The 288358-nt window shown below is 44.0% G+C and overlaps 3 protein-coding genes and 1 long non-coding RNA gene across 20 annotated transcripts; 2 read left to right on the top strand and 2 right to left on the bottom strand.

Annotated features, from left to right (window-relative positions):
* Nucleotides 1-7087: 7087 nt before the first annotated feature.
* Nucleotides 7088-22904, top strand: LOC138761585 (uncharacterized). Its single transcript, XR_011356380.1, has 3 exons — nt 7088-7185; nt 10375-10568; nt 21399-22904. It is a non-coding gene; the product is annotated as an uncharacterized lncRNA (long non-coding RNA).
* A 114577-nt stretch (nt 22905-137481) lies between these two features.
* On the bottom strand, nt 137482-167190 carry zdbf2 (zinc finger, DBF-type containing 2). Of its 13 annotated transcripts, none has more exons than XM_069933924.1 (6): nt 167000-167190; nt 166775-166887; nt 147355-147400; nt 146795-146905; nt 144903-145008; nt 137482-139450 (listed from the first exon to the last, which is right to left on the bottom strand). In XM_069933924.1, exons 2-6 carry the CDS (start codon nt 166814-166816, stop codon nt 137596-137598), a joined length of 2160 nt encoding a protein of 719 aa, XP_069790025.1. In that variant the 5' UTR covers nt 166817-166887; nt 167000-167190; the 3' UTR covers nt 137482-137595. The 13 variants fall into 13 exon arrangements, with proteins under 13 accessions (XP_069790025.1, XP_069790026.1, XP_069790027.1 ...); XM_069933925.1 differs by having other exon boundaries at nt 166775-166883; XM_069933926.1 differs by lacking the exon at nt 166775-166887 and having other exon boundaries at nt 167004-167190.
* Nucleotides 167191-174537: 7347 nt separating this feature from the next.
* eef1b2 (eukaryotic translation elongation factor 1 beta 2) lies at nt 174538-184823 on the bottom strand. 2 transcript variants are annotated; one of them, XM_069933923.1, is made up of 8 exons: nt 184695-184823; nt 184181-184303; nt 181032-181149; nt 180244-180310; nt 179013-179138; nt 177135-177202; nt 175746-175840; nt 174538-174781 (listed from the first exon to the last, which is right to left on the bottom strand). In XM_069933923.1, the coding sequence occupies exons 1-7, from the start codon at nt 184772-184774 to the stop codon at nt 175754-175756; spliced, it is 669 nt and encodes a 222-aa protein (XP_069790024.1). In that variant the 5' UTR covers nt 184775-184823; the 3' UTR covers nt 174538-174781; nt 175746-175753. The 2 variants fall into 2 exon arrangements, with proteins under 2 accessions (XP_069790024.1, XP_069790023.1); XM_069933922.1 differs by lacking the exon at nt 174538-174781 and having other exon boundaries at nt 175718-175840.
* Nucleotides 184824-185180: 357 nt separating this feature from the next.
* ndufs1 (NADH:ubiquinone oxidoreductase core subunit S1) lies at nt 185181-286442 on the top strand. Of its 4 annotated transcripts, none has more exons than XM_069933919.1 (20): nt 185263-185283; nt 202130-202229; nt 203422-203512; nt 205034-205125; nt 209625-209732; nt 210344-210420; nt 211411-211492; nt 215624-215754; nt 232858-233043; nt 236383-236517; nt 237252-237366; nt 237782-237927; nt 239935-240063; nt 273251-273380; nt 278507-278667; nt 280152-280306; nt 281937-282112; nt 283984-284118; nt 284695-284767; nt 285945-286442. In XM_069933919.1, the coding sequence occupies exons 3-20, from the start codon at nt 203431-203433 to the stop codon at nt 286034-286036; spliced, it is 2205 nt and encodes a 734-aa protein (XP_069790020.1). In that variant the 5' UTR covers nt 185263-185283; nt 202130-202229; nt 203422-203430; the 3' UTR covers nt 286037-286442. The 4 variants fall into 4 exon arrangements, with proteins under 4 accessions (XP_069790018.1, XP_069790021.1, XP_069790020.1 ...); XM_069933918.1 differs by having other exon boundaries at nt 203419-203512; XM_069933917.1 differs by lacking the exon at nt 202130-202229 and having other exon boundaries at nt 185181-185283; nt 203419-203512.
* Nucleotides 286443-288358: the final 1916 nt, after the last annotated feature.

Here is a 288358-nt window from a genome sequence, read left to right as displayed (position 1 = left end):
CCCACCTCCCTGCACAATGCCCATAACCCTCCATCTTCCTCTCATCCATATACCTGTCCAACCTTTTCTTAAATAATACAATTGACTCCGCCGCCACTATTTCTCCCGGAAGATCATTCCACACAGCTACCACTCTCTGAGTAAAGAAGTTCCCCCTCATGTTACCTCTAAACCTCTGCCCCTTAATTCTTAACTCATGTCCTCTTGTTTTAAACTTTCCTCCTCTTAACGGAAATAGTCTATCCACATCCATTCTGTCTATCCCTTTCATAATCTTAAATACTTCTATCAAATCCCCTCTCAACCTTCTACGCTCCAAAGAATAAAGACCCAATCTGTCCAATCTCTCCCCATACTCCAGATGCTTAAACCCAGGCAACATTCTGGTAAACCTTCTCTGCACTCTCTCCACTCTGTTTATATCCTTCCTATAATTAGGCGACCAGAACTGCACACAGAACTCCAAATTAGGCCGCACCAACGTCTTATACAATCTCAACATCACCTCCCAACTCCTATATTCCATGCAATGATTGATAAAGGCCAGCATACTAAAAGCCTTCTTCACCACCCTATTCACGTGAGTTTCTACCTTCAGGGAACGATGTACCGTCACTCCTAAATCTTTCTGCTCTTCTGTATTCCTCAATGCTCTCCCATTTACCACATATGTCCTATTCTGATTCTTCTTACCAAAATGAAGCACCTCACACTTATCAGCATTAAATTCCATCTGCCATTTTTCAGCCCACTTTTCTAAGCAGCCCAAATCCCTCTGCAATCCTTGAAAACCTTCTTCATTATCCACTATTCCACCTATCTTAGTATCGTCTGCATATTTACTAATCCAATTCACCACCCCATCATCTAGATCATTAATGTATATAACGAACAACAATGGGCCCAATACAGATCCTTGAGGCACACCACTGGTCACCGGCCTCCAACCTGACAGACAATTATCCACTACCACTCTCTGGCCTCTCCCTTTCAGCCAATGTTCAATCCATTTGACTATCTCAAAATTTATACCTAAAGACTGCACCTTCCTAACTAACCTTCCATGTGGTACCTTATCGAAGGCCTTACTGAAGTCCATATAGACAACATCCACTGCGCTACCCTCATCCACATTCCTAGTCACCTCTTCAAAAAATTCAATCAGATTGGTCAAACATGACCTTTCTCCCACAAATCCATGTTGAGTGCTCCTGATCAGACCCTGTCTATCCAGATGTTTATAAGTACTATCTCTAAGAATTTTCTCCATTAATTTACCTACCACAGACGTCAAACTTACAGGCCGATAGTTGCCAGGCTTCCTCCTTGAACCCTTTTTAAATAACGGAACCACATGCGCAATGCGCCAATCCTCCGGCACTATCCCCATATCTAATGACATTTGAAAAATTACCGCCAGAGCCTCTGCTATTTCCTCCTTCACTTCTCTCAATGTCCTGGGGAAGATCCCGTCTGGTCCCGGAGACTTATCCACCTTTATATTCTTCAAAAGCCTTAAAACTACACCTTTTGTAATCTCTATATTCCCCATATTTACCCAATTTGCTTTTTTTATCCCACATCTCCCAATATCCTTCTCCTTAGTGAATACCGAAGAAAAGAAACTGTTCAATATCTCCCCCATTTCTCTAGGTTCCACACACAGTTTTCCACTCTGATTTTCTAAGGGACCAATTTTGTCTCTAGCTTTCCTCTTACCATTAACATATTTGTAGAACTCTTTTGGATTAGTTTTCACCCTGCTTGCCATAGTTTTCTCGTACCTTCTTTTAGCTTTCCTAATTCCTCTCTTAAGATTCCTCTTACATTCAATGTATCTTTCAAACATCTCCTTAACTCCATGCTTCTTATATCTAATGTACGCCTCCCTTTTTCTTCGAACCAAGTTTCCAATATTCCTTGAAAACCACGGCTCTCTCAAACCTTTTGCCCCTCCTTTTAACCTAACAGGAACATAAAGCTTTTGCACTCTCAAAATCTGATCTTTAAAAGACTTCCATCTCTCTACTACATCCTGCCCATAAAACAAATTGTCCCAATGCACACCCTGCAAGTCCTTTCGCATCTCCTCAAATCTAGCTTTTCCCCAATCAAAAACCTCAATCCTTGGCCCTGATTTCTCTCTTTCCATAATGACATTGAAGCTGGAGAAGTTAATATTAATCTGGTAGATTATTTTTACTTCCTACCCTGGAGCAACCAGCTGACCATTGGGTTTCAAGATCAAGGCCAGCGACCTTTAGTGATTGTTCTCTTGCGTTGTTAATGTTCATAACGAAACTAAAATGGAACAGGGGTTAAAGTTTCTGCAATTGAAAAGGACAGTGGGCTGGGATAAGCAGAATCCAAGGATTGAAGATATTTTCCCTCCCAACATCACCAAGCAATATTTCAGCCTCAATCACATGAGGTAGAAATTTTTGCCCTAATAATCTTGTGCTGTTGCATGGTATTTTAGAATTAAATTTAAACATACAGCATTTCAACAGGTCAATTCAGCCCTACGAATCTATGCCGCCCAATTTACACTCCATTAACCTACACCCAGGTAGGTTTTTGAATGTCGGGAGGAAACCAGAGGCCCCGGGGGTGGGGAAACCCATGCAGACATGGGAAGAGCGTACAAACTTCATACAGGCACGTGGGATTCGAACCCAGGTCTGGTCCCCATCGCTGGTGCTGTAAGGGCATTGCACTAATCACTACGCCAACCGTGCTGGCCTATAGGTGGATCCAACCTTCTGATTAGCATGATGGGAGCTTTTAAATGGAACTGTTTAGCAGAGGAACAGGTTCTTCAGCCAAGGTGTCTGTGCTGAGCATGATGCCCAAATTAGAATAAAACTGTAGGCCTCCTCTACATTGAGGAGAGACTTCACTGAGTGCCTTCCATGACAGGGATCTCTCAGAGGCCAATCATTTCAATTCTGCGCCCCACTCCCACGCTGACACGTCTGCTCATGCCCCAATATTCTGTCTGTGCACCCTCCCACCAGAGTGCATTAATATTGACTTCTCCAGTTTCTGCTAGCCTGCTCTCTGATCTCCCCTCTTCCCCATCCCATTGTCTTCACTCCATCAAGGACATCTTTAACAGGCAGTGCCTCAACAAAGCAGTTTCTGTTCTCAAGGACTCTCACCACCCAGACTGTGGTAAACCACCATTACACCGTGATTGGCTGCTACCAGCTGAACGCAACTCCCGAGACCAATCCTACCCATAGACCCTTTTACCTCTGTTCTGATCAGTCAAGGAGGTGGATAGTTGTTCAATAGTGACCAGGCTTTAGCCATTGAAAGCCTGATTGCTTCACTACTCAGCCTTTTGTGAATAATTGATGGTACATCACTCAATGTTACAAAACAGCTATTTTCCCTCCACCATCAGGGTTTTGAACAGACAATGAACCACAGACATGACGTCACTTTTTTTTGTACTATTTATTTCTTTTTTTTAAATCTTACATTTACGGAATTGTATAGTCGCTTTGGACCTTGTTCAGCACCACCCAGCTGCTGCCAAACAACACATTTCACGATGATGAACCAGATTCTGATTCAGGAAGTGAACAAAGTCAGGAGGAAAATGGACCTCCTGACGATGGAGCTAGTCCAGGAAACCTTGGAAAGAAGGTCTGAACTCATTGCATCAATTTGGGTGCTAAAACGGTTCTTTCACGCAATCATTGTCATTGAGCGACATTTTGGAAAACAGCTCCCTTCATGAGGTGATGGGGGAAAAAGATTCGCCAAATCCTTTCCTGTTGAGTCTTTGTGTTAATGTCCTGATTTTCTAATTTGAAGCACACCCTTTCCGAGATGGATTGCCTGACAAATACGCCCATGTATTGGTTTTCAAAAGTCATCCGTTTAACATTTTTTTCCAGCTATATGATGCTTTAATATAGGCTTTTAAATCATCCATTTTGATACATCATGGAATTACAAGTTGCATTTGATTAAAATCTTCAGCTAGCACCAATTAATTTATTGTCTTGCAAATTTTGATTCGATGCTGTGTCACTTTTCAGCGCAATTATATATTCATGTCAGGTAATACATTTGGAGCCTTTACATTTTAAATTTAGACATACAGCATGGTAACAGGCCCTTCCGTCCCATGAGCCCATGCCGCTCAAATACCCCAATTAACCTACAAATCAGAGGGTGGGAGCACCCGGAGGAAACCCACGCAGAACGTACAAACTCCTTACGGACAGCTGGCACTGTAATAGCATTGGGCTAATGGTGCCGCCCCAGAATTTCTTTCCTTTGCTGCTCCCTGTCCAATGACATCAGGAATGAAGGTGGGGCCGCGAAAGGTTAAGGGAGGCAACGAGTGCCTGGAGGCAGAGGAAGTCCTAAGTGAATACTTTGCATCAGTGAGGTGTCTGAGGAGATTCGGTACGTCACTGAAGACTCTCAAACTTCTACAGGTGGAGAGCGTTCTGACGAGTTGTATCACTGCCTGGTACGGAGGTGCTAACTCTCAGGACAAGAATAAACTCCAGAGGGTTGATAACTTGGCCTGCGACATCACAGACTTCATTCCATCGAGGACATCTACATGAGATAGCGTTTTAGAAAAAAAAAATCCTCTATCCCCAAAGACCCCCACCGCCCAGGCCATGCCCTCTGCTACCATTGGGGGAAAAGGTCCAGGAGCCTAAAGGCGAGCACTCAGTGGCACAAGGACACCTTCTTCCCTGCTGCCATCAGAGTCCTTAAGATTTTAAATAAAGCACCATCAGCTCCTTTAACAGGCCATTGCCATTGGCAATAGGACTGAGCGGTAGGACCCAGCAGGGGAGCGCTGTCTCTCCGCTCCCTGCTCTCCCCAGGGTCCACACCAGCGACAGTGCTGCTCTAACATTTTTTATGCACCTGAGAAATTCTAAGCAGTTGTGAGAGGAGGTTATCAGGACAGCATAATGGGCCGACGTACTGTGCTGTAGATTTCAATGTGCTAGTGTTGAAACAAGACCTGATGATCCCACAACCAGGGCAGTCTTGTTTTATCTTTGATACTTTGCCAAAGGTAGATTAAGAAGAACAATCTTTCACATTCCAACAGAAGCATCCAAAAAAAAAAGGATTGCTTGGTCACTGCAAACAGCCTCTGTAATTGTACTTGGAACATAGAACAGGAACAGGTTCTTCAACCAAGGTGTCTGTGCTGAACATGATGCCCAAATTAGAATGCAACTGTGGGCCTCCTCTACATCGAAGAGAGACTGCGTGATCGCATCGCTGAGCACCTTCCTTGACAGGGATCACCCAGAGGCCAATCATTTCAATCCTGCGCCCTGCTCCAACACGTCTGCCCATGGCCGGATATTCAGGCTGGGAACCCTCCCACTAGATGACATCGACTTCTCCAGTTTCTGCTAGCCTACGTTCTCCCCCATCCCCTCTGTCTTCAGCTCTCCACCCCGTTCCCTCTCCATTGACAAAGAATCCCCTCCCCGTTTACTGGTGAGCCCACCCTCCCCTATCCACCTATTGCCTCCTGCTTTTGGACCCATGCTCCTCCCCCTATTCCTCCACTCCCTCCCACCCCCAACCATTGTGCCTTCCCATACTTTGATGAAGGGCTGAAACCTTGGTCATGCATCATTATCTTTGTGATATAAAGGACACTGTTTGACCGGCTGAGTTTCTCCAGCAACCTCGGTATCTGTTGATGTTTGTGTTTTATTCCTGCTGCATGCCCACGACTCCTCCATCCCTTTCATATCCATTTCTCTGCCAGAGATGATTCTATCTACTGGCAGTAATGATAGTGTAAGCCATTTAATTCCAACCTCCCTTTAAATGCATGTCCTCCACTGGGACAGTTTGACCCTGGATAAAAAGATTTTGTCCGTCTACCCTACCAGTGCCTCTCATAATTTTCTAAACTGTATCGTCTCCCCTCTGCAACACATGCTCCTCGATGCTGTATTCACCCAAATGTCTTTACCTCGCTGCAAGACCGGCTGAGTTCCTCCAGCATTTGTGTTTTCACTCATCTCCCCTCAGCCTCCAACACTCCAGACCAAAACAACCCAAGGTTGTTCAACCTTTCCGAGTTAATACCCTCACATGCAGACAATGCCTTCAGTCCCTGCACTCTTGGTTTGACTGATGCAGAATCCTCTTTTGAGAACTGCTGTTAACAGCGAAAAGTGCAGCCATACATGACCCAGTCCTCATCGAGGGTCAAGCAGTTCAAATTTCTGGGTGTCAACATCTCCAAAGATCTGTCCTGGAGCTTCCACGTTAATGCAATCACAAAGAAGGCTGGCCAGTGGCTATACTTAGTGAGGTGCTCTCATAAACTACTACAGATGTAGTGTGGAGAGCATTCTGGCTGGTTGCATCACTGCTTGGTAGAGAAGTGCTAACTCTCAGGACAAGAATAAACTCCAGAGGGTTGTTAACTCAGCCTGCGACATCACAGGCACCAGACTTCACTCCATCGAGGACATCTACATGAGGCGGAGTCTTTAAAAAGCAGCCCCTATCCTCAAAGACCCCCCCCCACCACCCAGCCCATGTCCTCTTCACTCTGCTACCATCAGGGAAGAGCCTAAAGACGAACACCCAGCGACACAAGGACAGGTTCTTCCCTGATGCCATCAGATTCATGAATGATCAATGAGCCAAAGACACTGCCTTACTTTTCGTGCACTAATATTTTAATTAAAAAAAAATAAAGTAATGCCGCAAAACATGAAATTTCATGATTTGTTTATGACAATAGCTTCTGATACTGGTAAACCCAAATTACGTGCAAAATTTCGAGGTTTTTTTGATTCCGAGCTATCTGGGGCATAGACATTCTATTTTATTATAGATCTTCAGACAAGTGGAATTCACCCTCACCCCAATTCCAGACTTCTTCTTGTTCCACCATTTGCACCGAGACATCCAGGTGCTTTTGTTTTCCTGTGAATTGAGTAGAATTGTTGAACAAGGAAGTAGAGTCAGTTAAACTGGTTGCTTTGATCCCCGACATCAAATATTGCTCAACATATAAGCCCTGGTTTATTGGGATCTATTTCCCTTTAAAGGTACACCATTGATCCATGAAGATCGTCTAATGCTGATGAGACATTGATGAAACACTCCATCGGCAGCCACAGAAACTTTCTATTGATTTGCAATCTTCATTTCCGACAGGTTGGTAAGGAGGGTGGTGATCTCTCACGGAGATCATTGTGCGAGTTAATCAAAGAACGGAGCCGTACAAATGCAAAGGGTGTGTGGCTAACTGGGTCTCCCAATGGGAAACCGTGCCAGCCATTCATCTTCTTGACCTTGCTCTGCCAATTAAATCATGCCTGATCTATACCCAATGTTAATTTACCAGCCTTAGCTCCTCTGATATCCCTGCTGGCAGGAGTAATATTTTATTTGTCTCGGAAAAATTCTTGCCCTGTGACAGATCTTTGCGAGGCTACTATAAAAGACCCCCTCCCCAATCACCCTGGTCACTGCTCCCTTTGGACAGAAGCTACAGAAGCCTGGTACCTCGAAGTTTAAAGCCAAAGGTTCCATTATTGTCACCTAATACTACATTTAGAATACAACATGCATGAAATGTTTTGACTTCTATTCACTGTAAGGCATCAGGGAGTTCCCACTTTGCCCAAAGCCCCTCACAGAAACCTACAGCACCTGGTGCCCCTGCGCGGTCTCCCCTCCCAGTACTGACCAGGCCTGAGCCTGCTTAGCTTCCGAGATCAGACAATCTCAGGCTTATTCAGGGTATCAGACCTTGTGGACAATCTCGGGCCTATTCAGGGTATCTGATCCTGTGGGCAATCTCGGGCCTATTCAGGGTATCCGACCCTATGGACAAACTCTGGCCTATTCAGGCTATTAGGCTACTTACTCAGGGACAGATCCAATTGCATGAAACAGCTGTCTGCACTATTGCATCACCTTCTTACACCTACATTATCATGAATATTTATAATCTCTCTAATTTACTTCAATTTCCTTTCTATTAAAGTTTTTGATGACAGGTACCAGTTTGGCTGCAGCAAGTAAGAATTTCTGTGCTTATGTACATTGTACAATGTATATAACAATAAACTCATCATCATCATCATTATTAAACTGTCATTCACTCCTCATTAAACTGCTCAACCATAATTCCTCTGGTGAGTACTCTGGCTCCTGAACCTGAAGGTTATGGATTTGAATCTTAGAACATACAGGCCATGCAGCCCTTGATGTTGTGCCGACCTATACAAACCTACTCATCAAACTGAACCTTCCCTACCTCACACCCATAACCCTCTGTTTCTTACATCCATGTGCCCATCTAAGAGACTTTTAAATGCCCCTATGGTATCAGCCTCAACCATTGCCCCAGCAATGCATTCCAGGCACCTGTGCAATAAACTTACCCCTGAAACTTTCCTCCCCTCACTTTGTACCGATGACCTCTGGTATTTGCTACTCTCATCCTGGGATAAAGGTGCTGGCTGTCCACTCATAACAATGTAGACCTCTATTGTCCCTCTCATCCTTCTCCACTCCAAAGAGAAAAGTCCCAGCTCTGCTAACCTTACCTCATTAGACGCATTCTAGGCAACATCCTAGTAAATCTCCTCTGCACCCTCTCCATAGCTTCCACGTCCTTCCAGTAATGAGATGACCAGAACTAAACACAATATTCTAAGTGTGGTCTAACCAGAGTTTTATAGACCTGTAACATGGCGCTTGAACTCAATCGCCCAAATAATGAAGGCCAGCATTGCATAAGGCTTCTAAACTACCCTATAATTAAGTACAATCAGAATTACTAGAGAGATAGATCTTAGAAAGCTGAATGAACTAAAGACGGATAAGTCTCCCGGACCAGATGAGATTCTGAAGGAGGTGACTTTGGAGATTGTGGAGGCATTGGAATTGATTTTCCAGACTCTGGCATAGTTCCAGAGGATTGGAAGGTTTCAAATGTAGTTTCACTGTTTAAGAAAGGAGGGAGGCAGAAAAAAGGAAATTATAGGCCTATTAGTCTGACGTCAGTACTTGGAAAGTTATTAGAGTCGATCCTCAAGGACGAGGTTATGAAATACCTCAAGGTGCATGACATGATAGGTCCAAGCCAGCATGGTTTCATGAAGGAAAGATCTCGCCTGACCAACCCAATGGAATTTTTTTAGGTAATCTCAAGTAGGGTGGACAAGGGAGAGGCTGTGGATGTTGGGTATTTGGATTTTCAAAAGACCTTCAAAAAGGTGCAGCATAAGAAGCTGCTTAATTAGATCAGAGTACAGGCAAGATGTTAGATTGGGTGGAGCATTGGCTGATAGGCAGGAAGTGAAGGGTAGGAATAAAGGTTGGTTGCTGGTTACTTGTGGCGTTCCACAAGGGTCGGTGTTGGGGCCATTTCTTTTTACAATGTACATTGATGATTTAGATTATGGATTGAATGGTTTTGTGGCCAAGTTGGTGGTTCAGTAGGAAGTGTTGAAGAAAACAAACAGTTTCAGAGAGACTTGGACAGTTTAGGAAAGATGGCAGATGAGATACAATGTTGAGAAATGTATGGTTGTACATTTTGGAAGAGGAAATAAACAGGCAGATTATTATTTGGATGGGTGTGGAGGAAAATCTGAACACAAAGGGTTAAGGGTTCACCCATAAGTTGCTTACAAGAACATACAAGAGTCAGTTGCATATTGCTTAGGTGGAAGCAGGGAACCTCAAGGTGTGATTTATCTGCAGACACACTTATCTGCAGACATGATAAGCTTTGGAATTCTGTGAAACAATGATTAAATTATTGCTGAATGTTGACAATGATAAACTATTGTCAGGTTGACCACAACAGGAAGCCCACATACAGGAATGCACTGCCATTTATTTTATATAAACTCTTAAAATTGGCTGTGGACAGAGCAAGTTCAGGCTGGGTACTGGGCCTGCTCTCCAAGATATCTTACTAATAAAACTCTTCCGAAGCGTTACCTTGGTGTCGGTAGTTGATCCTTTCTCCGCAACAAATCTGGCGCTGTAAGCAAGGTCCTATTTGACAGGATCACAAACCTGGGCCTGAAGATCCCGTAGTAGTGAGTGGGTGATGGCCCTAGCCAAGAACCTAGCTGAAAGTGGGTGAGGCAGGCTCACACACCGAGATCCCAGCTTGAGAGGATGAAGTGAGGCTCAGACACAGAGATCCCCGCTTGAGAGGGTGAGGTGATATACAGAGAGAAGGAGTCTCTCTATCTAAAATGGGGGGGAAGACGGAGAAGTAAAACCCAGGGTGACAACGCAGACAGAAGAGGCACTAGTGCACGCACTGTAAAGTAAGCGAACTGACAACTGTGTATATTTTGTATAACTGTTGTTAAGATTTAACAGGAGACCAAGATGGGAAATCGGCTCAGCAAGTCAATTATTCCCAGTCGAGCACACAAGTCTGTTCCCAGGCCACAACAATGACCCTGATGAAAAAGCCACAAAAGACCGAAGGAAAGAAACAATGGAGACTTCGCCAACTGGTAGGAGATCCGCTGCAGCCCCTGGGTTCGTCAGCTGACATCGTGGTGAGAGAAACAGGAAACTGGGATTATGCCGTCCCATTCAGTAATGATCTATATGGGTGGTTCACGAATGAATAGCCGTACGGGGGAAGTTTTAATTTAAAGCTGATAACAGATTTGAAAGAATCTACTAATAGTGAAGGAGGAGACCCCATTTGGGACCTCGGATATTTTAATGGGTGTTTTAATAAATGGACAGAGGTCCAGAAGCGGCATCAGCCTGCAACTGGAAAGGAAGGAAAAGGGACAGTCCCTAATTCGGAGCTTCCGGGGCCCCCTTCATACTCCCCCCAGAGCACCATCTGCGCCTCCGGGCACGGCCTCCACGCCTCCTGTCGGCCTGTATCCCCAGTTATCTGCTGGAAGGGGAAGCGATTGGGACAACCTGGTCCAGGCAGCAGTGGCTTATGCCAGCAGGCCACGGGACGGGGCCCCCGTCGGACCCGTACATCAGGCTGAACCTCCTGTTTCGCGAGAGGCAAATGTTGCCTCGGCGCCTGATGCTTCAGGGCACAGAGAACCCAGGTCTGAGAAAGGATTGGAGTAACAACATGTAGGGGGGCAAAGGAAAAGCCAGATTCAACTAGTCAAATGCCCCGAAAAATAATCGGAGACACCCCATACTAAAGCACTGGATGCCCACTGAGGCACGGGACATGATTAGAGCAGCACCAGACCCAGTAAGGAGACCCATGGCGTTCCACCATTGACTACAACAAACCTGTGCCATCTGTCATCCCTTGCCTGGTGACGTCCGTATGCTGTTACAAGCTGCCTATGGATCCTACTGGCAGGCAGTAAAAGGATCTTTTCTAGTCCCAAAAGGAGAAAATGGGAGAAGTAACATGCTGCCTCCAGAAGGCTAGGAAAGAAACAATTGATTTTGTGGTTCATTTTAAAAACACTTGGGAAGAAAATGCTGGGGTGCCTTCACAAGATAACCAATCCTTGGCTGTGCAGACCTTGTTAAATTGCCTGCTACCCCAAAATGTACAAGATGAAGCAATTGGATTGACAGGGAAAGAATTGGGCTGACACTGTTACTGTATTGACTAATATGGACAGAGAAGAGTTATTCACCCAGAAGGAGAAACAGACAGGGCAGTTTTATATGTATACAAAGAATGAACATAAGGGAGAGGGCAGGATAAGACCCAGGATCAGTGCCGAAATTGCGGAACGAAGGGTCATTGGGCATGGGAATGTAGAAGCCAGCCCTGGGGAAGAGGATGGCAAAGAGTGGATGCCCATTGCCCTAGAGATCCTGGCCCTTATCAAAATCCCTTTGCGGGCTAGGACTGTAACCAACGGCCCCAGTTCTCCTTTCAGCAGCCCAACCCGTAGGGGTGCCTGGAGGAGTCGGTGGTACAGGCCCCCATCCTCCAATTGTCCTTAGATGGAGAAAGCCAGGCTATGCTTAATGTGCGGGTGGGGGGAAAAGAGAGTTTGATGTTGGTGGATACCGGGGCCACCATGTCATTTATGCCACAATCCACAGGATTACCCCTGAGGGAAAAAACTGTAGGTAGCATTGGGGTGTCCAGGACCCTTATGACTGACCCTGTTTCACAGCCCACCATCCTGATGGTGGGAGATAGTTAAGTAGAGGAAAGATTGATTGTGTCACCCATGACCTCTGTTCCTATCTTAGGGAGACAAGCTCTCTGCAAACTTAATGCTACTTTATATTGTACCAAGGAGGGAGTTTATATGCATCTGCCCGCCACTAATACATAACAGCATCTGCATTTGCTGTGTGATTCTAAACAGAAACACGACAAGTCACAACAAGTCCCCATGTTGCCCATGACACTCACTCGAGATGTCACTTCCCCAGAGCAGGAGTTGGAACTGAAAACCGCGCAAGAAACAGCTTCTGCCCAAGAGCAGTGTACGTGGGAAATCCACGGCTGCCGAGTGGACAAAGGCTTGTGGAAGAGTAAAGACGGAAGGGTAGTGTGCCTGCGAAGTCTATATCGGCCCATAGTAAAACTGGCCCACAGGCAAGCCCACCTGGGAAAAGTGGAAATGCTGCATAATATAAAGGAGGTATGGTTTGCCACCGGAATTTCTACAAACATAGAAAGACAAGTGAGGAATTGTCTCATCTGTCAGCAGAACAATTGGGGATGTTCACACGCCAAATTTGATCGATTGCCCCCTGCTCAGGCCCCCTTTTAGAACTTGCAGATTGACTTTGCCCATATGACCCCTTGTAAAGGGTACAAGTACTTGCTGATTATAGTGGATACGTTTACCTGATGGATAGAAGCCTACCCGACTAGGAGAGATGATGTCCAGACAGTGGCCAAAGTCCTGATGAAGGAATTGACATAGACATAGAAGATAGGAGCAGGAGTAGGTCATTCGACCCTTCGAGCCTGCTCCGCCATTCAATGAGATCATGGCTGATCTTAAAGTTCAGTACCCCGTCCCCACCTTCTCTCCGTAACCTTTAATACCCTTATACTGAAGAAATAGATCTAATTCCCTCTTAAATATATTTAATGAACCTGCCTCAACTGCCCTCTGTGGCAATGAATTCCACAGATTCACCACCCTCTGGGTAAAGAAATTCCTCCTCATCTCGGTCCTAAATGGTTTGCCTATTATCCTCAAACCATGGCCCCGGGTTCTGGATTTTCCCATCATTGGAAACATCCCATCTGCATCCATTCTGTCCAGTCCTGCCAGAAATTTATATGTCTCTATGAGATCCCCTCTCAATCTTCTAAACTCCAGCGAGTACAATCCCAATTTGCGCAATCTTTCCTCATAAGTCATTCCTGCCATTCCAGGTGTCAGCCTGGTGAATCGCCTCTGCATTCCCTCCATTGCAAGAGCATCCTTCCTTAGATAAGGTGACCAAAACTGCACACAATACTCCAGGTGTGGTCTCACCAAGGCCCTGTACAGCTGCAGTAAGGTATCCTTGTTCCTATACTCAAACCCTCTTGATATGAAGGCCAACATACCAATTGCCTTTTTAACCGCCTGCTGTACCTGCATGCTCGCCTTCAGAGACTGGTGTACAAGTACCCCTAGGTCTCTCTGCACTTCCCCATCTCTTAATCTATTGCCATTCAAATAGTAATCTGCCCTCCGGTTTGTATTACCAAAGTGGATAACCTCACATTTATCCACATTGTAGTGCATTTGCCATGTATCTGCCCAGTCCCTCAATTTATTGCTTCCTGACCCCCTCTTCCGTGCACACAACCCCTCCTAGCTTAGTGTCATCTGCAAATTTGGAGATATTACATCCAATCCCCTCATCCAGATCATTAATGTAAATTGTGAACAGCTGGGGTCCCAGTACAGATCCCTGTGGTACCCCACTGGTCACCGCCTGCCACTCAGAAAACGAGCCATTTATCCCAACTCTCTGTCTTCTACCTGCCAGCCAGTTCTCAATCCACATCAATACTTTTCCCCCAATCCCATGAGCCTTGATTTTGGAAGCCAGTCGTTCATGCGGGACCTTATCGAAGGCCTTTTGGAAGTCCAGGTACACCACATCCACTGGCTCTCCCCCATCTATTTTACCTGTCACCATCTCAAAGAATTCCAATAGATTTGTCAAGCACGATTTATCTTTTGTAAATCCATGTTGACTCCATCTGATCCCTTCTCTGCTAGTCATATGCTCCGCTATTACATCCTTAATAATGGATTCCATCATTTTGCCCACTACTGATGTAAAGCTCACCGGCCTATAATTCCCCGCTTTTTCTCTACCCCCCTTTTTAAATAGTGGGGTAACATTAGCTACCCTCCAATCCATGGGTACTGATCCTGAGTCTATCGAGTTCTGGAAAATAATTTTTTTTTTTATATTTTTCACACCATAAATCACAATAGCCATGATATACACTTTTTCTTTTCCACACATTTACAGTGACTTTTTCTCCCTCCCCCCTCCCTCCTCCCAAGCCACCCCCCCACCCCCCCCCCCTCTCATCCATTTTAGGTATACAATCTAGGTTGCATTAATTCAGTTAGACAATGTTGTCATTCAACAAAAATACACCAGAAATTCTACTGAGTCCATTCTTTTCTTTTCTTCTCCTTCCATCAACTTAGGTAATGTTTGTTCCCGGTAGGTTTTCGCTATTGTATTTAATGTAAGGCTCCCATACTTGTTCGAATATTTCAATATTATTTCTTAAACTATATGTTATTTTTTCTAATGGAATACATTTATTCATTTCTATATACCATTGTTGTATTTTCAAATTATCTTCCAATTTCCAGGTTGACATAATACATTTTTTTGCAACGGCTAGGGCTATCTTGACAAATCTTTTTTGTGCATCTTCCAAGTCAATTCAAAAATTCTTTATTTTTTATGTTACTTAGGAGAAAGATCTCTGGATTCTTTGGTATATTGTTTTCTGTTATTTTATTTAATATCTGATTGAGATCATCCCAAAATTTTTCTACTCTCTCACATGTCCAGATTGCATGAATTGTTGTTCCCCTTTCTTTTTTACATCGAAAACATCTATCAGATACTGTTGGGTCCCATTTATTTAACTTTTGCCGTGTAATGTATAGTCTGTGTAACCAATTATATTGTATCATACGCAGCCTCGTATTTATTGTATTTCTCATCGTTCCAGAGCATAACTTCTCCCATGTTTCCTTTTTTATCTTTATATTTAAATCTTGTTCCCATTTTTGTTTAGTTTTACCATTTGTTTCCTCATTCTCCTTTTCTTGCAGTTTAATATACATATTTTTTATAAATCTTTTGATTAACATTGTATCTGTAATCACATATTCAAGGTTACTTCCCTCTGGTAAACTCAAGTTGCTTCCTAATTTATCTTTCAAGTAGGATCTCAGTTGGTAATATGCCAGCGCTGTATCTCCAGTTATATTGTACTTATCTCTCATTTGTTCAAAGGATAAGAATCTACTTCCTGAAAAACAATTTTCTATTCTTTTAATCCCTTTTTTTTCCCATTTTCTAAAGGCAAGGTTGTCTATTGTAAAAGGGAGTAGCTTATTTTGCGTCAATATTAGTTTTGGTATTTGGTAATTTATTTTATTTCTTTCTACATGAATCTTCTTCCATATATTGAGGAGATGGTGTAATACTGGAGAAGTTCTATGTTGTACCAATTTTTCGTCCCATTTATATAATATGTGTTCAGGTATCTTTTCCCATATTTTATCTAATTCTAGTCTCGTCCAGTCTGGTTTTTCCCTTGTTTGATAAAAATCTGATAGGTACCTTAATTGTGCGGCTCTATAATAATTTTTGAAGTTTGGCAATTGTAAGCCTCCTTGTTTATACCATTCTGTTAATTTATCTAGTGCTATCCTCGGTTTCCCCCCTCTCCATAAAAATCTCCTTATTATTTTCTTTAACTCTTTGAAGAATTTTTCTGTCAGTTGTATTGGCAATGCCTGAAATAAGTATAGTATCCTTGGAAAAATGTTCATTTTAATACAGTTTATCCTTCCTATCAGTGTTAGTGGTAGCTCTTTCCAATGCTCTAAATCGTCCTGTAATTTTTTCATTAGTGGATTGTAATTGAGTTTATATAATTGGCCTAGATTTTGTTTATTTGCACACCTAGGTATCTTATTGCCTGCGTTTGCCATCTGAATGGGGATTCCTCCTTAAATTTTGAGAAATCCGCGTTATTCATAGGCATTGCTTCACTTTTATTTACGTTTATCTTGTATCCCGACACTTCTCCATATTCCTTCAATTTCTTATATAGTTCTTTTATTGATAGTTCTGGTTCTGTTAAGTACACTATCACATCATCCGCAAACAGACTGATTTTATATTCCCTGTCTTTTATTTTTATTCCTTTTATATTATTATCTCTTCTTATCGATTCTGCTAGTGGTTCTATAGCTAGCGCAAACAATAATGGTGATAGTGGGCATCCCTGCCGCGTTGACCTGCTTAAGTTAAATTGCTTTGATAAATGTCCATTTACTGTCACTTTCGCTAACGGTCCCTCATATAATGCTTTAATCCAATTAATAAACTTCTCCGGTAAACTGAATTTTTGCAATACTTTGAACAAGTAATTCCATTCTACTCTGTCGAAGGCCTTCTCTGCGTCTAAAGCAACTGCTACTGCCGGTGCTTTATTTCCTTCTACTGCATGAATTAAGTTAATAAATTTACAAATATTGTCTGTTGTGCATCTTTTTTTGATAAATCCAGTTTGGTCTAAATTTACCATTTTCGGTACCTGTTCTGCTAATCTGTTCGCTAATAGTTTAGCTATTATCTTATAATCTGTGTTTAGCAGAGATATTGGTCTATATGACGCTGGTGAGAGTGGATCTTTCCCTTGTTTTAGTATCACTGTAATTATTGCTGTTTTACATGAATCTGGTAAGTTTTGTGTCTCATCAATCTGGTTGATTACATCCAGGAGGGGCGGTATTATTAGGTCTTTAAATGTTTTGTAGAATTCTATTGGGAGTCCATCCTCTCCTGGTGTCTTATTATTTGGTAAATTTTTTATTATCTCTTGTATTTCTACTGTTCCAAATGGTTCTGTTAATTTATTTTGTTCCTCTATTTGTAGTTTTGGTAGTTCAATTTTAGTCAAAAATTCATCTATTTTCCCTTCTTTCCCTTCGTTTTCGGTTCGGTATAATTGTTCATAGAATTCTCTGAAGTTTTCCTTAATTTCTTTTGGATTATATGTAATTTGTTTGTCTTTTTTCCTTGTTGCCAATACCATTTTCTTAGTTTGCTCTGTCTTAAGCTGCCATGCTAAGATTTTGTGTGTTTTTTCACCTCGTTCATAATATTTCTGTTTTGTCTTCATTATATTCTTCTCCACCTTATATGTATGTAATGTTTCATATTTTATTTTTTTATCCGCCAATTCTCTTCTTTTGGTTGTATCTTCCTTTATTGCTAATTTTTTTTCTATGTTTATTATTTCCCTTTCCAACTGCTCTGTTTCCTGATTATAGTCCTTCTTCATCTTGGTTGCATAACTTATTATTTGCCCTCTAATGAATGCTTTCATTGCGTCCCATAGTATAAACTTATCTTCCACTGATTCCGTATTTACTTCAAAGTACATTTTTAATTGTTTTTCAATAAATTCTCTAAAATCCTGTCTTTTAAGTAGCATGGGGTTTAATCTCCATCTATACATTCTTGGAGGGATGTCCTCTAGCTCTATTGCCAATAACAGGGGTGAGTGGTCCGATAATAGTCTAGCTTTATATTCTGTTTTCCTAACTCTCCCTTGAATGTGGGCTGATAACAGGAATAGGTCTATCCTTGAGTATGTTTTATGTCTAGTCGAGTAGTATGAGTATTCCTTTTCTTTTGGGTTTTGTTTCCTCCATATGTCCACAAGTTTCATTTCTTGCATTGATTTAATTATAAATTTGGTTACTTTGTTCTTCCTGTTAATTTTTTTCCCCGTTTTATCCATATTTGGATCCAAATTCAGATTGAAATCCCCTCCTATTAGTATGTTCCCTTGCGTATTAGCTACCTTCAAAAAGATATCTTGCATAAACTTTTGATCTTCTTCGTTAGGTGAATATATATTAAGTAGATTCCAAAGCTCTGAATATATCTGACATTTTATCATAACATATCTCCCTGCTGGATCTATTATTTCCTCTTCTATTTTAAATGGCACATTTTTGCTAATTAATATAGCCACTCCTCTTGCTTTTGAATTATACGATGCTGCTGTTACATGTCCTACCCAATCTCTCTTTAATTTCTTGTGCTCCAATTCAGTTAAGTGTGTTTCTTGGACAAATGCTATATCTATTTTTTCCTTTTTCAGTAAATTTAGTAGTTTCTTCCTTTTAATTTGGTTATGTATTCCATTAATATTTAGAGTCATATAGTTCAGCGTAGCCATTTTATATTTTGTTTATCTTCTCTTTCCGTTTTTCCATCATTACCTTTCCTCCTTTTCCATTTCTGTTTTCTTATTTTCAACTCTTTACCAGACAACATTCCTACAACATCCAACATTTTCCTTATTCTCCTATGTCTATCTTCTTTATCCCCAATCTCCCCTTCCCCTCCTGAGTTGCCCTTTATCCCTTGTCGGACAACCACATCTCCCCTCTCCATTTGGATTTGCGAATCCACTCGCAAGCGTCAACTGATTTTGCAGTGACCGCTCTTTTCCCCCACCCAGCCCCCCCCAGAAAAGATTTCGCTTTTTATATGTCACAAAGGTCACTCTTTTAATTCCCTCCTTATTCTCTCTATTCCATTACCTTCCCTTATTAATTCTTGTCTATACTCTCTATGTTTTCCTCTAATTACAGATACTTTCACATATGCCCATTGTCTCTATTCACTCTTATACCTCTTTACCCGCATACATATCAATCGTGGTCATTTTTACCCTCCTTACCTGTCTTCATCCCTCAGTCTATTTTTGTAATTGTTCTGCAAATTTTCGTGCTTCTTCTGGATCCGAGAATAGTCTGTTTTGTTGTCCTGGAATAAATATTTTCAATACCGCAGGATGCTTCAGTGTAAATTTATATCCTTTCTTCCATAAAATCGCTTTTGCTGTATTGAACTCTTTTCTCTTCTTTAGGAGTTCAAAGCTTATATCTGGATAAATGAAGATTTTTTGCCCTTTATACTCCAGTGGTTTGTTGCCCTCTCTTACTTTTTCCATTGTCTTCTCCAGTACCTTTTCTCTTGTAGTATATCTTAGGAATTTTACTACAATAGATCTTGGTTTTTGTTGTGGTTGTGGTTTAGGGGCCAATGCTCTATGTGCCCTTTCTATTTCCATTTCTTGCTGTAGTTCTGGACATCCTAGGGCCTTAGGGATCCATTCTTTTATAAACTCCCTCATATTCTTGCCTTCTTCATCTTCCTTAAGGCCCACTATCTTTATGTTATTTCTTCTGTTACAATTTTCCATTATATCTATTTTTTGGGCTAGTAATTCTTGTGTCTCTTTAGTTTTTTTATTAGATTCCTCCAATTTCTTTTTTAAGTCTTCTACCTCCATTTCTGCTGCTATTGCCCGTTCTTCCATCTTGTCCATTTTTTTCCCCATTTCTGTTAAGGTCATATCCATTTTATTTATTTTCTTTTCTGTGTTGTTTATTCTTCTTCTTAAATCATTGAATTCCTGTGTTTGCCATTCTTTAAATGACTCCATGTATCCTCTAACAAGAGCAAGTATATCCTTTACCTTGCCTTTCCCTTTATCTATTTCACTGTATTCTTCCTCTTCTTCTTCCTCTAGGTTGGCCATCTGTTGTTTCTTTGTTGCCCTTTCCTCCTCTTCTTTCTTGTTTCCATTGTCTTCTGTGGTCTCTTCTTGCTGCAGGTGTTCTGCAGCTGTCGTTGCCGGCTGTGGAGATCGACTCCCCAGCTGGTCCCCCCTCCCGTCGGTGTGTTTTTTTTCATGCGCGGTTGCGCACTTTTACTCGGCTCTGTGAGCCATTGTTGTAGTTCTTTTTCTACCGACCTGAGGTAGTGGGGTCTTCTCTCCACAGCGGGCCTCTTCGGACAGGTAAGGCCTTCACCTTTTTCCTCCGTTGTCTTCTCTTCCTCTCTTCTTTCCGTTGATTTTGATTTTTCTCCTTTTGTCTCCATCTTCTTTCCACCTTTATACTCACTTTTCTTTAACTTGTATTTCTGTGCCTTTGTATTTTCTCTTGTTTTTCCCGACTTTTCTGGAGAGGGCTGGAGTTCACCGTCCGGCCACTACTCCATCACGTGACTCCTCCCCGGAAAATAATTCTTAAAGCATCTGCTATCTGAATGGCCACTTCCTTAAGTACCCTAGGATGTAGATTATCAGACCCTTGGGATTTATCTGCCTTCAATCCCATCAATTTCCCTTACTACAGGATCCCCAGAGGGATAAATAGCGATAGAGGGACCCATTTTACGGGAAAGATATTGGTAGCCCTGACCAAGATAATGAGGGATCCAATGGTGCTCAGGCCAGAGATATTTCTGAGACAGCCAAAAGGAAAGTTTGAATTTTGCCATCCCCTCAAATAAAACAGACTTCCAGAGCCTTGTGGAAGTTATTGGCAGCAGAACCTACCCCACTTTACCATGCTCTTTGAGCCACCCTATAGGGTCACCCATAGGAAAGCCACATTCCTATGGGGACCAGAACAACAGGCTGCTTTTGACACAGCAAAGCAAGCTGTTGAACAAGCACTGCCCCTTGCCCCCTGTCAGGCAGGTGTTCCTTTTAAATTACAGATCTTGGCCAGTAAGGCAGGTGCTGAATGGAACCTCTGGCAGAAAATCCAAGGGTGCAGAGTCCTGCTAGTCTTCGGGACAGAATCTCCGCCTAGTGCCACCGCTCTCTACAACCCATTTGACACCGGGACATTGGCCAACACTTTTCTCAGGGTTGTTTATGAATTTGCAAGCACCTGTACAGTGACACCAAATTGACGACTGATCAACAAGACAGTTTGTCATGTATTACGAAAAAAATCGGCAAGAGAACAGCTGTTGCTCTGGAAACTATCACTGGACATTCTATCTTGTCAAGTCTTCAACTTTTTTTTTTAAATTGCAGATTTTGCTGTGGTTTTTACAATGCATAATGTCTCTAAGCACACTCAGAGAAACTGAAATTTATAGATACTTAATCTATAAAGTGGATGTAAAGTTAGTTTGTGAGCTGACCAGTCAATGATCAGACGGTGGTAGGAAACATTGTATATATTTTGTTTTGCAATGACAGCATCACCCAAGAAACTACCATTAACAGAAAAACACCTCATGGGGTGGGGGCTATGGGAGTCTTTATTTAAAAAACACTAAATTGGCTAATTTTCTGTCCTGACTTTTCTTGGCTATTGTTACAGGGATCCAACGCAGGCACTTGGGGCCCCCGTTGAAAGAGAACGTAAGCAGGAATGACATCCTGGTGTCAAACGTGAGCCCAGAAAAGCAGACGCCCCAGGTACATCCCGGATGTAGACCTGCTGGCCTGCCCCATCATGGGGTAGCACAGTGACGAGTACTGTGCTCTGTGCCTGAGGAGTGCCCAAGCATGAGGCCAAGGCATGGGATGCGCAAGCCAGGAGAGGACTCTGGGATTAGGGGATATGGGGAGAAGGCAGGTAGGTGGAGTTAGGTCATAAATTAGATCAGCCATGATCTTATTGAATAGCGGAGCAGGCTTGATGGGCCATTTTTGGCCTACTCCTGTTCCTACTTCCTATGGCACCTAATGGATGACCTTGCACTGCCTGCTCGCAGACGTTGGTAAGGGTGCTCATATTTGCCAGCTAAGCCGGAGAATCCAGCATAGGAGTTGGTGACCAAATAAATTCCTTTTTCTATCTTCCCCTCTGACACTGGAGAGCAGCTCCTACAGCACCCTGCCCCATTGGTAACACAATAACCCTGTTTGGTCAGGGGTGTGGGGACTGGTGAGGTGTTGTCATTGAATTTGACTTTGTGCCTTGTCCAGCATTCGGACAGCACTAGTGAATATATTGACCCACTTGATCAGTATTTTTTTTTACATGTTTTGACTTGTAACATACATAGTTATTGATTGTCTCCTGAATGGCGAGTGGTGTGACCTCCAAGGGGTGTATTGTATTGGAAACCTGGAGGCAGGTAGAAGATTGCACACCGCCAGCAAATCCTCACTCCCCTTATTAACTCTACCCATTTGGATAGACTGATTAATGTAAATGACCAAATTACCCAACTGACAAAAAAATTAGGACGGACCACAAGTCAAGCCCAAGTGGATTTAATTTACAAGGAGGGACAGTTGATCCAGTTTGCAGACCGGGTCACTCAGCTCTCTGCCCATCATTGGTGGAATATTTTTAAGGGATGGTCCCCTAAAGCTAACACTGCACCCAATCGTCGGTCTGATTATTGCCCTGTTAGTACTGTTACTCCTTATTATATGATTTGGCAGGTAGAGAAGACTGAAAGGAAGGTACAATACAAGTTGTTAAAGGTGACTGAAAATGCTAGAAGGAGAAAAGGACACATTTATTTAGTGGAGTTAGGTATGGGATCTTGATCTCTGGATCAAGAAGGAGGGAACTGTGGAGGAAAATCTGAACACAAAGTGTTAAGGGTTCACCCATGGTTGCTTACAAAAACATTCAAGAGTCAGTTGCATATTGCTTAGGTGGAGGCAGGGAACCTCAAGGTGTGATTTATCTGCAGACACACTTATCTGCAGACATGATAAGCTTTGGAATTCTGTGAAACAATGATTAAATTATTGCAGAATGTTGACAATTATAAACTATTGTCAGGTTGACCGCAACAGGAAGCCCACATGCAGGAATGCACTGCCATTTATTGTATATAAACTCTGTTAAAACTGGCTGGGTGCTGGGCATGCTCTCCAAGATATCTTGCTAATAAAACTCTTCTGAAGCGTTACCCTGATGTCGGTAGTTAATTCTTTCTCCACAACAATGGGGAGAAAATTGAAAGTTCTAAAGTCCAAAAGGACTTAAAGTTAACCACCAGGTTGGATTGGCAGTAAAGAAAGCAAATGCTATGTTGGCATTAATTTCAAGAGGAATAGTGTATAAAAGTAGAGGTGTTGAGGAGGTTCTATGGGGCACTGGAGAGACCTCATTTGGAGAATTGTGTGCAGTTTTGGGCCCCTTATCTTAGAAGGGATGTAATGATGTTGAAGAGAGTGCAGAGAAGATTTACCAGGATGATTCCAGGAATGCAAGGGCTAACATATGTTTAGAGATACTTGGACTGTATTCATTAGAGTATAGAAGAATGAGAGTGGATCTTTTAGAAACATTTCAAACACTGAAAGGATTAGACAGAGTAGATGTGAATTATTTCCTTGGTGGGTGAATCCAGGACAAGAGGACACAGCCTTTGAATTAGAAGGTACCCATTTAAAACAGAGATGAGGAGAAATTTCTTTAGCCAGAGGGTCGTGGATTGATGGAATTCATTACCACTAGTTGTGAAGGCCCAATCATTTTGAGAGTTTAAAGGGGGAGATTGATATATATCTTATTAGTCATGGTATCAAGGGATATGGGGAAAAGGCCAGAAGTTGGAACTTGATGTGAGGATACTTAGCTCAGGGTGGAGTTGTAGAGCAGACTCAATGGGCTGAGTGGCCTGCTTCTGTTCCTTTACCTTGTAAACCTGCGCAGTACCCTTGAGAGATCTATGGATCTGGACCCCAAGGTCCCTCTGTTCTTCCATGCTCCTGCCATTCACCATGCACTCAGCCTTCAAGATTGACCTTAAGCTGGAGTCGATGCTTTAGCCTTGTGTAACTTTGCTGTTGGTCTTGTGTCTTTGATGGAGCTTTACGCCATGGCCACATCTCATCTTACTACTCTTGGTAATCAGTCCCAGGAGGATTAGAGAGTTCTTCCCACCCCCCCCCCCCCCCATATTTATCTAATAATGAGATCGTCCATTGAGAACAGCTTTTTCATCTTCAATCATTGCAAAGGCAACTATATTTCCAAAGCAGTCCTTTGTTTGTGAAGCACACTGGAGGTAGTCCAGAAGGTGCTATGTAAATGCACATCTGGTCATTGCATGTCATACAAAATTCGGAATGTTAGACATGCTAAATGACAACTGTTTGTGAAAAAGGTTTGTGTAGCAGCAGCCAGTAAGAATTTCAGTGCATCTGTGCGTTTACTTACATACATGACGATAAAGGCACCCTGAATTATCATACCACCATTCACTATTGCTGCAGATGTTGAGGCAGTTCTGTCTCTGAGCGGGGAATGGGAGGGGGGGGGGGAAGCGCTTTGCCTTTCAGATGATTCTGATCTCCTAACAGTGACCCAATGTGTGGACGAGGGCAGTCAGTGAAGCCTAGAGAGCACAGTGGATGTTTTGGAGTGAGCAGAGGATAAGAATCTAATGGAGAAGCCAAGATGGTCTCTGTGGAAGTGCCTTGGAGCACAGAGCATCATTAATCAGTCCAGAAGGGGTTTAGTATTTCAGATGTGTACTTAGCTGCAATTGAATGCATGACCTTTGCCATAAGTAGATGTTAGTGTTGGGCGAGCTTGTGTGTACATGACCTTCCATAATTATGGGAAATATGATGGCAGCAGCAAAACACTCGAGCACTTGCTGGAACAAAAAGCACTCCTCGGGTGTGGTATGCCTATTCTCTCTTTCTCATCCTTTTTATTGAGTTTTATAGAACAACCACACATTGTGTAGAGAACACAAGGTTACCAAATATGAAGAATATGTACATTTCCAAAATGAACATTTCCCCATACAATGTTGTCAGAGTGACAAAAAAAAACACAAGGAAAAGAACTCTAACCCCCTACCGAAAAAATCTGGGATGTTTTGACATAAAATTAAAGGTCATACAGTTCTGCTGTCTCTATAGATCAGTGGTTCTCAACCTTTTACTTTCCACTCAAATACCACTAAGAATTCCCTATGCCATAGATGCTCTGTGATTAGTAAAGGATTTCTTAAGGTGGTATGCAAGTGGAAAGAAAAAAAGAAACCACTGTTTTAATCATCCCTCATTGACTCGTTCTGTGCACGGTTTCAGAACTTCAAAGGAAATGGGCCAATGACAATTTTTCTCAAGCCGAATATTTCAGTAGCAATTGGGTTTAGAGCAGTGATTCTCAACCTTCCCTTCCCAGTCACATACCACCTTAAGCAATCCCTTACTAATCACAGAGCACCAATGGCATAGGGATGTGAGTGGAAAGAAAAAGGGTGAGAACCACTGCTATAAAACATGACTAACTGAAGGAAAAACTATGTCCTTCCTGTCATTAGGTGCCCAGAATGGCACACAATATTCCAAATTTGGCCTCACCAATATCTTAAACAACTTCAACATAACATCCCAACTCCTGTACTCAATTCTTCAATTTATAAAGGCTAAGATACTTTCTTTATAACCCTGTCCATCTACTACCTTCAGAGAACAATGTATCTGTATCCCCAGATCTCTTTGTTCCTCCACATTCCTCAGTGCCCAACCATTTACTGTGTATGTTCTACCTTGGTTTGCCCTTCCAAAATGTAACACCTCACACTTGTCTACATTAAACTCCATCTGACATTTTTTGGCCCATTCTCCCAGTTGGTCCAGATCCCTCTGCAAGTACTGAAAATCTTCCTCACTGTCCACAATGCCTCCTACCTTTGTGTCATCAGCAAACTTGCTGATCCAATTTATCACCTTATCATCGATATAGACAACAAACAACGATGATCCCTAAGGCATACCACTAGAAACAAGCCTCCAGCCTGAGAAGTAACCATCCACTACCACCCTCTGTTTTCTCCCACACAGCCAATTACAAATCCAGTTTACAATCTCTCCATGGATACCTAGTTCCTGAACCCTCTGAACTAACCTCCCAGGTGGATCCTTGTCAAAAGATTTACAAAAGTCCATGTAGACCACATCCACATTCAAGCACACGCCAACTGAACTTGTCAATTAAATCCCAGCCAGAGCACATGTCCATCATTCCATATGCTGTCTTGCATCCTGACCATTTTCAGATGTAACCCAATGTCCAATATTGCCCATGGTTCAGCATGTCAAATGGCCATTTACATGCTATCCATTACATTACTTACTGTGCTACACAAATAACTCTAAGTTGAAAGGTGTTCAGTAAACTGTAGTGGGCAAGGAAGCCTAATGCATTGTGTGCAGTTCTGGTCTCCATATCATGCATTCAATTGCAGCTAAGTACACATCTGAAATACTAAACCCCTTCTGGTCTCTATTAAGGTAGAGAGGGTGCAGAGAAGATTTACTAAAATGTTGCCTGGATTGCAGTATTTAGAATATGGAGAAAGACTGAGTAGATTGAGTCTTTATTAATTGAAGCATAGAAGGTTAAGGGGGAGATTTGATAGAGTGGTATTTAAAATTATGAGGGGAATAGAGAGAGTAGATGTGAATAGGCTCTTCCCCTTGTGGGTAGGTGAGATTGGAATGAGCAGTCCTGTTAAAGGTTGGGGGCAAAAGTTTAGAAGTAACATAAGAGGGAGCTTCTTCACTCAGAGAGTGGTGGCTGAGTGGAATGACATTCCATAAGAGGTGGTCGCAGTAGGGTCAATTTTGTCATTTAAGAGGAGATTGGATGCAAGGTGGTTGAAGGGTTATGGGCAGGGAGCAGGTAGGTAGAACCAGTGAAGTTTCACTTAAATCGGTGCAGACTAGAAGGTCCAAGATGGCCTGTTTCTGTACTGTAATTGTTATATGGTAATATTTAAAAAGGGGGTTTATTTGTTTGTGTAGCTACCAGATCAGAGTGGCTGAGATGTATTACACTGCATCATCCTACAGTTATCTGACAGTTAACTATTGCACATAACCTGTGACTGAAGGGGTCATTTGAAAAGTAATTATGTGACAGACAGTCTTGGGCAAAAGCAGATGTTCCCATTCGTCGTAATAATGCAGCAGATAAAAATAAAACTCTTTAAATATTAACATGATTGATGAATTCAGATTGGATTTATTTTGTCTTCCATTTTACAGAGGGTCTAATCCAGTGGTTCTCAACCTTTTTCTTTCCACTCACATACCACTTTAAGTAATCCCGATGCCATAAATGCTCTGAGGGATTCTTTGTGGGTGGAAAGGGAAGGTTGAGAACCACTGCTTAAGACCCAATTGTCACTGAAATATTTTGCTTGAGAAAAATTGCCGTTGGCCCATTTCCTTTGGAGTTCTGAAACTGTGCACAGAATGAGTCAATGAGGGACGATTAAAACTGAGGGTTTCAAACTTTTTCTTCCCACCCACATCCCACCTTAACCAATTCCTTACTAATCACGAGTCGAAAGATAAAGGACGAAAACAACTGATCTAATCTGATTAGAGCTTTGCTTCAATTCTCCCTTGATTGCAATGTGGCGATGTTTTTTTTTGTTGCTCCCCTTTATATTTGGCTGGTTATTAATTCATTTTAAAGGACGAGCCTAACAGGAGGAGGTGAGGATCCTGACCTGTCAGTTATGCTTGCTGATCTTGCTCGATCTGCTCCCCCACAGTCCAATATGATCAAGGTTCTCCTTTGAAAATCTGCTTCTCAAGTTGGAAGAAATTCCCATGGAGCCTCTATAATCGATGGAACAGGTCTCAACCTTGATACGTTCTAAAGCACAATGAGGGATGCAGCTTTGAGTGGAGAAGTGGCAGATGGAGTTTGATCCAAGAAGTATGAAGTGATGCATTTCGGAAGGCAGAGCGCAGCTGCTCCTCAACTTGCGATGGGGCTACGTTCCGATAAACCCATCATAAGTCGGAAAAGAATGCACACCTACCAAACATCATAGCCTTGCCTATCTTAAAGTGCCTAGACCACCTACCATAGCCTACAGTTGGGTCAGATCATTAAGTTGTACAGGTACTCACCATTACCAGGCACAGCTGAAAGCATACTGTACATGAAGAATATTTGAAGCAATGAACTAAAATTAATTGGTGTATGGTGGGGATGCTAAAGCAACAGGGTCATCAATTTTACTCTCTTCTGATGATGCTCAAGAACAGCTCATAGGACAAAATTTTAAAAAACCGCTTTCAACACTATATCAGCCCAGCATCGCAAGAGAGTAGCAAAGCGCATATTGCAAGCACGGGAACAGATCGAAATTCAAAATACAAAGTACAGATTCTACCGAATCAAGCCATTGTGACTTTGAACCATCGTAAAGGCAAACCATCGGAGGTAGATGAGCAAGATTCTTAACAGTGTGGAGGAACAATGTGGGGGATCTCTCAAGGTTGCTGGACCAGTTAACAGGGTGGACAAGAAGGATTATAGTATGTTGGCCTTCATTATTCGGGGGATTGAGTTCAAGCACTGTGAGGTGATGTTGTAGCTCTATAAAACACTGGTGCAACCACACGGAGTATTGCGTTCTGTTCTGGTCACCTCATTGCAGGGAAGATGTAAAAATTTCAGAGGGGGTGTAGAGGAGATTTACCAGGACATTGATTGGATTGGAGAACATGTCCTATGAAGCAAGGTTGACAGAGCTGAAGATTTTCTCTTTAGAGCGATGAAGGGTGAGAAGTGATTTATTAGAGATGTAGAAGATTATGAGGGTTTCACCCAACATCTTTCTCCCCGGGCCATTGTAGCAAACACCAGAAGACATCTGTTTAAGGCAGTGGTTCTCAACCTTTTTCTTTCCACTCACATCCCATTAAGTATTCCCTGTGCCATCTGTGTTGTGTGATTTGTAAGGGATTGCTTAAGGTGGGATGTGAGTAGGAATGGAAGGTTGAAAATCAGTGCCAACCCTAACCCCAACTGTGACTGAAATATTTGGCTGGAGAAAAATCGTCCATTTCCTTTGGAGCCATGAAACCTTGCACATAATGTGTCAATGAGGGTCGATTAAAACAGTGATTTTTAAACTCCCCACATCCCACCTTAAGCAATCCCTTACTAATCACAGACCACTGATGGTGTAGGGATACCTTGAAGTGGGATGTGAGTGGGAAGAAAAAGGTTGAGAACCACTGGAGGAAAGATCAGGAGAGATAATAGAGGCAAGTTCCATGACTTGCATGTAGTAATCAAAATTGATATAATTATACAAGTTCCAGAAAAAAAAGTTACATACATGATGGTATTCACCCCCACCCCAAAATCTCCCTTCCTCAAAACAGTTAACATACAAGATATAATATAGCTGAATAATCGTATAGAAAATAAATATTATTTTTAGGATTGCATGGAGAAGATGTCATCTAGCACAGATCTATAAGTATCCATCATTACAATTCAGAGGAGAATCCCGCAGGTCTGGAGGCACAGAGAAGAGATTAATGCAAGCTAAATCCTAATATTTGGGCATACGGGCACCACATTTGCAAAACTGCTGCGTCTTTGTTTTTCAAGCTCCCAAGGGATGCAACTTTGAATCTCTGCTTGCCACCTAAAGAGGTATCAGATTTCCAAGTGACCGTGATACATTTTCTCGCCAACGCTCACTTAAATTCCAACTGGTGTATTGATAGTTTTAAATATTGTTCCTTCAATATTTCCTACTAAAAAATAAATCCGGAATTTGTGGGAAAACAGTTCCTGTAACTTGTTCCAAAAAAAGTCATAAATCTGCCCAACAAGGGCTTTGCATTAGGGCAAGTCCAAGTGGAATGCAAGAAAGATACTACATTTCACCACACCTAAAACATTGATCCGATAAATCGGATTTCAATCTATTCAATTGGTGTGCTGTGAGATATAACTGATGCAACAACAAAAAAAATTGGACTGATCTATATCTTATATTGATAGTATTAGTTATAGGATCCCTACATAAATCTGCCCATATTTGTTCATCAATTCCAATATTCAGATCTGCTTCCCCACCTCTGCCTGGACTCATGAACTCCTCATTTGGGAGTTCCTACCCGTAACAGAGAATAAATCAGAACTTTTTAAACAATTCCTCTCGTAATAAGAAGTACAACTAGGCAACAACATATTTGGTCTTAACTTCTCCCTCAAATATGCTCTTAGTTGAAAGTGAGTTAGACCATATTAATTTCTCATTTTCTCAAATATTAATTGACCCCACGGTTCTATTGAAAGGGCAACTAATGGTGTGAGCGTGGAGACGCAGTGCCAAAGTCATTCACCACCCCATTATCTCCCAGCCCGACTCCTCGTACTGCTGTGTTTCCACTGCAAAACATACTCGATTTAAGGCTCTCCACACCCATGCCCCCACTATCATCAGCTCCCACACCTCTCATGAGTCCAGTAACATCCAGCCCTACTCACCTCCCTTCTCTGGAAACCCTCCCACTCCTACACTCTGCCCATTCTCTATAAAATCCCTCTGGTCCCCTACATCCCTCCCTACCTGTAACCTTGCCCAATCTATAAAACCATTTACAGCACAGAAACAGGCCAGTTCAGCCCTACTAGTCGATGCCGAACATCTTCTCTCACCTAGTCCCACTGATCCACATTTGGCCCATAACCCTCCAGTCCTCTCACATCCATATACCTATCCATCCTTTCCTTAAATATTAACATAGACCTCGCTTCTACCACCATTGCCAGAAATTCATTCCGTACCCCCACCACCCTCTGGGTGAAGAAGTTCCCCCTTATGTTTCCCCTAAACTTTTCCCCTTTTACTTTCAATCTATGCCCTCGTTTGAATCTCCCCAACTCAGTGGAAAAAGCTTGTCCACATTGACTATCTGTCCCCATTATAATTTTGAATACCTCTATCAAATCACCCCTCAACCTTCTACACTCCAGGGAATAAAGTCCCAGCCTGCTCAACCTTTCCCTGTAACTCAAACCCTGAAACCCCGGCAACATTCTCATAAACCTCCTCTGCACTCTCTATTCTGTTTATATCCTTCCTGTAATTCGGCGACCACAACTGCACACAATATTCCAAATTTGGCCTCACCAATGCTTTATACAATTTCAACACAACATCCCAATTCCTGTGTTCTATATTCGGATTTATGAAAGCCAACATACTAAATGCCTTCTTGAGGAATCTTACACAGAATGGATTGAAAAGAAAATACTGAATTAGAGGAAAAATATTCATTTTGATACAATTAACTTGTCCTATTAATGTAATCGGTAAATATTTCCATCGATTGAAATCATATTAAATTTAGACAATAAAGGCAAATAATTTAATTCATAACTATATAGTTACAATCTATCTTAACACTTAAATACTTAATCTGATCTGGCCATTTAAATTTCACAATATGCATTTACAAAGAATAATCCATTTCAGCTAAGGGCATAATCTCACTCTTTTCCCAATTAATTTTATAGCCCGATATCTCACCTTACTGCTCCAATCTATCATGCAAGTTCCTCAAAAACTTCTGAGGTTCTGTTAAATATATCAAAACATCATCTGCAAACAAATTAATTTTAAATTCATCAGATTTCACCTTAATACCTTCAATATTACTATCTTGTCTAATCACCTGAGCCAAAGGTTCAATAACTAGTGCAAATAGAGCTGGTGACAAAGGGTAGTCTTGCCTCGTTGATCTGATCAGCATAAAAGGTAAAGATAACTGTCCATTTTTCATGACTCTAGCAGTAGGACTTCTATACAAGGCCTTATTCCAACCAATAAAAAAGGGCCCAAATTTAAATTTCTCCAAAACTTTAAATAAAAGCTCCACTCTACTCATTCAAAGGCCTTTTCTGCATACAACAAAATAACCATTGGTAGGTTAAATTCCTCCAGAGAAACATTAATTAAAGAAATCAACTTCACAATATTATCTGCCGAATAACTATTTTTAATAAAACCCGCCTGGTCTAAATGAATTAAGTCTGGTAAATATTTAGCCAGTCTACTAGCTAGAACCTTTGCCATAATTTTATAATGAATAATGGCCATAATAAAGAAATTGGTCTACAAGACCCTGCTTTCAATGAGTCCTTATCTTACTTAAGGATAATGGTAATAATTGTTTTAGGAAAAAAATGAACCTCTGTCACCTGTTTCAGTGCATGCTCCATTAAGCAATTAATAAATCCTGAAATTCTTTATAAAATTCAGAAGTAAAACCATCCTCCCTGGAGATTTCCCACTAGGCATAGATCGAAGTGCATCTATTATTTCTTTAGCAGTAAAGGGAGCATCCAAATCCTTAATATCCTTATCATTCAAAAAATGTTAATCCAAATCAGATAAAATATTATCAGTTTTAGCCTCATGCTCCACTACTTCAGAAGAACACAATTTTCCCATAAAATTTACAAAACATCATTGATTTCCTGAGATTTATATATAATCATTGAATCATATCAAATAGCATTTATTGTTCTAGAAGCTTTTTCTGTTTTTAACTGCCAAGCTAATACTATCTCTTTCTCCCAATTCATAACATCTACCTGCTTCTGTAATAACTTCTCAAATTAATGTTTGTAATGAATTATATCATAACTTCATATTAAATAAACACATTTTCTTAATCTCCGTAGCGATTTTAGAAAAAGATTTAGTGAAATTCTATCTCCTTCTCCAGTTTACTTACATCAGCTACATGTTTCTTAATTTTGACAGTATCTTCTTCTTTGGCTTGGCTTCGCGGACGAAGATTTATGGAGGGGGTAAAAAGTCCACGACAGCTGCAGGCTCGTTTGTGGCTGACCAGTCCGATGCGGGACAGGCAGACACGATTGCAGCGGTTGCAAGGGAAAATTGGTTGGTTGGGGTTGGGTGTTGGGTTTTTCCTCCTTTGCCTTTTGTCAGTGAGGTGGGCTCTGCGGTCTTCTTCAAAGGAGGCTGCTGCCCGCCAAACTGTGAGGCGCCAAGATGCACGGTTTGAGGCGTTATCAGCCCACTGGCGGTGGTCAATGTGGCAGGCACCAAGAGATTTCTTTAGGCAGTCCTTGTACCTTTACTTTGGTGCACCTCTGTCACGGTGGCCAGTGGAGAGCTCGCCATATAATACGATCTTGGGAAGGCGATGGTCCTCCATTCTGGAGACGTGACCCATCCAGCGCAGCTGGATCTTCAGCAGCGTGGACTCGATGCTGTCGACCTCTGCCATCTCGAGTACCTCGACGTTAGGGGTGTGAGCGCTCCAATGGATGTTGAGGATGGAGCGGAGACAACGCTGGTGGAAGCGTTCTAGGAGCCGTAGGTGGTGCCGGTAGAGGACCCATGATTCGGAGCCGAACAGGAGTGTGGGTATGACAACGGCTCTGTATACGCTTATCTTTGTGAGGTTTTTCAGTTGGTTGTTTTTCCAGACTCTTTTGTGTAGTCTTCCAAAGGCGCTATTTGCCTTGGCGAGTCTGTTGTCTATCTCATTGTCGATCCTTGCATCTGATGAAATGGTGCAGCCGAGATAGGTAAACTGGTTGACCGTTTTGAGTTTTGTGTGCCCGATGGAGATGTGGGGGGGCTGGTAGTCATGGTGGGGAGCTGGCTGATGGAGGACCTCAGTTTTCTTCAGGCTGACTTCCAGGCCAAACATTTTGGCAGTTTCCGCAAAGCAGGACGTCAAGCGCTGAAGAGCTGGCTCTGAATGGGCAACTAAAGCGGCATCATCTGCAAAGAGTAGTTCACGGACAAGTTTCTCTTGTGTCTTGGTGTGAGCTTGCAGGCGCCTCAGATTGAAGAGACTGCCATCCGTGCGGTACCGGATGTAAACAGCGTCTTCATTGTTGGGGTCTTTCATGGCTTGGTTCAGCATCATGCTGAAGAAGATTGAAAAGAGGGTTGGTGCGAGAACACAGCCTTGCTTCACGCCATTGTTAATGGAGAAGGGTTCAGAGAGCTCATTGCTGTATCTGACCCGACCTTGTTGGTTTTCGTGCAGTTGGATAATCATGTTGAGGAACTTTGGGGGACATCCGATGCGCTCTAGTATTTGCCAAAGCCCTTTCCTGCTCACGGTGTCGAAGGCTTTGGTGAGGTCAACAAAGGTGATGTAGAGTCCTTTGTTTTGTTCTCTGCACTTTTCTTGGAGCTGTCTGAGGGCAAAGACCATGTCAGTGGTTCCTCTGTTTGCGCGAAAGCCGCACTGTGATTCTGGGAGAGTATTCTCGGCGACACTAGGTATTATTCTATTTAGTAGAATCCTAGCGAAGATTTTGCCTGCAATGGAGAGCAACGTGATTCCCCTGTAGTTTGAGCAGTCTGATTTCTCGCCTTTGTTTTTGTACAGGGTGATGATGGTGGCATCACGAAGATCCTGAGGCAGTTTACCTTGGTCCCAACAAAGCTTGAAAAACTCATGCAGTTTGGCATGCAGAGTTTTGCCGCCAGTCTTCCAGACTTCTGGGGGGATTCCATCCATACCTGCTGCTTTGCCACTTTTCAGTATAACCAATAATTTGTCCCCTCAAATAAGCTTTCAAAGCATCCCATAAAACAAATTTACAATCAAATGAATCCATATTTATTTTCAAAAAAGCTGTATTTGATCCCTTATAAAATACAAAATTCAACATTTTTCAACAGTAAAGAATTAAATCTCCAACAATAAACATTCTCAATTCTCTCCGAACCAGTACATGTTTGTTAATGATCAGACAAAATCCTTTTCTTATATTCAGCCTCCAATAATTGTAATTGAGCTGATACTAAAAATAAATCTACTCTAGAATAAGAATCATGATGAAATGAATAAAATGAAAAATCTTTCTCTTTAGGATTTAATCTTCTCCATATAACTACTAAATTCATCTCTTTCATTAACACCATCAATTGTTTAGCCATTTTAGTCCTAACTACTGTTTATGGAGATTTATCCAATAATGAATCCAAACAACAATTAAAATCACCTCCTACCATGATTTTAACATATGCTTTACTTAAATTAAGAAAATAATCCAACATAAATTTATCATCATCTATATTAGGAGTATAAATATTCATTAAAATCCAACATTCAGAAAAAAATTTACAATTAACAATCAAAAGTCTACCAACTGACTCAATAACTGATTCCAATTTAAAAGATAATTTTTTTATTAACCAAAATTGCTACTCCTCTCACTCTTGAATTAAACAAAGACACTATTACTTGTCCAACCCAATCTCTTTTCAATTTCTGATGTTCCCTCTCACTCAAATGTGTCTCTTGCAAAAAAGCAAGATCAACCTGTGATGGTACAGCATACCATCAGCAATGTATATATTTGTATATATTTACATATAGTAGTAGTGATTGGCTGAGAGCTGTAGCCACGGCCACCGGTAGGTCAATAAAGGGCTGCTCCTAACCAGACCCAGGTCAGTCTGGACTGGTTGACCTCGATGTAATACGCTCCAGTCTTTTGTTAAGAAAAGCCTTGGTTTGAGTCAACAAGTCTGAGTCATTTGACACGCTACACAGTCTTCAATTTTTAAATATATGCCAACACTCTTTTTCTCTTAATCGGACTATTACTAAATGCCTTCTTCACCACCCTATCCAGATGTGATTAAACTTTCATAGAATTATGTACCATGACTCCCAAATCCCTTTGTTCCGCTGCACTCCTCAATGGTCTACCATTTAAAGTGTATGTCCTATTTTGATTAGTCCTACCAAAATGTAGCATCTCACATTTATCACTATTAAACTCCATCTGCCATCTTTCAGCCCACTCTTCTAACTGTCCTATATCACCCTGTTAGCTTTGATCATCTTCTTCGCTGTCCTCAACACCACCAACCTTTGTATCATCTGCAAATTTACTAATCCAATTTGCCTCCCCATCATCTGGATCGTTAATATTATAGGCAAACAGCAGTGGTCCCAGTACCGATCCCTGAGGCTCTCCACTTGTCACCGGCCTCCAATTTGATAAACAATTTTCCACCACAACTCTCTGGCATTTCCCATCCCACCATTGTTGAATCCATTTCACTACCTCATCATTAATACCTAATGTTTCCACCTTCCTTACTATGGGCAACCTTATCAAAAGCCTTACTAAAGTCCAAATAGACAGCATCCACAGCCTTCACCTCATCAACCTTTTGAGTAACCTCCTCAACAAACTAAGATTTATTGGACATGACCTACCATGTATAAAACCATGCTAACTACTCTGAATCAATCCCTGTCTTTCCAAATAGTTGTATATACCATCTCTAAGAACACTTTCCATTAGTTTACCCACCACTGGCATCAGACTTGCAGGCCTATAATCCCATTTTATCCCTTACTATTCTTTTACTTTTAATGTACCTAGAGAAACCCTTTGCAGCTTCCTATCTCCTTTTAGCGTTTCTAATTTCTTTCTTGTTTTTTTTTTTATATAAACTTTCCTTACATTCCTCAAGCAGTTCATCCATTCTCTGCTGTTTATACCTGTTATACACATTCCTCTTCCTCCGACCCAAGTTCCCATTAACTTTTGAAAACCAAGCTCCCTACACTTTCTTTCCTTTAATCCTCACAGGGACAGACCGACTCTGCACTCACAGAACTTCTTCTTTGAATATCCTCCATTTTTCTGCTACATTCTTCCCTGAAAATATCTTATCCCATTCCATACCCTTCAAATCTTTCCTCATCCCCTTGAAATTTCCTTTCTTCCAATCAAGAATCTCCACCTTTGGCCCATCACTTTTCTTTTCCATTACTAGCCTAATACTGATAGTATGGTGATCACTAGACCCAAAGTGTTCCCCAACACAAACTGTCACCTGACCTACCTCGTTCCCTAATAGGAGATCCAATACTGCACCCTATTAAGTCAGTTCTTCTATGTCTTGATTCAGAAAACATTCCTGAATGCACTTAAATTCTCCCCCATCCAGCCTTCTTACTGTATGGGCGTCCTAGTTAATGTTCAGAAAGTTGAAATCTCCCACAACTACTCCTTACAAATTTGGTCCTCTAATTCCCTCAGCCCTTTTGGTGGTCTATAATATACTCCCATTAATGGGAGTGACCATTTCCCCATTCCTCAATTCTATCCAAATAGCCTTGCTGGACGATCCCTCCAAACCATCCTGCCACAGCACTGCTGTAATGTTCTCTCTAATAAGCAATGTAACTCCTCCACCTTTTACTCCCCCCTCTCCCCCCCCCCCCCCATTCTATCAAGCCTAAAATAATGGAATCCTGGAATATTTAACTGCCAAACGTGCCCTTCCTGCAACCAGGTTTCACTGATGGCCATAATATCATATTTCCATGTGGCTATCCATGCCTTAAGCTCATCTTCCTTATTTACAATGCTTCTTACATTAAAATATATGCACTTGAGAGACTATCCTCCACATGTACTCCTTTTGTTACCAACTACCTTTATCTTCCTCCCTTCTTCATTTATATTTACATTCTGTTCCCTCCAATCTAAGTATTCTTCCTCCCTACTCTCTGTACTCTCATTCTGATTCCCACCCCCCCACCCCCACCCCCACCAAACTAGTTTAAACCCCACCCAACAGCTCTAGCAAACCTGCCCACCAGGATATTGGTCCCCCTCCAGTTCAAGTGCAGCCTGTCCCTTTTGTATAGGTCTGACTTGCCCCAGAAAAGATCCCAATGATCCAGAAATTTAAACCCCTGCCCCCTGCCCCAGCTCCTGAACTACACATTCATCCTCCACCACTTCCTATTTCTACCCTCACTAGTGTGTGGCACAGGCAGCAACCCCAAGATTGCCACCCTCGAGGTCCTGCTTTACAACTTCTTCCCTAACTCCATGTAATCCCTTTTCAGGGCCTCATCCCCACTTCTCACTATGTAATTGGTCCCCACGTGGACCACAACTTCTGGCTGCTTGTCCTCCCCCTCAGAATGCTGTGGACTCGATCAGAGATATCCCTGACCTGGCACCTGGGAGGCCACATTCCAACCAGGGTCCCAAATCTCATCCAGCAACCTACCTATCTGCTCCCCTAACCAGCGAGTCCCCAACTACGAGCCCTACACTTTTCCCCCCACTTCCCTTCTGAGCCAAGGGTCCAGCCCCTGTGCTAGAGACCCAACCTCCATGACTTGTCCCCTCTAGATCACCCCCCACCCCCCAAAAGTATCCAAAGCAGTATGCTTGCTGTTGAGGGGAACGGCCACAGGTGTTCTCTGCACTGCCTGTCTTCCCCTTTCCCCTTTCCTCACAGTCACCCATTTCCCTGATTCCTGACTCTTGGAGGTGACTGTTTCCCCATAACTCCCATCCATCCCTGCCTCTGCCTCCCAACCCAGGCTTTCAGGAGTTGCAACTGGATGCACCTTTTGCAGATGTCATCATTGGGAACATCTGTGCTGTCCCTGACCTCCCATGTCCTGCAATCGGAGCCCTCAACTACCCCAACTGCCTCCATCACCTGCTCTTCAAATTAAATTAGAGTAATTTAGATAAACTTAAAAAGAGACTTACCAAACCTTACCTCAGCCTCTGCTTGCCAAAGCCTTGAAGTGCCACTCCTTCACTGCACCACTCCTTTTTATTGGTCCCTGTTAATTTACTTAATTATGCAATGAATCCCTCCCACAATAATCAATCCCCTACACCCTTCCTTGTCTCTCTAACCATCTACAGCCCTCCCTGTCTCTGTAAACCCCTCCGGTCCTCTATACCCAATCTCTGACTCTCTAACCCCACCCCGATCCCCTACACCCCACGCCTGTCTCCATAACTCCTTCCGGTCATCTACACCCCTCCCTCTCTCTGTAACTCCCTCTGCTCCCCTACACCCCCTCTCTCTGTAACTCCCTCTGCTCCCCTACACCCCTATCTCTGTAACCCCACCCACTCCTAAATACCCCTAACATTGTAACCACACCCACCCCAAAAACCCCTCCCTATCTCTGGAACCTCTTCCAACACCTCGATCCCTCCATATCTCTGTAAAACCTTCCCAACTGCCACATCCCATTTAGTACCTGCAACCTCTTCCTCTCTACCCCATTCTCCTGCCACTTCCACATAACATTTGACATCCTTACTGATCAAGAACCTCTCAAGCTCTGCTTTAAATACACCGAATGACGTATCCTCCACAGCCATCTGTGGCAACGAATTCTATATATTCACCAACCTCTGGGTAAAGAAATGTCTCCTCATCTCTGTTCTTAAGGGACATCCTTTTATTCTGAGGTTGTGGCCTTTGGTCCCAGACTCTCCCACTACTGGACACATCTTCCTCAAATCCACTCTGTCAAGTCCTTTCAATGTTCGGTATGTAAAGGTTCCATTATTGTCACATAATATGACATTTCTAATGGAACATACATGAAATTCTTTACCTTTGTCTACCGTAAGGAAGACAGAGAGTCGCCACTTTGTCCAGTGCCCCTCACAGAAATGATGTCCCAGCAAGTGATGAACTCGCGACCCCTGGTTTACAAGACCACTGAGCTATCGGAGCCTCTTCGGTGAGGCTCCCCACTCCTCATCCCTCTAAACTCCAACGAGTTAGTGGTCCCGAGCCATTAATCGTTCCTCATACATTAACCCTCTCATTCTTGGGATCATTCTTGTAAACCTCCTCCTGACCCTCTTCAACGCCAGCTCATCCTTCATTAGAATTGGAGCTCAAAATTGCTTGCAATACTCTAACTGTGGTCTGGCCAATACCTTGTCAATCCTGCATTACATCTTTTCCTCGAGAAATTAATACTAACGTGCTGACTCGATCTGAAAGTTGACCTTTCGGGAATCTTGCCCTGGGTCTTCTAAGCCTCTTTGGACCACTGCTTTCTGAATTCTCCCCCGTACAGTTACTGGTAATTAGAATTTCCACCTGGCCCGCAGGAAAAAGAATCTCAGGGTTGTATGTAATGTCATGCATGTACTCTGACAATGATTTTAAACTTAGAACATAATATTTATTGGTCCCCTAGGTATCCAAAAATCAATAGATCTTCATCTCGATGTACTCACCAGCCTCCAGGGGCAAGAACTCCAGACATTCACCATCCTCTGGGTGAAAGTCTTCCTTCTTAGTGCTGCCCTGAGACCGTGACCCCTCCTTCAGTGACTGTGTCCCCCCCCTCCCTCTGGTTTTAGATACCACATCCAAGCAAATGGAGGAGGGCGTTGGATTCAGGTTCAAAGCAGTTGGACTGAGAAGCTGGGAGGAGGCGAAGGCAGGCAGTGGAATGGACTGCTGGATAGGACTGTGATGCAAGGTCAGTTCCCAAAACGGAATTGGAATAAACACAGAGAAATGGGGGCGTGGGTAGAGCTGATTGCATCAGGAAGGTGCAGCAGCGCCTACACTTCCTAAGGAGGTCGAGGAGGGTAACACTACCAGCCCCCACCTTGACAACACCAATGAGAATGTCCTGTCTGGCTGCATCCTATTGTGGGAGAGTAACTGCAAAGCGTCGGTATAGACAATGGTCAAAATGGCCAAGAAGATCCCTGGGGTCTCCCTTTCCTCTAACAACATTGACCATGAGGGTTGCTTAATTAGGGCTTCATAGAATTATTGAGGATCCCTGCCATCTATCACATAGGATCTCTGACCCACTACCATCAGGAAGGAGGTACAGGAGCATCAAAATCAGGACTGCCAAGGAAATAGCTTCTTCCTGCAGGCTGTGAGATTGATGAACATTGGCATTTTGGCTCATTTATAAATGAAATAAATAAATTAATCCAACATATTTTGGCTATATCGTTAGTATATATGTAACTATAGTCCTGTGTACCATGGTCCGGAGAAACCTTCTCTTATCTGGTTGTATATGTAAGGTCAGATGGTAATGAACTTATAATGCTTATATAGGGCTAGCAGAGTATGAAGGGCCAAAGGGGGGGTGGACAACCTTCAACCTTGCTATTTCTTGCCTCAGAGTGGTCCATGATGGAGAGGATGGTGGTGGGAGCACTTGAATCAGTAGGCATTTTCAAGCTGCCGTATAAAATGGGGTTAAACAGGCAATTTGCCCAGTTAGCTCCCCACTCACAAGGCAGCTTGAAAGGGTCCGACCCAGTTAGCATGATCCAAAGTCAACCGGGTCCCTGCCCTACCTCGGAGGGAGTCAGGGAACCCAATTAAACTTACCTAGGTCTCATCCAACGGCGGCTTTTAAATGAAAATGGCCAACCTGATCATTCTGGTGAGTCAGCGCTCGCGTGCATGTGTCACCGGGCAGCACGTTGGTGCCAAGTTCAGATGTACAGAAGGAACTCAGCAGTGCAGGTCAGAAAAGGGGATATTGTAGCGTGGTTTAAACGTGCTACCCAGGAAGGTTAAAATCTTTTACTTTGTTTCATCCGGTGAGTGTGCGACGTGTCATCGCGGGGGCGGGATCCCCCGTAAATCGCCAGGTTAGCAATTTAATGAGGTGATCCCCCCGCAGGTTAAAAGGTGCCGGGAGCACCTTTGACTCATTAAATGCCCCTGGGTCCCAGGAGGGCAGCCCAGGTGTGGCAGTTTAAAAGTGCCTAATAACAGGGGGGAAGGGGTACCATTCCATTGTGGTCGGAGCTGGTCTTTTGCTTGGCAAATTGCTCTCTCTAATTGAGCGCAATACAAACACACGTCTGAGACAGGAGACCCTGTCTGTGCAGCCATCTATCTGACAGTCCAATCAAGCGTGTGAGTGCTGTCCATTCAGTAATGGGGAAGGAAAAGCCCTGTTGTCTGCGCGCACATGAATCACTGAAGCTGTGTTCACTGGCACTAATCACATCGGTTTAAAAAGGCTGCCATTGTACCAACAAGGGGATGAATATAAAAGATGTGTTTGCACAGTGAAGACTGCTTCTAGACCACATGGAATGTAAAGGGGGGTGGGGGTTGGTATCATTGTAGGTATCAAAAGCAGCAAAGAAAGGCAGATTTAATGAGAGTCAACACGGCAGCACCACGGTGGGCAGAGATGAGTGTGAAGGGGAAAGACAGGAAAGGTCAGGGATAGAGGGATTGGGAAAGGGAGGGAAAGGTGTAGACTGTGAGGCCTGGGAAATACTCACACACACACACACACACACACACACACACACACACACACACACACACACACACACACACACACACACACACACACACACAGACTCACACTCACTCACTCTTCTTTTTTTCTTTGGCTTGGCTTCGCGGACGAAGATTTATGGAGGGGGTAAAAAGTCCACGTCAGCTGCAGGCTCGTTTGTGGCTGACAAGTCCGATGCGGGACAGGCAGACACGATTGCAGCGGTTGCAAGGGAAAATTGGTTGGTTGGGGTTGGGTGTTGGGTTTTTCCTCCTTTGCCTTTTGTCAGTGAGGTGGGCTCTGCGGTCTTCTTCAAAGGAGGTTGCTGCCCGCCAAACTGTGAGGCGCCAAGATGCACAGTTTGAGGCGTTATCAGCCCACTGGCGGTGGTCAATGTGGCAGGCACCAAGAGATTTCTTTAGGCAGTCCTTGTACCTTTTCTTTGGTGCACCTCTGTCACGGTGGCCAGTGGAGAGCTCGCCATATAACACGATCTTGGGAAGGCGATGGTCCTCCATTCTGGAGACGTGACCCATCCAGCACAGCTGGATCTTCAGCAGCGTGGACTCGATGCTGTCGACCTCTGCCATCTCGAGTACTTCGACGTTAGGGGTGTAAGCGCTCCAATGGATGTTGAGGATGGAGCAGAGACAACGCTGGTGGAAGCGTTCTAGGAGCCGTAGGTGGTGCCGGTAGAGGACCCATGATTCGGAGCCGAACAGGAGTGTGGGTATGACAACGGCTCTGTATACGCTTATCTTTGTGAGGTTTTTCAGTTGGTTGTTTTTCCAGACTCTTTTGTGTAGTCTTCCAAAGGCGCTATTTGCCTTGGCGAGTCTGTTGTCTATCTCATTGTCGATCCTTGCATCTGATGAAATGGTGCAGCCGAGATAGGTAAACTGGTTGACCGTTTTGAGTTTTGTGTGCCCGATGGAGATGTGGGGGGGCTGGTAGACATGGTGGGGAGCTGGCTGATGGAGGACCTCAGTTTTCTTCAGGCTGACTTCCAGGCCAAACATTTTGGCAGTTTCCGCAAAGCAGGACGTCAAGCGCTACTCTTTGCAGATGATGCCGCTTTAGTTGCCCATTCAGAGCCAGCACTCACTCACTCACACACACACATAAACACTCACTCACTTACACTCACACACACACACACACTGACACACACACTGACACACACAGACATGCACTGACACACACACACATAAAAACACATTTAGACACAGACACACACACAAACACAGATGCACACACAGAGACACATACTCATAAAGACATACATACACACACACACTCATAAGCACACAAACACATTCATACTCAAATACACTCTCACTCACACATGAACACACACAGACACACTCACATACACGCACCAACACACATTCACACATACACACATGCATTCATGCACACACACACTCACATACACGCACCAACACACATTCACACATACACACATGCATTCATGCACACACACACTCACACACAAAAACACTCATGGTCACACACACACGCACATGAACTCACACAAACTCACCCAAACACTCACAAACACAAGTACATTCACACATGCGTAAACACACACACACACACATACCCACACACACACAAACTCACACATGCATAAACACACACACACACTCTCTCACACACACACACACCCACCCACACCCACCCACACACCCACAGTCACACCCACAACCACACCTACCCACCCACACACACACCCACATACATACATCCACCCACCCACAAACACACACCCACACCCACCCACTCACACACCCACAGTCACACCCACAACCACATCTACCCACCCACACACACCCACCCACACACCCACCCACCCACCCACCCACCCACACACATACATATACACCCACCCACCCCCACCCCCACTGACACTCCCTCCGAGCACAATGTGCAGCTGAAATGAAATTCTTGCTTGCTCCAGATGCATAAAGAACACTAACAAAGTATAAATTAACACAATGTGTCACCAGAGACAAGAGAAGACAATAAATGGAAAAGGAAAAAGAGATAAATAATCAAGTTGCAATAGTACAGAAATTGTGCTGATCTTTGGTAGTGCTGGGATAGTTTACGGTGAAGGTTGGGGCAGGACAGGGAGGTTCAAGATCCTGATGACTGTTGGATAAAACCGGTTCTTGAACTGGGAGACTGAGACCACCTGCAAAGTGGAGGAACAACACTTCATCTTCCGACTGGGCACCCTCCAACCAGACAGAAGGTTCTTGTTTGTTTTCAGAGAGGGATTTATTGTTCCAGGACATCCACAACTGATGTACTTCCATCAGCCACCATTGACTTGCTGATTAAACTTGCCGCTTCAGGGTTCTCCAGATGAGAACCTATTTCTTTCAGGTCACCACAGAGTTCCTTTTTATTTCACTTATTCCAAGTAAAACATTAGACAGCCAGTCCTCTCCTCTTGCATGAACCACAAGGGCTTTGACCAGGCCATCTTCCAAATGGGGCTTTCCACAAGCTTGCCAGCTTTTCCTGTTCCAGTCCCAGCTGCTTCTGCTGGCTGTAACACTGTAGAATGATCTCAGTATCTCTCTCTCTCTTTCTCTGAGTGAAAGCCTATTTGACTCTCTCTGCTTGCAAAACCACATGACCCTCTTAGAACAGCAAGTTCTCTTCCACCCAGAAAGCAGCTCCAACAAAATCTTTAATCTGTTGCCTTTTGTAAACAACAATCCATTAATGAAGTCTCTTGAGCACTCTTCAAAGCTCTTGCAAAAGCTGTTGATAAGCAGAGCTCCAGTATTTCAAATAAGATCTGTTTTAAAGTATTTGTATGAGACCTACTCCAACAAACCTTTCCCAATTTATCTCCCAAAAACATCTATATACTCAATATACTCTGTCACAATATGTCTGTCTGTGCACTCCAGAGTCATGGAGCTAGACCGCCCAGTCTCTATGGTCCAACCTGTCCATTCTGACCTGGATATCTTTCCAAGCTAGTCCCATGTTTGGCTCACATCCCTCGCGACCTCAAAATGTTGTAATTTACCCACCTCTACAGCTTCCTCTGGCAGCTTGTTCCAATCAACCACCGCTCTTGTGTGAAAAGAAAAGTCCCTTCTCATTTTAAAACTATGCCCTTGAGGTAAGTGTGCCTGTGACATACTCTCCATAGATATTGAGCCCAGTAGCTTCTGATCTTTATGACTATAGTGGATCTGTATTAATAGCAATATTTAGGTTAAAGTTATATTTCTTATAAAAAATTTCTTCGTAAAGTAAATTATAGAGTTAAAATATTGCATATGTATTCTTAGTTAGTTAGTTGTGGGCTGGTACAGGGTCACACACAGGCCACAGCACATTTACAGATACACTATTGAAATCAGAAAGAGTGCTCATTTTCAGAGTTGACGTGTCTTGGAAAGACAGAGCTAATGAATCTGAAGTGGGTCTTAATTATTCAAGGACAATGGAGTGTTTGCTTTCTTAAAAAACTGAAGTATCTAAGTACTCAATAAGAACTGCTGAAGGAAGCCATCTGTTTTTAAATCAAACCACTTAAGGCCTCTTGAGAAATGGAACTCAGAGCCTTTGAAACAGAAGTGAGGCGATCTTTCAGAGTCATGTCATCTACAAGCCAGAGGTATGAAGATCACATGGTTTACAAGAAACTGGGGTTGGCAACTGTTTAAAATTCCAACAACTAATCACATGTTTTCCAGGAATTAAGAATGACTTCACTGGTGATGTAATTTCCCATGAGTCCAAGGGTATATATATCCGAAGCCAGAGCCATCTTTAACCCAGAAGACCAGAAACCAGAAGGAAAAGAAAAGTGATTGGGGAAAAGGACAAAAATTAGAACTAGTGTAGAGTAGCTTAGTGTACTTTTATGGAACAGACTCGATGGGCCCAGTGGCCTGGTTCTGTTCCTTTGTCTTGTGATCTTGTGAATTCCCTCTCCCTAACTTCCATATCCTTCCTGTTATGGCAGCAGACCAATAATCCAGAAGTCTGGAAATCTATTTCATTTGGTAATTTAAAAATATCTTTGTCAACGATAATCACACTCGCCCTTTTTACCACTGGCATCCCAGTTAATTGACTGTGCAGTGCACAGGTTAAAGGAGACATTTTTGCTGTTTCCACTGGGCCACCTTTAACTGGGACACAAACTGCTTTCCCTCTGACCGCACTCATCCCTGGGGATAGGAGAATTTTCCTTCAGCAATAGTCCTGGGATGCAACTTGTCCTTTTTCCACTGGTTTATTCGGCACGCCAGCTTCAGCTGGCACCTGGGATGTGAGAAGGGGTCGAGGCCGTCAATCCACAGCGTGATTTGATGTTATTTGATTCTGATTGTTTTTCTTTTCCACTGGATCCTTAACCAGTAAATAGATAATCAATTCCTGGGACAAGATGCCAGTGGAAAAGGGGCTCCTGATAAAACTACTGCCACACAGTGCAGAGACCCCCCCCCCCCCCCCGTTTAATCCTGTCCTCAGCCTCTGTCTGTGAGGAGCTTTCAAGTTCTCCCCATCAGTGTGGGTGCTCTGGTTTCCTCCCACATCCAGAAGACCAGTGAGTGGTCAGGTTAATTGTCCCTAACGTGTGTGTGTGTGTGTGTGTGTGTGTGTGTGTGTGTGTGTGTGTGTGTGTGTGTGTGTGTGTGTGTGTGTGCATTGTGTTGGTATGTGTGTCTCTATGTCTGTATGTTTATGGGTAGGTGTGTGGGGCTGTGTGGGTGTGTGTGTATGTGTGTGGGGGTTGTGTGTGCACATGAGTGCGTGCATGTGTATGTGTGTGTGTGTGTGTGTGTGTGTGTGTGTGTGTGTGTGTGTGTGTGTGGAAGTGAACATGTTTGTGGGGTGTGGTGGAATCCAGGTGGAGAATCAGATGGGATTAATATGAGAATGGTGCAAAATTTGTGATTGTGGTCAGTATGGAGACCGTGGGCTGAAGGGCCTCTTTCCATGCTGTACCTTGCTTTGACTCAAGAACTCCAGACACTGTGAAAGGTGGGGAGATTAAAGCAGGGTTAATGTTAGGAGTTAAACAGGAGAGTCTATAGATGCTGGGCTCGTCGTGCAATACTCAAAAAAACTGGAGAAACTCAGCAAGTCACGCAGCATCTATAAGAAGTAACATATAGCTAATGCTTTACACTGGCATGTCTGTCCATGGCCTCATTCACTGCCAAACCAAGGCTGCCTAATATTCCATCTGGACACTCTCCAACTAGATGGCATTAATGTCAGCTTCTCCAGTTTCTGTTAACCCCCCCCCAAATCACTCTCCCTATTCCTCCACCCCCTTTTCCTCCAGATCCCCACCCCCTTCCCTTCCCTTTCCGTTCAGAAGGCTGCATCTCACCCCCATTTCTTCTCAGCTTTTATCTCTTCTACCCTCCCACAGGTATCCACTTCTTACCTGTTGGCCTGTGCTCCTCCCCCTGCCTCTTCCTCCCTCCTCTCTTCTACTACCCCACCTTTTTTCATTCAGACGCCTGCCTGCTTTTCACTCACACATTGATAAAGGGCCAAACCCCAAAACGTTGGCTACCCTTTTCTCCCGGCGGAGTTTCTCCGGCATCTTTGCATAATAATGTCAGGAGAGTTGGCCAAAGGGCTAGTTTATGATAATAAAAGAAGCAAGACCCCATTGAAAACACACCTCAATGTCTCTTCAGATAAAGGAATGTAGTCTCCTTACCTACCTGATCAAGCCCACAGCATCCCAAAACCCAGCAACAATAGATATTCATCAAGACAAATGGTTAGTTAAACAACAGTTGATTTTAATTATCTTTAAACATGAAAATAGAATCAAACTTTAACTTATCTCTATTGACTTAACCTAAATTAACCCCCTTCTAATTCTAAGCGCATGTGTATCTAATGTGTGTGTAAGTTCAGAAAAGTTCTTTGGTTCACAGTCCAATCTCACCTCACTCCTCCAAGTTCACTGGTTGCAGGCAATTCTTATACTGTGCACAGAATTTAACATTTATAAAGTTCACCAGGCTTTGGTGCTGTAAAGGTAAATGGTTACCACTCAGGAAGGTTGTTGTTGGTATAGAGAGAGAGATTTGTTTTTCCAGGACATCCACAACTGATGTACTTCCATCAGCCACTTCATTGTCTTGCTGACGAAACTTGCCGCTTCAGGGTTCTCCAGATGGTAGCCTCTTTCTTTCAGGTCACCACAGAGTTAATTTTTGTTTTACTTATTCAAGCAAAACATTAGACTGCTAGTCCTCTCCTCTTGCATGAACCACAAGGGCTTGCTTCTGCTGGCTGCACTGTACAAATGATCTCTCGCGCTCTCGCTCTCGCGCTCTCTCGCTCGCGCGCTCTCTCTCTCTCTCTCTCTCTCTCTCTCTCTCTCTCTCAGAGAAAGCCTGTTTGAGACTCTCTGCTTGCAAAACCGTATGGCCCTCTTAGATCAACAAGCTCTCTTCCAGACAATTTGCGGCTCCAACAAGATGTTTCATCTGTTGCCTTCTGTAAACAACAATCCATTTGTGAAGTCACTTGGGGACTTTCCAAAGCTCTTGCAAAATCTGTGAGAAGCCAATATGTCTAGCATTAGCAAACCTCCAGTATTTCAAATAAGATCTGTTTTAAATTGTTTGTACATGACCTGCTCTAACAAACCTTTCCCAATTTATCTCCCAAAAACACATCTGTATACTCTGTCACACTCCAGACATGGCAAATTAGAAACCTATGTGGTCATAGCGAGAACGTGCAAACTCCGCACAGACTGCGCTGGAGGTCAGGATCGAACCGGGTTCTACCCGCTGAACCACTATGTCGCCCTCTACGAATGCAAGTACTTTGATCAAGGAAAATCAAAATCAAAAACTGCATTTGCTGGAAATCAGAGAGGCAAAATGCTGGAAATACTCAGCATGTCAGGCAGCACCTGTAGAGAAAGGGTGTTGATGAGTCAGGGATCTTTGCCCATTGTTGCTTGTGCAGCTTTCACAATGTGGCATTGACCCAAAAACATCGCTGGTGAAGCTGCAGTCATTTGCAGGAGTTAAAGGAGAAAGTCTGGAGACACAACAGGGCTGGAGAAAGTCAGCAGGTCCCACTGCCTTCCTTATGGCAAAGATACATAACCAATGGTTTGGGCCCTTGTCAGGGTATGAGAAAAGCACAGGTAAGGCACCTGAAGTAAATGGTGGGGGGGGGGAGGGAGGTGGAGGGGGAGGAGCTCGAGGGGGAGGAGCTCTGGCCCACAGGCAAAAGAGGTCATGGGTGGATATGGGTGGGAGGGTAGGAAAGGGGCCCAAACAGCCCCTCCGAGTGAAGCAACATCTCGTGTGTGGGTGATTGAGTGCACCCGGTACCCCCTGATGTGGCCTTCTCTACATCGGGGAGGCCACAGGCAGACTGGGAGATTGCTCCGTTGAGCAACTTTGCTCTGTCCGCAGCAATAACGGGGACCTCCCCAGTAGCCAAACAATTTTGATTCTGCCACCCACTCCCGCACCGACATGTGTGCCCATGGACTCATGCTCTGGCAAACAAAGGCTACCCGCAAATTGGAGGAACAACACCTAATATTCTGACTGGGCGCTCTCTAACTCAGTGGTTCTCAGCCTTTTTCTTCCCACTCACATCCCACTTTAAGTAATCCCTACACCATCGGTACTCTGTGATTAGTAAGGGATTGCTTAAGGTAGGGTGTGAGTTGGAAGGGAAGGTTGAGAATCGCTGCTCTAGACCCAATTGTTACTGAAATATTTGACTTGAGAAAATTTGTCATTGCTTATTTCCTTTGGAGTTCTGAAACCATGCACAGAACGGGTCATTGATGGAGGATTAAAACAGTGGTTTTCAACTTTTATCTTTCCACCCACATCGGGGGACGGGGTAGTTTCGCTTGAGTTCCAGGTGGGGTAAATTTGGATCTGTCTTCCATGCTGTAGGTTGTCCCCGCTCTCCTCTACAACTACTCAATGACAGCAGGGGGAATCACCCCTGAAACCTACACCCCTCCCCCCCCCCGTACATTTCGGACGGTGGGAGGAAACCCGCACAGACATGGGGAGAATGTACAAACTCCTTACAGACAGCGCAGGATTCAAACCCTGGTCGTGATCACTGGTGCTGTAAAGGTGTTGCACTAACCGCAACCCCAACCATGCCATCCTTTTCCCTCCTCCACTCCTCTATCTGCTCTGGCACTCTGGTACCCCACCCCCTGCAAATCTAGTTTAAACACACCGGAGCAGCACTAGCAAACCTTCCCGCAAGGATATTAGTTCCTTCCAGTTCAGATGCAAACCATCCCATCGGAACAGGTCCCACCTTCCCTGGAAGAGAGCCCAATTATACAGCAACTTTGTCTGTGATAATGCCCCAACATTTTCCCAGGGCTGTGAGCAAAAATACCTAGAGGGCAAATGATATTGGAATGGGTAACCAAAATAAATCCTTGCTCAGTGGATGAGAATGTGTGAAAAGGAGACAGAAGAGACTGTAGTGTTCAACACCCCAAGGTTGCATGTTTAGCCTTATACACCCATGACTTCATGGGCTCAGTGGTCAGAGCATTGGTCTTGTAAACTAGGGGTCACGAGTTTGTTCCTTGCTGGGGCCTCATGTCTGTGAGGGGAGCTGGACAAAGTGGCTACTCTCTGCCTGACGGTAGACCAGTGGTTCTCAACCTTTATCTTCCCACTCACATCCCACTTTAAATATTCCCTACACCATCAGTGCTCTCAGATTAGTAAAGGATAGCTTAAGATGGGATGTGGGTGGGAAGGGAAGGTTGAGAATCACTGCTCTTGTCCCAATTGTTACTGAAAGATTTTGCTTGAGAAAAATGGCCATTGGCCCATTTCCTTTGGAGTTCTGAAACCGTGCACATAACGAGTCAATGAGGAATGAGTAAAACAGTGGTTTTCAAACGTTTTCTTCCCACCCACATCCCACCTTAAGCAACCCCTTACTAATCACAGAGCACCAATGGCAGAGGGATTACTTAAAGTGGGATGTGAGTGGAAAGAAAAAGGTTGAGAACCACTGTTTTATATTGTTTTGAGCTGGGCATCTGGCCAACGATTACACTGAATCATTTCTCTTTCAAAATAATTTTCATCGTATAAATGTTACATAGGGTCATAAGAATAAAATAGAATATTAACAAATCATCGAATGACACAGATGGTTTTGTACCCTTCGTTACATTAAAAAGAAGTGGAAAAAAATTAAACTGCCATTCTACTTATCTAACCCCACTCCACAGAGGCAAATGGTATAACACAGACAGACCACTGCTGATAATAAAACAAATAAGGTAAACAATGGGGTCATAAACCAGAACATAGCTTATCTTACAAATCTTGAAAATAATTGAGGGAAGAATCCCATAAAGAAACAAAATTAAGATTCATTTCAGCGGTGGAACATCTGTTTTTTCCAAAGTCGGACATGCCATCTTATCGGAGAACCGTTGAGTATGAGTGGGAGGGATAGCAGCTTTTCCCCCTCATTAATATGGCCCATCTAGCAATAAGGGAGATGAGGGCAATGACAAGGGATTGTGAAGCAGTCAGTATCAGACCCATTGGCCCACTTATTCCAGGAAGGGTGAGAAAAGAATTTTGAGTCAAACTAATGTTAAGAACTGAAGTACAAAATACCCCCTTCCCAAAAATTGGAAATAGAGGGACATAACTCGAACATATGATACATTTGTCATATTTAGATTAGTATAGAATTTAGCCAAATGGACTTTGGAATAGTGGGCCTGGTGTATGACCTCATTTCGATAGAGAATTCCATGTAAAAAGAAAATAACTTGAAACATCTGTTCCCACAATCTTTTTAAATTCTGTCGCGGGAACTATCCCTAGAATTTAGAAGTAATTCATACAGGCCAGATACCACCCCACTATAATTAAGTTGGAAATTCTAAATCATCCCTATCTTAATAGTTTCCAGGTCTTCAGGGAGCTTCCAAATTAGAGAATTTAAAAGGCCCATAACCTATAAATAACGAAAGAAGTGGGGGTCGCGGTATTGTAAATTTGGTGGATTATTGTTCAAAAGAGGCGAGACATTGGTCAGTAAAAATATCTGAAAAAGATGGGATACCCACAGATTGGGCAAACACCACCTAAGTTTCCGTCTGGGCCATATTAATGTTGACTTTGCTTCTTTCAACTAAACCTGCTCGCCTTCTCTTTCCCCTCCCCTTTCCTGACTTTCCAGCTCCCCTCCCTTCCTCATCACCAACCCAACCATCCGTCCTCTCCCTCATCGCTGCTGCCCCCTCCGTCCTTTCTCCCCCTATCATCTCCTCCCTTTGCCAGCCTGTATTGTACAAGCTGGCCCTCCCCCTCTGAACCTGGGACTCCTCCCCCTCCTGGAAATCCCCATAAAGGCTGCTACTCCCAAGCTCCTCCATCAGAACCTGCCTTGGAACCAGGCCAGCAACTTGCGTGATATGTCTTAAGGTGATTAAAACCTCTTAATCACAACCCTATGTCTAATGTCTAACGATAGTGATACACACCCTCCGCTCCACCCCCCCACCCTTTTGTTCAGACATTCTCTCGTGCATTGATGAAGGTCGCAAGCCCGAAACATCGGTTCTGTGCCATTGCCGTTGCTACATAAGGGACCTGCTGAGTTTTGCCAGCATTTTCTGTCTTTACTTCAGCCCCCCAAACCATTGGGGAGAAGGCGTAAGAGTGTGAAAGCGCGCACCAACAGGGTGAAAGACAGTTTCTTCCCTGCAGCCATCAGGCTTCTGAATTAACCCCATAAACTGCTCATACCTTAACGAAGGGCACAGGCCCGAAACCTCCAATACATGCTGAGTTTCACTGGCACTTTTATGTCTTGCACTGCAACCCTACTGTGCTCAGTTCAAGTCTACGGCCAACCACCCATTGACCCTATAGGGATTTTGCACTCGTCCTGTGATGATGTGGATCCCCCCCCCCACTCATTCTCCAGTTTCCTCCTGCATCCCGTGAGTTGGTGGATTAATTAGTGAATGTGAAGGACCCTCTCCCCTCTACTGTTTGGGTGAGAATCTGTGGGGAGTGGAAGGGAATGTAAGGGATTGGTATGACTCATTGGGCCAAAGGGCGTGCTTCTGAGCCACATCCCTTTATGAGAGCAGTCAACCCCGGCTGCAGTTAAAGAGAGAATGAAGACCATGGCATTCAGGAGAGCACAGGCTTCTGCTGATAGATTACAGAACCATTAGCATTTAGTGAGGGTGAGAGCAGTATCTTTCCCTTGAACATGTGAGGAGAAAATAACAAGCCTCTTTAAAAGGATCAATATTCTATTTACAGCAAGGTCTGAGGAGAACAGTTCGCTCCCTTTCTGCACTGCTTGCAAGGGAGATTACCTGTGGTTGACACAAGCCTCCAGCGCAAAAGATTTTGAAGAACCTGCATTTCCATAGCACTCTCCAACCATTAACATCAGCTTCTCCAGTTTCCGTTAGGCCCTTGGCTCCCTGGTTCCGTTCCACCAGCTCCCCACCCCCTTCCCTTCCCATTCTGAGAGCTACACCCCTCCCCTATCACACCCCCTCCCGCTCTTATCTACCTGATGGCCTGAGCTCCTCCCCCTGCCCCCTTCCCTCCTCTCCTAATTTTTCTTTTAATTTGAGCACCTGCCTGCCTTTTGCTTGTACCTCGACAAAGGGCTCAGGCCGAAAACTTTGGTTATTTTTATCCCTTTCATTCCTGCTTTCTCCAGCAGATTTACGTATTTCTGTGGCCCCTCTGTGGCGTTTCAAGCCTATGACTGTCAGTAACGTGGGAACGTAGCTGCCAATTTCAACCGCCAAGGGGAAATTGTCAGGTCACAAGGTGCAGGTGTTGAAAAGCTGAAGCAAAAAACCAGAGTAAAAGCTGGAAAGGCTCATCAGGTCAGTCAGCATCTGCGAAGGGAGAGAGAGAATTAACATTTCCAGTGTCCCTTGCAGAACTAGAGAGCAACAAAGTAAATGCTCAACCCCCCACCTCCTTATCGTGTGCACCACCAGCCACCACCTTCCAAAGACCTGACATCTCTTTTGGGAAGGGGGCGGCACCGTTCACGTAGTGGCTCCAGCGCTGTCAGTGAGGAGTTTGTGCGTTTTCCCCTTGACCCACAAGGGGTTTCCCCCGGGTGCCCTAGTTTTCTCCCACCCTCCAAAGTTGTACACGGTTTGTCGGTTAATTTGGGCAACCCAGGTTTATGGGCCAGAGTAGCCTGTTACTATGCTGTATCTCGAAAACTAACGTTAAAAATAAATTGGCTCACCATAAAACTTTTCTTCCCTTCAGACTCCCTGCAGGTAGTTCTGAGCCAATGCCCGCTCCCTTTTACCACCCACTTATCCGGGTGACACGAGGGACTACAGTATCTACCTGACTGCTCTACATCTCGCTCTTGGTCTTCCCTCAATAAAATCTTTGGTTTGGTGTGCACAGGAACCTGTGGAGTGCTCGAAGAGCTGTCGAGGACCCCTAACATGCCATGGCTCAGGATCTTTGATCAGGGTCATCTTCCCACAGGCTGTGAGATTGATGAATGGTATCCTGCAACCTTAGATCACTTGTAAATTACACTGGGTAAGTGATATCTTTATTGAACGTGGACTATAACATTGTGGCAAAGGTATTAGCAAATAGATTGGCTAATATTTTACCAAAATTAGTACATGTGGATCAAGTAGGCGTCATTAAAGGCAGATATTCACCTGATAATATTATTAAATTGATTACAATAATTAACGCCTCAAGACGGCAGTTTAATCAACCAATGATATTAGTGTTAGATGCGGAAAAAGCTTTTGATCATGTTGAGTGGATTTTTAACATTTAAGATGTTAGAAAGATTTAAATTTGAACCACTTTTTTCTGGTTGGGTTAAGGCCTTATATACCAACCCTTCTGCTAGGGTGATGACAAATAGACAGATTTCGCCCACATTTAATTTGTCTAGATCAACCAGACAGGGTTGTCCACTGTCACCAGTTTTGTTTGCTTTAGTAATAGAACCTTTGGCTCAACCGATGACAAAATATTAATATTAAGGGAATTATAACAGTCGAACAAGAGTATAAAATTAATCTGTTTGCAGATTATGCATTGATAAATCTATCTCATCCTAAGGATTCTTTAGAACTGTTCCAAACTTTGTTGAATCGATATGGGATGATTTCAGGTTATAAAGTCAATTGCGATAAAAGTGAGATATTACCAATATCAGATGAAGATTATGCAGATTGTAAATAGGAAGGAGGTTAAGGAGGGCAAGGCTACTGGCCCCCATCCTAACAACATTCTACAGGAGCACCATAGAGAGTGTCCTTGCTGGCTGTATCATAGTGTGGTATGGGGCAGCTGTAAGCCATCAGATCGCAGGTCAGCACAGAGAGTGATTAAAACTGCTGAGAGGACCACAGGGGACTCCCTGTATCGGCGATGTGTGTATAAATTAAAGAAAAATTATTTGGTTTACAGTTCAACCTCACTTCTCCTTCTTCCAAGTTCTCTGGTTGTAGGCAAATCTTATACTGTGCACAGAATGTAATAAAGTTCACCAGGCTTTGGTGCTCGAAAGGTAAATGTTTACCGCTCAGGAAGGTTCTTGTAGGGTTTACAGAGAGAGATTTGTTGTTCCAGGATGTCCACACTGAGGTACCACCATTAGTCACTTCAATGATGAAACTTGCCCCATCGGGGTTCTCCAGGTGGCAACCTCATTCTTTCAGGCTACTACAGAGTTCCTTTCTGTTCCCCTTATTCCAAGAGAAACATCAGACAGATAGCACTTCCAGCCATCCACTGCTCTGGAACTTTCTGCTTCCAACCAGCTTTTCCTTGCTTGCACTGTTCAACTGCTTTCAGTATCTCACACACACACTGGCTGAGAGAGCTTGGTTCCTCTCCCTCTCTCTCTTGCTCTCCAACTGCCAACTGCTGGAAAGCCATGTGACTCTCTCACTTGCAAAAACCCCCACCTTCTTCAGCAAACCACAAGAGTTCTCCTCTCTTGGTCAAGCTGTTGTCTTAGATAAACAAAACCCAGTTGTGACCTTTCTGTGAGCATACTGTACGCACTTTTAAACAGCCATTTTATCTCCTCCAAATAATGGTCTATTCATTTCATGACGTAATTTCAATTAGCACCTACTTGTAAAATGTGCATAGCATTCTCCATAGTTTTTGCAATCCTTCTGAATATGAATTCTTCAGTATTTCAAATAAGATCTGTTTTTAAATGTGTGTATGTATGTAACCCACTAATCTTACCAGATTCCTCCCAATATTTATCCATTACAGGAAAGAGAGGGTGCAGAGGAGATTCACAAGGATGTTGTAGAGAGGGTGTAGAGGAGATTCACAAGGATATTATAGAGAGGGTGTAGAGGATTTCCACAAGGATGTTATAGAGCGGGTGCTGAAGAGATTCATAAGGATGCTATAGAGAGGGTGCAGAGATGATTCACAAGGATGTTAAGAGAGGGTGCAGAGGAGATTCACAAGAATGTTAGAGAGAGGGTGCAAAGGATTTCCACAAGGATGTTATAGAGCGGGTGCTGAAGAGATTCATAAGGATGCGATAGAGAGGGTGCAGAGATGATTCACAAGGATGTTAAGAGAGTGTGTGGAGGAGATTCACAAAGATCTTGAGAGGGTGCAGAGGAGATTCACAAGGATGTTCTAGAAAGGGTGCAGAGGAGATTCACAGGGATATTCTAGAGAGGGTGAGGAGGAGATTCACAAGGATGTTTAGATAGGGTGCAGAGGAGATTCGTAAGAAAGTTATAGAAAGGGTGCAGAGGAGATTCACAACGATGTTATAGAGAGGGTGCAGAGGAGATTCACAAGGATGTTATAGAGAGGGTGAGGAGGAGATTCACAAAAATATTATAGAGAGGTTGCAGAGGAGATTCACAAAAATGTTATAGAGAGGGTGCAAAGGAGATTCACAAGAATGTTATAGAGAGGGTGCAGAGGAGATTCACAAGGATGTTAGAGAGAGGGTGCAGAGGATTTTCACAAGGATGTTATAGAGCGGGTGCTGAAGAGATTCATAAGGATGCTATGGAGAGGGTGCAGAGGAGATTCACAAGGATGTTAGACAGAGGGTGCAGAGGAGATTCACAAGGATGTTAGACAGAGGGTGCAGAGGAGATTCACAAGGATGCTGCATGGATTGGAGAGCACGGCTCATGAGGATAGGTGAGTGAACTTGATCTTTTCTCCTTGAAGCGATAGAGGATACGGGATAACCTGATATGGGTGTACAAGACATTGATGGTGTGGAGCCTTTTTCCCCAGAGCTGAAATGGCTATAATGAGGGGATGCATTTTCAAGGGGCTGGGGCTAAGTACAGCAGGCTACAAGAGGAGAGTTCTTCATACAGAGAGTGGTGGATGCATGCAATGCGCTGCCTCCCACGGGTGGTGGAGCTGGGTGCAAGAGGAATTTTTTAAGAGACTACTCTCACTGTAGATTTCTTTGTTCTGTGTTCTATATGTCCGAATGTTGGAGATAACCTGTTTGGCTGCTAGCAGAAGAGGCCTTCCCACTGTATCAGGTATAACGCGACAAACTGACCGATTCCCGCACCTTTGGGATTGTGGGAGAGAACCAGAGCACCTGGAGGAAACCCACGCGGGCCCGGTGAGAAAGTGCAGATGGCATTGTTTCAGGTTGGGATTGAACAATGGGGGTGGCAGGTCCGCTGTGGCACCGCGAAGGTCAGCGGCGCCGTGGCTGGCCAGAGGGTTAAATGTTCTATTTCTCCTCTCCTGTCCCTAATGGCCTAGAAATTCATGGTGATTTATTTCCCCCCCACCCCCGCCCCCCCCCCCCCCGCCCTACCATGTACTGATTGCCTTCTGCATTTAAAGTTCAAAACAGACATGTTTGCATTAAAATTAATTCAATACACCAGCCCTTCCAGGAGTAATCAATTATTTAAAAAACTGTATTAAAAAACCCTACTTTCACGATACACTTGGATGTCTTTGCAAGGTTCTAAATATTATATTCATGATCAACCATCCAAGAGCTGTATATCATTTTTCTTGATGCTAAAAATCTGTGCCACCACTCGCTGAGTTTGAAACTGTACATAAAGGGAGTTCATGGTCAGATTAAAGAGTAAATTCTATAAAGATTCAGAATTGAATCAGAATTTATTGTCACAAAATTTGTTGTTTACGGCAGCGTCACAGTGAAAATATTGCTAAAAATTACATTTCAAAATAAATAAATAGTTCAAAAAATAGGAGAAAGTGAGGTAGTGTCTATGGTTCCTTGTTCATTCAGGAACCTGATGGTGGATGGGAAGAAGCTGGGTACTCGTCTTCTGGCTGCTGGACCTTTTTTCCCGATGGTAGCAGTGTAGCGGGCGTCCTTGAGGATAGAGGTTGCGTTCTTAAGACCACCACCTTTTACAGATGTCCTCAATGTCGCTGCCCGAATTCACAACTCTCTGGAATATTTTCCTGTCCTGAGCCTTGGCACCACCATGCTAGACAGTGCCACAACAGATAGAATGCTCTCCACGGAACACCTGAAGAGTATTTGGTGATGTACCAAATCTCCTCAAACTCCTCACAAAGCAAGCCTACTTCGTGATTGCATTGACATGGAGGGCACAGGGCAGATGTTTGGAGATGTTGACTCCCAGGAACTGACCCCTCGAGGAGGACTGGTTCGTGTTATCCTGACTTCCTCCTGAAGTCCACAATCAGCTCCTTGGTTTTGCTAATGTTGAGTACAAGGTTGTTGTTGTTGTTGTGACACCACTCAACCAGCTGATCTATCTCCCTCCTTTACACTTCCTCATTGCTGCTGTGATTCCCCGACAACCATGGTGTTGTCACCCAATTTGTAGATAGCATAATATAATTACAGAACCATAGAACAATACAGCACAAAAACAGGCCCCTTCACCCTTCAAGTGCATACCAAACTATTTTTCTGCCTAGTCCCACTGATCTGCACTCATTCCATAGCCCTCTATACCTCTCCCATTCATGTACCTGTCCAAATTCTTTTAAATATTAAAATTGAGCCCACATTCACCACTTCATCTGGCAGCTCGTTCTACACTCTCACCACTCTCTGGGTGAAGAAGTTCCCCCTCATGTTCTCCCTAAATTTTTCTCCTATCACCCTTAACCCATGTCCTCTGGTTTGTATCTCTACCCTCAGTGGAACAAGCCCGTCTACATTTACTCTGTCTACCCCTCTCGTAATTTTAAATACCTCTATCAAATCTCCCCTCATTCTTATACACTCCAGGGAATAAAGTCTTAACCTTAAATTTCAAATATTTTTTTAAAATTTTTAAATTTAGACACACAGCATGGTGACAGACCCCTGTGAGGTGCACTGGACAAAGTGGCGACTCTCTGTCTGACTTATGGTGGACCAGTGGTTCTCAACCATTTTCTTTTTAGTTGCCCATTCAGAGCCAGCTCTCCAGCGCATGATGTCCTGTTTTGCGGAAACTGCCAAAATGTTTGGCCTGGAAGTCAGCCTGAAGAAAACTGAGGTCCTCCATCAGCCAACTCCCCACCATTACCACCAGCCCCCCCACATCTCCATCGGGCACACTGAACACAAAACGGTCAACCAGTTTACCTACCTCGGCTGCACCATTTCATCTGATACAAGGATCGACAAAGAGATAGACAACAGACTCGCCAAGGTAAATAGCGCCTTTGGAAAACTACACAAAAGAGTCTGGAAAAACAACCACCTGAAGAAAAACACAAAGATCATACCCACGCTCCTGTTCGGCTCCGAATCATGGGTCCTCTACCGGCATCACCTACGGCTCCTAGAACGCTTCCATCAACGCTGTCTCCGCTCCATCCTCAACATTCATTGGAATGACTTCATCACCAACATCGAAGACCCAAGCTGGCAGAATCCGCAAGCATCAAATCCATGCTGCTGAAAACCCAACTGCGCTGGGTGGGTCACATCTCCTGAATGGAGGACCATCGTCTTCCCAAGATCGTGTTCTATGGCGAGCTCTCCACTGGCCACCGAGACAGAGGTGCACCAAAGAAGAGGTACAAGGACTGCTTAAAGAAATCTCTTGGTGCCTGCCACATTGACCACTGCCAGTGGCCTCCAACCGTGCATCTTGGCGCCTCACAGTTCGGCGGGCAGCAACCTCCTTTGAAGAAGACCGCAGAGCCCACCTCATTGACAAAAGACAAAGGAGGAAAAACCCAACACCCAACCAACCAATTTTACCTTGCAACCGCTGCAACCATGCCTGCCTGTCCCGCATCGGACTTGTCAGTCACCAACGAGCCTGCAGCAGACGTGAACATACCCCTCCATAAATCTTCGTCCACGAAGCCAAGCCAAAGAAAGAAGAATGCCATCAGTGCTCTGTGACTGGAAAGGGATTGCTTAAAGTGGTGTGGAAGTGGGAATAAAAAGGTTGATAACCACTGTTTTAATCATCCCTCATTGACTCATTCTGTGCACGGTTTCAGAACAAAGGAAATGGGACAATAACAAGTTTTCTCAAGCCAAATATTTCAGTAACAATTGGGTCTAGAACAGTGATTCTCAATCTTCCCATCCCACCCACATCCCACCTTAAGCAATCCCTTACTAATCCCAGAGCACCAATGGCATAGGGAATACTTAAAGTGGGAATATGAGTGGAAAGATAAAGGTTGGGAACCACTCCACTAGGATAACTACGAACATTTATTATCTATCTATCTATGTTTTGTGTTTTTATTGTCTTTTTAATTAAATGAACTATTTAGTGTGTAGTTTTTAGTTTCAGAAAACAGAAATCGACAACACAGGCCCTTTGGCCCACAGTGTCATGCTGACCTAAATACCTAGTCTCCTCCCTCTCTCATTCTTCCCCCTTTCTTTCCCCAATCTTTAATGCAGATGCCTGTCTGCTTTTTGCTGATTGCTTGAAGAAGGGCTCAGACCTGAAATGTCAGTAATACCTCCTGCGGACGCTGCGAGACCAGCAGAGTTCCTCCAGCATTTCTGCATGTTTTTGACCTACTCCAACAACTGCCTAGAATTTCCCTGCTGTATAACCCTTTTTTTTTTCTCAGTTCCACTACCGTCGCCACCGTCGCATTCCATGCACCTGCCACTCGCTGTGTGGAGGACCTACCTCTTATATCCCCCTGTATTTACCCCTAAGAACCTTAAATTTATTTCCCCCCCCCCTCCTGTTAGCCATTTCATCCCTGGGGAAAAAGCCTCTGGCCATCCACACCATCAATGTCCTGTACACCCCTATCAGGTTACCCTAGATCAAGTTCACTCAACCTATCCTCATGAGCCGTGCTCTCCAATCCAGGCAGCATCCTTGTGAATCTCTTCTGCACCATCCCTCTAACATCCTTGTGAATCTCCTCTGCACCCTCTCTATAACATCCTTGTGAATCTCCTCTGCACCCTCTCTATAACATCCTTGTGAATCTCCTCTGCACTCCCTCCATAACATCCTTGTGAATCTCCTCTGCACCCTATCTTAACATCCTTGTGAATCTCCTCTGCACCCTCTCTATAACATCCTTGTGAAAATCCTCTGCCATCTTTAACATCCTTGTGAACCTCCTCCGCACCCTCTCTCTCACATCCTTGTGAATCTCCTCAGCATCCTAACATCCTTGTGAACCTCCTCCGCACCCTCTCTCTCACATCCTTGTGAATCTCCTCTGCATCCTCTCTTAACATCCTTGTGACTCTCCTTTGTACCCTCTCTATAAACATCCTTGTGAATCTCCTCAGGACCCTCTCTATAACATCCTTGTGAATCTCCTCAGCACCCTCTCTGCACTGTCCACATCCTTCCTGTAGTGAGGTGACCTAAACTGAAAACCATATTCTAAGTGGGGTCTAAGTGAGGATGTACTGTATATCACTGGATCATTATCTCCTGACTCCCATGGTTAAGGAAGGCCAGCCTACCGTACACCTTCTTAACCACACTTTCAACCTGTGCAGCAGCTTTGAGTGCACTGTGGACACAGACCCCAAGATCTCTCAGTTCGTCCACACTGCTCACAGACCTTCCATTAACATTGCACTCGGCTCTCAGATTTGACCTCCCAAAATGAACCACCGCACTTTCCTGCATTAAACTCCATCTGCTGCTTCTCGGCCCAGCTCTGCATCCTCCATAACCCCTGGTATCCCTGCAGACTATTCACCGCACCACCCACTTTCACATTACCTACAAACTCACTAGCCCACCCTTCCACTTCCTCAACTAGGTCATTGATTACAAATCACAATGAGGAGGGGGAGAGGGTCCTCGAACAGATCCATGCAGATCGCCGCTGGTCAGTGGTTTTGTAGTTGCTGTCTTTGTTTTTGGCAAAATCCCTGTCCGGCTGCCATTCAGGAAGAATTTCAGCCCTGATGTGCATTGTACAACGTGTATGACAGTGAACTCAGTATTAATATTCTCATTATCTTGGGTGTCACACAAACGATAGTTTTCCTCTTCATCTCAGCTTACCTGGCACACAAACAATTCAATTCTATTAATCAGGACTGCCCACCCCCCTTTCCATGACTCTTGAGTGTTGAACCATCGACTGAACTCCCTCCCCCTCCCCCAGCACAGCCACCATGTCAGGCCTTGGATGAGGCAAAGGAGGGAGCTTTTTCCACATTGGGAGAGGGTGAACCATCCAGGGGCCAGGTGAGATTATGGAGCAGCCAGAATGTGCTGTAGAGCTCCATCGTTGCTTTGTATGGGTGTATCACGTCAGCTGAACGTTTAACTCCACTGAGGACACGAATGGCGGTGTGTGGAGGTTATCTCGCCTCAGGACAAGAATAGGTTCAGAGCTGCAGCCTTTATGGTGCCTCCAAAAGGTGATATGAATTCCACTTCGACACAAATATGATTATGATTGCTTTGACAAAGATACACATGAGCCAAAATCCCAAAGCACTGCAGACATAGAACAACAGGAAAACTGACATGCGGAGAGTAATTAGTGGCTCAAACAAAAATATAGTGGTGCGTGATGTCAGGATTAAACAGACCTCATGTAAATAAAGGCTGTGGTGATAAACCCACCAGCCGACTGCATGGGGATGGTCTCTGTACCTGCAGGAAAACCTCCTAAGTGCCTGACTCCATCTGACCGGCTGTCAATCAACCAACCTGAATAGACCCCCTAAGGGGCTGGCTCCGCCTGGCTGGCTGTCAATCGGCTGACCTGTATAGACCCTCTAAGGGGCTGACTCTGCATGGCCAGCTGTCAATCAGCTGACCTGAATATAGACCTGAGCCGGCCCCTCCTGAGCCAGTTACATGGGGAGCCACCAAGGCATGAACTGGTGTTTAAACTTTTACTGGAATAAAGCCTGTTGTGCGGTCTTTTGAGTTTTGTGCTTGCTCATTGCTCCCAGAAGCACAGCGACATCTGATTACAAGTGGGTTACTCCATGTACAACTGTGAATCATCCACAGAAGATCATGTTCAAAGTTCCGATTTATTGTCAGGGTTCAGACATAGCACCACATACAACTCTGAGATTCTTTTGCCTGCGGACCAGGAAGAATTTCTAATTATTGGTAACTGTAAACTATACTCAAGAGAAAAATTAAGGATATAAAATAGAGAAATGTAAGCCAAAGAAAATGTAAACAGACTGACTGTGCAATATGGAAAATAAATATTCAGTAATAAATAATGTGCAAAGTCGGAGTCCTTCAATGGGTCCCTGATTAAGTTTGACGTTGAGGAGTCTGATGATGGAGCGGTAACAGCTGTCCCTGAACCTGGTGGTATGAGTCTCATGGCACCTACACCCCTTTTCTGATGGCAGCAGCGAGAACAGAGCACATGCTGGGTGGCGGGGATCCTCGATGATTGCTGCTGTCCTTTGTCGGCAGTGTTCCCTGTAGATGTTCTCGATGGAGGGGAGAGTTTTGCCTGTGATCCACTCATAACCCCCACCCCCCAAATGCAAGCTATAAGCCAAAAAATAATCATGTTTATTTGTCGTTCATACCACAACCATTGCAGTGAAAATGAGATATCGTTTCTCCAGACCGTGGAGCTGGTTATTGACGCAGCTAAATTACATCAGAAACTCTTTCTTTATAACATATCACTTATCATGTTACATAAGCCAGCCCCGTGTCCCCGGAGTTCAGAAGCCTCACGGCTTGGGGTATAAAACAGTTTCGCGATCTGGCCGTAAGAGCCTAAACACTTCGGCCCCGATTCTCGGATGGAGAACAGATAGCAAGAGGGGTGTGTGGAGTTCTTCACGGTGTGTACGGCTTCCCGCCAACAGTGGCCATTATAAGTGTCCATCGTAGCAGGGAGAGAGAGAGACCCCCCCTCAGCGGTGTCAGAGTTTTCCACTTAGCGCTGGAGATAATTCTTTTTCTCCTCATAATAGCTTTATAGACTTGCCTTGGTGGGACCCAGTGGAAGAATGTTATCTTTCTCTTCCTTACTTTGTAAGAGCAAAACTGTGTCATAATTGGCGCAATTGCCTGGGGACTTGATGGAACACTTCAGGCCATTTTTTAATGATTGTTAACAGGGCTAATGCTTCCTGATTGGGGGAGGGAAGGAGGCCGCACAGATGCCTCTCATTTCATGTCTGCAGATTAGTCCCCCGATGTTCTCTCGGCAACTGTGCACCCTGGCCTCTGATTGGCAAGCCTACCTTCCGCAATCGATGGAGCCGGCCTGATCATCTTTCACGGGTTCCCATGGTTTCACAAACTTAATGGCAAGGCAGGGATTCTGCAAGCTGGCAGAACACAGATACCGGCAGAGGCATTTTAATTATAACGAAAGCAAGCAGGAAACACCTCGGCGCGGATAATCTTGTGTCGGAAGATTGTGAGTTCAATCAGCTAATCTTACCCTCTGATGATGAACATCTCAAAAAGGAAAGAGAGGACAAACAGCTATGTTTTCAGAAGGTCCCAAGCATTTTACTGCCGGGAGATCACTTCTGTAGAGTAGTCTCTTGTCATCATTTCTTTGATGTACTTGGGGGACAAAGGATGGAATGGCTACATATCCCTGACCTGCATACGAGTCGTCAGGCTGTCTGCCTGCGTAAAACGGGGTGGGGTGGGGGGGGGGGGGGGAGACCAGTGGGGCCTGAAGAGTTTGAACAGGCCATCTGTGGCCTGTTACACAACCCAAAGGTGGGGGTGGATGCCTGTAGGTTACTCCCCACTAGGTTATTTGAGGTCCTTCCCCCCCCACCGTCCCAACTCTGGTCTCAGCCCCTTAATGTCCAGTAGCAGAAAAGACCTTAAACTGTGGATGTTCAATTCTTTAACATCCTTTTATTCCCCTAAAATTAAACTTTAAAGGTTAAAGGTTCCATTATGGTCACATAAAACTACATTTAGAATGTAACATCCATGAAATTCTTTGACTTTTGTCCACCGTGAGGCAGACAGAGCATCGCCACTTTGTCCAGCACCCCTCACAGAAACCTACAGCACCTGGTGTCCCAGGCAGTCTCCCCTCCAAGTATTGAACAGGCCCGAGCCTGCTTAGCTTCTGAGATCAGATAATCCCAGGTGCACTCAGGCTATTAAGTGCTATAAAGTTCACAATAAAACTAACTACAAAGGAGAACCACAGAATACAGCAGCACATTATCAGGCCCTTAGGCCCATCTAGTCTGTGCTGAAGTATTATTCCGCCTTGTCCCAATGACCTTGGCCATGTTTATCTTACAAGTTGAAATCCAGCCCGCATCCATCACTACAGCTAGCAGTTTGTTCCACACGCCCACCACTCCTTCTCTTTCCCCCTTCAACCATATCCTCTAGTTGTTGCCCCACCTGACCTCAGTGATACAAACCTACTTGCGTTCCCCTCCATCAAATCTCCTCTCATTCTCCGCCACTCCAAATCTGTTTAACCTTTCCCTGTAACTTAGTTCCTCAAGGACTGGTAAATCTTCTCTGCCCTCTTTCTATCTTATTGATATCTATCCTGTAGTTAGGTGACCCAAACTGCACACAACACTCCAAATTTACCATAACACCCAGCTCCTATACTCAGTACTTTTTTTGGGATATATTTTGCTACGTTAGGAATGACAGGCTGGGGACTGGAACAGGCCAAAGGTTGGGAGATTATAAAAAGGGCATAGCCATCTCCCATCCATCAGGTGGACAGTGACAGCACAGTATCGTTCGATGCTGACGCAGGCACCTGATGCGACAGGCAAAGGCTCCTGGGAGTATCCCAGGGCAGCAGACGGCGCTGGAGCTGCAGCAGACAGCTGCGGTGTTGCTATGCAGCCCACGGCCTGAGGGCCACCAGTTTTGCGGAGAGTTTCTCCTCTCTGCTGACACCAGCAGTCTGGGGCACAGACAGCAAATGCTGCTGGTGACAGATGATTTATCAACACTTTATATTCACAGCGTAAGTTGGGGAACCGGCTCAGCCTCTTGTCAGTCTGAGACCATTGAAAGAGAATACCAAAAAATGTACATATAAGCATACATCACCCCCTCCCCACCCTGTGACTAATTGCTCTGCACTAACACTAGGTGAATCAATTACCTCTGCTTTTAATTAATTCACCAAGAATTTTTCGCTGTCAATTTATTAATAAAACAATCCTATCATAAGGGTGTCTCTCTCTCTCTCTCTCTCTCTCTCATGGACAAATTTAAAATCTAAACCCACATTAGCTCCCTCTCTCTCTCATGGACAAAATTAAAATCTAAACCCACATTAGCCAACCATTTTGGTGGTCTCCCAAAAGCCCAGCAGGTCAGTAGCCTTCAGGGAGCCACCAAATTCTAGAAACATTGATTTTCTTTTTTACTTCCTTGTGTTTTATCCCTGTGTTTACCAGTATTTTTTTAAATTTTAATAAGTAGAATTTCCAAAACTGATGGCAAAACATATCCCAATTAACCTCATCCACTGCATAGACATTAACCCGCAGGGTGAATCAGCAATTGTCATTTTAACGGTGCATTTAAGTTCTCTCTGTGATGCTGGTCTCATCGTTATGCCTCCTCCCAATGAGAACGCCTGTCACTGTTTTATTCAGGGAAACCTCTCACAAGGCACGATGCTGTTGGCCTGCATGGCCTCCCAGGCACATGGTCCGTGAAGAACAAAGAGTTGCTTAGTGGTTGGGGCCGTTGCAGGAACTCGACAACGAATCGGCGCCTCGGTCATCCTGTGTCCAAGGATCCGATAGAGACTGGACAGAGGCAGGCAGTGATTTGAGTCTGCATGCTTTCAGGTGAACCTTTGATAGATGGTTCTTAGAAAAAATTTTTTTAAACATCTCCAAATACCTCAAGTGCTCTAGAGCAGCCAATCACAGCCTTTCTTCTATGAGCCCCCACCCCCCCCCCCCAACCTCAGCCTCTGCTCAAGGTTTGTGGGTCCCCTTCCCTATGTGGCAGTCAAGTTTATGGGTTTCTTCTGTACTTCTCCCCTACCATATAACTATTGCAGTAAGGAAACAGGCCCCTCTAGTTTGCACCGATTTAAGTGAACTCCATTAGTTCCACCTACCCACTCCCTGTCCATAACCCTCCAACCCTCTCACATCCATGAACTCTTAAATGACAAAATTGACCCTGCTGCAACCACCTCTTCCGGAAGGTCATTCCACTCAGCCACCAATCTCTGAGTGAAGAGGCTTCCTCTTAAGTTACTTCTAAACTTTTTTCCCCTCACCTTTAACTTATGACCCCTCGTTCCAATCTCTCCTACCCTCAAAGGGGAAGAGCCTATTCACATCTACTCTGTCTATCCCCCTCATAATTTTAAATACCTCTATCAAATCCCCCCTCAACCTTCTACGCTCCAATGAATAAAGACCCAGTCTACTCAATCTTTCTCCATATTCTAGATACTGCAATCCAGGAAACCCTTTAGTAAATCTTCTCTGCACCCTTTCTACCTTATTGATATCCTTCCTATAATTTGGAGACCAGAACTTCCCCCAAATATTCCAAACTTGGCCTCACAGACTGCATAAAAAGCATTAAAAAATATTTATGGCACGTGAGGTGAGGCTTTTACTTAAATATACTGTGGCCCCCATTGAGAATGGCCAGTCCAGAGTCTTTTGGGGCTTTAGTTACTGTAATAGAACTCTATAGCAGAAGGGACAGACCCCCATGGCCCACAATGTCTGTGCCCAACACGATTCCAAATGAAACTAAATCTTCTCTCCTATCCCTCCATTCCCTGGATATCCATGCACCTCTTAAGCACTCTGCTCCCTCACTCCTCCACTACCCTCTCTGTGATGGGGCCAGGAATTGGCCGTCAAGCCATTCAACAGGATTGTGGCTGATCTGGCTGTGGGCTCAGCTCCACCTCCCACCAGTGCCCCAGACCCTCGATTCCCCTACCATGTAAAAATCTATCTCTGTCTTAAATACGTGAAATGAGATGCCTCTGCTGCATCCTTGGGCCAGGAATGCCACAGATTCATGGCATCTCCTTTGAACTCCTCCCCTCCCGTGCTTGAATACTTGAAATTTTACGAACGAGTTTATTGTCATACACATTATACCTTGTGGGCATGCTACCACTCATATCCACCACTACAATGCCGCAGCATATGATGAGTGAAGCAGGGGCAGTTCATGAGGAAATGCAGCAGCGGATTTGACTACATATTAGGGGGGCCCGGTTGGCATCGCGGTTAGCGCAACGCTGTTACAGCACCAGTGATTGGAACCGGGGTTCGATTCCTGCCCTGTCTATAAGGAGTTGGTATGTGCTCCCCGGGTCTGCATGGGTTTCCCCCGGGGTGGCTCCAGTTTCCTCCCACTGTTGGAAATGTGCCGGGGGGTTGCAGGTTCATTGGGCAGCACGGGCTCATGGGCCAAAATGTTACAGTGCTGTGTGTCTGTATTTACAGAATCTCCCTGTGCAGTGGTGGAGTGACGGCCAGATAGTCTGCAGTTGACCATTAATGGTTAACTATTAGTCAGAGCACTGGAATCTCTCATGTTGGGCTAAAAAGGAAAACAGGGCCTTACTTTGATGCCCCATTTGAATGCCACCACCAAAGCTGCATCATCCTCTCCTCCTGAGGCAGTGGACAGAGGTCATCCGTAGGTAGGAAGGACAGGGGTGGGCTTGGTGGGCAGATGGGAGGGCGGTTTGCTAGGTAACTCCCATTCACCCTGCCGTTAACGCAGGGCCTCTGCGTCCCTGAACAAGAGACTCTCGATCCCACTCCTCCGTGTGCTCCTGAGTGGTCGGGGGCCTGAATCTGAAGTCAAGTCAGTTTTCAGCGTGCCCTCTGTCTGCTTGGTTATTTCTTCCCATGATGACGCCTCTTTCAGGAGTCTGGTGTCAGGGATACAGATAACATGGCCAACCAAAAGGAGCCAAAAGGATCTCGGCACTAGAGACACCACTCATGGACGACACCAACATCATCTTGCCGGTGAGTTCATAGGATTTTGTTTTCATTGAACAAGTAAGTCTGCAGATGCTGGGCTTGGGTGCAATATGCAAATATGCTGGAGAGATTCAACAAATTGCACAGCAGAGTTTCCCCAGCATGTTTGTGTATCGCACTTTCTTTCCATGGCGTCTTTCTTGTGCCTTGAAGTGCCCCCTGTTGGTAGCCCAGGTGTCAGAAGAATATCCAAGGACACAGCTCCCTGATGCTTTGGGGCAGCATGGTTGGCGTAGGGCCTTTACAGCGCCAGCAATCAGGACCAGGGTTAGAATCCAGTGCTGTCTGTAAGGAGTTTGCAAATTCTCCCCGTGTCTGTGTGGGTTTTCCCCGGAGCCTCCGGTTTCCTCCCACCATTCGAAATGTGGGTTAATTGGACAGCCTGGACTCATGGGCCAAAATGGTGTGTTACTGTGCTCTATGTCTAAATTTAAAATTTTAATTTTTTTTCTTTAAATTTAAAGTTCAATGTCTCTTTTCCTCAGTAGATCAAAGGCCACACTGTTTCAATGAAGGGAGCAGTGGTTCTCATTCCCATTGCTGGCCTGCACCCGGAAATGGTCCCTGTGATCAGGGAAGTGTCGGCACTTTCCGGCTCCTGGCTGTGGACCTGCAATGCGGTATGATGAGAGGGACAGTTGGCAAATGTGCCCCACGCTGAGGTCAAGTGTGTCAGACCCATCTTCTCAATGGGTCTTGGAACCCAGTATCAGTACTGTACCCCCACACCCCGCCAATTTTCCTGCTAGTCTCCCGTACAAGGAGATAATCAACCTACAAGCCAGTGTTTGGGATTATGGAGGCAAAGTAGGGGGTACATGAAAACTTCACACAGACAGCACCCGAGGTCAGGATCCCAAGGTTTCTGGTGCTGTCGGGCCTCAGCTCTATCACTATGTTGTTTGGCCCTGAATGTTTTTTTTAATTCTGGGAGAACTGCATTTAATAACATGATGACCATCAGGACATGAAGAGCATCGGGACAAGATAAGCCAGGATCTCCAGTCCCATGGGTCTTTGCAAGGTCTCCTGGAAGGTGGACGTGTTGAGTGACTGGGATACTGGTGGGAGTACAGATATTCCATCGGGCCGCTCTCCAACCTGATGACATTAACTTCTCCCATTTCCGTTCAGCCCCTCCCCAACTCCCTCTCTCTTTCCCTATCCCTCTGACTCCTTTCCTTCAGCTTTCCACCCCTTTCCCTCTCCATTCCCACTCCCTCTACTCGGCTTATTTTTTCTCTCTCCTGCCCTCCCACCTGTATCCACCTACAACATCTTATCTGTGGGCCTGCGCTCCTCTCCCCGCCCTTTCCTCCCTCCCACCATTTTAATTCAGGTGTCTGTCTTCCTTCTGCTCATACATGGATGAAGGGCTCAGGCCCGAACCATTGGTTGTATCTCTTTGCTTCTCGTGTGGGAGCTGCTGAGTTTTTCCAGCACTTTCGTGTACTGCACTGCGACCACCGCGCCCGCGGGCGTCCCTGCAACCACCATGCCTGCAGACGTCCCTGCCATCACAGCACCTGCAGACAACCCTGCTCAATTCCTGAGTACTGATTTGACAGGTTACATCTGATGTGACTAACACATGGAATGCAGGTGATCAGATCTCAGACTTGACTCGAAAACACCACAAGAAGTAATTAATATCTCTCAGAGAAATGGGGTCATGTTTTAAATGATTGAGGAAAGCCCTCACCAGAGAGAACCCATCTAACCTGATTCTTTCAGTCATTGAGTCCAGACCAATGGTTCTCAACCCTTTTTTCCCCACTCACATCCCACTTTAAGTAATCCCTATGCCATTGGTGCTCTGTGATTAGTAAGGGTTTGCTTAAGGTGGGATGTGAGTGGAAAGGGAAAGTTGAAAATCATGGCTCTAGACCCAATTGTTACTGAAATATTTAGCTTGAGAAAAATGGTCATAGGAACATAGGAAGTAGGAACAGGCCAAAAATAGCCCATCGAGCCTGCTCTGCCATTCAATACGATCATGGCTGATCTAATTTATGACCTAACTCCACCCACCTGCCTTCTCCCCATATCCCCTAATTCCTCTATCATGTAAAAATTTATCTAACCGAATTTTAAATATGTTTAATGAGGCAGCCTCAACCACTTCCCTGGTTAGAGAATTCCAAACATTCACTACTCTCTGGGAAAAACTATTTTTCCTCATCTCTGTCCTAAATCTACTCCCCCGAATCTTGAGACTGTGTCCTCTCATTTTAGTTTCCCCGGCCAGCTCAAAAAACCTTCCTACATCTATTCTATCCATACCCTTCATAATCCTATATGTTTCTATAAGATCTCCTCTCATTCTTCTGAACTCGAGCGAATACAATCCTAGATGATTTAATCTTTCATCATAAGTCAACACCTTCATCCCAGGGATCAACCTAGTAAACCTCCTCTGGACTGTCTCCAAAGCCAGTATATCCTTCCTCAAATATGGAGACCAGAACTGGACACAGTACTCCAGGTGCGGTCTCACCAGTACCTTATACAGTTGCAACATTACCTCCCTACTCCTGAATTCAATTCCTCTAGCGATGAAGGCCAACATTCCATTTGCCTTCTTAATAACCTGCTGCACCTGCAACCTAACTTTTTGCGATTCATGCACAAGCACTCCCAAGTCCCTCTGCACAATAGCATGCTGTAGTTTTTCATCCTTTAAATAATATTCAGCTCTTTTATTTTTCTTGCCAAAGTGGATAACCTCACACTTACTAACATTGTACTCCATCTGCCAGACCTTTGTTTACTCATCCAGCTTAACTATATCCCTCTGCAGACTCTCCACATCCTCATTACAATTTGCTTTTCCACTCATTGGCCCATTTCCTTCAGAGCTCTGAAACCGTGCACATAACGAGTCAATGAGGGACAATTAAAACAGTGGTTTTCAACCTTTTTCTTCCCACCCACATGCCACCTGAAGCAATCCCTTACTAATCACAAAGCACTGATGGCTTAGGGAATACTTATAGTGGGATGTGAGTGGAAAGGAAAAGGTTGAGACCACTGGTCTGGAGACAGGCAGGTGATGGAATCTGGAGCAAAAAAACCTCAGCAGGTTAAGCTGCATCTGCATGGGGATAAGAGCAGACATCTCTTCACGGCCAGAATACAAAAGGAAGATGAAGGGTCCAAAATGTCAACCTTTCTTCATCTCCTGGCGTGCAGAGATGTCCGGGGCTTGGACCACGAGGCAGAGAGAAAGAAATCTTTTATACACTTCTGATCTGGACGGCTAGCCACTAATGTCCCCAGGTAATTTAAACGAGCCATTGGCAAGGTGTGCACTCATGGGTGGCCTTGATCGGCAGGTGATGTGACTTCCGAATAAGTTTCAGACAGGGAGGACATGTGTGCCACCCCCCCCAGAATCCACAATATTCCAGACAGACGGGGAGGCCACGTGCTTCTCCACAATCCACATATAATATGTACATACTACTTACAGGCAGCACCAGATTCAAACCCCAGGTCGCTGGAGTAGTGTTAACAACTACCATGACCGTGTCACTCCTTACACTAACTGCGCTGACTTTTGTGGGAAGTCGAATAAAGAGAGACAAGATATAGCAGAGAGATCGACAGGTGAAGTCAAACTTGAATTGATAACAAGCAATAATAATCCATGGAATAAATACAATTTTAGGAGGGATTCCAATGATATTTTGAGTTGCATCTTTCTGTAGGTCACATTTTCTGGTCCCTGCATTTCAGATATGTCGGAGCCTTCTGAATCTACTCATGTCATGTCACCCTCCTAGCTGTTTGCCACTTTAGGGCGTCATGGACCCAGGGTCAGGGATTCGTGAAATGAGACCTTTACATCAACACCATCTGATAAAAGGGACCAGATGCAGGTAGGCAGGGAGAGGATTTCAGAGCACAACGGTTAGACTCCAGGGGAAAGGTTGTTGTTGAGAGAATAACAACAGTGTCTCCACTAAGTCTGGCACAGTATCAGCTTCTTTCTCAGTGGTCCCTGGAGGGGGGGTGGTAGGGGAGGAAGGGTTGAAAAGGATGATGGAGACAAAATAACTACCCCCCCCCCCAAGTTAAACATTGAACATTACAGCACTGTACAGGCCTTTCGGCCCTCCATGTTGTGCCAAACCGTATAAAAGTGCTAAACCCTCTCCACCCTCTACCTTCCTTTCATCCATGTGCCTGTCTAATAGTTTTTTTAATGTCTCAGCCTCTCCTGTCACTACCACCACTCTTGGGAAGGCATTCCAGGCCTCAACATCTCCCTGTGTAAAAAATGTACCCCTGTTGTCTCCCCTACACTTCCCTTCCTTAATCTTATACACGAGTCCTCTAGTAGTTGTTGTTCCCACCCTGGGAAACAGGTGCTGGCTGTCCAACCTATCTACGCCTCTCATCATTTTATAGACCTCGATCAAGTCCCCTCTCATCCTTCTTCGCTCCAAAGAGAAAAGCCCCAGCTCTGTTAACCTTGCCTCGTAAGACTTGTTTCCCAATCCAGGCAACATCCTGGTAAATTCCCTCTGCACCCTCTCCAGAGCTTTCACATCCTTCCTGTAATGAGGTGACCAGAACTCAACAAAATACTCCACAAGATGTCTAACCAGAGTTACACATAGAGTTGCAACATTACCTCTGTAACAGAGTATACAGAGGTGTTTGGGAGATAAATTGGAAAAGGTTTGTTAGAGCAGGTCAAACACAAACACTTTAATGAGAACTCAGACTCAAGATGGACTATGGTTTGAAAAAGGCAACAAATGTAACAACAGGCAGTAGCAGCTTTGTCTGGAAAACAGAACTTGCTGTCTGTGATCTTTGCAGGGAGGGAGAGGGAGAGAGAGAGAGAGAGAGAGAGAGAGAGAGAGAGAGAGAGAGAGAGAGAGAGAGAGAGAGAGAGAGAGAGAGAGAGAGAGAGAGAGAGAGAGAGAGAGAGAGAGAGAGAGAGAGAGAGAGATCAGTTCAGTTCCAGAGGGACAAACTGGCAAGCTTTGGAAGAAGGTCTGGAGAGGGCTGGCTGTTCAGTGTTTCCCTTGGAATAGGAGAAACAGAAAGGAACTCTGTGATAACCTGAAAGAAAGAGGTTATCATCTGGAGAACCCTGAAGTGGGCAAGTTTCGTCAGCAAGACAGTGGAGTCTCCCCCCTCCCTCCCCCCCTCCCCCCCTCCCCCCCCCTCCCCCCCTCCCCCCTCTCCCCCCCCCACCTCCCCCCTCCCTCTCCCCCTCTCCCCCCCTCCCCCCCTCCCCCTTCCCTCCCCCCTCCCCTCCCCCCTCCCTTCCCCCCTCCTTCCCCCCCCTTCCCCCCTCCCCTCCCCCCTCCCTCCCCCCTCCCCTCCCCCCTCCCCTCCCCCCTCCCCCCCTCCCCCCTCCCCCTCCCCCCTCCCCCCTCCCCCCTCCCCCCTAATGCACTCATGGCCAATGCCTCAGCAATCTCACCCCTCGGTTCTTGTAGTAACCTGGGGTATATCTCATCTTGTCCCCGAGGCTTATCAATCCTCTTGCTTTTAAAAAAAGATCCAGCAATTCCTCTTTCTTAACCTCAACATCCTCTGGAACTTGTCATTCTAAACCAGTGGGTCTCAACCTTTTTTCCACTCACATCCCACTTTAAGAATTACCTATGCCATCGGGGCTCTGTGATTAGTAAGGGATTGCTTAAGCTGGTCTTTGGGTTGAAAGAAAAAGTTTGAAAAGCACTATTTTAATCGTCCCTCATTGACTCATTCTGTGCACTGTTTCAGAACTCCAAAGGAAATGGGCCAATGACAATTTTTCTCAAGCCAAGTATTTCAGTAACAATTGGGTCTAGAGCAGTGATTCTCAACCTTCCCTTCCCACTCACATCCCACCTTAAACAATCCCTTACTAATCACAGAGCACTGATGGCAGAGGGATTACTTAAAGTGGGATGTGAGTGGAAGGAAAAAGGGCGAGAACCACTACTTTATACAACCCACAACCATGGTATCGTTGGCAAATTTGTAGATGGTTATTGTTGTACTGAGCCACACAGTCGTAGGTGTAAAATGACTAGAGCAGGGGGCTAAGAACACAACCCTGTGGTGCTCCGGTACTGATGGAGATTATAGAGGAAATCTTCTTACCAATCTTCCCTGATTGTAGTCTGGAGGTGAGAAAATTCAGGATCCAATGTCGTAATTCCACGTGCCAATTCACCCTCTAAGATCATTTGCCTTTCCTACGATACTCCTTGCATTGAAATAGATCCACCTGAGAACATTTCTACTACATACAATCAGTTGAAGCAGCAATGTTTTCACACCGTGGACCTGTCAGGTTCATGAAGCTTTTGACCAAACGGCCAGTTGATAGACAAGTCTGGCGTATTAGCCGTTGTGTAGTTAATCCATTCATCGATGTTTCTGCTGCATTGGCCTCTGACAGTGTGGCCAGCTCGTCAAAAAGCCCATTCACAGACACACTTGGCCCACTTCCTTTAGTCGATGTGTCCAGTTCATCTCAGTCAGTCAGCTTAGCATACACACAATTCATTGATACTTCGATCGCCTTAACTTTAAAATAGACAGTCGGTTCACGAAAAAGTCTGACACATTAAACATTGAGTCATTTTCCCATCAAGTACACTGACATTGGTGTACACAGTGGTGCATTGACCTCAGAACGGAGGGTCACCTCATTGAAAAGCCCTGTGCAGTGAACGTAGCACATCCAAGGCATTCACTCGACATGCCCAGTGCATTGACCTCTAAGTAAATGGTTAGGTCACTGCTGCATCCGATGCATCGACCTTTGAGCATATGGTCGGTGCACTGATGAAGCCGGTCCATTCCCAATCCTTCATGGGACATTTCACCAAGCGGGCTGGTGGACCCAACCCTCATGTAAGAGCCTTTCATTGATCCCTGACAACGTATATGCTCAGTCACTGACAAGGTGGATTCAGCTTTCAATGAATGGTCTGTCCACCAACAGGTCTATCTCATTACAAAATTAGCTCACACTTAAATCTGAATCATTTCTACGCATGACGCATTGACTTTGCATGCTTGGGCAGGTCACTGAATTTTCTCCAGTGATGCTCTGTAAACTTGGGGTCAGATAATTGACAAGTTCAGTGTATTTACAGGCATCGATACATCCAGCACATTTATAATTCATTGATAGTTCTGTGGGGGCCACATGGCCCATTCATTGACACTTCTGGAGTGAGCTTTAAGAACATTGGTGAATTAAGTTGTTTTTCTTGTTACAAAAATGTAATTTTTCCCTCTAGCACATGGCACTACTTGATTGGTTTTTAAGATGCAACTCTCTTTCATTGACCTTGGACAAACCAACCTTGCTAACCTTGAATGACATGTTTGTCTACTGCGGGCAGACATTATGAGCCCGATACGCACAAAACATTTCCAATGAGAGGCCAGACAATGGGAAGCTACAATATGATCAGGTGGTTCAGGTAACAGCTCCGATAGAATCTAAAAGCATTCCAGAAATCACATCTCCAAACATAAACGTGGCAATATACAGTGTAGTATTCAGAAAAATGGGATCAGATCAACAAGTTGGAGAGTACTTGATTCGTATGGAAATCCCTCACCATGTAATTTTCACAGCATGTTTTAATACATGAATTCAGTCTTGGTTGGGATTGGTCTGTCACTGTATAACCTGTGTTATACAGTGGCAGACCCATCCCCACCAGTACTGTACCCCAGTGTTTAAACAGTGACAGACCTGTCCCCAGCAGTACTGTACCCCAGTGATATACAGTGACAGTCCCATCCACACCAGTACTGTACACCAGTGACATAGAGTAACAGAACCGTTCTCACCAGTACTGTACCCCAGTGTTATACAGTGACAGACCTGTCCCCATCAGCACTGTACCTCAGTGTTATACAATGATGGACCCACTCCAACCAGTACTGTACCCCCAGTGTTTTACAATGTCTGACCCATTCCCACCTGTACTGTATCCCAGTGACGGACCTGTTCTGTCCTCCAGCAATAGCACAGGAAGGATTGTATGCCAAGAAGACTCTGGGCTCTCTCACCACATTGGCTGTTAGTTCTTACTCAGCAGCTGAACCAGTTGAGCAATTGTCTGAAACACAGAGGCAGACACCCAGAGCTGCTGGAAGATCATCAACTCGGTGAAAGACGACAATTCTGCATGAAACTGTTTGGTCTTCCAGCACACAGAGATATGGGTGAGGGAATACTGGGGACAGGTGCATTCCAGGCTGCAGGAGTACGTGCTGGAGGGACACACTGTGGCGTGGTGCAGACATCACTTGGGCTTTCAGGGGAAGGACTGCAGAATAGAATCCTTCCATTAACAGGTATGGAGGGACGAAGACCAAGGGGAAGGCCCTCAAACAACAGAGGAGAGTGTAACGACAAGGTGTCACAGTGCTGGCAATGGTGTAATCAGAGAATGAATGTAACAGTGTACAGTGATGGAAATGTGTAGATGTGACATTAAGGATTTAATTCAATATTTGGTAATTTAGAGATACCTCGATGTTGTGCCAACTCATATATTCTTTTTTAAAAAAAAGTACTAAACCTTCCCTACCCCATAACCCTCCGCATTTCCTTCCATCCATGTGTCCGTCTACAAGTCTCTTAAATGCTCCCAGTGTTTCAGCCTCCACCATTATCCCCGGCAAGGCATTCCAAACATCCACAACTCTGTGTAAAAAAACACTTACTCCTGATGTCTCCCCGAAACGTCCCTCCCTTAACTTTGTACACGTGTCCTCTGGTGTTTTCTGATTCTGCCCTGGGAAACAGGTGCTGGCTGTCCACCCTATCTATGCCTCTCATAATCTTGGAGACCTCTATCAATTCTCCTCTCATTCTTCTACACTTAAAAGAGAAAAATCCCAGCTCTCCTAACATTGCCTCATAAGACTGGTTTCCCAATCCAGGCAACATCCTGGTCAATCTCCTCTGCACCCTCTCTATAGCTTCCACATCCTTCCTATAATAAGGTGACCAGAACTGAATACAATAAGTGTGGTCACACCAGAGATTTGTAGAGTGTAAAATGACCTCTTTACTCCTGAATTCAATCCCCCTATTAATGAAGCCCAGCATCCCAGAGGCTGCTTTAACGATCCAATCAACCTGTGCGGCAACCTTGAGGGATGTATGGATTTGAACCCCAAGGTACCTCTGTTCATCCACACTCTTAAGTAACTGACCATTAACCCTATACTCAGCGTTCTGGTTTGTCCTTCCAAAATGCATCACCTCACACTTATCTGGATTGAAATCCATCTACCACTTTTCTGCCCAACTCTGCATCCTGTCTGTATCCTTTTGTAAACTTCGACAAACCTACCTCCACTTCATCCTTCCTCCACTTCATCCAGGTCATTTATAAATATCACCAAGAGCAGGGGGTCCCAGAACAGATCCTTGTAACACTCCCCTAGTCACCGGCCTCCAGGCAGAATACTTTCCTTCCACTACTACTTCTTATTTTCTACCTGCAAGCTAACTGTAAAGTGCGTCGAAAGAACCAAAGACTTGTTGATCCAAACCAAAGCTTTTATTAACTAAACGACTGGAGCACAACACAAGTAGGTCGACAAGTCCAGAATGAGCTGGTCTGGCTTGGAGCAATCCTTTAAGACCTGCCAGTAGGCGTGGCTACACTCTCAGCCAATCACAGTCATCCTACACTACAATCTGTACATATACGCATTGGTGATAGAATCTGTACTATCACACCTAACGTTTTATCCACACAGCCAAGGTTCCACTGATCCTGTGCCTCAACACTTTTTGAATGAGTCTCTCATGGGGGACCTTATCAAATGCCTTGCTAAAATCCATGTAGACCACATCAATTTCTATTGTTATCTCCTCAATAAACTCAATTAGACTCATGAGGCATGACCTTCCCTTCACAAAGCCTATCCTTCAGTAGACTGTACTTCTCCAAATACTCATAGATCCTATCCTTAAGAATCCTAATAGTTTGCACACCACTGACGCAAGACTTACTGATCTATAATTCCCAGGATTTTCCTTATTTAAAAAAGGTAATAAGGGGACTACATTTATCATTCTCCAATCCTCCTCTGCAGCCAAAGAGGATTCAAAGATCATAGCTACTGCCCCAATTATCTCTTCCCTCACTTTCCACAGTAACCTGGAGTATATCACATCCGGCCCCGGGGACTTATCAATCTTGATGCTTTTAAGAAGATCCAACCCTTCCTCTTCCTTAATTTCCACATTGTCCAGCACACAGGCCTGTTCAATTTCAACCTCACCATGATCTAGGATCTTTTCTCTTGTGCATACTGAAGCAAAGTATTCATTTAGGACCTCTCCAACCTCCTCTGCCTCCAGGCACATGTTGCCCCCTTTATTGTTTAGCAGCCCCACCTTCATTCTCGTCATCCTTCACCTACACACAAAACACCTTGGGATTCTCCTTAATCCTACATGCCAAGGCCTTCTCATGCCCACTGAGCTCTCCCAAGTCCTTTCTTAAGCTCTTTTCTGGCTAACGTATACTTCTCATGAGCCCCTCCTGTTACCTGCTTCTTGTATCTAAACATGTGCTTCCTTCTTCCTCTCAACTCGTTGCCTCACCTGTTTCTTCAGTGACAGTTCCCTTTTCCTACCATCTTTTCCTTGTTCCAGTGGGACAAACCTACCTTAAACCCAGCACAAGTGGTCCCTAAACTTCCTCCACATTACTTCTGTGCCTCTACCCTTAAACATCTGTTTCCAATTGACTCCAATTTCCTGCCTCATTCCTTCATAATTATCCCTTCCCTTCCTATATTGTCTGTCTTTATCCTTTTCCATAGCTGTGTTGAAGCTCAGGGAGTTGTGGTCACTCTCACTAAAATGCTCCCCATCAAGAGGTCCACCACCTGACCAGGTTCAATCCTCAGAACCAGATCCAGTGTGGCCTCTCCTCTAGTCAGCTGCTCCACATACTGGGTCAGGAATCCTTCTTGGAGACATCTGACAAATTCAGCCCCATTTATCCCTCTTGCAGTCAGGAGGTGCCAGTCAATATTAGGGAAGTTGAACTCACCCATAACTACAACCCCATATTTCCCGCACCATTCCAAAATCTGCCTGCTTATCGGTTCCTCGGTCTCCCGAGGGCTATTTGGGTCTATAGATGACTCCCAGCACAGTGATAGCTGACTTCCACCCACACCGACTCAGTGGACACCCCCTCTACAGCATCCTCCCTTTCTATAACTGTGATACTATCCCTGACCAGTAATGTTACTCCCCCTCTCTTACCTCCCACCCCATTCCTTTTAAAACACCTAAACCCTGGTACCTGCATCAGCCAATCCTGCCCATCCTCCAGTCAAGTCCCAGTTATGGCCTCAATATTGTAGTTCCAAATACTAATCTATGCTCTAATTTCACCCTTTATTTCTAATACTCCTAGTGTTGAAATAAACACATTTCAACTCCTCTAACTGGCTACATTTGAGTTTTGTCCCCCACCTGTCCTTCCTCACAAACTCAGAGCACACAGCTTCATCCTTTTGACCTTCTGCCCTAATCTCTGCATTTACATTCTAGTTCCTACCCCCCGCCAAACTAGTTTAAACCCTCCCCAACAGCTCTAGCAAACTTGGCCGCAAGAATATTGGTCCATTTCCAGATCAGATTCAGCCTATCCTTTTTGTATAGGTCAGTCCTTCCCCAGAAGAGATCCCAATGATCCAGAAATTTGAACCCCAGCCCCCAGCACCAGCTCTTCAGACACATATTCATCTGCCACAATCTCCTGTTCTTACCCTCTCTGGCACATGGCACAGGCAGCAGTCCTGAGATTACCACCTTGAGGTACCATCCTAACTCCCCTAATTCCTTCTTCATCCCTATTCCTATCTATGTCTTTGGTCCCCACGTAGAACATGATATCTGGCTGCTCCCCCTCCCCCTCTACAATGCTGTGAACTCGATCAGAGACATCCCTGACCCTGGCACCTTGGAGGTAACATACCATCTAGGAGCCTCAATCTCATTCACAGAACCTCCTATCTGATCTCCTAACCAATGGCTTCCAATTACCATAGCTCTCCTCTTCTCCTACCTCCCTTCCCTTCTGAGCTAGGGTACAGCCTCTGTGATGGAGACGTAACCACCTCAACTTGTCCCTGGTAGATTATTTCGCCCTCCCCCCAACAGTCTTCTGGTTGAGGGGAAAGGCCACAGGGGTGCTCTGCCCTTTCTGCTTCTTCCCCTTCTCTCTCCTGACGGTCACCCAGTTCCCTGTCTCCTGACCTTTAGGGGTGACTGCCTCCCTGAAACTCCTGTCTATCACTACCTCTCCCTTAAGATCTGAAGTTCATCCAGCTCCAGCTCCTTAACTCAGCTTGTCAAGAGCTGGAGCTGGATGCACCTTTTGCAGGTGTAAATGTGCTGTCCCTGACATCCTACAAAAGGAGCACTGGTCTGCCCTAATTACTGGCTCCATGACCTACTTCAAAGTTAATTAAATTAATTAATGAAAATTCCAGCCTTACCTCACTGGGACCAAGCTCTTTCTCAGCTCACCGAAGCCTCTCAAGTCAAAGCCCAGCTACTCACTGGCCACCCCTCTTTAGCTACGCCTCCCTTTTATTTGTCCCTGCCAATGATCTCAATTACTCACTCCCACAAATCAACACTTTGTTTAACCCTTCAGTTGCCCTCCTAACTCTCTTTAAAACAGCCTCACTTCCACTCACCTCTCTCCCTCCTGAGTCTTTCACTCCTCTTGCTTCAATGCTCCCGCGATCCAAATGGCCCTAAGTTCTGCTCCTAACTCTATACAACACAGTAATGGGCCCTTCCAGCCCATGCTGCTCAATGACACCCCTGTGACCCATTAACATGACCCATGTGCGGCTTTGGAATGTGGGAGGAAACCGGAACACCCAGAGGAAACCCACGAGGAGACAGGAAAAATGCACAAACTCGGTATGGACAGCCCCAGATTTGAACCTGAGTGATAATGAGGATGCTCTTTGAAACAGTTTGTTGAAAACCTTTGAACAGTTTTCTTTTGTAAATAATATAGATGATTTTTCTTCCACCCTAATCTCTGCACTCGCATTCTGGTCCCCACCCCCACCAAACTAGTTTAAACCCTTCCCAACAGCTCTCACAAAACCAGGATATTGGTTCCCCCCCCCCCACCCCACCTTCGTGTACAGATCAGAACTTCCTCAAAAGAGACCCCAGTGATCCATGCTTCTGAACCCCTGCCCCTGGCACCAACTCATCAGCCACGCATTCATCTGTCACAACTTCCCTCTCTGGTGCACTATTTGGAAACGTCCGACATACCAAGGTTCCTAAGCCAGGCAGCCAAGTTTTACTCATGCCAAAAGATGTGCTATTAACCTGGAAGAGAATGCCCTTTGCTACTCTTGTTGTGGACTCTTCCTGCATCCACATCACTAACTGTTTACCCGTACATTTTGGGAATTGTTCAAGATTCTTTTATGGTTATGTAATGAAATGAAAAATGTAATATTACACAAAATTTATTTAAACCTGCAGTAAGACAGAGAAAGATTCGCCATCTGCAGAAATTGCCCGGTGCCCCATACAGTCTGCGAAGGTGAGAGTCTCCCCAGAGTCACTGAGTGTCTGTGGATTTGCCTCCAGCGCTCCCACAGCCTCTGCTGCCCCCACAGCCTTCAGTCCAAACCATCGGCAGCCCGAGCTCCAGATACAACCCTCCCTCGTCTCCACTTGCATCCCATTTCTGAGGCCTGGTATCCCTTCAGCCAGTCTCCAGCCTGGTGCGAGTCCCCCAAATGCAGCCCTGCATGTGTTCCTCACCTCAGATACCAACAGTCTGCCTCCTCTTTTAGCCACACAGTGGGTCATCTCCTCTGCTTCTCCTTCTCAAACAGGTGGGAGGAGGAGGGGGTCTCTCCATTTCACCCATCCTCTGCTTCCCACCGAAGCCTGCTGCCGATCCCGGGCACCGCCATCTTAGGCCCAGACCCCGAATTCACAGGATTTCCAAATAAAACCACCATCGGCTCCTTTAGCAGGCCGTTTGACATCTGTACAGAGCCGCTGGTAGTTGGGCTGGGCAGTGGAACCCTGCGGAGGAGCACTGTGTCTCCGCTCCCCTCAGGTCAGCACAAGCAGCTTGGCTCCAGCAGCGCCGCCACGTTCTTTTGCGGCCTTAGTGTCACAGAGTCACAGGACATTTGGCTCAACCAAGTCCATGCTGACCATGGTGGTAATCTGAGCAAGTCACATTTTCCTGCATTTGGTCCTCATCTTTCCATGACTTTCCCATCCGTGGATCTGTCCAAATCACCTGTGAATGGCGAAACTATGCCCACTTCTACATGTTCCTCTGGCAGCTCTTTCCAGACACCAATGAACCAAATGAACCAAAGACACTGCCTCACTTTTTGTACACTATTATTTTTATTTATTACAGCAATGTTGTATAATGGTTTGTAATATGAATGTTTGCCCTGAGATGCTGCCGCAAAACCCCCGAATTTCATGACTCGTTCATGACAATAAATCCGGATTCTGATACGGACCAACCTCTGAGTGAAAAGGTTGCCCCTCGGAACCTTCTTAAACCTTGCCCCCTTACAGTTGTGCCCTCTAGTTCGAGAACCATCAACCCTGGTGGTTCACTCTATCCATGCCCCTCGAGATTCAGACACCCTGTCAGCCACAGGGAATCAAGAGCCAGCCCGTCCAACCTCTCCATCTCTCCAGTCCTGGCAACATCCTGGTGTTAGCACAAAGGCCTTAAAACATTCCAACAGGCCCTTCAGCCCACCATCTGGTGCCAACCTGCATAGACCTACTCCGTGATGGTCTAATCCTCCCACGCCCAAAGCCCTTTGATTTTTCTTGCATCCGTGTGCCTGTCTGAGAGAGGTATGACACTCCCTAATGTACCAGCCTCCATTACCACCCCTGGCCATGCATCCCGGTAATGTTCCAGTTTTGTAAACATATCCTTCTCTCTTTGTTGAACACCAGGCCAAGCTGTGGCAGGGTGATGGCAAGAGAGAATGGTGCTGTAACTAATGCTGTGCCTTCTGTCATTAGTCCAGAGCGATCTTTCCCTGTCACCCTCTCCGCTTAAACCAGTATCCATCATCTGCTTCATTTTTCTAATCAATATTAGTCATTAGACTCCTCTTTGCTCAATAGAATCCTAATGGGTTGTAATGTGCCTAATTCATCTTTCTGATTTATACTGGCTATCTTCAGCTTAACTATTTAGAGGGCTCGATGCAATATTTACATAGTCAAACAATGCGTTGGATTAGTTATTTATGTATAGTTACATAATCCAATGCTTTCCCTAAGTAAATTAAACCAAGGACTGTTTCGTGGGTTTGTCCAATCAGATGACCATAAACTTGACGGTCTTACAGATGCATAGAATGTAAAACATTCCAGCACCGTGCAGCCCTGCATCTCCAAACTATGTAAACCTACTGCACATCAATCAAACCCTTCTCTACCTCACACCCATAACCATCTATTTTTCTTACATGCATGTGCCTGTTGAAGAGTCTTTTGATCATGTCTACTGTACCAGCCACCACCCTTGGCAATGCATTCAGATTTATTGTCAGAGTACATAGATAACATCACATACAACCCTGAGGTTCTTTTTCCTGTAGGCCAGGCAGAATTAAAAGGTAACGATAAAGTTATTGTCACGTGATACTACATTTAAACTATAACATGAAATTCTTTAACTACCATCGCCACTTTTGTCCAGTGCCCCTCACAAACACCCACAGCCTCTGCTGTTCCTGGGCAGTCTCCCCTTCAAGTACTAACCAGGCTTGAGCCTGCTTAGCTTCTGAGATCAGACAATCTCAGGCATATTCAGGGTATTAGGTGCCTATTGTTAGTAGTGCAAAAAGACTGTATACAGTGTAAACATGTAAGCAAATAAAGTACTGTAAACAGAAAATGAATGCAAACAAATTGCAATACAGAGAGAATAAAAAGAAAATCAATTAAGTGCAGGAGTCCTTAAATGAATCCCTGATTGAGTTTGTTGTTGAGGAGTCTGATGGTGAAGGGTGAGCAGCTGTTCCTGAACCTGGTAGTGTGAGTCTTGTGGCACCTGGAACTTCTTCCTGATGGCAGCAGCGAGAATAGAGCGTATGCTGGGTGGGGTGGATCCTTGATTGATGCTGCCCTCCAACACCAGCGTTCCCTGTAGATATTCTCAATAGTGAGGAGTCATGTTCCCTCTAATTTTTTGGAGTCAGTGTGTGCAAAAATCTGACATCATGCAAATTTTTTTCCTATGACAACAGTATGTGCGCACTGAATGCTTGTGCAAATGTAAACTTGAAAATGTTTAAAGATCATTTTGGCACACCCTATCTCTCATGGCTAATAAAACTGTATTGGAATGTTTTAACTATGATTAACTACTGGTTTAACCAACTAACGAGGTAACAGAAACAGTTATTTTCAATAAGTATAATTATTAATTACTACATTATTTCAGATAACTAACTTTTTGTCCTCACACAGCATTCACACAGCTTAGAAGGAACGAGGGTGAGGAGGGGTTTAACTGTGATGTCCTGGGCTGTGTCCATACCTTTTGGAGGGTTTTCCACTCAGAGGTATTGGTGTCCCCGTACCATACCGCATCGCAGCACCACCGACCCAAGGTTCGAATCTGGCGCTGTTTGTCCTCCCCATTTCTGTGTGGGTTACCTTCAGGTGCTCCAGTTTCCACCACCACCCTCCAAAAACTTACAGGGGTTGTAAGTTAATTGGCGTATTTGGTCAGTATGGGCTCATGGGCTGGTCGAGCCTGTATTTCTAAATTAAATCTCCCCAAACTTTCCTCCCCTCACTTTAAACCAATGTCTGGCTTTGGATATACTGGCTTTGGAGACGGTCCAGAGGAGGTTTACTAGGTTGATCCCTGGGATGAAGGGGTTGACTTATGATGAAAGATTAAATCATCTAGGATTGTATTCGCTCGAGTTCAGAAGAATGAGAGGAGATCTTATAGAAACATATAGGATTATGAAGGGTATGGATAGGATAGATGTAGGAAGGTTTTTTGAGCTGGACGGGAAAACTAAAACGAGAGGACACAGTCTCAAGATTCGGGGGAGTAGATGTAGGACAGAGATGAGGAAAAATAGTTTTTCCCAGAGAGTAGTGAATGTTTTCTAACCAGGGAAGTGGTTGAGGCTCCCTCATTAAACATATTTAAAATTCGGTTAGATAAATTTTTACATGATAGAGGAATTAGGGGATATGGGGAGAAGGCAGGTAGGTGGAGTTAGGTCATAAATTAGATCAGCCATGATCGTATTGAATGGCGGAGCAGGCTCGATGGGCCATTTTTGGCCTACTCCTGTTCCTACTTCCTATGTTCCTATGTCCTCTGGTATTTGCAATTGTTGCCCTGGAAAAAAAAGGTGCTGGCTGTCCACCCTCTCAATGCCCCTCATAATCTTATGCTGTTCCTTTTATAACCATTAAAGGTTCCAGAACACTGGCTGGTGGCATGATTGCTTAGTACGGAGGCACCAACTCTCAGGACAAAAATAAATTCCAGAGGGTTGTTGACTCAACCTGTGACATCACGGGCACCAGACTCCACTCCATCGAGGACATTGACATGAGGTGGTGTCTTAAAAAAGCAGCGATTAGTAGAGATAAAACAAGGTAAAGATGGGTTTAACAGTGGATCATTAATATTGATTATATCACAGAATAAGATGAAAATACCTGAGAAGTATAAAATACCTTTTTTTAATGTAAGGGAATCTTAATTCTATATTTACAGCACAGAAACAGGCCAGTTTGGCCCTACTATTCCATGCTGAACATCTTCTCCCACCTCGTCTCACTGGCTGACATTTGGCCCATAACCCTCACACCTCTCCCATTCATATACCTATGCAACCTTTCCTTGAATATTAACATCGATCTCGCTTCTACCACCACTGCCGGAAGTTCATTCCACACCCCCACTACCCTCTGCATGAAGAAATTCCCCTCCTGTTTCTCCTAAACCTTTCCCCTTTTACTCTCAATCCGTGCCCTCTTGTTTGAATCTCCCCCATTCTCAGTGGAAAAAGCCTGTCCACATTGACTATCTTTGAATCCCTCTATTGCTTCTATGCTCTAGGGAATAAAGTCCTGGCCTGCTCAACCTTTCCCTGTAATTCAAACCCTGAAACACCGGCATCATTCTCATAAACCTCATCTGCACTCTCTCTATACTGTTTATATTCTTCCTATAATGCAGTGACCAAAACTGCACATAATATTCCAAATTTGGCCTTATACAATTTCAACATAACATCCCAACTCATATGTTCTGTACTCTGATTTATGAAAGCCAACATACTAAGTGCCTTCTTCACCACCCTATCCACATGTGATTCAACTTTCAGGGAATTATGTACCATGAATCTTAAATCCCTTTGTTCCACTGCACTCCTCAATTGTCTACCATTTAACATGTATGACCTATTTTGATTAGTCCTACCAAAATGTAGCACCTTACATTTATCAGTATTAAACTCCATCTGCCATCTTCCAGCCCACTCTTCTAACTGTCCTGTGTCACCCTGTAACCTTTGATAATCTTCTCGCTGTCCGCAACACCTCTAACCTTTATATCATCTGCAAATTTACTAATCCAATTTGCCACCCTATCATCTAGATCATTACTATATATGACAAACAGTAGTGGACCCTGTACTGATCCCTGAGGCTCTCCACTCGACACTGCCCTCCAATTCGATAAACAATTTTCCACCACGACTCTCTGGCATCTCCCATCCCACCCTTGTTGAATCCATTTCACTACTTCTTAATACCTTCCTTCTTATCTATTTTCTATTCACCATTAAGTTAGGTTATATTATAAATGATCACGACTGATATGTATGTGGGTAAAGACAAAAATAGACTGAGGGATGAAGACGGGTAATGAGAGTAAAAATGATCACGATTGATATGTATGCAGGTAAAGAGGTATAAGAGTGAATAGAGACAATGAGCATACATGAATGTATCTGTACTTAGAGGAAAATATAGATAGTATAGACAAGAATTAATAAGGGAAGGTAATGGAATAGAGAGAATAAGGAGGGAATTAAAAGAGGGTCCTTTGTGACATATGAAAAGTGAAATCTTTTCTGGGGGAGGCGGGGTGGGGGGAAATAGCGGTCACTGCAAAATCAGTTGACGCTTGCGAGTGGATTCGCAAATCCAAATGGAGAGGGGAGATGTGGTTGTCCGACAAGGGATAAAGGACAACTCAGGAGGTGAAGGGGAGATTGGGGATAAATAAGATAGAAATAGGAGAATAAGGAAAATGTTAGATGTTGTAGGAATGTTGTCTTATAAAGAGTTGAAAATAAGAAAACAGAAATGGAAAAGGAGGAAAGGTAATGATGGAAAAACGGAAAGAGAAGATAAACAAAATATAAAAGGGCTACGCTGAACTATATGTCTTTAAATATTAATGGAACACATAACCAAATTAAAAGGAAGAAACTACCAAATTTAAATGAATAAATGTATTCCATTAGAAAAAATAACATATTGGTTAAGAAATAATATTGAAATATTCGAACAAGTATAGGAGCCTTACATTAAATACAATAGCGAAAACCTACCGGGGACAAACATTACCTAAGTTGATGGAAGGAGAAGGAAAGAAAAGAATGGACTCAGTAGAATTTCTGGTGTAATTTTGTTGAATGACAACATTGTCTGACTGGCTTAATGCAACCTAGATTGTATACCTAAAATGGATGAGAGGGGGGGGTGGGGGGATGGTTTGGGAGGAAAGGGGGGGGGGGGGAGAAAAAGTCACTGTATATGTGTGAAAAGAAATAGTGTATATCATGGCTAATGTGATTTATGGTGTGAAAAATAAAAAAAATTTAAAAAAAAAAAAAAAAAAAAAAAAAAAAAAAAAAAAAAAAAGTTAGGTTATATTATGAGGAATGGATTAACTGTTGATATAGTCATAGAATTTGATGTTTTGAATGCGATAAGTTCAATAAATAATTATGTTTACACTTTTTATTTACAATTTTTTTGGGATATATATATATGATATGATTGATTTATGTTATTAATTAGAAGGCCATGTATAAAGGTTTTTTTCTATTAAACTCAAAAAATATTTTAAAGAGTAAAGAAAGCAGCCTCTCTCCTCAAAGACCCCCACTACCCTTCACTCTGCTACTTTCAGGGAAAAGGTCCAGGAGCCTGAAGACGAGCACTCAGTGGCACAAGAACAGCTTCTTCTCCGCTGCCATCAGAGTCCTGAACGATCAACGAACCAAAGACACTTACTGACTGTGACTTTTCGTGCAGTATTTTCATTTATTGTTGTAAGGTGGTTTATATGAACTTTGGCCCTGTGACGCTGCCTCGAAAGGATGAATTTCAAGATTTGTTTCATGGCAATAAATTCTGATTCTGATTTTGGAACTAGGTCTGCCCCCCAATGAACAAGCTGCAACAAAAAAGCCTCGTGAAAACCACCAGGTGGACACGAAGGCGACACAGTGGCTCAATGGGCGAGGTTGTTATCTCACAGATCCAGAGGCCAAGGTTCGATCCTCACCTCGCCTGCTGCCCGCGTGGAGTTTGCACATTCCCCTCTGGGACCATCGGGGTTTCCGCCAGGCTCCTAGTTCCTCCCACAATCTGAAGGTGTGACAGCAAGATTAATGGCCCACTTGGTATCTGCGAGTCACAGGGGATAATGGGCCTGTGGGAAAGAGTAAGAGAGGAGGAGCTGGCACTGAATCAATGGGCAGAATGGCCTCCTTTCTGTTGAAAATAAATATCATCTGAATTGATAGCAGCCTAACGCTGGATAGAACCATCTCCTTGAGTTGGTTTCTGTGAACAGGGAGCAGTATAAGGGCCTTTTGGGTGAACGGCTCCTCAATCCTCAGTTAACACCTAATCTGTAGGCTTGACAAGGCTCTTAAATGATACGTCTCTCTACTGCCCTTCACCCTGGCTTCTCTGCTCCCCGCACATTGAAAGGCATCACCCTGAGACAGAAACAGGTTGAATTCCATCCCAGTCAAAGGCTGACCTTTCCATTCACTCAGCAGAGGCCAGTGAGGGTGAATGAGGCAAATGGCCTTTTGACACAAAAGACATAGCTGAATGGAGCAGGAACTGTATATCTTTATCGATCTAGGTCATGGAGAGGTCTGTATTGCTACATGTGATGGTGATAGTTATTTGGAAATGTATCCCTTGGTGTGTGCATTAGATAGTCCGAATAGTTATCCCAGTGGTTCTCAACTTTTTTCTTCCCACTCACATACCACTTTAAGTAATCCCTACACCATCAGTGCTCTGTGATCAGAAAAGGATTGCTTAGGGTGGGACATGGGTGGAAAGTTTGAAAACCACTGTTTTAATCATCCCTCATTAACTCGATATGTGCAAGGTTTCAGAACTCCAAAGGAAATGGGCCAATGACAATGTTTCTCAAGCAAAATATTTCAGTAACAATTGGGTCTAGAGCAGTTATTCTCAACCTTCCCTTCCCATCCACAGACCACCTGAAGAACACAATTTACAGAGTGCAGGGTTAAATGAAAGATAAATTAGTCACATGCAAGGGCAGCATGTGTGCACTGTTGTGGGGTTAAATAAGAACTAGGAGCAGACTTGACCATCTGGCCCATCAAGCCTGCTCTGCCATTCAATAAAATCATGGCTAATCTGGCTATGGACTCAGCTCCGCCAACCTGCCTGTCCCCCATAACCCTTAATCCCTCAACAATGGGAAAATGTATTTAACTATATCTTACATATATTTTATGAGACAACCTCGACTGCTTCCTTGGGTGGAGAATTCCAGAGTCACCACTCTCTGGGAAAAGAAGTTCCCCTTATCTCCGTCCTAAATCCACTTCCCCCAAATGTTGAGGCTATGTCCCCTAGTTCTGGTCTCACCTACCAGTGGAAACAACTTTCCTGCCTCTATCTTCATAATTTTATATGCTTCTATAAGATCCCCGCTAATTCTTTTGAATTCCACCATAGAGTCCCAGACGACTCAATCTCTCCTCAAAGACTAACCCCCACATCTCTGGAATCAACCTGAGGAACCTCCAACAAAGCCAGTACATCCTTCCTCAAGAAAGGAGACCGGCACTGTACCCAATACTCCAGATGCGGCCTCACCTGTACCCTGTACAGTTGCAGCAGAACTCCCTGCTCCTCAATTCCATCCTTCCCACAATTATTTTATTAATTATCTTTATACATATAGCACGGTAAAAAGGCAATTTCGGCCCACAAGTCCATGCCACCTAACTTGAAGAGTGGGAGGAAACTGGAGCCCCCGGGGAAAACCTACGCAGACACAAGGAGAATGTACTGCTATGGGTTATATTAAGATGGTTATGTATAAATATGTCTTTAAAAGAGATAGATTGTGGGTGTTTAGTGTAGGTCACTTCACAAACAGACAGTAACACTTCACAGAAGACATCTCATTTAAAATGCATGAGCTTTGCTGAAGCCAGACGTTGGCTTGACAATGGAACTACTTTGGAAAGAACTTCAAAAGGAGGTGCAAATTGGAACAGAGTCCGGGGCTCGAGTGCCGATAAGATCTTTCAAAGATTGGGTTTGGAGCCTTGGGAGAGATAATTGGTTTTTACAAGCAGTGAGAGGAAAAAATCTAACAGGATTCTTCTCTCATAGAGAGAGAGAGAGAGAGAGAGAGAGAGAGAGAGAGAGAAGTCAGTTCTACAGTAGCCGTTGAGGCTGCAACATGGTAAGATGGCAAGCTTGTTGGAAAGACCCCATTTTGAAGACAGGTTGTGAGTTCTGAGTTCAGCCTGTTCAAAACCTTTGTGGTCCTTACAAGAGGAAATAGCTCCCCTCAAAGAAAACCACATGACCCTCTTAGAACAGAACTCTGCACTCAAACAGATAGCGGCTCTAGACCTAATCTTCTGAGTCCATTCATCTGTTGCTATCCAAAATAATAATCTATTACTCCACATCCAATTAACACCTACTTCTGAAGTCCTTATAGGTATACTTCAAAGTTTTTGCAAAGGCACCTGAAACCTGGACTGTCTGGCTTGAGCAGAGCTCCGGCATTTTAAATGAGATCTGTTTTGAAGTGTTTGTATGTGACTTACACTAAAAACTCCACAATTTATCTCCTTTAAAACCCATCTATATACAATATAAAATATAATCTATCACACTACCAATAATCTTTCTTCAGAATCTCGGCATCTTCAACACAATTTGTATTCAGGAGGCTGAGAGCTGGAGGAAGGAACTAGTTTAAGTGTGATTTTTGCACTCTAGAATGTGGCACAATATGTGTTTCCACCACTGCTCCCGGCAACTCGTTCCAGGCACCCACTGTAAGGGTTGAAACCTTGAGATTTGTGGTTATTTTATGACTTCAACAGTAAAGATAAATTCTTTTTGAAGTGTTACCATAGTTACTATGATGTCATATGTCGGGTTAACGGGGAGCTAGCATTCAGTCTTTGGGGCGAGGGAGACGTAAGCTCTCAAAATACTTTTCTTTTGAATCCATATTTATCCCATCATCTTATTATTGTCTTATCTCATCGTCTTATCATTTTATTCGTTTTAATAATTTCTTATACCATTACGTCTTTAAATATAATCAAATTCATCACTATGAAAATCTCAATGTGAAGTTATGCGAATATTATATGTTTATATCAACTAATTAAAGGCTACACAGTTGAAGATAAGAAGTTTGGTTTATTGGAGTGATAAGATTGTAATTCGGAATCTCGAAGCTTACGTTTCTTTGAAGATGATGTTTTGAAATTGGGAAATAGGAATGATATGGAAAGCATCGCTTACACCCACCCCTCTCTGTGTGAACGCATCTACTCCTCACCTTAAAAGTAGAGGGCCAAGAGCAGGGGCATGGAGTGGCAAAGGAAAGCACTGTTGAGGAATTCATTCTGGACCGTGATGACTCAGTTGCCCCTGTAGATCAACCTTTTGCAATTCGTGCACAAACACTCCAAAGTCCCTCTGCACAACAGTATGCTGCAATCTTTCACCATTTAAATAATAATCTGCTCTACTATTTTTTTCCCTCCAAAATGAATGACCACATTTACCAGCATTGTACTCCATCTCCATTCTCCATTGTGGAGAAGCAGCTGCCCTTAAGCCTGTCGGTATGTGCTTCCACACTCTCAAGCCATCTCCCCAAAGGGAGGAGGGAGGTGTCCGGGGTGGAACAACTCTCTCAGCATGTTACCTAGGCAGCAGGAAATGTAGATGGAGTCCATGAAGGGGATGGAAGTACATGATTTCCCCAAACTGCATTCATCACCTTCTGTTGGCTTCTTCCGATCTTAAGCAGAGCCACTCCCGACCCACGCCATGATGCATCCAGTGAGTATCTACATCATCTTGCTGGCAAGCTCTCCCACAAGTAGAAACCGCTTGACATCGAACACGTCAAGCCCCCATTAGAATCTAACATGTCAGCTCATCTCTTTGCTCTTCTGAAATCCATTCCTAAGAAGGTTTTCTGGGCTGCATTCCATCTTCCCACCGGGATGGCACAGTGTGTAGAGCTGCTGCCTCATGGTCCTGGCCCACAGGGCATGGCCTGTGTGGAGTTTGCATGTCTGACCGTGCAGACTCCCCTCCGATGAGCCTGTTCGCTCCCCACATCCCAAAGAAGTGCGGTTGGAGGGTGAATGGGCTGTTGTATTTGTCCCCCTCCCTCCCCCCCACAGGTCATGGGGTGGGGTTGATGGGAATGTCGGGAGAACAGAAGAACAAGGGTGAATGTTGGCTGAGCGTGAGTGGGTGGTTGGTGGCCAGCCCGGACAGTTGGCTGAAGGGCTTGCTGTGACTTTCTAGGTCCTTCTTTACTGGATTTCTGGGGTATTAAGTGATATTGAATGGAGATTATCTCCACTTCTCAGTTCCCCTGTCTCTGTTAACTCATCTGGGCACAAGGTACAGGAGGAAAATCCTAGTTACTGAGCTTGTTAATGTCATCTTTTTTTTCAAATATTTTATTTATAGCTTTTTTTCCATACAATTATCAACGATATCCACTGTTCATTCCTTGAAGTCCTCTCATGGAGTTTGAGTGTTTCTTTTATATCCCCTACCTTCGACGTTAAACATTTAACACCAAACTAAATGTATATAACGATGTGACATCCCCAAAAATTAATTCATAAAAATGAGATCACACATGATACGTGAAATTATATTTTTGTATTTGTGGGAGGGGAAGGGAAGCGTGGGTTATTTTGTAAATATTTAATATAATTTATGTGTATAAAAGTTTAAAGATTGTGCGATAGATTATATGATATTTTATATTGTATATAGATAAGTTTTTAGGAGATAGATTGTGGGGGTAGTGTAGGTTACAAACAAACACAAAAACTTAACAAAACAGATCTCATTTAAAATGCCAGAGCTTTGCTCAAGACAGACAGTCCAGGTTCCGGGAGCCTTTGCAAAACCTTTGAAGAATGCCTATAGAGACTTCGCAAGTAGGTGTTAATTGGACATGCTGTGGAGTAATGGATTATTGTTTTGAAAGCAACAGATGAACAGACTCAGAAGATTGGGTCCAGTGCCGCAGTCTGTCTGAATGCAGTTTGCTGTTCTAAGAAGGTCATATGGTTTTGCAAGCAGAAGAGAGAGAGAGAGAGAGAGAGAGAGAGAGAGAGAGAGAGAGAGAGAGAGAGAGAGAGAGAGTGAGAGAGAGAGAAAACTGGTTTCTGCAGTCATGGAAAGCTGGCAGCTTGTTGAAACCCCATTTTGAAGATGGGTTGTGAGTTCTGAGTTCAGCCTGTTCAAAACCTTTGTGGTCCATACAAGAGGAAATAGCTGGCTAAAGTGTTTCACCTGTAATAAGGGAATCAAAAGGAAATCTGTGGTGACCTGGAAGAAGAGGTTATCATTTGGAAAACCGTGAGGGGGAAAGTTTCTTTGGCTGATCAGAGGGAATCAGTTTGTGTGTGTACAACGAGCAACAAATTTCTCTCTGAAATCAACAAGAATCTTATTGAGCAGTAACCAATTACCTTTAAGCACCAGAACCTGGTGAAAATTCATAAATGTTAAATTCTGTGCACAGTATAAGAATTGCCTGATACCGGTGAACTTGAAGGAGTAAGAAGTGAGATTGAACTGTGAATCAAAGATCTTTTCTGAACTTATACACACACATTACATACACATGCACTTAGAATTAGAAGGAGGTTAAGTTAATAGTAATAAATTAAAGTTTGATCCTGTTTTATATTTAAAGAAAATTAAAAATGACTTTTGTTTAAGTAACCATTTGTCTTGGTGAATTTCTATTGCTGCTGGGATTTGGGGTCCTCTGAGCCCATAACAATTGTGTGAAAGTATTTATGGAAAATGAAAAATAAATTATATTTTAAAGATGATTTATCTCTGTGTCTCTGTAAGTGTTCCCTGTTTAGTAACTAGTTTAGTAACTAACTTTACTAAGAAATATATATTTTATAACTAAAGATTAATAATAACAACACAATTCCATTACAGAGGGTTTTTTTAAAACAAAGTACCAGTTTGGCTGCAGCAGCAAATAGGAATTTTGATGCAGATGTACATTGTGCAATGTGTATGAAAATAAATGTGTTCATGTTATTACATCCTCCCTGAAGCCCTATCAGGATTTTGCCTGGGGTCAGTTAGATTGCCAGTGATTCTAAACTTCATCGAACATCGACTGAGTTGACCCAATTTCTCCTCTTGTGACCATCCATGGTGTGGACACTCTAGAGCCCAACTATGCAGAAGGCCACAAAAGGTGACAATCCTGGCCAGGTTCCATCCAACCTCCCAACCGATGAAGACATCAACACGAGATGCTGCCTCAGGAAGGCAGCCAACATCATAAAGGCCCCCCCATCACCCTGGTCACAAAGTCTTCTCACTGCTCGCTTCTGGCAGAAGGTACAGAATCTGAAGTCCAGCACCTCCTGGTTCAAGAAGAATATTTTTTGCCGAGATGCATAATGGTGTTCCCCTTGAGAAGATTATTTATAATTCAAGAAATAAATATGATATATCTTTGCAAATTTGGTGCCTGCATTTAAAATTTCAGGTATGAATTTGTAGATGTTTTCCTAATCCTGGGGACTTGCGTTGACCTTCTCAAATTAATTAAATGGAACATATATTGAGGATCCGTGTGGATCCGCCTTCTTGGCAATCCCTTCTGCTTTCATTGCTTTTCTTTCTCTCTTTTCTATTCTTGTCTTTTATATCTTCTTTTTCTTTTCTTCCTTTGGGGATTTGAGAGTGGGAGGGGGTTTGGGGAGAGTGGGGGATTTAACCATCATGCATAATGGATTTATAGGTTTTCTATTTGTATCTTTTTAATTTTGTAACTGACTTCATGTGTGGACAAAAACTTTAAATAAAATATTCAAAAAGAAGAAGAATATTTTCCAACAGCTATCAAGGCTACTGAACCTCCCATATTACCCTAACCCTAAACCACCAAAAGGTCTGTCTGCATTATTAAAACCTCACATTATTTTGCTCTAACTCGGTTGTTCTCAACCTTGTTCTTTCTGTAAAGGCTAAAATCTCATGTTTTTGATTTGTAGTTAATTTTATAACTATCCTTTTAAGGAAAATTGTGTTATTAAGACGTCATAAGTCGTAATATCTGAGCGGACAGAGAGTTTACATCTCATTCTTCGAAGAATCATGACAGAGATGTAAGGTCGAGATACTTTTCTTTGAATTCATCTTAATTTCATCTTATTTTGTTTATTTCTTTTATATTTGTTTAAAGTTGAATATCATTATCATTATGCGGTACGCTTTGTTATCATCGTAAATAAAATTTCAATGTGAGGTTATGGATTGAAAACCACTGTTTTAATCGTCCCTCATTGACTCGTTCTATGTACGGTTTCATAACTCCAAAGGAAATGGGCTAATGACAATTTTTCTCAAGCAAAATGGGGTCTAGGGCAGTCATTCTCAACCTTCCCTTCCCACTCACCTACCACCTTAAGCAATCCCTTACCAATCACAGAGCACCAATGGCATAGGGAATACTTAAAGTGGTGTGTGAGTGGAAAGAAAAAGGTTGAGAACCACTGCTCTAACTGCAACTGTGAATACGTATTTATCTACTGTTGTGGTCTCTTTTTCTGACTTGACATATTGTGACAATTTAATGTCCATTGACGAGGTTGGTGCATCTTACATATCTGTGCGGCTGCTCCAATTTGGTGCATCTGTACACATACAGATGATAATACTCTCATCTCATCCTGCAGTCCAGGAATCAGCCTGGTGAACCTTCACTGCGTTCCTTCCATGGGATGCACTGTATATCCGTTGTTAGTTCAGGAGGTCAAAAACGACTCACAATTTTCTAGGCTTGGTCTTACCAAAGTCCTGTATAAATGACGCACCTGTACTTAAATCCTCTTGCGTGCCATTTTCCCTCTGAACTCCACGGTTAATTCCAGTGACAATTGTTCGAGGCCACCCAGATCCCTTTGCAAGTCCATAGTCTCCACCGGGTTATCATTTAACTTCCTGGTTTTCCGAAGGAACGCTTGCGAAATCCTGAGAACGCGCAAGGTAGTCATTTGCACAGCATTAATTTTCTAATGAAGAGTAAAAACAGCATTAGAGGAAGGTGATAATGATGGAAGTCAGTTTATTGTCATACACATAAGTACAATGTACTGAGGCACTGAAGTCATTGCTGCAGCCACACAGATACACAAGATGCACTGGGAGCACGCTTCAGTTACACCAGCTTGATGAGAGATCCCCCATAACCTGGGAACTAGTTCACCAGAATGCCTGGTCTGCTCATAAAAGGCAGAGGTATGAGAAGGGCCAATGCATAGAACATTGAACAGTGCAGCACAGTACAGGCCCTTCAGCCCACAATGTTGTGCCAACCCAGATAAACTGACTCAACCATCTAACATTTCCCCACCTCACACCCATGACCCTCTCTTTATCTTACATCCACATGCCTATCTATTGAATGTCCCTATGTGGTGGAACATGGTCCTGTGGGCATGACCTCACTGGGCTGGCAGGCTGGCCCGCCTTCTGTACCTGTAGCTCCTCCCCATAAGATCTCCTAATACAGCCTGTGAGCCCTAGTCTCCTCCCTCCATACCTGCCTTGGGTGTGAGCCAGCAGCATGTAGAGGCATGCCAAGGTTTTCTGATTAATAAAGCCTTTGCTTCGTGTCTGCGAGTGGTCATTGATCGCGCTATGCCCTACAGTACCAGCCTCCACCCCCAACAATGCATTCCAGGCATCCAAGATGCTCGGTGTCAAAAAAACCTACCTCTTATGTCTCCCTATCTTACCTCCACTCACCTTAAACAGATGTCCTCTGGTATTTCCCTTTGTCCCAACATGCAGAAGATAGCTGTATATTGTGTGTGTGTGTGGTGGAAATGTGTGCTTTAAACCCCTCAACCAAACTGAATCAAAACTCCAGAGCAAGGCTATTCCCTAAGCTTGCGCAATTTACTTCCTGAACTTAGGGGAGGGCCTGAGTCAGATCAGAATCATTCTAACTTCAGTGGCCTCCAAGTGATGCACAGAACTTGGATGGAAAATATGCAGTGGGGGGCAGAAAACCACCTCGTTATTATTCTTTTGTTGGGGGTAAGTGCAGTGCGTTGCCTAACATGCGCCAAAAGTCACGGGGACCCAGGTGGCACACCTGAATTATTTAGTGGCTGATTGCTTGAGAGCTCTCTGGGCGTCCTGTTTGCTTTAAAGGAACGTTCAATTAAATAAAACTAATGGGGTTTGAGAGCAAGGCTTCCAATTCATCTTTAATTGGAAAGTGCTAAGGTCAAGGTCTTGTCAACAAAGATCTGTGGCCATATTACTGAGTGGGTTATCAAGCATTTGGCATTTATTCAGAAGAATCTGCTGAAACGACAATCCAAACCCAAGGCAGAAAAATAAATAACTCTCATATAACAATTACAGCACAGAAACAGGCCATCTCGGCCCTTCTAGTCTACACCAAACCATACTCTCCTCTCGTCCCACCTACCTGCACCCTGCCCATTCCCCTCCCATCCATATACCTATCCAATTTTTCCTTAAATGACATAATTGTCCCTTCCACCACTATTTCTCCCTGAAGCTCATTCCGCACAGCCACCACTCGCTGAGTGAAGAAGATCCCCCTCATGTTACTTCTAAATTTTTGCCCCTTAACTCATGACTTCTTGTTTCAATCTCTCCTACCCTTGAGGGAAAAGGCCAATCCACATCAACTCTATCTATCCCCCTCATAATTTTATATACCTCTATTAAGTCCCCCCTCAACCTTCTACGCTCCAAGGAATAAAGACCCAGTCGACTCAATCTTTCTTTGTAATTTAGATTCTGAAACCCAGGTAACATTTTTGTAAATCTTCTCTGCCCTCTCTCTCTCTCTACCTTGTTAATATCCTTCCTTTAATTCGGTGACCAGAACAGCACACAGTATTCCAAATTTAGCCTCACCAATGCCTTGAACAGTCTCAACATCACCTCTCAACTCCTGTATTCTATGCTTTGATTTATAAAGGCCAGCATACCAAAAGCCTTTTTCACCACCCTATCTACATGAGATTCTACCTTCAGGGAATGATGCACCACTATTCCTAGATCTCTCTGTCCCCTTGCATTCCTCAGTGCCCTCCCCCTTTACTACCTATGTCCTGTTTTGAATATTCCTTCTAAAATGAAGTACACTTCACACTTCTCAGCATTAAACTCCATCTGCCATCTTTCAGCCCACTCTTCCAAGCTTAAAATAATGACAGCACAAAGAGAATGAAGACATTTACGGCTGATTGAACAGTGTTGTTGCCCACAAGAGTGGATTCAAGTCATATTCACAAAGGATAGAAGCTCCAGCAGGAGTGATCTTGTAATAACACGCAGAAATGCGGCAGGAACTCAGCCAGTCTCACACCGTCCAGAGGAGGTAAAGATATCGATGTTTCAAGCCTGAGCCTTTCTTCAAGGTATAAGCATGAGACCATGGACAGACATGTCGGCAAGGGAATGGGATGAGGAATTGAAATGGATTGCCATTGGGACAGGCAGAGCCAAGGGGCTCAACGAAGTGATCTCCCAGTCTGCATCCAGTCTCTCCGATGTAGAGGAGACCACAGTGGAAGCATGCACTGCCAGACTGAAACCACCAGAAAATTGGAGGAACATCTCATCTTCCAATTGGGCACTTCCCAACCGGATGGTGTTACGAGCCCAGAGGACCCATAAACCCAGCAGCAATAGATATTCACCAAGTTAAATGGTTACTAAAAAAAAAGTTGCTTTATATTATCTTTAAACATGAAAACAGAATCACATGTTAACTTATCACTGGTTGCAGGCAATTCTTATACTGTGCACGGAATTTAACATTTATAAGGTTCACCAGGCTTTGATGCTTGAAAGGTAAATGGTTACTGCTCAGGAAGGTTCTTGTCAGTTTTCAGAGAGAGGTTTATTGTTCCTTTTTAATCAGCCCCTCCCATATCTTACTGTCAAAACTTGCCCCTTCAGGGTACTCCAGATGATAACCTCTTTCTTTCAGGTCACCACAGAGTTCCTTTTTGATTCTCCTATTCCAAGTGAAACATTAGATAGCCAGTCCTCTCCTCTTGCATGAACCACAAGGGCTTTGACCAGGCTGAACCAAGCACTCTCAACCCTTCTTCCAAATGGGGTTTTTCTACAAGCTTGCCAGCTTGTCCTGTTCCAGTCCCAGCTGCATTTACTGTCTGTTACACTGTAGAACTGATCTCCGTCTCTTTCTCTCTCAGAGAAAAAGCATGTTTGACTCTGCATGCAAAACAACATGACCCTCTTAGAACATCAAGTTATTTCATCTGTTGCCTTTTTGTAAACAACAATCCATTAGTGGGCACTCTCCAAAGCTCCTGCAAAGGATCTGGGGTCGACATGCCTAGCATTATCAGAGCTCCAGTATTTTAAATAAGATCTGTTTTAAAGTGTTTGTATGTGACCTACAATAAAAAAACCTTCCCCAATTTATCTCCCAAAAACATATCTATATACAATACAAACACAACATAATCTGTCACAACAGCATTCTCTCTCTCTCACACACACACACACACACACACACACACACACACACACACACACACACACACACACACACACACACACACACACCTTTTACAGAGTAGGAAAATATGACTGTAAAGATGGAAATTCTCCGCCCCTTAGGTTCATAAGTGCTCCCTGAGTGGCTCCAAGGCGCCGACTCCGATCCCGTATCAGGCTTGAGGCAGGGGCAGAGCGGAGCGCTCCACCTCATGTCACAACTGTACCTTGGCTGCAAGTGGCTGGCTGGGGGGTGGCGGCCTGATGATGTTGCGATGACATCATCAGCCTGCGGCCCGAGACTTCATATTCACACGCCAACATGGTAGTATATCAGATGCATGAGAGTGAATATCCACAGCACAATCAATCATACTTAGTAATTAATGCAGATCTTGGAACTGGGATCTCATCACTCCTTTCCACGTTCCCGTCATGTTCGGACACAGATGAACTGTTGCCCAAACCAGTCACGCACCGCTATGATTCCGCTACATTCCCACTTCACTGCCTTTGTTCTCCTTTGCCATTAGTTTTAAAGCTGGAGGTTTGAAAGTTACAATAACTGGCCAAGTCACACATCCTTTACCGTGTTTTATTGGGACTGTGCTGTGTAATCAGGTCATCTTAAAAAATCATCTGTGATAATCTGAGCATGACAAGACATAGGTGACAATGTTGTAGAGCGCAGTTGTAATGGTAACATGTCCTTGGCGCTTTTGTTGTGCTTTAAGAAGCAGTGGCTCTGCACTGAGTGACAGCTGAGCCTCCCCACAGAGACAGAAAGATCTCACTTCTCTCTCCCCCCCCCCTCTCTTTCCTCCCTCACTCTCTCCCCTCTCCCACCATGACCCTCTCACTCACTCAGGGCGAAGGGCGCTGGGTGGTGTGGAGCAGCGTGGGCACCTCCGGCCACTTCTCAGCCTCCAGCGCCAAGCCGGAGGGGCAGGATCAATGGCCGCCTTTGTTATCCATAATCTCACGCACGGCTGAAACCGCTCTGCACCTCCGAGAGTGGTTCCAGCTGCGTGGGGGGATTATGGATAATGAAGACGGCCATTGCTCGGCACGTATGTTAGACCTCACGGTGGCAGGCGGCGATACTCACCCAGAGGACACTATAAGGCGCCACTCTTCATAAAAGCAGGGCTGTTCCATTAAAAGGTAAATTCAAATTTTTCTCCGCGGTTGGAGCCAGCCTCGAAGCGGAAGCCCAGCATAAAAACATTTACTCTCTCTCTTTCTCTCCCTCTCTCCTTTCCAAGAGCCAAAATCACTTCTTACCTTTCCTTTTATCATATCCAATTAACACCTTTAGTTGGTCTGGACTCCTCCCCCTGCCAGTCTACAGTCTTTATTCTGATGTCATTGCTCATACCTTGAGGAAAGCCTCAGGCCTGAAATGTTGGTGATAAATCTTTACCTCCTAGGTACGCTGCGAGACCGGCTGAATTCCTCCAGAATCTCTTTTACCACAACCACAGAATATGCAGACTTTTTTGTTTCAATCAGAGGGGGTCGTTATTAATTACGCAGCACGGTTGGTGTAGCCGGCCAGTATGACGCCTTTACAGTGCCAGTGAATGGGACCGGGGTTCGAATCCCGCACTGTGTGTGAGGGGTTTGTAAGTTCTCCCCATGTCTGTGTGGGTGTTTCCCAGGGGCTCCGGTTTCCTCCCACTGTTCAAAATGTACTGGGGGTGTAGGTTAATTGGGTGTACATTGGGGGGGCATGGACGAGGTGCAAAATGGCCTGTTACTGTGCTATATGTCTAAAAATTAAATTAATTAATGAATTGGAACTTCAGCACGAGAGTATTTGAATACCCATTTCCAGAGTGTGCAGATGTTACTCTGTCTATCCCCCTCATAATGTTAAATACCTCTATCAAATCTCCCCTCATTCTACACTCCAGGGAATAAAGTCCTAACCTATTCAACCTGTCCCTGTAACTCTGCTTCTGAAGTCCAGGCCACATCTTAGTAAATCTTCTCTGTACTCTTTCTATCTTATTAATATCTTTTCTGTAGTTCGGTGACCAAAACTGCACACAATACTTCAAATTTGGCCTCACCAATGTCTTATACAACTTTACTATATTATCCCAGCTCCTATACTCAGTGCTTTGATTTATGAAGGCCAATATGCCAAAAGCTCTCTTTACAACCCTATGCATCTATGACGCCACTTTCAGGGAATTATGTATCTGTATTCAAAGATCCCTCTGTTCTACCTCACTCCTCAGTGTCCTACTATTCACTATGTATGTCCTTCCTTGGTTTGTCCTTCCAAAATGCAGCACCTCACACTTGTCTGCATTAAATTCCATCTGTCATTTTTCAGCCCATTTTTCCAGCTGGTCCAGATCCCTCTGCAAGCTTTGAAAACCTTCACTGTCCACAACGCCTCCAATCTTAGTGTCATCTGCAATTTACCACATTATTATCCAGATCATTGATATAGATGACAAACAACAATGGTCCCAGCACCGATCCCTGAGACACACCACTAGTCACAGGCCTCCAGTCTGAGAAGCGACCATCCACCACCATTCTCTAGCTTCTCCCATCCAGCCATTGTCGAATCCAGTTCACTACTTCATCATGAATACCTAGCATCTGAACCTTCCTGACTAACCTCCCAAGTGGAACCTTGTCAAAGGCCTTTCTAACGTCCATGTTGACAACATCCACAGTGTTTTCTTCATCAACTTTCCTGGTAACTTCCTCAGAAAACTCTGTAAAAAGATTGGTTAAATGTGATCTACTGTGCACAAAGCCATGTTGACTATCCATAATCAGTCCCTGGTTATCCAAATACTTGTATATCCAATCTCTTAGAACACCTTCCAATAATTTATCAACTACTGATGTCAGGTTTTCTGGCCTGTAATTTCCAGGGTTACCTTTCAAGCCTTTTTTAAACATGAGCTACCCTCCAATCCTCTGGCACCATATCCATGGCAAAGGACATATATAAAATATTTCTGCCAAAGCCCCTGCAATTTCAAGGTTTGAGGGAATATCTTGCCAGGCCCTGGGGATTTATCCACCCTTATTCACTTTAAGACAGCAAGCACTTCCTCCTCTTTTAATCTGTATAGGTTCCATGGCCTCACTGCTTGATTTCCTTACTTCCCATGACTCTGTGTAAATTTTCGAGTGAATTTTTTTAAATTAAATCTCCCCCACCTTTTCTGGTTTCATACAAAGCCGAGCATTCTGATCTTCAATATTGTCTCTTACTATCCTTTTGCTCTTAATATACCTGTAGAAACCTTTAGGATTTTCCTTCACATTGTCTCCCAAAGCAACCTTATGTCTTCTTTTAGCCTCCTGATTTCTTTCTTGAGGTTTATCTTGCAGTTTTTATACTCCTCAAGTATCTCATTTGCTCCATGTTGCCTCTACATGCTAAACATCTCACTTTTCTTCCAAACCAGATACACAGTATTCCTTGCAAACCCTAGGAACTTGCAAAATTAAGGTAACGATGTTATGAGAATTGATTGACATACTCAGAAGTACAAATGTGCTGGAATACTTATTGTTTGCTGGAGTCACACAGAAGGGTAAAATATACAGACAAGGAAGAAATACAAACTAAATTACCACATGAGAGAATAAAAAGGGAGATAAATGCTCACAGTTGCAGTTGGTTAAAAAATACAGTTGATGCTTCAGATATTTTTGTGGAGCTGATGCAGTGTAATCGAAAGAAGTGCAAGAGCTGTTGGGAAAATGGTATCTCCTGAGGTCAGGAGAAATGTGGGAGTCTGAACACAAAGATGAGAACTGCTAAATCCCAGGCTAAAGTGATCGGGGCGGCAGGGTTAGCATAGCGGTCAGCGCAATGCTTTTACAGTACCAGAAACCTGCTGTCTGTGAGGAGTTGGTACGTTCACCCATGTGGGTTTTCTCCATGTGCTCTGGTTTCCTCCCACAGGGTTTGCAGGTTAATTGGCTGCATGGGTGTATTTGGGTGGTGGGGGCTCATGGGCTGGAAAGGGGCTGTTACCGTGCTGTACCCCGGAATTTTAAAACGATCAGCATTGGTGAGAATTTATGTTGGGTCAAGGCAGTTGAGTCTGGAATAGGCTTGAGTTGACAAAGAGGGATCATCTGCAAAGATACCATCAAAGCAGGTCTGGCAGAGGGGAAGGAAATGTGTGGAGATGTGTGGAGATTGCAGCACTGCCTCTGCGCTTCTGAATGATTAATCAGGGGTCCTTTATGTCCCTGACCTCCAACATGACAGCTTAATGCTGCTCTATCTTGTGAGCTGCCGCCCACATCTGACATCAAGGGTCCAGTGAATAATAAGCAAGGTCACTGCTGGTGTGAAGTCAGGGCCAACCCCCTGACAACATGGAAATAGCTGCAGGAAAGGTGCGTCATCTCTTGGCCCTGTTGTCGGCAGGTACAAAACTGACAACTACAGAGGAGCAGGACCAGAGATTCAAGTAAAATCACTGAGAAGTTAAACGTATACTGCCCCTTGCATCTCCAGGACACTCAAGAGCCAGGAGGATTCAGAAATGCAATAGTACAGGGAAGAAGCCCACATTCTGTAACCTCCATGTTAGTTCAGCCTCATCAGGAGGTTTCACAGCATTCACTTTGCTCTAACCTCTATGAAAGGGCACATAGATATTTTACTTGCTCATTGTTATGTTATGCCAATGTTACACATAGACCAGTCTATACAAAGTAACACTGTAGACCAGTCTGCAGTTACACAGTTATGTTACACAGTAATACGGTAGACCAGTCAATATGATGTTACATCCTCCGAGGTCCTGGAGAAATGCTAGCTTGTCTTTACCCTGCAAGCATGGTATGTATGATAAATAAAGATGACTTGACTTGACGACTCTGATGAGAATCTGAACGAGTGCACCAACGCTGTCACATACTTTGTATGCGTTAATTCTGGCCATGACCGACTTCGCAAAGTATTGCATCACAGTAGATGTTATGTTAGTGCTACTGAGCAATAATCATTGAGGCAGCTCAATCTGCTTTTCCAAGGAACCGGGATAATTGATGCCCTTTTGTAGGTGGGAACTTCCAACTGCACCAGTGAGAAGTTGAAAATGTCCATGAACACTCTGGCTAATGGTTGGCATAGATTTTATGTACCCTGCCAGTTATGCCATCAAGGCCTGACACCTTGTGAGGATTTACCCTCTTGAATGATGTTCAAATATCGCCCTCAGAGACAAATATCACAGGGTCCTCAGCCTTTTCAGGGATTCTAGTTGGCACCGTCTGGTTCTGCTCAAAGTGGGCACAGAAGATGCCATAGGAGATGAGGAGATGGGAGGATGATGATTCAGAGAGACAGGAAATGGGGAGAGAGGGAAAGGGGAGGGAGGGTTGGGGAGAAGAGGAAATGGGGAGATGCAGAGAGGAAGATGGAGATGGGAGAAGAAGATAGGGAGAGGGGATCGGACAATGGGGAAGATGGAGAGAAGGATGAGGTGGAGATGGGTAGATGGTGGACAGGTAGAGTAGTAGACAAGGAGATGGGGAGAGAGACAGGAAGATAGGGAAACAGGAGGATGGGGAGATGGGGTGAAGTGATAGGAAGAGTTAGGGAAGTGAAGCATCGCAGCCATCTATAGTGTTCACCCTTGCTCTGTAGGCTGTGATGGCCTGCACTCCCTGCCATAGCTGGTGGTTATCTGTCTCTGTCTCTCGCTTCCTCTGGAATTGTCACTTTGGTTCAGAGATGGCCTTCCGCAGGTCGTACCCAGACTTCTTGTAAAGATCTGGATCCCCTTGGTCCTTGGCCTCACCCTCTAAGGATGAATATGGTCCGTTCCACTGATTCAAAGCAGTCCTGCAAGCTGGAACCTGTGTCTGCTCACCAGAGCGTTCCCAATTCTGCTGGTTGTACATGCACTGTCTGCTGCTTGACAGTCACGGTCAATGACAGTGACAGGTACTAACGGGTATGTCACTAATGTTTAATAATGGTGTCCTCCTGCAGCCATCGTTGTCAAGGTCCAGTGCCTAAGGGCATCCCAAACCAGCTCTTCTGGGCTCATTCCCTGAGAAAGCAGAGACTGGCTTTAGAGGTGATGCAGAGGAGGTTCACAAGGGAATGGGCCATCTTAGGAGAAGAGGAGCTCCGAACGATGGGGGGGGCAGGGGTGGAAACAGGTAAAATTCTGGAAGGAAGATAGAAGCAGGAAGATTGTTTCCACTGGCAGGTCAGACAAGAATCAGGGAACCTTCATCCAAGGCTCGGGGGGGGGGGGGGGGGTGGGAGGGGTAGCTTGGATTTAAGACAGAGAGGAGGAGGGGTTCCTTCTCCCAGAGAGCCCTCAACCCCTTGGAATTCTTAGCCCAAGGAAGCAGCAAAGGTGGCCTCATTGAATGTATTTGAGACACCTATGGATCGTTTTTTTTTAAGATTAGATGAATTGAGGGGATGGATAGGTTAGAGGAGCTGAGTCCATGGCCAGATCAGCCGCAATCTTATTGACAAATAAGAGGAGGCCATCAAATAGAGTTATTGAACCTGCCCCTCTTTTACCATTTTTGAATATTCTTATTCAATTTCTGATTTATGGCTCCTCAAATCTGCTCAGTTTTAAGCCTCGACGTCCCCTGACAATTAGTATAAAGGACGAGAGGTAGCATTCATTGAAAACCAGTCAAATGCCTAATTCAGCTCAATTCCCGTGCTGAAATAATTGCATTTATAGAGATGTTTCGAAGGAGGATGATTCGGTGAGAGAGAGAGAGAGATTCAGAGGGTGAAGGGACAGGGAGAGAAAATGTGTGGAGAGAGTAGGAGGAATGTAAAGATGTACTGAAATGGAGAGAAAATTTAACTGCAAGGAGCTTAATGCATCATAGAGGGTACACGTCAACACAGATTTAAATGGGCTGTAGCATCCATAAACATAATGAGGGAGGTGGGGAGAGGGAAGACAGGGAGATGGAGAGTCCAGATAGGGAGTTGGAGAGTCGGGGAGATGGGGAGACAAGGAGATAGGGAGAGAGAGAAAGAGGGAGACAGAGAGATGGGGACTCAAGGAGAGGGAAATGGGGAGAGAGGGAAGACAAGGAGAGGGAGAGAGTTGGAGATGGGGCCGGGGAGATGGGGAGAGCAAGACAGGGAGTTGGGGAGGGGGAGATACAGGCAGGGTTGAGGAGAAGGTGGGGAACTGGGAAAAAGGGAAGGCAGAGAAATGGAGAGGCGAGGAGAGGGGGAAATTGGGAGATGCAGAGAGGAAAATGGGGAGAAGAGAGGAAGATGGGAAGAGGGGGAGATGGGGAGGCAGGGAGATAGCGAGAGGGGTAGTTTGGGAGAGGGAGATGGAGATGTGGACATGGGGAGAAGGGGAGAGAGGGAGATGAGGAAATGGGAGGATGATGATTCAGAGAGACAGGGAAATGGGGAGAGAGGGAAAGGGGAGGGAGGGTTGGGGAGAAGAGGAAATGGGGAGATGCAGAGAGGAAGATGGAGATGGGAGAAGAAGATAGGGAGAGGGGATCAGACAATGGGGAAGATGGAGAGAAGGATGAGGTGGAGATGGATAGATGGTGAACAGGTAGAGTAGTAGACAAGGAGATGGGGAGAGAGACAGGAAGATAGGGAATCAGGAGGATGGGGAGATGGGGTGAAGTGATAGGAAGAGTTAGGGAAAAGAGGAGGGGAGATGGAGATGGTGGGATGGGGAGATGGGAGTGGGAGATAAGGAGATGGAGAGATGGGGAGAGGGGTAAATGGAGCAATTGAGAAAGGTAGACAGGGAGGAGATGTTGAAATGGGGAGATGTGGAGAGATGGGATAGGGAGGGAAGAGATGGGTAAATGGGGAGATAGAGGGAGGGGACGATTGGGAGATGGGTAGAAGGAAGAGATGGGAAGGGAAAGACTAGGAGATAGGGAGAGGGACAGGTGGGGAGATTGGGAAATAGAGGGGGGAGAGGGCGAGATGGGGAGACAGAGGGGAGATAGGCGGGAGATGAGGGGAAGGGGAGATGGGGAGAGGAAATCAAGAGGGAAGAGCGGGAGGGGAAGGGAGAGGGGGGAGCTGGGCGATGGGGAGAGGGGGAGATGAGGAGAGAAGGGAATCAGAGATGGAGAGAGGGGGAGACAGGGAGAGAGGGAGGTAAGAAATTAGGGAGTTCCGGAGAGATGGGGATGGGAAGATGGGGGAAGCAGTGACAGAGACAGGAGGATAATGTAGATGAATGGCCACTCTTCCCTGTGTGTCTGAGGGTCCCAGCATCATAAAGTTAAACTGATTTGAACTGAGCCCATCTCATGAGCCCATCAACAGCCTCTCCATCTAAAACCTACCTTTTCTGTATCACACACCCATTTCATCAGGTCTTTTATTCCAGAAGATCCATGGATCACACTTGCTGAACTGTTTTAAAGAGGTCTTATCTCACTCCTTGTGTGTGTCAGAGAGGCACAAGTCTGGCTGATGGACAGGCACTGGGGGGTGGGGGAGGGAAATCTAGGCAGGACAATTTAGAACCATCTTTAATGAAACACTTCCTTCTCTTTGTAAAATGGGCCCCTGATTGATGGCACGTTGACAATGGGCTGAGATTCTGTCTCTGTTACAAAATGCAGTGTCAATTACCATAGGGAGAAAATTGAAAGTGTAAAACACTTTGTAATTGAATTCATCCATCAGCTAACTCGTCAGGTCCTCTCTGGAGCATCTTCGCCTTTTCCAAACCAGCCCAGGGTCAAAGGAGACAGCAGCAAAAAGCATTTGCATCCAGGAATTGCAGGCTGATCTCCTGACAACACCACCATACCGCGCTCCCCCCCCCCCCACCACCCCCACCCAACCTTGCCCTCTGGGTCCTGGCCCTGCGGACAGGAGCGAGCAGGGAAATAAAACGTGCAAAGGAGTGCAGACAAAATCCTTCGCCAACACCTTGGTGGGCCCATTCAAACCCAATGAGCCTGATCCAAATCTGATTGCAGGGAAACTCTCTCTGAGTTTTGTTTCATTCAGCTGTGTCTGCTGCAAGAACCACATGGCCAGCCACTTCAATTCCACACCCCATTCCCATGCTGTCGTGGCCACCCATGGCCTCAGGCACTGCCAAACCAAGGCCGCCCACAAATTGGAGGAGCAGCATCTCTTTAATCTGGCCACTCTCCAACCAGGCAGCATTTAACACCCATCTCCAATTTCCATTAGGCCCTTCCCCTTCCACCCTCTCCCTTTCCCGATCCCTCTGTCCCCATTCCTTCTCCCATCAGAGAGCTACCCTTCTTAACCCTTTGCCCACTCCCCCAGCACTTCTCAGCCTCCTCTACCCTCCCACCTGTTACTCCTACTACCTGTTAGCCTGTGCTCCACCCCTTCCCCTCCCCCCCACCCCCCGTGACAGAGTATATAGATATATTTTTGGGAGATAAATTGGGAAAGGTTTGTTAGAGTAGGTCACATACAAACACTTTAAAACTGATTTTATTTGAAATACTGCAACGCTGATACAGGACCAGCTAGCTAGGTTCAAGTACGCCTTAAGGAGAGTGTACGTTCTTCCCGTGTCTGTGTGGGTTTTGTCCGGGTGCTCTGGTGTCCTTCCACCCTCCAAAAATGGACGGGGTTGGTTGATTAATTGGGTATAAGTGCACAGCATGAGTTTAAGGGGCTGAAAGAATCTTCTTTCATGGTGTATCATTATTTTTTTATGGAGAAAATACACCAGGAGCAGCAAAGAACTGTGCACTATTGGCACCGCATATTTTCACACTCCCAGCCAAGGAGAATAGTTATTATTTATTTTATTTTATCTTCCCTATATCATATATTTTTCTTTCCTAATGTGCTAATTATAAGAACATCAGGAATAGAAGCAGGTGTTGGCTCTCTGGCCCGACAAGCCTGCTCTGCCATTCACAAAGGTCACAGAAGATCTGGCCATTGACTGAGATCCACTTCCCCACCTGTTCCCTGTTGGAAAGGTTAAAATCTAGTGTTTTTTTTTAATTCTTAGTTAATTTTGCACCTGTCTCTTTTAAGAATCTATTGTTTGCAATTAAATCTTAGTGACTATGATGTAACAGGTTGCAATATCCACTGAGACTAACGGCTTGCTCATTATTCTATGAGATGTGGAGGAATGGTGAGCACGAGAAATTTTTCTTTGAATTTTTTTTGCCTCTTTAAATATCATGATGTATCTCTTTAAAATGTGTGTATTTTTTAAAGCTAGTATCAGTAAATGCTTTGTTATTCATCGTTGTGGAAGTCTTGAAGTTATGCAAGATGTTTACCTTTTTAATCAATGAGTTAAAGCTTCATAAAGTAGCAGCTACAAAGTTGGATTTATTGGATTAAAGAGCTCGAAATTTGGGATATCGTAGCTCACACTTTTGGAAGATGACACTTTGAAATTAGGATATATAAGGAAAGGGTCACCCATACCTATAACCCCAATTATATGGCATTCTATCTACCTGTGCCGTAAGTATATTCAGTGAAGCAGCCTCTTCTGTTTCTGTGGGCAGAGAATGCCATAGATACACTAACCCAAGGAACATGAATCTATCTTCTCTGCCTACTTTCTCAAGCTTCTTCACATCTTGACCTTTGATGTGGGCTCTACGCCCTCTCCTGAAGTCCACGATCACCTCCTGTCAATCATTTCTCCTTTCTGTGAGAAACAGTAAGAAGACAAAGGGAAGTGATGGTGATTGGGAGAGCGTGAAAGGCAACATGACGAAGAACAGAAAAATAAGCCTTTGTAGCATCTGCAACAGAATCAAGAGACGTCCACACAGTGTGAGGGTGGACCAGTAACCGGCTTCATTATTTGATCTTCTCATGCTGCGCGCAGGGGAACATGCGCTTCCGGTGGGGTGTGCGCCGGCTTCCAGAGGTGACATCAGTGCATCGCAGCGTCGGTCTCTGTCCCGGTCCAATGTCCCATTGGGCAACATGTGTCATTAACCACGGGCTTCTCTTTGGGAGTGAAGGGGGGAACTCATGCCATTTTGAGTCGGACGACTGGGGCGGCGATTTGGCCCATCTAACTGCACGGTCGCTCAGCCCGCTACGCCTTACAAGTGCATCGTGAGACTGGTAAACAGGGTTGAGAGACCATGGAACCAGACCAGCCATTCTCAATGCCCCAGAGCATTTAAGTAAAAGCCTTGCTCTCTCTTCACCTCGTATCATAAATACTTACATAAGTCGGTAGAAGTGCAGACAAAACCAAAACCTGACTGCATCACAGGGAAGGGGGGCCATAAACTTTGTCCTGCGGTGAGGGGGCCTAACCAAATAAAGGTTAAGAATGGCTGAGCTAGACTATAAGAGACCAAATTGAAATGATAAAGTGCATTCAGTTCTATTCTACTTCCAGCATTTGTGTGAAATCACCTCCCAATTTCATTCCTTCATATTGTCACCGAGGAAATGGTCGATACATATCTACTCTATCAAATACCTTTACTAGCTGAAGCACATTGATCAGATTCACCCCCCACCCCCACTGCCTTCTCATTCTTATGAATCTACACTTCTCGATGTGCCTCAATCCAATCTGAATGCCTGTGGTTTAACAGCTGTGACAGATATATAGATGTTTTTTGGAGATAACTTGGGAAAGATTTGTTAGAGTAGGTCACATAAAAACACTTTAAAACAGATCTTATTTGAAATACTGGAGCTCTGCCCCATTCTAGACATGTCGGGGCCAACAACCTTTGCAAGAGCTTTGAAGAGTGCTCAAGAGACCTCACTAATGGATTGTTGTTTACAGAAGGCAACAGATGAAAGAGCTTGTCGGAGCCGCTGAGAGAGAAGAGAGAGAGACACACACACACACACACACACACACACACACACACACACACACACACACACACACACACACACACACACACACACACACACACACACAGATCACTTGTACAGTGTTACAGCCAGCAGACAGCAGCTGGGACTATAACAGGACAAGCTGGCAAGCTTATGGAAAGCCTCCTTTTGGAAGACGGCCTGATCAAAGCCATTGTGGTTCATGCAAGAGGAGAGGACTGTCTGTCTAATGTTTCACTTGGAATAAGGGAAATAAAAAGGCACTCTGTGGTGACCTGAAAGAAAGAGGTTATCATCTAGAGAACCCTGAAAGGGCAAGTTTCGTCAGCAAGACACTGGAATGGCTGATGGAAGTACATCAGTTGTGGATGCCCTGGAACTACAAATCTCTCACTGAAAATGGATAAGAACCTTCCTGAGCGGTAACCATTTACCTTTCAAGCAGCAAAGCCTGGTGAACTTTACACATATTAAATTCTGTGCACAGTATAAGAATTGTCTGCAACCAGTGAACTTGGAGGAATGAGGTGTCATTGGACTATGAACGAAAGAACTTTGATGAACTTACACACACATTACATACACATGCACTTAGAATTAGAAGGGGATTAAGTTAAAGTTTGATTCTAATTTCATGTTTAAAGATAATTTAAAGTAATTTTTGTTTAAGTAACCATTTGTCTTGGTGAATATCTATTGCTGCTGAGTTTTGAAGTCCTCTTGGCTCATAACATTTTATGGGGATCGTCCATTTGGATTAAAAATTGGAAATTTTGTGATTTATTAGTTAATTGTTTTTTTCAAGCTAATTTAAAGCTTGTGTGTGGAAAAACATATCTATATACTCTGTCACACAGCGGCATGGTGGTGCGGCAGATAGAGCCGCTGCCTCAAGGCTCTGAAGACCTGGGTTCGATCCCGAATTCTGGCACAGTCTGCGAGGAGTTGGCTGTTCTCCCTGCGTGGGTTTTCTCCAGGTACGGCAGTTTCCTCCCTACATCCTCACTGGCTGTCAACATGAGGACACCCTAAAGCTATGTGCTTGGGCCGCTGCTCTGTTCCCTGTGCACTCTCGATCATGCAGCTCAATTTATAGATTCCCCCAGCAATCTATGGATTCGCTTATGACACCTCCGTTGTTGGAAGAATAATGGGAAATGAAGAGTCAGAAAACCTGGTGGCAATTGAGAATCTGGATAGGTGAAGCCAGGACAGCATCAGTAAGACAAGCTACTGTATCAGCAGAGCGCTGCTGCTAGTACCGACTCGGAAGAACAGAGGAACTGTGCTGCTCCGAATGATCCAACTACTCCTAATACCAGAGGCTCCATACAGGCTTTGAACAGCCTGTTAAAGGAGCCAACAGTGTTTGTAAGTAAAATCCTGCAGCCATGGGGTCTGTGCTCAAAATAGCAGTGCCTGCACTGGGCAGCAGCCACGAGGGGTTGCAGACACCAGAGGAGAACGCCCCCAACCCCATTGAGAAGGAGAAGCAGAGGAGATGGGCCTAAAGGATGGTGACCCACCCCCACCCCCATAGAGGACCAGCGAGGGGATCAGCGGCTGCGGGCAACTTACGGTCAGGGGTCCCCCATGGGCTGTGGACTGCTAGAGGCTGACTCATGGGGAACCAAGTATTGGAGCCAGGATTTGAGAGGGTACTGGGAGGCAAGAAAGGCTCCTGAAGGGCCTCTGATGGTGAAGGCTTCCTGATCTTATCGGAAGTTTGGATCTGATGGTCGGGCGGCCAATGGATCGAATGGGGGTCTGTGCAGCTGTGAGAGGGCTGGAGGCAAATCCACGGACCCTCAGTGACTCTGAAGGGACTCTCCTTTGCTTCTCTTTCTCTTGTACTGTAAGGAGCCCCAGGCCGTCAACTCGAGGACACCCTAAAGCCACTTTGTATAATATTACAGTTCTGTATTATTACATGACAATAAAGGACTCTTAACAGGAAGCTTATTGTGGACTTGGGGATGGGTAGGCCAAGTGACCAGATACCTGTCTGCACTGTTGGAGACAAACTCCTGGCAGCATTACGGAAGGCATGACCTGATGCCGGTGCATCAAGGGACCTGTGAAGAAGGCACACCAACACTTCTACTCTCTGAGGAGTTTGAGGACTTAGTAGCCCAAGAAATAGTGGATGCATTGGTGATAATTTTTCAAAACTCTTTAGATTCTGGATTAGTTCCTGAGGATTGGAGGGTGACTAACATAACCCTACTTTTTAAGAAGGGAGGGAGAGTTAAAATGGGAAACTATAGACCAATTAGCCTGACGTCGGTAGTGGGGAAAATGCCAGAATCAGTTATTAAAGATGCGATTGCAGCATATTTGAAAAGTAGTGATATCGTTGGACAGAATCAATATGGTTTTATGAAGGGAAAATCATGTCTGACGAATGTTATAGAATTTTTGGAGGATGTACCTAATGAGGGAGAACCAGTGGATGTGGGATATCTGGACTTTCAGAAGGCTTTTGATAAGGTCCCGCACAGGAGATTAGTGAACAAGCATACGGTATAGGAGGGATGGCATTGAGGTGGATAGAGAATTGGTTGACTGACAGGAAGCAAAGAGTAGGAATAAATGGGTTATTTTCAGAATGGCAGGCAGTGACTAGTGGGGGACCGCAAGGCTCAGTGCTGGGACCACGGTTATTTACAATATATATCAATGACTTAGATGAGGGAATAGAAAGCAGCATCTCCAAGTTTGCAGGTGACACGAAGCTGGGTGGCTGGCTTAGCTGTGTAGAGGATGCTGAGAGGATGCAGGGTGACTTGGACAAGTTAGGTGAGTGGGCCAAAGCATGACAGAAGCAATATAATGTGGATAAATGTGAGGTATCCACTTTGGAGACAAGAACAGGAGAGAAGATTATTACCTAAATGGTGTCCGATTAGGAAAAGGAGAGATGCAACGAGACTTGGGTGTCGGTGGGCACCAGTCATTGAAAGTGGGCATGCCGGTACAGGAGGCAGTGAGGAAAGCGAATGGTATGTTGGATTGATAGCAAGAGGATGAGAGTACAGGAGCAGAGAGGTTCTACTGCAGCCGTACAGGGGCTTGGTGAGACCATACCTGGAGTATTGTGTACAGTTTTGGTCTCCTTATCTGAGGAAAGACATTCTTGTCATAGACGGAGTGCAAAGAAGGTTCACTAGATTTATACCAAGGATGGCAGGACATGCATATGAAGAAATGCTGGATTGACTAGGCTCATACTCACCAGAATTTAGAAGATTGAGGGGGGGATCTTATAGAAACATATAAATTCTTAAGGGATTGGACAGGCTAGATGCAGGAAGGTTGTTCCCGATGTTGGGGAAGACCAGAACCAGGGGCCACAGTTTAAGGATAAGGGGGAAGTCTTTTAGGAGTGAGATGAGAAAAAAAATCTGTGGAATTCTTTGCCACAGCAGTGGTTGAAGTCTGTTCCTTATCTATATTTAAGAGGGAGTTAGATTTGGCCCTTGTGGCTAAGGGGGATCAAGGGCTATTGGGAGAAGGCAGGTACTGGGTACAGAGTAGATGATCAGCCATGATCAAAATGAATGGGGGTGCAGGCTTGAAGGGCCAAATGGCCTAGTCCTGCACCAATTTTCTATGTTTCTATGTTTGATGTGTCATCAAATACTCTGTCAAATTTCCACAGGTTCACTGTGGAAAATATACTGACCAGTTGCACCTCGTCCTCAGATTCCAGATTTATTGTCAGAATACATACATAACATCACATACAACCTGTGGGCGTGGCAGAATTACCACTTACTGGTAGTGAAATAAAACGTAGTACACAGTGTGCAAATGTAAACAAACAAACAAATGTAAACAAACTGACTGTGCAAAACAGAGAGAAGAGAAAAAAAATAATTAAAGTGCACAAGTAGGAGTCCTTAAATGAGTCCCTGATTGAGTTTGTCATTGAGGAGTCTGATGGTGGAGGGGCAGCAGCTGTTCCCGAACCTGGTGGGATAGCAGCTGTTCCCGAACCTGGTGGGATAGCAGCTGTTCCCGAACCTGGTGGGATAGCAGCTGTTCCCGAACCTGGTGGGATAGCAGCTGTTCCCGAACCTGGTGGGGTAGCAGCTGTTCCTGAACCTGGTGCGGCGAGTAATGTGGCATCAATACCTCTTTCCTGATGGCAGCAGTGAGAATAGAGTGTGTGCTAGGTGGTGTGAGTCCTTGATGATTGCTGCTGCCCTCCAATGGCAGCGTTTCCCTGTAGATGTTTTCAATGGTGGGGAGGGTTTTGCAATGTCCTGGGCTGTGTCCACTACCTTTTGGAGGGCTTTACGCTCAGGGCTATTGGTGTCCTCACACCAGACTGTGATACAGTCGGTCAGCACATTTTCCACCAAACCTCTGTAGAAATTTGCCAGGGTTTCTGGTGTCTTATCAAACCTCCGCAAACTCCTGAGGAAGTAGAGGCGCTGACATGCTTTCTTCATTATGCCATTGATGTGTTGGGTCCAGGAAAGGTCCTCTGAGATAGTGACTCCAAAAAACTTAAATTTGCTAACTCTCTCCACCTCTGATCCCCCAAGGATCACTGGATCGTACACCTCTGGTTTTCCCTTCCTGAAGTTAACAATCAGCTTCTTCGTTTAGGTGACATTGAGTGCAAGGTTGTTGTTGGTGCACCATTCAGCCAAGTTTTTAATCTCCCTCCTGTATGCTGATTCATCCCCTTCCTTTATAAAACCCACCTCTGTGATGTCATCAGCAAATTTGTAGATGGGGTTATTGTCGTACTGAGTCACACAGATGTAGGTGTAAAGTGAGTAGAGTAGGGGGCTAAGACCACAGCCCTGTGGTGCTCCAGTACTGATGGAGATCTGGATTTGGAAACTCCAGTGCCCAGGAACACAGAAGGTTGTAGAAAGTGTCAAACCTAGCCAAGCTCTGACTTTCCATCCATTGACATCTGTGTATGGCACTGCCTCAAGAAGGCAGCCAACATCATACTGGTCACAACTTCTTCTCACTGCTACACTCAAGCAGAAGAGACAGAAGCCTGAGGTCCAGCACATCTAGGTCCAACAACTATCAGGCTCTTAAACCTACCCATACTATGCCAAACCTGACTATCAACTACTCCAGGACCAAAATCCGTCTGCACGATTGGAATGTTGTTTTTGAACTAACTACTCTGGACCACAAAGATTTGCTTCCTGAACACCTTTGGGTGTATTTTATGGATTTGGTGCTGCTGATCACCAAAATCACTTTAAAGGTTTCCTATCACATACTGGTTTTAGAGATAGCCTATTTTTGTGATTTCCGGTTATATTTTAAGTCTCTGTCAACCCTAACCCTAACCCTAACACTTCACTGAAAATTCATTTTCTGCATTCGCACTTGGACTCCTTCCCTGCTCATCTTGGTGCAGTCAGTGACGAACATGGTGGAAGGTTTCACCAAGACATTGCAGCCATGGAAAAGTGGTATCAGGGCAACTGGAATCCACCAGTGCCGGTCGACTATTAAGAAGCATCAGATGCTGAGTACAAACAAAAATCAGTGGCCAAACATTTTTAGGTCGGTTGAACTAACGCAATGTGTCAGCATCATTATGCGATTAAACCTGCTCAATTCAATAAGTGTTCATTTTATGTCTTTCTAACTTCCTACGTGATACAGCAAATCTGAAATGATCTTTGTATTCAGCTTGACAGTCGGGCATTTCATGTCGGGCCTCCGCCTTGAGACCGGCTACAGAGCGGATAGAAAAATGGAAACTTACCTTTCAGACAGCAGCCCTAAAAGGCTGCTCCAGCGTCCCATTCATATCCAGAGGCCCCTCGTGCTGCCCTCCGGATCTGATGGAGGTGAGCCGACTGGTGCCGTAGCGTCACCCCTCATTAATACACGGCAGAGCAATGACCGTCTTCCCTCCCCATAATCCCCCAAGCAGCTGAAACCGCTCTATGGTTCCCAGAACAGTTCCAGCTGCGTGGTGGATTATGGGGAGGGAAGACGGCCATTGCTCTGCTGTGTTTTGAGCCGCAGAGAGCGGCCCTGATGGCCGAAACGGCCCGGTGTGGCTGTCCCAGCCCGCACCAGCCGCCCCCCCCCCCCCCCCCATGGCTCCCGTGGCCCCGCCGGGCCCTGCTGCTCAGACTGCTCCCGCTGCCCTTGACTTGGAGGGAGAGGGGCAAGTGGGGAGATGGATCATCAGCCTACACCTAAACAGCCGCTTAGCACGGCTGTACATCCAGATTGATCGGCGGAGGGCTGCGCCGTGGAGATTATCCCTCTCGGGATAATTATCCCTCTCGGGTTGGACTATGCGGCTCAGAGACCACCTCCGCACATTCAGAAAGGTAGGTAATTATGTGCTTTGGCGGAGTTTCTTCGCCTTTACATCTCAACTTTTGGGCTATCTGAAATGGCCTAGAATCTCTCATAATCCCCAATTTATTTTCAGGAAGCAAACCTTTTGAAAAAAAATTGACAACCAGTGATCATTATTTATCCTTTCATATTCACCACTCTCTCGGTCTGTAAATACATTTCTATTTACTTTAGATGGTGCATCTTAAGATTCAAGACTCAATGTATCGTCATGTAATAAAACAGTGTCCTATTACACAGAATTGCCTTTTGCCTACTGTAAGACAGACAGACTCGCCATTGCCAGAAATTGTCCAGTCCAAACCGTTGGCAATCCAAGCTTCAGATCCGAACCTCCGACACGGTCAGGGACCCTTCAGGGCCCCCTCGCATCCCGGTTCCGATATCTGGTACCCCTTCAGCCAGTTTCGAGCCAGTCTCCAGGAGTCTGCTGGCTGCAGCAAGTAAGAACGTTGGTGCATCTGTCCGTTGTACTGATGTGTTGAACAATAAACTCCCATCGTTATCGCATAAAGACAAAGTTCGGAGGGGTCAGCTCATTTTCTTTCTTTCATTTCCTCCCTGCTCCTCTCTTTTCGTCCCCCTCTCTCCTGTATCCACCTATCAGCTGCCAGCCTGTGCTCCTCCCACCACCACCACCTTCATTTGAGCCTCCTCCCTCTTTCCTGACGAAGGATTTCCGGCCCGAAACCTCGGCGGTGAGTTGCCATCCGCGGATGCTGCCTGGCCCGCCGAGATCCCCCAACGCTTTCTGCGTGCCGTCTCCGCCCAGACGGTAGCCGAGGTGGGGATCGAACCCCCGGTCTCTGGCGCCGTGCTGCCGTTATGTGCCAAGTCCCAAGAAAGAAGAAGCTTTAAATGTGCCGCAGTTGAGAGAAACGTAATAGGAGCAGAAGGCCATTCAGCCCATCGAACTTAATCTGGCCGTGGACGACATCACTACCATTTCCCCATAATATTAATCCCCACGTTAAGCAAAAAAAAACCAAAGATTTATTTAATGAGGGAGTTCCACTGCTTCCTCGGGCAGAGAATTCCATAGATTCACCGCTGCCCGGGAGAAACAGTTCCTCCACATCCCCTCGTGTGAATAGATGGTGGGAAGGTTCCACAAGGTCCTACTACCTAGTCCGCAAGCTGATGGCTCCAATACAGGCTTTAAAACAGCCGAATAAAGGAGCCACTGGTGTTCTTTTATAAATCCCGCAACCTCAGGGGTCTGAGCCCAAGATAGCAGCGCCTGTACGACGAGGGGTTGCAGACTGCGGGCGAGCATCGGATCAGGGCAGGGCGCCAGAAATGGGGAGATCGCCTCTCATGGAGCAGGGGGAACACGGGAGTCGACCTCGCAGGGCAGCGACTGCGGACCAGCCGGGGTGGGGGAGGGGGTGGTCGAAGGGCCCACACCGGGCTGCGGGACGCCGGTTCGTGGGATGGGATTCGAGAGGGTACTGAGCGCAAGAGCCCGGGGAGCCGAAGGTTCCCTGACCTTGCCGCCGGTGGCAGCAGAGGCTGCGGGAGCGCCAGGGGATGAACCATTGATCAAGACCTTTGCAAATGTTTTGGAAAGTTTACAACTTATGGAAGAAACAAAAGGATTTTTTTTTCTGGTTCTGGACCTGCCGGATGGTCTCCTGCCTCGTTCTCCAAGATTGGCTTCCGAGGATTTTTTTCAACAGCGATAAAGAATTTGCAACCGCGAACCTGACTCTTGACCATCGAGGGTCAATTCGATTACACGCATTTACGCAGAGGACCATTATCTTATTTCCTGAACCATCAAGCTTAACCCAATTAGCAAGTGCCCCCTTCTCCTCATTCATTGGGCTTCAGTTCGGCTCGAAAGGACAAACTTGCGAGCAGAGGTCCGTCGTCAGTCGGCAGCGCCATCTAGTGTAGCAGGTCCGAACAGAGGAGAGGCGCCTTCTGCATGGGACCTTTCACCCAAAAGTTCCTTTATTGCCGGGCAATAAATAGGACATGAGCAATGACACATACATGATATACCTCTTCTGTCTATGTAAGAGAGTCACCATGGGCATTGCCCGGTGCCCCTAACCGCAGGAGAGTGAGTCCCTTCAGAGACACTGAATGTCCGTGGGTTCGTCTCCAGTGTTTCGACGGACTCTTTCTTTCCACTCTGAAAAACAGCTCATCAAAAAATTTGTGAGTGAAGACAAGCGTTTCAAAATGCTTCGTAGTTACTTCCGAACTGCAGTTTTAAAAATCTTCGAGTTCAACATCAGATGCTTGATGCTGTCGACTTTTCAGAATTAGGTTCTCAACCTTTTTCTTCCCACTCACTTTAAGTAATCTCTCTGCCATCGGTGCTCTGTGATTAGTGAGGGGTTGCTTAAGGTGAGTGGGAAGGGAAGGTTCCCAATACAGGCTTTAAAACAGCCGAATAAAGGAGCCACTGCTCTGGACCCAGTTGCTACTGAAATATTTGGCTGGAGAAAATATGTAATTGGCCCATTTCCTTTGGAGTTCTGAAACCGTGCACAGAACGAGTCCATGAGGGATGATTAAAACAGTGGTTTTCAACCTTCCCACCCTCATCCCACCCTAAGCAATCCCTTACTAATCACAGAGCACCGATGGCATGGGGATTACTTAAAGTGGGAAGAGAAATGTTGAGAACCACTGGTCTACACAGACTACTGCTCAAACCATCGGCCACCCGAGCTCAGATCAAAACCTCCGATGCAATCAGGAAGCCCTCGAGGCCCTTTGGGAGCCCTTCTTGCCTCAGCGCCCTCTCGAATCCTGATACCTGGTTCCCGTGGGCCAGTCTCCGGCGCCTGCAGCCTGTGGGTCCCCCAGCCGCTGAGCCCCTCGCCGTGATCACCATCCTGTCGGGTCTCCTTCTCAATCGGGGCGGGGGGGTGTTCTACCCATTTTCTGGTGCCCCGTGCCGGTCCGCTGCTCCCCCGCAGTCTGCAGCCCATGGTGGTCCATTGCACAGCATAGGCGCCGAGGTTGCAGGATGTTTGGAAAAGAACGCCGTTGGCTCCTCTAACAGGCTGTACAGGGCTGTGGGCATAAGCCCCAGGCAGCAGGACCATGCAGAGCAGCGCTGCGTCTCCACTCCCTGCTCTCCTGGGTCTGAACCAGTGACAGTGATGCCATTACAGCAAACTCTGGCAGCGTTGCCTTTTTCCCCCAGCTCCAGGAGATGGAATAAATTGTCATATACATTGTACAACTTACAAATGCATTGAGATTCTTACTTTCTGCAGCGGAACGGGTACTTTATATATAAAAAAAAACAGCGTCCATACGAAGCAAAGAGATATAATCAACGTTTCGGGCCTGAGTCCATTATCAGGGTTCGAGCGGAAAGCAGTAAAGCACCAGAATAAAAAGCAGAGGGGAGGATGGAAGAAGGGCAGGGGGAGGAGCTCAGGCCCACAAGGTGATAGATGGATATGGGTGGGAGGGCAGGAAAGAGACGGGGTGGGGAGCTGGAGGAAAGAAGATGGAGGGAAAGGGAAAAAGAGACCAGAGAGGGGCTGAACGGAAAGTCAATGTTAATGCTACCCGGTTGTTGAGCGCCTGGATGTGTTGCCCCACTAATTTACAGGCGGCGTCAGCTTCGCGGGGCCCGAGGCCGTGGTCAAACATGTTGGTGCGGGAGTGAAATGGTTAGGTGTTGAAGGTTCCCCACGAGGGACTCATCCAGAAAGACACGAGCCCACAGGATCAGTGGAACCTTCTAGGAAGAAAGCAGAGAGTAGTGGAAGGAGGGTATTCTGCCTGGAGGTGGGTGGCTAGGGAAGTGTCACAAGGATCGATTCTGGGACCCCTGCTCTTTGTGATTTCTATAAATGACCTGGATGATGAGGAGGAAGGATGGGTCAGTAAGTTTGCAGATGACACGAAGGTTGTGGGTGGTGCTGAAGGTTGTCAAAGGTTACAAGAGGATTATAGATAGGATGCAGAGTTGGGCAGAAAAGTGGCAGATGGATTTCAATCCGGATGTGTGAGGTGATGCATTTTAGTAGGACAAACCAGAAGGCTGAGTCCAAGGTTAATGGTTGGTTACTTAAGAGTGTATGAACAGTGGGACCTTGGGGTTCAAATCCATGCATCCCTCAAGGTCGCCACACAGGTTGATAGGATAGTTCAGAAGACTTATGGGATGCTGGGCTTCATTAAGAGAGGTCGTGTTACAACTCAACAAATCCGGGATGAGACCACACTTATTGTGTTCAGTTCTGGTCACCTCGTTGTAGGAAAGATGTGGAAGCTATTGGAGGGTGCAGAGGAGATTTACCAGGATGTTACCTGGATTGGGAAACAAGTCTAATGAGGCAAGGTTAGCAGAGCTGGGATTTTTCTCTTTGGAGCAAAGAAGGATGAGAAGAGAATTGATAGAGGTCTACAAGATTCTGAGAGACATAGATAGGATGGACAGCCAGCACTTGTTTCCCAGGGCAAGGTCAGCAAACACCAGAGGACACATGTTCGAAGTGAAGGGAGGGAAGTTTAGGGGAGACATCAGGATTAAGTATTTTACACAGGGAGTTGAGGGTGGTGGAGAATAAAACATTAGGGGCATTTAAGAGACTCTTAGACAGGGGCCTAGGATGAAAGAAAAATAGAGGGATATGGGGTAGGGAGGATTTTTTTAAGGAATATGCAGGTTGGCACAACATCGAGGTCTGAAGGGCCTGTACCATGCAGTATCTATCCCTCCCCCATCACTTCTCAGCTTTCTCCTCTCCTGCCCTCCCACCTTCTCCATCTATGACCTCTTGCCTGTTGGTCTGCACTCCTCGCCCTGCCCCCTTCTTCTCCTCCCTCCCCACCCCCCAGGTCTTTTATTCAGCTACCTGCCTGATTTTTGCTCATACCTTGACGAAGGCCAGAGTTGCTGCTTATATCTAACAGTATTTTCTTCCTACAGATGCTGTGCAACCTGCTGGAGTTTCCCCAGCGACTCGGTGTGTTCCACCACAGTAGTGCGCTTGATTGAATTAAAGAGGCAATCAATGGATGGATAATATTCGGTAAGAAAAGGCCTAGTAATAGTGCAGCCATATCTTTTGTGGTGGTGGAGCGACCCCTGATTGATGGAAGAAGGGGAGGTTCACCCTGTTCTTGAACCAGGAGGTGCTAGTCTTTGGGCTTCTGCACCTTCCACCCAAAGGGAGCAGCGAGTGGAGATTGGGACCAGGGTCCTCCCTGAGGCAGCACCTCGCACAGACGTCTGCAGTGGATGGGATGTTGAAGCCTGTGATCGGCTCCTCCGACAATTTTGTGAACCCCAGCATCTGAGGACTTTCTTGTTCAACTTGGGTCTTGTGGCGCGAGTTTTTGAATCATTTTCTCTTTCCTTACCATCTAGGCTTCGTTGCGATTCCTTCAGACAGATCAGCTACTCTGCCAGCACCCCTCAGCCCATTCAGTCTCTTTTGGTCTCACGTCCCGAGTCGGAAGTCACAGAAGGCCTTTCCACACTGCTGAACATAAGCGACCCTCCTAGGACTCTAGTAAAGTCCCTGGGAAGACTGCACCTCCCGGGCCTTTCCCACCGCAGTCTTACTTGCCTGGTTAATCAGCGAATGGGCATTTTAAGAGGCCCCCACCCAGCAACAAGTGACATGGCACGCACTCGCAGGAAGTCCCACCAGAAGTCAAATCACGCAGTCATAATGGCGAATGGGACAGATTTATGGATGCCGGCCCAGAAACCCTGTGCCTCAGTTACAAAGCAGGAAGCTAGCAAATGCTGCAAACACTGGAGGAACAAGCCCATGTGGCGCCTGCCCACAGGTGCTGAAGTCTCAAAGCTTACCTGCCAAGCCATTTCACACTGCCAGAAGGGGACTGGTGAGTGAACTCAGCTAGATTTTGAATGGCCCGGTCAGACCTTTTCACACCACACAATTCCCCAGTAGGTAACTGGGTGAATTGCCTGGGGTTAACCCACTTGTACAGGGCAGTGACTGGCAGGACCCTAGGGGGTGATGCAGAGCTGAGGGGGGGGGGGGTGTGTTCAGGCACATCGGTGCCTGAGAATGGTGGCACACATAGACAAGGTCTGTGGCACGCTTGCCTTCATCGGATGAGGGCATTGAGTACCAGACGCCGTGTTACAATTGTACAAGATCCTGGCTGACAACCACACTTGGAGGATTGCATTAAGTTCTCGATGGGAGGATGTGATTCAGATGTGGTGGGGGGGGGGGGGGGGGGTGGAATGGTTTTTGCCAGGACTGGAGGAATTGAGTTATCGGGACTGTTTTCAGAGTGGTTCTTTACTTTGGAGCAAAGGAGGCTGAAACCTTATTCGATTTTATAAAAATCAAGAGAGGCCCAGACAGGTGGATGCTCATGGTCTATTTCTGAGGTTAGGAAGTGCAAAACTGGAAGGCATAGGTAGAATGTGACAGGGGAAATTGAGGGACACATGTTTCACACAGACACTCCCAGCCTTCAGGCCTAACTTCCCCAAAGATACACCCCTCCCCCCCCTCCCCCATTCCAGTCTCTCAGGCCTACCTCCACCACAGAGCCACCCAGGATCTTGGGTCTACCTCCCCCACAGACCCACCCAGGCTCTCAGGCCTATATCTCCCACCCACCCCAGCCTCTCGGGCCTACCACCCCCACAGACCCTCCCCTCAGGCTTTCATGCCTTCCTCTCCCATAGGCCCACACCATGCTCTCAGGTCTATCTCTCTCCACATCCATCCCAGGCAGACCTTCCCCATAAACCCACCCCCCCTGATCTGGGTCCAACCTTCTCCACTGCTCCAATCCCCCAACTTTAATGCCAACCTTACCCACAGACCCCACCCCAACCTCTCAGGCCGACCTCTCTCACAGACCCACCCCACAGCTCTCTGGCATACAGGGGGACTCCTTGGCTAAAGTGGGCTTGACTTGCAGAAGTCTGACTTTGCACAAATTCTGCTCTAAATTTTTTAATGTATTTTTTCAGGACGGGGAGGTCCGTTGCAGAAATGCATACACTTCTGGGGTCACAGACTAGTTAATGCAAAAGACAACCACTCTTCCAAAAGAGAACTGTTTAAATACAATCTAGCTACAGCAATTAGACTGATGCACTGTCTGTAAGACTGGGGCTGCCAATTCACAGTGGAAAGTCATTTTACGAGATTTGATTTGGAAACTGACAAGCCTAAACTCTTCGCAGAAATCAAACTGATGCTGTCTTTAAGACTGAAGCTGCCAACTCACAGTGCAAGGAACGCTATTGGAGTGTTACAAGACAGAGCCAGGCCTGGAGCATAAGTGGGCACTTGTCCATGTTAAATTCCATCTGCCATTCTTTAACTCACTTTCCCAGTTGATCCAGCTCCTATTGTAAACCTCTGATACCATCCACTGATTTTATAGTCTTCTACAAAATTTATATCATATTAACTGCCTTCTCATCCATGTTGCTATGGACTTTTCCAATCTGTAAAATAACCCCCCAATCACCGCTCTCTGTCTCCCAACACCAAGCAGTTATTGCAACTTTACTACGGCGCCAGCGACCAGGGTTCGAATCTGCCTTAAACGAATTTGTACGTTCTCCCCGTGCCTGCGTGAGGATTCCCCTGGGAGCTCCGGTTTCCTGCCTCTGTTCAAAACGTATAGGATTGTAGGTTAAATTTGGATGTAATTGGGTTTAACTGGCAGGAAGCAACTTCTACTGTGTTGAAATTAAATATTTAAGTTTTAAACCCTGTACTCAGTGAGCTAGCTCACCTGAGATCCCATGCCAGCTTGCCCTAAACTTGCTAGACTAGCTTACCACAAGGGGCTTTGTCCAAGGTCTTGTCGTAATCCACGCAGACCAATGTCCACTGCCCTAGTCAGTCCTATTTGTCACCGCTTCATAAAACCACAATTATATTTGTGAGACACAATTTCCCTCGCTGACTGTATCCTAATCTGACCTTGTGTTTCCAAATGAAGATAAATTATGTTCCTTTGAAATTTCATCCACTAGCCTGTTGCCCTTAAATAAAGCCACAATACCAACCCTCCAGTCTTTTAGTGCCTTATCCATGGCTAACAATGATGCAAATTGAAAGAATTGTTGTGGAGAAGACATTTCCAGTAGACAGGTTCACAGATAGGAACAGTTTGGAAGAATATGGGACAAACACAAGCAGAATTGGCTTGCAGGAAGAAAGCAGAGAGTAGTAGTGGATGGAGAGTATTCTGCCTGGAGGTCGGAGACAAGGGAAGTGCCGCAAGGATTTGTTCTGGACCCTCCCCCCCCCCCCTGCTCTTTGTGATTTCTGTAAAGACTTGGATGAAGAGGCAGAAGTAAGTTTCTGGATGACACGAAGGTTGGAGGAGTTGTAGATGGAGCTGAAGGTTGTCGAAGGTTACAAGAGGATTATAGATAGGATGCAGAATGGGCATAAAAGTGGCTGATGGACTTCAATCCAGATAAGTGTGAGGTGAGACATTTTGGAAGGACAATTCAGAAGACTGACTACAGGGTTAATGGTTGGTTACTTAAGAGTGTGGATGAACAGAGCGTCCTTAGGGTCCAAATCCATACATCTCACAAGGTTTATGTGCAGGTTGATAGGACAGTTAAGAAGGCCGATGGGAATGCTGGGCTTCATTAGTCGGGGATTGAGTTCAAGAGTCAAGAGGTCACGTTGCAACTCTACAAACCTCTGGTGAAACCCCGCTGAGAATATTATGTTCAGTTCTGGTCACCTCATTACAGGAAGGATGTGGAAGCTAAGGAGAGGGTGCAGAGGAGATTCACCAGGATGTTGCCTGGGTTTGGGAATTAAGTCTTATAAGTCAAGCAGAGCTGGGACGTTCCTCTTTAGAGCGAAGGATGAGAGGTGACTCGATAGATATCTACAAGATTTGGTGAGGCAGAGATAAGGTGGACAGCCAGCCCCTTTTTCCCCAGGGAATGAGTAGTCAACTCCAGAGGAGACCTACACAAAGTGAAGAGAGGAAAGTTTAGGGGAGACATCAGGGGTAAGGTGTTTTTACATAGACTCTGCTCTTTCTCCAATCTGTTGATATCTTTCCTATACTTCGGTGACCAAAACTACACACAATACCCCAAATTAGGCCTCACCAATGCCTTGTACAATTTTAATATAACATCCCAGTTCCTTTACTCAAAGCTCTGATTTATAAAGCTTTCTTCACCACCCTATCCACCTTCAGGGAACTATGTACCATTATTTCTAGAGGTAAAGGTTCAATTATTTTCACATAATACATTTAGAAGATAACGTACATGAAACTTATCGTAAGGCAGATGGAGAGTTATCACTTTGTCCAGCCCCACACCCCCTGGTGTCCCTGGATGGTCTCCCCTCCAAGTACTGACCAGTCCTGAGCTTGCTTCTTAGCTCCTGAGATCAGACAATCCCTGGAGTATTCAGGCTATTTGGTGCTGATTGGGATAATCCATCAATCCCAGAACAAATCTACCCATTGAGGTGGAAAGCTCCCCGGAGTGCAAGAACCTGTTGGGGAAACTGAGAATATTCACAAAGAAGAAAACATATAACGTCAGAGGACATCTGCACAAAGTAAAGGGAGGGAAGTTTAGGGGGGACATGAGGGGGAAGTATTATTTCTATACACATAGAGTTGTGGGAGCCTGGAATACATTGCCAAGGGATGGTAGTAGAGGCTGAAACATTAGGGGCATTTAAGAGTTAGGCACATGGATGGAAGAAAAATAGAGGGTTACAGGGTAGGGAAGGTTTAGTTTTGTTGGTAGGAATATATACAATAGGTTGGAACAACTTTGAGGGCCAAAGGACTTGAACTGTAATGCTGCTGTCACAAGCAGTTGCAGACTCCAGGAGAGCAGCAGACCAGTGCATGGCACCAGATACAGGGAGAACGCCCTCACCCCCATTGAGAAGGAGAAGTAGAGGAGACGACACTTCAGGACAGGGACCCCGGTGAGAGGGCCCACAAAGGTTGCGAGCGGTCAGCACCTCGCGGAACTGGAATTCACAAGGGTGCTGAGGGCAAGAAGGATCTCGGCTGCTGAAGGCTTCCTGATCATGTCAGAGGCTTGGATCTGGTCACAGACAGATCGAACAGGAGTCTGTTCGGCTGCAGGAGCTCCGGAGGCAAAGCCCCTTTCACACTGCCTACGCTCCTAGGAAGCGGGAAAACTTACCAGGCCTGCTGCACCTCGGGAGCCTTTCCCAGTGCACCATGATTTACCTGGTTAATCAGCACCCCGGCATTCAATGGGGGGGGGGGGGGGGTGGGTCCCAACCTCCAGTGGTAACAACGCGAAGACAGGCTGTGCTTTCACACTACCAGAAGGTGACTAGTGAATGAACTCGGCCGGGCTCTGACATTTGCCCCCACCACCAAGTGTCAGAGCTTGGTTGAATTTAATTCACCATGTCAGGTTGGGATGTTTCACACCGCACGATTACCAGGAACGGACCCACTAAATTAGCCAGTTAACCCACACAGAATTGGTGGTGTGAACCAAAGAGACTCTCCTTTGCTTCTCTTTCTCTCTCAATGTAACATGAATAGCGACTCTTTGTCAGTAACATTGAAATGGAGCTAGCGTGGATGTACCATTTGGGTGAGTTGGGCCAAAGGACCTGCTTTGGTGCTGTAAAACACCATGTGGTGTCGATGCATGCCAGATCCAGTTTCTACCAATCCAAACATCGTCCAGCTCTGTTCAACCGGGGAATGAACCAGTTAAGGGCCCAGTGGAAAAGGAAACCAATTGGCACACCATGGTCAAATCACGCCAGGGATTGATGGCCTTGACCCCGACTCTTATCCCTGGTGTCAGCTGACAACAACCAGCGTGCCGATTAAACCAGAGGAAAAAGGACAGCTTCCATCCATTCCATTTGGAGGTAGATTCTCTGATCCCCGGGGATGGGCTGTGTTCATCGCAAAAGCAACCAGTGTCCCAGTTAAACAGCACAAAGAGCTTCCTATCCCTGACACTGCATGGCCAACTAACTGGGACACCAGTGGGAAAGGGGCTAAAGACAGAGAAGTATCTGGAATTTCACCTGCCATAAAATAGACAGATTCGCCATTGGCAGAAACGGAGGAGGGGGGGGAGGTGAGATTTCATCAAGAGGCTAGGAGGCTACAGCAAACCATGTCCACAGCAGCAGTTCCAATTGAACCCAATGCCATTCAGGCCCCACCTTCGTGCAAACACAGAGAAGCTGGAAACTCACAGGAAGGGAAGAATATGCCAGGAAATGATAAGGTCCACAAGGAGAGCATAAACTCTACCCCTTAATCGGAGGTACGTGGCCAGTTCCGCATGACATTCGGTCTGCAGCAAACTCATTATCCAGCAGTGAATGGGCTTCATAGGTTTTCCAGACCACTGGATGTCAACTCACAAACACACTGATAACGTACACAGTTGCACAATAACATCCCAAGTGAGCTCCAAGGAAATTTGATCTCCATCTGGGTCCAGTCGGGAACTTGATCCTGACGTGTCCTATCCTGCTGTTCTGGTGCCACAAATGGTCCACCATCCAGATCCAATCAGACCCAGGCCCCGCAGTCCTGTCCTCGGCCTCCACCATCCCAACCTGGACCCCACCACGTCCCAACCCAGAATGGCCTGTCCAGCCCCCAGTCTCCACTCACTGCACCACCCATACACAGAACCCCAGGTGACCACTCACTTGCATCCAGGACTCCCGCAGCCACGTATTCCAGACCAATGAGCGAGTTAGATGTTGGACCACCAGGCCACGGGTTGCAGATGGTCGGTTTTCCTGCAGGTGGTGTGAAGGGAGCCAGGACTCAGTGAGCGAAGGCAGGTTGAAAGGTGGGGGCAGGGAAGGGGCAGTGTAGCACAGCAGCAAATGAAAATAATGGAAGCTTAATTGGAACAGCCAGTATGTGGTGGGGTTTAGAGGCTTTGGCTCCAGAGGGTTCGGAAACCATGCGGGTCCTATACGTAAAAGGCTTGTGTAAGAAATACAAGCTCTGTTGACCATTGACGGCTCCACCATTGAGGTTGTCAAGTTCCTTGGAGAGCACTTGGCAGAGTATCTCACCTATTCCCTTTACCAAGAAAGCCCAGCTGCGCCTCTATTTCCTGTGAAGGCTGAGGAAAGTCCATCTCCCACCCTCACTACATTCTACAGAGGATGGATTGAGAGCATCCTGTACAACCGCCTGGGTTGGAAGCTAGACCTCCTCGGACCTCAAGATCCTGTGGAGGGTAGTGAAGTTAGTGGAGGAGATCAATGGGGGCTCTCTTCCTGCCCCAAAGGGCATCTACAACACTCAACACAGGCGAAAGGCAATAAACATTGTGAAGGACTCCACACACCCCTCAGGTCAACTGTTCTCCATTCTGCCATCTGGAAGAAAGTACCGCACCACTCAGGGCCCTTACGTCCAGATTGGGCAACAGCTCCCCCCCCCCCAAGCCATCAGGTTCCTGAACTCCCAGAACATTTGCGGATACTGTACCGTGGACTGTTACTGTATACATCTTAATATTTTTACGTGTTTAACTTCTATTCCAACTTGTACTTATGTAAATATGCTCCATTATCCTGGAGAAATGCTATCTCGTCTTTACAGTGCGAACAGGGTATGACCGATAAGTAAGGGTGATTTGACTTGAGGTAAGAGCAGGTCAGTTCAAGCAAGGTTGTTTCTTGTCGTATAGTCTTGGCATTAGGAATAGAGCCAGGACAGTGGTATGCTCCTCTTGCAGGATGTGGGAAATCTGGGTCTGCACACATGTTCCTGATGACCGTACAGAGTTTGGGAGCTGGATGAACTCCACATCATTTGGGAGTTATAGGCAAGAGTTATCCGGAGGCAGTCCCTCCTAGGAGGTGATCATCAGGAGAGGGAAGGTGAATAGTGTAAGTACCCTTGAAGCCATTCCTCTCACTAACAAGTAGACCATTTTGGATACTGTCAGGGTGAGGGGTCTACCAGGGATCTGGCACAGATTCATTTGTTAGAATTGACAAGAGCCTGTGTAAGGAATTGAGACTCTTGGATGATACATTGCCTTCCAAGCGCCAGGATGAGAGACGTCTCGGAGTCAATACAATCCTTGAGAGGGAGGATGAGCAGTCAGATGTCATGATACACACTGACGCCCATGACATAGGTTGGAAAAGGGATGAGGTCCTAAAGAGGGAATATAGGGAGTTGTAAAGGAAGCGACATAGCAGGACCTCAAGGGCAGTAATCTCTGGATTCCGGCCTGGGCCAGACATCAGTGAAGGAAGTTGGGGCAGATTAATATGTTAACTGAAAAATTGGTGCAGGAGTTCAGGTTTGTGGGTCATTGGGATCTCCTCTGGAGAAGGCATGACCTATCCAAAAATGAACATCAGCTGAACCTGGAAAGGGACCAATACCCTCGTGGGCAGGCTTCCTAGAGTGGTTGGGGAGGATGAAAGAAGCTGGGCCGGGGTTGATGCAAGCCAGGGCGTTAGGTGGCACGGCCAGAGGTTAGCACAACAGGATTCAAATCCCATGCTGTCTATAAGTTTGTATGTTCTCCCCGTCTGCATGGGTTTTCTCCCACTGTGCTGGGGGGGGGGGGGGGGTGTAGGTTAATTGGGTGTAAAAACTGGAATCGTGGGCCAAAATGCCTGTTACCATATTGTATGTCTAAATTTTTTTAAATGATTAGAGCGGTCTTGTGACAAAGTTCAACCATTTTGTTAAAAATTAAAAGTTTTTGGAAGATTTATTTAAAATTAAATTATCATTGGATCCACTAATTTTTTTTTGTTGGGTTATACTGTATTTTTAATTACTTGTTTAAAGTTGGACAGGTTTCAGATGGCGTTTGTTTGTTTGGCATTAGCACGCAAATGTATTGCGACTACACGGAAAGACAATGTGGAATTGAATATAGCTCGCTGGCATAATGAGTTAAGATCCTGTATTTATATGGAGAAAATAACGTACAACTTGTATGATAATTACTCTTGTTTTTGTTCAATTGTGGTCGCCTTATTTGAAATTTATGGGTTTGGAAATATATTTTTTTAATTGTAAGTTTGACACATCACACAGTGTATGTAATTAACTGATGGGTTTTTTTTTTACTACCCTTGAGGGGTTAGTTGTGGGTGGGGGAAGGAGGGTGGGGTTTTTTTATATATGTATTCTAAAATTAAAAATAAAATTTTCAAAAAATGGAAAGGTAAATGCAATGTGCAGTGAGATAGGCAGTGGATGGAGCATAAATGCAGTCACCTAACACGTGTGCACCTTAAGGGAACACCTTAAGGTTGCAAGGTATTAAGAATAACGGTGATGAATTTAAGAGCATGGAACACCTGGGATTACAATGTTGTGGCCAATGCAAGGACAGAATTGACTGACACAAGTTCCATTGTTTGGATGTTTCAAAAGGGGTAGGAAGGGGAGTAAAAGAGAGGGAAGGGGAATTGGCATTGCTATTCAGGGAGGGTATCACAGCTGCTGAAGAGGACCTGGTGGAGAGATGGTCCACTGAATCATCATATGTGGAAGTCAGAAAAGGGAGCAAGCACTCTAGTGGGAGTATTTTGTCAGCCTTTAAACACAGAGGAAGTAATGGAGCAGATTAGTGAAAGGTGAAGGGTTGTTGCTACAGGAGTCATTAACTTCCTAAAGACTGACCAGCGCCTTCTTCGAGCAAAGGCTCAGATGGGGCAAAATCTGTCAGATGTGTCCAAGGAGCTTTAGCACAGCTATGGACAAGGATAGGGGTGGACAAAATGGCCAAATGGAGAACCACTAATTGTCATGGGATAAGGGGGAAAAACTTGGGGAAGTAAATTGCTCTCAAGAAATGTGCTGCAGATAATGTGGAGCGTGCTTAGGGACCACCTGCGTGGGGTCCAGGATAGCTTCCTCCCTCCGAGACAGGCAGAAGATGGTCAGGTAAAGGAGCCATGGTCGACAGGAGAGGTGGGACAGCGAGTCAGGAGGAAACATTTAGGAAGCAATGGTCAGGAAGGGCTCATGAGAACTGCATGGTAGCCAGGAAGGAGCTTAATAAAGAACTGAAGAGAGCATGAGAAGGCCTTAGCAAGTAGAATTCTGGGAACCCCACCCCAGGGTATTCTGCACGTACATGAAGAACACAAGGATGACAAGAGTGAGAATGGGACTGACTAGGGGTAAAGGGGGAGACTGGAGGTAGAGGTCCCAAATGAATGCTTGGCTTCATTGTGCACAAGGGAGAGAGACCTTGGTGAATGCAAGGACCTTGGTGAACAGGAACATATCAAGGTTAAGAGGAATTGCTGATCGTTAAAAATATTCAGATAAATAAGTTACTAAGACCAGATAGGATATACCACAGGTCATTACAAAAAGTGAAGAGATTACTAGAGTATTGGCCACAGGGGAGATACCAGAGGATTGACGAATGGTAAATGTAATTCCCTTGTTAAAGAAAGGTAATAAGGATAATCTTGCAAGTTTTGCAACAGCAGGGGGAAACTATTGCAGAGGGTTGTTTGCTGGCCCAGCGCTACCATTAGGCCAACTATGGGGCCGCCTAGGGCACAGATCTCAAAGGGGGAGATTCCAACTGCTCTGGCATCTCTGCGTCATGAATGACACGGTTCTGACTAACGTGCACGTTAGCCTGGCAAAGCAGAGGGAGGAAGTGGTACAGCGCACATCGAATGTCACATCCACCACTCAGCACCAGCCCACCCCAGGATGCAAAATAGTCTGGCACCAGGCCTGATTATTAGGAACAGGATTTATGAGCATTTGGGAAGTGGTCTTCTCAGGGACAGTGAGGGGCAGAAAACAAATTGACAAAGGTAGCGGCGTGTATGGATTTTGGTGCGGCATTTGACAAAGTCCCCCATGGTAGGCTCATTCAGAAAGCCATGAGGCAAGGTATCCACAGGAACTTGGCTGCTTGAATTTGGAATGGATTTGCATGTAGATAGCAAAGGGTAATAATAGATGGGATGTGCCTGGCCTGGAGGACTATGACTAGTGGAGTTCCACAGGGAGTTCTGAGACCCACTTGAAGAACAGGAAGGATGCGGCAGATGAAGTGTTGTGGATAATGTAGATGTCATAGACGACCACAACATAGAGCAACCTTATGACAACGCCATCAACCTGGCTTGGACTGTTGCTTTCTGTGAGGAGGCTGTACATTCTCCCCATGTCAGTGTGGGTTTCCTCTAACAATAGTATAGTGGGGCCTGTTGTTATGCTGCATGTCTATATTTACATAATTTAAGATATACACGGGATGTAGAGTTGGGTGCAGGAACGGCAGATGGAGTTCAATCTGGAGAAGTGAGGTGAAGCATTTTGGAAGGTCGAACGTGAAGGTGGAGTATGGATTCTTAACAGCTTGAAGGGGCAGTGATCTCGGGATCCAGGCATCCCTCAAGGTTGTCCACAAGCACCCCGGCATATAGCGTGCTGGCCTTCATTAGTCAGGGGACTGAGTTCAAGAGCTGTGAGGTATTGATCTGAAGAGAAACCAGACCATGTTCCAAGGTGAGGCCCTTCTGGGTGGAATTAGGCGAAGTCCTCAGTAAAATCATGGGTAAGAAATTCCCACAGGACCCAGAGCTGTTCCTGTTGGGTAACATAATGGACGTAAGACTTAAAATGAAGATGTCCAAATTCAATTTTGTAATGATCGCAGTGACGGGAGCCGGGAAGTGCAGAGCTGTTACCTGGAAGTTCGACACTTGTCTGAACACTGCGCAATGGAACAAGGAAACGCAAGCCTGTGCTCCCCTGGAGAAAATCACCTTCAACTTAAGGGGAAGGTACGGCACTTTCCAAAACAGCCATACCTAAACTCCATAGGAACACGGTGGGAAAGAGGACAAATTGTGCCTCATTGCTCTGGCTTCCCCACTTCCTCCTCAACTCTGTGGGGTGGGAGCGGGGGTGGGAAAAAGAAGTGCGGGGTCTATCTCATTCCAGCTAGGAAAAGACAGGGGGGGGGGGTGAGTCACCCTGCACCTAGGCCACCGAGCTATACCAGGCCTATAACTCCCTGATATGATTTACTCCTTTGCAGTAAGTGTTTTTAATGTCCTATGTGTTTTCCTTTGATTGGTTGAGTGTTGTTAGGTGGGGGTAGGAGATAGTGTTGGACTCGGCAAAGGGACCTGCATAGAATGGGTATGGATAGGTTGTAGTCAGTGCAGATTTGTAATCACCGATAATGACAATGTTTAAAAAGCAGAAAATTATGAATAAAACATCACCAAACAATTGAACACTGTATAAACTACAGTGGAGTATCGCGCTCAATTCTGCGCCCCCCCCCCCATTACGGGAATGGTCGTGGGTTGTGAAGAGAGAACGCAGAGGAGCTTCACCAGGATGTCGCCTGGATTGGCGAACGCGCCATGAGGTTGACAGAGTTGGGGCTTCTCTCTTTGGAGGAACAACAAAATAAAAGAGGTAGGCAAGATTACGACGGGTTTGGACAGGCAGCACCTTGTTCCCTGACAAACACCAGAGGAGGTGGGTTCAAGGTAGGGGGCGGAAGTTTACAAGAGAAGCCAGAGTTGAACTTTTTAAAACAAAACTTGGTGGGTGCCTGGAGGTGGAGGAGAGGGCAAGAGGGACATTCAGACACATGGATGCAAGGTAGCGGAATCTGGGTGTGAAGTGGGGCTGGTCCCGACTGATCAAGGTCCCCGGTACATGAGAAATATCAGGCATTTGGCACCAATTCTGCTTCTGACTCGGACACGAGAAAGAACGACAGAAAAATAAAAACACTCGGGCACTTTATATATAAAAACCACAGCTGCAACTTCTCATCAAACCTGCAACTTCCCTGATTTCAATGCAAACACAGCGAAGCGCCCCCACCCCCATCTGGGCTCACTTTCTCCGGCGGCCACCCTGCCTCCGGCCCCGCCGGTGGGCGCCCTGCTCCCCGCCGGCCCCGGCTCCTCTCCGCAGCACCTTGTGGCCAGGCGAGCCGTCCCGACCGGCGGGCCGCCGGAGCGCCGAGCGGAGGCGGCGGGGTCCCGGGCCGGTGGCCGGCGTGGTCCCTCGCAGGTTATAGCCGGTGGCGCAGCGCGCCGGCCCGGCCCCATCCGGGGGCCGCCGGCTCCGTGGGCCCGAGTACACGTGCAGGCGCCCGAAGAGCGCTCCGGGAGAAGCCCGGCGCAGCGGCGGCGGCTGAACTCCGTCCACCCTGGAGGCTCCGGGGGCCGGCCGCTCCTTCGGCTTGAGCCCGGCAGCCGGCCGCGGGGGCACCCTCGGCCACTCCTCGGCCGGCCGGCCGGCGTTGATGTCCGGACTCAGGCTCCGGAAAAGCTGGCGGACGTGGTGGTGGGGGGGCGAGGCGAGGCCGGCCGGCGGCGCCCGGACTATGCGGTTGGCGGCCGGATCGTAGAAGCGGACCGGCGACCTCTTGTACTTGACCTTGGCGGCCGGCCACGTCCTGGAGGCTGGCTCGGCGGCCGGGCCGAAGACGGGCGACGACAGCACGTACACCAGCGTCCGGGGCTGCACGGGGCTCAGGATGCGGCTGTAGGAGCGCGGCAGGCTGGGCAAGCGCGGCGCCGGGCTTTCGGGGGCGCCGGGCCCCCGGGGCCGCCTCCTCGGCACCGGGGGGCCGGTCTCGCTGGTCTGCGTGCCGCGGCTCAGCTTGACCACCCGGCAGCGGCTGGCCTCGGCCTTCTTGGCCGGTTCCTCGCTGCCCCGAGTCGGGGCGAGGGGCTGGGTGGCGGGGGGAGGAAGCGGAGGCCGCCGCCGCCGCTTCCTCCCACTGCCGAAGTAGCAAAGGTAGCGGCCTTCCTTGAACTCCTTGACCAGCGCCTCGACCCTCAGGTCATCCTCGGCCATCACCTCCGACCAGGTCATGCCGGCGAAGGACGGCGGCAGGCGACGAGGTGGTTCCGCCGGGGCGGCCCGGGACTCCTCCGCACCCGCCTGCGAGCGTAGCAGCGTGCTCAGCCGCGCCTGGTAGCCCGGGTCGTCGAGGGCGATGCGGGCGTCCGTGACCGGCTGCGGGGCGTTGGCGGCCGGCCTGCAGCCGCCCTTCAGCGGGGCACTCCACTCCGTGCTGCTGCCGCTGCCGCCGGAGCGCAGGCAACCGAGCCGGCTGCCCAGCGAGGAGAGGCTAGCCGCCTCGCCGCTGTCCCGGGAGGCTGCGCGGCGGCGGCGTTTTCCCGCCCCCGGAGACGGCAGGACGCCAGGTCTCCCGGCCGGAGGCTCCGTTTTTTCCCACGGCGGCCTCGGGCCGGCGGCGTCTCGGAGCCGGGGCGCCGCCGAGCTGATGCGCAGCTCGGCGAATCTCAGCGCCGACGGCCCCGAGTCCAACCTGGGCTCTCCGCCTGCCCGCGGGCTGGGGGCGGCGGGCGTCTGGCAGCCCCTCGCCGCCGCCCTTTTGCCCAAGGCCAGGCGGTGTCCCCGCCGCTCCACTTGCCCGTGGCGGCCGGTTCCCCCGCCCGCAGCGAGGGACGCGGTCCTGCGGGTCCCTCGGGAGGCCGGCTCTTCGGTGGCCGCCGGCTCCCCGCCGGGCAGCGAGGGTGCGCGACTGCCTTGGCTACCAGTGGCGTCCTTTCCGAGCCGCACGCCGGCCGATCGGATCGACTCGCTGTCCGTGCTGGGCAAGTCCTCCCGGGTGCCGACGGTCTCCTGGTCGTCCTGGTACGAGTGGATGTCGGCCAGCTCCTTCTTGGGGACGTGCGGGGCGCTGATGGAGGGCATGTCCATGTACGTCGGCCTGGTGGGGGTTGGGGGGCGAGATAGAAATTGACAGTCACCCGCAGGTAACGAAGACCACCTGGATGCAGCGCTGCTCTGCAACTCAACCCCCTCCCTCTCTGCCGCTTCAACACCGGCCCCATCAGACAGTGTAGGTACGGTGCTCTTCTCGCCATCCCTTGCACTGCCCCCACCCCCCCCCCCCCCCCCACCAATCTCCGCGGGGTATACATACTGATTTTCCCCAAGCCCTTCTGATATTGCATCTTGGAGCTTTGCGAGCAGTGGTTCTCAACCTTTTTCTTCCCATCCCACTTTAAGTCAGCCCTCTGCCATCGGTCCTCTGTGATTAGTGAGGGGTTGCTTAATGTGAGTGGGAAGGTTGAGAATCGCTGCTCTGGACCCAATTGCTTCTGAAATCTTTGGCTGGAGGAAAAAAAATGGTCATTGGCCCATTTCCTTTGGAGTTATGAAACCCTACACAGAACAAGTCAATGAATTACGAATTAAAACAGTGGCTTTCAACCTTTCCACTTGCATCCCTCTGCCATAGGTGCTCTGTGATTAGTAAGCGATTGCTTAAGGTGGGAAGGTAAGGCTGAGAACCACTGCTCCCGTGCCATTAAAATATTTTTCATGAAAAAAATGGTCATTGGCCCATTTCCTTTGGAGTTCTGAAACCATGCATATAATGAGACAATAAGGAACAATTCACCCACATACCACCTTAATTAAGGAATCCCTGACTAGATGACATAGGGATTACTTAAAGTGGTTATGCAAGTTCAAAGTAAAAGGTTGAGAACCACTGCAGGACATTATTTTACTCTGGATCTTCTACAACCCCAAGCCGAGGGCCTGAAACTAAAAGCATTTCATAAGCAACAATTGTCAGATGAACAATTGTGGATTGGGAATGACAATGGAAGAGGTTTTTTCCTTACTGTCAGGACTGTCCAAATTTTACATGACATCACATACATCCCTGATATTCTTTTTCTGCTGTCTGAGGCAGAATTACCACTCCTGGTAATTCTCTCTGAGGACAGTGCAAAGGAAAAACTGACTCAAGGTAGACATGTAAACAGATAAAGAAATGTAAACAAACTGTGCAATACAGTCCTTAAATGAGTCCCTGCTAGAGTTTGTCATTGAGGAGTCTGATGATGGTGGAAGGGGAGCAGCTGTTCCTGAACCTGATGGTGCAAGTCTTGTGGCACCTGGACCTCTTTCCTGATGGCAGCAGCGAGAACAGAGCGTGTGCTGGGTAGTGTGGATCCTTGATAATTGCTGCTGGCCCCCCCCCCCCCCATGACAACGTTCCCTGTAGATGTTCTCAATAGTGGGGAGGGTGTTTGCCTGTGATGTCATGGGCTGTGTCCACTACCTTTTGTAGAGCATAACACTCGGGGGTATTGGTGTCCCCATACCAGACTGTGATGCAGTGAGATAGCACACTTTCCACCACACCACTGTAGAAATTTGCCAGAGTTTTGGATGTCGTTCCAAACCTCCGCAAACTCCTGAGGAAGTAGAGGCGCTGACGTGCTTTCTTCATTGGTGTGTTAGGTCCAGGAAAGATCCTCCAAGATGGTGACTCCCAAGAACCTAAATGTGCTCATCCTTCCCAACTCTGATCCCCCAATGATCATGGATTGTATACTTCATGTTTTCCCTTCCTGAAGTCAACAATCAGCTCCTTAGTTTTGGTGATATTGAATGCCAGGTTCTTATTGGTGCACCATTCAGCCAAGCATTCCATCTCCCTCCTGCATGCTGACTCATCATGGGTGTATTGCAAGTGGAGCAGAGGACTAAGAACATAGCCCATGTACTGATGGAGTATGAGCACACAGATACTGTTGGAGATTGTGGAGAAGTTCTTACCAATCCTCACTGATTGTGGTCAGGTGGTGAGGAAATCCAGGATCCAATTACACAGTGGGGTGTTAACTCTCAGGTATTGGAGTTGGCTGATCAGTTTTGCGGGGATGATGGTGTTAAATGCTGAACATATTTGATAAAGATCACCCTGATAAAAGCATCTTTGCTGTCCAGGGCTTTGTGTAGAGCCAGTGAGATGGTATCCACCATAGACCTGTTGCTACAGTAGGTGAACTAGAACGGATCCATGACACCGCTCAGACAGCAGCTGACATGCTGCAACACCAGCCTTTCAAAGCATTTCATCACTGTTACCACACTCTTCTTGGGCACTGGTAGGATTGAGCCCTGTTTTAAAAAGCTGGGTATCACACCCTGCTGGAGTGAGATATTGAAGAGACAGGTATCTGTGAATACATTTGGCAAGTTGGTCAGCACAGATGTTTAATACTCAGCCAGGTATGCCATTCAGACTGGATGCTTTCCTCTGATTCACTCTCCTGAAGGCAGCCCACACATCATCTTCAGATAAGGACAAATCATCCGGGGCCATGGAAACACGCAGAGGTGGCTCTTCCTCATTGTCATGATCAAATTGGACATAGAAGGCATAGAGTTTGTCAGGGAGTGAAGCCTTGTCATCTGCTACTGCACTGGATTTGGTTTTGCAGCAGGTTATGGCACATAGGCCCTGCCACAGCTGTCGGGTGTCCCTCAATGCTTCAATTTTCATCTAGAATCTCCACCACCCCAGAGAGAGCTTTCCGCAGGTTGTACCTCCTCCTGCTGTACTGATCTGGATCTCCGGACTTAAATGCCTGTGCTCTGGCTCTCAGCAGGTTCTGGATTTCATTGTTCATCCAGGGCTTCTGGTTGGGGAAAGCCCTGCACAATTTGGGGTGGACACACCCATCCACAGCTGTTTTGATGAAGTATGTGACAACCTCAGTGTATTCGTTCAGATCCTCAGCAGAGTCCTTGAACACTGCCCAATCCACTGACTTAAGGAAGTCCTGTAACACGTTCTTCAGCCTCCTGGGGCAACCCTCTAGCTGTCCTGATATCTGGAGCCTCTCTTTTCGACTTTGTGTGAAGGCAGAAGGAGCACAGCCAGATGATCTGGCCAAAATGTAGTCTCAGCAAAGAATTGCATCCCAGTGACACAATTACATGGCCCATCAGAATATCCCTGTGGGCACAGCAGGGAGATAAGATACCTCAATTGCCATTTCGAAATGTTGAGACCCAAAAATTTACGGGGTTGGTACGTTAAATTGGGAGGCATGGAACAGAAGGGCCGGTTACCCCTCTGTACCTCAAAGTAAATAAATATAATGCAGTTTTTTGCCTTACAAATATAATAAATGGGCATCTGCTGTGATTTTTTTTATATAAAAAGATTTTGAGAGAGTAGGGTAATGGGCCTAAGAGCCCACGTCGCTCATTTATACCCACGTGATCAATTAATCTGCTAAACCCAGTGTGGCCCAGTTGGCATAGCGGTTAGCATCAACGATCAGGACCGGGTTTGAATCCCACACTGTCTGTAAGGAGTTTGTACGCTCTACCCGTGTCCGTGCAGGTTTTCCCTGGGGGCTACTCCCACCGTTCGGAACACACCCGGGTGTAAGTTTATTGGGTGTATATTGGGCAGCACGGGCTTGTGGGCCAAAATGGCCTGTTACCAAATTTAACAACACAAAGGATTACAGACAGTGATTGAAGTAAAAACACAATGCTGGAGAAACTCAGCAGGTCAAGCAGCGTACTTTATGTAGCAAAGGCAGATAAATAACCAACGTTTCCGGCTTGAGCCCTTCATCATGGTATGGACAAAATATAGACAGGCACCTGAACAATAGGGGATGGGGTGGCAGCATTGACATATAGGCACAAGGTATTAGGTGGATAAGGGAGGAAGGGTACAGCAGGAAACAGAAACAGGAGTGTTGAATGGAGAGGGAAAGGGATGGAGAGTTGGAGGAAAGACAGTGGGAGGGAAGAGAGTGGGGAGTGGGCTAGCAGAAACCAGAGGTAGATGTTAATGCCCTCTAGTTGGAGGCAGAATATTAGATATTGCTCCCCCGAATTACAAATAGTCTTGGTTTGACAGTGTACAAGGCTGTGGACAGACATGTCAATGCGGGAGTGGGGTGCAGAACTGAAATGGTTGGCCACTGGGAGATCCCGGTCACTGATGCAGACAAAGGTGCTCAGTCATCTCGCAGTCCAGTGCCTCAAGCCTAAAACATTGGTTATGTATCTTTACCTTTTCCTCATAAAGTACACGATCTGCTAACCCCAGATGTTATTGGAAACCCAGGCAGGTCACGGGGAGAATGCACAACCTCCTTACAGACAACAACGTATTAAGCAACTCACACTGGCACACATGGCAGCTAAGTGGTGCCAGATTTCAAGAGGACATGTGGCGAGCTTGAAGAGTGCAGTCCCTCACCTGGTGTCCTTGTAGTGGGAGGGATGGTACTGGATTACATCCTGCAGGAAGCGATCCATGAGACTTTTCATCGCCCCCGGATTCCGGGGCTCGCCAGCAGACTGTCTGTGCCGGGCACTCTGCAGGTGCTGAGCCAGAAAGAAGGGGCGGTCAATGGTCGACCCAGCCTGGCCTTGCTCACCTGGGACCAATTTCTCTTCCCCACCCGAACACCAACTCCTCCCTCTGAAGGTGGTCCTGTGTGGTTGGGGCAGTGAAGAAGGCACCCAGAGCATCTTTGCAAAACCAATCGTGGGATGGTTCCCCTCTTCGGCGTGATCCCCACTCCCTCCAACTGCTGCGACTTTGCCAAGAGTGGGTGAGGGAGTAGGCTATCGTTTGTACAGAGCGTGGATACCTGGTGTGGTGGAAGCAAACACGTCAAGGGGCATGGTAGAAGCCATTTAAACCAGTGCCACCCAAATTAACCTACAACCTCCATATGGTTTGGAGGGTGGGAGGAAACCACAGCACTCGGACACAAGGAGAATGTAGAAATCTACCTGGATTCTAACCCAGCTCACTGGTGCTGCAGTAGCACTGTACCATCTGCGCCATTTCTTGGTAAACACATGAGCATCCACGGAGTTAGAGGGATCATGGATCACGTGCAAGGAAGGAGATTGATTCGGCATTGTGCTTACCACAGGCACTGTGGACATCGGGCCTGTTCCGGTGCTGGTGAAGTGTTTCCCAGGTGTTGGTTCCCATGCCTGTTGACGTAACCCCCCACCACCCCACCCTGCTGCTGGAACAGGTCAAGGTCTTGCACATTCGTACTCCAGCGCCTGTAACAGACCTGCTGCCCTCCCGCATCTTTCACGACTGCAGGATGCCCCTCCCCCCACTGCACCCACCTTGAGCATAGGTATTGGACCACAGTTCAGCCCATCTCAGTCGTACCGTTTGTGTGAAAATGTGAGCTGATACAACAGAACCCAGAGGCCAATAGCAGAAAAGTTACACGAGGCGTCCAAGTCTCCAGTTTCACCCCTGATTCAAGTGAGCAGACCAATAAATCACAGGGATCACGGAGAATGCTGCATGGCAAACAAACACACACCGAGGACAAGATCTTTGACCCGCTCACCTGTTCCAGGCAGGTGTACACTTCCTGACAGCAGCCGCAATAGCCTCGTTTGCTCTGCACGGGGAGGGCCTCTGGGGTCGGCTGCTCTGAACATGGTCCACTGCCACTGCAAAGGGGGAAAGAAGCAAATCACCGATGAGTGTTAAAGCCCGCACTGAGTTGGGCAGTGCAGTTTTTAAATATGCAAACGCACAGTGGTCACATTTCCCAAACCTTGAGCCTCTTCTGCACCTCAATCATGAACCTTCTTGACTTTGGGGCACAACATGGAAAATTGTGAGAGACAGGGATGGGTTAGACTGCAGGAACATCAGAATTTATTGTTTATGAGCATGTCACGAATGTAAAAACACAAGAAACAGGAGCAGGTGTAGGCCATCCGGCCTGTCAAGCCTGCTCCACTGATCTGATGTTAGGCTCATCTCTACCTCCCTTTCTTTTCCCCCATACCCCTTAATTCCCCTACAAGGAAAAAATCTATCCAACCTGGTCTTAAATATATTTACTGAGGTTGCATCCACTGCTTCAATGGACAGCAAATTCCTCAGGTTCACCACCCTCTGGGAAAGGCAGTTCCTCCTCATCTCCATCCTGAATCTACTACCTCGAATCCGGAGACTAGGTCACGTATTCTGGTCTCCCCCACCAATGGAAACAACTTACCTATCTCGATCTTATCTGTGCCCCCTTCTCAGGGTGTGGGGGAAAGAAAGTGATTTGAAGGGGAACTTTTTTTCAGCTAGAGTGGCTGAAGTTGAGGGGGGGGGGTGGTGGGGGGGGGGGGGTGGGTGGTCTCCAGATCAGCATTTCCAACCGCTCAGACATAGAAGAGTTGAAACCAAGTGCTGGGAGATGGGATTAGTGGGACATGAAGACACCCCCCCCCGCCCCACCACCGAATCAAACGTGAATGACAGATCCAGATCTCTGCAAAGGTCTTTAGCTGGCTTGCCTTCATTGACGGAGGCCACACTTGGTCCATTGCGTACAGCTCTGGTCACCACCCCGTGGGAAGGAAGTGTTAGCATGAGAAAGGGTGGAGGGGTAGTTGGCTGGAACACAGAGGGGTCCGAGTAGACTGCCATTGTTCCCACTTGAAGGGTGACCTCCGAGAGCTCCAAATAAATTAGGAGGGGCACAGTCAGCATAACAGTTAGCTCTTACAGTGCCGGTGACCCATATTCGAATCCAGCACTGTCTATAAAGAGATTGTATGTTCCCCCCGCCTGACACCTGCATGGGTTTCCTCCTGGTCCTCTAGTTTTCTCCCACCCTTCAAAATGTTCAGCTTCACTGGTTAATTGGACGACACAGGTTTCAATGGCTGGAATTAGCTTCTACCATGTTGCAAATAAAATTCCTCCCCCTCCGAAACCCAGAAAACGTAGGAGGGGAAAGCATTTAAAGGAGTTCTGTGGGGCAGGTTTATCCACACAGGGTGGTGGGTGTAAGGGGCAAGGGACCAGAAGTGCCGGAGAGGAAGTTACAATCCTCCAGCATCTGGACAGGGGCGCGGATGGATGGGAGAGGGATATGCGCCAAATGCAGGAATACTGGCATCTTGGTGTGGATGGACATGGGTTTGAAGGGCTTGTTTCTGTGCGAGATGATCGAGGGAGGTCATGCTGCGAGGCGACCCTCGGATTCGAAGCCCACCCAATTTCCTCCCTCCCTGATTGATCTGCTTTCAGGTTAATGGAGCTGGTGAAACTCATCCTCACTTTGAGTTGGAGGGCAGGAGGTGGGAAATGCTCAAGAACGACGCTGAACAGCGATGAAAATCAAGAGAGTACAGCTGGCGGAAACCTAAAACAAAAGGCAGGAAATGCTGAGAAGCAGAAGTCAGGCAGCACTTAATGTTAGCACTTAGTGTTACACACTATTCTACGTACTCCACCAAACTTGGGGTCGTTTCGTCCGGCTTCTGAGGGTTGCAGACAATTTCAAAAGGCCAAAGTTTAATACACAAAAGTGCCGGAGGAACTCAGCAGGTCTTGCAGCATCTGTTTGAGGCAGAGAGAGATAACCAATGTTTTGGGCCGGAGCCCTTTGTTAAGGTATCTGGAGCCTCTGGTTATTAAACTCCCAATTCCCTTCTGCCTGCTTTCCAGAGGCAGCGGGAGGCGAAGACAGGACTCGGTGGAGGGGAGGATGACCTGGCACATTGAAAAGTCAGTCAGGGATGCTGTTGGCATGCTGAATTTCCGAGGAGCTTATAGGTGCACGTTCATGGCTGTTGGATCAACGTGTTAGACCAGGACAGGTCTCCACCGTCTCCCCACTCCACTTCAAACCGAGATGGCCAGTCCCTCAAGACTGTTAATGTGCCCTTAGTGGAGTTTCTAATTCTCTTCAAGCAACCCTTTACTGGTTTTCTACTGGTGTGTGGCCAACATGCATCACCTCCCAATTGATCCCAGACACACCCTAAACTGACATTTTGCCAAATTACCTGGCATGGTCAGACATCTCTGCGAAGCACACACTCCTCTGTGCATCTGTCATAAATCAAAGGGAGAATTAATCAACTCAGCTATCGCCAGGAATTTCCAGATCATACATTCAGACACTGCTTTGGAAAGTCACCCTTGCCTCTTGCCACTTTTCCCAGCCACAGGAGCGTTTTGCAAGCATGCCCACACCAACGAAGAGAAATTGCATTTGAAAACCTTCCTTCTCATCCTCACGCTGTGTCAAGTTTAGTGTGTAATGGAATATTGGGGAGATAATTTGGTAAAATTAGAGTAGGTTACATACATAAACACATTTTAAAACAGATCTTATTTTAAATACTGAAGAATTTATATTCAGTGACTTTACAGAAACTATGGAGAATGTAGGTACTAATTGAAATGATGTCATCAAATGAATTGACTGGAGACAGGTCGTCTGTGTTGAAAATTTTTACAAGGCTTCTGACCTTTCTGCAAAGTGCACAGAAAGGTCACTCCTGTGAAGTTTGTGTACCTAAAACAACAGATGGGAGCAAAAGGCTAACTTGCTGGAGAAGGTCAAGGGTTTTGCAAGTGAGAGGGGCACATGGACTTTCTAGAAGTTGGAGAGAGAGAGGACCAAGTTCTCTCAGCCAGTTTCCTGCTTCCTATATCTATTGTCTGCTTCCTTCTTCCTCTTGACAAGATGCCTCAACTGTTTCGTCAGCCATGATCTCTTTCCCTGGTCTCAGTAGGCCTTTTCACACCACAGCCAAGCTGTAACTCGACTTGGACCCAGTGAAATTCTAGAGAATGCAGCACCTTCCAGGCCTTTCACACCATGGTCCAAATTCCTGGGAATTTGCTCTCTCCAGAAATTTATGGGGTGGGGTCCTTCCCCCAACCAATGGCGCATTACCCACTCACGGTAAGTAAGTTCCCTCCCCCACCACCCCACCGGCCATCCGTCGTTCACTCTCCCTCCCTCCCCCACAAAAAAACGGTTGGTTGTCTGCCCCAACCCCCGCACTTCGGGGCCACTTCAGCCCATCACGACAGTGGCACAATGCGGGATGAATGGCCATCCTCGTTAACCATGATCCCTCGTGCAGCTGTAACCAATCAGGGAAAGATAGCCGCACGAGGGACCATGGTTAATGAGGACGGCCATTCATCCCACATTGTGCTGCCGGCGTGACAGGCCGAAGCGGCCCACTGCTGTCAGGTATGAACCTTTTAATCGCCTACGTGACGCAGCATGCAAGTGCCAACTTCATGAAGCTTCCCCTGCTTGGCCATTTGCCTTTTCACACCACAGGGAGAGAGTGGTCCAGGATAATTACTCAGTTCCACAGCCCCGGGCCGACCTTTTCACACCGCAGGTTCACAGGAGTGTTCCTGGGAAAATTTCCAGGGAATCTTCATTTTTACACTGCGGTGGGAAAAGGCCTGGTGGGACACACCCATCCTGAACCCCGATGCAAGTGGTCCTTAAACATCTTTCATATTACCTCTGCGCTTTCTCCCATGAACATCTGTTCCTAATTTACTCCCCCAGTCCCTACTTCAAACCATCGTAATTAACCCTTCCCCAATTAAACACTTCCCCATTTTGTCTGCTTTTATCCTTGTCTAGAACTATGCTAAAACTCAGAGTTGTGGTCACTCTCACCAAAATCCTCACCCATCGAGAGGTCCACTATCTGACCAGGTTTGTTACCCAGTACTAGATCCAGTGTGGGCCTCTCCTCTCGACCGCCGGTCCACATAAAGCAATTGTGTCAAGAATCCTTCTTGGACACACCTGTAAAATCCAGCCCCATCTACCCCTCTTTCAGTAAGGAGGTGCCAGTCAATATTAGGGAAGTTGAACTCACCCATAACTACAACCCTATATTTCCTGCACCATTCCAAAATCTGCCTGATTATCTGCTCCTCAGTGTCCAGAGGGCTATTTGGGGGCTTTAGATCATTCCCAGCACAGTGATCGCTCCCTTCCGATTTCTGACTTCCACCCACACCAGCTCAGTGGACATTCCCTCTGCAGCATCCTCCCTTTCTACAGCCGTGATACTATCCCTGATCAGTAATGCTATTCCACTCCCCCCCCCCACCTTGACCTCCCATTCTACTTTATCCACCTTTCTGCCAATCTCTACCCCAACCTCAAATTCCCTGGCGACACTCTCCTGTTTCTCGGTCTCTCCATTTCAGGAGACAAACCTTCTACCTTTTTTTTTAATTTAGTTACCAACTCCCACAACTACCTCATCCACACTCCTTCACAACCAATTCCCTTGTAAAGATTGGGCCTTCCGGCCGAGATCATCAAAGACGTTGTCCTCTGATAAAAGATGGCCTCCCCACTACCACCATCAACTCAGCCCTTACCCACATTTCCTCCATCTCCTGCACATCTGCTCTGGCCCCCTCTGCCCCTAGAAACAATAACACAGCATTCCACGCCCTCATCTACCACTCCACCAGCCTCCACATCCAACATATTATCCTCTACAATTTCTGGCACCTACATCACGATTCCACTACCGGACATACATCAGAATCAGGATTTATTTTCATGAACAAGCCATGAAATTTGGTGTCTTGCGGCAGCATCACAATGCAAACATTCACATTATTACCATCTTACAACATTACTATTTAAAAAATAAAAATAGCAGTGCACGAAAAGTAAGGCATTGATTATTCAGGAATCAGATAGCAGCAGGGAAGAAGCTGTCGACTGCCAGACTCATCCTCCCCTCTCCACCTTCTGTAGGGACTGCTCCCTCCATGACTCCCTTGTCCACTCATTCATTCCCACCAATTTCCCCCCCCCCCCCCCCACTTGGCACCTTCCCTGTGACCACAGGAAACGCTGCACTTGCACCCACAGCTCATCCCCCCATCATCATTCAGGCCCCCTCAACCCCCAAGGGGGAAATTCTTACTCCACAGTTCACGTAGTGTGCACGCTTCACTGTCATTTTTTACCTTTTAATTAAGTTTTTAAGCGTGTGAGCAAATTTCATTAATGGTGGATCACAGATATCAGCTCATTTGACATAGGGGACCGAGAGCAGCAAAGGGTCATAGTCACTGCCTAAAAGTTGCCAGGGACCAGAGGTCAGTGTGGAGTTTGCTGATTCTCTTTGTGAATCTACCACAGCATCTTCCAGCCATTGCCGTTGGGAGAATCAGAGCCAGTATCATCAGGCTGCGAAACAGCTTCTTCCCCACGGGCAGTGAGAATGCTGAACAACTCTTGAACCACTAAAACAACTCTCCGAGACTTCATTCTTAATTAATCCTGTTTATTTTAATAAATGTATCTAGGTTCTGTGTATATTCATTTGTCTGGTATGTATGTTTGGAGTGTGTTGCACCGTGGTCCAGAGAACACTGTTTCACCAGGTTGTTCTGGTACAATCAGATGATAAATAAATTTGGGATTTCTTCTGTGTCTTAAGATTTCCTCAAAATATCACATAGATGCAGGGCGTTGAGAGGTTATACGGGCCACTGCAAACTCTCCAGTGTGTCGGTGCACAGGGGAGTTGACAGGAACGTGGGGAGCATTTTTTTTTAAAAAAAGGATTAATGTAGGATCAGTGTAAATTGGTGGTTTGTGGGAACCATCTGGGCTGAAGGGCACAGGTGCGTGCTGACCCTTTTACTCAGAATGTTAATAAACCACCATCTCCGGATCTCACTCCCAGTTCCCCAAAGGGCTTAAGAGGAAAAGTGGGAAATCCTGCAGTTACTTTACCTATGCATGGTAACCGTAAGCAGGACCCACCTCTGTGCAGGGTACACGCGGATGTACCAGCTCCAATGTTGGCGAAATCACGCTGCGATTCCCCTGGCTCTTCTGTGTATACTATTACTGATAATGAAGGTACATCCCTACATACTGAATGACAGCATCTCTGCTGAAGCAACATTTTCCGTCTCAAGGGACTTCATTAATTGACTTTTTTTATTAAATAAACCAAGTGAAAATAAAAGTACCCTCTTTCTTGCATGCCTGATGGATTACACAATATTTGGGGTGGAGGGGTGGGGAGTGGGAAGCCGGGGGTCATACTACACTGACTCACAAGGCAGTGACAACAGCTTATGAGCTCCCCAGTGGTGTTTACTTAAATTCATCCTAACAACTTATCTGTGTTGTTCAAAAGGAAATAGCGCTTCTTTCCAACACAGGAGGACCCGTTTCTACAGCATCTTTCAGAGCATTTGGGATGCGTCAAGAAGTTTGGTGGCTAAGCTGGCATTTTCCTTCAGTGGCAACGTTGCTGTCAATTTGCCCCGAGTAGTTTCCAAACACCCAATCGTCTTTCACCCTCGAGTTTGGATCGGCAGGTCAAAGGCACCGAAGCTGCACTGGGACCTACAACCTTCTGGCCCACAATGACCACAGACACCGCACCAAACCTGCCGTCGCTATGCAACCACGGGGCAGCAGGCAGGGTGCGCCAAGGGCTCACAGAGTGTAGTTAGGCTTGATCCCCCACGGTTGTGAGCCATTAGAAAATGCAGCAAAGCCCCCTGGAATCCGGCACCTATGTGAATGGTAGATGCCGGTTCAGTGAATTTTCCGGTTCTGAGGTTGTGTGGATTGGCAAACTAGTGGTGAGGCGCACAAACTTTAAACGTTCATTTTTTTTTTAAAAACCTATTTATTTTCCACGGTTGCTTGAGGCTACGGGTTGCTCGAGTTCCAGATAACATGGGTTTTACTGTACAAGATGTGGAAAAGAAGATTCTGCCTACAAATGCAAGAGTAACTAAATGATTAAATGACTCCTTTGTCATCCCTCTCCCCCCAGAATGCTCTTTTTTTACTCAAAGTGAGCAAATGGTTCATGGATTTGAGTCTGTTGCTGAGTCTGTCTCCCTGGGATGATTCAGCAATAGACTATTGGCCTGGACAACAAATATTAGAAGATTATTCAACTGGAAGAGCCCATCCAAGAAGAGCTGGCTTCTGCCTTCACAACAGACAGCAGCAGAGAAATTGTATTCATTTAAACCCGTGAAGCCAGTAGGTCTCAACCTGTACTTTTTGACACAAGGACCCAACCTTAGGTTCCAACTACAACCGGCTAGTTGCTTCGCAGTCTGATTTGGTAACCCGAGTACCCAGGAATGTAGAAGGCAAACCAAGCCATCACAGGCACCGCCTTCCCATCCACTGGCGGCATCCACGGGAGATGGTGCCTCAAGAAGGCAGTCAACCTCAAAGGTCCAACCCCCCACATCATGATCACAACCTCTTCTTACAGCTACCTTTGGGCAGGGGGCACTGAAGCCTGACATCCAGCATTTCCAAGCTCTTGAACTTTCCCCTTACCATAAACTACCCAAGGACTACCCGAAAAATCTGGTTGCAACTTGAAATGTCCCTTTTCTCTTTAGCTAAACATAAAAATCTGTAGACCCCGTGGTTCAAGTCAAAACACCACAATGGAGAAACTCAGCAGGTCAATCAGCGTCCTTTATATAGCAAAGATACTGTTACAAGCCCAGAGGACCCCAAAACCCAGCAGCAATAGATATTCACCAAGACAAAAGTTGTTTTTAATCATCTTTAAACATGAAAACAGAATCACACTTTAACTTATCACTATTGGCTTAACTAACCTAATTTAACCCCCTTCTAATTCTATGTGTGTGTGTGTGTGTGTGTGTGTGTGTGTGTGTGTGTGTGTGTGTGTGTGTGTGTGTGTGTGTGTGTGTGTGTGTGTGTGTGTGTGTGTATAAGTTCAGAAAAGTTGTTTGGTTCACAGTCCAATCTCACTTCTCATTCCTCCAAGTTCACCGGTTGCAGGCAATTCTTGTACTGTGCACAGAATTTAACATTTATAAAGTTCACCAGGCTTTATGGTAAATGGTTACCACTCAGGAAGGTTCTTGTCAGTTTTCAGAGAGAGATTTGACACCCACAACTGATTTGCTTCCATCAGCCACTTCAGTGTCTTGCCGAAGAAACTTGCCCGCTCAAGGTTCTCCAGATGATAACCTCTTTCTTTTCAGGTCACCACAGAGTTCCTTTTTGTTTCTCTTATTTCAAGAGAAACATTAGACAGTCAGTCCTCTCCTCTTGCATGAACCACAAGGGCTTTGACCAGGCTGAACTAAACACTCACAACTTCCAAATGGGGTTTTCCACAAGCTTGCCAGCTTGTCCTGTTCCAGTCCCAGTTTCTGCTGCTGCTGCTGACTGTAGAACTGTAGAATTGATCTCTCTCTCACACAGAAAAAGCCTCTGACTCTCTGCTTGCAAAACCACATGACCCTCTTAGAACAGCAAGTTCCACAGCAGACAATCTGTGGCTCTGACAAGCTCTTTCATTTGTTGCCTTTTTGTAAACAACAATGCATTAGTGAAGTCTCTTGGGCACTCTCCAAAGCTTCTACAAAGACTGTTGGCCCAGACATGTATAGCATGGGACAGAACTCCAGTATTTTAAATAAGATCTGTTTTAAAGTATTTGTACATGACCTACACTAAAAACCCTGCCCCAATTTATATCCAAAAACATATATTCTGTCACAATACAAATACATAACCGACATTTCAGGACTGAGCCCTTCATCAAGGTATGGAAAAATGTTGGCAGGCATCCAAACAAAAGGGTAAGGGGGGAGGTGTGGTCGCAAAGGCAGGAAGTGATAGGCGGAGAAGGGAGGGAGGAGACAGCAATGATCAAGGGGAGGAGGGATGGCTGGGGGAAGAGAGAGGGAAGGGGAGGAGTCAGAAATGGAAGGGGGAAGGGAAGGATGGGTGGAGGGGAAAGGAGAGCAAGTTAGCCTACTTTCCTTTAATGCCATCTGGCTGCAGAGAGCCCAGATGGAAAAATCAGGTGTTATTCCTCCAATTTGCAGGTGGGCATGGTGGGAGAGTACACAAGGCCATGGGAGAGTACACAAGGCCATGGGAGAGTACACAAGGCCATGGGAGAGTACTCAAGGCCATGGGAGAGTACACAAGGCCATGGGAGAGTACACAAGGCCATGGGAGAGTACACAAGGCCATGGGAGAGTACACAAGGCCATGGGAGAGTACACAAGGCCATGGGAGAGTACACAAGGCCATGGGAGAGTACACAAGGCCATGGGAGAGTACACAAGGCCATGGGAGAGTACACAAGGCCATGGGAGAGTACACAAGGCCATGGGAGAGTACACAAGGCCATGGGAGAGTACACAAGGCCATGGGAGAGTACACAAGGCCATGGGAGAGTACACAAGGCCATGGGAGAGTACACAAGGCCATGGGAGAGTACACAAGGCCATGGGAGAGTACACAAGGCCATGGGAGAGTACACAAGGCCATGGGAGAGTACACAAGGCCATGGGAGAGTGACGCAGAACTGGCCACAGGATGGTCCTTGCTGGGTGCAGACAGAGCCAAGGTTCTCAGCGAAGTGATCTCCCAGTCACTCCGATGTAGAGAAGGCCACAAAGGGAGCACCAGATGCAGCAAATCAGCCCTGCGGATACACAAGTGAAGTGTTTGGGGCCCCAGACGGTGGTGAGGGAGGAGGTATGGGCACAAGAGTGGCACCATATGTGGGCAGAGGAAGGTGCTGGGGGCAGCAATTGGTTGGGAGGGATTAGTGCACAACGGAGTCATGCTCGGAGTGGTATCTACAGAAGGCAGAGAGGGAGAAGAGGGGAAAATGTATCTGGTGGTGGGATCCTGTTGTAATTGCTGGAAATTCTGGAGGATCATGTGTTGGATGTGGAAGGTGGTGGGGTTGTGAGAATAAGAGGGATTCTATGTTCATTGGGTCTGGGGCCGGAGGGGGCCAGGATAGATGAGCGGGAAATGAAGGAGATGCGGGTGAAGGCTGAGTGGATGGTGGTAGAGGGGAAGCCATGTTTGTGGCAGATATTTCAGAAGATCTCGACTGTTAGACCCCATCTTGGGAAAAGATACAGTGGAGATGGAGAAATTGAGAGAATGGGATGGAATCTGCAGGGGACAGGGTGTAAGGAAGTGTAATCCAGGTAGTTAAGGGAATTAGAGGATTTGTAATACATGTCAGCAGAAAGCTTGTCTCACGAGATGGAGGCAGAGAGATCCAGAAAAGGAAAGAGTGTTGGAGATGGACCAGGTGCATTTAAGATCGGGGTGGAAGTTGGCTGTGAAGTGGATGAGGTTGACGAGCTCATTGCGGGTGCATGAGGCAGCCCCGAAGTAGTCATCGATATACTGGAGGAATAGTTGGGGGGGGGGGGGGTGGTTCTTGCCTGTGTAGACTTGCAGTCTGGATTGCTCCACAAAGCCCACAAACAGGCAGGTGTGGCTGGGACCCATGGCCACTACTTTGATTTGGAGTCAAAGGAGAAGTTATTTAGAGTGAAGACCTTTGCCCTAACTGCAACTATGAACATTTATAGTTATTTTCTCTTTTACTCTTGGCATGTTGTGGCAATGTGTACTATTATAATACCCCTGCAGCAAGTAAGAATTACCAGGGCATCTGTACATCGTACTTAGGGGTATGACAACAAGCTCATGGACCTCCAGTAGAGGGAGATGGGACTGGTGAGTTCAAGCCCCAACCCAGACCACTGGCAGGACTAATTTTATTTAATTTTGGTAGGAAAGGATTGTTGGGTCAAATTTACAAGCTAGATTTCCCCATGGTTTGTTCAATACCACAGGAATATTTCTCCACCACAGACCACAGGTTGAGAAACATTGGGCTATGAATATTGATGTTTATTTCTGATAAGATCAGTTTAACCGGAAATAAAACCCAGAGCTTTTATAAGTCTGCAAGTTAGTGTGGAAGAATAAGTCTTATGAATCTGCATTAGGCAAGGCTTTCAAGTTACTGTAAACATGGGAATGTAATCATTTCCTAACGAGGGATTAATTGCTTTTTAAACACCTGTGCCAAAGTGTGATAATATTATCCATGAGAATGTCAATACGTCTCGGGATAAAGAGCACTGATCTTCGCAGACATTGCAAGGTCAAGTGTAATGGTAAACACAAGATGCAGCTTGTGTGAAACTTGGTCTCAAGCAGACCCCTGCCCAACTTCTGTATAAACGTATGGCAAATGCTCCGGTATTTTGAGCTCGCTCCCGCTAGGGTTAATGAGGGAGCTGCTGTACGTCCACTTGGTTTGGTGGTGTTTTATTGCTGGGTGTTCTCTTGCAGCGTGGGCCGACTTTAAAGTTTGTACTGCACAAATTGCAAATGTTTAATCGGATATTTGGACAGGCACATGGTTGGAAAGGGAACGTTTAGAGGGAAATGGGCCACATGCAGGCAAACAGGATGAGATCAAGTCGACAACTTGGTTGGCATGAACGCTGCAATTGTAAATGCTAGGTAAATGAAGGAAATACATTGTCCCTGAATTGAAATTAAGGGTGGCTACAAGCCTTCTCTATTATAGCGTTAACGGTATTACGGCGCCAACAATCCGGGTTCAGATCTGCTACTGTCCTTAAGGAGTTTGTACGTTCTTCTCAGGGTGCTCTGGTTTCCTCCCTTCCTCCAAACATGAATGGAGCTGGTTGGTTCACTGGCCAGAAATCGGCTTCTACCGTGTCGCAAATCATCATTTTAAAAAGATACTGTTTAAATACAAACTTCACACAGGATCACTCAACCACAATCAGAGGCCCCGGACTGAACCTGGTCATCTTAAACCTGGAGGGCTCTCATTTTAAACTGCAGGTCTGGACGAATCTGGTAAGATTGATGCAAGCAACAAAATCATGAAGAACCCTCAGATATTCAGCCAATTGTTTGCCAAAGGATCATGCTGTGGTCCCTACCTGTTCATGTGGCTGTGAAGCAGCCCTACATATTCATTGGGTGTGTCAACAATGAAAGGGCTGGTGCACTGAAGAAGTTCTGAAAAGCATGGATCGGGTGGACAGCCAGCACCTGTTTTCCAGGTCAGAAATAGCATACACCAGTGACGTGGAGGGAGGGACATTTAGGGGCAAGTCCTTTTTTTAATCCCCTCCCTCCCCAGAGAGTTGTAGGTGCTTGAAATGCCTTGCCAGGGAGGGTGGTGGAGGCAGAATCATTAGGGTGCAGCCTGAACCATTAGGGTGCAGCGGGGTGCACTAATCCGCAAGCGAACCGGGTCACAGAGGTGCCAGCAGACGTCACAATGGTCCCACTGGGGGAGGCCACAAAAGGATCATGGGAGTGGTGCTGATGAGCTTTCGGAGTGTTCCAGTAGAGTCATTTGGTTGGTTCATCACGCTAACAGCTTCCATGTGGTATTTCTTTGGTTCGCTGCAAGCCCACCGATAGCAGTGGTGACCCCGACAGTCCATAACGGTATTTTGGACCCCACAATGAATGACACGAGCGCATAGAAGGCAGTCTCACCGAAGCTGCTGATCTTTTGGACCTCTGGGGGTTCGAACAGGCTGAGGCCCAGTTTCGGGTTAGGCAGATAACTGCAGGGTCCACATTTATTACGTGATCAGTTCACTCGACCAGGAGACTTCCGGACAAATTATCGACTTCTTATGGAGATAATTAAGGCGCTCCTTATCTGCACCTTCGGCATTTCCTGTCCCTAACAGGTGGTACAGCTGCTCCACATGGACAGCCTGGCCGTCCCCCCTTATGAACGACATGCTGCCGTTAATGGACTGCCACAGAACCTGCTTACTGTTGGGGCAGAAATTTCTCGAACAGGTGCCGAAAGACATCCACCTACTCCCTGCTGACAGTGACTTCAGTGACTCACGCAGGTTAGCAGCCTGTGCTGATGTCCTGTGGCACGCCAAGCCATATGGCGGGGTGTCCATTAACCTAGTTGCTGTGTCACGCCCAGTGATTCCACCGAGGCCGGCGACAGCTGCAGCAGTTGGAGACTCAAACACTGAGAAGTTCTGGAGCCCACCTCAACGGTCCACCTTGCTCCCAACTGGGAAACGCCAGAGCCAGCCATTGCTGATGGCTACAAAAGTTGGGCACCAAGTCAGCCTCCTTTATCGATGGGACCAACACTCAGGGTGGCATTTCCTCATGGCCATAGAGGCGGAGGTCAGCGTCTTGCCCACCTTGAACAGAGATATCCACGCTGGGAAGTTAGGACTGTTGCCAACAATAACAGCATACGCGGATACGGACCATCCCACTCGAGTTTGCCTCCTGCTGTTTTACCTGGAACCTTCACTTTGGCTGACATGTCTCAGCCCTACTGGGTGCAGGCTTCCTTCGAGCCCACTGCCTCCTGATGGACCTGAAAGAGTGCTATCTGGTCAATTCCAGGACCTTCACCCTTCGAGAAGCAAAGTTCCCAGCCTCCCCACCTTAACTCGGTAAGACGTAAACTGAGCTCCTCTGACAGAGATGTGCATGGGTAGTCCAAAACATGCTATCCAATTGGCGATGAGGGCTCTCGCACAAAGCGGAGGTGTCAGAGAGCAGGACAACACCTGGCCATCTCATGAAGCCATCTACCATTGTGAAGAGGTGAGTAGCGTCCTTGGACGGGGGCAACGAGCTGACGATATCCCCATGGATGTGATCAAACCTGCAGGTGCAAAAACTGTAGTAGGGCTTTGGTGCGGCACTGAACTTAAAGGGTCTGGCACTGGATGCATGTCCTTGCTCAAGCGCCGTGCCACCCAAATTTGCCTGCCACGAGCCTCATGGTCGTCCTAATGGAAGGGTGAATCAAACTGTGTATGGCGTCAAATACCCGACGTCACCACACAGCAGGTACAATGGGCCTCGGTTGGCAGGTGGAATCATCACAAGGAGGCATTTTCTGGACCAAAGTGTAAGTCCTCCAATTTCAGTCCGGATATGGCATGCGGTACGCAGTCATTCTTCATCTTCCTGTTGAGCTGCTGCCAAAGCCGTTTCGTCTATACCGGGAGCAGGTGAATGGAGGGAGGCGATGGTGGTGCAAGATAACGTGTCGGAGACTAGATTGTTCTTCCCGGTGATATTTTAATCATAGTTGTAAATGCTGAAATGTAGGAGAGTGGTCGCTGTTGTCATGCTGACCACAGATCTGGCATCTTGGCAAAGGCAAAGTCACAACCTGTGATCCATCTGGACCATTAACTCCCCCCTGCCCTCTAGGAAATAGTGAAAACATTGTATAGCCAAGTAGAGGGCAAGGAGCTCCAGGACAAAACCACTGTACTTCTGCTCCGATGGTCTCAAATGACAACTAAAGAATGCCAGATGCCATTGATGAACTGCTCCAGGACCCCACCTACTGCAGTGCCTGACACATCCACCCTCGGGAGTCTCGAATGAGGTTGCAGCCTCATCGTTCCACTTGGGATGTCCGGACAAGAGTTTGAAAAGTGGCTGCATAACTTTGCCTGCGGGTGGCACGAAACGATGGTAAAAGTTAATCATGCCAACAAACTCCTGCAGGCCCTTGATGGTAGAGGGTCTCGGAAATTTGCAGATGGCCTCGACCTTGGAAGGTAGTGGAACCGCTCCGTGCTGACTGATGCGGTGGCCTAGGAAATCAAACGACGGCCAAACTGGCATTTGGCCAGGTTGATCACTAATCCGTGGTCATCTAGCCACTGACATAGTTGACGGAGATGGGCCCGGTGCAGCTGGCGTGAGTGGCTGGCAATAAGGATGTCATCCAAATAAACTAATAGGAAATCAAGGTCCCGGGTAACTGTGTCCATTAGGCGTTGCAATGTCTGGGCCACATTTTTTTTTTAAAAACCAAAAGGCATACAGAGGAATTCAAATAGCCCAAACGGGGTAATCAAGGCAGTCGTCAGGGTGACCTGGGATCTGATGGTACCTGGACATCAGGTCAATTTTGGAGGAAGTCCAAGCTCTCGTGAAGGATTGCAGAGAAATCCTGTATGTGGCAAACCAGGTAGCAATCTGCCGCAGTGATGTCATTCAGATGCTAATAGTCCCCACAAGGTCTCTACCCTTCAGATGCCTTAGTTACCATATGCAGCGGTGATGCCCAGGGCTGTCAGAGTGGGGCACAATCCCCATTTCCGCCATGTGTTGGAATTCGCCTTTAGCCATCTGTAATTTATCTGGTGGCCTGCGCACTCGAGCATGTAGGCGACGTCCATGAGTTGGAATGTGGTGCTGGACTCCATGTTTCAGTTGGGCCGTACAGAACTGAGGAGTAATAATGCTGGGGAATTCCACTAGGATTGTGGCAAATTCATTTTCCGAGTACATTACCGAGTCAAGGTGAGGTGCGGGCAACGCTGCAGGGTGCAAAGTGAGGGACTAGGCAAATTAACTAGGCAGTGATTTCTGAGATCTACTAGAAGGGAGTGTGCTCGCAAAAAACCAGCTACTTGGATTGGCTGTTATACATCAGCAATGGTGAAGGACCAGCTGAACCACGTCAAGTCAAAATTGAGTGGAATTGTCTGCGACCCACATGTCCTCATGCTGCTGTTGTTGGTGGCTGGGAGAGGAGGGAAACATGCTAACCTCCACTCCAGTGTCAACCAAGAACCAATGGCCTGAGAGTCGATCCCAGAGGAAAAGGAGGAGGTTCTTATGGCTGGCCGCCACTACCGACAGCCGGCCTCAGCTTTTCCCAGATGCATGCAGGGGGGACGGCAGCGGCAAGCTGCTGCTCCTTCCCATCTTTGATGGTACTAGCACCACTGTTCTCCAATTGCACTGAGGCACCACTATGCACCCAACTGAAAGTCTACCATGCTGCTTAGCATGCCACAACTCATCATCATGGGCTGCTATGTGACGGGGGTCATTAAAGTCTTCGTCTGCAAGCAGAAAAATCATGTCTTCTGGCATTTGCTTGAGAAAAAGTTGCTTGAAAAGCAGTCCATGAGCGCCAACATCCCGTTCATTAGTTCGGAAGGAGTGTGGTCGCCCAGGCTGTACATATAGAGAAGACGAAAATACATGAGAGCAGGACTTTGATGGAACCAGACCTGTGGATGCGAGGTCCAAAATACTGGAATTTTGATCATAATGGCATTCTGTGCATCCATAGTGAGGTCCAAAATGTTGTTTGGACCATAGGGGTCACCAAAGTAGTGAGCGGTGCAGTGAATAAAGCACAAAAGACGTTGTCTGTTAGCTGAACCAACAGAACTGTTTAATGGAATCTATGCAGGAATTCAGAAAATTACACTTGACGCACTATCACAATCACTCGACCTCTGAAGTCGCACCCCTCCCAGAGTTCTTCGTGCCTCCAGGCCATCGGGAACACCTAATCCGGTGGGGGCCCGCAACCACGGATGCCGGTTCAACAATGGAGTGCCACGGTATCGCGTACAGGAGTTGGGATGTTATGTTGAAGTTGTTTAAGACGTTGGTGAGGCCAAACCTGGAATATTGGGTGCAGTTCTGGGCGCCGAAATACAGGAAGGATATCAATAAGATAGAAAGAGTGTAGAGAAAGTTTACTAGGATGTTGCCAGGTCTTCAGGAACTGAGTTACAGGAAAAGGATAAACACGTTAGGACTTTATTCCTTGGAGTGTAGGAGAATGAGGGGAGATTTGATAGAGGTTTACAAGATTATGAGAGGTATTGATAATGGATGAGAGTTGGCTTTTTCCACTTATATTGGGGGGAGATAAATACAAGAGGTCATATTTTTAAGTTGAAAGGGGAAAGGTTTAGGGGGAACATTAGGGGGAAGTTCTTCACTCAGAGAGTGGTGGGAGTGTGGAACGAGCTGCCATCTCATGTGGTGAATGTGGGCTTGACCTGGAGTTTTAAGAATAAATTGAATAGATAAATAGATGGGAGCAGGCCAGTGGGACTAGCGAGATGATGGTCAGCACCGATAAGATGGGGCTGAATGGCCTGTTTTCTGTGCTATAGCATTCTAGGATACGCAGGAGGTCAGAATCAGGGAACGTGGGGTCTCAGGTTAGAGATAGGAGAAGGCGAGTCACTGAATGACCCAAAGACAGCCACGATAGGTTTAAATTTGAGCTGCTGGTAACCTGGGACTGAGAGGGAACAGTGAGCAAAAGGTTGAACAAGAGGGTTGGGAGGTTACAGGGTCCCGAACAGACACAGTTTCTTACCTTTTAGGGAGCTGGAGCAAGCCCCCCCCCCCTCACCCCAATGTATCGAAGCACACCCCAAAACCGCAGTACCTGGTTTCCAACCCAAATGCACAACAATTGATGAAGGAAATGTTCACATGGTAGACAAAAGGAATGTTCACTATATAAACATTCCATCGAGGTGACATCACTGCCACAGTACAGATAGGGGACATACAGCATCATTAAAGAGTTACTCCATTAGATCCCCTTTGGAGCCCAAAAATATCTTATTCTAAAATCCTTTTCAAGTTACAATTAATCTCCTTTTGCCGCCAGTTGCAAACCCTTCTCAACACCAGAGCAAAGGAGTCTTTTGACAATAACCTTAAATTTGTTCCACTCATTTACTGACCTCTCTGCCAGCGGGAGTAGTTTCCAACTATGACAATAGAAATTCAAATACTCCCATTCAGCCTTATGGCAGCAAAGAGAAAAGTTACACTGCATCATGTACGTTACATTTTAATGTATTATTACGTGACAGCAAAAAGGAACATTGAACCTTCAACTGGAAACTACACACACCTGAATTTTTAAAGTGGAGAGGTTTTATGGAGGGAAAATAACTAGCTGTGCTACGGAAGATGAGAGAATTCGGCTCATTTTGCTTAACATGGGTACAATTTGCCTCCTTCGCCATTAGACGGATTCTCAACCAGAAAAGGGCAATGTATACCCAGTTTTTGCCAAACCTGAAGCTCACGGCTTCTGTCAGACGACAAAGTCTGCAGACTCTGGGGTCGAGCACAACACAAACACACTGGAGACTCAGCAGGTCACGCAGTGCCCATAGGAAGTAAAGGCTAACCTGGGCCCAAAACGTTGGTTACCTTTTACTTAGCCAAGAGTACGAGACAAATGCAAAGAAAACTGAGACCACAGCGTGACACATTATTAAACCTGACATTAGTAAAATAAGGCTCATTCTCCTTTTGAATTCTGTGGTGAACAAATAGCAGGCATTCTTTTGTCAAACATCGTCAGTCCAACAGGTGTACATGATGAAAGAGGCAGGATTAGAATGGACATAAATATTGGGGTTAGCCATGTTCTTTCGACAGGGTGTCTGTTATCAATGCCCAAACCGCACAATGAACAATTAAGGGATCAAAACAGTTATAAAAGTTTCTGTATTATCACCCTGAGAACTTCAAAGCACCAGTTACAACAATCCCAACATGTCCAACGTTGCCCAACTTGGTTTCTCATTTTAGTGATTATTGCATCAAACCTAAAAGATATTAGAAAGAAATAGACCACAGATGCTCGAAATCTGAAACCAAACCAGAAAATAGTGTAAATATTTGGCTAAGCTACTTCTATGGAAAGAGGAAGACAGAGTCAATATTCCATTAATTTTCTCTCCACAAAGGCTGCCCAGACAAAGTCTTTTCAGTATTTACCAATTTTATTTACAAAATTAACAGATTGTTCCCCAACAAGCTGTGGTGATAGGTTTCCTCCATTGTATATAGTTATGGTTGACTACTGTATATATGGAGCTGACCCACCCACTGATGACTCATACCCTATGACTCCTCCCCCGTGGTCCTGGGCCATAAAGGTCGAGCCACCTTTCCCTTCCCTTCATTCCTATATCTGGATCCAGGCCAGCAAAGTTATTCTGTATATCGTTCCCTCAGCCTAGTCTTTGTGGTTACTGGTGGTGCCTAACACAAGCTTCTTCAACAATTTAGAGAGTGGGGAAGTTCCCAACGCCACGTATGGAAACACATGACCTATTTATTGCTACTTGTTATTGGAGACCTTCTGCATAAATTGGCCACCATATTTCCTGCAACAGTGCTGTACCTGATATAAATCAATATAAATAAGTTCCGCAACCGTTGACAACTGTGGAGCATAAGAAATGCACTTAAAATATTTATGCCAGCATTCCACTTCAGCGGAAGGCCAGATAGCTAACAAAAGCACATCGCTGCTTTATTAAACTGGTTGGGTGGACCCAAGATGGTAATTAGTGTAGTGGCTATTTGATAAAAGTATATTACTAAAGCATTTAAATCCACTCTTGCTTAGCCAGCTGCACTCAAATACATTTAAAAATCACACAGACAACAAGGGGGACATTTCTAACCATAAACACTGCATTTTCCTGCATGGGATTCAAGTTAATGGACCCAGATGAATGGTAAACATTTGACAATTAACTTAGGAGCAACATGGAAGGAATTCTAATCTATCGCACTCACTGTGCAAAACTCCCAGATTTTCTACAACCTTTTTGCTCCTTTTAGAATGCCACTCCAGCTTGAAGGCAAGATTCTAGAACCACTACCCACCCAGAAAAGTAATAATCTGCAAACCAGCGATTGCCAAAGAAGTAAAACGTGAAAGTCTGCAGACACTGTGGTTGAAGTTTAAAAAAAACAATGGCAGAGAAGCTTAGCAGGTCAGCAAAGATAAAGATACGTAACCAATGTTTTGGCCTTGATCAAGGTATGGGCATAACGTGGATAGGCGCCCGCACAAAATGGTGGGGGGGTGGGGAGGGGAGGAGCCCAGGCCCAGAGGAAGGAGGCCCATCAGGAAACAGGGGCAAGGGTTGTTGGCTGTGAATGGAGAGCTGGAGGAAAGAAGACAAAGGGATGGGGAAGAACAGACTTGTTCTGGGAGAGAAGTCGACATTAATGCCATCTGACTGGAGAGGATGGAAAATTAGGTGCTGTTCCTCCAATTTCAGGTTGTCTTGGTTTGACAGTGCACGAGGTCATGGACAGACACGTCAGCATGGGAGCATGACACAGAATTGACATGGTAGGCCACCAGGAGATCACCATCACTGATGCGGACAGAGTGAAGTGATCTCACAGCCTGCGTCCATTCTCTCCGACACAGAGAAGGCCACAGTGGGAGCACCGGATGCAGTCGATACACAAGTGACTGTCTGGGGCCCTGAACGGTGATAAGTGCAGCCATAGGGGAGAGGTGCCAAGTAGTGAGATAGTCACAGAGAGAACTGTCCCAGCAGAAGGCAGGGAGGAGAAGAGGTGTCTGGTTTCCAGAGAAGGCCATGGCAATCATTTCAAGGTGCAGCATTTTACAATGTAAAAACAGCTATACTCGTGAGGTATCAGCCAATCCGAATTGATCAGTGCATTTACAAGTGGCACCTTCCATTTGGAAGGGCAGAATCATTTGCCTCGTGTTTACGGAGGTAGCCTTCACAAAATGTATCTAGGCGCAGATTGTGAAAGGAAAATACGCTCATGTTTAAGGAGTATATCAACATTTTCCTTTCCACTCACATCCCACTTTAAGTAATCCCTCTGCCATCGGTGCTCTGGGATTAGTAAGGGATTGCTTAAGGTGGGATGTGGGTGGGAAGGGAAGGTTGAGAATCACGGCTCTAGATCCAATTGTCACTGAAATATTTGGTTTGAGAAAAATTGCCGTTGGCCCATTTTCTTTGGAGATCTGAAACCGTGCACAGAACGAGTCAATGAGGGATGATTTAAAAAGTGGTATTCAAACTTTTTATTTCCACTCACGTCCCATCTTAACCAACCCCTTACACAGACCACCGCTGGCAGAGGGATTATTTAAAGTGGGATGTGAGGGGAAGAAAAAAGGTCGATAACCACCGGTGTATGTGATGCTCATCGCCCTGCAACCCCTTACCACTCACAATTTACTTGTGGGGGTGGTTGCCGTGGATTAAAATTAAGTTTCAGGAGCACAGATAAACTATTCAAACAGAATTCAATGTACAACAGGATATTATTCAGTTGAGTACACGGTATTTCCACTCCCCCCCCCCACCTCAACTGTTCACGTTATCACCCCACCCCCCCCCCCCCCAATAAAACTGACAAACTCTCGCTGAACAGTACTGTCGCGGGGTGAAACTGACACTGGAGAAGTGGCAACACTGGAGAAGTGGCAACACTGGAGAAGTGGCAACACTGGAGAAGTGGCAACACTGGAGAAGTGGCAACACTGGCGAAGTGGCAACACTGGCAAGTGGCAACACTGGCAAGTGGCAACACTGGCAAGTGGCAACACTGGCAAGTGGCAACACTGGCAAGTGGCAACACTGGCAAGTGGCAACACTGGCAAGTGGCAACACTGGCAAGTGGCAACACTGGCAAGTGGCAACACTGGCAAGTGGCAACACTGGCAAGTGGCAACACTGGCAAGTGGCAACACTGGCAAGTGGCAACACTGGCAAGTGGCAACTGACGCGCTGCAATCCTCGCCTCCTTCCCGCAAGTCTCGCCAACGATTCCCACGCACACTGCCCTCCCAAAGGCTTCAGCTCCCCTCCCCTTCTCCTTCTCTCCTTCAACCCCCTCCCCTTACCGTGTGTTTCCGAGCGCGCCGAATGTGCTTCCACCCTTACGGTCAGAGTTCAGCTTCTTACCCTCACTACTTCCTGGCCACTTTTAAAGGGGTAGCGAATCATTTACTGGCTGCCGACGCCGAATGCGTGGCCGCGCCCCCCTTTAAAGGGATGGCCCGGCTGCATTGTCCTCCCTGTCACGACACAGGAGGCGGAGAGAGAGTCAGAGAAAATAGGTTTACCAAAGACAGTTGCAGCAGGGAAGCGAGTGCATGTCCTCGGGCACGAACAGGAGAAAAGTTTCACCTGCCTCGGAGATTCCCTTGGGGTAGCTCAGAACTCCCGATCACAACATGCGGGAAGAGCTGGTGCTCTCTGATGTCGGTCCAAGCAGCAGGAGAGAGAGAGAGACGAGGGCGAGCAGAGCGCTTCGGTCGACTCACTCACACAGCTCTTGCCCCCACCCCCAATGCCTCGTCAACTACGTTCGATTGCTTTTAAAACAGTTTTAAAAAACTCAACGCCTTCGGGTCACTCGAACAGTTAACCGACACAAGTAGCATGACGTTTGGGCTTCGGTCAGAAGAAGCCAGTGCTTCTCAACCTTTCGCTTCCCACTCACATCCCACTTTAAGTAATCCCTCTGCCATCGGGGCTCTGTGATCAGTAAGGGGTTGCTTAAGGTGGGATGTGGGTGGGAAGTTTGAAAACCACTGTTTTAATCGTCCCTCATTGACCCGTTCTGTGCACGGTTTCAGATCTCCAAAGGAACTGGGCCAATGACCATTGTTGTCAAACCAAATATTTCAGTCATAATGCAGTCGAGAGCAGTGATTCTCAACCTTCCCACTCACACCTCCCTTACTAATCTCAGAGCACCAATGGCATGGGGTGTGAGTGGAAAGAAAAAGGTTGAAAACCACTGAGGTTTTTTTTTAAAAAAACATCTATGCATACCAATGAAGATAATAAACTGAGTAGGCTGGAGATGGACTGTCGTGTGCTGTGTTGAAGTTCTGGCAAGCTAATTCATCCCCGAATAGCCATTTACACTCAGGGATTTGGCTTCACTTAAACAAAAATGTCACTGTCAAATGGAAGGCTAGTTGATGGCCTTTTGAAGAATGCCAGCCCAAACACCATCACTGCTACACTCCCCGACATCAATCAGCAGGTGGACCATTTGATAATCCTGATGGAAATCTTCCATGGCTCACATTACATGGGGGGGGGATACGCTGACCAACTTTATAAGTTGTCAGACACTGCGTTCGAGTGCCAGACACAAACGGTGCTGGGGAAACTCACGCTTGGATCCCAGTCTGACGAGGAGTGAATTAAGCAGTGCTTTCTTTCCAACAAAACGTGCATTCAGCATACAGAAAAAATGTCATTTAAATCAACACCAACTCATTTTAAAGGGCCTTATTTTCCACCCAATATCAAAATATTACCACTATATTCCAGGATTGACACACACTAGATTATCAAGTTGTACAGATCAGACGCTGTGTGGTTGGTGCACCAAATGTGGTTGGAGACATAGGAAGACATGCGATAACCGTTGATTGGACATAGTATTCCAAATTTAATGACAAACTCATGGTAACTCAAAAGGAGGGGATTTGATCAACCAAATCAGTTTTATATAACTATCTTAATGCTTTGTGAATTCTTAGACCAATTTGGGCCACAAATTTATCACCTTCAATGAATTTTTATCATGTACAATAAAATGATGACATCACATATCTTTGACATAATCCCAGGGAGTCCATCAGAATTTATTGGCAGAAACATGGCACAAAATTTATTGTTTTGTGGTCACATTACAGGTGCATAATTGCTATTAATTATATTTTAAAAATTAACACAAGAGAAACTGAGGTAGCATTCATGGTTCATTGGGAAATCTGATGCAGGAGAGGAGGAAGCAGTTTCTGTGCCGCTGGGTGCTCGTCTTCAGGCTCCTGTATCTCCTTCATGATGGTAGCAGAGTGAAGAGGGTAGAAATAGCCAATTCCAAATGCTTATATTTTATTTCATAATGTTTGATTTGCCTAAAGCCATTCAATATTTCTCCACTGGGAACAATTCCTGATAAGCGAGCAGGGCATGGCCTGGATGGTGGGGATCGTTGAGGAGAGAGGCTGCTTTATTTAGACATGGCCTCTTGTAGATGTCATTAATCAGATTTATCGTCAGAGTACATACATGACATCACATACAACCCTGAGATTCCTGCGGGCCAGGCAGAATTTCTAATTACCAGTAACCGTACATTGTACTTAAAGAAATGTAAACAAACTAACTGTGCAAATTCAGCAAATAAATATTCAGTAAAAAATGATGAGCAAAACTGATGGAGATTGTGGAGAAGTTCTTACCAGTCCTCACTGATTGTGGTCTGGAGGTGAGGAAATCCAGGATCCAACTACACAGAGGGGTGTTTTGTGTCCCAGGTCTTGGAGTTTGCTGATCAGTTTTGAGGGGATGATGGTGTTGTAGTGGTTCTCAACCTTTTTCTTTCCACTCACATCCCACTTTAATATGCCATCGGTGCTCTTTGATTAGTAAGGGACTGTTTAAGGTGGGATATGGGTGGGAAGGGAAAGTTGAGAATCACTTGGCTCTAGAGCCAATTGTGACTGGAAGATTTTGCTTGAGAAAAATTGTCATTGGTCCATTTCCTTTGGAGTTCTGAAACCGTACACATAACGAGTCAATGAGGGACAATTAAAACAGTGGTTTTCAAACTTTTTCTTTCCACCCACATACCTTAACTAATCTCTTACTAATCATAGAGCACCAATAGCATAGGGATTACTTAAAGTGGTATGTGAGAGGAAAAAAAGGTTGAGACCTACTGCAATGAGTCCCTGATTGAGTGTTGTTGAGGAGACTGATGGTGGAGGGTAGCAGCTGTTCCTGAACCTGGTGGTACGAGTCTTGTACCTCTTTCCTGTTGGCAGCAGCGAGAACAGTGTGTGCTGGGTGGTGTGGATCCTTGATGATTGCTATTGCTCTCCAATGGCAGTGTTCCCTGTAGATTACCTCGATGATGTGGGGGGGGGGGGGTTTGCCTGCAATATCATGGGCCGTGTCCACTACCTTTTGCAGGGCTCTATGCTCAGGGGTATTGGTGTCCCCACACCAGACTGTGATGCACAGCACACTTTCTGCCTCACATCTGTAGAAATTTGCCAGAGTTTCTAATGTCATACCAAACCTCTGCAAAGTCTTGAGGAAGTTGAGGCACAGACATGCTTTCTTCATAATGGGCCCAGGAAAGGTCCTCTAAGGTTGTGACCCCAAGAACTTAAATTTGCTCACCCTTTCAACCTCTGATTTCCCAATGATCATTGGATTGTATACCACTGGTTTTCCCTTTCTGAAGTCAACAGTCAGCTCCTTCGTTTTGGTGACATTGAGTGCAAGGTTGTTGTTGGTGCACCATTCAGCCAAGTTTTCAAATCTCCCTCCTGTCCGCTGACTCATCGCAGATGATGTCGTTGTACTGAGCCACAGTCATAGATGAATAGTGAGTAGAGCTGGGGAGGGGCGATGTTGTGGGTAAGAACACAGCCCTGTGGTGTTCCGGTACTGATGGAGATTGTGGAGGAGAGGTTCTTACCAGTCCTCACTGATTGTGGTCTGGAGGTGAGGAAATCCAGGATCCAACAACACTGTGGGGTGTTTTGTATCCCAGGTCTTGGAGTTTGCTGATCAGTTTTGATGGAATGATGATGTTAAATGCTGAACTGTCGTTGATAAAGAGCATCCTGATGAATGCACCTTTGTCGTCTAGATTTTCCAGGGCTTTGTGTAGAGCCAGTGAGATGGCATCCGCCGTAGACTTGTTGCTATAATAGGCAAACTGGTACGTATCCATGTCACCATCGAGACAGGAGCTGATCTGCTTCAACATCAACCTTTCAAAACACTTAATCACTGTTGATGTTGGTGCTACTGGTTGATAATCATTAAGGCAGGTTAATACACTCTTCTTGGGCACCGGTATGATTGACGCCTGTTTGAAAGAGGTGGGGACCACGGCTTGCTAGAGTGAGATGTTTAAGGTATCCATGATTACATTGGAAGGTTGATCAGCACAGATTTTTAATAGTTGGCCGGGAACTCTGTCTGAGGCTTTCCTCGAACTTGCTCTCCTGAAGCCAGCCTGCACGTCATCCTCAGATATGGACAGGGTGGGATCATCAGGGGACATAGGGGTACACAGTGTTGGTTCTACCTTGTCCTTGAATTAGATATAAAAGGCATTGAGTTCATCTGGGAATGAAGGTTTGTCGTCTCCTACTGCATCACAATTGGGTTTGTAGCAGGTTAGGCCCTGCCACAGCTGTCGGGCGTCTCTTCGTGCTTTCCATTTTTGTCCAGAAACTTCACTTCGCCCGGGAGATGGCTTTCCACATGTCATCCTTCTGTAGTGATCTGGATCTCCAGACTTAAATGCCTGTGATCTAGCTCTCAGCAGGTTCTGGATTTCATTGTTCATCCAGGGTTCCTGGTTGGGGAAAACCCTGAACGATTTGGAGGGGGCACACTCATCCACAGCCCCTTCGATAAAGCCCTGGTGTAATCGTTCAGATTCTCAGCTGAGTTCTTGAACACTGCCCAATCCATGGACTTGAGGAAGCCCTCCTTCAGCCTCCTGTGACCATCTTCCAGCTGTCCCGATCTCCAGTGCCTTAATGGAGTGAAGGCTGGCACCCATGATGGGGCTGGCCAAGTTCACAACTATGTAGTCATTTCCTGACACCTCCATCCCAGTCAGTGAGGCAGTCAGAATACCCTCCACGGTCCGCCTGTAGAAATGTGCAAGTCTTTGGCGACATACCGAATCTCCTCAAGCTTCTTATGAAGTATAGCCACTGCCGGGCCTTCTTTATGAATGCGTTAACGTGGAGGTCCCTGGACAGATCTTCAGAGATGTCGACACACAGGAATATGAAGTTCTTAACCACTGCTGGTTTGTGTTCTCCTGATTTCCGTCCTGAAGTCCACAATAAATTCTTTAGTTTTGCTAACATTGAGTGTCAAAGTTGTTATTGTGATATCACTCAACTCGCTGATCTCTCGCTCCTGCATGCTTGCTCATTGCCGTCTGAAATCCTGCTGACAACAGCACCATCAGCAAATTTAAATTGTGTTTAGCCAATCAGAGCGAGTAGAGCTGTGGGCTAAGCATGCATCCTTGGGCAGCACAGTTGACGTAGCAGTCAGCACATTTTTGCAGTGCCAGCAACTGGGGGTTTAAATCCTTCAGTCTGTAAGGGGTCGGTACGTTCTCCCCGTGTCTGCATGGGCTTTTCCTGGGATTTCTAGTTTCCCCCCACTGTTCAAAATGTAGGTTAATTGGGCTCGTGGGTCAAAATGGCCTGTTACCATGCTGTATGACAAAATTCAAAAAAAGTGCGTGTTGATTGTCACCGAGATGTTGTTCCTGATTGGTACTGACTGCAGCCTTCCAATGAGGAAATCAAGGATCCAGTTACACTGGGAGATGCAGAGGCCTATGTTTTGGAGCTTGGTGACCAGTACTGAGGGGATGATGGTGTTGAAACCTAGTTGTAATCGATGAAAAGCTGTTGGCCCGTGATCCAGGGCTGCTGAGTGAAGAGCCAGTGAGATTGCACCTCCTGTGGAGCAATTGTGGCATTAGAATTGCAGTGGATTCCGATCTTGACTTCAATACGAGTCGATTCTGGCCATGACCAACCTGTCAAAGTATTTCAATCACAGATGTTATATTCACCCTCAGCAGCTAATGTATCTCTAATATCTCTTCCACATATTTCCTAGACTGGGAGTATAACTCTGCGGAATACAACTAACTTAACATGATAACTCTAATTAGAATCAGCAAAGCCAAGAGAGTTCCAGAAATTTGCAAGGCTTTGCATATGTTCAGAATCAATTTTCCAAGGAACTTTGGATCAAACAGCCAGAACTAAAATCTATGATGCTGACAGAGCTCCCTCAAAAGTAGTCTCTTAATTAGTTCCGGCTCAACAGATTTATAAATTGTTCAGGCATTAAAATATTTGCTAACTTCCTCAGAGTGTGCAATTTTCCCTTTACAGCAGAAGCTTGCAAAATGCAATGAATGATTAAAAGACATTTTAACAACTGTTTGGAATAAGCACCCCCCCCCCACCTCTAAATTAGGCCAGTAATCCGATGACAAGCTTGATCCAAATATATTTTATGCCTTTACTTGCATTTTAACTTGTTTTCCAAAATATGGTTTCATCATATGAAACAATGTACCAGCATCCTGCTTTTGGGACCATGCTCTTCCACCTACCCCTCACCCTTCCCAACACCATTCTGTTCGAGCCCCTAACTACATGTTTTCAGACTTGAAGGGCTCAAGCCTGTAACATTGCTTGTATATCTTTGTAGAGTGCACAGTTTCACCAGCTGAGTTTCTCCAGCATTGTTTTTCCTTCAACCACATGGTCTTGCAGACTTTCATGATTTACTTTTTCCCTTTGAGAAGTGATGGGTCATTTAAAGCTGGAAGTGAGACTTGCCTCAAAGACAGCACAAAATATTTGCAAGGGGAATGTGTCCTGGCAAAATTTCAACTTGGTAGAGTTTTTTGGATTTTGCTTATCATAAGTAGTTGCTATTAACAAAATTAAACTGGCTATAATTTAGATCTAATTCATTGAACACAATAGGGTTGGCTCAACAAATGCAAAAGAAACACTAATTAAATGCTCGGGGCAGAGGGAAATGAAAAAACTCTCGTTTTATTTCAATTAAATTTTGGAGCGGATGGTAAAGGCAGCAGTAATTGTACATTCTAAATTGCCATTGAGAAGTACTGAATCCCCTTCCTGAATTGATCGAATTCTTGCAAAAGTACACTTAAATACTTCTGGGAAGTTCCAGGATGTAGAGAGCTTTTACAGGAAAGACAATTAATTCCCAAGTCAGTGTACAGATTGGGAGGGGTTGATGTATTTCAGTGTTCAAAATCACCTGAAGCTGTTTGATGTTCATTTTTGGGAACAATAGCCTTGGTCAGTAATTGTAGTGTTTTATATTGTACATTGCAACCACTGTGTGCCAGTAGCTGAGGCAAAGAATGTGGAGCTGAAGTTTCACAGGCAATTTTCTCTGATTATATTCAATTTTCTTCTGTTGTTGGGAGTTGTTGATTTCCAGCCAGAGTATTCCATCTCACTCCCAGCATGTGCCTCGTAGAGAGTAGGAAGGCATGAGGCAAGTTGTTTGCAAATAGGAAACCCAGCCATGCTTTTCATGACTGGTCCAGTTTGAGTCCCTGTTCAATTGCAGCCTCCAGTATGTTGATGGTAGGGATTTTAGGCGATTCCAGTTGCCACAGAGGATGGCCTCTTGATAGGAGATGGTCATTGACACAAACAGTCCAAACCTGAATATTACTGCATGCAAGGGTGGATGTTCCCACTTGATGAGAAACAGCATATGGTGTTGAATACACCCATCCCTGATCTAACTGAAGGCAACTGAAGTAATTGATGATAAACCATCTGTGTATTACATCCAATAAAAATGGAACAACAAAGCAATTCATGAAACCTTTTAGATCCTACTCTGCATCTATTTAAAAAAATTGCATCCTTTAAGAGCACAAATAGACCCAGAAATTTTAAGATCTTCCTTAATCAAAAATATATAATTGAGTGCATTAAAATGTACTAATAAAACTGGACAATTCTTTTTCAAAAGGTTTGCTTCCTGAAAAAAAGGGGATTATGATGGGACAACTTCAAGCTGAACACAAAGATAATTTCAGATTTGCTGTGTCACAAAGGAAGGAGAATCATCAATTTGTATTGAATTTAATGTTTAATTGCATAATGATGCTGATACATAGTACAAGTTCAAATGACCTAAAAATGCTTTGCATTTTCTTTTGTACTCAGCATCTGATGCATCTCATGTCAGTGTCCAATAAGCATCAGCCAGCATTCAGTTGCCTTTATACCGCTTTTCCATGGTCGCAATGTCCTGGTGAAACTTTTCACCATGTTCATCACTGACTGCACCAAGATCAGCAGGGAAGGAGTCCAACTGCGAATGCAGAAAATGGATTTCAATGACATGTTGCACTTCACGGTTTGGTATACTTGAAGCATGTTAAAAAATGCCAGGAAATCACAATTTTAAAAAAAGGCACATGATACAAAACTTTTAAAACAATTTCTGTGATCGGCAGCCCAAAATACACCCAAAAGTGATCAGGAAGCAAAATCTTCATGGTCCAGTGTAATAAAATAGCCACAATCAATTAAAACCATTTCTAGCTCAGACTGAAATCTAAATCTATAGTTCCAAAGAATATAATTTATATCAGACCTTGTACACCCTGCTTGCAACACATGTTGAACGTCTTGTACATTGGAAGCTATATAACAGCTCGGATGTCAATTATCTGATTGAAATCTGCAAATATGAAGCTAGAACAACCAGATGACAGAAGTTGGAGTTCTCAACTACAATCTCTTCACACAGCCCACCATGTCCTAAAAAAGAATGGTGTGTGGCGGCTCACCGCAAGGCAGGCGAACCGGCCCCGCTTGTAAGCCACACGGTGGGGCAGCCGGCCAAAATGGTGCCGTCGAGTGTTTCCCTTCCTTCCAGCACGGGGCTCAGAAACCCGCGCTGGGGGACCACGTGACGCCCAGGTGACGTCAGCACCCTCCAGCGCGGTTCTCAGCCAGGTCCAGGCTGGGAGTATGCGCAGCCCAGCAGCCTGCAATAAACTAGTCTGTTCACTGAGCTCAACCCGTCTGGTTGTGTGTGTTATTGCAGGAGCACTGTCGCTGCCACTACAGGTGCAGCTTTCTAAAAAATGAATGGAAATCAACCCCACATTTTCCCAGAAAATCTAGCTTTGGGAAGTGTAAAAAAACCCCAAATCAGATCACTTTCAACCCTCCACATACCCTTGTTAACCTAACAGCAGACCCCACCAAGCCCCATGTCAATAAAACAAAGGATCAGATGAAGTTTTGCAAGTGCTGATTTTTATTACTTGGTATTTTACACTTTGTTGAAGGCTGCCACATCAACAGATTGAACGTAATCTTCAAATGCAGTGATAGCTTCTTCGAGCAAATCTGTTCCCACCTGAAAAGAAATATTCAGTTAGAATTCTCTAAAATGCAAGCTTCAACAAGCAAGATCATCCATAGACAATTTAATATGTTTTACAAAGGCACAACAGCAGAGCATGCAAAAGTTTAAAAAAAAGGTAGTGGTAAAATTTCCATTGTTTTCAATTAACTCAACTGTTTTATATTTGACATACGATAAACAAATTGATTAAGGAGATTAAATTTAAACAAGTGCCCACTCCCAATTCTGCCTCATTGCTGACATAGAGGTTCAGGTTCTTTCTCTGCTGCCATTTGTTCATTACCATACAGATACAGCAACTCATCAAATCATATCCTGACCAAATTTATGCAGAACCAAAACTAGAGTTTTGTGTGCGACAAGTTCCTGAAAATAATTTCACTTACTGCAAAGGGGCATCTGAATTGGGGCGGCACAGCATAGTGGTTAGCGCCACAGTTATAGTGCCAGCAATTGGGACCAGGGTTCAAATCCCGCAATGTCCGTTGGAGTTTGTACGTTCTGCCCAAGTCTGTGCAGGTTTTCCCCAGGGGCTTTTCCTCTCACCCTCCAAAACACGTGGGGGCTGTAGGCCGATTGAATGTAATCGGGCGGCATGGGCTAAATGGGCCTGTTACTGTGCTGTACATCTAAATTATAAAATTTGATTGAAAGATCCACCCATTCCAGGTAGCTCAGGCCAAATATCAATGCTTGAGACAACCTTACTGAACCAACACAAGAGATAACAAACAACATATCCATGTTCACTGGTGGAGTAAGATGAATCATACAATTAAATTTAAAATACTTGGAAACCACCAATACTTAATTTTGTTCAAATCCATTTAATCCCATGGCAAATTAATGTAGGGATCTCCCATTTTCAATACAATGCTTTGCTATACAATACATGGAAAATGGTCCTTGCTTTTATTCTGCTCCCATTGCACCAGCTCAAAATTCAACAGTAGCAAGCCACAAATTTGGACAAATGGAAGATTCAGTCTTGAATTAGAGGCAGCTGGGAAGCAAAAATTTAAAGAATGCCCATCAAGCTCTCTGCAAGGTTTGAACTCAGCTAACCAAAACTATCGGCTGTCCAAACCTATCATCTACCCAATATTTCCGGAAAGATTAGTTCTGCATTTTTACACCTCCTCAAACAATTCAGTGAATATAATGAAAGTCAAGAAACCAGACAATCATTTTAGTACAAACTCAAGAATCATATTGACTTTAGCTAAAAAGACTAAAACCCAGCTGAAATCTGCTCACTAACCCTGTGACCAAAACCACATTTTACCTTGTCATCTTCCACCACACATTGGATCTGTAGTTTCTTGATACCATAACCCACTGGAACCAGTTTGGCTGTAATGAAATAAATCTTAAGCAATATAGATACAATATCCCAGTTATCTCAAGACAAGTGCAGCAATTATATACAATAAAACCCCCGGTATCCAACACCTATGGGGATTGATAGATGCTGGATAAGTGAATTTGCCAGTTGTGTGATTGATGAACAAACCACTAAGGATGCCAATTTTAAACACATTTTTACCTATTTATTTTGCCCTTTGCTTGAATTTCCCGCATGACGGGGATTTTACCGTATATGGAATCACGTGTTCTTCCACAGGTAATCTGAAAGTTTAATGACCTTGAATGCCATTGTAAATGACGACTCTGTATAGGATGACCCCACCCTTGAATTTTCACCCAGAAGGTGGGTTTTGAGTGATACCCTTTGTATAAGACAACCAGATTCCCCCCCCCCCCAAAAAAATCTGACACTTACCATTATAATTTAAAGGTTTACATTTTATTTGGCCGTTTTAAAATAAACAAGTCAGCTCCTGTGACAGGCCATTTAAAGCCTACACAGATCCATTGAACCAGGTGCACGGACCCAGCAGAGACTTGGCAAATAACTAACAGATCATGCACCATTGCGATGGAGCCAGAGGGAAGATGGCGGAGGTACAGCTTCATTGGCCAATTTTAGACCCTCTGTATAGGACAACCCTTTAAAGGGAAAATGCAAGTTTGAGGATCATCATGCACAACTGCATATGAGGGGTGGGGGGGTATGCCTAGCAATGAACTTTAAGATGGCCTCTCCAATTCTTCCCCCTCTCTCTCCCTAGCCTTCAGTTCTGCTTGCTTTTTGCTGAAACCTTGAAAGGTTCAGGCCTGAAGCATCTGTAATACTGTACAACTCTTGATTATTCAAAATTTGATTTTTCAAAATCCTCATTTATCCAAAAATTTTTAAATTTCACATAAATGAGAATGCTCGAAACAAATCAGAAATTCTCTTTATCCAAAATCTTTTTCGAGCTAACTGACTGGGGATCTTTGTATGGAGGTTTTGGTGATCGGCTGTGGCCAGCATTTATTTTGAAGAATTAAACATTATTTATTGCTTAAAAAACCTTCCCTTGTTGTTTGTTGTATTTTAAACACTGTTATAAGTGATTTGCTGTTGCTACTGAGCTGTTTATCTGACATGGGCCAGGTCCCGACCATTTCGGATAATCAAGAGTTGTACTGTATATCTTGTATGGACGCTACAAAACCTTCTGAGTTCCTCCATCATTTGTGTTTTTACTATAATCACAGCGGCTGCAGACTTTCGTGTTCTACTTCACTTTATAAATTAGTTTCAGTCAGACAACAAGGAATGTCAACTTTAAAGCTTTTGAAATAAACTGAGGTAGCTATAGTTCGTCTATATACAACTAACATTTGTCCCATCAGGAAACAGTACAAGCTGGAATATTTCAGTTGGTCACATCAACCTTCCAGGATCATAATGTTGAAGTTTACTACTATTCATGTAACAAACCACCAATAATAGACAATTAAAAAAAGATCAATTGCACATCACCCATTGTCAAAGAGATCTGGCATTGATGGGCTTCCGATAATTTCTTACGCAGATGGCTGTAATCTTCAATGACACACTGTTATGGCATGCTGGTGCTACCCAATATCCATAATATGGATCAAACAGCCAGTGCTGAAATAGTAATACAGCACTTGATTTGCCAAGAATGGAAGCCCAAAAATCAACAATAAATGGATTGCAGAAGCCTGCTAATAGCTGGGCAGTCTCATCTAAACAAAATCAACTTGTGTTTCCCATGTTACCTTGAACAAATTACATTATACTCACAAGAACCCCAAACTAAGCCATCCATCGTGACAGAACGCACAAACTCTTCCAGTTTTGACATGCAAGTGGTATCATCCCATGGTTTCACATCCAGCAAAATTGTTGACTTAGCAATGAGCGCTGGCTCTAAAGAAAATTACAAATGCAATATGGTCATTTGTTGCACAAATCGGTTTCAATTATATTCAAAAGAACGTAGAATGCATCCAACAAAGCACAGGCCTTTTAGCCTAACAATTCTGCAGATAGGCCTCGACTTCCAACCTACGCAAGATACGTCCACCCGCACATACGACCAAATTAAAAAAAAAATCTTTAAAACTACTGTACACGTTAATATTTTGCGTTAAAAATACTGTATAGTGGTTTCCGCTCCCTGGAGGCAGTCCAAGGACCTATTTCGCGACTTATGACCAACCCAGAGTTACAACCAATCCTCAAGTCTCCATTCCGGACAGACTTAAGTCAGGGATAACCTGCTTTCCCTAAACCTGCACATTTGCTATCCCTTTCTTAAGTTATCCAGCTTCTCCAAAAAGGAATCATCTCATTCTTTGCCTACAGCACCCACCCTGCCAAAACATCAAATAACCCTTTCACTTTTCTAAATCCAAACCATCTACTGAAATCTTTAGTACTACAAAGAGCACCCAACTACATATTTAATTCCACTGCCAAACATTTACAATTCCTGATTCTTAAATAGAAAGCTCACATCCCCATGCATGAAAAATTCTCTTTGGTTTTGTCAGATTAAATTCACATCATCAATTCAGGCGAAAGATGGTAAATTTAAATCATCATTTAAAAACTAATGGCAGAACTTTTCAATAATACCACCATGCAAAGATATTGGTCATTTTCTGCATATCACATTGGGAGGTTGACCAAAGGGGTAAACAATTCCTCAAGGTAACTCTACATTCCAGTAAATTAGTTCATTCTACTATGCACTGTGTGTCAGTTTTTCCCCCCCAAACACTTGTACTGCCATGAGACCTGGGTGCCCCCACCTCAAAGATGTGAAAAGGGACCACCACCATAACTGATTTGAGAGTGAGGGAACTAGAAAGTATCTGCTACACTGTACTCACAATAACTGCACCCAATACATTCACTGCTCAGTTGTCAAAGATGTACTGGACTCAAAACCTTTTACAAGTCAGTAACCTCTCAGGGCACAAGAATGAAGTACTGGCGTCGGATCATACAATCAACTGACAAAACGTACTCTTGGACTTTTTCGCTTCATATTGAGCAAGGCGGTCTTCCCTTATCCTCTGAGCTTCTGTACTTTCCTGTCAGAGATGGGTATGAACAGTCAATGACATCATAACGGAAACATTATTATACAGTGTACAAAATATACTAGACTGGCTCAATCAGATTGTTTATCGTGTAATCATACATTCAGCCAAAAGATGGTGAATTGGAATCATCACATAAACCAGTCACATACATTGGGAAATAAATAAACCTTCAAGCTGGTTCTAAACAGGCAGGATTAACATTACAAATGCCTGCCAGCAAACTGTCATTTCAACTAAAATGCAGTCAATAAAAATACCAAAATAGCTTCAAGTGGAATCACCAATCAGCTGTCACCATTCTTGAGAGATCACTGACAAATCCAGATCTATATCTAACCAGCCATTGATGTTCCCTTAACACATCAAAGTACAACTGATTTGAATTATTTCTGATTACTTTGGAAATGTTTAACTCTACGAAAACATTAGGTGAGTGTCGAGAATGCACTTGTGGGGCTGGTGGTGCAGGATGGTACAAAAGAGACATTTAAAATATCCTGAGGCACATGGACGTGAGAAAAATAAAGTTATGGGCTGGGAGGAGGGAAGCGTGGTGGCATGGGTTTGTATAGGTCAGCTGATAGCCATACTTTTGTACTATTCTTTGAAAATATTCACAATGCAGTTCAGACAAGTCCCCAACAACATTTGCTCCATATTTTCAGGCCTACGACCAGGATGAGATAGTGGGTATGCTATCAGAACTCACCTCCTCATCAGACCCAAAGAGATCAATGTCATCATCATCTGCGGCTGCCGTTGCTGAGGTTGTATCTGCCACATTTTGTGGACCGTATTTGCCAAGTGGCTGCTTTACACCTGGAAGGCTGTGAGGAAAAAAAGGTCAGAAATGAATTAAATATGTCAGAACTGAAATTGAAATATTCTGTTTAGGGTTCCACCATAATCCAAATCAAAAACTCAAACTTTTAAAAGTTAGCGGGCTTTTGAGTGTGTGCATGCAAGTGCCAGATGCACAGTAGAAACAAGTGTTTATTTTTTCTTTAAAACTGCTTGTTTTGATAAATGAAGCATACTGTATTTGCTAATGAATAAACTATCAACATTTATCTGTTCATTTCTTAAATTTTGGACTTCTCCTGTAGAAGTGTGCTGGGGTAACAGGAGGAACAACTAAACAGTCTAGAAAGTCTGCTAGTTCCAAAATTGCTAAAAATTGATCACGTTTAAAGGAAATATTAGGATAAAATTTAGCGAACCAAATCTTAGCAAAAAGTGCTTGATGGACTACTTTAAATTGAATTAATGAACATCAAACACAAAGAGAAGATAAGTGAACACATTTCCAAATGGAATCCCATGTAGTTTCTGCAAATGGTTGTTGAAAACTCTCGTTCTCCTAGTTCCTTATTATCACCCAGGGAACTATCCCTAGCCCTTCAAAGCAGTTCATAACGGGCAGAAAACAATCCTTTATGATTAAGTTTAAAATTATGTACTTCCCAAATAAGGTTAAAATCTAAATCCTGGGGAAGCTTCAACGTTAGAGAATTTAAGAAGCTCTTAATCTGTAATTAATGAAAAAAGTGATGTTTAGGTATTTTAAACTTAATAGAAATTGTTCAAAAGAAGCCAAGTTTTGGTCAATATATGGATCTGGAACAGATTGGGTACCCAAAAGCTTAGCCACTGAGTATAACCAATGTCTTGGACCGGATATTTCTTCTAAATGTGATAAATGCTATGTCCTTTTCTCTAAATTTTGGCACCTTATTGCTAGTTTTTAATTTCACTCCTCGCCATTTGGAGTGAGTGGGCCAATGGATTAAATTCTGACTGTTTCACAACCCCACAAAGTGGCTTTTGCTTCCCTCGTTGCTGGAAGGGCCATTTTGCTGAGCTGGAACGATGCTGCCCCTCCCTCTCATACTCAGAGGGTGTCAGATGTGATGGCATCCATAAATAGTTATATGTCTGTCTCTAGAAAATATTAGGTGTTCTACTACTGTGATGGATCTTCACTTTCTTTCTCTTTGGGGTCCTTTTCTTAATTACCTTCAAAACTTGTTGATAAATTATCTGGGCTTTTTTTAAAAATGACCCCATATATATTATTATTATTAGTGGACCCCTTAACTTGGCCAGCAGCCTCATAGGATGGGGTTTGATTCTTAGCTTACTTAGAACAGTGGTTCTCAACCTTTTACTTTTCTCACATCTTCTTCTTTGGCTTGGCTTCGCGGACGAAGATTTATGGAGGGGGTAAAAAGTCCACGTCAGCTGCAGGCTCGTTTGTGGCTGACCAGTCCGATGCGGGACAGGCAGACACGATTGCAGCGGTTGCAAGGGAAAATTGGTTGGTTGGGGTTGGGTGTTGGGTTTTTCCTCCTTTGCCTTTTGTCAGTGAGGTGGGCTCTGCGGTCTTCTTCAAAGGAGGCTGCTGCCCGCCAAACTGTGAGGCGCCAAGATGCACGGTTTGAGGCGTTATCAGCCCACTGGCGGTGGTCAATGTGGCAGGCACCAAGAGATTTCTTTAGGCAGTCCTTGTACCTTTTATTTGGTGCACCTCTGTCACGGTGGCCAGTGGAGAGCTCGCCATATAATACGATCTTGGGAAGGCGATGGTCCTCCATTCTGGAGACGTGACCCATCCAGCGCAGCTGGATCTTCAGCAGCGTGGACTCGATGCTGTCGACCTCTGCCATCTCGAGTACCTCGACGTTAGGGGTGTGAGCGCTCCAATGGATGTTGAGGATGGAGCGGAGACAACGCTGGTGGAAGCGTTCTAGGAGCCGTAGGTGGCTCCACCTACGGCTCCTAGAACGCTTCCACCAGCGTTGTCTCCGCTTTCTCACATACCACCTTAAGTAATCCCTTACACAGCACATACCACCTATGCCATAGGTGCTCTGTGGGTAGTAAAAGGATTACTTAAGGTGGTATGCGAGTGCAAATTAAAAGGGTGATACATGATATTTTTTCTATTTACTTTTTTCCATTTAATAAAATGGGTTCATATGTACTTTGTTCATTGTTATTTGATATAATATTAATTTACTTTATTATTACCATGCATACTTATGCATACTCAATGCCTGCCACATTGACCACCGCCAGTGGGCTGATAACGCCTCAAACCGTGCATCTTGGCGCCTCACAGTTTGGCGGGCAGCAGCCTCCTTTGAAGAAGACCGCAGAGCCCACCTCACTGACAAAAGGCAAAGGAGGAAAAACCCAACACCCAACCCCAACCAACCAATTTTCCCTTGCAACCGCTGCAATCGTGTCTGCCTGTCCCGCATCGGACTGGTCAGCCACAAACGAGCCTGCAGCTGACGTGGACTTTTTTACCCCCTCCATAAATCTTCGTCCGCGAAGCCAAGCCAAAGAATTTACTTTATTATTACCATGCATACTTATGTATTTTGCACATTAAAACCAATAAAAAAGTGAAAAAAAGAGAAACTGCTAAAAATGTCACACTTTGAGGTGTCTTTTCGTAACAGAAAGAGAACAGCAATATTGATGATTATCCTGGGAAATAGGAAGTCCATGCAGAAGAAGAGATCATCTCAGCGATACAAATTCTTTCCTTGATTTGCCATGGTGGATTATGTTTCGCTTCACTGAGGAGTCCAGAACTAGTACTCCAATCTCAAAACAAAAGTCAGCCTTTCAGAACATACATGAACAAGTCTGTGCACCCAGACTGGTGAACTATCTATCTGTTTAAGAGGGTTGTGGAAAATTATTGGGTATTGCCAAGATTCAACAGATGCCCTGGAGATAGGAAACCCGAGAAAATGTCACTAGAACAGAAAAAGATTAAAAATAAACACTACATTGCATAGTGAGGAGCCAGAGGAATTCTGCTTTTATTTCGACCACACCACATACCTAGACTTTGTGCTTTCATAGGAGCAAATGTGGTTATACCAACGAAGTGCATGATGGAGAGTAGGGGGTGGTGGCGTGCCGACAGCTTCGTACACAGCGATGTCTGCCTGCGATGGAACGTACCTTCAAACACAAACAAAAAATGCACTCAAGGGGATACAGAAAATCTCGAGGAAGAGGTCAAATGCAGGGATGTGGAGAATAGATGGCCCCTCCCTTGAATCAGTATTATGCATTTTACCCCCACCTCCCCTTTTTCCCCCTTGCCCAATCCCCCTTTCTTCCCCTCAACTCCCCTCCTTCCCCCATTTTCCCCTCCATCCCCCATTTTCCCCTCCATCCCCCATTTTCCCCTCCATCCCCCATTTTCCCCTCCATCCCCCATTTTCCCCTCCATCCCCTCCCCCTCCCTCCTTCTTTCTGTCCCCCTCGCCCATCCCTTTCTTCCCCCCTTGCCCACTCACGAGTAGGCCCAACTCCCGCTTTCCCCGCCTGCCCCCCATCCCTCACCCACCCCTCGATGTAGGTGCGATCCGCCAGGAAATCGTTCAGCATCTGCAGGCCTTCCGCGGCCTTCAAGTCCCCAAAACCCATGTTCGCCGCTCTCCACACTGCGCCGCCGTCGCAAGAGAGGGGGGTCGTGGCGCGCCGGGCTTATAACCACGCCGGAAACGGCCGAGCCGAGTCACGGAAATGCCCGAACCGTCACGGAAATGGCCGAGCCGTCACGGCCGAGTGAGAATAATAACAACCGCGCGAAAAAGAAAACTAATTTTAACATTTAATTTTTGAATATGCTAGTTTTTAAACCGTTCAGTGATACGAATTTAAAATTATATCAGCTGAGATATTGGCGACATTTCACGAAAATGACGGGTTGCCGAAGCCTTGTGAGATATTTAATTTGCGAACACTTTTGCACTGCATCCGTTTTTTTTCTTGCTATCTCCAACAACATTTGGTGGGATTCATGAATGGAGACGGAATAATGAGCGGATGTTGGTGACCGGGGTCTGTGAGGAGCAGCGCGTCCTTCCGGAAACTGCCGAGCGGCCGGCGGAAGGAGCCGAGCCGCCATCGTCGCCACTGTCCTGGGGGAGCAGGTAAGGACGGGGATGGTGGCGGGTCTCCGGTCATTGGCCTCCAGTGGCGACTGGGGTTTTGGCCCGTCGTTCCGGGAGGGGGTGCAGGAGGAAAGTGGGGGGGAGATGTCGGTGGTGTCTGGGTGGTGGTGCTTTGCCCTTGACCGGTGTCAGGGAGACACGTCTGGGAGAGGGTCCCCACATTTGACCGGTGCCTGGGCGACACGGCCGGGGGAGGATCCCCACATTTGACCGGTGCCTGGGCGACACGGCCGGGGGAGGGCCCCCAGTGTGATAGGTTATGTTGTATTTTATATATGTTTTACAGGAGATCAATTGTGGCAGGTTTTTAGTGCAGGGCACATACAAACACTTCAAAACAGATCTCATTTAAAATACCAGAGCTCTGCTCATGCCAGATAATTCAGGCTCTGCGAACCTTAGCAAAAACTCTGAGGAATGCCGAAAAGTCGGTGTTAATTGGACATGCTGTGGAGTAATGGATTATTGTTTTGGAAAGCAACAGATGAACAAACTCGGAAGATTAGGTCTGGAGCCGCAGTCTGAGTGCAGTTTGCTGTTCTAGGAAGGTCATGTGGTTTTGCAAGCAGAGAGAGTCAAATGGACTTAGAGAGAGAGAATTCAGTTCTACAGTTCAGCAGCAGCTGGGACTGGAACAGGGCGAGCTTATGGAAAAACTCCATTTTAAAGATGGGTCATTTGTTCTTAGTTCAGCCTGGTCAAAGCCCTTGTGGTCTATACAAGAGGCTGTCTAATGTTTTACTTGAAATAAGGAAACAAAGGGGAACTCTGTGGTGACCTGAAAGAAAGAGGTTATCATCTGGAGAACCCTGATGAGGCAAGTTTCTTCGGCAAGACACTGACTTGGCTGATCGGAAGGAATCAGTTATGGGTGTCCAAACAAGCAACAAATCTCTCTGAAAACCAACAAGAACCTTCCTGAGTGGTAACCATTTACCTTTCAAGCACCAAAGCCTCGTGATGCACAGTATAAGAATTGCCTGATACCGGTGAACTTGGAGGAGTGACATTAGACTATGAACCAAATAACTTATCTAAATTAAAACACACATTATACACATGCGCTTAGAATTAGAGGGGGGGGGGTTAAGTTAATAGTAATAAGTTAAAGTTTGATCCTGTTTTCATGTTTAAAGATAATTAAAAGCAACTTTTGTTTAAGTAACCATTTGTCTTGGTGAATTTCTATTGCTGCTGGGTTTTGGGGTCCTCTGGGCTCCTAACTTTTGGGGCCTCGTCTTTTCGGATTGAAAATTGGAGTTTTGGGGAATCTTAAACTTTTGGAGTTTTTGTGACTTATTAATTAATTGATTTTTTTCAAACTATTTTAAAGCTTGTGTGTGTGTGTAAAAACAGCAGCAATGGATGTTATTACATTGTTGTCACAACCATCACCTGCAGAGCAAGAGAAAAGCATTGGATGAGCAAAATACAAATACAGAGGATTATAGTGAAATGTTATATAGGTGATGTTATATACCTATCTCGGCTGCACCATTTCATCAGATGCAAGGATCGACAATGAGATAGACAACAGACTCGCCAAGGCAAATAGCGCCTTTGGAAGACTACACAAAAGAGTCTGGAAAAACAACCAACTGAAAAACCTCACAAAGATAAGCGTATATAGAGCCGTTGTCATACCCACACTCCTGTTTGGCTCCGAATCATGGGTCCTCTACTGGCATCACCTACGGCTCATAGAACGCTTCCGCCAGCGTTGTCTCCGCTCCATCCTCAACATCCATTGGAGCGCTTTCATCCCTAACGTCGAAGTACTCGAGATGGCAGAGGTCGACAGCATCGAGTCCACGCTGCTGAAGATCCAGCTGCGCTGGATGGGTCACGTCTCCAGAATGGAGGACCATCGCCTTCCCAAGATCCTGTTATATGGCGAGCTCTCCACTGGCCACCGTGACAGAGGTGCACCAAAGAAAAGGTACAAGGACTGCCTAAAGAAATCTCTTGGTGCCTGCCACATTGACCACCGCCAGTGGGCTGATATCGCCTCAAACCGTGCATCTTGGCGCCTCAGAGTTTGGCGGGCAGCAACCTCCTTTGAAGAAGACCGCAGAGCCCACCTCACTAACAAAAGGCAAAGGAGGAAAAACCCAACACCCAACCCTAACCAACCAATTTTCCGCTGCAACCGTGTCTGCCTGTCCCGCATCGGACTTGTCAGCCACAAATGAGCCTGCAGCTGACATGGACTTTTTACCCCCTCCATAAATCTTCGTCCGCGAAGCCAAGCCAAAAAGATATAGGTGAAGGAAAATTTGTTGATAAAGACAGAAAATTTTCCAGAGGATAGATCTGTTGAATGAGGAAATGGTGACCTCTTGATATTCCTGCCAATCAAGAGTGAGGCGTGATTCATCAGGGGGTCATTCCTAGAATTTAACAGAAGCATGTATTCAGACAGTTGAATTGCTGCTGGGTTTTGGGGTCCTCTGGGCTCATAATACCAGATTTAACTGGTGTCTGGGGGACATGGCCGGGGTAGGGTTCCCAGATTTGCCAAATAGAAATACAGGACACCCTGTTCAAATTTAAATTCAAATGATTTCTAATTTGCATGTCCATGCGTACATTGAAATAAAATATTATTTCTACATGGGAGAAAACTTGTATACTAAAAAGATATTGGTTACATCGTCATCTGGATTAAATAAAAATTTTAATCAGGTTATCTTTTTTTAAATTTTTTTTTAAATTTTTTATTTTTCACACCATAAATCACATTAATCATGATACACACTTTTTCATTTTCACACATATACAGTGCCATTTTCTCCCCCCCCCCCTCCTCCCATCCCACCCTCCCTACCTCCCCCCTCCCGTCCATTTAAGGTATAAAATCTAGGATACATTAAACCAGTCAGACAATGTTGTCATTCAATAAAAATACACCAGAAATTCCACTGAGTCCATTCTTTTCATTTCCTTTTCCTTCCGTTAACTTAGTTAGTGATTGTCCCCGGTAGGTTTTCGCTATTGTGTTTAATGTAAGGCTCCCATATTTGTTCGAATATTTCAATATTATTTCTTAAACTATATGTTATTTTTTCTAATGGAATACATTTATTCATTTCTATATACCATTGTTGTATTTTCAAATTATCTTCCAATTTCCAGGTTGACATAATACATTTTTTTGCTACAGCTAGAGCTATCTTAACAAATCTTTTTTGTGCATCCTCCAAATCAATTCCAAATTCTTTGTTTTTTATGTTACTTAGGAGGAAGATCTCTGGATTCTTTGGTATATTGTTTTCTGTTATTTTATTTAATATCTGATTTAGATCTTCCCAAAATTTTTCTACTTTCTCACATGTCCAGATTGCATGAATTGTTGTTCCCATTTCTTTTTTACATCAAAAACATCTGTCAGATACTGTTGGGTCCCATTTATTTAACTTTTGAGGTGTAATGTATAGCCTGTGTATCCAGTTATATTGTATCATACGTAACCTCATATTTATTGTATTTCTCATCGTTCCAGAGCATAACTTCTCCCATGTTTCCTTTTTTATCTTTATATTTAAATCTTGTTCCCATTTTTGTTTAGTTTTACCATTTGTTTCCTCATTCTCCTTTTCTTGCAGTTTAATATACATATTTGTTATAAATCTTTTGATTATCATTGTATCTGTAATCACATATTCAAAGTTACTTCCCTCTGGTAACTTCAGACTGCTTCCTAATTTATCCTTCAAGTCGGATCTCAATTGGTAATATGCCAGGGCTGTATCTTGAGTTATATTGTATTTATCTTTCATTTGTTCAAAGGATAGGAATCTATTTCGTGAAAAACAATTTTCTATTCTTTTAATCCCTTTTTTCTCCCATTCTCTAAAGGAAAGGTTATCTATTGTAAAAGGGAGTAACTTGTTTTGCGTCAATATTAGTTTTGGTAATTGATAATTTGTTTTATTTCTTTCTACATGAATCTTCTTCCAAATATTGAGTAGATGATGTAATACTGGAGAACTTCTATGTTGTAACAATTTTTCATCCCATTTATATAATATGTGTTCCGGTATCTTTTCCCCTATTTTATCTAATTCTAATCTAATCCAATCTGGCTTTTCCCTTGTTTGATAAAAATCTGATAGGTATCTTAATTGTGCGGCTCTATAATAATTTTTAAAGTTTGGCAGTTGTAAGCCTCCTTGTTTATACCATTCTGTTAATTTATCTAGTGCTATCCTCGGTTTCCCCCCTTTCCATAAAAATTTCCTTATTATTTTCTTTAACTCCTTGAAGAATTTCTCTGTCATTTGTATTGGCAATGCCTGAAATAGGTATAATATCCTTGGAAAAATGTTCATTTTAATACAGTTTATCCTTCCTATTAATGTTAGTGGTAAATCTTTCCAATGCTTTAAATCGTCCTGTAATTTTTTCATTAGTGGATAATAATTGAGTTTATATAGTTGGCCGAGATTTTTGTTTATTTGTACACCTAGGTATCTTATTGCTTGCATTTGCCATCTAAATGGTGATTCCTTCTTAAATTTTGAGAAATCCGCATTATTCATAAGCATTGCTTCACTTTTATTTACGTTGATCTTGTAACCCGACACTTCTCCATATTCCTTCAATTTCTTATATAATTCTTTTATTGATAGTTCTGGTTCTGTTAAGTATACTATAACATCATCCGCAAATAAACTGATTTTATATTCCTTGTCTTTTATTTTTATCCCTTTTATATTATTTTCTGTTCTTATCAATTCTGCTAGTGGTTCTATAGCTAACGCAAACAATAAAGGTGATAGTGGGCATCCCTGCCGTGTTGACCTGCTTAAGTTAAATTGCTTTGATACATGTCCATTTACTGTCACTTTCGCTAATGATCCCTTATATAATGCTTTAATCCAATTAATATACTTCTCCGGTAAACTGAATTTTTGCAATACTTTGAACAAATAATTCCATTCTACTCTGTCAAAGGCCTTCTTACTTTTCATATGTAACAAAGGTCACTCTTTTAATTCCCTCCTTATTCTCTCTATTCCATTACCTTCCCTTATTAATTATTGTCTATACTATCTATATTTTCCTCTAAATACAGATACATTCACGTATGCACATTATACCTATACACTCTTATCCCTCTTTACCCACATACATATCAATCGTGATCATTTTTACTCTCATTACACGTCTTCATCCCTCAGTCTATTTTGTAATTGTTCTGCAAATTTTCGTGCTTCTTCTGGATTCGAGAATAGTCTGTTTTGTTGTCCTGGAATAAATATTTTCAATACTGCTGGATGCTTTAGTATAAATTTATACCCTTTCTTCCATAAAATCACCTTTGCTGTATTGAACTCCTTTCACTTCTTCAGGAGTTCAAAACTTATATCTGGATAAATGAAGATTTTTTGCCCTTTATACTCCAGTGGCTTGTTGCCCTCTCTTACTTTTTCCATTGTCTTCTCCAGTACCTTTTCTCTTGTAGTATATCTTAGGAATTTTACTAAAATAGATCTTGGTTTTTGTTGTGGTTGTGGTTTAAAGGCCAATGCTCTATATGCCCTTTCTATTTCCATTTCTTGCTGTAGTTCTGAACATCCTAGGATCCTAGGGATCCAATCTTTTATAAACTCTCTCATATTCTTGCATTCTTCATCTTCCTTAAGGCCCACTATCTTTATGTTATTTCTTCTGTTATAATTTTCCATTATATCTATTTTCTGAGCTAACAGTTCTTGTGTCTCTATAGCTTTTTTATTTGATTCCTCTAATTTCTTTTTTAAGTCCTCTACCTCCATTTCTGCTGCTACTGCCCGCTCTTCCATCTTGTCCATTCTTTTTCCCATTTCTGATAGTCATATCTATTTTATTCATTTTCTCTTCTGTATTGTATATTCTTCTTCTTAAATCATTAAATTCTTGCGCTTGCCATTCTTTAAATGACTCCATGTATTCTTTAATAAGAGAAAGTATATCCTTTGTCTTGCCTTTCCCTTCTTCTATTTCACTGTACTCTTCCTCTTCCTCTTCTTCTTCCTCTGGGTTGGCCATCTGTTGTTTCTTTGTTGTCTTTTTCTTCTCTTCTTTCTTGTTTTCGTTGTCTTCTATATTCTCCTCTTGCTGCAGCTGTTCTGCAGCTGTCATTGCCGGCTGTGGAGATCGACTCCCCAGCTGGTCACCCCTCCCGTCGGTGTGTTTTTTTGCATGCGCGGTTGCGCACTTTTACTCGGCTCAGCGAGCCATTTTTGTAGTCCAATTTCTACCGACCTGAGGGAGCGGGTTTCTCTCTCCACCGCGGGCCTCTTCGAACAGGTAAAGCCTTTTCCTTCTTCCTCCGTTGTCTTCTCTTCCTCTCTTCTTACCGTTGATTTCGATTTTTCTTTTTTTGTCGCCATCTTCTTTCCACCTTTATACTCACTTTTCTTTAACTTTTATTTCTGTGCCTTGTGCTTTCCTTTGTTTTTTCCGACTTTTCTGGAGAGGGCTGGAGTTCATCGTCCGGCCACTACTCCATCACGTGACTCCTCTCTGTCAAAGGCCTTCTCTGTGTCTAAAGCAACTGCTACTGTTGGTGCCTTAACTTTAATTAAGTTAATAAATTTACAAATATTGTCTGTTGTGCGTCTTTTTTTGATAAATCCAGTTTGGTCTAGATTTACCATTTTCGGTACATACTCTGTTAATCTGTTTGCTAATAGTTTAGCTATTATCTTATAATCTGTGTTAAGTAAAGATATTGGTCTATATGACGCTGGTGTGAGTGGATCTTTCCCTTGCTTTAGTATTACTGTAATTATTGCTGTTTTACATGAATCTGGTAAGCTTTGTGTTTTATCAATCTGGTTGATTACTTCCAGGAGGGGCGGAATTAATAAGTCTTTAAATGTTTTATAGAATTCTATTGGGAATCCATCCTCTCCTGGTGTCTTATTATTTGGTAATTTTTTTATTATCTCTTGTATTTCTACTATTCCAAATGGCTCTGTTAATTTATTTTGTTCCTCTATTTGTAGTTTTGGTAGTTCAATTTTAGTTAGAAATTCATCTATTTTCCCTTCTTTCCCTTCGTTTCAGTTCGGTATAATTGTTCATCGAATTCTCTAAAGTTTTCCTTAATTTCTTTTGGATTATATGTAATTTGTTTGTCTTTTTTCCTTGATGCCAATACCATTTTCTTAGCTTGTTCTGTCTTAAGCTGCCATGCTAGGATTTTGTGCGTTTTTTCACCTAGTTCATAATATTTCTGTTTTGTCTTCATTATATTCTTCTCCACCTTATATGTTTGTCGTGGTTCATATTTTATTTTTTTATCCGCCAATTCTCTTCTTTTAGTTGTATCTTCCTTCATTGCTAATTCTTTTTCTATATTTACTATTTCCCTTTCCAACTGCTCTGTTTCCTGATTATAGTCCTTCTTCATCTTGGTTACATAACTTATTATTTGCCCTCTAATGAATGCTTTCATTGCATCCCATAGTATAAACTTATCTTTCACTGATTTCGTATTTATTTCAAAATACATTTTAATTTGTTTTTTCAATAAATTCTCTAAAATCCTGCCTTTTAAGTAACATGGGGTTTAATCTCCATCTATACATTCTTTGAGGGATGTCCTCTAACTTTATTGTCAATATTAAGGGTGAATGGTCCGATAGTATTCTAGCTTTATATTCTGTTTTTCTTACTCTATCTTGCATACGAGCTGATAACAAAAATAGGTCTATTCTTGAGTATGTTTTATGTCTAGCCGAGTAATATGAATATTCCTTTTCCTTTGGGTGTTGCTTCCTCCATATATCCAAAAGTTGCATTTTTTCCATCGATTTAATTATAAATTTGGTTAGTTTGTTCTTTCTGTTAATTTTTTTCCCAGTTTTGTCCATATTTGAATCCAAATTCAGGTTGAAATCCCCTCCTATTAATATGTTCCCTTGCGTATCTGCTATCTTCAAAAAGATATCTTGCATAAACTTTTGATCTGCTTCGTTAGGTGAATATACATTGAGTAGATTCCAAAACTCCGAATATATCTGACATTTTATCATTACATATCTCCCAGCTGGATCTATTATTTCCTCTTCTACTTTAATTGGCACATTTTTACTAATTAATATAGCCACTCCTCTTGCTTTTGAATTATACGATGCTGCTGTTACGTGTCCTACCCAATCTCTCTTTAATTTCTTGTGCTCCAATTCAGTTAAATGTGTTTCTTGCACAAATGCTATATCAATTTTTTCTTTTTTCAGTAAATTTAGCAGTTTCTTCCTTTTAATTTGGTTATGTATTCCATTAATATTTAAAGTCATATAGTTCAATGTAGCCATTTTATACTTTGTTTATCTTCCCTTTCTGTTTCTCCATCATTACCTTTCTTTCTTATCCATTTCTGTTTTCTTGTTTTGAACCCTTTATAAGACAACATTCCTAAAACATCAAACATTTTCCTTATTCTCCTATTTAAAACTTCTTTAGCCCCAATCTCCCCTTCCCCTCCTGAGTTGTCCTTTATCCTTTGTCGGACAACCACATCTCCCCTCTCCATTTGGATTTGCGAATTGACTCGCAAGCGTCAGCTGATTTTGCAGTGACCGTAACTCCTCCCCACCCAGCCCCGCCCGAAACGATTTCACTTTTCATATGTAACAAAGGTCACTCGTTTAATTCCCTCCTTATTCCCTCTATTCCATTTCCTTCCCTTATTAATTCTTGTCTATACTATCTATATTTTCCTCTAAATACGGATACATTCATGTATGCACATTATACATATACACACATATACCTCTTTACCCACATACATATAAATCGTGGTCATTTTTACTCTTATTACATGTCTTCATCTCTCTGTTTGTTTTGTAATTGTTCTGCAAATTTTCGTGCTTCCTCTGGATCCGAGAATAGTCTGTTTTGCTGTCCTGGAATAAATATTTTCAAATCCGCTGGATGCTTTAGTATAAATTTATACCCTTTCTTCCATAAAATCGCCTTTGCTGTATTGAACTCCTTTCTCTTCTTCAGGAGTTCAAAACTTATATCTGGATAAATGAAGATTTTTTGCCCTTTGTACTCCAGTGGCTTGTTGCCCTCTCTTACTTTTTCCATTGTTTTCTCCAGTACCTTTTCTCTTGTAGTATATCTTAGGAATTTTACTAAAATAGATCTTGGCTTTTGTTGTGGTTGTGGTTTAAAGGCCACTGCTCTATGTGCCCTTTCTATTTCCATTTCTTGCTGTAGTTCTGGACATCCTAGGATCCTAGGGATCCAATCTTTTATAAACTCTCTCATATTCTTGCCTTCTTCATCTTCCTTAAGGCCCACTATCTTTATGTTATTTCTTCTGTTATAATTTTCCATTATATCTATTTTCTGAGCTCACAGTTCTTGTGTCTCTTTAACTTTTTTATTAGATTCCTCTAATTTCTTTTTTAAGTCCTCTACCTCCATTTCTACTGCTGCTTCTCGTTCTTCCACCTTGTCCATTCTTTTTCCCATTTCTGATAGTCATATCTATTTTATTCATTTTCTCTTCTGTATTGTATATTCTTCTTCTTAAATCATTAAATTCTTGCGCTTGCCATTCTTTAAATGACTCCATGTATTCTTTAATAAGAGAAAGTATATCCTTTGTCTTGCCTTTCCCTTCTTCTATTTCACTGTACTCTTCCTCTTCCTCTTCTTCTTCCTCTGGGTTGGCCATCTGTTGTTTCTTTGTTGTCTTTTTCTTCTCTTCTTTCTTGTTTTCGTTGTCTTCTATATTCTCCTCTTGCTGCAGCTGTTCTGCAGCTGTCATTGCCGGCTGTGGAGATCGACTCCCCAGCTGGTCACCCCTCCCGTCGGTGTGTTTTTTTGCATGCGCGGTTGCGCACTTTTACTTGGCTCAGCGGGCCATTTTTGTAGTCCACTTTCTACCGACCTGAGGGAGCGGGTTTCTCTCTCCACTGCGGGCCTCTTCGAACAGGTAAGGCCTTCTCCTTCTTCTTCCGTTGTCTTCTCTTCCTCTCTTCTTACCGTTGCTTTCGATTTTTCTTTTTTCGTCGCCATCTTCTTTCCACCTTTATACTCACTTTACTTTAATTTTTATTTTTGTGCCTTTGTGTTTTCCTTTGTTTTTTTCCGACTTTTCTGGAGAGGGCTGGAGTTCACCGTCCGTCCACTACTCCATCACGTGACTCCTAATCAGGTTACCTTTAGGCAGGTGAGACTCTTTTACCAATTTAAATAAAATGTGTATTTAAATTGCATACCTTTAATTATATTTCACTGATGACCTGGCTCTCCTTAATGGGTCCTTGTTTTGCAGAACTTGCTTGCACTGACAATCTATTATGGTTTTTACACAGCTGTCATGATCATTTTCACACTTGCCCTCTAGTGGCCATTCACTCAGGAAGGACGTTTACACTAATACCTAAGTCGCGATGATTTCTTAGGCTAGGCGTCGATCGAGACATAGACCCTGCGTGCAACATACTGCATCAACGTCATCAGTGACATCATCCTATACGTTGTCTTCATTCAGCCCATTTTTGCGGATAGCCTGCAGTTCAGTTTAGACTGCAGGCTGTCTGCAAAAATGTCTAGGGCTCCCACAGGAAAATTCTTGGAATGGGGCTGGGTGACTCATTCCCGTTCCCAAATTTTTACACAGCCTACGTTGTGGGAAATTTTCAAAAATTTCCTGTTACGCAGTGACTGTGAAAAAACCATGTACTTTCAATTTACATTATATTTGTGGGGGGATTCCATCCATACCTGCTGCTTTGCCACTTTTCAGTTGTTCGATTGCCTTATATGTCTCATCCAGGGTGGGAACCTCATCCAGCTCTAGCCTTAGGGGCTGTTGAGGGAGCTGGAGCAGGGCGGAATCTTGGACTGAGCGGTTGGCACTGAAAAGAGATTGGAAGTGTTCTGACCATCGGTTGAGGATGGAGATCTTGTCGCTGAGGAGGACTTTGCCGTCTGAGCTGCGCAGCGGGCTTTGGACTTGGGGTGAGGGGCCGTACACAGCCTTTAGAGCCTCGTAGAAACCCCTGAAGTCGCCAATGTCCGCGCTGAGCTGTGTTCGTTTGGCGAGGCTAGTCCACCACTCATTTTGGATCTCCCGGAGTTTGCGCTGAAGATGGCTGCATGCGCGACGGAAGGCTTGTTTCTTCTCTGGACAGGACGGCTTTGTAAGGTGAGCCTGGTGGGCAGCTCGCTTCTTTGCCAGCAGCTCCTGGATTTCCTGGCTGTTTTCGTCAAACCAGTCCTTGTTTTTCCTGGAGGAGAAGCCCAGTACCTCTTCAGTGGATTGCAGTATGGTAGTCTTCAACTGATCCCAGAGGGTTTCAGGGGACGGGTCCGTGAGGCGGGTTGCATCGTCGAGCTTTGCTTTGAGGTTTGCCTGGAAGTTTCCTCTCGCTTCGTCTGACTGCAGGTTTCCAACATTTAACCTCTTTCTGGGGGCTTTATTGTTCCTGGGCTTTGGTTTGAAGTGAAGGTTGAGCTTGCAGCGAACCAGCCGGTGGTCAGTGTGGCATTCCGCGCTAGGCATGACCCTGGTGTGGAGCACATCTCGTTTGTCACTTTCTCGCACCAGGATGTAGTCCAGGAGGTGCCAGTGCTTGGATCGGGGATGCATCCAGGTGGTCTTAAGGCTGTCCCTCTGCTGAAAAAGGGTGTTTGTAATGACAAGCCGCTGTTCTGCGCAGAGCTCCAACAGGAGGCGCCCATTGTCGTTGCACTTGCCGACGCCATGCTTGCCCAGGATTCCTGGCCAGGTTTCTGAGTCTTTGCCGACACGAGCGTTGAAGTCGCCCAGGATGACAACCTTGTCGGCTGTAGGGGTGCGTTGGATGAGGTTGCGCAGGTCGGTGTAGAACTTGTCCTTTTCTGCTGGCGGCAAAACTCTGCATGCCAAACTGCATGAGTTTTTCAAGCTTTGTTGGGACCAAGGTAAACTGCCTCAGGATCTTCGTGATGCCACCATCATCACCCTGTACAAAAACAAAGGCGAGAAATCAGACTGCTCAAACTACAGGGGAATCACGTTGCTCTCCATTGCAGGCAAAATCTTCGCTAGGATTCTACTAAATAGAATAATACCTAGTGTCGCCGAGAATATTCTCCCAGAATCACAGTGCGGCCTTCGCGCAAACAGAGGAACTACTGACATGGTCTTTGCCCTCAGACAGCTCCAAGAAAAATGCAGAGAACAAAACAAAGGACTCTACATCACCTTTGTTGACCGCACCAAAGCCTTCGACACCGTGAGCAGGAAAGGGCTTTGGCAAATACTAGAGCGCATCGGATGTCCCCCAAAGTTCCTCAACATGATTATCCAACTGCACGAAAACCAACAAGGTCGGGTCAGATACAGCAATGAGCTCTCTGAACCCTTCTCCATTAACAATGGCGTGAAGCAAGGCTGTGTTCTGGCACCAACCCTCTTTTCAATCTTCTTCAGCATGATGCTGAACCAAGCCATGAAAGACCCCAACAATGAAGACGCTGTTTACATCCGATACCGCACGGATGGCAGTCTCTTCAATCTGAGGCGCCTGCAAGCTCACACCAAGACACAAGAGAAACTTGTCCGTGAACTACTCTTTGCAGACGATGCCGCTTTAGTTGCCCATTCAGAGCCAGCTCTTCAGCGCTTGACGTCCTGCTTTGCGGAAACTGCCAAAATGTTTGGCCTGGAAGTCAGCCTGAAGAAAACTGAGGTCCTTCATCAGCCAGCTCCCCACCATGATTACCAGCCCCCCCACATCTCCATCGGGCACACAAAACTCAAAACGGTCAACCAGTTTACCTATCTCGGCTGCACCATTTCATCAGATGCAAGGATCGACAATGAGATAGACAACAGACTCGCCAAGGCAAATAGCGCCTTTGGAAGACTACACAAAAGAGTCTGGAAAAACAACCAACTGAAAAACCTCACAAAGATAAGCGTATACAGAGCCATTGTCATACCCACACTCCTGTTCGGCTCCGAATCATGGGTCCTCTACCGGCACCACCTACGGCTCCTAGAACGTTTCCACCAGCGTTGTCTCCGCTCCATCCTCAACATCCATTGGAGCGCTTACATCCCTAACGTCGAAGTACTCGAGATGGCAGAGGTCGACAGCATCGAGTCCACGCTGCTGAAGATCCAGCTGCGCTGGATGGGTCACGTCTCCAGAATGGAGGACCATCGCCTTCCCAAGATCGTGTTATATGGCGAGCTCTCCACTGGCCACCGTGACAGAGGTGCACCAAAGAAAAGGTACAAGGACTGCCTAAAGAAATCTCTTGGGGCCTGCCACATTGACCACCGCCAGTGGGCTGATATCGCCTCAAACCGTGCATCTTGGCGCCTCACAGTTTGGCGGGCAGCAACCTCCTTTGAAGAAGACCGCAGAGCCTACCTCACTGACAAAAGGCAAAGGAGGAAAAACCCAACACCCAACCCCAACCAACCAATTTTCCCCTGCAACCGCTGCAATCGTGTCTGCCTGTCCCGCATCGGACTTGTCAGCCACAAACGAGTCTGCAGCTGACGTGGACTTTTTACCCCCTCCATAAATCTTCGTCCGCGAAGCCAAGCCAAAGAAAGAATATTTGTGGTCACATCCAACTTATTTAGTTCTTTCATTCATTGAACATTAATTAATGAAAAAACACACTCAACATTAGCATTACGAATGGTTTTGCTGAACATGTACTGGCATAAAATGAACAACTCTGAGACTTGATCTTCAAATTTAATTTGCTGAAGGCAGAATACCACCTCTCATGGCGTAACTTTGGGATTGCGTTGTAACTCTTGATCAACAAGTTTTTTTTAAATGTTGTCTACTGACAAAAAAAGAACATTGTCATCAATTTTTATTCCCTTTTATTTTAACACAACACATGACAATTCCCATGCTGGAAGAGTATTAGGTAACATCCATGTAAAAGTATTGAATTCTTCAAGAGATGAAATCTAATTCAAAAGATAGTCATGGCAAGTGCCATAATAATTACCCACTTCAAGTTGGAATTTCCTTTCCTGTTCAAAAGTGACGTCACTTTTAAGGCACTTAAAGGGATAAACTTTTCATCAATTCTGTCTATTATGCAGTCAACAAGTTTCTTTCAGCAATTAAGTACTTCAAAAATGCTGGGGTTTTTTTTCAATTTGCATAATCCTATTGCTAAAGAGATAATGAAAATTGTGAACAAGAAATAAGTAGGCTTCGCTCTTTAAATTATTGAAAAAGTCAGTAAGAATTTTCAGGACCTTTGGAATGAAAGTATGATTTCAGTGATTCAAATAAATTGAGGCTTCTCTCAACTGCATTTATTAAAGAGACCCAATGAGTTTTAGAATGTGAGAGAACTGAAGAATACTTTTTCAATCTTTTTATTGGTTTTAACATGTGCAAAATATATAGGTACATGTGGTAATAATGATAAAGTAAGTTATAAATATCAAATAACAATGAAAAAGGTACCAAGGAACCCATGTTATTAAATGGTAAAAAGGAAAATAGAGGAGAAAAATAAAACATACTCCTAACCTAAGAATCAAACCCCCACCTTATGAGGGCTGCTGGCCAAGTTGAGGAGTCCACTACTAATAATAACAACTATGGGGTTAAAAAAAAAACCAAAGATAATCATTCTATAAGTTTTGAAAGTAATTGAGAAAAGGACCTCAGAGAAAGAAAGTTAAGATCTATTGGAGTAGTAGAGACAGACATGCCATCACATTAGATAACCATTATGAGAGAGAGGGGCAGCATCTTTCCATCTCAGTAAAATGGCCTTTCTCACAACAAGGGAAGCAAAAGCCAGTCCGTGGGATTGTGAAAAATTCAGTATTAAATCACTCCAAAGCTAGCAATGAAAGGGCTAGATAATATTAAGAACTAACGATAGGGTGCGAAATACCCCCTTGGCAGAAATTAAAGAGAGAAGGACATAGCCAAGCATATGATATTTTATCCTAATATTTCCTCTAAATGTAATAAATGCACAACTGAAGAATACTGAATGCCAACAAAATCACAAAAATCCTTTAATCGCTCAGTTCGAAATGCTGCAGTAAGAAAACAATTTCATTACAATTAGTTCAATGTCAATAGGAAGGACATCAGGTTTGAGCAGCAGGATGCAGAATATGAGCAGGACAGGACAGCCAACACCTTCCACAGAATCATTCATGCTTTGCTTCAACTTTGAGCCGACATTGTTCTTTCTTTTTGAAAATTTTATTTAATTTTTCCATGCATGTAATTAGCAATTAGTTAATGCAATAATAAAATTCAAAAATACATTACATGACATTTATAAACTCTCCCCTGCCCGAGCCCTCTCCACACCCCCCCCCCCCATTACTCCCTACTCCCAAAAGAAATTAAAAGTACAATGATAAAGTAATGTAAAACAAAAAAAAAGAAAAGAAAATCTTCAAGGATTGCTCTGAGATGCACCATCAAACACACAGGACATTAACCAAACTTCTATATAGTCTTTTAGAGAGGATCAATACAGTGCTCAAAGGAAAGGAAGATTATTACATATTTATACCTGAAGTATGCCTATACGGGCATCAAATTTGCACAATATACTGTATTTATTTCTCAAATTGTATGTAACTTTCTCTAAAGGAATACAACTCTGAATTTCTGCATTCCATCTTTCCATACCCAATAGACATTGTTTGTAGACGCTGCTTTAATTCCAACTTCCTGCCATTTTCAATATTGAATGAACAATTGCATCCTCCACAAAGAGCTTCAAACCAACTTTTCCCTTGTTCAATAAATGCCCATTCTTCAGAGAATTCATCATGAAATTTACACCTTCGTTTTGGCATTTCAGAGTTAAATGACAAAACATAAATGAAAAATATTTTGCTAGCTTACTAGTGCAAGAATTGAAAAAAAATCAAGTCTGGTTATTTCACTGATCTGTCACTAACAACTACAAACTCATAACTATCAGGCTGGTTGGTGGCGGCCAGTGGCTGCAGCCAATGAGTGTACATGTTTCACTGAACCATGCCGTGTGTGCATTCGTTGGCTGTGGTTTCAAACAAGTTAATTACTTGTTGCAAATACTTGCTGTTTTCGGGTGACTTCCTTCAACGTAATAGTAGATTTTATTTAACGTTTTAGTTTTAATGAAGTGAAATTCAAGTTGTGAAAATAAAATGATTGTAAATTCCAGATTATTAAAAAAAAATCTTAATACTCTTTTAGGGCAAAATCATTAAATGCAGGACATGTCCTGCACATGCGGGATGCCTGGCAATCCTAGCTGGGGTGCGAGGGGCTCGGTGCCCTGAGGGGGGGTACTTTGTGTCTTGGTGGGGGGTGGTGGGGGCTTGGTGTCCTGAGGTGGGTCTTAGTGCCCTGCAGGAGAGGGGTGTCTCGGTGGCCCGAGGGGGGGTCTTGGTGCCACCCACAGGCTGCCCCTATTCATCCCAAGGCAGAAGTGTGCACAGAAAATCTTCCTCCCCATTTCTTCTCAGTGTTTAAGCTGCCCTCGGTCTCTTTTCCCTTTTATTGCCATTAGTTTTGACACTCCCTTCTCTCACCGAGGACTATAGCAGCTACTTTCGGAAATTAAAAAAGATGATGCATACGTTGTCGAAACACTGAGCAGGTCAGCCACCAGTGGTGGAATGGGAACAGTTAATGTTTCGTTTGAAGACTTGCTCGGTGTTTATGGCATGTTAAGTTGTTATTTTACTTTGCGAAAACACTTGCTACCCCCCCTTTTGAGCATGAAATCTGGGTTCACCCATCAATGCTGTACTTGAATTTGGAAATGTTTCATTGTTGCTGATGGAGTGATGTGAATGTCCATTCTTAAACCACAGCACTCTTGGTGATGGGCTATGAGGATCACTGAACTGCAGGTTCAGGAAAACAAACTCAGAACCTACCCACTAGACAGTCGGGCCAGAGCCCTTCATCAAGGTATGAGTAAGATGTAGGCAGATGCCTGTATAAAATGGTGGGGAGGGGGGAGAGGAGCACAGCCCCACAGGCAGGTGGTAATAGGTGGATAAGGGATGGAGGGCAAACAGGGGATCTGTGATTGGAGAGGGAAAGGGGTGAAAGAGATCAAGCCTGAATGGTATCTTTACTAATCTGTATAAAGTACACTGTTTGACCTGCTGAGTTTCTCCAGCATTATGATTTTACAACAGACTTTCATGTTTTACTACAAGGATTTATTAATTCCCACACTGACGTGCTTATCCAGGGCCTGATACACTGCCAAACCGAAAATGGGAGGACCGACACCTTGTATTCCATCAGGGCAACCAGATGGCATTCACATCGACTTCTCCAATTTTTGTTAAACTCCTTCCCTTGGTCTCTTTCTTTCACTACCCCTTTCTTCAAGCTCCCCATTCCCTTCTTTTTCCTCTCCTATCAGAGACGCCCTCTCCCCATCACTACTCAGCTTTTATCTCTTCAATCATTGCCTCCACCTATGACCTCTTACCTATTAGCCTGTGTTCCTCCTCTCTTCCCACCTCCGTCATCTCTTTATTCAGGGACCTACCTACTTTTTTGGTCATTCTTTGGTGAAGGGCTCAGGCCCAAAATGTCAGTTACCCATTACCTCCTGTGTGACTTGCTGAGTTTCTCCCGCATTTTTAAGTATTTCACTCACTCCCCAGCATCTGCAGACTTTCCTGTTTAACAGGATTTGTTAAAGAGAGATTGTACTTATCCTTCTTTGTTTAAAGAGCAAATTGATGAGGTGAACACAGACTATCCAAAAGACTTTGGTAAAGAATTGTGTGGGTCGCCTTGGTGGCATTGTTGAGATCTATGTCACAAAAGCACCATTGAGTTAATAAATTGTCAAAGTGATGGGTGTCAGAGCAGTCGTTTTACGGACAAGAGGAAAGTATAGAGGGGAATTTCCTAGGGGTCACCATGAGGACTATTGCAATTCTTTATTAATGTCTTGACTTGACTGTACGGGGTACAGGAAATGTGCTGCTAATGGTAGAATATAAACCTGAAAGCGTGTCTTTGAAAGGAGTTAAAACTCATGGTTTTGGGTTAAAACACTAGTTACCATTAGGCATGGAAGGATTAATGAGATTGCATAACTTGGTACAAAAATTGAATGTTTGTTTTATTTCAGCAGTTTCCCATCATGCTGCGATTCCCTGTGATCCGTAGGACGTTAACGAATGTTGCCCACTCTGCCAAAGACTGCCTGGGAGCAAAGAACAATGGTAGAAAAGTAGTTGTGACAGAGGTTGCTGCATGTTTAGCCACTGTTATGTGCTTGTAACTATTACAGTTTGGTTATGAACAATGTAATCAAAGGCTATATTTTTTAAACACTTAGAAATTTGTGCATAAGGAAATATCAAATATAATTTTCATAATTTGTGGTTCTTGACCTTCCAAACCCTGTTCAGGAAATCCCTCAAACTATCCCTATATATTCGGTACTCAGTTAAGCAATCCTCTTTAATAAACATCATAACTCCTGTCCATTTAGCTACATGTTAACTTTTGTCTGAGTTCATTGAGGAGTGACATATTTTAAATGTTAAAGCCGCTAAAGAGACACAAGTTACTTTTGGTACTATGTCATTGTTGGATGTTGGCTTGAGAATAATTACATTCAAGTTCATCATCATCTGATTGTATAAGTACAACCTGACAAAACCGCATTCTTCGGTTCTCGGTCCAGAAACATTCAAACAGGTATATTGGGCGGCACAGTTGGCGTAGTGGTTAGTGCAATGCCTTTACAGCGCCAGCGATATGGACCGGGGTTCCAATCCCACACTCTCTTTAACGAGTTAGTATGTTCTCCCCGTGTCTGTGTGGGTTTTCCCCCGGGGGCGCCGGTTTCCTCCCATCCTTCGAAACATACTGGGGTGTAGGTTAATTGGGTGCCACGGCCTGTTACCATGCTCTAGGTCTAAATAAAATTAAATTGCAGAACAAACATACAGACAAAGGACACATATGCAGTATATCTTTACACATATAAAAATAAATAATATTAAATAAATAGTCTAGTCTTGGATTTTTGTATGAATAGATCAGCCATTCAGCAGTTTGAACATCCTCAAGGGTAATTGGGAAGGGGTGATTAAACGCTGGCTCAGCCTACAAAACTCGTGTCCCTTTACTAAATTAAACCCATTGTTTAATTTTCTCACTTGCAGGTAAATGCATGTTTTAGATATAATTTTCAGCAGCATTTTATGCTGTTGACCTTGTCTGTTCTCTTGGAGTTGTGGTTTCTGAGCATTTATAAATTGTTTAAAAACTTGTCCCAAATAAAAGTAGCTCCTCGCCTGCAACAGCCTCTTCCTCTGACTAAAAAATGTGCAACACAGCCATTATGACCCAAGGGGAGAAATGTGAATGTGGTGTGAGAAAGACTAAAATTAGCACCAAATTCAGGTAAGTAGGAGTTAGTAGGTGTCGGTCTTTAGCAAAATGTCTCTTCCTCTCTCGTTCCCTCCCTCTCCCAAGTGTCTTTTCTTCATGCATGGAATATCTGTGTCACCACACCTTAGAAATACTGAAAGGTGGTATGTGCCATGAGATTATGGGACACACTGTGTTATAACCTGTCATTCTTGAAGGGTATTGGCCAAAGCTGATCTTTTAATAACTGCCTAACTGGCTGACTCTTTTTTTATTTCCTTTCCCGCGTTGTATTTCATGACATTGTGGTGATATACTCCTGAAGCATGAACGGTGATTGCTGCCTTCTTTTGTGTTTTCAGTTCGCAGCACTGCTACAGCAGCGAGCAACCTGGTGGAGGTGTTTGTTGATGGCATGCCAGTGGCAGTAGAGCCTGGAACCACTGTTCTACAGGTGCAGTCATTTCCTATACGAACAGCCCGAAATACTATTGTTCTATATTGCGGCTGTATTGAAAAAAGTCACGGTTTTTGTGGGCACTACAGATTGGTGTCGATAGGGTGGGCAACCAGGACTTTTTTCCCAGGGCAGGAATAGCAAACACCAGGGGATATCTGTACAAAGTGAGGGGAGGAAAGGTTTAGTGGAATTTGTTAAAAGGGATTGTGGCAGATAAAATAAGAACATTTAAAAGACTCTTAGACAGGCGCATAGATGAAAGAAATATAAAGGGTTATGAGGTGTGGAAGGTTTAGTTTTTTGTGTATTTATATAGGTCAGCATAGGTTCATGGGCTGTATGGTGCGTAATGTTCTGTGTTCTATGTTTAAAAATGCTGGAGAAACTCAGCAGGTCATGCAGCATTAGGAAACAAAGGGATGTAACCAACATTTCAGGCTTGAGCCCTTTGTCAGAGTATGAGCAGAAAGCAGGTAAGTGTCTGAATAAAAAGGGGGGGGGAGGAGGAGGGAAGAAGGGGCAGGGGAATGTGCACAGGCCAACAGGTAAGAGGGTGGGAGGAGAGAAGAGAAGTGAGGGGGACAGAGTTGCTCTCTGAATGGAGAGGGAATGGGTAGGGAGTTGGAGGAAAGAAGACAAGGATAGGGAAAGAGAGAGACAGGGGGAGGGGGCTAACAGAAGCTGGAGGTCAATGTTAATACCATCTGGTTGGAGAGTGACCTGACAGAATATTAGGTGTTGTTCCTCCAATTTGTGTGCTTCTGTAGTGATGTATGTTGGTAGGAGATGATGCCAATGAGGAAAATAAGCTTTTGGAGTGGGTAATACTTTTGACAAAGCTCGTGTTCATTGTGTCCTTGAGTTGGCTACACTCCTGTACCTTGCAAGCCGCAAATCGAATTGTGTTGCCTGGGCTTTGTGGGATGATAGATTTGATATGGTGGTCTCAGTATTCCCAAGTAAGTTTCTACACAATGGCCTTTGGGGTAACGATTATTGCCGAGAATTTGATGGAGTGCCAACGATTCATTCTTCCTGAGGAGTCCGAAAGACAACATTGTAGATGGCTACTTAAATTCCGGAGCTCGAATGAGATGAAGGGAATGGGAAATTTTGGCAAGTGGATGGGCACAAACGCAAGTACAAGGTCATTCAGTTATTCACTCTGGTCCTAAGGCAGTAGGCCAGAAGAGTGAAAAGCAAGATGGGATAAATGGACCAAAGCTTCTTTTGGGGTGGGGGTAAATTGTAGATAGATCATTGGCGTGTAATTTTAATCACTAAGATTATTCATAAGAGGACTGGAATACAGGGAAGTAACATTATAATAGAATAAAGTTTTAGTTAACATATTTCTTCTGGGTATCAACCTTTAGAATTGCCTTGGAGGGAGCAAGATTGAGTAGGTGAGATTTTGGAAATTTGGATTGTATCTCCTGGAATTCTGAATGTTGAATCCATGTTTTCAAGATACTGAGGAAATCAATAAGGTAGTTGGAGAGAAAATCTGTCTGTTGTTATGTCAAGATCCAGATGAAATAGTCCAAAGCAGCCATTCTCAACCCTTTTATTTGGCTATGGCCCCTCTAGAACGCTGCTCAATGTTTATGGGCCCCCTTCCCTGTGAAGCAGTCAAGTTTAGTTGGTTTCTTCCATACTTCTCTCCTACTGACTACATAAAAAATGTATAATTTCAGTCCATGCTCCTCTTTCCCCCACCCCCCCCCAGCCCTTAAATGTGCTGTGGCCCCCATTGAGAATAGCTGGTCTAAAGGTTAGGCTCAGTCTTTCAAGAGTGAAGATAGCATGTATTTCTAAATACAAAGGGCCATTGAACTCAGTTCTTCAATGAAGAGCTTTAAAATTACACTCCTTATTACTTTCTGTTAACAAACATATATTGGGAGTGTAAGAGAGAGACAAATATTTGGAGTTGGGTCACAATTATTCCCTAAATAATGAAGACATTTCTAAGAGCCACTATTCCTTAAATGATGGAACACATTCTAAGAGCTAAATGACCCCTTTCTGTTCTTGTGTATTTAAATTGTTTTCTATGATCATAAAGGTAAACAGATCTGGTTATTATCCCGTAGAGAACAGATTTCATTACTTTTAAGTTCTTTAAAAAAATCAACTGTTGTTGATGTTGGTTCTCAACATCAGAATTCTTAGATAAGACAAACTACAAGTCACTGCTCTGCTCAAATGGAATCCAAATAGAAAACACAGAGGTGGAACAAAAATAGATTTTAATTCAGAATTTGGGATTGTGAAAGAAAGGCTCTCGAGGTGAGCTCCAAGGTATTTCATACACCTCTGACACAGATACAGTATTTGTCTTTCAAATTACTTTTAGGAACCGCATTTTGCCATTGGGATCATACCTGCTCTACTTGTAGTTATTAATACTTACTTCTCTTTTTCACTCCTCATGTGTTGCTTCCATCTTTTGTAAAATATTTTTATTTGAAAGAAGAGAACTTTTTAAATTTAATTTTTAATTTAAATTTGAGCATATAGCAGCCATTTCAGTTCACGAGTCCATGCTGCCCAATTTACATCCAATTAACCTACACCCCCCCCTGGTTCATTTTTGAAGGGTGGGAGGAAACTGGAGCCCCTGAGGAAAACTCATGCAGACATAGGGAGAACGTATAAACTCCTTACAGACAGTGCAGGTCCTGATTGCTAGTGCTGTAAGAGTTTGTGGTAACCATGCCACCAAACCTTTGCACCAGTTATGTAAAGAGGATGTCATCTGACCTTGAAATTGTCTTGTAGATTTGGAGGCATAATGAATAATTTCTAATGCACCCCAAGGCTAAGTAGTGTACAATTGCTAATTTGCGTATGCTGAATTTACAGGAAGCTAAATCAATCAATTCTGGGATTCACAATTGTTAGGCTCTCCTTGGAAACATCACCCTAAGTGGTTGCTCTTGCACTTTAGGCTTCAAGGCCAAGTCAAGTAACAGAAACCAAAATCTAGGCTGACAAAAGGGAGTGCTGAAAGTTCCATTGTTTGGATGAACGGTCATATGTCATGGAAATGTAGAAATTCCCATAGTTTTGAAGTAGAGCTTTCTCCTGTGTGCTGGCCAATATCGAAGGTCAATCCACTGGGCCATGAAAGTGGCAGAGTGAGGATCACTCACCCCTCCCCCATTGATGTGATCTATCGGGGTCGTTGTTTGAAGAGAGCATGAAAAATCATTGAGAACCCCTTCCAGCCCACAGAACGGTTCTTTCAGATCCTCCCATCGGGAAAGAGATGCAAGAGTATCAAAACAGGCCACCAGGCTGAGGAATAGCTTCTTCCCACAGGCAGTGAGAATGGTGAACAACCAAAAGAACTGCTCACAATATCCATTCTAGGCTTTAATATTTGCTGAACAACATTTATTTATTGCATGTACTTGTCTTCTGTGTATATTGTTTGTCTGTACGTGTGCAATGTCTGGTTGTGCATCTGCACGTGTTGCACTGAGGACCGGAGAATGCTGTTTCCTCTGGTTGGACTTGTGCAATCAGATGACAATAAACTTGAATATGGTTCCCTCAATCAACATAAGAATCACAAGGATATTTGAGGGGCCTAGCAACTTGGTTGTCATGCTTTTCTTGCGATGCCTCAGTGCCTGCATGTGAAAAATATTTAATGACCTGTAATCTACAAACTTAACTTTCACAACTGAGCTGCTTTACTATAGAGTAAGGAAGATTCTGGGAATGAAAGGAAGTTCAGTTGTTTTATCAATTGTCAGCAAGCTAATTTTGAAGTAAGTTTTAGTTATAATGCTTTTGATATTCTTCTTTGGAGTAAAATTCAAATGTCTTATTGCCACTAAAAACTCAGTTGTCTGTCAGATCATGAGCTGAGCACTTCCCCCATATCAATAAGAAAACCTGTCACAATGTGGTAGTGTGGAACAGCTGAAGTTTAATCAGGGCAAGTGTGAGGTGCTGCACATTGGGAGATCAGATGTGTAGGCTTGGAGACGATGCAGAAGAGATTTACAAAGATGTTGCTTGGACTGGAGAGTATTGGCCGTTGAGAGAAGTTGAACAAACTTGTATTGTTTGCCGTGGAGTGTCAGAGGCTGAGGAAGTTAGAAAATTACAAGAGGCAGAGGGAGGATAGATAATTTATTTTACCAGGGTGGAAATGTCAGTGACTAGCAGTGTAAATTTAAGGTGAAAGGGGAAAAAGTTTACAGGAGGTTTGCAAGGCGAGTTTTTTTTAAACTGAGTGTTAAGTACCTGGAAAGTGCTGGCAGAGGAGGAGGTGGAAGCAAATACAGTAGTAGCATTTAATAGCCTCTCGACAGCAACGTGAACAGCCAGGGAATGGAGGGATATAGACCACGTGGAGACAGATAAGATTAGTTTAAATTTACATCATGGATGGCGTGGGTCTGATGGGATGAAGGGCCCTTTCCTGTGCTGCACTGTGCTATGTTCTAACTCTAAAACAAACGTGTTGTTTACAGGCCTGTGAGAAAGTTGGCATCCAGATCCCACGCTTCTGTTACCATGACAGACTGTCCGTCGCAGGAAATTGCCGAATGTGCTTGGTGGAGATCGAGAAGGCACCCAAGGTGCTGGGAGAGTTTGTATTTTGCAATGGGGCTCACAGTGATGGAAGAGATGGAAAACATGGAGATGAATTGGGGTGGAACAAGAAAGTCTGCAGACTCTTTGATTGTAGTGAATGCACAAAATTGCTGGAGAAACTCTGCAAGTACAGCTTGTCCATAAGAGGCAAAGAAATTGGGGGCTCTCTCATGAACCATATACCAGAGGGATAAAAGATTCTTGGGCTGTGAAGGAACAGCGTATCAAGCATAGTTTCAAACTATTCTGATGATTGCTGATTGTATTAGGTGCTGACTGCCTTACTAAAGCTACCCCCTTTATCCTCAATCCCACCCACTCCTTCTGTACACACATCCTAAAAATGTCAAAACCTGGATTTCCCACCAGTACTTTGGGACTGTTGTGTTCATGGCACCGAAGAATGAAAATCCACATCATAGATACATCAAGTGTTTTATTTGTCACTTCTGAGTGAATTTATTTTTGAAACAAGAGGGGACAAACCACCTTGTTAAATATCACCCTCATGAGAGCAACAATGTTGAAAATTGTCAAGTTCAGCACATTGTATTGATAATGTGAATTGAAAAATGCTTTTACCCTTTCTCTCTAGCCTGTAGCTGCCTGTGCTATGCCAGTGATGAAGGGGTGGAATATTCTTACTAACTCGGAGAAAGCCAAAAAAGCCAGGTAAAGTGTAGTGAAACCTCATCACAGCCTGTGTGCATGACATTTTAAGTGCTGAGCATCTTATGCTCCGTTGCAAGAATGAATGAAGTTGTAAACATTGTATAACAGGCTTAGTCTGATGAAACCTGGGTGGGTGGAGTAGAATTGCTGGAGACATGAAAAAAAAAGACACTTTGTAGCCAGTTACAATACAAGGCCATCAGCCTGGATTGAAAGGTTAGTGTAATACACATGGTTTTTCAGCTGTGATGCTTGAACCAGAGCCCAGACTGTCAAACATACCACTTGTTTTCGTGCTATTTACTGATGTTAGATAATGTCGGGGGAGGGGGGGAGTGTATAATATATACAGTAAAACCCTGGCATCCGGCACCTATTGGTAGATGTAGGATAAGCATATTTTCCAGTTGCTTGAGAATTACTCTTACCATGCCTAAGTAATGCACCTACATTAAGAATAATCAGTTTAAAAGTCAAAAATACTAGACTGTACTTACACTGAACAAATTTCACTTGCATGAATATATAAACCTTAAAGCATCTTCAGTCACATTCTTTGAAAACATTTAACCGTCGCTGTATCTGCAGGTTCCTCTCCCTTCACAGATATAGATAATTAACCCCCCCCCACCCCCATTCTACTGAAAAACTCTGACCGAGGTGATTCTTACTTAGCAGGGATAAGGGAACACTTAAGGTGTCATTTTATTCAAATACAACTTTATTCAAACAGCTGCTGCGACCAAAGCACGACCAAGGCACTCCGCTGGCTGAATATTTGCTCCCATCTTCACCAAAGGATTAGGTGTTGCTTCAGAGAACATTTACAATTTTAAACATGTTTTTTTTTAACCTTTTTATTTCTTATTTTAATTTTTTTCCCTCAATTTTTTTTTGGCGGTTACTCAAGGCTGCCTGTTGCTTGAATTTCGGATATCAGTGATTTTACTCTCCACTGATATTCTGCTTCATTTGTATTTTGTGCAACAGGGAAGGTGTGATGGAGTTTCTGCTGGCCAATCACCCATTGGACTGTCCCATCTGTGACCAAGGAGGAGAATGTGATCTCCAGGTACCACTGATAGTAACAAATGCAAAAGTTTTTGACACCAGGAGTGAAGTTACAGCGGGATAAAAATGATGTTGTTTACACCAGATGTTGCACTGATGTTCTATGCAAAGGACATTTCATACAAATGATTCCAGTCCATTTGAAATGAATTGTATCTGACCATGGTATAAAGCCCAGAGGTTAAACAGAAGCCCCCGTGAAAGAACAAGGCTTGCATCTTGCCAATTGAGGATAGCCTCCATGCTTCACACAGTATTTTTCACCATGATAATTGGGAAGGAGATACAGGAGTTTCAAAATCAGGACCGCCAGGCTGGGGTATGCCTTCTTCCTGCAGCTATGAGACTGATGAACATTATCCAGTAACCTTGGGTCTCTTATAAATGAAATGAGTAAATTATTTCAGAGTATATGTGGATATTTATTTTGTATTGTTTTTATGTATACACATGATCATTATATACTGCGTATTGTGTGTGTGTGTGCACGTGCACTGTGGCCTGGAGAAATGCTGTTTTGTATGTATAGTCAGATGATAATAAACTGAACTATTGTACAGGTACACAATCCTTTATCCGGAACTCTTAGGGGACAGTTTGTTCTGAATTTCGGATTTTTCCAGATTTCGGTAAGCCAGATTTAAGCCCACCTGAATTGCGCTGCCATATCCACCCCCACCCCCTTCCAGTCGTGCTGCCGATCTCCCCCAACTCACCTGCCCGAGCCGGGCTGCTGGTCTCTCGCCCGCCCGAGCCGGGCTGCTGGTCTCTCGCCCGCCCGAGCCGGGCTGCTGGTCTCTCGCCCGCCCGAGCCGGGCTGCTGGTCTCTCGCCCGCCCGAGCCGGGCTGCTGGTCTCTCGCCCGCCCGAGCCGGGCTGCTGGTCTCTCGCCCGCCCGAGCCGGGCTGCTGGTCTCTCGCCCGCCCGAGCCGGGCTGCTGGTCTCTCGCCCGCCCGAGCCGGGCTGCTGGTCTCTCGCCCGCCCGAGCCGGGCTGCTGGTCTCTCGCCCGCCCGAGCCGGGCTGCTGGTCTCTCGCCCGCCCGAGCCGGGCTGCTGGTCTCTCGCCCGCCCGAGCCGGGCTGCTGGTCTCTCGCCCGCCCGAGCCGGGCTGCTGGTCTCTCGCCCGCCCGAGCCGGGCTGCTGGTCTCTCGCCCGCCCGAGCCGGGCTGCTGGTCTCTCGCCCGCCCGAGCCGGGCTGCTGGTCTCTCGCCCGCCCGAGCCGGGCTGCTGGTCTCTCGCCCGCCCGAGCCGGGCTGCTGGTCTCTCGCCCGCCCGAGCCGGGCTGCTGGTCTCTCGCCCGCCCGAGCCGGGCTGCTGGTCTCTCGCCCGCCCGAGCCGGGCTGCTGGTCTCTCGCCCGCCCGAGCCGGGCTGCTGGTCTCTCGCCCGCCCGAGCCGGGCTGCTGGTCTCTCGCCCGCCCGAGCCGGGCTGCTGGTCTCTCGCCCGCCCGAGCCGGGCTGCTGGTCTCTCGCCCGCCCGAGCCGGGCTGCTGGTCTCTCGCCCGCCCGAGCCGGGCTGCTGGTCTCTCGCCCGCCCGAGCCGGGCTGCTGGTCTCTCGCCCGCCCGAGCCGGGCTGCTGGTCTCTCGCCCGCCCGAGCCGGGCTGCTGGTCTCTCGCCCGCCCGAGCCGGGCTGCTGGTCTCTCGCCCGCCCGAGCCGGGCTGCTGGTCTCTCGCCCGCCCGAGCCGGGCTGCTGGTCTCTCGCCCGCCCGAGCCGGGCTGCTGGTCTCTCGCCCGCCCGAGCCGGGCTGCTGGTCTCTCGCCCGCCCGAGCCGGGCTGCTGGTCTCTCGCCCGCCCGAGCCGGGCTGCTGGTCTCTCGCCCGCCCGAGCCGGGCTGCTGGTCTCTCGCCCGCCCGAGCCGCGCTGCTGGTCTCTCGCCCGCCCGAGCCGCGCTGCTGGTCTCTCGCCCGCCCGAGCCGCGCTGCTGGTCTCTCGCCCGCCCGAGCCGCGCTGCTGGTCTCTCGCCCGCCCGAGCCGCGCTGCTGGTCTCTCGCCCGCCCGAGCCGCGCTGCTGGTCTCTCGCCCGCCCGAGCCGCGCTGCTGGTCTCTCGCCCGCCCGAGCCGCGCTGCTGGTCTCTCGCCCGCCCGAGCCGCGCTGCTGGTCTCTCGCCCGCCCGAGCCGCGCTGCTGGTCTCTCGCCCGCCCGAGCCGCGCTGCTGGTCTCTCGCCCGCCCGAGCCGCGCTGCTGGTCTCTCGCCCCACTTTCTGGATTTTGGAGCTTTCTGGATTTTAGATGTCTGGATAAAGGATTGTGTAGTTGGGCTTCCTTAGAAGTCTGCAATAAGATGTGCTGGAAATAGAGATGGGTTTATTTAAAGTAAATGATCAAATGAGTAGAAAATTAAGAAAGATCATTCAATTTGTATGATCTCAAATACAAAGGAGTGAAATACTTTGTGCTTAACAGTATAAAATCTGGCCATAAAAGGCTTGCTCCCTCTCCCATTTGAGTTGCTATATAGTGGAAATGGTGAAGCTGCAGCAAGATGTCTCTAAAACTGCTTGTAGCACATCTGATGTTACTGACAGCTCTGCAACAGTTGGTTGATGTACTTGAGCCTCCTTTCTTGAACAGGACCTTTCTGCCTAGACAGTACCTGCTTTAACCCCCTGAAGATAAACATACTATTTGGACTAAAGGCTCCTTTGTCACTAAAGAGTGTAGTTTTTCTCCAGATTGAAAATTGCATTCCTTGTGCTGTCACTATTAACTCACCAGCGGTTGATTTGATAAAATAATGTTCACAGTGATTCTCAAATGTATTAATCTGATGTAAAAAGATGATAGTACTCAAATTCCAAAAAAAACATACTTGCATGGATGAGACTTTGGTACAATAGAAGATTTGTGGTAGCTTAATTGTGGGGTTAAAATGAGTTCAAGGTGCTAAAAGAAACTTCTCTGGAGGAAGAGTATAGAGAAATGAACACATTCTTAAAATTGAAGCTGAGTTATTCAGGATTCATTCAGTCGTACTTCGCACGTAAGGTTGGAACACTTCCCCACCACATCTCCCACCTGCCCCTCCTCCCAAAATTGAAGAAATTTCTATCAGGTTTGTTGAACTTTTTATGTTAAATTAAGGGTATTAAGAGCAACAGAACTGAGGATGGGTGTATAAAGTTGAGATACCAATCTAGTGTTATGTAAATAAATGGTAGAAAAGCTGGTTTTGTTTTGTATCTCCCATTCTCTATTAGGATTTGTGTTGTTTCCAGGAAAATCCTCCTTGAATGTGTTGTGGGGTGTGTTGGATGGTGAAACACAACTAGTAATGAAAGGATTTGTCCAAAGAGTGCTTCATCAGGCAAGTCCTTAAAGCAGGAAATAAGGACCTCTTTCAGAAAGCAAGTAGGAGTTGCATTTCTCTAAAACCGAATTGAAGAAGGCCACAGAGAAAAGAGTCAAAAATGAAAACTAAGGAGTTGTAAGAATAAGAACTGTGGATTTATTTGGATTTTCCTTACGTACCTTCCAGGAATTCATTGCATTATCAGAATAAAACTGGTGGAGAGTGAGAGGAAAGCATTGCCCATTGTTCTCTTAATTCAGATTTTTCTCAGGAAGGCAAATGAGAAGATAAATTTATTTCCAAATGTTTTCTTCATGGCAAAATGATCAAACTAAGAGTGATGGCCCACTGTTTTTGTAACATGTATGGATTCTCACCGGATGACAGGAAACAATGCAACTATGAAATACAGCAAAACCCCTGGTGTCTGGCACCTATGGGGATTTTTAGATAAGTTAATTTTCTAGTTGCCTGAAATTGTATGTTGCATGTTTGGCAAACTAACAGCGAGGCACATCAATTTTAAATTTCCTTTTTTTAAAAAACCTTTATTTTTTGCAAATTTTTTTTGCGAGTTGCCTGAGGTTGTTAGTTGCTTGTATTCTGGATAATGGGTTTAACTGTATTACAACTACCAGCGTCTTCCCCAACTTACCTCAAATTAAGGTACCAGTTTCACTTTTAGAGAATATTAAATGCTGACAGGAATTCTTTCTTTAGATGCTAGTGTGTTTTGAATCTCAGTGTAAATCCTGTCAGCTGCTTTTGTTCTTGCTTTGTTATTTAGTGCCTGCTGCCATTCCAATTTGTTACAACCCATCTAATTTTGTGATTGACTTAGGATCAGTCAATGATGTTTGGCAGTGACCGGAGTAGATTCACAGAGGGAAAGAGGGCTGTGGAGGACAAGAACATTGGACCTCTTGTGAAAACAATCATGACCAGATGTATTCATTGCACTCGCTGTATCAGGTCAGTGTGCATCAACTTGATTCTCTTGTGCTTAATGAAGCTGTTATTCAACTTAACACCTAGATAATGAACACATTGTGGGGGTGGGGTTGGGGGGGGGGGTGGGAGACATGCAAATAACAGGATCCAATTGGAAGATGTTCACTGGGAAAATAATCTCACTGTTACACAGATATTGGGAACACAGAAACACTGGAGGAACTCAGCTGGTTTTGCAGTGTCCGTAGAAAGTAAAGATATATAACCGATGCTTTGGTCATATTTTGAAGAAGGGCTCAGGCCCGAAACATTGATTAAATACAGTATCTTTACCTCCTATGGATGATGTGAGGCCTACCGAGTTCCTGCAGGATTTCTGTGTTTTTACCACAATCACAGCATCTGCAGACCTTTGTGTTTCACACAGGCATTGGACATGGCTTTCTCCTTGCATTCCACTTTTAAGAGTGGAACATAAAGTCCATAGGAACACCCAGGATAGAACTAGTCCTCCATTGTTGCAGAAGATGTTAAGCTTAACCCCATCTGCTCTTTCAGACCCAATAGATTGCTATGACACTATTTTGAAGGAGGAGCATCCTTCTTGTGGCCCTGGCTAGTACTTAACTCTACAAACAAGGAACTACAACAAAGTCTGTTTTTTTACACTATTTTGCTGATAGCTTTACATAATTGTTCTTTCCTCTATTTCTCATCTCTTCTGTGCTCTTTGATGACATCTGCCAACAAAGATTCAGTCTCTATATTCAGGCCATTGTCATCTAATTTCACAAGTACAATCTGACGAAATAGCGTTCTCTGGTCTTCAGTGCTAAACACACGGACACACAGCCCGAAATAATATACAGACAAACAATACATATGCAAGACAAGTATTCATATATACAAATAAATAAATATTGTTTTGTAAATATGAGTCTTGGATGGTTAAGTGTGAGCAGTTCCTTTGGTCGTTCAGCATTCTCACTGTCTGTGGGAAGAAGCCTGGTGGTGCTGGCTCTGATAGTCCTGGATCTCCTTCCCGATGGGAGCACCTGAAAAAAGTATTGTGTGGGGTGGAAAGGGTCCTCAATGATTTTGCGAGCCCTCTTCAGACAATGATCCAAATAGATCACATCGATGTGGAAGGAGGAGGACTCCAGTGATCCTCTCTGCCATATTGTGGAATGACCTCTGGTAATAATGATACTCTTTATTGTCATTATGCTGGTATACCAGCTAATGAAACATGGCTTGCATCAACAGAAATATAAAATAGAATACAATACAATAAACACATACAATTTAAAAAAGCACAATTAACCATATACAGTAAGACTGCAATATTCTAAAATAAATTGTTAAAAAAGTTACTGATTCTGAAATATAAGTGCAGCACTGCTCAACGCCGTGAATTGGTATTTAACATTATCATGGCTTCATGAAAAAAGCTCTTTTTAAGTGTAGTAGTTCTTGAGCCAAGGCTCATATAATGTCTGCCCGATGGTAGGAGAGTAAATAATTCATGGTTAGGTTGTGTGGCATCTTTAATGATATTCCTTACCCTATCCAAACATTGTCCCCTATAGATAGATTCAATGGTAGGCAATTGCATTCCAACGATCCGTTGGGCGGTTTTTACTACCTGCTCGAGTGTCTTCCTATCTTGTGTGTGTGTGTGTAAAATCCACAATGATCCCTTTTGTCTTCTGGGTATTGATTTACAAATTATTCTCAGCATACCACAAGGCTAAGTGCTGAACCTCGCCCCTATAGACTGTTTCATTGTCCCCTGTGATCAGGCCCACCACTGTGGTGTCATCTGCGAACTTCATCATTCAGTTTGAGTTGTACATAGGAACACAGTCAGAGGTAAAGATAGAATACAAAAGCAGGCTCAGCATGGAATTCTGGGGTGTTCAAGGTGATACTGGAGGGGAACAGACTGGGGTCTGTTTGTAAGGAAATCCAGAATTCAATTACAAAAGGATGAGCTAATACCATACGAACAAAGTTTAGTTATCAGCTTTGATGGTACAACAGTGTTGAAAGCCGAACTATAATCATTAAATAGTAATCTTACATAAGAATACCATTTTTCTGCAGCAACCTGACTACACTCAGACACTCTCGATAGTGCTCCTGTAGAAGGTTGGCATTATGGTGGCCTGTTTCAGTCTTAGGATGTGCAGTCACTGTTGTGCCTTCCTGACAAATGAGGAGATGTGGTGTGTCGATGATGGGTAACTTGTTAAATGGATTCCAAGGAGCTTGCTGCTCTCCACTCTCTCAACTTGACCTCTCAATAACAAGTTATCAGACTGAATGGTTGTTGGATAAGCTGAACCTTTCTCCTAACTAGTTAATGGGTCAATAAAGTTTATTGCTTTCTGTCCTTGCCACACATTCGAGGCCCTGACCTTTTCCTGAAAATGAACTAAACTGTTAGGTTTGCTGCAATACTTTTTTTTAAATAAATTTTATCTTTGGTTTTCAAGCATCTATCAGGTATATAGCCTTTACATAAATATAACAAGATAGCCTATATACCATTTACATACAAAATATAAATCTTTTTTTATATATAAAAAAATACAAAACCAAAATAAAATCCCAAGCAAAAATATTCCAGCCACCCCCCCACCTCCATTACCCCTTTCCCCTTAACTTAAACCAAATAAACAGATACAAAGTCTTTCTGACTACCACCGAAGCTCACAGTCTATTTTACTAATAAAAATAATAATATAAAATCAAGGCCTGATCACGAATTTACAGCAGTGATATTATACTTGTGCTCCAATGTAATTCAAATACAGTTGCCAGGTCTTCAGGAATGTGTCATGTTTATTTCTCAAATTATAAGTAATCTTTTCAATGGGAATACAACTATGCTTTTCTGTTATCCATCTTTTCAAAGAAACCGGCATGTCTAACTTCCATGTGACTGCGACATTTTTCTTGGCTATGGCCAGTGCAATCTTAGTAAATGATATTTGAAACTCAGTTAAGTGGTTACTGATATGTATGATGTTCCCTAATAGATATAATTCTGTATTAACGGGAAAGTTGACTCCAATAATTTTTGATAATACTTCTGATGCCTCTTGCCAGAAATCATTAACTTTCACACACACCCATAAGGAGTGGAAAAATGTTCCTTCTATTCCACATCAGAAATATCTGTCTGATATCTCAGGCTTTGATTTGTTCAATCTTTGTGGAGTCAAATATAATTGATGGAGAAAATTGTAGTTCTCCAAACCGTAGCTCGCATTAATAATCAAAGTTGCCCCATTCTTATACCATTCAGCCCAAGATTGTTCCAATATAACCATATAACCACTTACAGCACAGAACAGGCCAGTTCGGCCCTACTAGTCCATGCCGTAACAAATCCCCACCCTCCTAGTCCCACTGACCAGTGCCCGGTCCATACCCCTCCAGTCCTCTCCTATCCATGTAACTATCTAGTCTTTCCTTAAATGTAACCAATGATCTCGCCTCGACCACGTCTGTCGGAAGCTCATTCCACATCCCCACCACCCTTTGCATAAAGAAATTTCCCCTCATGTTCCCCTTATAATTTTCCCCCTTCAATCCTAAACCATGCCCTCTAGTTTGAATCTCCCCCACTCTTAATTGAAAAAGCCTATCCACGTTTACTCTGTCTGTCCCTTTTAAAATCTTAAACACCTCTATCAAGTCCCCTCTCAATCTTCTACGCTCCAGAGAAAAAAGCCCCAGTCTGCACAACCTTTCCCTGTAACTCAAACCTTGAAATCCTGTCAACATTCTCGTGAACCTTCTCTGCACTCTCTCTATTTTGTTTATATCTTTCCTATAATTTGGTGACCAAAACTGTACACAGAACTCCAAATTTGGCCTCACCAATGCCTTGTACAATTTCATCATAACCTCCCTACTCTTGAATTCAATACTCCGATTTATGAAGGCCAACATTCCAAATGCCTTCTTCACCACACCATCTACCTGAGTATCAGCCTTGAGGGTACTATTTACCACAACTCCTAAATCCTTTTGTTGCTCTGCACATCTCAATAGCCTACCATTTAATGCATATGACCTATTTAGATTTGCCTTTCCAAAATGTAACACCTCACACATATCTGTATTAAATTCCATCAGTCATTTCTCAGCCCACACCTCCAGCCTTCCTAAATCACCTTTTAATCTACGGTAATCTTCCTCACTGTCCACAACACCACCAATCTTTGTATCATCCGCAAACTTGCTTATCCAATTCTCCACCCCTACTTCCAGATCGTTAATATATATAACAAACAATAGTGGACCCAGGACCGATCCCTGAGGAACTCCACTAGTCACTGGCCTCCAATTGGACAAACAATTTTCTACCACTACTCTCTGACACCTCCCATCCAACCATTGCTGAATTCATTTCACTACCTCCTCATTTATACCTAATGCCTCCACCTTTTTTCCTAATCTCCTGAGGGGAACTTTGTCAAAAGCTTTACTAAAGTCTAAATAGACAACATCCACAGCTTTCCATTCATCAACCTTTTTTGTAACCCCCTCGAAAAACTCAATCAGGTTTGTCAAGCATGATCTACCCCTGACAAAACCATGCTGATTACTCCCTACTTGCCCACCACAGACGTCAGACTCACGGGCCTATAATTCCCAGGTTTACATTTAGACCCTTTCTTAAACAACGGAACCACATGCATCACCGTCCAATCCTTTGGCACTACCCCCGTGGCCAGTGACATCCTAAATATCTCTGTTAATGGCCCCACTATCTGTCCACTAGCCTTCCTGAGTGTCCTTGGGAATATTTTGTCCGGTCCCGGAGATTTATCCACCTTTATCTTTCACTGCTCGATCCGTTTCCCATCTTTCCCTGAATCTATGAATTCCAGATATTTTCCCATCCATTTGCAGGGCATAATATATTTGGGTAATAAATTTAGGTATATACCCATCCATCATGTGCATTCCAGTTGACTCATACCTGGTGAAGTAATATTATTCCCCAGCTTTCTCTTAGAAAGGCCCTTAATTGCAGAGAGCAAAGAAAGGTGCCATTTGGAACATCATAACTTTGCTTCATGTGTTAATATAACATTAAGACTCCATCCTTATAACAATTCCCAGTGTATCCAATTCCTTTCTGAGACCATATATTTAAAATCCTATTCCCCATTATCATGGGCAATATCAGATTATTACATAATGGAGACAAAGAAATTCCAATTTTCCTTCCTATACTATCATTAATATCTTGCCAAATTTTTATCAAGTATATCAGTATAGGGTTTGAAGTCTTCTTCTTGATTAATTTCAGGTTCCATCTATAGATAAAATCTATAATACTTTGTCTATCTCGTGTAATGCCATATGTACCCATTTTGGTAAGTCAGTTTAAAAAAAAATGCTACGAACCTCAACTGTGAAGCCAGATATTTCTTAACATCTGGAAGCCTCAGTCCTCCTGGTTTGTAGTCCCACATCAATTTATCCAGTGCTATTCTCGGTACTTTATTATTCCATAAAAATTGCCTATCCAAGCCATTTATTATTTTGAAGAATTTATTTGGTAAATACATTGTTGTTGACTGGAACAAGTATTGAATCTTTGGCATAATTTTCATTTTAACACAATTGATCCTTCCTGTCAGGGACAGGTCTTTCCATTTCTGCAAATCTTTTTCTATTTTTGCCAGCAGATGAGAATAATTCAATATGTACAAATTATTCAAATTATTATCAAGCATAATTTCCAAGTATTTAATCCCTTCACTTTTCCATTTGAGCAAACTATTTACTTCAAATCGCTCATTGTCCTGATTTGTTGTTGGTAAAATTTCACTTTTTTCCATGTTTATTTTGTATCCTGATACTCTCCCATATTTTATTAAAATTTCCTGTAATTTTTCCACGCAGCCTTCAGGTTGAGACATGTGTAACAGTATTATCATCAGCGAAAAGACAATCTTGTGCTGAATTTGCCCGACTTTGAAGCCTTTGATTTCAGGATCGCCCATATCATTTCTTTTAGAGGTTCTATTGCCATAACAAATAATGCCGGAGAGAGGGGGCAGCCCTGCCTACTCGATCGACTCAATGGAAATATTCCTGATATCTGATTATTAGTTATTATTTTTGCCTGTGGATTTTGGTATAATGTCCTAATCCAGTTTATGTCCTCGTCCTATCCCCAGTTTTTCCAGTGTTTTAAACAAGAAAGGCCATTCAAGTCTATCAAATGCCTTTTCTGCATTCAAAGGTACTACTATATTGGGGTCCTTCCGTGATTGAGCTAAATGTATTATGTTAAATAATCACACTAGGTAATTTGACGCTTGTTGCCCTTAACAAATCCTACTTGATCTGCTTGTATTAGTTTGGGTAAATACTGTCTCAGCCTATTTGCCAGTCCTTCGCTATTATCTTATAATCTACATTTAAAAGCGATATCGGTCGATAAGATGGAGTTTTCAGAGGATCTCTTTTTTTTGGGAGGAGAGTGATTATTGCCATTGAGAAGGAGTCCAGTAATGTCTGAGTTTTCACTGCTCGCTTTATTACATCCATAAACAAAGGCATTAACAGCTCTTTAAATTCTTTATAAAACTCAACTGGAAATCCATCCTCGCCTAGGGCTTTATTAGCCTGAAGTATTCCCAGTAAAATGTAAATCTAATTCTCGCTTGTCCTCATCATTCAACCGGGAGTTTCACTCCATCCGGAAATTTCTTTATTTCAACCTCATCTCCCGGCGAGTCAGATTTATATACATTTTTTATAATATTGTTGAAATGTTTCATTTATTTCTTTGATTATTTATAATTGTATCATTTTCCTTCTGTATAGCATTTATGGGTCTTGCTGATTCTTCATCCTTCACTTGCCATGATAGTACTTTATGTCCCCTTTCTCCTAATTCATAGTATTTCTGTTTTGTGTTTAATATTGCCTTTTCTACTCTATATGTTTGTATTGTATTGTGTCTTCTTCTTTTCCATTGTTCTATATTTATCCTGATCTTCCGTTCTCTGATATTCTTTTTCTGTTTCATCTCTGTTTCCAGTTTATTTATTTCTGCATTAAGTTCTCTTTTAATCTTTTTTGTCCTCTCAAGTATGCCTTTAATGTGTCCCATATTAAAAACTATTATCAGTCGAACCCAAGTTAGTTTCACAGAAGAATTCGATCTGCTGTCTTATAAATTGACTAAAATACTCCCTTTTCAGTAACATCGTATTTAATCGCCATCTATATTTATTTTCCTGTTTCCCCTGTTACGGAATCCAGAGGGCCCCAAAAACCAACAGCAATAGATATGCACCACAACACAGGGTTACTTAAACAAAAGTTGTTTTAGTTATATTTGAACAAGAAAACAGCATTAAACTTTAACTTATTACTTGACCTACCTAACTACTTAATCTCCCCTCTATATTTAAGATTAGAAAAGTTATTTGGATCACAGTCCAATCTCACTGGATGCAGGCAAATCTTGTACTGTGCACAGAAGTTCACCAGTCTTTGGTGCTTAACAGGCAAATGGTTACTACTCAGGAGGGTTTTGTTGGTTTTCAGAGAGAGATTCCCTTTCCAGGACATCCCCAATTGATTCCGTCTCAATCAGTCTTGCTGACGAAACTTGCCCCCTTCAGGGTTCTCCAGATGATCCTCTTTCTTTCAGGTCACCTTTCACACCGCCAGTCTTCTCCTTTGACCAAGCAGCCTTCCAAAGTTTGCCAGCTTGTCCTTCTGGAACGGATTTCTGTCTCTCTCCTCTCTGTTTCACACCCTCCCTCTTTGAGAGGAAAACTCTCCTCCTCTGCCTGCAAAGATCACATGGTCTCCCAGGCAAGCTGCTGTCGATACTTTGTTGCCTCCTGCAAAAAGCATTCTGCAAAAGTCCTGCAAGTGTTCTGTGTTTTAAAATGTGTGTGTGCAAGCTGCTCTAACAATTCCTCCCAAACCACCTCTAAATACTTAGTCACACCCCACTATTTGTTATTACCAAGGTTAGCAGTGAGTAATCCAAGAGCAGCCGGTGAATATTCCAATTTTATTACTTGGTCTTTCAAACTTGACAATAATAAAAATAAATCTATTCTAGTATGCGAGTTCATATTTTTTTGAATAAAATGAGTAGGCTCTCTCCTTGGACTGGCTCCACATGTCCATCAAATTTAAATCTTTCATATATGAAAGAGTTAACTTGGCTGCTTTAGCTCGTTACCGTTTTTGCTGATTATCAAGGTTTGGATCCAGACAAAAATTAAAGTCTTCTCCAATCAATATATTTTGCCCTCCCTCTGCTGCTTTTAAAAAATGCATCCTTCATGAAGACTTCATCATCATAATTCGGGGCATAAATATTCATTAGCATCCAAGATTCTGAGTAAAACTTGCCATTTATCATTACATATCTACCCCGCTTGGTCTATTGAAATGCTTTCCAAGGCAATCGGGACATTCTTATTAATTGGATTGCCACTCCTGCTGCTTTTGAATTAAATGATGAAGAAAAGACCTGCCTCCCCCCCCCCCAACAACCATCTCAGTTCATCATGTTGCACTTTATTAAGATGTGTTTCTTGCAGAAATACCACATCTCGACTTTTATCTTTTTAAAATATGTAAGTATTCTTTTTCTTTTGACCTTCCCGTTCAAAGCATTAACATTAAAACTTATAAACTTCAATGACTTATCCATAGCAGCATATTAAAAATTCTGTGCAAATAAATAAATATGTAAACAGTTATGATCCGTACCCCCACCCTAAGTATCATGCAACCTCCGCTCCGGCAGTGAGGTAGACAGGAAAAGTCCCCAAGGCCCGCGAAAAAGCCCACAAAAGCCTCCAGGGATAAAGAACAGGGAGAGCTCCACCCTAAAGTGCCATTTTGAAAACTATACTCCCCCGTTGACACCATTACCCCTCTTAAGCCAAAGTTGTATCATGGTGTACCTTCAGTATCTTCTTTCCATTCTCTGAGCTCCCCAAGAACCGTAGATAGGATAAAACTTTGACATTTCATAATAAAATTACATTTAAGACGACCTTTAAACAAAAAAATAAAACTACTATGTCTTTAAATATCTTTTCACAGTTGACTTTCTCGTTCTTCTTCATAACTGTCAAATAAACTCTTCCACCTCCTCCTTCGATTTAAAGTTCGATGTTCTGTTATCTTCAGAGACTTCGTCTCTCAACGTTGCTGGGTACAACATCGTATATTTAAAGTTCTTTTCACGAAGTTGCCTCTTGACCACATCGAATTCTCTTCTGAATTACCACATTTCTGAAATCCTGGAAGAACATAATCTCTGCATTGTCTCATTTTATGGGAGAATGAGAGTTCCGTGTATTCTCATAAGCAGCCCTCAGGATCATCTCTCTGTGCTTGAAGCTCAACAATCTCACCAAAACAGGTAGAGGGCAGGTTTCACCTATTCTCCTTGGTCCCAGTGCTCGATGAGCACGTTCCTTGGTACGAAGGACTTGAGCGATCCAAGTCTCGAAGAATTTCACAGCGTCTCTGCCTTCTGCACCTTCTCTCAGTCAAACTATTCGCACATTGTTCTCCATGTGATCCAGTTTATTCAGAAGCTGCTGCTTATCTGTGACCTATTTGGTTTGTTTTTTTTAATTCCTTGATTTGCTTATCATGTTTACCGAGATCTCTTTCAGCGCCATCCATTCTTTCAGTTAAGTCATTAATGACTTCACCCACCTCTCTCACTGAAGTGGTAAGCTCTTTAATGGCAATCTCCACATTTGTAAATATTTGTCCCAGACCTCCAAATTCTTGCAACAGAGTTTCCAGGTCCACCGTTTGTTGGGAGGAGGAGGCATCTCCATCCGAATTGTCCATTGAAGTGACTGGCAAAGCCAGAGCTTTTCCCATTGTAGATTTTGTTTTTTTTTCCCGTGTGATCTTCCATTCATCCTTCAGTAGTTTTCTTCAGAAGATGTATCCACGAGGAGTCACGTGATGGAGTAGTGGCTGGCCAGGGAATTCCAGCCCTCTCCCGAAAAGTTTAAAAAAAAAACACACAAAGCACAAAGGTACAAGATTAAAATTTATAATAAAGTAAAAATAAAGGTGAGAAGGAAATGGCAGTGAAGAGAGAAAAGTCAAAAACAACGGGAAGAAAAGAGGAAGAAAGAATGTCGGAAGAAGAAGGTGAAGGCCTTACCTGTCCGAAGAGGCCCGCCACGGAGAGAGAAGCCCGCTCCCTCAGGTCAGTAGAAGAGACGGGCTCGGGACTACAAAAATGGCTTGCAGATCCGAGTAAAAGTGCGCAACCGCGCATGCGAGATGCGCACGAAAAAAAACACACTGACGGGAGGGGGGAACAGCTGCGGAGTCGATCTCCACAGCTGAGAGAGACACCTGCAGCACAGCAGCAGGTGCAGAACACAGACAATAACGACAACAAGAAAGAAGAGGGTAAAATGAAAACAAGGAAACAACAGATGGTCAACCCAGAGGAAGAAGAAGAAGAACAGAAAGAAGTGGAAGAAGAAGAAGAGAAAGGCAAGACAATGGATGTATCTTTTTTTAAAGAGTATATGGAATCAGTGAAAGAATGGCAATTACAAGAATTTAATGAGATAAAAAGAAGAATTAAGAATGCAGAAGAAAAAATGAATAAAATAGAAATGGCCATGTCAGAGATAGAAAAAGAGTGGAAAATATGGAAGAATGAGAAACAATTGTAGAAATGGAAGTAGAGGAATTAAAAGAGAAATTAGAAGAATCTAATAAAAAAGTTAAAGAGACACATGAGCTGTTAGCTCAGAAGATAGATATAATAGAAAACTATAATAGAAGAAATAATGTAAAGATAGTGGGCCTTAAGGAAGATGAAGAAGGCAAGAATATGAGAGAATTTATAAAAGATTGGATCTTTTGAACTCCTGAAGAAGAGGAAGGAGTTCAATACAGCAAAAACGATCTTATGGAAAAAAGGATATAAATTTATGTTAAAGTACCCAGCGGTACTTAAAATAGTTATTCCAGGGCAACAAAACAGAATATTCTCGGATCCAGAGGAAGCAAGGAAATTTGCAGAACAACTACAAAACAAGCAGAGAGATGAAGACATGTAATGAGAGTAAAAATGACCACGAACTATATGTATGTGTGTAAAGGGGGATATGTGTGTATATTTATAGTGTGTATACATGAATGTATCTGTATTTAGAGGAAAATATATGGAGTATAGACAAGAATTAATAAGGGAGGGAAAGGGAATAGAAGGAATAAGGAGGGAATTAAAAAAGTGACCTTTGTTACATATGAAAATTGAAATCTTTTCTGGGGGGGGCTGGGTGGGGAGGAGTTACGGTCACTACAAAATCAGTTGACATTTGCGAGTGAATTCGCAAATCCAAATGGAGAGGGGAGATGTGGTTGCCCGACAAGGGATAAAGGGCAACTCAGGAGGGGGAGGGGAGAATGGGGTTAAAGAAGTTTTAAATAGGAGAATAAGGAAAATGTTTGATGTTTTAGAAATGTTGTCTTATAAAGTGTTCAAAACAAGAAAGCAGAAATGGATAAGAAGGAAAGGTGATGATGGAGAAATGGAAAGGGAAGATAAACAAAGTATGAAATGGCTACGCTGAACTATATGACTTTAATTATTAATGGAATACATAACCAAATTAAAAGGAAGAAACTGCTAAATTTACTGAAAAAAGAAAAAATTGATATAGCATTTGTGCAAGAAACACATTTAACTGAATTGGAGCACAAGAAATTAAAGAGAGATTGGGTAGGACACGTAACAGCAGCGTCGTATAATTCAAAAGCAAGAGGAGTAGCTATATTAATTAGTAAAAATGTGCCAATTAAAGTAGAAGAGGAAATAATAGATCCAGCAGGGAGATATGTAATGATAAAATGTCAGATATATTCGGAGTTTTGGAATCTACTCAATGTATATTCACCTAACGAAGAAGATCAAAAGTTTATGCAAAATATTTTTTTTAAGATAGCAGATACGCAAGGGAACATATTAATAGGAGGGGATTTCAACCTGAATTTGGATTCAAATATGGACAAAACTGGGAAAAAAATTAACAGAAAGAACAAAGTAACCAAATTTATAATTAAATTAGTATTACAGTAATACTAAAGCAAGGGAAAGATCCACTCGCACCAGCGTCATATAGACTAATATCATTACTTAACACAGATTATAAGATAATAGCTAAACTATTAGCAAACAGATTAGCAGAGTATGTACCTAAAATGGTAAATCTAGACCAAACTGGATTTATTAAAAAAAGACGCACAAGACAATATTTGTAAATTTATTAACTTAATTCATGCAGTAGAAGGGAGTAAAGCGCCAACAGTAGCAGTTGCTTTAGACGCAGAGAAGGCCTTTGACAGAGTAGAATGGAATTATTTATTCAAAGTATTGCAAAAATTCAGTTTACCAGAGAAGTATATTAATTGGATTAAAGCATTATATAAGGGGCCATTGGCGAAAGTGACAGTAAATGGATATATATCAAAGCAATTTAACTTAAGCAGGTCAACACGGCAGGGATGCCCACTATCACCCTTATTGTTCGCGTTAGCTATAGAACCACTAGCAGAATTGATAAGAACAGAAAATAATATAAAAGGGATAAAAATAAAAGACAAGGAATATAAAATCAGTTTATTTGCGGATGCTGTTATAGTATACTTAACAGAACCAGAACTATCAATAAAAGAATTATGTAAGAAATTGAAGGAATATGGAGAAGTGTCGGGTTACAAGATTAACGTAAATAAAAGTGAAGCAATGCCTATGAATAATGCGGATTTCTCAAAATTTAAGAAGGAATCACCATTCAGATGGCAAATGCAAGCAATAAGATACTTAGGTATACAAATAAATAAAAATCTCGGCCATCTATGTAAACTCAATTATTATCCACTAATGAAAAAATTACAGGACGATTTAGAGCATTGGAAAGATTTACCATTAACACTAATAGGAAGGATAAACTGTATTAAAATGAACATTTTCCCAAGGATATTATACCTATTTCAGACATTGCCAGTACACTTGACAGAAATTCTTCAAGGAGTTAAAGAAAATAATAAGGAAATTTTTATGGAAAGGGGGGAAACCGAGGATAGCACTAGATAAATTAACAGAATGGTATAAACAAGGAGGCTTACAACTGCCAAACTTTAAAAATTATTATAGAGCCACACAATTAAGATACCTATCAGATTTTTATCAAACAAGGGAAAAGCCAGATTGGACTAGATTAGAATTAGATAAAATAGGGGAAAAGATACCTGAACACATATTATATAAATGGGATGAAAAATTGGTACAACGTAGGAGTTCTCCAGTATTACATCATCTACTTAATATTTGGAAAAAGATTCATGTAGAAAGGAATAAAACAAATTACCAATTACCAAAACTAATATTGACGCAAAATAAGTTACTCCCTTTTACAATAGATAACCTTTCCTTTAGAGAATGGGAGAAAAAAGGGATGAAAAGAATAGAAAATTGTTTTTCAGGAAATAGATTATTATCCTTTGAACAAATGAAAGATAAGTAGAATATAACTCAAGATACAGTGCTGGCATATTACCAATTGAGATCCTACTTGAAGGACAAATTAGGAAGCAGTCTGAAGTTACCAGAGGGAAGTAACTTTGAATATGTGATTACAGATAAAATGATAATCAAAAGATTTATAACAAATATGTATATTAAACTGCAAGAAAAGGAGAATGAGGAAACAAATGGTAAAACTAAACAAAAATGGGAACAAGATTTAAATATAAAGATAAAAAAGGAAACATGGGAGAAGTTATGTTCTGGAACGATGAGAAATACAATAAATACGAGGTTACGTATGATACAATATAACTGGATACACAGGCTATACATTACACCTCAAAAGTTAAATAAATGGGACCCAACAGTATCTGACAGATGTTTTCGATGTAAAAAAGAAATGGGAACAACAATTCATGCAATCTGGACATGTGAGAAAGTAGAAAAATTTTGGGAAGATCTAAACCAAATATTAAATAAAATTACAGAAAACAATATACCAAAGAATCCAGAGATCTTCCTCCTAAGTAACATAAAAAACAAGGAATTTGGAATTGATTTGGATGGTACACAAAAAAGATTTGTTAAGATAGCTCTAGCCGGAGCAAAAAAATGTATTATGTCAACCTGGAAATTGGAAGATAATTTGAAAATACAACAATGGTATATAGAAATGAATAAATGTATTCCATTAGAAAAAATAACATAGTTTAAGAAATAATATTGAAATATTTGAACAAATATGGGAGCCTTACATGAAACACAATAGAAAAAACCTACCGGGCACATTCACTACCTAAATTAACGAAAGGAGAAGGAAATGAAAAGAATTGACTCAGTGGAATTTCATGTTTATTTTTATTGAATGACAACATTATTTGACTGGTTTAATGTATCTTTAATTTTGTACTTTAAATGGATGGGGGGGGGAGGTAGGGAGGGTGTGATGGGAGGAGGGAGTGGGGGAGAAGAAAATGGCACTGTATATATTTGAAAAGGAAAATGTATGTATCATGGTCAATGTGGTTTATGGTGTGAAAAATAAAAATATTTCAAAAAAAAATAGCTAAGACCAGGAGAAAAAAAAGATGTATCCACACTTTTGCAGTCAAAAAGATTTCTATCAAAGCACTTTTTGGTCATCTTTTAGAGAATTTTCTCAGAGAGCTCGGAGAAGCACATCTGCTCAGTCACCCAGCATGGCCACGCACCCCCATCTTGCTGCAATACTTCACGTGGAATTGAGATTCTGACCTTGTACTTACACCATTGGTGGATCATCTATTTCAATTTCTGTATCATTGACCTCCATCCCCTCTACTTCAGTATATCAGCTACTGAAACCTTCTTCTGTGGCTTTTTGACCTTTAAATTTTTTTAAGGCCAGAGATTTTCCCAAATTGTATATGAGCTTCACCTTTAATTCACTGCCTCAGTGGTGTTCAATCAACATGAGCTCTCAGTTGAGCAGCAGTGCAATCCAAATTTCTCATTCTTTCTTTGGCTTGGCTTCGCGGACGAAGATTTATGGAGGGGGTAAAAAGTCCACGTCAGCTGCAGGCTCGTTTGTGGCTGACCAGTCCGATGCGGGACAGGCAGACACGATTGCAGCGGTTGCAAGGGAAAATTGGTTGGTTGGGGTTGGGTGTTGGGTTTTTCCTCCTTTGCCTTTTGTCAGTGAGGTGGGCTCTGCGGTCTTCTTCAAAGGAGGCTGCTGCCCGCCAAACTGTGAGGCGCCAAGATGCACGGTTTGAGGCGTTATCAGCCCACTGGCGGTGGTCAATGTGGCAGGCACCAAGAGATTTCTTTAGGCAGTCCTTGTACCTTTTCTTTGGTGCACCTCTGTCACGGTGGCCAGTGGAGAGCTCGCCATATAATACGATCTTGGGAAGGCGATGGTCCTCCATTCTGGAGACGTGACCCATCCAGCGCAGCTGGATCTTCAGCAGCGTGGACTCGATGCTGTCGACCTCTGCCATCTCGAGTACCTCGACGTTAGGGGTGTGAGCGCTCCAATGGATGTTGAGGATGGAGCGGAGACAACGCTGGTGGAAGCGTTCTAGGAGCCGTAGGTGGTGCCGGTAGAGGACCCATGATTCGGAGCCGAACAGGAGTGTGGGTATGACAACGGCTCTGTATACGCTTATCTTTGTGAGGTTTTTCAGTTGGTTGTTTTTCCAGACTCTTTTGTGTAGTCTTCCAAAGGCGCTATTTGCCTTGGCGAGTCTGTTGTCTATCTCATTGTCGATCCTTGCATCTGATGAAATGGTGCAGCCGAGATAGGTAAACTGGTTGACCGTTTTGAGTTTTGTGTGCCCGATGGAGATGTGGGGGGGCTGGTAGTCATGGTGGGGAGCTGGCTGATGGAGGACCTCAGTTTTCTTCAGGCAGTTTCCGCAAAGCAGGACGTCAAGCGCTGAAGAGCTGGCTCTGAATGGGCAACTAAAGCGGCATCATCTGCAAAGAGTAGTTCACGGACTCTTCAATCTGAGGCGCCTGCAAGCTCACACCAAGACACAAGAGAAACTTGTCCGTGAACTACTCTTTGCAATCCAAATTTCTCATAATTGCTATCAAATCTGCCTGTGTTTTTGCTCTTCCTTATCCCTACGATCTCTTCCAGCCCTATATCTGCACTTCTCTAATTCAGACCTTTAATAGGGTGGCACAGTTGGCGTAGTGGTTAGCACAATGCCTTTACAGCACCACTGATTGGGACTTGGGTTTGACTCCTGCTGCACTGTCTGTAAGGAGTTTGTCTGTTCTCCCCGTACTGCATCGGTTTTCTCTAGGAGCTCCGGTTTCCTCCCACCATTCAAAAACGTCACGGGGGTGAAGGTTAATGGGGTGTAAATTGGGTGGCACAAACTCCTGGCCCTGTTCCCATGCTGTATGTCTAAATTAATTTAACCCTGAGCTAAATGATTCTGCTATTGGTGGCAATGTCTTTACCTGTTAAAATCCTTTGATCCGGAATACCCTCTCTATGTTTTCCTTTCCCTCTTTGCTGCCTTTAAACATGTCCTTGAAATTTTCTTATTTTACGAACTGGTCTTTTTCCTGACTATTCTGATATGTGACTCAGTGTGAATGTTTTAGTTTATATTTTTCATTTACTAAAAGTGATAATAAAAAAGGTGGTATAAGTTTATCATGAATTGTCCTAAACAATCTGAAAGGTGATAGAGAAAGTCATTGCTCCAGTAATAATAGTGTAGAACTTGAGCATTGTTTTAAATAATAGTTAGATATGGTAGGATATATAAAAATGTTCTTGTGGTGTGACTGAAACCGCCACTTGGGTGAGAATGCCTTAGATTTACTGAGAGATTAAAATCAGGAGATGTTGTACTTTGATGTCATGTTGGAAATGTTACAGTTTACCATGCATACCACAACCAAATATTGGACCCAAGCCAGCTTTTACAGGAAGAACAGGAGCAGCTTTGCTGAATGTCCAGTCTGCGATGTTGTTGATGAAGGCTGGCATTTCCACAGAAATGGTGCATCTCCTCTGTGTTCTTCAACAGGTTTGCAAGTGAAGTGGCCGGTGTGGATGACTTGGGCACCACAGGAAGAGGAAACGAAATGCAGGTCGGGACATACATTGAAAAGATGTTCATGTCTGAAGTCTCTGGGAACATCATCGACCTTTGTCCAGTTGGAGCTTTGACGTCTAAGCCCTATGCCTTCACCGCCCGACCTTGGGAGACCAGGTGCAGTATTTGCTTGGCTGTGATGCTTTAGAACTTGTTGCAGCCTATACTGTGGGGAAATGTGAGATCATGCACAAGGTAGAATATTATTTAAATGGAGAGGGACTGCAGACAAGTGATGTTCACAAGGTTCCAGTGTTCTAGTGCATGAATCCCTTAAAATTGAACCTTTTTAGCCATCATGTCACACCAGTGAGTTGAAATCTCAGTGGTGCTCAGGGCAATGATGAATGACTGGAACATCTCTTTCAAGAAGAAAGGAAAAGATGCGTCAAGAAAAGCCATTTATTTTCTGTGAGTCCTAAGTAGTGACCTGAATGAGCAGGATTGCTTGATATTTGGAAGTGAGCTGACCAATAATTGAAAACATACCAGAGATTTAAATAGTCATACAATGTGGAAACAAACCCTTCAGCCCAACTTACATTCTAACCATAAAGTCCCACCCACCTGCATTTGCCCCATTTCCCACTAACTCCATCCTATCCGTGCATCTGTCCATTTTTTTCTTAAACATTGCCATTGTGCCTGCCTCAACCACCTCCTCCATATACCAAGAACCCTCTGTGTGTGTGTGTGTATTTTTTTTTAAATGTTAACCTTCAGATTTTTTTTTTTTTTAAATTTTTTTTTTTCACACCATAAATCACATTAGCCATGATATACACTATTTCTTTTCACACATATACAGTGACTTTTTCTCCCCCCCACTTTCCTCCCAAACCACCCCCCCACCTCCCCCCTCTCATCCATTTTAGGTATACAATCTAGGTTGCATTAAGCCAGTCAGACAATGTTGTCATTCAACAAAATTACACCAGAAATTCTACTGAGTCCATTTTTTTCTTTCCTTCTCCTTCCATCAACTTAGGTAATGTTTGTCCCCGGTAGGTTTTCGCTATTGTATTTAATGTAAGGCTCCTATACTTGTTCGAATATTTCAATATTATTTCTTAACCAATATGTTATTTTTTCTAATGGAATACATTTATTCATTTAAATTTGGTAGTTTCTTCCTTTTAATTTGGTTATGTATTCCATTAATATTTAAAGACATATAGTTCAGCGTAGCCCTTTTATATTTTGTTTATCTTCTCTTTCCGTTTTTCCATCATTACCTTTCCTCCTTTTCCATTTCTGTTTTCTTATTTTCAACTCTTTATAAGACAACATTCCTACAACATCTAACATTTTCCTTATTCTCCTATTTCTATCTTATTTATCCCCAATCTCCCCTTCACCTCCTGAGTTGTCCTTTATCCCTTGTCGGACAACCACATCTCCCCTCTCCATTTGGATTTGCGAATCCACTCGCAAGCGTCAACTGATTGTGCAGTGACCGCTATTTCCCCCCACCCCGCCTCCCCCAGAAAAGATTTCACTTTTCATATGTCACAAAGGTCCCTCTTTTAATTCCCTCCTTATTCTCTCTATTCCATTACCTTCCCTTATTAATTCTTGTCTATACTATCTATATTTTCCTCTAAGTACAGATACATTCATGTATGCTCATTGTCTCTATTCACTCTTATACCTCTTTACCTGCATACATATCAATCGTGATCATTTTTACTCTCATTACCCGTCTTCATCCCTCAGTCTATTTTTGTCTTTACCCACATACATATCAGTCGTGATCATTTTAACTCTCATTACCCGTCTTCCTCCCTCAGTCTATTTTTGTAATTGTTCTGCAAATTTTCGTGCTTCTTCTGGATCCGAGAATAGTCTGTTTTGCTGTCCTGGAATAAATATTTTCAATACCGCTGGATGCTTTAGTATAAATTTATACCCTTTCTTCCATAAAATCGCCTTTGCTGTATTGAACTCTTTTCTCTTCTTTAGGAGTTCAAAACTTATATCTGGATAAATGAAGATTTTTTGCCCTTTATACTCCAGTGGTTTGTTGCCCTCTCTTACTTTTTCCATTGTCTTCTCCAGTACCTTTTCTCTTGTAGTATATCTTAGGAATTTTACTACAATAGATCTTGGTTTTTGTTGTGGTTGTGGTTTAGAGGCCAATACTCTATGTGCCCTTTCTATTTCCATTTCATGCTGTAGTTCTGGACATCCTAGGGTCTTAGGGATCCACTCTTTTATAAACTCCCTCATATTCTTGCCTTCTTCATCTTCCTTAAGGCCCACTATCTTTATGTTATTTCTTCTGTTATGGTTTTCCATTGTATCTATTTTTTGAGCTAGTAGTTCTTGTGTCTCTTTAGTTTTTTTATTAGATTTCTCCAATTTCTTTTTTAAGTCTTCTACCTCCATTTCTGCTGCTACTGCCCGCTCTTCCATCTTGTCCATTTTTTTTCCCATTTCTGTTAAGGTCATCTCCATTTTAATTATTTTCTCCTCTGTGTTGTTTATTCTTTTTCTTAAATCCTTAAATTCCTGTGTTTGCCATTCTTTAAATGACTCCATGTATCCTTTAATAAGAGCAAGTATATCCTTTACCTTGCCTATCTTTTCTTCTTCTATTTCACCATACTCTTCCTCTTCTTCTTCCTCTGGGTTGACCATCTGTTGTTTCTTTGTTGCCCTTTCCTCCTCTTCTATCTTGTTTCTATTGTCTTCTGTGGTCTCTTCTTGCTGCAGGTGTTCTGCAGCTGTCGTTGCCGGCTGTGGAGATCGACTCCCCAGCTGGTCCCCCCTCCCGTCGGTGTGTTTTTTTTCATGCGCGGTTGCGCACTTTTGCTCGGCTCTGCGAGCCATTTTTGTAGTCCATTATTTACCGACCTGAGGGAGCGGGTTTCTCTCTCCGCAGCGGGCCTCTTCGGACAGGTAAGGCCTTCACCTTTTTCCTCCTTTGTCTTCTCTTCCTCTCTTCTTACCGTTGCTTTCGACTTTTCTTTTTTTGTCGCCATCTTCTTTCCACCTTTATACTCACTTTTCTGTAACTTTTATTTCTGTGCCTTTGTGTTTTCTCTTGTTTTTCCCGACTTTTCTGGAGAGGGCTGGAGTTCACCGTCCGGCCACTACTCCATCGCGTGACTCCTCCAATGTTAACCTTCAGATTAATGTTAAATCTCTCTCCCTCATCTTAAATCCATATCCTCCAGTTCCCCTACTCTGGACAAAAGACCCTGTGTATTTATCATATCTTTTCCTCTCGTGATTTTTTTTTTTTACATCTCTGAGACCACCCCTCAATTTCCAATTTCAATTTGGACACTCTTATCTTGAAAACACAGTGACTAACATTAAGACAATGTGATGTTATATCTGACAGTAATGGATTGGTTGCCATGTGAAGAGCATATGGGTATTCTTTTAACTCTAAAGCAGGTTGACAAACTAAACCATGTATTTTCTTAACTGACCATATTTCTTCACCAGGAAGACTGAGTCCATCGATGTGATGGATGCTATTGGTAGTAACATTGTTGTGAGCACACGGACTGGGGAGGTGATGAGAATCCTGCCACGATTAAATGAGGATGTCAACGAGGAGTGGATCTCTGATAAGACCAGGTGACGGACTTTAATCGGATGGTTGTTACATTGAAATTGTTATCTGATTTTTTTTTTTTAAAATAGATTAGATCGCCTCACATTTAGAAAGTATTGCAATGAGGACAAATACACTTTATTTTTTTGGCTATTGGTGAGTTGTAATGCTGTGATGTGAAATGGAGTTCTAACCATACTTTAGCGTAGCTATTCTCAACCTTTTTTCACTGAGGACCCTGCTCAAAGTTTATGAGGCCCCAGATGAGTGGAGAATTAATAGAGGTCTACAAGATTATGAGAGGCATAGATAGGGTGGACAGCCAGTGCCTGTTTCCCAGGGCAGGAATAGCAAATACCAGAGGACAAACATTAAGAGACTCCTGGACAGGCACATCGATGGAAGAAAGATAGAGGATTATGGGGTAGGGAAGGTTGAGTACTTTTTTAAGGAATACTTAGGTTGGCACAATATCGAGGGCTGAAAGGGCTGTCATGTTCTATGTTCTAAATATTAGCCTCTGATAGATGCTGCAAGATCTTCTGAGTTCCTTCAACACTTTTGTATAGTAAATTAAATGCTGTGGAACCATGTGGTTTTGTGAATCATTATTTAACAAAAATGAATGGTGGGCAAGACTTATTATTTCATTAATATGATATGTGTCTCATAGGATTTGAGAAAGGTCTTGTTCTATGATTTTCTTTTACTTCATTTTAAATTCACAAGTTGGTGAATTCACTGTCTTGCTCTGCAGGTTTGCGTATGATGGTTTAAAGCGTCAACGCTTAACAGTTCCCTTGATCAGAAACCTGAAGGGGCAGCTGGTATCTGCATCTTGGGAGGAGGCATTGAGTCGGATTGCGGAAGTGGTAATAACTAGTACATGATACGACCTAAAATGCAGTGGAGAGCGTGGCAAGATGCATGACTAGGTAGACAGTGTTGGTAGTGGTGAGGTGCAAGGATGGTGGAGCAAAGCAGGGTTGCAAAGCGGGGCTGGGGGAGGGCAGGGAGCGGTAGATGGGGGCAGGGAGTGGGGACATGTGGAGGGATCAGGGGGGTGGGGGCAGGGAGTGTGGACTGTAGAGTAATGAAATGATGGTGGTAGTAGACTCAACAGTAGCTTTGAAAAGAAATCACATTAATCTTTTTAGAGGAATAAGGATTTCAAAGATTATTTCAAACAGCTTGTCACAAACACATGGGCCAAATGATGGCCCACGGTGTAATTCAATAAAATCCAAGATTTTCTTTCCTCCCCCAATCTTTTCTTGTGGTTGCCAGTTGCAGAGAGTGCAGAATATGGATGTGGCTGCTATTGCCGGTGGAATGGTCGATGCCGAAACTCTGGTGTCCCTGAAGGATTTGATCAACAGGTTAAATAGTGATGCACTGTGCACAGAGGAGATCTTTCCTATGACGGGAGCTGGGTAAGATGGAAGAGTTCAATGGCAGACTCACTTGCAGTATGATAGTAACAATTTAAATGAATTGTTCATTCATAGTTATATGTGTGGTCACTTTCTGTCACTGTAGCCTCATTTTGAATTTGAAATCAAATATCTTTCAATGGTAAGATCACTGTAACTCATCATACCTTACAATGCCTCAGCTATTTCATAACATTTTGGATAGTATCAACCTTGAATTTCTGAAGCACCACACTTAAATCTTTACACTGCAATTGCATTCAGACCAGCAAACTCTTGTGTCCTTGCCAATAGAGCAAAGGTTTTCAAACTGCCCACTAAACTCACATTCCACCTTAAGCAATCTTTATACTATAAATGATTAGTAAGGTCATTAGTAAAGGATTGCTTAAGGTGGTACGTGAGTGGAAAGAGAAAAGTTTGAAAACTACTGTTTCAATCGTCCCTTGTGCACGGTTTCAGAACTCCAAAGGAAATGGGCCAATGACAATTTTTCTCAAGCAAAATATTTCAGTAACAATTGGGTCTAGAGCAATAGCTCTCAACCTTCCCTTCCCACTCACATTCCACTTTAAGCAATCCCTCACCAATTACAGAGCACTTTTGACATAGGGAATACTTAGTGGTATGCGAGTTTAAGGGGTCAGTTAGAAAACCACTGAGATTGAGTATGGAATTAGACCAAGGCCATGCTGACTTGCCTAATTACACTAAACCCACTAACCATTTTTCTTCATTATTCCCAGTCCTCCTCAGCCCACCTTACCAGCCTTTCTCAGGTGTGCAGGGAGGAACTTTGCAGCAATATTGTTCTAGTTTACTGCAGCATAGTCCTTCGTTATCTCCACCCTTCCCCCTTTGAGACGCAGCTATGCTTTCAGTTATGTAATGGTGTGTCCTACGAGTGTAAGAACTGAAAGAATAGCCTGAATTCCATTCACATTTCTTTATTTTGGAAACATCTCACTAACTCTTTACTGCCTTTGTGGCCGTGCTCCAAGGAGCAGCTAAATGTGGACAAGTCTGGGTCTTCCGTTTCATTTCGATATCCTGCTCTTGTATTTGCACAACAATATGCTGTACCCCGTGGGCACAAGGCACTTTTCTACAGATCTTTTGCTTGGTTCTAAATCAGCCGGTCATGGTTTCAAGGGCATCGCCAAGCTTAAAGTACATAGATTGGACTGGCCTTCTGAATGCAGTATCCAGCAAATCTTATTTGTTGGGTGGTACGGGCCTTTGGTAAATGGATGATAAACAGGCTTACCTCGATATGAGTTCAAATTGGTCATTGAAAATTCTGTGATTTCTTTTTGAAGGGATATAGAGGCTTTTTCAACAATTGAGCTAATTCCCAGATATTCATAGCTGGGATATTCATTTTACTCTGATTTGTGGGATCTTACTCGAGATGCAGTCAGTTACACAAACTGTCTGTGCATTTGGTGACTTGATAGATTTCTATTTCTGAGGAAGATTTACCTGCTTTTATAATGTAATAGCTCAAGTGTGTGTGTGTGTGTGTGTGTGTGTGTGTTTGTGTGTGTGTGTCTTGCGTGTATGTATGTGCATTTCCCCTACTACCACAATATTGAGTTATGACCAGCATTGATCAAGGATGAAGGTGGTGCTGGGGCATTTTATCTTGATTGTTCACACAGTGTCCCTTTGAATTGTGTGTAATTCATTTCCATCTTGAAGGTGACACGATCCCATCCCTGAAGGAAATGGGTGGTTTTATAAAAACCTGGGATTTTCTTGGCTATTCTGTCAGTTCCCTTCAATAAAATGCCAGAACTTCTGTCATCTGCCATACAACCTAATAACATTTGGGGCATCACAAAACTCAACTGGCCCCTAACACTGGGGTAGGTCAGGAATGGTGTGATCTGTGGCCAGCAGATTTCCTTGGCTCCACGTGTTTGGATTTGTGCAGTTTTCCACATTAATGTTGTTGCAGTACTGACTTTTGAAAAGGTTGACCTCTTATTTCTTTTTGCCTAATAGCACCGACTTGCGCTCCAATTACTTGCTGAATACCAAGATTGCTGGAGTGGAGGAGGCTGACGTCCTGCTGTTGGTTGGCACCAACCCACGCTTTGAAGCCCCACTTTTCAATGTTCGGGTCAGAAAGAGGTGAGTGTGTGACTTGATATGATGCATACTGGTAAATGGTCAGGCACCATGTGTGGTAGAACAGAGTGATCTGGGAATACAGATATATAATTCTCTGAATGTGATGTCACACGTAGATATGTTCATTAAGAGAGCTTTGGCACATTACCTTCATAAATCAAAGAATTGAATATTATTGTGATGAAGTTATCTGAGGTACTGTTGAAGCTAAATTTGGACTATTGTGTGCCGTTTGGTCACCTTCCTACAGAAAATATATCAATAAGATTGAAAGAGTGCAGAGTTTTACAAAGACATTGCCGGGTCTTGAGGAATTAAGTTGCAGGTAAAGATTAAACTGGTTAGGACTTTATTCCCTGGAGCGTCAGAGAATGAGAGGAGATTTGATAAGGTATGCAAAATTATGAGGGATACAGACTTTTTCCTCTGGTGAGATATAAAGTAGAGGATATAGGTTAGGGGTGAAAGGAGAAATGTTTAAAGGGAACATTAGGAGGAACCACTCAGAGAGTGTGGATTGAGCTGCCACCTGAATTTGGTAATTGTGGGCTTAATTTCGATATTTAAGAAATAATATGGATAGGTACATGGATGGGAGGGAGGGGTATGGAGGGATGGAGGGCTATAGTCCAGGTGCAGGTCAGTGGGACAAGGCAGAAAAATAGTTTGCTGCAGACTAGATGGGCCAAAGAGTCTGTTTATGTGCTGTAGTGTTTGATGGTCACTGATCTGACAAAAGTGGTATATTTTGAATGGAAACAACTTGGGGTATTGTGTTCCATTCTGGTCTGCTTCCTACTCCCTTTGGTTCCTCTACTTAGGCACTTGAGGGAGCAGACAACTCTATTGCATGGCACTTTTGAAATAAGATGTCCAAATAGTGTAATTAAGGAGATTAATGATAGAGAGGGAGGTAATAGGTTAATCTTAAAACAAACAATAATAATTTTAAAACTGAAAACTGCAGCATGGAAAACAGGCCATTCAGCCCTTCTAGTCAGTACCAAAACATCAGTCCTCTAGTCCCACTGACCTGCACCCATTCCATAACGCTCCAGACCTCTCCCATCCATGTATCTATCCAATTTATTCTTAAAACTTAAGAGTGAGCCCACATTTACTATGTCAGATGGCAGCTTGTTGCAAACTCCCACAACTCAAAGTGAAGAAGTTTCCCCTAAACCTTTCCCCTTTCACCTTAAAGTCATGTCCTCTCACACGTATCTCCCCCAATCTAAGTGGAAAAATCATACTCACATCCATTCTGTCAATACCTCAGATAATCTTGTAAAGCTCTATCAAATATCCCCTCATTCTTCTTCACTCCATGGAATAAAGTGAGTTCAGAGAGTTAGGTAGAAAGCTGAAAAGAAGGACCACGAAGTAAGTAATTTTGGGATTTCTGCCTGTGCCATGGGACAGTGAGAGCAGGAACAGAATGGTGTGGAGAATGAATGCATGATTGAAGGGATGGAGCAAGTTTCTGGATCACTGGGATCTTCTTTGGGGGAGGTGGGACCTATACAGAACAGACGGGTTTTACTTGAATCCCAGAGGGACCAGGATCCTGGCGGGGACATTTGCTAAGGCTACTCAGGAGACTTTAAACTAGAATGGTTGGGGGGAGGGAACCAAGCGAAGGAGAACAGCAAGGAGAAGGTTAGATTGCAAAAGGAGAAAGCTTGTAGACGGAGTTTGGGGGTGGATAGGAAGGAACATTCGAAACAAGGTAGATGAATTAGCTGTGGAAATTGAGATAAACAAATATGATTTGATTGGGATTACAGAAACATAGCTGCAGGGTGGGCAAGCCTGGGAACTTAACATCCCGGGGTATACGATATTTAGGAGGGATCGGCAAGAAAGTAAAGGGGGTGGGGTAGTATTGATGGTGAGAGAAGGGACCGACACGATTGACAGGAAGGATATTAACTCAGAAGATGCAGACTCTATATGGGTAGAACTGAGGAATAGCAAGGGGCGGAAAACGTTAGTGGGGGTGGTATATAGGCCTCCAAATAGTAGTGTAGAGGTGAGGGAAGGCATTAAAAGAGAAATTAGAAAAGCGTGCAATAAGGGAACAGCTGTCATCATGGGAGACTTTAATTTGCATATAGATTGGACTAGTCAAATTGGTAAAAATACTGAGGAGGAGGAATTCTTTGAATGTTTACGGGACGGTTATCTAGACCAATATGTCAAGGAACCAACTTGGGAGCAGGCCATTTTAGATTGGGTATTATGCAATGATAAGGGGCTAATCAGCAATCTTGTTGTGTGAGGCCCTTTGGGTAGGAGCGATCACAATATGATCGAATTCTCACTCGACATGGAGAGTGATGAAATTAAAACCGAGACTAAGGTCCTGAATTTAAATAAAGGGAATTATGATGGTATGAGACGGGAGTTGAGTAAGATTGATTGGGTGGTGTTTATGGGGGAGTTGACTGTGGATAGACAATGGAAAGCATTCACAGATCTAATGGAGAAATTGCAAAAATTGCAAAAATTTGTTTGGCATAAAAATAAACCAAAAAAGGTGACTCAACCGTGGATAACAAGGGAAATTAGAGACAGCATTGGGTCCAAAGAGTGAGCATATCAATTGGCCAAAAAAAGTACCACAACCGAAGACTGGGAGCAGTTCAAGATGCAGCAAAGGAGGACAAAGGGATTAATCAAGAGAGCAAAAATAAATTACGAAAGTAAGCTTGCGGCAAATATAAAAACTGATTGCAAAAGCTTTTATAAATATGTCAAGAGGAAAAGATTGGTGAAATCCAGAGTAGGTCCTTTGCAGTCGGAATCAGGGGAATATATAATGAGGAATAAGGAAATGACAGACCAATTAAATTCTTACTTTAGTTCTGTTTTTACAAGAGAGGATACAAATAACCTCCCAAGGATGTTGGGAAACATAGAGACTAATGCAAGGGAGGAAGTGAAAGAAATCAGTACCTCTAAGGACATGGTCTTGGGGAAATTGATGGGATTGAAGGCAGATAAATCCCAAGGGCCTGATAATCTACATCCTAGGGTTCTTTTTTTTTTTTTTTAAATTTTTTTATTTTTCACACCATAAATCACATTAGCCATGATATACACTATTTCTTTTTCACACATATACAGTGACTTTTTCTTCCCCCCCCCCCCCCTTTCCTCCCAAACCACCCCCCCACCCCCCCCCTCTCATCCATTTTAGGTATACAATCTAGGTTGCATTAAGCCAGTCAGACAATGTTGTCATTCAACAAAATTACACCAGAAATTCTACTGAGTCCATTCTTTTCTTTCCTTCTCCTTCCATCAACTTAGGTAATGTTTGTCCCCGGTAGGTTTTCGCTATTGTATTTAATGTAAGGCTCCTATACTTGTTCGAATATTTCAATATTATTTCTTAACCAATATGTTATTTTTTCTAATGGAATACATTTATTCATTTAAATTTGGTAGTTTCTTCCTTTTAATTTGGTTATGTATTCCATTAATATTTAAAGACATATAGTTCAGCGTAGCCCTTTTATATTTTGTTTATCTTCTCTTTCCGTTTTTCCATCATTACCTTTCCTCCTTTTCCATTTCTGTTTTCTTATTTTCAACTCTTTATAAGACAACATTCCTACAACATCCAACATTTTCCTTATTCTCCTATTTCTATCTTATTTATCCCCAATCTCCCCTTCACCTCCTGAGTTGTCCTTTATCCCTTGTCGGACAACCACATCTCCCCTCTCCATTTGGATTTGCGAATCCACTCGCAAGCGTCAACTGATTTTGCAGTGACCGCTATTTCCCCCCACCCCGCCTCCCCCAGAAAAGATTTCACTTTTCATATGTCACAAAGGTCACTCTTTTAATTCCCTCCTTATTCTCTCTATTCCATTACCTTCCCTTATTAATTCTTGTCTATACTATCTATATTTTCCTTTAAGTACAGATACATTCATGTATGCTCATTGTCTCTATTCACTCTTATACCTCTTTACCCGCATACATATCAATCGTGATCATTTTTACTCTCATTACCCGTCTTCCTCCCTCAGTCTATTTTTGTCTTTACCCACATACATATCAATCGTGATCATTTTTACTCTCATTACCCGTCTTCCTCCCTCAGTCTATTTTTGTAATTGTTCTGCAAATTTTCGTGCTTCTTCTGGATCCGAGAATAGTCTGTTTTGTTGTCCTGGAATAAATATTTTCAATACCGCTGGATGCTTTAGTATAAATTTATACCCTTTCTTCCATAAAATCGCCTTTGCTGTATTGAACTCTTTTTTCTTCTTTAGGAGTTCAAAACTTATATCTGGATAAATGAAGATTTTTTGCCCTTTATACTCCAGTGGTTTGTTGCCCTCTCTTACTTTTTCCATTGTCTTCTCCAGTACCTTTTCTCTTGTAGTATATCTTAGGAATTTTACTACAATAGATCTTGGTTTTTGTTGTGGTTGTGGTTTAGAGGCCAATACTCTATGTGCCCTTTCTATTTCCAATTCTTGCTGTAGTTCTGGACATCCTAGGGTCTTAGGGATCCACTCTTTTATAAACTCCCTCATATTCTTGCCTTCTTCATCTTCCTTAAGGCCCACTATCTTTATGTTATTTCTTCTGTTATGGTTTTCCATTGTATCTATTTTTTGAGCTAGTAGTTCTTGTGTCTCTTTAGTTTTTTTATTAGATTTCTCCAATTTCTTTTTTAAGTCTTCTACCTCCATTTCTGCTGCTACTGCCCGCTCTTCCATCTTGTCCATTTTTTTTCCCATTTCTGTTAAGGTCATCTCCATTTTAATTATTTTCTCCTCTGTGTTGTTTATTCTTTTTCTTAAATCCTTAAATTCCTGTGTTTGCCATTCTTTAAATGACTCCATGTATCCTTTAATAAGAGCAAGTATATCCTTTACCTTGCCTATCTTTTCTTCTTCTATTTCACCATACTCTTCCTCTTCTTCTTCCTCTGGGTTGACCATCTGTTGTTTCTTTGTTGCCCTTTCCTCCTCTTCTATCTTGTTTCTATTGTCTTCTGTGGTCTCTTCTTGCTGCAGGTGTTCTGCAGCTGTCGTTGCCGGCTGTGGAGATCGACTCCCCAGCTGGTCCCCCCTCCCGTCGGTGTGTTTTTTTTCATTCGCATCGCGCATGCGCGAAACTTCGCGCATGCGCGGTTGCGCACTTTTGCTCGGCTCTGCGAGCCATTTTTGTAGTCCATTATTTACCGACCTGAGGGAGCGGGTTTCTCTCTCCGCAGCGGGCCTCTTCGGACAGGTAAGGCCTTCACCTTTTTCCTCCTTTGTCTTCTCTTCCTCTCTTCTTACCGTTGCTTTCGACTTTTCTTTTTTTGTCGCCATCTTCTTTCCACCTTTATACTCACTTTTCTGTAACTTTTATTTCTGTGCCTTGGTGTTTTCTCTTGTTTTTCCCGACTTTTCTGGAGAGGGCTGGAGTTCACCGTCCGGCCACTACTCCATCACGTGACACCTCCTCCATCTTAGGGTTCTTAAGGAAGTGGCCATTCAGATAGCAGATGCTTTAAGAATTATTTTCCAGAACTCAATAGACTCAGGATCAGTACCCATGGATTGGAGGGTAGCTAATGTTACCCCACTATTTAAAAAGGGGGGTAGAGAAAAAGCGGGGAATTATAGGCCGGTGAGCCTTCCATCAGTAGTGGGCAAAATGATGGAATCCATTATTAAGGATGTAATAGCGGAGCATATGACTAGCAGAGAAGGGATCGGACGGAGTCAACATGGATTTACAAAAGGTAAATCGTGCTTGACAAATCTATTGGAATTCTTTGAGATGGTGACAGGTAAAATAGATGGGGGAGAGCCAGTGGATGTGGTGTACCTGGACTTCTAAAAGGCCTTCGATAAGGTCCCGCATAAACGACTGGCTTCCAAAATCAAGGTTCATGGGATTGGGGGCAAAGTATTGATGTGGATTGAGAACTGGCTGGCAGGTAGAAGACAGAGAGTTGAGATAAATGGCTCGTTTTCTGAGTGGCAGGCGGTGACCAGTGGGGTGCCACAGGGATCTGTACTGGGACTCCAGCTGTTCACAATTTACATTAATGATCTGGATGAGGGGATTGGATGTAATATCTCCAAATTTGCAGATGACACTAAGCTAGGAGGGGTTGTGTGCATGGAAGAGGGGGTCAGGAAGCTCCAGTGTGATTTGGATAAATTGAGGGACTGGGCAGATACATGGCAAATGCACTACAATGTGGATAAATGTGAGGTTATCCACTTTGGTAATACAAACCGGAGGGCAGATTACTATTTGAATGGCAATAGATTAAGAGATGGGGAAGTGCAGAGAGACCTAGGGGTACTTGTACACCAGTCTCTGAAGGCGAGCATGCAGGTACAGCAGGCGGTTAAAAAGGCAAATGGTATGTTGGCCTTCATATCAAGAGGGTTTGAGTATAGGAACAAGGATACCTTACTGCAGCTGTACAGGGCCTTGGTGAGACCACACCTGGAGTATTGTGTGCAGTTTTGGTCACCTTATCTAAGGAAGGATGTTCTTGCAATGGAGGGAGTACAGAGGCGATTCACCAGGCTAATACTTGGAATGGCAGGAATGACTTATGAGGAAAGATTGTGCAAATTGGGATTGTACTCGCTAGAGTTTAGAAGATTGAGAGGGGATCTCATAGAGACATATAAAATTCTGGCAGGACTGGACAGAATGGATGCAGATGGGATGTTTCCAATGATGGGAAAATCCAGAACCCGGGGCCATGGTTTGAGGATAATAGGCAAATCATTTAGGACCGAGATGAGGAGGAATTTCTTTACCCAGAGGGTGGTAGAGGCAGGTTCATTAAATATATTTAAGAGGGAATTAGATATATTTCTTCAGTATAAGGGTATTAAAGGTTACGGAGAGAAGGCGGGGACGGGGTACTGAACTTTAAGATCAGCCATGATCTCGTTGAATGGCGGAGCAGGCTCGAAGGGTCGAATGACCTACTCCTGCTCCTATCTTCTATGTTTCTATGTGATAGAGAAGGAAGATGCTCTTCATGAAGATGGAGTGGAGATGATAGAAAAAGAACATAATAGAGTTGTTTGTAAGGAAAGGGACAAACAGACTAAGTAGTGGGAAATCTCTGAAATGCATATACTTTAATGCTAGGAGTATTGTAAGGAAGGAGAACGAGCTGAGGGTGTGGATAGACACTTGGCAGTATGCTGTGGTGGCGATTAGTGATACATGGTTGCAGGAAGGATGTGATTTGCAGCTAATTATTCCTGGATTTCATTGCTTTAGGTGTGATAGAATTGGGGGTGGTGTAGCATTGTTTGTCAGGGAAAATATTAGAGCAGTGCTTAGGCAGGATAGATTGGAAGGCTTGTCCAGGGAGACTGTAAGGGTGGAATTGAGGAATGGGAAAGGGGTAGTCACACTTACAGGGGTGTAATGGGGAGCGAGAACTAGAGGAGCAAATTTGTAGGGAGATAGCAGATATTTGTAATAAGCACAGGGTTGGGAAATTTTAATTTTCAAAATACAGATTGGGAAACCCATTCTGTGAAAGCGCTGGATGGATTGGAATTTGTAAAATATGTGCAGGAAATTTTTTGTTTTATAGCAATACGTAGAGGTACCGACTAGAGAAGGGGCAGTGTTGGATCTACTGTTGGGGAATGAGATAGGTCATGTGACGGAGGTATGTGTTGGGAAGCACTTTGGATCCAGTGATCATCGTGCCATTAGCTTCAAGGTAATTATGGAAAAGGATAGGTCAGGGCCTAAGGTTGCAGTTTTTGCGTGGGGAAAAAAGCTAGATTTAAGGAAATGAGAAAGGATTTACGAGGATTGGATTGGGACAATTTGTTTTAATCTGAAGGATTTTTAATCTGAGGTATTTTAAAGGTGAAATTTTGAGGGTACAAAATCTTTATGTTCCTGTCAGGATAAAGGGCAGAGTCAAAAGTTTGAGAGAACCATGGATTTCAAGGGATATTGGAAACTTGGTTTGAAAAAAGAGCTAAAAGAAGGTACGAGGTGGCTTTAGCAAACAGGGTGAAAATAAATCCAAAAGGTTTTTATAAATATGTTAATAGCAAAAGGAGAGAGAGGGATAAAATTGGTCCCTTAGAGAATCAGAGCGGACAACTGTGTGTGGAGCCAAATGAGATGGAGGCAATTTTGAACAAGTTCTTTTCTTCGGTATTCACTAAGGAGAAGGATATTGAACTGTGCAGGATAAAGGAGGCAAAGAGGGTAATTATGGAAAATGTAAGAGGATGTACTGGAAATTTTGAAGCATATAAATGTGGATAAGTCTCCAGGTCCTGACAGGATATTCTCCAGGTCCTGACAGGATATTCCCCAGGACCTTGAGAGAAGTTAGTGAGGAAATAGCAGAGGCTCTGGCAGTGATTTAGCGCTATAGTGCCGGAGGATTCGTGTATTGCTAATGTGGTTCCTTCGTTTAAAAGGGGTTCAAGGAGCAAGCCTAGCAATTATTCACCTGTAAGTTTGACGTTTGTGGTTGGTAAGTTAATAGAAAGTGTTCTTAGATATAATACAATTAGGTGTCCGGAGAGACAGGGTCTGATCAAGAATACGCAACACAGGTTTGTGCGTGGAAGGTCATGTTTGACCAATCCTGTTGAATTTTTTGAAGAGGTGACTAGGAATGTTGATGAAGGGAAAGCAGCGGATGTTGTCTATATAGCCCTTGATAAGGTTCCGAATAGAAGGTTAGTTAGGAAGGTTCATGTGCTAGTATTAATTTTGAGATAGACAGATGGATTCAATAGTGGCAAGAAGGGATAAGCCAGAGAGTCGTCGTGAATAACTGTTTGTTAGGCTAGAGGCCAGTAACAAGCGGTGTGCCTCACTGTTCTGTATTGGCCCCTTGCTGTTTGTCATTTACATTAATGATCTGGATGATGGGGCGTAAATTCGATTAGTAAATAAGCAGATGATACTGAAATAGGTGGAATTGTGGATAATGAAGAAGATTTTCAAAGATTGCAGAGGGATTTGGACTGATTAGAAGAGTGGGCTGAAAGATGGCAGATGAAGTTTAATGCTGAGAAGTGTGAAGTGCTTCATTTTAGAAGGAATAATCAAACAGGACATGCGTAGTAAAGGGGAGGGAGAAAGATCTAGGAATAGCGGTGCATCGTTCCCTGAAGGTAGAATCTCATGTGGATATTGTGGTGAAGAAGGCTTTTGGTATGCTGGCCTTTATAAATCAAAGCATAAAATACAGGAGTTGGGAGGTACAAGGCATTGGTGAGGCCAAATTGGAATACTGGGTGCAGTTCTGGTCCCCAAATTTTAGGAAGGATACCAACAAGGTAGAGAGAGAGTACAGAGAAGATTTACTAAAATGTTACCTGGGTTTCAGAAGCTAAATTACAAAGAAAGATTGAGCAGATTAGGTCTTTATTCTGTGCAGCGTAGAAGGTTGAAGGGAGATTTGATGGAGGTATTTAAGATTATGAGGGGGATAGATAGAGTTGATGTGGATAGGCCTTTTCCCTTGAGGGTAGGAGAGATTGAAACAAAAGGTCATGAGTTAAAGGGCAAAAGTTTAGAAGTAACATAAGGGGGAACTTCTTCACTCAGCAAGTGGTGGCTGTGTGGAATGAGCTTCCGGGAGAAGTAGTGATGGCAGGGATAATTTTGTCATTTAAGGAAAAATTGGATAGGTATATGGATGGTAAGGGAATGGAGGGTTATGGGTAAGGCGCAGGTCGGTGGGACTAGAGGAGAGTACTTGGTTCGGTGCAGACGAGAAGGGCTGAGATGGCCTATTTCCATGCTGTAATTGTTATATGGTTAATAAAGTCCTAACCTGTTTAATCTTTCCTTGTAACTTAACTCCTGAAGACCCAGCAACATCCTAGCAAATCTTCTCTGTGCTTTCTCAATCTTACTGATATCCTTTCTGTAGTCTGGCAATCAGAACTGCATATAATGCTCCCAATTTGGCCTCACCAATATCTTATACAATCTCACCATAACATCCCAACTCCTGTATTCAATACTTTGATTTATGAAGGCCAAGATGCCAAAAGCTTTCTTTACAACCCTGTCTACATCTGACACCTCTTTCAGGGAATTATGTATCTGTATTCCAAGATCCCTTTGTTTCTCTGCATTCCTCAGTGCCCTACCATCTACTATGTATATCCTACCTTGGTTTGTCCTTCCAAAATGCAGACCTCACACTTATTTGCATTAAATTCCATCTGCCACTTTCTAGCCCATTTTTCCAGTTAGTCCAGATCCCTCTACAAGCTTTGAAAGCCTTCCCACTGTCCACAAAAGATCCAATCTTCGTGTCATCAGCAAACATGCTGATACAGTTTCCCATATCATTGATATAGACAACAAACAACAATGGTCCCAGCACTGATCCCTGAGGCATACCACTAATCACAGGCATTCAGTCTGAGAAGCAACCATCCACTACCACTCCCTGACTTCTCCCATTCAGCCAATTTCTAATCCATGGACACCTAATCCCATGTGGGACCTTGTCAAAGGCAACACCCACAGCCTTTCTTGGTAACCTCTTCAAAAAACTATAAGATTTGTTAAACATGATCTACCATGGACAAAGCCTTAATCAATCCTTGGCTGTCCAAATACATGCATATCCGATCTCTCAGAACACCCTCCAATAATTAATCTACAACTGATGTCAGGCTCACCGGCCTGCAATTTCCTGCTTTACTTTTGGAGCCTTTTTTAAACAATGGAACAACATGAGCTACCCTCCAGCACCTCACCCATGGCTAAGGACATTTTAAATATTTCTGCCAGGGGCCCTGTCCAAGGGAATATTAAGTGAGGCCTGGGGGATTTATTGACATTTATTCATTGTAAGGCATCAGGCACCTCCTCCTCTTTAATCTCTATATGTTCCATGTTACTACTGCTTATACACTAAGACAGTTTCCTGATGCAAAAAAAAACTTTGAAGATCTTCCCCCCTCTCATTAGGTTCCACACAAATATGACCACTCTGATCTTCCAGGGGACCAATTTTCTGCTTTACTATTCTTTTACTCTTAACATACCTGTAGAAATCCTTTTTTTTAAAATTTTTTTTATTTTTCACACCATAAACCACATTAACCATGATACATACTTTTTCCTTTACAAATATATACAGTGCCATTTTCTCCCCCCCCTCCTCCCATCCCACCCTCCCTACCTCCCCCCCCCCCCCCCCCCCGTCCATTTAAAGTACAAAATCTAGGATACATTAAACCAGTCAAACAATGTTGTCATTCAATAAAAATAAACAAGAAATTCCACTGAGTCAATTCTTTTCATTTCCTTCTCCTTTCGTTAATTTAGGTAGTGAATGTCCCCGGTAGGTTTTCTCTATTGTGTTTCATGTAAGGCTCCCATATTTGTTCAAATATTTCAATATTATTTCTTAAATTATATGTTATTTTTTCTAATGGAATACATTTATTCATTTCTATATACCATTATTGTATTTTCAAATTATCTTCCGATTTCCAGGTTGACATAATACATTTTTTTGCTACGGCTAGAGCTATCTTAACAAATCTTTTTTGTGCATCATCCAAATCAATTCCAAATTCTTTGTTTTTTATGTTACTTAGGAGGAAGATCTCTGGATTCTTTGGTATATTGTTTTCTGTAATTTTATTTAATATTTGGTTTAGATCTTCCCAAAATTTTTCTACTTTCTCACATGTCCAGATTGCATGAATTGTTGTTCCCATTTCTTTTTTACATCGAAAACATCTATCAGATACTGTTGGGTCCCATTTATTTAACTTTTGAGGTGTAATGTATAGCCTGTGTATCCAGTTATATTGTATCATACGTATCCTCGTATTTATTGTATTTCTCATCGTTCCAGAACATAACTTCTCCCATGTTTCCTTTTTTATCTTTATATTTAAATCTTGTTCCCATTTTTGTTTAGTTTTACCATTTGTTTCCTCATTCTCCTTTTCTTGCAGTTTTATATACATATTTGTTATAAATCTTTTGATTATCATTGTATCTGTACTCACATATTCAAAGTTACTTCCCTCTGGTAAACTCAGACTGCTTCCTAATTTGTCCTTCAAGTAGGATCTCAATTGGTAATATGCCAGCACTGTATCTTGAGTTATATTCTATTTATCTTTCATTTGTTCAAAGGATAATAATCTATTTCCTGAAAAACAATTTTCTATTCTTTTCATCCCTTTTTTCTCCCATTCTCTAAAGGAAAGGTTATCTATTGTAAAAGGGAGTAACTTATTTTGCGTCAATATTAGTTTTGGTAATTGGTAATTTGTTTTATTCCTTTCTACATGAATCTTTTTTCCAAATATTGAGTAGATGATGTAATACTGGAGAACTTCTATGTTGTACCAATTTTTCATCCCATTTATATAATATGTGTTCAGGTATCTTTTCCCCTATTTTATCTAATTCTAATCTAGTCCAATCTGGCTTTTCCCTTGTTTGATAAAAATCTGATAGGTATCTTAATTGTGCGGCTCTATAATAATTTTTAAAGTTTGGCAGTTGTAAGCCTCCTTGTTTATACCATTCTGTTAATTTATCGAGTGCTATCCTTGGTTTCCCCCCTTTCCATAAAAATTTCCTTATTATTTTCTTTAACTCCTTGAAGAATTTCTCTGTCAAGTGTATTGGCAATGCCTGAAATAGGTATAATATCCTTGGGAAAATGTTCATTTTAATACAGTTTATCCTTCCTATTAGTGTTAATGGTAAATCTTTCCAATGCTCTAAATCGTCCTGCAATTTTTTCATTAGTGGATAATAATTGAGTTTATATAGATGGCCGAGATTTTTATTTATTTGTATACCTAGGTATCTTATTGCTTGCATTTGCCATCTGAATGGTGATTCCTTCTTAAATTTTGAGAAATCCGCATTATTCATAGGCATTGCTTCACTTTTATTTACGTTAATCTTGTAACCCGACACTTCTCCATATTCCTTCAATTTCTTATATAATTCTTTTATTGATAGTTCTGGTTCTGTTAAGTATACTATAACAGCATCCGCAAATAAACTGATTTTATATTCCTTGTCTTTTATTTTTATCCCTTTTATATTATTTTCAGTTCCTATCAATTCTGCTAGTGGTTCTATAGCTAACGCAAACAATAAGTGTGATAGTGGGCATCCCTGCCGTGTTGACCTGCTTAAGTTCAATTGTTTTGATATATATCCATTTACTGTCACTTTCGCCAATGGTCCCTTATATAATGCTTTAATCCAATTAATATACTTCTCTGGTAAACTGAATTTTTGCAATACTTTGAATAAATAATTCCATTCTACTCTGTCAAAGGCCTTCTCTGCGTCTAAAGCAACTGCTACTGTTGGTGCTTTACTCCCTTCTACTGCATGAATTAAGTTAATAAATTAACAAATATTGTCTGTTGTGTGTCTTTTTTTAATAAATCCAGTTTGGTCTAGATTTACCATTTTCGGTACATACTCTGCTAATCTGTTTGCTAATAGTTTAGCTATTATCTTATAATCTGTGTTAAGTAATGATATTGGTCTATATGACGCTGGTGCGAGTGGATCTTTCCCTTGCTTTAGTATTACTGTAATTATTGCTGTTTTACATGAATCTGGTAAGCTTTGTGTTTTATCAATCTGGTTGATTACTTCCAGGAGGGGAGGAATTAATAAATCTTTAAATGTTTTATAGAATTCTATTGGGAATCCATCCTCTCCTGGTGTTTTATTATTTGGTAATTTTTTTATTATCTCTTGTATTTCTACTGTTCCAAATGGTTCTGTTAATTTATTTTGTTCCTCTATTTGTAGTTTTGGTAGTTCAATTTTAGTTAGAAATTCATCTATTTTCCCTTCTTTCCCTTCGTTTTCAGTTTGGTATAATTGTTCATAGAATTCTCTAAAGTTTTTCTTGATCTCCTTTGGATTATATGTGATTTGTTTGTCTTTTTTCCTTGATGCCAATACCATTTTCTTAGCTTGTTCTGTCTTAAGCTGCCATGCTAGAATTTTGTGCGTTTTTTCTCCTAGTTCATAATATTTCTGTTTTGTCTTCATTATATTCTTCTCCACCTTATATGTTTGTAGTGGTTCATATTTTATTTTTTTATCTGCCAATTCTCTTCTTTTAGTTGTATCTTCCTTCATTGCTAATTCTTTTTCTATATTTACTATTTCCCTTTCCAACTGCTCTGTTTCCTGATTATAGTCCTTCTTCATCTTGGTTACATAACTTATTATTTGCACTCTGATGAACGCTTTCATTGCGTCCCATAGTATAAACTTATCTTTCACTGATTCCGTATTTATTTCAAAGTACATTTTAATTTGTCTTTCAATTAATTCTCTAAAATCCTGCCTTTTGAGTAACATGGAGTTTAATCTCCATCTATACATTCTTGGAGGGATGTCCTCTAACTTTATTGTCAATATTAAGGGTGAATGGTCCGATAATATTCTAGCTTTATATTCTGTTTTTCTTACTCTATCTTGCATACGAGCTGATAACAAAAATAGGTCTATTCTTGAGTATGTTTTATGTCTAGCCGAGTAATATGAATATTCCTTTTCATTTGGGTGTTGTTTCCTCCATATATCCAAAAGTTGCATTTCTTCCATCGATTTAATTATAAATTTGGTTACTTTGTTCTTTCTGTTAATTTTTTTCCCAGTTTTGTCCATATTTGAATCCAAATTCAGGTTGATATCCCCTCCTATTAATATGTTCCTTTGCATATCTGCTATCTTCAAAAAAATATCTTGCATAAACTTTTGATCTTCTTCGTTAGGTGAATATACATTGAGTAGATTCCAAAACTCCTAATATATCTGACATTTTATCATTACATATCTCCCTGCTGGATCTATTATTTCCTCTTCTACTTTAATTGGCACATTTTTACTAATTAATATAGCTACTCCTCTTGCTTTTGAATTAAACGATGCTGCTGTTACGTGTCCTACCCAATCTCTCTTTAATTTCTTGTGCTCCAATTCAGTTAAATGTGTTTCTTGCACAAATGCTATATCAATTTTTTCTTTTTTTCAGTAAATTTAGCAGTTTCTTCCTTTTAATTTGGTTATGTAGTCCGTTAATATTTAAAGTCATATAGTTCAGCGTAGCCATTTCATACTTTGTTTATCTTCCCTTTCCGTTTCTCCATCATTACCTTTCCTTCTTATCCATTTCTGCTTTCTTGTTTTGAACACTTTATAAGACAACATTTCTAAAACATCAAACATTTTCCTTATTCTCCTATTTAAAACTTCTTTAACCCCATTTTCCCCTCCCCCTCCTGAGTTGTCCTTTATCCCTTGTCGGACAACCACATCTCCCCTCTCCATTTGGATTTGCGAATTCACTCGCAAATGTCAGCTGATTTTGCAGTGACCATAACTCCTCCCCACCCAGCCCCCCCCAGAAAAGATTTCAATTTTCATATGTAACAAAGGTCACTCTTTTAATTCCCTCCTTATTCCCTCTATTCCATTTCCCTCCCTTATTAATTCTTGTCTATACTCTATATATTTTCCTCTAAATACGGGTACATTCATGTCTTCTTCTTTGGCTTGGCTTCGCGGACGAAGATTTATGGAGGGGGTAAAAGTCCACGTCAGCTGCAGGCTCGTTTGTGGCTGACAAGTCCGATGCGGGACAGGCAGACACGGTTGCAGCGGCTGCAGGGGAAAATTGGTTGGTTGGGGTTGGGTGTTGGGTTTTTCCTCCTTTGCCTTTTGTCAGTGAGGTGGGCTCTGCGGTCTTCTTCAAAGGAGGTTGCTGCCCGCCAAACTGTGAGGCGCCAAGATGCACGGTTTGAGGCGATATCAGCCCACTGGCGGTGGTCAATGTGGCAGGCACCAAGAGATTTCTTTAGGCAGTCCTTGTACCTTTTCTTCGGTGCACCTCTGTCACGGTGGCCAGTGGAGAGCTCGCCATATAACAGGATCTTGGGAAGGCGATGGTCCTCCATTCTGGAGACGTGACCCATCCAGCGCAGCTGGATCTTCAGCAGCGTGGACTCGATGCTGTCGACCTCTGCCATCTCGAGTACTTCGACGTTAGGGATGAAAGCGCTCCAATGGATGTTGAGGATGAAGCGGAGACAACGCTGGTGGAAGCGTTCTAGGAGCCGTAGGTGATGCCGGTAGAGGACCCATGATTCGGAGCCGAACAGGAGTATGGGTATGACAACGGCTCTGTATACGCTTATCTTTGTGAGGTTTTTCATTTGGTTGTTTTTCCAGACTCTTTTGTGTAGTCTTCCAAAGGCGTTATTTGCCTTGGCGAGTCTGTTGTCTACCTCATTGTCGATCCTTGCATCTGATGAAATGGTGCAGCCGAGATAGGTAAACTGGTTGACCGTTTTGAGTTTTGTGTGCCCGATGGAGATGTGGGGGGGCTGGTAGTCATGGTGGGGAGCTGGCTGATGGAGGACCTCAGTTTTCTTCAGGCTGACTTCCAGGCCAAACACTTTGGCAGTTTCCGCAAAGCATGACGTCAAGCGCTGAAGAGCTGACTCTGAATGGGCAACTAAAGCGGCATCGTCTGCAAAGAGTAGTTCACGGACAAGTTTCTCTTGTGTCTTGGTGTGAGCATGCAGGCGCCTCAGATTGAAGAGACTGCCATCCGTGCGGTACCGGATGTAAACAGCGTCTTCATTGTTGGGGTCTTTCATGGCTTGGTTCAGCATCATGCTGAAGAAGATTGAAAAGAGGGTTGGTGCGAGAACACAGCCTTGCTTCACGCCATTGTTAATGGAGAAGGGTTCAGAGCCCCTAAGGCTAGAGCTGGATGAGGTCCTCACCCAGGATGAGACATATAAGGCAATCGAACAACTGAAAAGTGGCAAAGCAGCAGGTATGGATGGAATCCCCCCAGAGGTCTGGAAGGCTGGCGGCAAAACTCTGCATGCCAAACTGCATGAGTTTTTCAAGCTTTGTTGGGACCAAGGAAAACTGCCTCAGGACCTTCGTGATGCCACCATCATCACCCTGTACAAAAACAAAGGCGAGAAATCAGACTGCTCAAACTACAGGGGAATCACGCTGCTCTCCATTGCAGGCAAAATCTTCGCTAGGATTCTACTAAATAGAATAATAACTAGTGTCGCCGAGAATATTCTCCCAGAATCACAGTGCGGCTTTCGCGCAGAGGAACTACTGACATGGTTTTTACCCTCAGACAGCTCCAAGAAAAGTGCAGAGAACAAAACAAAGGACTCTACATCACCTTTGTTGACCTCACCAAAGCCTTTGACACCGTGAGCAGGAAAGGGCTTTGGCAAATACTAGAGCGCATCAAATGTCCCCCAAAGTTCCTCAACATGATTATCCAACTGCACGAAAACCAACAAGGTCGGGTCAGATACAGCAATGATTCATGTATGCACACTATATATATTTTATATATATATATATATATATATATACACACACACACATATACCCCTTTTCACACATACATATAGATCGTGGTCATTTTTACTCTTATTACATGTCTTCATCTCTCTGCTTGTTTTGTAGTTGTTCTGCAAATTTCCTTGCTTCCTCTTGATCCGAGAATAGTCTGTTTTGATGCCCTGGAATAATTATTTTAAGTACCGCAGGGTACCTTAACATAAACTTATATCCTTTTTTCCATAAGATCGTTTTCGCTGTGTTGAACTCTTTCCTCTTCTAATTTCTCTTTTAAGTCTTCTACTTCCATATATACAAATGTTTCTCGTTTTTCCATATTTTCCACTCTTTTTGCCAATTCTGATATGGCCACTTGCATTTTATTCATTTTTTCTTCTGCATTCTTAATTCTTCTTTTTATCTCATCAAATTCTTGTAATTGCCATTCTTTCACTGATTCCATATATTCTTTAAAAAAAGATACATCCATTGTCTTGCCTTTTTCTTCTTCTTCCACTTCTTTCTGTTCTTCTTCTTCTTCCTCTGGGTTGACCATCTGTTGTTTCCTTGTTTTCTTTTTACCCTCTTCTTTCTTGTTGTCGTTATTGTCTGTGTTCTGCACCTGCTGCTGTGCTGCAGGTGTCTCTCTCAGCTGTGGAGATCGACTCCGCAGCTGTTCCCCCCTCCCGTCAGTGTGTTTTTTTTTCATGCGCGGTTGCGCACTTTTACTCGGCTCTGCGAGCCATTTTTGTAGTCCCGAGCCCGGGACTTCCACTGACATGTGGGAGCGGGCTTCTCTCTCCGCGGCGGGCCTCTTCGGACAGGTAAGGCCTTCACCTTCTTCTTCCGACGTCTTTCCTTCTTCTTTTCTTCCCATTGTTTTTGGTTTTTCTTTCTTCGCTGCCATTTTCTCCACACTTTTACTTTCACTTTGTTTTGGTTTTTGAGTTTGTGCCTTTGCTTTTTCTCTATCTTTTTTTAACTTTTCTGGAGAGGGCTGGAGTCTCCCTACCGGCCACTACTCCATCACGTGACTCCTCCTCCCTGTAGAAATCCTTCTGGGTCTTTTTGCCTTCCTGATTTCCTTCTTGAGTATTTTCTTACATTTTCAATACTCTTCTAGTGCTTAATTTTCTCCTTGTTGTCTATTCCTGCTCTACACCTCCCTCTTCTTAACCAGATCACCAATATCCCTTGAAAACCAAGTTCCCTATGGCTGTTAACTTTGCCTTTAATCCTAACATGAGCATGTAAACTCTGCACTCTCAAAATTTTGCCTTTGAAGGTCTTCAACTTACTGAACACATCCTTGCCAGAAAGCAACTTATCCAATCCACTCTTCCCAAAATCCTTCTCATTTCCACAAAATTGGCCTTTCTGCAGTTTAGAATCTCAACTCAAGAATCAGACCTATCCTTTTCCGTAATTAACTTGAAACTAATGGCATTATGGTCACTGGACCCAAAATGTTCACCTGCACATACTTCTGTCACCTGACAGTTTTCTGATTTATTGTCAGAGTTCATACTTGACATCACATACAACCCTGAGATTCCTTTTTCCTGTAGGCCTGGCAAAATTACCATGAATTGGGAGTGCAAAAAATAAACTGCACAATGTAAACATGTGAACAAATACAGGTACACAATCCTTTATCTGGACCCCTTGGGAGACGGTGTGTTCCGAATTTCAGATTTTTCCAGATTTCAGAAGAAAAGCCAGCTGCCCCACATTTAAACCCACCCGAATTGTGCTGCTGTATCCACCCCCTTCCAGTCGCACTGGTGTCTCTCGCCCCCCCCCCCCCACCCACCCGAGTCACGCTGCCGTCTCTCGCTCCCCCACCCACCCAAGTCGCGCTGCCATCTCGTGACCCTCACCCACCTGAGTTGCGCTGCCATCTCTTCTCCCTCCACCCACCCAAGTCGCTCTGCCGTCTCGCTCCCCCTCGCCCACCCGAGTCGCGATGTCATCTCTCTCCCCCCGCCCACCCAAGTCGCTCTGCCGTCTCGCTCCCCCTCGCCCACCCGAGTCGCACTGCCGTCTTGCTCCCCCTCGGCCACCCTAGTCGCGCTGCCGTCTCGCTGCTCCTCACCCACCCGAGTCGCGCTGCCGTCTCGCTCCCCCTCGCCCACCCGAGTCGCGCTGCCGTCTCGCTCCCCCTCGCCCACCCGAGTCGCGCTGCCGTCTCGCTCCCCCTCGCCCACCCGAGTCGCGCTGCCGTCTCGCTCCCCCTCGCCCACCCGAGTCGTGCTGCCATCTCGCTCCCCCTCGCCCATCCGAGTCGCGCTGCCGTCTCGCTCCCCCTCGCCCACCCGAGTCGCGCTGCCGTCTCGCTCCCCCTCGCCCACCCGAGTCGCGCTGCCGTCTCGCTCCCCCTCACCCACCCGAGTCGCGCTGCCGTCTCGCTCCCCCTCGCCCACCCGAGTCGCGCTTTTTATTTTGTTTTTTTTTGAGCCTTCTGGATTTTAGATGACCGAATAAAGGATTGTGTACCTGTAAAAGAACTGGAAACATAACAGATGTCTGGTTCCCTAATAGGAGATCAAGTATAATATTGCATCCTCTCTCATTGATACCTCTATATATTGATTTAGAAAACTTTCCTCAACACATTTGGCAATCTCTAAGCCATCCAGCCCTTTTACAGTATGGAAATCCCAGTCAATATGCGGAAAGTTTAAAATCTCCTATCAAAACTTTCTGTTTCTTGCATCAGTCTGCTATCTCTCTACAGATTTTCCCCTCCAATTCTCTCTGACTGTTGGGTGGTCTATAATACAACCTATCAGTGTGGTCACACCTTTCCCATTCCTCAGCTCCATCCTTATGGCCTCTGCAGATGAGCCCTCTGGGCGATCCTGTCTAAGCACAGCTGTGATATTTTCTCTCACTAGCAATGCCACTCCTCCCCTATCATCCCTCTCACTCTATCATGTCTGAAACAACAGAACCCTGGAACATCGAGCTGCCAGTCCTGCCTCTCCTGCAACCAAGTCTCACTAATAGCAATAATGTCATAATCCCATGAGCCAATCCACATCCTAAGATTATCTGTCTTTCCTACAGTTGAAATAAATACGCCTGAGAACATTTCTATCATGTACAAACCTTTGATTTCTGTCTCTACATGCATTCCTCGCATGACCTATATCTTCCTCTGCTTCACTATCTACTGGTTCTCATCCCCCTGCCAATCTCGTTTAAATCTCCCAGAGCAGCACTAGCAAACTTACCCACAAGGATGCTAGTCCCCCTCCAGTTCTGATGCAAACTGTCCTCTTGGAACAGATCCCACCTTCCCTAGAACAGAGCCCAATTGTCCAGAAACCTGACGCCCTCCCTCCTGTACCAATTCTTTAGCCGCATATTTGGCTGCATTAACTTCCTATTTCTAGCCTCAGTAGCACGTGGCACGGGTAGCACTCCAGAGATCGCAACCCTGGAAGTCCTGTCTTTCAACTTTGCACCTAATTCCCCAAACTCTCTTTGCAGGACCTCCTCATCCTTCATATCCATGTTATTGGTCTCTACTTGGACCATGACATCTGGTTGCTCACCCTCCCTCCTGAGAATACCAAGATATCATGGACCCTGGCACAGGAAGGCAACAGACCATCCGGGATTCTTGTTCTCTCCCACAGATCCTCTTATCTGTCCTCCAACTATCGAATCCCTAATCTCTCCTGCTCTCCTCCTCCCTCCTTTCTTTCTGAGCTGAGGATTCAGTCTCGGTGCCAGAGACGTGACCACTACAATTTGAGCCTGGTAGTTCGTCCCCATCAAAGTATCCAAAACTGTATACTTATTTTTGATGGGAATGCCCACAAGGGTGCACTGCTCCCTCAGTCTATTCCTCTTCTCTCTCCTGACAGTCACCCAGCTACCTGATTCCTGAATTTTGGGGTTGCTGTCTCCCTGAAACTCCTCTCTATCACCCTCTCTGCCTCCTGAATGCTTGTATGACAGTTTTGGTTCAGCTGGGGTTGATTGTCATCAGAAAGGTGGGCGAGAACCTTGGAATTTTGGGCCAGCATGGCTGGCAACTCATGCTGCTGCCTCACAGCTTTCTCGGGGACCTGAGTTTGATTCTGTGTCTGGTGTTTACACTCTCCCTGTGACCGTATAGATTTCCCTTGGGTGCTCCAGTTTCACCCCCCACCCCCATGTGCCAAGATGGTGCAGGGTAAAACACAGCATAATGGGCGGTGGGATGGGTTGAGCGGATTATTGAGGCAGATGGTCAGCGTTAACAATGGGCTAAAGGGCTGCATCTGTCATATATGATACCATGACTGTGAAATAGTGATGTCTGGCAAACTCGTACTAAGATAGCTTAGTGATTAGTGCAACACTACAATAGCGCAAGCGACCCGGGTTTAAATCTGCTGCTGTCTATAATGGGTTTGTATGTTCTCCCCATATCTGTGGATTTCTTCCAGGTGATCCGGTTTCTCTCACATTCCAAAGACGTATTGGGAAGAGGAGTGGTTGTACATTTATATGATCTCGTGGGTGCGTTTGGGTGGCACAGGCTTGAGGGCTGGAAGGATCTCTTACTGTGCTGTACTCCTAAAATTCTAAAAATTAAACTTAAATCTCCCCAAAGTAATGTGTCTTCTTTTTCTTTCTTTGGCTTGGCTTCGCGGACGAAGATTTATGGAGGGGGTAAAAAGTCCACGTCAGCTGCAGGCTCGTTTGTGGCTGACAAGTCCGATGCGGGACAGGCAGACACGATTGCAGCGGTTGCAAGGGAAAATTGGTTGGTTGGGGTTGGGTGTTGGGTTTTTCCTCCTTTGCCTTTTGTCAGTGAGGTGGGCTCTGCGGTCTTCTTCAAAGGAGGTTGCTGCCCGCCAAACTGTGAGGCGCCAAGATGCACGGTTTGAGGCGTTATCAGCCCACTGGCGGTGGTCAATGTGGCAGGCACCAAGAGATTTCTTTAGGCAGTCCTTGTACCTTTTCTTTGGTGCACCTCTGTCACGGTGGCCAGTGGAGAGCTCGCCATATAACAGGATCTTGGGAAGGCGATGGTCCTCCATTCTGGAGACGTGACCCATCCAGCGCAGCTGGATCTTCAGCAGCGTGGACTCGATGCTGTCGACCTCTGCCATCTCGAGTACTTCGACGTTAGGGGTGTAAGCGCTCCAATGGATGTTGAGGATAGAGCGGAGACAACGCTGGTGGAAGCGTTCTAGGAGCCGTAGGTGATGCCGGTAGAGGACCCATGATTCGGAGCCGAACAGGAGTGTGGGTATGACAACAGCTCTGTATACGCTTATCTTTGTGAGGTTTTTCAGTTGGTTGTTTTTCCAGACTCTTTTGTGTAGTCTTCCAAAGGCGCTATTTGCCTTGGCGAGTCTGTTGTCTATCTCATTGTCGATCCTTGCATCTGATGAAATGGTGCAGCCGAGATAGGTAAACTGGTTGACCGTTTTGAGTTTTGTGTGCCCGATGGAGATGTGGGGGGGCTGGTAGTCATGGTGGGGAGCTGGCTGATGGAGGACCTCAGTTTTCTTCAGGCTGACTTCCAGGCCAAACATTTTGGCAGTTTCCGCAAAGCAGGACGTCAAGCGCTGAAGAGCTGGCTCTGAATGGGCAACTAAAGCGGCATCATCTGCAAAGAGTAGTTCACGGACAAGTTTCTCTTGTGTCTTGGTGTGAGTTTGCAGGCGCCTCAGATTGAAGAGACTGCCATCCGTGCGGTACCGGATGTAAACAGCGTCTTCATTGTTGTAGAAGTTGGAGAAAAAGGTGGCACAGTTAGCGTCGCAGCTCGCAGAGCGCTATTACAGCGCCAGCGACCTGGGTGCACATCCGCCACTGCCTGCAAGGAATTTGTACGTTATCTGTGCGGGATTTCTTCGTGTGCTCCAGTTTGCTTCCACCCTCCACAGATGGATGGTGTTTATAAGTTTTGAGTTTCTTTGGGTGACATGGGCCCAAAGGATCTGTCTCTGAAATTAAATTTGATGTTTCTCTGGCTGCATTTTGGTCGCTAAGAATGGAAGCAGGCAGATAAATGATGCAAGGGAAAAAGAAATGCCAGCAGTTTTTGTTCTAAGATCGTTCATTGTGGATTACTGGGAGTCCATAAATTCCCAGAAATTATAACTCCGTAAATTGGCCCTTTGCCCACTTACTCATTTTGCTATTTAGTTTGGATGCAAGCATATAAATTTTATCGACTACCTACCTCACTGCACATGTGTACAGACCACTGGTACCTTGCGTGTTGTAAGGTAAAACATCATGAGATGGGAATGTGTAGGGAGTTACCCTGTACAGGGCAGTAACAAGAAGGGGAGGTGTCCTTGTACTCCTGTTAGGTAAAACATCATGAGATGGGAATGTACAGGGCTGTAACAAGATGTGAATGCATCCTTGTACTTACAAGATAAGAGAGACATTGATGGATTGAGAGGCAGGAAGCTAGCAGGGAAAGGATAGCAACAGTTTTAGTCATTGGACAAGTAATGAAATGATGATGTTCTAAGCACATATCCAAGGGTATAAAAAATCACCATTTTGCTGATAACGGCAGAATGCATTCTCCGACTAACATGGTTGGTCGCAAGTGTTACAATCCGGTAATAAAGAACAAAGAACCCTGATTTCGACTCAGCCTGGTGTTTGTCTCACTCATTCATGAACAAAGCAGACCTAACAGTGTCCCTTCTGAAGGTTCTTCGTTGAAGTTCCAATTCGGATAACTAATGGAAAGAAAACCTAGCTTGACGGTGCCAGAAGAGTGAGCTTTGTTGTTTGAGTTGCCATCTTTTGGATAAGATGTTAAAACAATCCCTAAATAAATCTTTTTTTTAAATTTCCATTGTGCTCTCTTGAAATTGGAGCAAAGAAATTATTTCTAGTATTTTTTTTTCCTCAACCAATCTTGCTTTCTAAAGAGAAAACCAGTTTGGATTTGTTGCATTGCTCCCAAATTCTTTTGCAAATGTGATTTCCTCACCACAACAGCACTGTACATCATTAGAACTTCCTTACTCGTGCATGTCTGGAGCCCTGAGAAATTATCAGTGTGTGGAAGGTGGGTTACCCTCAACTCTAATGCATGCAAGTTGGAGAGACTCAGTGGGTCAGATTAGGTCAGGACCCATTGTTTTCCGTTTTGATGTGTTGCCATTGATTTTTTTTCTTCATCTTTCTATACTTTCATAAGTGCAATGCAGCATTTATTTTCCAATGTCAGCCAAAAAAAATCTTAAATGATTTTGTTTCCAGCAGTATTTACCTAGAAAACTGGGACAGAGTCGTGGGAAGTAAGGAAAACAAGCAGTGAAGTCATGGAACCTATACAGATTAAAAAGGAGGAAGTGTTTGCTGTCTGAAAGCAAGTAAGAGTGGATAAATCCCCAGGGCCTGGCAAGATATTCCCTCAGACCTTGAAGGAGGCTAGTGTACAAATTGCAAGGTCTCTGGCAGAAAATATTTAAAATGTCCTTAGCCATGGGTGTGGTGCAAGAGGATTGGAGGGAAGCTCATGTTATTTATTTCTTTAAAAAAGACTCCAAAAATCATGCCGGAAATTATAGGCCGGTGAATCTGACACCAGTCGTAGATAAATTATTGGAAGGTGTTCTAGGATCAGATACATCATTATTTGGTTAGGGATAGTCAACATGGCTTTATGCATGGTTTAACCAATCTTATAGAATTTTTTGAGGAGATTACCAGGAAGGTTGACGAAGGAAAAGCTTTGGATGTTGTCTGTGTGGACTTTAGTAAGGCCTTTAACAAGGTCCCACATGGGAGGATAGTCAGAAAGGTTCATGGTGAAGTAGTGGACTGTATTTGACAATGGCTGGACAGGAGAAGTCAGAGAGTAGGGGTGGATGATTGCTTCTCAGACTGGAGGCCTATGACTAGTGGAGTGCCTCGGGGATTGGTGCTGGGACCATTGTTGTCATCTATATTAGTTTTTTTTTAAACTTTATTTAAAGATTTTATCACAGGAATAAAAAGAAAAATTACATTTAAAGAAAAAATATAAAATAAAATAATATATTTACAATACAACATCAATAACCTAACTTAATTCAAGCTAACCCCCCCTACATATACAAGAACTAAAAAAAATCTATATAAAAAAAACCCACCCTTCCCCTCTCCCAAAATAAAGAGTGAAGAATTAGTAAAATTAATAATATATATTTAAAAAAGCACACACAAAGAGAAAAAAAAACAAATAAAAATAGTAAAAAAAAAGATTTATCAAATCTAGATTGTCACATCTAGGAACATACTTAAATCAAACTTAATTGCATATATTTAACAAATGGAGTCCACTTCAACTTATAAAAAAAATCTTATCTTAAATTGAGAAAGATATCCTTTCCATAATTAAACAAGACTTCATCTCTAAATACCACCTATCCAAAGTTAGTATATTTCTATCTTTCCAAGTAGATGCTATACATTTCTGGCCACTGCTAAAGCTAAATAGATAAAAGAAATCTGGTAATCATTTAATCCTAAATCAATTAATGATTGCATATTCCCTAACAAAAATATATCAGGATCTAATACAACACGAATATTATATAATCTATTAAATATAGATTGAATACCTTTCCAAAACTGTTGCAATCAGTCACAAGACCAGACAGTATGTAAAAAAGTACTAGCTATCTGATCACAATGAAAACAACAATCTGACTTACTAAGACCAAATTTTTTAAATTTTTCTGGTGTTAGATATAATTGATGTATAAAATTATAATTAATCATCGCTAATCTAGCATTAATCAATTTCCGAATACTATTTTGACAAATTTCCATCCAGCCTTCTTCAGCTATTGTAGAACCTAAATTTTTTTCCCATTTCAACTTATCTTTATCCCAATCTTTCTTACTTTCAATTTCTTGCAAAATACAATACAAATCAGATATATACCCCTTTTCTGGTATTGAAAGTACATATTTCTCAAAACTAGTTTCGGGCACATATTTGACGACCACATATTTGTTTTACAAATGATCTTAACTGGTACTACACAAATACAGAATTTCCACTAATACCAAATTTCTTTTGTAATTCCTCAAAAGGACAAAAATGTCCTTCAAAAAAACAATCAGATAAATTTTTTATTCCTTTCCTTTCCCATTGTTTCAAAGTGATATTGGAGACTGTAAAAGGTACAAGTTGATTATTATATAATGGCAATCGCCCAGACCATTTATTTTTAAGCCCCATTTTATCAAGTTTACTCATCCATAAATTCAATAAATGTTTCAATATTGGTACATCATAAGTTCGTAACAAATTTTTATTCCATCGAAACAAAAATTCATGTGAAGATTTTTCTAAAATAACTGCCAATTCTATCTTTGCCCAACTGGGCGGATCCTCCATATTCATTAATGCACTAAGAAATTTAAATTGAGCTGCCTCATAATAATATTGAAAATTAGGTAATCTCAAACCTCCAAATTGAAAGTCCCACATCAATTTTTTCATTGCTACCCTCGGAAATTTTCCCTTCCATAAAAATTCTCTAACTACTTTATATAAATCCTTTAAAAAAAACTTTTTTTTTAAAAATAAGGAATTGATTGAAACAAATATTGTATCTGAGGAAAAATATTCATTTTTATAGTATTAATCCTCCCCAATAAACCTAAAGGTAAGTCCTTCCACCTAATCAAATCTAGTTTAATCTTTTTTATTAAAGGAAGATAATTAATTGAATATAAATCTTGATATTCTGTATTAACGTTAATTCCCAAATATTTAATTTGTTTTGTCCACTTCAATTTCGTAATATTTTTATATATCGAATAATCATCTTTACAAATTGACAAAATTTCACTTTTAGCCCAATTTACCTTATAGCCAGATAATTGACCATAAATTTCTAAAGATTCTTGAATTGCTGGTAAGGAAATATCAGGATATAATAAAACATCATCTGCAAATAAATTAATCTTATATTCCTCATTCAAAACTCTCATATCCTTAACATTTTCATTTTGACGTATTAACTGTGCCAAAGGTTCAATAACTATAGCAAATAAAGCAGGTGACAATGGACATCCTTGTCCAGTAGACCTTGTTAAATCAAAAGATTCTGAAATCTGTCCATTAGTAGCAACTCTAGCCTTCGGACTATTATATAAAGCCTTTATCAATCCAATAAACGAAGAACCAAAACAAAATTTCTCAAGTAGTTTAAATAAAAACTTCCATTCCACTCTATCAGAAGCCTTTTCTGCATCTAATGAGACCACTATTGGATAATTTGAGATTTAAATTTATTTATCCAAGTAATTAATCGCAAAATATTATCAGACGCATATCTATTTTTTATAAATCCTGTTTGATCTTTATGTATTATTTTAGGTAAATATTGAGCCAATCTATTAGCCATAACTTTAGCCACAATTTTATAATCTACATTTAACAACGATATTGGTCGATAAGAAGAAACCTGTAAAGGATCTTTATCTTTTTTTGGTATAACCATAATTATTGCATTCGAACAAGATTCAGGTAATTGAAAAGTTTTATAAGTCTGCTGTATTACATTCTTATAAATAGAAGATATATCAACATAAAAAGTTTTATAAAATTCTATAGAGAACCCATCTTCACCAGGTGTCTTTCCATTTGGCATATCTCTTATAGCCATTTCAATTTCATTCTCTGTAAAAGGTTTATCCAAGTCTTGTCTATCTTCTTGATTCAACTGTGGCAAGTTAATATTTTTCAAAAAAGAATCTATTGCATCTTCATTTACATCTTTACACTCAGATGTATATAGTTTTTTATAAAAATTACAAAATTCCTCATTAATTTCTTTTTGTCTAAAAGTAATACCCGATTTTTTTCTAATTGCTTGTATAATCCTAGATAATTGTTCTTTTTTTAACTGCCATGATAAAACTTTATGAGCTTTCTCACCCCATTCATAAAACTTGTGTTTAGTTCAATTCATTAAACATTCAAATCGATATGTTTGTAATTCATTATACTTTAATTTTAAATTAGTTAACTGATTCTTTTGCATTTCAGTAGCATTTTTTTGAAATTCTTTTTCATTAACAGTTATCTTTTTCTTGAAATCTTCAATCTCTCTAATTCTCTCTTTCTTTACTTTAGATGCATAGCTAATAATTTGACCTCGTAAAAAAGATTTCATTGCGTCCCATAAAACAAAATGATTAGAAACAGAATTAGCATTATTACTAATAAAATCCTCAATTTGTTTTTTTAAGTAACTAATAAATTCTGGTTTTTGTAATAACATAGTGTTAAATCTCCATCTTGGGGTTCTCTGAACATCTTGTGAATTCTGATATTCTAATAATAATAATGAATGATCTGAAACCAACCTTGCCTTATAATCCACAGATATAACCTTATCCTGCAAATGTGTTGAAATTAAAAAACAATCAATTCTTGAAAAGGAATTATGACGTGAAGAATAAAAAGAAAAATCTTTCTCTATAGGATTAAGTCTTCGCCAAATATCAACTAAATTCAAATCTTTCATCATATTAGTACTGCCATCTTAGATTTCTTAATTACTCTTGGATACTTGTCCAATAAAGGCTCCAATACCACATTTAAATCTCCCCCAATCATCACATTGGAATTTGTTTGTCCAAGTATTAAAGACACATCTACAATAAAAGCTGTATCTTCAACATTTGGAGCATAAACATCAAGCAAAGTCCAAGCCTCATTAAGAATTGTACAATTCAATTTTAATAATCTTCCTCCATTTTTCTCTTTATTCTGTAACTGAAATGGTAGATTCTTATGCACCAGAATTGCCACTCCTTTCGCCTTTGAATTAAATGAAGAATAAAAAACTTGTCCAACCCAATCACGTTTAAGTTTCAAATGTTCCTTATCTGTTAAATGAGTTTCCTGCAAAAAAGTCACATCAACTTTTAATTTTTTTAAGTAAGTAAGTACTTTCTTACGCTTAATAGGATTATTTAAACCCTGAACATTAAGAGAGGCAAACTTAAGTTTAGACATTACTTACAATAACACAAAGAAAAAGAGAAGGAGAGAAAAAAAAGAAAAAAAGAAAAGAAAATAAAGAAAAACACCCCCTTCCCTTATCCCCTCCTAAAACTACAAAAAAATTAAAATAATTAAAAAAAAACTTCACTCCTTAATCCAAAAATTGATTAAAAAAAAAGTACAGGTAGGAGGTTACAACCACCTCCTCCTGTCTCAACCGCTCAATGCGGTAACTCCCACAAAATATAACTCACACGTAGCTGATGACTTCTGGAAAATGATGCCCACCCAGCTCCCTCTCCCAACTCCCGTTTCACATTAAACTATCATCATTATCTGAAATCTCAAGAAATAAAAATTTTTTTTTAATCAACTTTGTCACTCCGACCACCATTGCTTCCATTTCTTCTTGGAATTCGGTTCCCATCTTGCGTCTCCACTCTCCTTGGAGACCGTGGTGGACTACGTCGTTCCTGAAATTGCGTAATTGGCAGTAATTAAGCAAAGTCCATAGCTTCCTTAGGATTATCAAAAAATTTTGGTTGATAACCATCTTGAAAAATCTTCAATACTGCAGGATATCTAAATGTTGCTTTATATCCTTTTTTCCACAACACTTCTTTCACAGGATTAAATACACGTCGTTGAGACATAACTTCTTGACTCAAATCCGGATAGAAAAAAACTCGATTGTTCTGAACCATTAGGGGAGATCCTCTTTGTTGTGCATTTCTTATAGCCACACGCAAAATTGTCTATCATAATAATTTAAACAATGAACCAAAACAGGTCTTTGAATTTGTCCTGGAAAAGTCTTTCTTCTCAAAGCTCTATGAGCACGTTCCAATATTATGCCTTCCGGAAACTTATCTTGTCCTAACACTTATGGAATCCATTCAGTGAAGAATTTTCTTGGATCTGATCCTTCCATATCTTCTGGCAAACCAACAATTTTTATATTATTCTGTCTAGATTGATTCTCCAAATAATCAACCTTTTTCACCAAATTTTTATTCTGAATTTGTAAAATTTCAATTGTTTTATTTACATCTTGTATTTGGTCCCGTACCTCAACTATGCCTTGGTCACAAACATCAAGTCTTTTACTCGTTTCAAGCTTAAAAGCTCTATAATCAACCATCTGTTGAGTATTAATGTCCACCAAAGTATTAAGCTTTGTATTAATCTGAACTAAAGCCTTACCTATTTTTTATTGTAGAGGATAATTTAGATTCAAGATTCCTAATAAGCATATCTACTGGAATAGATTCAGGCACAGTAGGATCGTGCTGTTTCTGTATAGCCAAAGAGTCCTCTATTCCTTCCCTTGGTTTAACTGCTTTTCTTACAGTATGACTGCGTGTGGAAACCCCTGCCACAACCTCCTCAGCAGTATCTGGAGGCTGATGGCCAGGGTTATCCTTAACCCATATTATATCAAATGCTTTCATTACATTGATGTCTGTTGAAGACTTCATTACTGGAGGTGCATTTCGCAGCGCCACCGCTACATCAATTAGTAAGCGTATTTTCGAAGTTGGGTCTTCAGCTGGCAGCGTCCCAGCTGTTCTAGCTGTCAAAGACTCACTGACAGCGCTCACAGCGGGCGTTGATTCACGCGCACGCGCCTGGCCAGCCCTTTGTTCCAAGGGCTGCCGGGCGCCATCTTTAAAGAGCCCTGCCGACAAAGAGCAGAGCTCCGTTGCCGAATCTTGTACCTCTCTTCCTGGATCCATTCCACGCTGAGTCCTGGCTTCTTGTAAACAGGTAGGCTCAGATAACTTCGGAAAATGCAATTTCTTAACGATTTGTTGCTGTTTTTTTTTGCTTCTTTTCAGGAGTTGTACCATTAGTAACTAATTCAACACCTCTAACTATTTCTAAACTTTTAAAAAGTTTTAACGGGCACTTATAGACAAGACAATAACAAAGAGTCAGGAGAGGACTGGAAGGCATGTCTGTTCCTTACGCCATCTTGCCACGCCCCCGTCATCTATATTAGTGATCTGGATGACAATGTGGTAGATTGGATCAGCAAGTTTGCAGATGACCCTGAGATTGGAGGTGTTGTGGACAATGAAAACGTTTTTCCAAAGCTTGTAGAGGAATCTGGACCAGCTGGAAAAATGGCTGAAAAATGTCAGATGGAATTTAATGCAGACAAGTATGAGGTGTTGCATTTTGGAAGGAGAAACCAAGAAAGGACATACATGGTGAATGGTAGGACACTGAGGAGTGCAGTAGAACAGAGGAATCTGGCGATGCAGATACATAATTCCTTGAAAGTGGCGCCACAGGTGGATAGAGTTGTAAAGAGAGCTTTTGGCATATTGGCCTTCATAAATCAAAGTATTGAATATAGGAGTTAGGATGTTATGTTAAAGTTGTACAAGACATTGGTGAGGCCAAAGTTGGAGTATTGTTTGTAGTTTTGGTCACCTAACTACAGGAAAGATATCAATAAGTTAGAAAGAGTGCAGAGAAGATTTACTAGGATGTTGCCCGGACTCCAGGAATTGAGTTACAGGGACAGGTTAGGACTTTATTCTTTGGAGTGTAGAAGAATGAAGGGAGATTTGTTGGTGGTATTTAAAATTATGAGGGGGATAGACAGAGTAAATGTAGATGGGCTTTTTCCTCTGAGAGTAGGGGAGATGCAAACTAGGGGACATGGGTTAAAGGGGAAAAGTTTAGGGGGATCTTCTTCACACAGAGAGTGGTGGGAGTGTGCAATGAGCTGCCAGCTGAAGTAATGAAATGCAGGCTCAATTTTAACATTTAAGAGGAATTTGGACAGGTACATGGATGGGAGGGGGGGTATGGAGGGCTTTGGACTGGTTGCAGATCAGTGGGACTAAGCAGAAAAATGGTTCAGCACTGTGCCAAAGGGGCCTGTTTCTGTGCTCTAATGTTCCATGGTTCCAAAACTGTCCAGTTTGGAAAAAAGAGGACAACATTACAGAGGGTTAACCTATGAGGAGAGATTGAGTCGTCTGGGACTGTACTCACTGGAATTAGAAGAATGAAGGGGGATTGTATAGAAACATTAAATTATTAAAGGAATTAGTTAAGTTATTTCCATTGGTGGGGAAGACTAGAACTAGGGGACACAGCCTCACGGTTCAGGGTAGTGGATTTATAATTATTAATTAATTAGACCCACAGCATGGTAACAGGTCCTTTCAGCCCACAAGCCCATGCCTCCCAGTTACACCCAATTAATCCCTGGTCCATTTTGAATGGTGAAGGAAACCAGAGCGCCCAGGGAAAACCCACACAGACATGGGGAGAACGTATAAACTCCTTACAGACTGTGCTGGATTTGAATGAGTGCTGTAACAGTGTTTTGCTAACCATTACACTTGCTGTTTATGATGAGGAGGAACTGCTTTTCCCAGAGGGTGATAATTCTGTGGAATTCGCTGCCCATTGAAGCAGTGGAGGCGACCTCAGTGAACATACTGAAGACAAGGTTGGATAGACATTTACATTGTAGAGGAATTAAGGGATATGTGGAAAAAGCAGGTTGGTAGAGATGAACCTGTCATCAGATCAGCAATGAACTCATTGAATGGTGGTGCAGGCTCAACGGGCCGGATGGACTTTTCCTGCTCCTATTTCTTAGGTACAGGCAGGGTTTGGAGGGAAATGTATGCCAATTTTGGTTTGCACCAATTTCATCATTCCATCAGAGGTTAGACCCTCTGCTCCCAACAGCATCTTTTCATACAGCTTAAATGGTTGACCCATTAATCAGAACATGTGTAATGATAAATGTTCGTGGCACTTTTCCAGCTGGTTGCACAACGACCTTCAAGTGGCTTTAGTTGGAGCGAATGTGGACTTGAGCTATTCCTACAATCATCTTGGAGAATCTCCAGAGGTATTACAGCAGATTGCATCAGGAAACCACCCTTTCAGCCAGGTACTGTTCATGTTGCCACCTTATCATAAATGTGTGCAATTCATATTTGTATTTTAATACATCTGTCAATAAAGATGAAGTTTGAGTAAATGCCCTGCACTTGGCTTCACCAGCCCAAAATCGTCTCCAGTCCCAGCAGAGAAAGTCAAGAGAGAATTAGAATTAAAAGTTTTGGCTCAATCAACCCTTCCATCATGAGCAAATAAAAGTTCTCTTTGTTTTTCTCTCTCTCTGTGGATGCTCCCTGACCTGTTGAGAGGATTATCAGTTACCACCACTGTAGTACAGTACAACTCTGATTATCCGAAATCGGATTCTCCAAAATCCTCAGTAATCCAATTTTTAAAAAAAATTCAGATAAATGAGGATATCTGAAATCCTCATCTATCTGAATTTTTATTGGAGCTGAACTGACTGGGGACATTAGGCTCCCGGCGCCGGCAGCAGCGAACCTCTGGCTCCCGGCGCCGGCAGCAGTGGGGACCTCAAGCTCTCGGCATGAGCGGCGCCTCAGTGGGGAGGTGTCAGTGATCAGCAGTGGCCAGCATTTTTATGGTGAGAATTAAACATTATTTTAATGCTTAAAAAGCTTTCCCTTGTTATTTGTTGTTGTTTAAACATTGTTATAAGTGATTTGCTGTTGCTACTGGGCTGTTTTAAAAAAAAATGACCAGTTCTCTTTAAAAAAAAACATTTATCTGAAATAGGCCCACTCATTTTGGATAATCGGAGTTGTTTTATGTGGTTATCTCTGACAGTATTTAAATTGGGAATATTAAAGATTAGGACTTTCGGACTAATGCAACCACAGTTATTAGCAATTAAATAGGATTGAGGACAAATTGGCCAAGAACAATAGGCCATTTCAGATAGCCCAAAACTTGAGATGTAAAGGCGGAAAATCTCTGCCAAAACGCATAATCACCTACCTTTCTGAATGTGCAGAGGCGGTCTCCGAGCCACATATTTCAACCCCTCCCCAAGAGAGATAATCTCCATGGCGCAGCGCTCTGCTGATCAATCTGAATGTACAGCTGTGCTAACCAGCTGTTTAAGGACGGGTTGATGATGGCGTCAGCCCGCGACCCATCTCCCCATTCACCCATCTTCCTCCAAGTCAGGGGCAGCGGGGAGCCCTCAGAGCAGCAGGGGCTGTCAACTAGGACCAATGAGGCATCAGGAACCAGTGGGGCATCAGGGACCGTTGGGGTAGTGGGAACTGTCAGCGGGGGCCGTCAGAGCAGTGGGGGCTGTCAGTGCGGGGCAGCGGGGGCTGTCAGTGCGGACCGTCGGGGCAGCAGGGGCTGTCAGCAGGGGCCGTCGGGGCAGCGAGACCTGTCAGCGGGGACTGTTGGGGCAGCGGTGGCTGTCAGTGGGGACCGTCGGGGCAGCAAGGGCTGGTGGGGCAGTGGGAGCTGTTAGGAGGCAGCCAGTGCGGGTTGGGAAAGCCACATTGGGCCGCTTTGGCCTTCGGGGCCGTTCTCTGCGGCTCAAAATGCGACAGAGCAATGGCCATCTTCCTTACCCATAATCCCCCGCGCAGCTGGAACTGTTCCGGTTTCAGCTGTGCGTGGGGATTATGGGTAGGGAAGACAGCCATTGCTCTGCCACATATTTATGACAAGTGGCACAACAGCACCAGTCGCCCCACCTCCGTCGGATCCGCAGTGCACTATGAGGCGCCTCTGGATATGAATGGGATGCTGGAGCTGCCTCTTAGGGGTGCTGTCTGAAAGGTAAGTTCCCATTTTTCCATCTGCTCCTGTTGCCAGTCTCAAGGCAGAGGCCCGACATGAAATGGCCTAATGATTCACTCAGCATCCCTCCTTCTAAAGCACCAATGTGTTCACACTGATGAAGGAGCAGTTAAATGTTCTGACTGTGAGAAGAGTTTTAAAATACCCTTCACAAGAAACTGTTTTGCATAAAAATGGTAATCTCCTAAATTCTTTCCACCTTGTGGCTAGATTCCTTGAAATACTGAATTATTTATTTGGAAAAGCAGTTTTCTTTTACCTGGTGCAAGAGCATAGCTTTACCACCAAAAGAGGATCTTATTTTTAGGCACATGCAACTGGAGTTCCAGGGCTCTGTTAAAACAATGTTGTTATATTCAGAGTGTTACAAAACTGGCATCACAGTTATCCTTCTGCATCTCCAAAAGTGGAATCATACATTTTTCAGACAGCTCTATCACTTTGGGCCCCCATGGAATCGTAGAGTTGGAAGCTTGTTCCCAATGGCAACGTAACACTCATTCGACCATCAGACATCCCTTTTAAAGCTTTAACAATCACCACCTGAACTTCATTTTAAACGATAAAAGAAAAAGTCACAGTTGTGATAATATCTGTATGCACTTGCAATGGCGCGTTAATGGGGTGTATGCGTTTCTCTTCTTTGGCTTGGCTTCGCGGACGAAGATTTATGGAGGGGGTAAAAAGTCCACGTCAGCTGCAGGCTCGTTTGTGGCTGACCAGTCCGATGCGGGACAGGCAGACACGATTGCAGCGGTTGCAAGGGAAAATTGGTTGGTTGGGGTTGGGTGTTGGGTTTTTCCTCCTTTGCCTTTTGTCAGTGAGGTGGGCTCTGCGGTCTTCTTCAAAGGAGGCTGCTGCCCGCCAAACTGTGAGGCGCCAAGATGCACGGTTTGAGGCGTTATCAGCCCACTGGCGGTGGTCAATGTGGCAGGCACCAAGAGATTTCTTTAGGCAGTCCTTGTACCTTTTCTTTGGTGCACCTCTGTCACGGTGGCCAGTGGAGAGCTCGCCATATAATACGATCTTGGGAAGGCGATGGTCCTCCATTCTGGAGACGTGACCCATCCAGCGCAGCTGGATCTTCAGCAGCGTGGACTCGATGCTGTCGACCTCTGCCATCTCGAGTACCTCGACGTTAGGGGTGTGAGCGCTCCAATGGATGTTGAGGATGGAGCGGAGACAACGCTGGTGGAAGCGTTCTAGGAGCCGTAGGTGGTGCCGGTAGAGGACCCATGATTCGGAGCCGAACAGGAGTGTGGGTATGACAACGGCTCTGTATACGCTTATCTTTGTGAGGTTTTTCAGTTGGTTGTTTTTCCAGACTCTTTTGTGTAGTCTTCCAAAGGCGCTATTTGCCTTGGCGAGTCTGTTGTCTATCTCATTGTCGATCCTTGCATCTGATGAAATGGTGCAGCCGAGATAGGTAAACTGGTTGACCGTTTTGAGTTTTGTGTGCCCGATGGAGATGTGGGGGGGCTGGTAGTCATGGTGGGGAGCTGGCTGATGGAGGACCTCAGTTTTCTTCAGGCTGACTTCCAGGCCAAACATTTTGGCAGTTTCCGCAAAGCAGGACGTCAAGCGCTGAAGAGCTGGCTCTGAATGGGCAACTAAAGCGGCATCATCTGCAAAGAGTAGTTCACGGACAAGTTTCTCTTGTGTCTTGGTGTGAGCTTGCAGGCGCCTCAGATTGAAGAGACTGCCATCCGTGCGGTACCGGATGTAAACAGCGTCTTCATTGTTGGGGTCTTTCATGGCTTGGTTCAGCATCATGCTGAAGAAGATTGAAAAGAGGGTTGGTGCGAGAACACAGCCTTGCTTCACGCCATTGTTAATGGAGAAGGGTTCAGAGAGCTCATTGCTGTATCTGACCCGACCTTGTTGGTTTTCGTGCAGTTGGATAATCATGTTGAGGAACTTTGGGGGACATCCGATGCGCTCTAGTATTTGCCAAAGCCCTTTCCTGCTCACGGTGTCGAAGGCTTTGGTGAGGTCAACAAAGGTGATGTAGAGTCCTTTGTTTTGTTCTCTGCACTTTTCTTGGAGCTGTCTGAGGGCAAAGACCATGTCAGTGGTTCCTCTGTTTGCGCGAAAGCCGCACTGTGATTCTGGGAGAATATTCTCAGCGACACTAGGTATTATTCTATTTAGTAGAATCCTAGCGAAGATTTTGCCTGCAATGGAGAGCAACGTGATTCCCCTGTAGTTTGAGCAGTCTGATTTCTCGCCTTTGTTTTTGTACAGGGTGATGATGGTGGCATCACGAAGATCCTGAGGCAGTTTACCTTGGTCCCAACAAAGCTTGAAAAACTCATGCAGTTTGGCATGCAGAGTTTTGCCGCCAGCCTTCCAGACTTCTGGGGGGATTCCATCCATACCTGCTGCTTTGCCACTTTTCAGTTGTTCGATTGCCTTATATGTCTCATCCAGGGTGGGAACCTCATCCAGCTCTAGCCTTAGGGGCTGTTGAGGGAGCTGGAGCAGGGCGGAATCTTGGACTGAGCGGTTGGTACTGAAAAGAGATTGGAAGTGTTCTGACCATCGGTTGAGGATGGAGATCTTGTCGCTGAGGAGGACTTTGCCGTCTGAGCTGCGCAGCCGTCTAGACCAGAGTTTGAAGACCTGGTGGGAAAAAAATACTAATGCATGTGTTCAACAATCCAGATTAAACTTGGAGGTACTTGATTTTGCCAGGGAAGTTTTTTTGTGTAATGATTGATGTGAGCTATCAATCTGTTCCATAGCCAAAAAAAAAGATAATTACTTGAATAAATGTTACGTGGTAGTTTAGGTAATAGTGAATACGCCTGAGATTGTCTGATCTCAGAGGCTGAGCAGGCTCAGGGCTGATTGGAGGGGAGATCGCCTAGGAACACCAGGTGCTGTAGGTTTCTGTGATGGGCGCTGGACAAAGTGGCAACTCTGTCTGCCTCATGGTAGACAAAAGTCAAAGAATTTCATGGATGTTACATTCTAAATGTAGTATTTTGTGACAATAATAGAACCTTTACCTTTAGTGTTTGTTGAAACCGCTCTAAAATTGAATATAGGTGAAGCTCACGGTAAACATGTAATTCAATACACAAAAGTGCTGGAGAAACTGAGCAGGTCATGCTGCGTACATAGCCAACTTTTCAGGCCTGAGCCCTTCATCAAGATATGAGCAAAAAGCAGGCAGGTGCCTGACTAGAAAGGTAAGGGGAGAAGAAGGGTCGGGGGGAAGCTCAGGACTTTGCTTCCTATTGACATTGTGTGACCTCGTGAGTTTCTCCAGCACCTTTTGTGCATTGCACGACAATCACAGCATTTGCAGACTTTTCCTGCTTAAATCTAAAACATGTAATTTGTGTACTTCCATCCCTCTGACAGATGTTGAACAAAGCAAAGAAGCCCATGGTGGTGGTGGGCAGTTCGATTCTCCAGCGGAGTGACGGGGCAGCTATACACTCGGTAGTCAGCACCATTGCGCAGAATGCCCGAGTGGGCAGTGGAGTAGCAGACACATGGAAAGTTTTAAATGTTCTCCAAAGGTCAGTACTAAGATACTGGTTGACGCTGAGTGGACAGGCAACTTAAGCAGGAACTAATTCTTTTTGTGGTGCTAGGTTCTGTGAGAAGTTTTTTTTTTTCTGTAATTGCGATATAGCTCTTCTGCACCTGAAGCCGCCACTTGGAAGAATCCACTCATTGTTTCTCTGATATACAGCAAAATGGCGTTATTGAGCTTGAATAGGGTCAAAATTGTAAAGTGTCTCTCAGGTTTGGGTTCCGGGTCAGTGTCATCCTTCGCAACCTCGAGAACAATTGTTCTCATATGTTAGGGACAATCCAAGGGGGGGGGTGGGGGGGGGAGGGCGAAAGCTGCAGGATGTGGGGCTTGCGTTAATTGTAGAGACTGAAGAAGTTGGATTGTTCTTGCGGTCCAAGGAGAGCGAAGGGGAGCTTTCATGGAGATGCCCCAAATTACAAAGGATTTTTGGAGTGGAAATGAAGAATGGATTCTTATACCAACAGAGTTTGGGGCCGATCATCCCAGTTAGGATGAGTCCATAAAACAACTAAAATACTGCATTAGAACAGTAGAATGTTAGAAATAGGAGCAGGAGTCAGCCATCTGGCCTGTTGAGCTTGTTCCGACATTCAATTAGATCATGGTTGATCTGGCCATGGACTCTGCTCCACCTCTTTCCCGCCCCCCCCCCACAATCCTTAATTCCCCTAATCTTCAGAAACCTATTGCAACTGCCAGAATTGGAAATGACACAGAAGCAGCATCTATAAGCAGAGAGAAGCGGCTAACATTTCAGTTTGGCAACCAGTCATCAAAACCAGTCTGGCGTTTGTTTTAAAAACAACCCATTCTACTTTCATTGGAGTTCTACTGCAAGCTGAAATAAAATCTGAGGAAACGCTTGTCTGCATCTGTGTACATATCGGGATGAAAGGTATCAGTAGCAACTTCCAAAAGTGTGATAGGTGTGTACTAGAAAAAGGCCTTCAATCTGATCCGTGGACTTTGTCCCACCCCCCCCCCCCCCCCCCACTGATGCAGCATGACCTATCATTGTTTTTCATATCTGTAGCCTTCCATTCTTCTAAATTTTTCATTCTGATATAAGAATGCTTAGTGAATTTGTTTCATCCTCAGCCATGATTTGCAATATGTGGAATTGATGGATTAGTGGAAATAGGTTTAGTAGCAGCTTTCAACAGTGTGTTATGACAAAAGAAAAGTTGGAAGATTTATCACAAAATATCAAGAAGGTTAAACTTCAAGCCAGCAATGGGATAATAGACCTTCTTTTGTATTGTATTGTGCTAAATTAGTGAGAAATATATTATTTGAGTGCACTGTGGTCTAGAGAAACACTGTTTTGCCTGGCTGATAATGAACTTGAACTCGTGAAGTGAAGAGTAAGCAAGGGCATTGAGAACACTTTGGTGGAATTGAGGCCCTTATCTGGCCTGCATGATGATGTTCATGTGATGTGAAGGGCCGGACGTCTTTCTGCAGGGTTGCCAGTCAAGTGGCTGCTCTGGATCTGGGATACAAAGCTGGTGTCGATATCATCCGCAAAAATCCACCCAAGGTACTCTTCCTCGTAGGAGCAGATAGTGGCTGCATCACCCAGCAGGATCTTCCAAAGGACTGCTTCGTCATCTATCAAGGTAAGTGTCAGGGCTATTCACATCTGCAAACGGCTGTGAGATTGGAATCCAGTGTATACTTTCTACTGTTCTGGACTAGTTCAGGCAGAATGTACCATCATGGCCTAGCATTTTGATCATCTGAGGGCCAGTTTTGGAGCTGAGAATTCTGACCCCAGTTTTCCTCAATTGGCTCTTCCTCCTTTTTATTTTACATGGAGATGCCGATGAGAAACATAGGAGGGGGGCAAGGGGAAATGGGTCAACATGGTAAAAACACAATGGTGGAGAAACTCAGCACTGCCAAACCAGGGCCACTAATAAATTTGAGGAACAACATTCTGTTTGGGTGCTCTCCAACTCCATGGTATTTGCATCGACTTCTCCAGTTTCTGCCAGACCCTGTTCTCCCTCTCTTCCCATCCCTCTGTCTCCTTCCCTCCAGCTCTCCACCCCTTTCCCTCTCCAGTCACAAATCTATCCCCCGCCCTCCCCTGTTTTCTCTTGTGTCTCTCCCTCCCTGTTTTCTTCTTAGGCTGTCTGTGAGACTGTGCTCCGCTGTCTGTGAGACTGTGCTCCTCTCCCTGCCCCTCCCCAACCCCCACCATTTTCTTCAAGTGCCTGCCTACATTCTGCTCAGACCTCAATGAAGGGCTCAAGCCTGAAATGTTTGTTAAGTATCTTTTTCTTTGGTCTAAGACCTGCTGAGTTTCTCAGCATTGTGTTTTTGCTTCAATCACTGCATCTGCAGATTTCTGTGCTTCACTCCATGGTACTTGTAGTGCTGTGGACATCTTGGTGTGATGCAAGTCATGATCTTCTTCTGAGCAGATCTGGTTGATCCAGTTCCTCACTTGACCTTCCTCTGCCACCTCAGCAGCTTCCCCTGCTCATTAACTGTCCAAGCCCACCATGTTGTCCACCAGGCTTACCTAAAGGCCTCTTCCTGCAATGTGGGCCAAATTGGTTCTGAGTACCACAGCCTGATAGAATTTGTTCCAACAATCAGCCACTGTTGCTTCCATTCACCGCGACGGGAACCTAGAGAGGTGCATCGTAAAAAGTCGTCCTCATGTTTGAGGATTGACACGGGCTCCTGGTTAAGTAATGTAAATTCCTCTCCATTGTCTCTTAAAGCCCACTTGGGTTTGCCTCTCCCATCCTCTTAATCTCCTCCATCCCTACAATCTTCTGAGATAGTAACTCCACTGCTGTCTACACCTTTAGTTGCCAAGACACATGACCCTCCCCCAACTATCCCAAACAAAACTCTGACCAAGTTTTGGTGATTTGCCTCAGTTTCTTTAAGTGGCTCCGAATGGGTTTTTGGAATTTACTGTGTGGGAAGTGACCAATTACTCTTGCTGCTGATTTAATATTAACTAACAATTTCCAATCATGAGCACAACCCTCCCTTGTTTATGTAGTGGGGCCTTGGTAAAGAGAGGTGTAGCCGATTTATGATTTATTTTTCTAACCTATCCTTGTTTTGATATACACTCCTCTTGTTGGTTTATTATTTTCTGCCTTCCATCCTTTTCTCTTTGTAGTTTCCATTTTTCCCTCTTCTTGCTTAAAACATTAACTCTTTGCCGGATGTTATTTAACGAGCTCATCATGTTCTGTTTCTATTAAAATTATTCCCATTTAGGACATCACGGGGATGTTGGCGCTCCGATGGCAGACGTTGTTCTCCCTGGAGCTGCTTACACAGAGAAAACTGCCACCTATGTCAACACGGAGGGCCGTGCCCAACAGACCAGAGTGGCAGTGACTGCTCCAGGCATGGCCAGGGAGGATTGGCAAATCATCCGCGCCATTTCTGAGGTACTGTCAAAGTAAGATTAAACAGGAGGGGGAATGAGAAGCAGTTTCTTTGTCCACATTGCACAGTGGACAAATTCACCAAAATTGCTTCAGCCAAACAGGTATTTTGGTTTTTTTTTAAAAATATGCTGAATTACAATGACAACGTGCAAAAAAAAATTGATAATAAATATTCACACTTATCTACTACAAAAGAAAATGGTGTATCAATAGTTGCAGTCCTTTTGCAGTGTCAGAGCAGTCTCTGATGGTTGTAATAAAGAGAGCCTGATAACGATTAGGCATCTGTACCTTCTTCCCAGAGGCAGCAGTGAGAAGAGGTTGGGACCAAGATGATGTGGGTCCTTTATCACGTCCATTTTGTGATGTCACACACCACTGATGGTGCCTGATGGTCAGTGTTATAAAAAGGTAATGCAGTATCCAATACACAAAAGCAAGCTCTCAGCACCAGTATTCAAAATGACTAGCTAATGCCTTATTTCGGTACAATACAAGAAAGATAAATATTGGCAGGAGTTGAATGGATCTATCGTCATCAATAAAAGTGGTTTGATGTTACTCTTCGTCTCCTACTTCCTGTACACCTATGACTGTGTAGCCAAGTGCAAATCCAACTAAATCTACAAGTTTACTGGCAACCCCATCATTCTCAGCCGAATCACTGGAAATGATGAGTCAGAATACAGGATGGGTATTGAGTGGTGCCAGAACAACAGTCTTGCCCTCAACGTCACCAAGACCAAGGTGCTTCTGGCTTACTGTTGATTTTGGGAAGGAAAAGCCCCTGTCTGTATCGATGGGAAAGAGTTCCTGGGAGTCTACATTTCCAGCAGACCTCTCCTGGAGGCAGCACGTTGAGGCATCCATGAAGAAGGCATACCAACGCCTCTGCTTTTAAGTAGTCCAAAGAAATTCGGATGCTTTTTCAAATTTCTTGAGAAAAGTAACTGGTTGCAAAGCATCTGGGTTTGGAAATTCGACTACCCAAGAATGCAGAGAGCCACAGGGCAAACATAGTCAGGTCCATCAGGGGCTCCAATCTCCCATCCAAGAAGGCAGCCAACGTCATAAAGGAGCCCTGTCACAACCTCTTCTCACTGCTACCTTTGGACAGAAGGTACAGAAGCCTTCAAACCAGCACCTCTAGGTTCAAGAATCTTTTTCAACATTTCATGAACCCATCCATACTGCCCTAACAATGAACTTTTCTGTCATCAGAAAAGGACCTGTCTGCAAATCACATCTTTTTCTATCAATGTAATACTGACCAGGTAATATTTTATTTCTGAATGAGAGAATTGTGGAATTACAATATAGGTGCTGGAGTCGGCTATTCAACTCTACAAGCCTGCACCACCAATCAATAGAATCGTAGCTGATCGTGTGACTGCAGCATTCTATTCCTGTTATCTCCCCATACCCCTTGATCATCATAAGGGCAACATCCAACTCCCTCGTTCATATCCCTAATGAGTGTAACTAGGTTGCACCAGTGGTCTGTGAGCCTTCACATTTACCCCATGGAACCAATTCATTTTAACAAATTATCCAATATACGGCCCTCACTGCGGGAGCTGATGTGTCGATTTTGGTCTTCAAGTCCTCGGAATGAAGAGTGAAGCAACCAATCTCTGTGCCAAAGCTAAGAGCAGGGCCGAAGAGAAGAAATAGACTTGCTGATTCAACTCTGCATCGTGTGGTGTCGATTTTCTATTTAGACTTTGGAACTACTCAGAAAATCTGGAGCAGAAAACATGGTTCTTGCTTAGGGAATCGTGAAGACTTGTCATGTTTACCCATAGGGAGTTTCTGAACAGGTGGCAGTTTAAATTGGAAATATGGTCACGTGAGCCTTTATTCTTCCTTAGGTGGTGGGAATGACACTTCCTTATGATACCCTGGATGAAGTCCGTAAGAGACTGGCTGAGGTTTCTCCTAATCTAATCTGCTATAATGATGTCGAAGAAGCCAACTTTTTCAAACAGGCAAATGAACTTGCAAAGGTCAGTGTGATTTTATTGTTGCATTTTGTCTACATTATTGTTACATGGGGCTGCAGTAGTAAGGAAATTATTTTAAACAACTTTAGCCTCGAGCAGCATCTCAGTTTGTTTACTGTTGTTTGATTAGACGAACAATCATAGAATCCCAGCAGGGAACAAGCTAGCCATCGATGGAAACCAAGTTAGCATTCTGGGCTAGTCCCATTTGGCCCACGTTCTTCTGAAGCCTTCCTATCCATACATCTGTCCAAGTGGATTTTGGACCCAGCTTAAGGAAATGAGCGTCTTAAAGGATTGTTTAAAGAAGGAACTCCAAAGCACACTGCCCGAGGAGTTAAAGGAATGTTTGTCAGTGAATGGTGTGGAGAGTGAGGGCCAGAGCTTTCAAGAAAGAGTACTTACTTTTATGCTGTGGATTTGGTGGACAATGTAGGTGAAAGAAATGAAAGGAGAGTGAGATTGCCGCATGGATACTGTTTCTCATCAAAGTATTTAATGCGACTGTAGTGCATTATTTGATGTCCTCTCCAGTCAGTCCTTTGTCTCTGACACTCCTCACTGTTTTTTTTTTTACAGCTGGTGAATCAACAGATCCTAAATGAACCACTCATTCCATCCCAACTTACAATTAAAGATTTTTACATGACTGGTACGTACCTAGCATATTGACTGGGGCAGAATTTGGGAACCAGGGTAGTTGTGTTAATTGTGAAGAATTGGGCAATATTTGTAAGGATTAAATGTTGAAAGTTCATCCTTTGATGAACAGATCAAATGTACTGATTATGAATAATAGCTTTGCTTCATATATGAGATAGTGAGATGTACACCATTGGTTTCTGCAAAGGAGGTATTTTTAGGAATATTCAGAGGGTTTGCATAAATAACTCTATCACATATTTATGGATCACTGGGGAATGCCCAAGAAATGCGATCAAAGGAAAACTAGCACCAAACGAAGAGAGTGATGGTTCTGATCTTGGTCGTAAGGTGAGATCTTGAAAGATGAGAGAATGGGGTTTAGGAAGACATTCCAGAGCTTGGGGCTGAAAGCACAATTCAGATGTTCATGTAAATATTGCAGATTATGTTAAGTGGTGTGAATGACATTGCAGCAAACATGTCATTATGATGCATGGAAACCTCGCACTATAGCAGTGGGATGAAAGATCGGTCATTCTAAGATTGCCATGGTTGATCAAGAAGGGAACACCAATCTGGGCAGCATGCCAATGATCTGCTGTTCAAATCGTGTCACGGGCCCACTGGAAGAGTCCAACCCTACACCACACTGGGGTGTTAGCCAAGATCATAGGTGACTAAGACTTTATGGACTACGAAACTTGAGTTCCAAGGAAAATCAGTGGCAATCACTTGAGGAATGGACGCTGTGTGAAACCAGAGTGCGGGAAATATTGATGAGTCATAAATCTATAATTCCGTTTCTCATTCTGAGGATGATATCTGAACTCTTCGTATTTTTAGCGTTCTGATTTTCTTTTAAAATTTCCACCATTTGCAAATTTTATTTTTTTGCTTTTTAAACACTTTGTGTTGATCATTCAAAGAAAGTCTCCAGATTCCTTTGTGGGTCAGATGGTGAAGAGGCTGTATGAGCTGTTTACTCATGATGGTTTGGATACCCCAGGCAAGGAGTATTTCCAGGTGCAGTCTGGAATTACAACTATCCCTGAGGTGTGTGTGGGGGGGTGCGAAATAAACAATGTCAGGACCTTTTGTTGTCTGCTTAGTTTTATAGCAGGTTCCAGTGGCAGCCTGGTCTCATTCAAAGTCCTCTTTAAAAATCTTTATTTTTTCTTCTGTAGATCCAATCAGTAGAGCTTCTCAGACGATGGCAAAGTGCGTCAAAGCAGTGACAGAAGGAGCCAGTGCAGTAGAAGATCATTCCATCTGCTGAAGCACGTTGACAGACTGACTTCAAACCAGCCATGTGGTGTTGTGGTAGCTGAATTCTGTGTTTGCAAAAGGCAGGCCTTCAATGAACACTGGAAACATGCCCTTCTATATACTTGCAGCGTGATTGGCAAAGCTAAGTGCTAGTTAATGCTGAGGGAAAATGTACTTTCCACTCTGTCCATCCTGCTACATTTAGTCACATTACAGTTTGCTTCTCTTGTGCAATGTAATATGTTCCACAGGAAATTCAAATGGAAGTCGGTCTATGGAATAAGTTGTGATTACCTTGACACTGTACACAAACCATTTAAGATTTTTGTGTTTGGAAATGCTCTAGGGCAGAGGTAATACTTGTATCACCGCTGCCAGGGTTTTACAGAAAATAAATCTATACCAAAAGAGTTAAATCAGTAAAATCTATTCCTTGTGCCATTGTGATCAGTATCTTCCATCACTAGTAACAGCCTGCCAAAATCAGTATAATACTCACCTAATGCAGATATAACCTTCAAAGGAGTCACTTATGCCAGCTTTACCAACTGCAGCAGCATCACCTATGTTCTCTGATGAAGATCGCCTGACGAGACAAGGTCTCCAACATCAAGGTCCTTTCTCCTTTCAGTTTCAACCTTGGTGATGTCAGCCAAACTGATGTCAGCAGGACCTGTTGTCAGAATGCCTGACTAAGACTGCCCAAGGACATCTTGTACGGCCAACTGTCCAGTGGTACCCGAAATTGAGGAGGCCAGCGACAAGGATGTTCTGCACAGGAGTCTCCAGAAAGCTGGCATTGCCCCATCAACATGGGAGGATCTGGCTCAAGATCAGTCGCAGTGGAGGGATGCCATCAGAAAAAGGTGTGGACGCTGCTGAGAACAAGCTCAAAGGGGCAACAGAGAAAAGACACAGGAACCACCACAACAGAGCTTCTGCCCCTGCTGCCCCTCCAGGCCTCGCCCGCCAAGTGTGTGGCAAGCAGGGCCTGTCAAGGATCGGCCACTTCAGGACACACCTAGCAAACCCTGCAAACTGACTGAAAGGAACCATCGTCATAGCTGGAAGAAGAGATCCCTAAAGGGAAGGGCATTTTATTTCCAAATGCTATAATCACCAAATTTTTTATTTAAAATTAGTCAACTGAAGCTCGGGTTGCTGTTGCACGTTTTATTTTCTGCTCTTCCCTTCTTTTATTGGTCAAGTTAACGTGCACATTTTCCTCCACGTCGCTAAGAATCGGAAACTCCTCACTGATGATCAACGCTCGGACACCTCAAGATATGTTCTTAGCCTACTGCTCTATTTGCTCTACACCCATGTCTGGGCAACTAGGCACAATTCAAATTCTGTCTACAAATTTGCTAATGACCCCACAGTCATCTACAGAATCACAGATGGCAATGAGGAAGCGTATGGGAGTGAGATAGATCATCTGGTTGAGTGGTGTCACAACAACCACGTTGCATGCTTCGTTACCAAAACTAAAGAACTGATTGTAGACTGTAGGAGGGGGAAATCAGGAGAACACCAGCCAGTACTCATCCAGGGCTCAGAGAGGAGAGGGTTAAGAACTTCAAATTTCTGGATGTCAACATCTCTGAAGATTTATCCTGGAGCTTCCAAGTCAATCACAATAAAGGCTCGCCAGCGGCAATACTTAATGAGGAGTTTGAGGAGATTTGGTATGTCACCAAAGACTGGCAAATTTCTACAGGTGTTCCATAGAGAGCCTTGACTGGTTGCATCACTGTCTGGTACGGAGGTGCCAATGCACAGGGCAGGAAAAGACCACAGAGAGTTGTGAACTCAGCCAGCATTGGTCTTCACTCCATCGAGGAGTGTCTACAAGAGGCAGTGTCTCAAGAAAGCAGCCTCTACCCGCAAGAACTCTCACTACGCAGGTCATGCCCTCTTCACTCTGCTACCATCAGGAAGGAGGTGCAGGAGCCTGAAGATGTGGTACAAAAACAGCTCCTTCCCCTCAACCATCAGATTTCTGAATGGTCAGTGAACCACAGTCCCTACTTTGGTTTTCTCTATTTTTTTTAATGTAATCCTGCTTCAAAGCAACAAATTTTGTGACCAATATTCATGACAATAAATTCTGATTCCTTTATCACACACATTGTCCAAAAAAAAGGTCATCGACTGAATCTGTAGCAATCTTGCTACAAGTTGGGAAAGTTTCGATTCAAGTACTGGTCATTGGGGAAGGGCTTCTTGGCTGAAGGTAATTTCTCAGTAGCAAGACAAACTCCAAACCATGTCTATCCCACTTTCTTTCCCCCCCCCCCCCCACCTTCTCAATAGTGGCACAGCCCATGGA

This window comes from Narcine bancroftii, chromosome 4 (assembly GCF_036971445.1).
Source record: "Narcine bancroftii isolate sNarBan1 chromosome 4, sNarBan1.hap1, whole genome shotgun sequence".
Taxonomy (NCBI): Eukaryota; Metazoa; Chordata; class Chondrichthyes; order Torpediniformes; family Narcinidae; genus Narcine; species Narcine bancroftii.
The sequence above is the reverse complement of the archived record's forward strand: the minus strand, read 5'-3'. Positions and strand labels throughout refer to the sequence as shown.

What these genes read in the sequence shown, in the direction of transcription:
- zdbf2 (XM_069933924.1), bottom strand. Translation starts at nt 166,816, where the DNA reads ATGATTCGCTACCCCTTTAAAAGTGGCCAGGAAGTAGTGAGG. An exon ending in ACGACCCCAAGTTTGGTGGA is followed by an intron (nt 145,009 to 146,794) that starts GTACGTAGAATA and finishes CCCCCTTTGCAG; the next exon opens with TGGCAGTGGACCATGTTCAG. An exon ending in TGTACACCTGCCTGGAACAG is followed by an intron (nt 139,451 to 144,902) that starts GTGAGCGGGTCA and finishes AACCCCCACCAG; the next exon opens with GCCGACGTACATGGACATGC.
- eef1b2 (XM_069933923.1), bottom strand. Translation starts at nt 184,774, where the DNA reads ATGGGTTTTGGGGACTTGAAGGCCGCGGAAGGCCTGCAGATGCTGAAC. An exon ending in TGAAGCGAAAAAGTCCAAGA is followed by an intron (nt 179,139 to 180,243) that starts GTACGTTTTGTC and finishes AATTTTCTTTAG; the next exon opens with AGCCAGCGCTCATTGCTAAG. An exon ending in TGGCTTAGTTTGGGGTTCTT is followed by an intron (nt 177,203 to 179,012) that starts GTGAGTATAATG and finishes ATTTCATTACAG; the next exon opens with CCAAACTGGTTCCAGTGGGT.
- ndufs1 (XM_069933917.1), top strand. Translation starts at nt 203,431, where the DNA reads ATGCTGCGATTCCCTGTGATCCGTAGGACGTTAACGAATGTTGCCCAC. An exon ending in GAAACCACCCTTTCAGCCAG is followed by an intron (nt 273,381 to 278,506) that starts GTACTGTTCATG and finishes TCCCTCTGACAG; the next exon opens with ATGTTGAACAAAGCAAAGAA. An exon ending in GTTTTAAATGTTCTCCAAAG is followed by an intron (nt 278,668 to 280,151) that starts GTCAGTACTAAG and finishes GTCTTTCTGCAG; the next exon opens with GGTTGCCAGTCAAGTGGCTG.